At 41.1% G+C, this 288358-nt stretch overlaps 1 protein-coding gene across 1 annotated transcript; it reads left to right on the top strand.

The window, feature by feature from the left end:
- Positions 1 to 99999: 99999 nt before the first annotated feature.
- LOC144752086 (nicotinamide N-methyltransferase-like) lies at positions 100000 to 212618 on the top strand. The gene is made up of 3 exons (XM_078640036.1): positions 100000 to 100156; positions 113519 to 113726; positions 209150 to 212618. The coding sequence occupies exons 1-3, from the start codon at positions 100009 to 100011 to the stop codon at positions 209574 to 209576; spliced, it is 783 nt and encodes a 260-aa protein (XP_078496162.1). The 5' UTR covers positions 100000 to 100008; the 3' UTR covers positions 209577 to 212618.
- The last annotated feature ends 75740 nt before the right edge of the window (positions 212619 to 288358 follow it).

Here is a 288358-nt window from a genome sequence, read left to right as displayed (position 1 = left end):
TTCTGCAACCTTTAGCATGGGTGGAAGCAGTGAATGTATGGAGAGGGATAAGAATAGCAGATAGAAAACCATATGAAATGGTGTGGGAGATGCATAAAGTATTTCAGTAATGGTATCAATTGAGATGGAATATAAGCTAAAGAGGAGCATATTTACAAGACTTGTGTGCAAAGTTTCACATGGGTGCAAGCAGAAAATGCATACAGAATAATAAAATTGGCACCCAGACAAGAATATGAAATGCCGTGAGAGATGTTTAAAGGTTTCTATTAATGGCATATATTGAGATAAAATATACAAAAAAAGACAAGCATATTTACAAGCTGCGTGCGCAATCTTTGACATAGCTGTGTGTTTAAAAGGTAGACTTCTTTATAAATTGTTTTTTTGCTTGGATTCGATGCTGGTTCAGAAATTGTGTTATGGTTTCATTGGACTTGTGAATATGCTCCTTTTTTTTAAGCGCCTTCTGCAATCTTTAGTATGGGTGGAAGCAGTGAATGTATGGAGAGGGATAGGAATAGCAGATAGAAAACCAAATGAAATGGTGTGGGAGATGCATAAAGTATTTCAGTGATGGTATCAATTAAGATGGAATATAAGATAAAGAGGAGCATATTTACAAGACTTTTGCGCAAAGTTTCACATGGGTGCAAGCAGAAAATGCATGCAGAATAATAAAATTGGCACCCAGACAAGAATATGAATTGCCTTGAAAGATGTTTAAAGGTTTCTTTTAATGGCATAAATCGAGAAAGAATGTACAAAAAAAGACAAGCATATTAACAAGCTTCATGCGCAATCTTTGACATAGCTGTGTGTTTAAAAGGTGGACTTCTTTATAAATAGTTTTTTATGCTTGGATTCTATGCTGGTTTAGAAATTGTGTAATGGTTTCATTGGACTTGTGAATATGCTCTTTTTTTGAAGCGCCTTCTGCAACCTTTAGCATTGGTGTAAGCAGTGAATGTATGAAGAGGGATAGGAATAGCAGATAGAAAACCATATGAAATGGTGTGGGAGATACATAAAGTATTTCAGTAATGGTATCAATTGAGATGGAATATAAGATAAAGAGGAGCATATTTACAAGACTTTTGCGCAAAGTTTCACATGTTTGCAAGCAGAAAATGCATACAGAATAATAAAATTGGCACCCAGACAAGAATATGAAATGCTGTGAGAGATGTTTAAAGGTTTCTTTTAATGGCATAAATTGAGATAGAATATACAAAAAAAAGACAAGCATATTTACAAGCTGCGTGAGCAATCTTTGACATAGCTGTGTGTTTAAAAGGTAGACTTCTTTATGAATTGCTTTTTATGCTTGGATTCGATGCTGGTTTAGAAATTGTGTTATGGTTTCATTGGACTTGTGAATATGCTCTTTTTTGGAAGCGCCTTCTGTAACCTTTAGCATGGGTGGAAGCAGTGAATGTATGGAGAGGGATAGGAATAGCAGATAGAAAACCATATGAAATGGTGGGAGATGCATAAAGTATTTCAGTAATGGTATCAATTGCGATGGAATATAAGATAAAGAGGAGCATATTTACAAGACTTTTGCGCAAAGTTTCACATGGGTGCAAGCAGAAAATGCATGCAGAATAATAAAATTGGCACCCAGACAAGAATATGTAATGCCGTGAGAGATGTTTAAAGGTTTCTTTTAATGGCATAAATTGAGATAGAATATACAAAAAAAACAAGCATATTTACAAGCTGCGCGCGCAATCTTTGACATAGCTGTGTGTTTAAAAAGGTAGACTTCTTTATAAATTGTTTTATATGCTTGGATTCGATGCTGGTTTAGAAATTGTGTTATGGTTTCATTGGATTTGTGAATATGCTCTTTTTTTGAAGCGCCTTCTGCAACCTTTAGCATGGGTGGAAGCAGTGAATGTATGGAGAGGGATAGGAATAGCAGATAGAAAACCATATGAAATGGTGGGAGATGCATAAAGTATTTCAGTAATGGTATCAAAAGAGATGGAATATAAGATAAAGAGGAGCATATTTACAAGACTTTTGCGCAAAGTTTCACATGGGTGCAAGCAGAAAATGCATGCAGAATAATAAAATTGGCACCCAGACAAGAATATGTAATGCCATGAGAGATGTTTAAAGGTTTCTTTTAATGACATACATTGAGATAGAATATACAAAAAAGACAAGCATATTTACAAGCTGCACGCACAATCTTTGACATAGCTGTTTGTTTAAAAGGTAGACTTCTTTATAAATTGTTTTTATGCTTGGATTCGATGCTGGTTTAGAAATTGTGTTATGGTTTCATTGGACTTGTGAATATGCTCTTTTTTTGAAGCGCCTTCTGTAACCTTTAGCATGGGTGGAAGCAGTGAATGTATGGAGAGGGATAGGAATAGCAGATAGAAAACCATATGAAATGGTGTTGGAGATTCATAAAGTATTTCAGTAATGGTATCAATTGAGATGGAATATAAGATGAAGAGAAGCATATTTACAAAACTTTTGCGCAAAGTTTCACATGTTTTCAAGCAGAAAATGCATGCAGAATAATAAAATTGGCACCCAGACAAGAATATGAAATGCCAAGGAGAGATATTTAAAGGTTTCTTTTAATGGCATAAATCAAGATAGAATTTACAAAAAAAGACAAGCATATTTACAAGCTGCATGCGCAATCTTTGACATAGCTGTGTGTTTCAAAGGTAGACTTCTTTATGAATTTCTTTTTATGCTTGGATTCGATGCTGGTTTAGAAATTGTGTTATGGTTTCATTGGACTTGTGAATATGCTCTTTTTTTGAAGCGCCTTTGGCAACCTTTACCATGGGTGGAAGCAGTGAATGTAAGGAGAGGGATAGGAATAGTAGATAGAAAACCAAAAGAAAATGGTGTGGGAGATGCATAAAGTATTTCAGTAATGGTATCAATTGAGATGGAATATAAGATAAAGAGGAGCATATTTACAAGACTTTTGAGCAAAGTTTCACATGTTTGCAAGCAGAAAATGCATACAGAATAATACAATTGGCACCCAGACAAGAATATGAAATGCCGTGAGAGATGTTTAAAGGTTTCTTTTAATGGCATAAATCAAGATAGAATTTACAAAAAAAGACAAGCATATTTACAAGCTGCGCGCGCAATCTTTGACATAGCTGTGTGTTTAAAAAGGTAGACTTCTTTATAAATTGTTTTTATGCTTGGATTCGATGCTAGTTTAGAAATTGTGTTATGGTTTCATTGGACTTGTGAATATGCTCTTTTTTTGAAGCGCCTTCTGCAACCTTCATCATGGGTGGAAGCAGTGAATGTATGGAGAGGGATAGGAATAGCAGATAAAAAACCATATGAAATGGTGTGAGAGATGCATAAAGTATTTCAGTAATGGTATCAATTGAGATGGAATATAAGAAAAAGAGGAGCATATTTACAAGACTTTTGCGCAAAGTTTCACATGGGTGCAAGCAGAAAACGCATGCAGAATATTAAAATTGGCACCCAGACAAGAATATGTAATGCCGTGAGAGATGTTTAAAGGTTTCTTTTAATGGCATAAATTGAGATAGAATATACAAAAAAAGACAAGCATATTTACAAGATGCGCGTGCAATCTTTGACATAGCTGTGTGTTTAAAAAGGTAGACTTCTTTATAAAAATTTGTTATGCTTGGATTCGATGCTGGTTTAGAAATTGTGTTATGGTTTCATTGGACTTGTGAATATGCTCTTTTTTGGAAGCGCCTTCTGTAACCTTTAGCATGGGTGGAAGCAGTGAATGTATGGAGAGGGATAGGAATAGCAGATAGAAAACCATATGAAATGGTGTTGGAGATTCATAAAGTATTTCAGTAATGGTATCAATTGAGATGGATTATAAGATAAAGAGGAGCATATTTACAAGACTTTTGCGCAAAGTTTCACATGTTTGCAAGCAGAAAATGCATGCAGAATAATAAAATTGGCACCCAGACAAGAATATGAAATGCCATGAGAGATATTTAAAGGTTTCTTTTAATGGCATAAATCAAGATAGAATTTACAAAAAAAGACAAGCATATTTACAAGCTGCATGCGCAATCTTTGACATAGCTGTGTGTTTCAAAGGTAGACTTCTTTATAAATTGCTTTTTATGCTTGGATTCGATGCTGGTTTAGAAATTGTGTTATGGTTTCATTGGACTTGTGAATATGCTCTTTTTTTGAAGCGCCTTTGGCAACCTTTACCATGGGTGGAAGCAGTGAATGTAAGGAGAGGGATAGGAATAGTAGATAGAAAACCAAATGAAATGGTGTGGGAGATGCATAAAGTATTTCAGTAATGGTATCAATTGAGATGGAATATAAGATAAAGAGGAGCATATTTACAAGACTTTTGAGCAAAGTTTCACATGTTTGCAAGCAGAAAATGCATACAGAATAATACAATTGGCACCCAGACAAGAATATGAAATGCCGTGAGAGATGTTTAAAGGTTTCTTTTAATGGCATAAATCAAGATAGAATTTACAAAAAAAGACAAGCATATTTACAAGCTGCGTGCGCAATCTTTGACATAGCTGTGTGTTTAAAAGGTAGACTTCTTTTAAATAGTTTTTTATGCTTGGATTCGATGCTGGTTTAGAAATTGTGTAATGGTTTCATTGGACTTGTGAATATGCTCTTTTTTTGAAGCGCCTTCTGCAACCTTCAGCATGGGTGGAAGCAGTGAATGTATGGAGAGGGATAGGAATATTAGATAGAAAACCAAATGAAATGGTGTGGGAGATGCATAAAGTATTTCAGTAATGGTATCAATTGAGATGGAATATAAGATAAAGAGGAGCATATTTACAAGACTTTTGCGCAAAGTTTCACATGTTTGCAAGCAGAAAATGCATGCAGAATAATAAAATTGGCACCCAGACAAGAATATGAAATTCCGTGAGAGATGTTTAAAGGTTTCTTTTAATGGCATAAATTGAGATAGAATATACAAAAAAAAGACAAGCATATTTACAAGCTGCCTGCACAATCTTTGACATAGCTGTGTGATTAAAAGGTAGACTTCTTTATGAATTGCTTTTTATGCTTGGATTCGATGCTGGTTTAGAAATTGTGTTATGGTTTCATTGGACTTGTGAATATGCTCTTTTTTGAAGCGCCTTCCGCAACCTTTAGCATGGGTGGAAGCAGTGAATGTATGGAGAGGGATAGGAATAGCAGATAGAAAACCATATGAAATGGTGGGAGATGCATAAAGTATTTCAGTAATGAAATCTAATGAAATGGAATATAAGATAAAGAGGAGCATATTTACAAGACTTTTGCGCAAAGTTTCACATGGGTGCAAGCAGAAAATTCATGCAGAATAATAAAATTGGCACCCAGACAAGAATATGTAATGCCGTGAGAGATGTTTAAAGGTTTCTTTTAATGGCATAAATTGAGATAGAATATACAAAAAAAACAAGCATATTTACAAGCTGCGCGCGCAATCTTTGACATAGCTGTGTGTTTAAAAAGGTAGACTTCTTTATATATTGTTTTATATGCTTGGATTCGATGCTGGTTTAGAAATTGTGTTATGGTTTCATTGGATTTGTGAATATGCTCTTTTTTTGAAGCGCCTTCTGCAACCTTTAGCATGGGTGGAAGCAGTGAATGTATGGAGAGGGATAGGAATAGCAGATAGAAAACCATATGAAATGGTGGGAGATGCATAAAGTATTTCAGTAATGGTATCAAAAGAGATGGAATATAAGATAAAGAGGAGCATATTTACAAGACTTTTGCGCAAAGTTATACATGGGTGCAAGCAGAAAATGCATGCAGAATAATAAAATTGGCACCCAGACAAGAATATGTAATGCCATGAGAGATGTTTAAAGGTTTCTTTTAATGACATAAATTGAGATAGAATATACAAAAAAGACAAGCATATTTACAAGCTGCACGCACAATCTTTGACATAGCTGTGTGTTTAAAAGGTAGACTTCTTTATAAATTGTTTTTATGCTTGGATTCGATGCTGGTTTAGAAATTGTGTTATGGTTTCATTGGACTTGTGAATATGCTCTTTTTTTGAAGCGCCTTCTGTAACCTTTAGCATGGGTGGAAGCAGTGAATGTATGGAGAGGGATAGGAATAGCAGATAGAAAACCATATGAAATGGTGTTGGAGATTCATAAAGTATTTCAGTAATGGTATCAATTGAGATGGAATATAAGATGAAGAGAAGCATATTTACAAAACTTTTGCGCAAAGTTTCACATGTTTTCAAGCAGAAAATGCATGCAGAATAATAAAATTGGCACCCAGACAAGAATATGAAATGCCAAGGAGAGATATTTAAAGGTTTCTTTTAATGGCATAAATCAAGATAGAATTTACGAAAAAGACAAGCATACTTACAAGCTGCATGCACAATCTTTGACATAGCTGTGTGTTTCAAAGGTAGACTTCTTTATAAATTGCTTTTTATGCTTGGATTCGATGCTGGTTTAGAAATTGTGTTATGGTTTCATTGGACTTGTGAATATGCTCTTTTTTTGAAGCGCCTTTGGCAACCTTTACCATGGGTGGAAGCAGTGAATGTAAGGAGAGGGATAGGAATAGTAGATAGAAAACCAAAAGGAAATGGTGTGGGAGATGCATAAAGTATTTCAGTAATGGTATCAATTGAGATGGAATATAAGATAAAGAGGAGCATATTTACAAGACTTTTGAGCAAAGTTTCACATGTTTGCAAGCAGAAAATGCATACAGAATAATACAATTGGCACCCAGACAAGAATATGAAATGCCGTGAGAGATGTTTAAAGGTTTCTTTTAATGGCATAAATCAAGATAGAATTTACAAAAAAAGACAAGCATATTTAGAAGCTGCGTGCGCAATCTTTGACATGGCTGTGTGTTTAAAAGGTAGACTTCTTTTAAATTGCTTTTAATGCTTGGATTCGATGTTGGTTTAGAAACGGTGTTATGTTTCATTGGACTTGTGAATATGCTCTATTTTTGAAGCGCCTTCTGCAACCTTTAGCATCGGTGGAAGCAGTGAATGTATGGAGAGGGATAGAAATAGCAGATAGAAAACCATATGAAATGGTGTGGGAGATGCATAAAGTATTTCAGTAATGGTATTAATTGAGATGGAATATAAGCTAAAGAGGAGCATATTTACAAAACTTTTGTGCAAAGTTTCACATGGGTGCAAGCAGAAAATGCATACAGAATAATAAAATTGGCACCCAGACAAGAATATGAAATGCCGTGAGAGATGTTTAAAGGTTTCTTTTAATGGCATATATTGAGATAAAATATACAAAAAAAGACAAGCATATTTACAAGCTGTGTGCGCAATCTTTGACATAGCTGTGTGTTTAAAAGTTTGACTTCTTTATAAATAGTTTTTTTGCTTGGATTCGATGCTGGTTCAGAAATTGTGTTATGGTTTCATTGGACTTGTGAATATGCTCCTTTTTTTGAAGCGCCTTCTGCAATCTTTAGTATGGGTGGAAGCAGTGAATGTATGGAGAGGGATAGGAATAGCAGATAGAAAACCAAATGAAATGGTGTGGGAGATGCATAAAGTATTTCAGTGATGGTATCAATTAAGATGGAATATAAGGTAAAGAGGAGCATATTTACAAGACTTTTGCGCAAAGTTTCACATGGGTGCAAGCAGAAAATGCATGCAGAATAATAAAATTGGCACCCAGACAAGAATATGAATTGCCGTGAGAGATGTTTAAAGGTTTCCTTTAATGGCATAAATCGAGAAAGAATTTACAAAAAAAGACAAGCATATTTACAAGCTTCATGCGCAGTCTTTGTCATAGCTGTGTGTTTAAAAGGTAGACTTCTTTATAAATTGTTTTTTATGCTTGGATTCGATGCTGGTTTAGAAATTGTGTAATGGTTTCATTGGACTTGTGAATATGCTCTTTTTTTGAAGCGCCTTCTGCAACATTCAGCATGGGTGGAAGCAGTGAATGTATGGAGAGGGATAGGAATAGCAGATAGAAAACCATATGAAATGGTGTGGGAGATGCATAAAGTATTTCAGTAATGGTATCATTTGAGATGGAATATAAGCTAAAGAGGAGCATATTTACAAGACTTTTGCGCAAAGTTTCACATGGGTGCAAGCAGAAAATGCATACAGAATAATAAAATTGGCACCCAGACAAGAATATGAAATGCCGTGAGAGATGTTTAAAGGTTTCTTTTAATGGCATATATTGAGATAAAATATACAAAAAAAGACAAGCATATTTACAAGCTGCGTGCGCAATCTTTGACATAGCTGTGTGTTTAAAAGGTAGACTTCTTTATAAATTGTTTTTTTGCTTGGATTCGATGCTGGTTCAGAAATTGTGTTATGGTTTCATTGTACTTGTGAATATGCTCCTTTTTTTAAGCGCCTTCTGCAACCTTTAGTATGGGTGGAAGCAGTGAATGTATGGAGAGGGATAGGAATAGCAGTGTTATCCTCCAAGTCCTCGGGATCAGCCGGATGATGAAAATAAGGCCACCTCCTGATCTATCCGAACCCAGAAAGCTATTATAGCCAGGGCCCAAGAAGGATCAGGTGAGGGCAGAAAAAATAATAAACAGGAAGGAAAGGATGGCGACAGCAGGGAGGGAGAACTGTAATGACAAAAGAAAATAATGATCGTCTCAATTCTTAGAGTACACAACTCAACAATGCTATATGACCAATGCAACCAGTACCTGTAAATAAACTAAGAATAGACCTTGGAGATAATTCTCTTCCCCTCTATATGATCCGACAAGCAGGTTTGTAACATAGGACACACCATCTGTAATACACAATCATATAGGGGTGTTTGTGAATGCGAACAACACGGTCCTGACTATATCAAAGGAACATCTGCTCAGTACATACCATACGACTCTGATGGCGTCACTACTCAGTTTCACCTTTGCATGGACCACAACAAATGTATCAGGTAAGAAATCATAAAGATGAAATAAACAGGTTACGTCACCCAACAGTAATAAAGTCTACAGTACCTGATAAGAAGTCTCAGGTCAGATGCAAGTAACTCGGTGCACCCTGCATGAGCCGATGAAAAAAGGCTCTGCCAACAGGGGCACCGTAGGAAAGGAAACGGAGTGCACCCTGCACGAGCCGGTGAAAAAAGGCTCAGCCAACAGGGAAGCACTACACGAAAGAGAAGTAACTAGGTGTTCCCCGCATGAGCCGGTGCAAGAAGGCTCTGCCAACGGGGGACACCACCAGGCAACAACACGGACTGTAGGAAAGGTACACAGGCGTTCCCCGCATGAGCCGGTGCAAGAAGGCTCTGCCAACGGGGGACGCCGGGAAGTAAACACACAGGCTACAAACGCTTAGCGCACCCTGCACGAGCCGAAGAAAAAAGGCTCAGCCAACAGGGGCGCTACGAAATGAAACACGGACAGACAGCGTCTTACCGCTTACTGAACTCCGAAGCCGCTTCCGCCTTCACTCCTCATTAGACAGTGACTCCTCGGAAACAAGAACCACACGCAGTCCACAGGAACTCTAAACAAGTAAACGCCAAACTCCCGGTCCGGAACCAAAATATCCGACGCCCCCACGTTGTCGACTTCCTCCCTTTATACTCCGCCCACAACTCCGGGGATTCTGGGATATGTAGTCTAGTGGACTGAATGGTATTTTCCGGCGCTCTTCAAGGCGTAATCCGCACATGACAAGCAGATAGAAAACCAAATGAAATGGTGTGGGAGAAGCATAAAGTATTTCAGTGATGGTATCAATTGAGATGGAATATAAGATAAAGAGGAGCATATTTACAAGACTTTTGCGCAAAGTTTCACATGGGTGCAAGCAGAAAATGCATGCAGAATAATAAAATTGGCACCCAGACAAGAATATGAAATGCCGTGAGAGATGTTTAAAGGTTTCTTTTAATGGCATAAATCAAGATAGAATTTACAAAAAAAGACAAGCATATTTACAAGCTTCATGCGCAATCTTTGACATAGCTGTGTGTTTAAAAGGTAGACTTCTTTATAAATTGTTTTTTATGCTTGGATTCGATGCTGGTTTAGAAATTGTGTAATGGTTTCATTGGACTTGTGAATATGCTCTTTTTTTGAAGCGCCTTCTGCAACCTTCAGCATGGGTGGAAGCAGTGAATGTATGGAGAGGGATAGGAATAGTAGATAGAAAACCAAATGAAATGGTGTGGGAGATGCATAAAGTATTTCAGTAATGGTATCAATTGAGATGGAATATATGATAAAGAGGAGCATATTTACAAGACTTTTGCGCAAAGTTTAACATTTTTGCAAGCAGAAAATGCATGCAGAATAATAAAATTGGCACCCAGACAAGAATATGAAATGCCAAGGAGAGATATTTAAAGGTTTCTTTTAATGGCATAAATCAAGATAGAATTTACAAAAAAAGACAAGCATATTTACAAGCTGCATGCGCAATCTTTGACATAGCTGTGTGTTTCAAAGGTAGACTTCTTTATAAATTGCTTTTTATGCTTGGATTCGATGCTGGTTTAGAAATTGTGTTATGGTTTCATTGGACTTGTGAATATGCTCTTTTTTTGAAGCGCCTTTGGCAACCTTTACCATGGGTGGAAGCAGTGAATGTAAGGAGAGGGATAGGAATAGTAGATAGAAAACCAAATGAAATGGTGTGGGAGATGCATAAAGTATTTCAGTAATGGTATCAATTGAGATGGAATATAAGATAAAGAGGAGCATATTTACAAGACTTTTGAGCAAAGTTTCACATGTTTGCAAGCAGAAAATGCATACAGAATAATACAATTGGCACCCAGACAGGAATATGAAATGCAGTGAGAGATGTTTAAAGGTTTCTTTTAATGGCATAAATCAAGATAGAATTTACAAAAAAAGACAAGCATATTTACAAGCTGCGTGCGCAATCTTTGACATAGCTGTGTGTTTAAAAGGTAGACTTCTTTTAAATTGTTTTTTATGCTTGGATTCGATGTTGGTTTAGAAATGGTGTTATGTTTCATTGGACTTGTGAATATGCTCTTTTTTTGAAGCGCCTTCTGCAACCTTTAGCATGGGTGGAAGCAGTGAATGTATGGAGAGGGATAAGAATAGCAGATAGAAAACCATATGAAATGGTGTGGGAGATGCATAAAGTATTTCAGTAATGGTATCAATTGAGATGGAATATAAGCTAAAGAGGAGCATATTTACAAGACTTGTGTGCAAAGTTTCACATGGGTGCAAGCAGAAAATGCATACAGAATAATAAAATTGGCACCCAGACAAGAATATGAAATGCCGTGAGAGATGTTTAAAGGTTTCTATTAATGGCATATATTGAGATAAAATATACAAAAAAAGACAAGCATATTTACAAGCTGCGTGCGCAATCTTTGACATAGCTGTGTGTTTAAAAGGTAGACTTCTTTATAAATTGTTTTTTTGCTTGGATTCGATGCTGGTTCAGAAATTGTGTTATGGTTTCATTGGACTTGTGAATATGCTCCTTTTTTTTAAGCGCCTTCTGCAATCTTTAGTATGGGTGGAAGCAGTGAATGTATGGAGAGGGATAGGAATAGCAGATAGAAAACCAAATGAAATGGTGTGGGAGATGCATAAAGTATTTCAGTGATGGTATCAATTAAGATGGAATATAAGATAAAGAGGAGCATATTTACAAGACTTTTGCGCAAAGTTTCACATGGGTGCAAGCAGAAAATGCATGCAGAATAATAAAATTGGCACCCAGACAAGAATATGAATTGCCTTGAAAGATGTTTAAAGGTTTCTTTTAATGGCATAAATCGAGAAAGAATGTACAAAAAAAGACAAGCATATTAACAAGCTTCATGCGCAATCTTTGACATAGCTGTGTGTTTAAAAGGTGGACTTCTTTATAAATTGTTTTTTATGCTTGGATTCTATGCTGGTTTAGAAATTGTGTAATGGTTTCATTGGACTTGTGAATATGCTCTTTTTTTGAAGCGCCTTCTGCAACCTTTAGCATTGGTGTAAGCAGTGAATGTATGAAGAGGGATAGGAATAGCAGATAGAAAACCATATGAAATGGTGTGGGAGATACATAAAGTATTTCAGTAATGGTATCAATTGAGATGGAATATAAGATAAAGAGGAGCATATTTACAAGACTTTTGCGCAAAGTTTCACATGTTTGCAAGCAGAAAATGCATACAGAATAATAAAATTGGCACCCAGACAAGAATATGAAATGCTGTGAGAGATGTTTAAAGGTTTCTTTTAATGGCATAAATTGAGATAGAATATACAAAAAAAAGACAAGCATATTTACAAGCTGCGTGAGCAATCTTTGACATAGCTGTGTGTTTAAAAGGTAGACTTCTTTATGAATTGCTTTTTATGCTTGGATTCGATGCTGGATTAGAAATTGTGTTATGGTTTCATTGGACTTGTGAATATGCTCTTTTTTGAAGCGCTTTCCGCAACCTTTAGCATGGGTGGAAGCAGTGAATGTATGTAGAGGGATAGGAATAGCAGATAGAAAACCATATGAAATGGTGGGAGATGCATAAAGTATTTCAGTAATGGTATCAAAAGAGATGGAATATAAGATAAAGAGGAGCATATTTACAAGACTTTTGCGCAAAGTTTCACATGGGTGCAAGCAGAAAATGCATGCAGAATAATAAAATTGGCACCCATACATGAATATGTAATGCCGTGAGAGATGTTTAAAGGTTTCTTTTAATGACATAAATTGAGATAGAATACACAAAAAAAGACAAGCATATTTACAAGCTGCGCGCGCAATCTTTGACATAGCTGTGTGTTTAAAAAGGTAGACTTCTTTATAAATTGTTTTTATGCTTGGATTCAATGCTAGTTTAGAAATTGTGTTATGGTTTCATTGGACTTGTGAATATGCTCTTTTTTTGAAGCGCCTTCTGCAACCTTCATCATGGGTGGAAGCAGTGAATGTATGGAGAGGGATAGGAATAGCAGATAAAAAACCATATGAAATGGTGTGAGAGATGCATAAAGTATTTCAGTAATGGTATCAATTGAGATGGAATATAAGAAAAAGAGGAGCATATTTACAAGACTTTTGCGCAAAGTTTCACATGGGTGCAAGCAGAAAACGCATGCAGAATATTAAAATTGGCACCCAGACAAGAATATGTAATGCCGTGAGAGATGTTTAAAGGTTTCTTTTAATGGCATAAATTGAGATAGAATATACAAAAAAAGACAAGCATATTTACAAGATGCGCGCGCAATCTTTGACATAGCTGTGTGTTTAAAAAGGTAGACTTCTTTATAAATTGTTTTTTATGCTTGGATTCGATGCTGGTTTAGAAATTGTGTTATGGTTTCATTGGACTTGTGAATGTGCTCTTTTTTGGAAGCGCCTTCTGTAACCTTTAGCATGGGTGGAAGCAGTGAATGTATGGAGAGGGATAGGAATAGCAGATAGAAAACCATATGAAATGGTGTTGGAGATTCATAAAGTATTTCAGTAATGGTATCAATTGAGATGGATTATAAGATAAAGAGGAGCATATTTACAAGACTTTTGCGCAAAGTTTCACATGTTTGCAAGCAGAAAATGCATGCAGAATAATAAAATTGGCACCCAGACAAGAATATGAAATGCCGTGAGAGATATTTAAAGGTTTCTTTTAATGGCATAAATCAAGATAGAATTTACAAAAAAAGACAAGCATATTTACAAGCTGCATGCGCAATCTTTGACATAGCTGTGTGTTTCAAAGGTAGACTTCTTTATAAATTGCTTTTTATGCTTGGATTCGATGCTGGTTTAGAAATTGTGTTATGGTTTCATTGGACTTGTGAATATGCTCTTTTTTTGAAGCGCCTTTGGCAACCTTTACCATGGGTGGAAGCAGTGAATGTAAGGAGAGGGATAGGAATAGTAGATAGAAAACCAAATGAAATGGTGTGGGAGATGCATAAAGTATTTCAGTAATGGTATCAATTGAGATGGAATATAAGATAAAGAGGAGCATATTTACAAGACTTTTGAGCAAAGTTTGACATGTTTGCAAGCAGAAAATGCATACAGAATAATACAATTGGCACCCAGACAAGAATATGAAATGCCGTGAGAGATGTTTAAAGGTTTCTTTTAATGGCATAAATCAAGATAGAATTTACAAAAAAAGACAAGCATATTTACAAGCTGCGTGCGCAATCTTTGACATAGCTGTGTGTTTAAAAGGTAGACTTCTTTTAAATAGTTTTTTATGCTTGGATTCGATGCTGGTTTAGAAATTGTGTAATGGTTTCATTGGACTTGTGAATATGCTCTTTTTTTGAAGCGCCTTCTGCAACCTTCAGCATGGGTGGAAGCAGTGAATGTATGGAGAGGGATAGGAATAGCAGATAGAAAACCAAATGAAATGGTGTGGGACATGCATAAAGTATTTCAGTAATGGTATCAATTGAGATGGAATATAAGATAAAGAGGAGCATATTTACAAGACTTTTGCGCAAAGTTTCACATGTTTGCAAGCAGAAAATGCATGCAGAATAATAAAATTGGCACCCAGACAAGAATATGAAATTCCGTGAGAGATGTTTAAAGGTTTCTTTTAATGGCATAAATTGAGATAGAATATACAAAAAAAAGACAAGCATATTTACAAGCTGCCTGCACAATCTTTGACATAGCTGTGTGATTAAAAGGTAGACTTCTTTATGAATTGCTTTTTATGCTAAGATTCGATGCTGGTTTAGAAATTGTGTTATGGTTTCATTGGACTTGTGAATATGCTCTTTTTTGAAGCGCCTTCCGCAACCTTTAGCATGGGTGGAAGCAGTGAATGTATGGAGAGGGATAGGAATAGCAGATAGAAAACCATATGAAATGGTGGGACATGCATAAAGTATTTCAGTAATGAAATCTAATGAAATGGAATATAAGATAAAGAGGAGCATATTTACAAGACTTTTGCGCAAAGTTTCACATGGGTGCAAGCAGAAAATGCATGCAGAATAATAAAATTGGCACCCAGACAAGAATATGTAATGCCGTGAGAGATGTTTAAAGGTTTCTTTTAATGGCATAAATTGAGATAGAATATACAAAAAAAACAAGCATATTTACAAGCTGCGCGCGCAATCTTTGACATAGCTGTGTGTTTAAAAAGGTAGACTTCTTTATAAATTGTTTTATATGCTTGGATTCGATGCTGGTTTAGAAATTGTGTTATGGTTTCATTGGATTTGTGAATATGCTCTTTTTTTGAAGCGCCTTCTGCAACGTTTAGCATGGGTGGAAGCAGTGAATGTATGGAGAGGGATAGGAATAGCAGATAGAAAACCATATGAAATGGTGGGAGATGCATAAAGTATTTCAGTAATGGTATCAAAAGAGATGGAATATAAGATAAAGAGGAGCATATTTACAAGACTTTTGCGCAAAGTTTCACATGGGTGCAAGCAGAAAATGCATGCAGAATAATAAAATTGGCACCCAGACAAGAATATGTAATGCCATGAGAGATGTTTAAAGGTTTCTTTTAATGACATAAATTGAGATAGAATATACAAAAAAGACAAGCATATTTACAAGCTGCACGCACAATCTTTGACATAGCTGTGTGTTTAAAAGGTAGACTTCTTTATAAATTGTTTTTATGCTTGGATTCGATTCTGTTTTAGAAATTGTGTTATGGTTTCATTGGACTTGTGAATATGCTCTTTTTTTGAAGCGCCTTCTGTAACCTTTAGCATGGGTGGAAGCAGTGAATGTATGGAGAGGGATAGGAATAGCAGATAGAAAACCATATGAAATGGTGTTGGAGATTCATAAAGTATTTCAGTAATGGTATCAATTGAGATGGAATATAAGATGAAGAGAAGCATATTTACAAAACTTTTGCGCAAAGTTTCACATGTTTTCAAGCAGAAAATGCATGCAGAATAATAAAATTGGCACCCAGACAAGAATATGAAATGCCAAGGAGAGATATTTAAAGGTTTCTTTTAATGGCATAAATCAAGATAGAATTTACAAAAAAAGACAAGCATATTTACAAGCTGCATGCGCAATCTTTGACATAGCTGTGTGTTTCAAAGGTAGACTTCTTTATAAATTGCTTTTTATGCTTGGATTCGATGCTGGTTTAGAAATTGTGTTATGGTTTCATTGGACTTGTGAATATGCTCTTTTTTTGAAGCGCCTTTGGCAACCTTTACCATGGGTGGAAGCAGTGAATGTAAGGAGAGGGATAGGAATAGTAGATAGAAAACCAAAAGGAAATGGTGTGGGAGATGCATAAAGTATTTCAGTAATGGTATCAATTGAGATGGAATATAAGATGAAGAGAAGCATATTTACAAGACTTTTGAGCAAAGTTTCACATGTTTGCAAGCAGAAAATGCATACAGAATAATACAATTGGCACCCAGACAAGAATATGAAATGCCGTGAGAGATGTTTAAAGGTTTCTTTTAATGGCATAAATCAAGATAGAATTTACAAAAAAAGACAAGCATATTTACAAGCTGCGTGCGCAATCTTTGACATGGCTGTGTGTTTAAAAGGTAGACTTCTTTTAAATTGCTTTTTATGCTTGGATTCGATGTTGGTTTAGAAATGGTGTTATGTTTCATTGGACTTGTGAATATGCTCTATTTTTGAAGCGCCTTCTGCAACCTTTAGCATCGGTGGAAGCAGTGAATGTATGGAGAGGGATAGAAATAGCAGATAGAAAACCATATGAAATGGTGTGGGAGATGCATAAAGTATTTCAGTAATGGTATTAATTGAGATGGAATATAAGCTAAAGAGGAGCATATTTACAAGACTTTTGTGCAAAGTTTCACATGGGTGCAAGCAGAAAATGCATACAGAATAATAAAATTGGCACCCAGACAAGAATATGAAATGCCGTGAGAGATGTTTAAAGGTTTCTTTTAATGGCATATATTGAGATAAAATATACAAAAAAAGACAAGCATATTTACAAGCTGTGTGCGCAATCTTTGACATAGCTGTGTGTTTAAAAGGTAGACTTCTTTATAAATAGTTTTTTTGCTTGGATTCGATGCTGGTTCAGAAATTGTGTTATGGTTTCATTGGACTTGTGAATATGCTCCTTTTTTTGAAGCGCCTTCTGCAATCTTTAGTATGGGTGGAAGCAGTGAATGTATGGAGAGGGATAGGAATAGCAGATAGAAAACCAAATGAAATGGTGTGGGAGATGCATAAAGTATTTCAGTGATGGTATCAATTAAGATGGAATATAAGGTAAAGAGGAGCATATTTACAAGACTTTTGCGCAAAGTTTCACATGGGTGCAAGCAGAAAATGCATGCAGAATAATAAAATTGGCACCCAGACAAGAATATGAATTGCCGTGAGAGATGTTTAAAGGTTTCTTTTAATGGCATAAATCGAGAAAGAATTTACAAAAAAAGACAAGCATATTTACAAGCTTCATGCGCAGTCTTTGACATAGCTGTGTGTTTAAAAGGTAGACTTCTTTATAAATTGTTTTTTATGCTTGGATTCGATGCTGGTTTAGAAATTGTGTAATGGTTTCATTGGACTTGTGAATATGCTCTTTTTTTGAAGCGCCTTCTGCAACATTCAGCATGGGTGGAAGCAGTGAATGTATGGAGAGGGATAGGAATAGTAGATAGAAAACCAAATGAAATGGTGTGGGAGATGCATAAAGTATTTCAGTAATGGTATCAATTGAGATGGAATATATGATAAAGAGGAGCATATTTACAAGACTTTTGCGCAAAGTTTAACATTTTTGCAAGCAGAAAATGCATGCAGAATAATAAAATTGGCACCCAGACAAGAATATGAAATGCCAAGGAGAGATATTTAAAGGTTTCTTTTAATGGCATAAATCAAGATAGAATTTACAAAAAAAGACAAGCATATTTACAAGCTGCATGCGCAATCTTTGACATAGCTGTGTGTTTCAAAGGTAGACTTCTTTATAAATTGCTTTTTATGCTTGGATTCGATGCTGGTTTAGAAATTGTGTTATGGTTTCATTGGACTTGTGAATATGCTCTTTTTTTGAAGCGCCTTTGGCAACCTTTACCATGGGTGGAAGCAGTGAATGTAAGGAGAGGGATAGGAATAGTAGATAGAAAACCAAATGAAATGGTGTGGGAGATGCATAAAGTATTTCAGTAATGGTATCAATTGAGATGGAATATAAGATAAAGAGGAGCATATTTACAAGACTTTTGAGCAAAGTTTCACATGTTTGCAAGCAGAAAATGCATACAGAATAATACAATTGGCACCCAGACAGGAATATGAAATGCAGTGAGAGATGTTTAAAGGTTTCTTTTAATGGCATAAATCAAGATAGAATTTACAAAAAAAGACAAGCATATTTACAAGCTGCGTGCGCAATCTTTGACATAGCTGTGTGTTTAAAAGGTAGACTTCTTTTAAATTGTTTTTTATGCTTGGATTCGATGTTGGTTTAGAAATGGTGTTATGTTTCATTGGACTTGTGAATATGCTCTTTTTTTGAAGCGCCTTCTGCAACCTTTAGCATGGGTGGAAGCAGTGAATGTATGGAGAGGGATAGGAATAGCAGATAGAAAACCATATGAAATGGTGTGGGAGATGCATAAAGTATTTCAGTAATGGTATCAATTGAGATGGAATATAAGCTAAAGAGGAGCATATTTACAAGACTTTTGCGCAAAGTTTCACATGGGTGCAAGCAGAAAATGCATGCAGAATAATAAAATTGGCACCCAGACAAGAATATGAATTGCCTTGAAAGATGTTTAAAGGTTTCTTTTATTGGCATAAATCGAGAAAGAATTTACAAAAAAAGACAAGCATATTAACAAGCTTCATGCGCAATCTTTGACATAGCTGTGTGTTTAAAAGGTAGACTTCTTTATAAATTGTTTTTTATGCTTGGATTCGATGCTGGTTTAGAAATTGTTTAATGGTTTCATTGGACTTGTGAATATGCTCTTTTTTTGAAGCGCCTTCTGCACGCTTCAGCATGGGTGGAAGCAGTGAATGTATGGAGAGGGATAGGAATAGGAGATAGAAAACCATATGAAATGGTGTGGGAGATGCATAAAGTATTTCAGTAATGGTATCAATTGAGATGGAATATAAGCTAAAGAGGAGCATATTTACAAGACTTTTGCGCAAAGTTTCACATGGGTGCAAGCAGAAAATGCATACAGAATAATAAAATTGGCACCCAGACAAGAATATGAAATGCCGTGAGAGATGTTTAAAGGTTTCTTTTAATGGCATATATTGAGATAAAATATACAAAAAAGACAAGCATATTTACAAGCTGCGTGCGCAATCTTTGACATAGCTGTGTGTTTAAAAGGTAGACTTCTTTATAAATAGTTTTTTATGCTTGGATTCGATGCTGGTTTAGAAATTGTGTAATGGTTTCATTGGACTTGTGAATATGCTCTTTTTTTGAAGCGCCTTCTGCAACCTTCAGCATGGGTGGAAGCAGTGAATGTATGGAGAGGGATAGGAATAGGAGATAGAAAACCATATGAAATGGTGTGGGAGATGCATAAAGTATTTCAGTAATGGTATCAATTGAGATGGAATATAAGCTAAAGAGGAGCATATTTACAAGACTTTTGCGCAAAGTTTCACATGGGTGCAAGCAGAAAATGCATACAGAATAATAAAATTGGCACCCAGACAAGAATATGAAATGCCGTGAGAGATGTTTAAAGGTTTCTTTTAATGGCATATATTGAGATAAAATATACAAAAAAAGACAAGCATATTTACAAGCTGCGTGTGCAATCTTTGACATAGCTGTGTGTTTAAAAGGTAGACTTCTTTATAAATTGTTTTTTTGCTTGGATTCGATGCTGGTTCAGAAATTGTGTTATGGTTTCATTGGACTTGTGAATATGCTCCTTTTTTTAAGCGCCTTTTGCAACCTTTAGTATGGGTGGAAGCAGTGAATGTATGGAGAGGGATAGGAATAGCAGATAGAAAACCAAATGAAATGGTGTGGGAGATACATAAAGTATTTCAGTGATGGTATCAATTGAGATGGAATATAAGATAAAGAGGAGCATATTTACAAGACTTTTGCGCAAAGTTTCACATGGTTGCAAGCAGAAAATGCATGCAGAATAATAAAATTGGCACCCAGACAAGAATATGAAATGCCGTGAGAGATGTTTAAAGGTTTCTTTCAATGGCATAAATCGAGATAGAATTTCCAAAAAAAGACAAGCATATTTACAAGCTTGAATCGCAATCTTTGACATAGGTGTGTGTTTAAAAGGTAGACTTCTTTATAAATAGTTTTTTATGCTTGGATTCGATGCTGGTTTAGAAATTGTGTAATGGTTTCATTGGACTTGTGAATATGCTCTTTTTTTGAAGCGCCTTCTGCAACCTTCAGCATGGGTGGAAGCAGTGAATGTATGGAGAGGGATAGGAATAGTAGATAGAAAACCAAATGAAATGGTGTGGGAGATGCATAAAGTATTTCAGTAATGGTATCAATTGAGATGGAATATAAGATAAAGAGGAGCATATTTACAAGACTTTTGCGCAAAGTTTCACATGTTTGCAAGCAGAAAGTGCATGCAGAATAATAAAATTGGCACCCAGACAAGAATATGAAATGCCGTGAGAAATATTTAAAGGTTTCTTTTAATGGCATAAATTGAGATAGAATATACAAAAAAAGACAAGCATATGTACAAGCTGCGTGCGCAATCTTTGACATAGCTGTGTGTTTAAAAGGTAGACTTCTTTATGAATTGTTTTTTATGCTTGGATACGACGCTGGTTTAGAAATTGTGTAATGGTTTCATTGGACTTGTGAATATGCTCTTTTTTGAAGCGCCTTCTGCAACCTTTAGCATTTGTGGAAGCAGTGAATGTATGGAGAGGGATAGGAATTGCAGATAGAAAACCATATGAAATGGTGGGAGATGCATAAAGTATTTCAGTAATGGTATCAAATGAGATGGAATATAAGATAAAAAGGAGCATATTTACAAGACTTTTGCGCAAAGTTTCACATGGGTGCAAGCAGAAAATGCATGCAGAATAATAAAATTGGCACCCAGACAAGAATATGTAGTGCCGTGAGAGATGTTTAAAGGTTTCTTTTAATGTTATAAATTGAGATAGAATATACAAAAAAAGACAAGCATATTTACAAGCTGCGCGCGCAATCTTTGACATAGCTGGTTTAGAAATTGTGTTATGGTTTCATTGGACTTGTGAATATGCTCTTTTTTTGAAGCGCCTTCTGCAACCTTTAGCATGGGTGGAAGCAGTGAATGTATGGAGAGGTATAGGAATAGCAGATAGAAAACCAAATGATATGGTGTGAGAGATGCATAAAGTATTTCAGTAATGGTATCAATTGAGATGGAATATAAGATAAAGAGGAGCATATTTACAAGACTTTTGCGCAAAGTCTCACATGGGTGCAAGCAGAAAACGCATGCAGAATAATAAAATTGGCACCCAGACAAGAATCTGTAATGCCGAGAGAGATGTTTAAAGGTTTCTTTTAATGGCATGAATTGAGATACAATATACAAAAAAAGACAAGAATATTTACAAGCTGCGCACGCAATCTTTGACATAGCTGTGTGTTTAAAAAGGTAGACTTCTTTATAAATTGTTTTTTATGCTTGGATTCGATGCTGGTTTAGAAATTGTGTTACGGTTTCATTGGACTCGTGAATATGCTCTTTTTTTGAAGCGCCTTCTGAAACCTTTAGCATGGGTCGAAGCAGTGAATGTATGGAGAGGGATAGGAATAGCAGATAGAAAACCATATGAAATGGTGTTGGAGATGCATAAAGTATTTCAGTAATGGTATCAATTGAGATGGAATATAAGATAAAGAGGAGCATATTTACAAGACTCTTGCGCAATTTATAAAGAAATCTTGCTTATAAACACACAGCTATGTCAAAGATTGCGCACGCAGCTTGTAATGCTGGTCCAGATATATGTTTAAAGGTTTCTTTTAATGGCAAATTTATAAATTAAAAAATTAAAAAAGATAAAAAATGCAATAGATCTCGCCCTCAGTGTCACACATACTGTTGGCAGAGACAGACATGGTGCATTATATCTAAAATCCTATTAATACGCCTAAGATTACACTGTAAGTGAAGCTAGATTTCTTTATAAATTGCGCAAGAGTCTTGTAAATATGCTCCTCTTTTCTCATATTCCATCTCAATTGATACCATTCAAAATGTAAGTGGAGGAGAGTAATTAATCGAACTAATTTCTGTGATGTTTTTTCTGGAGAATGGAGGCATAGTTCAAGTTCTGAGCCATTTTTTAATGAAGAAAGTTACTTTCAAGATAATGATTTGGTGCATGCAGTTGACACCAGTGGTCGAGCATATGAGGTGAAGGACGGTTGTTTGGTTGAAAAAGAAGAGATTGTGCCTAGAAATACAGAAGAGGTGTTAGCTGGTGAAGTTTAAGGCTCCAGTATATACATGGAATTGTAGTAGTCAAGTCAAATGTATGTTTATTATGACCGTAGTCTTTAAACAAAGCAGTGAGCATAACGCAATAAGGGTGTCTACAATAAATATTTTGGTTATTTTTAAAAATGTTATTCTTTAAAAAGCAATTCTACATTTCATTTTCAAAAATACAAAGTCCAACTATAAAATACTAACAACCAGTAAAAAATTACAAATACCTTAAAACTTTGTTTATAAAAGTTAAAACCTATTCACTTTCTTACCACCATAACAATTTCAATCAGTTAAAATTCATACAGTACTACATGTTTCCTTGGTTCTCAGTGCACTCAGGGCCACCTTTAAAAATTTCCCAAGTGCGATTACAATATCAATAAAGGGTACTTCTGTTAGAAGGATGGCTGCCTGCAACCTTGTTTTTATTCCATATTTTAGGAAAACCGGGCGCAGCCATAGTTTTCTCTGCTCAAGGAGTAACAGGCAGTCCAACAGAATATGCGGCCAGTCTCCCTTGGTTCCCTGCTTACACCTGCAACGGCCTTCTTGGTCCAACAATTTTTGTTTGTTTATTATCTACGGGTTAATCCCAATTCGACACCTCATGATCTCTTGCCTGAATCCGCGGTTAGGTAATCTATCAAGGTAGGGGAACCAATTTTCGTTGGACCAAGCATTTATCATATGCGCCACTGATTTTTTCTTTGTTAGATAGCCTATATCAATCGATTTAGAAACTTCCTTCCCCCTTTGCTTCAGCTCCCCTTTGGTATTAAGGACCTGGAGCGTTTCCTGGACCCAATCTATCTCTAATGAGTTACAGATTCCTTTCAGTTTGTCCCTACAGACCTTTGCTCATTTTAGCTCGCTTCTCAGTATTTCATTGCGACACCAATGTGCTACTTTTTGGCTTTCGGGGTCTTCCAATCTCTTCCAGAATCTAATCACAGCCATCTGGGATTGAATTTTCCATGATTTTGTGCCTATTTCTATCCTGATGGCTTGTATCATCGAGGATTGAGGAAGGGATAAGAGCCTTTTTAAGCAATTCCCCTCTATCACGTCCCAGGATCCCTTACCGCTCAAATAAAGGATGGAATTGTAGTAGTATTTGTAGTGTCCGACAGGAATCAATTGATTTGTTTTGCAGTTTCTTACGGAAATATACTAAGAAAAGTGTAAAACTAAAAATGAAAATTTTACAAGAGTTAGATCCTTATAGAGTGAGAGATAAAACAGGTTTGCAAGGGCATTCACCGGCTTGTCTTTCAGGAAACGTATGTCAGAGTGTTTTTCACCATTTTAGGATGTTAGCAGTGCATCATAATAAAGTGAGGAAATTAGTGAGAAGGTTGTACTATGCAAAAAGTCCAGCACTTAAACTAAAACAATTAAACAGTCCTCTTTTGCATGGAACTGAATTAGATGTAAAAAACATTTGTGATGAAATTGAGTTTTGTTACTTTGGTGAAAAAGAGGTTAGTGCAGGAATTGATACAGTAATAGAAGGTAATGTAGAAGAGAATGTAGACATTTTAAGTACAGAAAAATTTGAAAATGAAATTATAAAGTTTAAAGTGAATTCAAGTGAAAGGCCTAATTGTTCTTGTGTTTGTTGTCGACGGACTCATTATAAGCATCAGACAAGATTAGTTGATTTATATGTAAAAAGCGAAAAGATAAATAATAATGAGTGGAAGGATTTTGCTACTTATTTGTTGGTTGAAAATTGTTTTGATCTGGGCTCTGATCAACATATTTGTACATATTGCTATATTAAATTGAATGAAAACAGAATGCCTGCTAGAGCTGTTCATAATAATATGGAGTTGGTAGACATTCCTTCTGAATTGATGGATTTAAATACCTATGAGTCTATTCTGATTCAATGTGTGCATCCTTTTCAGGCTATTGCTCGCATGGAGCCTAAGACAGGGAAATTTCCTCCTTCAGATTTACAGAGAGGATTAAAAGGAAGAGTTTTGTATTTGCCTCTAGATTTTAAGAAAAATATTGATACAATTGGTGTCGAAAAAGTAGAAGAGGAACCTCTGGTTATTCTAGTTAATGGTGTTCCGACAAAAAGTAAGAAAATCTGGCAAGAATTAGTGGATGTTAGGAAAGTCAAGAAGGCAATGTTGTATTTGGTAAAAAATAATCAGTACTATAGAAATGTGTATGTCGGAGATGAGGAAACAACTGCACAAGACGACACTGATGCCTCTGCTGGACAAATAGAAAAAGTTGATGCCTCTAGAAGTGAAGAAATTTATGAACCTTATAGTGTTCATCCATTGCATTCCAAAGAAGTAATGGCGAATGCTATTGACTTGTTTCAGATGAGAAAAGCCTAGGGAAATCCCATTAGTGTATGGGAAGAAAGTTTGGAAGCTCGTTGTTTTCCACAGTTATTCACAACAGGTAAAGGTGGACGATATGACAACCGACCTGTTCAAATTCCTGCATCTGAATACCAGACATCAAGATTATATGCAGAAGATCCAAGGTTTCGTCAATGCATTCCATATTTGTTCCATCTACTGTTTGAGAGTGACTTGTCTGGACTTTCCTATGCAGTAAACCATATACTGAAAAGTGGAGCATATCTACGAAATGTTTCGGCAAGGGATTTTATGGATAAAGTCAAACTGCAAAACAGTGTTTTGGAATGTCAGCTAATTATTCTCATGGCATGTCATCGTGGTACTAACGAGTATTGGTACCATCATCATGGGGAATTGAAATGTATGCTAAGAAACCTAGGAGCTCCTACATGGTTCCTCACTCTTAGCTGTGCTGAGTATGCTTGGGATGACTTACTTGAATTTCTACGAGAGGCAAATAAAAACATTAAAAATATTGAATACAAGACACCTGGAGAACTGTGCTCTTTGGATCCAGTTAATATATTCAGGTATTTCAATCATAGGTTTGAAGCTATGATGTCTTTTATTACAAACAAACAAAAAATCCTCCGCTTAGAGAGGTGTTGGATTTCTTTTGGAGAAAGGAGTATCAAGCAAAAGGTGCTCCTCATATACATATGCTGCTATGGATTAAACATGGACCTACATTTGGAACAGATTCAGATGAGAAAGTGATGAGTTTCATTGACCAGTATTCTACATGTACTGTTCCGAAAAATACAGAAGAAACCAATTTAAGACAGCAAGTTGTACGCTTTAAAAGTCATCGTTGTGGGAAATACTGTCGTCAAAAATACAAATCCAAGGACAAGTTCTACACAAAATGTCGTTTTGCATTTCCACGTCCAGTAACATCGAAAGGAAGAGTCAACAATTTTATGTCTTCTCTGCGACATACTGTGACAAGAAAATCACCCAAAAATACATACAACCTAAGAAGAAATGAGGAATCCAAATTCATAAATGACTACAACCCAGTCATTTTATCCATGTGGAATGCTAACATGGATATTCAATATGTGGCTGACAACTCTATTGCTGTGGCTCGATATGTGACATCTTATATCACAAAATCAGAAAAGACAGAACTAAAAGAAATGTGGGAGGAAATTGCACATGAAAAGAGTCTAAGCAAGAAATTATACAGTTACAGTCTGAAGATGTTGTCGTATCGAGAAATTGGAGCGTATGAATGTTCTGATCGGTTGTCATCAGCAAGTCTATATGCCAAGTCTAGAACCATCATTTGGGTGTGTCTAGGTCTTGCTGCAACACGAAACCGAGTTTTGAAATCTGTACAAGAAATAGAGTATTTGGGGGAGAAAGAATCAGACAGTACAGATGTTCTGAAGACAAACATGTTGGATACATACTATCCAAATAGAAGTACTGATCTTGACAATGTTTGTTTCTATGAAGTACTGCAAAGCTAAACTTTTAAGAGGAATATTACAGAAGATATAAATAAAGCAGTATATGCTGTAATTGGATGTGAAGGATGTCTGGTGAAACAAAGAAAAGTACATTTGATTAATCATCGAAAATTGAGTTGCGAATCTCCTGACAAAAGGGAATTTTACTATTTAGCTCTTTTGCAACTCTTTAAGCCTTGGCGTAGAGAAGAGGAACTACTTGGAGATTTTCTTACTTATGAAGACTCGTTCAATGCAACCAAGGATACAATAGAATGTCCTATTTTTTCAAATTATCTGCAAATGTTGAACGAGGAAATACAGCAAGAAGCTACAATTGCAGCAGAGATTGCTAGAGACAGTTCTCAAGAGAGTCAGAGTTCTGCTTCATTGAGTCAGGATCCACTAGGAGGACCAATTATACAAAATGAAGCTGCCACTGCCATGGAGGAAGTTGAAAGAGCCATGGAACAAGCTCAGGAGGATGGAGTTGACTTAGAAGATTTGGAAAAAGAACTAAACGTTGAGCAGAGACAAATATATGACCAAGTCACACCACAAATTGAGCATGGTTTATCTCATGAGAAGAAAGAGTGCTCATGTACATCATTTGTACCTATTCGACTGTATGTGAGTGGAGAAGCAGGAACTGGGAAAAGTTTCCTGATTAAAGCGATTGCAACATATTTGCAGAAAACAACGAAGTCATCGCTCTCTTGTGTTGTTACTGCTCCAACTGGGTTGGCAGCACACAACATTAAAGGGATTACTTTACACCGCTTATTGATGCTGCCAGTGGAGCATGATAACAAATTACAATACCACAAGCTATCAAGAGTACTAAAGAAAATGAAACTTCTTATCATTGATGAAGTAAGCATGGTTTCAAATGGAATGCTTGCTTTTGTGCATTTAAGAACGCAAGAAACTCTTAAAACAGACTATGATGTGTTATTTGGAGGCAAACACATCATTGTTTTTGGAGATTTACTGCAACTAACTCCAGTGAAAGGACAGCCAGTGTTTAAAATGCTTACGCATGAAGATACCAGGAAGTGCTTAGGAAGCATTGGAAATGTTAACATAAGCTACATTTCAAATATGCAGAACTACTTCAAAATATGCGACAGGCAAAGGATGAAGATTATAAAAATATTCTACAAGATGTAAGAATTGGAAAACTAACTGAGCATGTTAAAGAAGCTTTACATGGACGATTAATTTCCGATTTGTTTCCAAAGGAAAATATTGTCCCAGAGAATATTTTTAAGAACGTTTCTGAAAACAAATCTGTCATATGCTTGATGCCAACTCTGCAAGAATGTTCAATCTTCAACACCAAAATGTTAAAGTTGGAAAATCACGAGATTGTGAAACTGGGAGATATTGATAAAATAGAACATGAAGGAGCCACTATTATTTTGTCAGAAAAGTTGAAAACAAAATTGGATTCTTTAGAGAAGACAATATCTAAAACTGCTGGTATGGAAAAGACTCTGTATGCATCTTTAAATTGTCGTATAATTTTACGACGTAATTTACATGTGGAAAGAGGTTTAGTAAATGGAGCAATGGGTCATGTTGTGGATTTTGTGAATTACCGAAATAGAGATGGAATTCAAATTATAAAACTTAAATTTGATGGTATTGAAGAAGTACAACAAATCACTCGTTGTTCTGCCCGCTTTTTGCTAGTGAAAGATTTATATGTCCGCAGAAAACAGTTTCCTGTTTCTTTGGCATATGCAGTAACTATTCATAAATCTCAAGGTTTAAGTGTTGATAGTGCTTTGGTGAATATTGGAAATTCTGTGTTCAAGGAGGGCATGGCATATGTTGCTTTATCTCGAGTCAGAACTTTATCTGGATTGTACTTGATTGATTTTGATGAGACAAAGATTAATGTAGATCTAAATTGTGTAAAAGAATATAATAGGTTAAGAAGAGAGTATGCTCCAAATTTACCTCAATATCCTCTTTTTGAAAAGCGTGTGGTAGGCCGAAAAAGAAGAAATGAGAAAAATTGTAGTGAAGTTGTAGCAAAAAGAAAAAAGTAGATGAAACAGTAATTGTAAGCAGAAAGGAAATGGATTCAGTTAAAGATGTTGTTGGATTTCAGTTTGAAAATAGTTCTGGTGTCAACTGCTATGCTAATGTAGTGGTTAATGTTGTTTTTTTCTCCAAACTGTAAAAGAACACATTGCTGAAAATCGTGATCAAACACTTTGTTGTTTATTAAATTCTGTATTAGAGAAATGTAGCAGTGATAGAACAAAAATACAAAGTGTTTCTGAAATTCGAAACGTTTTAGACATATTGTAACAAATAATGTTCTTGAATCCAGTATGTAAATTAGGTATGATTTATTGTAGATTAATTCAAGTTAAATGATCAATAGATATACTGATAAAAACCCCACCAGGAGCAGTTCTTCTCTCGCTCAGCCTGTCTGCCATCAACTGCCTCTACTCAGAGCAGTCAGGTACCAAACATTCTAAGGTGTCATCAAACATTCTATTAGATGCAGTGGCTAAGCAATGGGGAAATCTAAGTAAGGGAAATGCAAAGCATGAGCAAGATGTAACACATCCCCTTTCCTTATAAAACAACAAATAAAGATAATAGAATTAAATTGCATTGTATTCATAAAATATAACAATTGAAATATAAGATGGATTGCATTTTCATTTTAAATTATAATGACCAAAGGAACAAATTACATTGCATTCTTAATTAACAGTTGAAATACAAGAAGGATTTCATGTTCATATTTAATGACCTTTCAAATATAAAGGCCCCATCCCCTTCCCTAATAAAAATTATCCACTAGAATGGAAAATATGGATTATATGCACAACTTAATAAAATCCACTAGAATGGAAAATATGGATTAAAAACACAATAACATCCATAAGAATGAAATTGGATGGGTCAAATAAATAAATAAATATAAGCCAGATAGAGTAACTTGCGGCTCTTCACAACAAAATAAATATAATATGAACACCTCTTAACATTAGAGCCCTTGCGTGGTTCATATCAGCCAATAGAGTAACTTGCGGCTTTTATCAACATTGAACAATGGAACTCCTCAGAGTCCATAACAAGAAAATTGAGCAACTACTGCTCTTCTAAACATCAACAATTGAACCCCTCAGAGTCCATACAAGAAAATTGAGCAACTTATTGCTCTCCATAACAATAGAACAATTGAACTCCTCAGAGTTCATATCAAACAAATGGAGCACCTCAAAATGAGCACTGATGTGGCTCTTCAACTACACATCTAATAAATCCCAACTCCTCAGAGTTCATAAAAGAAAATGGAGCGCCTCAAAATGAGCACAGATGTGGCTCCGCAAATTACATATTTAATAAATCCAACACTAGGACAACTAATCCTCTGAAAAGAAAACCTCAAAAAATTTGAGCACACAGTGGTACACAACAATAAAAGAAAATGTAAGACTCTACTCAATAACACATGTGAACTCCTCTAATATTTTAGAGCACTAATTAACCTGGTACATCAAAAACAAGAGAGAATAATATTGAACACCTCAATGGAAATTGAGCACCTAAATGGTGGTTCAAAACAGTATATCGATATCAAACATATCTGCAAATAATTACGAAAAATAAGCGAATTGAGTACCCCAACAACAGTTGAGCACAGGCGTGGCTCAATCCAATAAAAAAAAAACAACACAACACCATTCATAAATAAGAAATAGAGAAATGTAAAAGTAACATAAACATCACCAACACTGTGAATTATGTTATCAACAATAGAATAAATAAGATGGTAAATATGAATAGTACATTCCGAAGTGTGAGCAGCAGTCTTACTTAAATAGTTGTAAATAGCTGTAAATAATTACCAAACATCTTTCTTAAATAGCGAGGCCTCCGTTATAGAAATACCTAGCTTAACATGTTTCCAGTGTCAGCCACCAAGCGAATGATTTTCCGACAGAGGATAACCCCAGCACTAAATGTTAGGGCGCTCAAGTCCGTCTGCACACTGCCCTCTAGTGTTTTGAACGTGCTATTGCACAAGCTACAGCTGAGTGTAGAAAGCTAACAGGAATGAAAACTCTTTTGCCTATACGGAACACATTAATATACTTGAAGTAAAAAACAAACACAATGACAAATTTTCTTATCTTCAAGTTCATCTTCTTTTCTATGTGGTGCTGGCACGAAGAAACTCCTCCGTTGAATTTCCTCACAGCCTTTAAATACTTCAGTCTCTAAAATAGCGAAGCAAGAAGGAAGTGACACAAACGTGACCCTGACGTGATAACGCTGACACGCACACCCCTCTCTCCTTCAGTTGGAACGTAAATGACGTGAAGCAGACTTCTTGAAGAATGTTTGTGACGAGTTGCAGTGCTTCACCAGAACCAAGCACACATTCTAATACGTCACCATTTGCAACTTGATGCCCTCATCCTCCTAGACCTCTCCGCGGCATTCGACACTGTCTGCCACCGCACCCTAGTACAGCGCCTCAGCAACGTCGGAATCCAGGACAAGGCGCTGGAATGGATCATCTCCTTCCTCGACGGAAGAACACAGAGAGTCCGCCTACCACCGTACAAGTCAGAGGCCTCCGAAGTCATCTGCGGCGTCCCTCAAGGGTCATCTCTAAGCCCCACCCTCTTCAACGTCTACATGAGCCCCCTCGCAGCCATCGTACGCAAACACAACCTCAGCATAATCTCCTACGCCGACGACACCCAGCTGATCCTCTCCCTGACCAACGACCCCGCCTCCGCCAGAGCCAACCTGCACGAAGGGATGAGAGATGTAGCCGAGTGGATGACGACCAGCCGCCTGAAACTGAACTCTGACAAGACGGAGGTCCTCATCCTGGGCTCTTCACCCTCCGCCTGGGACGACTCCTGGTGGCCTCCCGCCCTGGGCACCGCACCCAAACCGACAGACCATGCACGCAACCTGGGCTTCATCCTGGACTCCTCCCTCTCCATGACCAGGCAAGTCAACAACGTCTCCTCGGCGTGCTTCAACATCCTACGCATGCTACGGAAGATCTTCTGGTGGATCCCCACCGAGACCAGGAAGACCGTCACCCAGGCCCTCGTCACCAGCCGACTGGACTACGGCAACGCCCTCTACGCCGGTACCACCGCCAAGCTCCAGAAGAGACTCCAGCGGATCCAGAACGCCTCAGCCAGACTCATCCTCGACATCCCACGAACCAGCCACATCACCGGACATCTGAGAGACCTCCACTGGCTCCCCGTCAACAAAAGAATCACCTACTGCCTCCTCACCCACGCACACAAAGCCCTACACGACCAGGGTCCGAGCTACCTCAACAGCCGAATCAACTTCTACGCGCCCAATCGCCACCTCCGATCAGCCAACCACGCCCTCGCCGCCGTCCCCCGCATCCGAAGAGCGACTACGGGAGGAAGGTCCTTCTCCTACCTGGCCGCCAAGACCTGGAACTCCCTCCCGACCGACCTGCGCCTGACCCAAGACCACCTCGCCTTCAGGAAGAAGCTGAAGACCTGGCTGTTCGAGCAGTAGCGGCACCCCCCCCCCCCAGCGCCTTGAGACCCTACGGGTAGGTAGCGCGCTATATAAGTGTCACTGATTGATTGATTGATTCCAGCTCGAACACAGCTCCCAGAACAACGTTTTTCTAACAGACTAAAGCTGATTCAAACAGTGACACGATGATTCAGCATCTTTTATCTTTCGTCAACTTCCTTTCTTTGAAAACCACTTGACTTCCTTGACCTTCTCAAGAAAAACTTCTTCCGCCGCTGGGGAAAATAAACATTTCTTTTCCCATCAAGCTCACAGCCGCTGGAGAAGGTAGATTTTCTTTCATTTATTTACCATCCATGTACCATGCTGACATTTCATAAGATGTTTTGCTATTTTAAATCTTATATTTTCAGTCACAGTATCATTATTTTTTTTTTTATTTACTTTTATCCGCTTGATGTATGCTCAGTTCCATTCACAAAATAGTCAGATGGAGAGTAGTCAGCTTCACAGTATTTAAAGAAAGGCAGGCACATATAACTTCAGTGCAACAGCTTATAGTTGTACCATTTGAACAATGTCTCTCTTCTTAAGTTTGTTGAACAGTTTGTCTTCGCGCTGCCTTTCACATTGAAAAAAAAACCGCTGTTTAAACGAAATTACCTTGCAGCTGTTCAGAGATTCTTTAGAAAATAATACTTTGACAATTGTGGAGACAGGTCCTTGAATAAGTCAAATAATCCGGGATTTAAGTCTTTTACTTGACTTTTACTTAACACGCGATACTTTAAGAGTATAACCACAAAGTTCAGCTGAATATTTTCTAATATTGCTTGCACAGCTTTTTTTTTTTTTTTAAATTACGATTAGTATGACAGTTGGGTTGTCAACAATTCACGCAGTCAGAACTTAAACACCCTGGGATGGGAGGCTGTCCAGATGACTGGGGACACTGGTGGGGTTAACCAGGGCGTTTCTGTAAATTTACCTTTTCTTTTCCGGTTTAAGTAGTTCCTTGGTTGTAGTAGTGCTTCATTAAAAGAGTCCTCTTTCCACGCATAAGTTCTGTTCTGTATCTCGTCGCCAATTGTAACAAATAATGTTCTTGAATCCAGTATGTAAATTAGGTATGATTTATTGTAGATTAATTCAAGTTAAATGATCAATAGATATAATGATAAAAACCCCACCAGGAGCAGTTCTTATCTCGCTCAGCCTGTCTGCCATCAACTGCTTTTACTCAGAGCAGTCAGGTACCAAACATTCTAAGGTGTCATCAAACATTCTATTAGATGCAGTGGCTAAGCAATGGGGAAATCTAAGTAAGGGAAATGCAAAGCATGAGCAAGATGTAACACATATGTTCTGGTCTAAATCAATTTTCACAGAATATTCAGCAATATTATCAGGAATTTCTAATGTATATGCTTGTTGTTTTTCAAGGTGAAGGAGTGGATGTAGAAAATCTTTTTGGCCTTTCTTATAAATGGCAACATGACTGTGACAATTGCTCCTTTTCAAGTAGTACTACAGTTGACACTAAAAGATTTTTATATTTGACTTTACCAGACAGCAAATCAGTGTCTTTTAATAATCTAGTTAGAGCAGCAAATCAGAACATGGTCTGTAGTCAATGTAAATCTGAAATGCTATCAACTTTATTTTTAATAAGATATGGACAGTATGTTATTTTAATGTTCTAACGATGTAGACCTAATGGAACTAAATTGACAACATTAATTAAAAATGTTGTGGCTTCTCAATTATCAATTTCAGGAAGAACCTTTACAACTGCAGCAATTATTTACCATGATGGTTCTTCAACAACATCAGGACATTACACATGTTAGTTAAAATGTGAAAAAGATTGGAAGGTCTGTAATGATACTCAATTGTCTTTCAAACAACGTTTGTCTTTGACTTACTAAATTCTTACCTAGTGTTCTTACAATCGAAATTTTAGGGAAGGTAATTGGCCTATGAAGATTGCAGCAGTTAATATAACTTAGTTTGCTCTTCAAAATTACTTTCTGAATGAGAGTGATGAAGGTAATAAAAAACATGTAGTTCTCATAGGGATAGTATATTGCTGCCATCAAAGCCAGTATTCCACAAACCTTGAGTCCCACCCTTTCTGTTCTAAGCCCCAATACCACCGACTCACTTAGCAGCTTCACTCCTATCACCTTAGATCAATTTCAGGAATTACTGGTGAAAGTAAAATCAGGTGCCCCATCTGACAGATGTCCCCCTTACATCCTGAAAGACTGCTTATCAGTAATCCCGGCTCCCGCTTGCACCCTCCTAAATAATCCATTAGCCACTGGACAAGTCCCCCTTGCATTCAAAGAAGCAACAGTAATACCACTCTTAAAGAAACCGGGCGCAGACCCCACCTGCAAGGCAAACTATCGCCCAATCTCCCTCCTCCCCTTCTTAGCAAAGGTGTTGGAGGCTCATGTTGCTAATTGCCTGTCCAACTTTATAGAGACATCAAACTGCCTCGAACCACATCAGGCGGGCTTTCGCCCAGCCCATTCAACGGAGGCAGTGGTAGTGGCAGTAATGGACACCCTCAGGGACTGTGCCGACTACCGCATTCAGCAGGCTTTAGTGCTCCTGGACTTATCAGCCGCGTTCGACACTGTTGATCACACCATCTTGATCGACCGTGTCTCCCAGGCTGGCATCCGGGGCATGGCAGCCAGCAGGCTGAAGTCCTTCTTAGAAGATCACTCTCAGGCAGTTCGCCTGGGCAACTTAGCTGGTACCAAGCAAGCCATCACTTGTGGTGTTCCTCGGGGTTCGTCCCTGTCACCCCACCTGTTCAACCTCTATATTTCCCCTTTAATCCAGGCTCTCAGAGACAACCAGGTAACGGTGCTCAATTATGCGGACGACTTACAGCTCTTATTCACAATCGACAACTCGGATACGTCCATCTCCTTCTTTCAGTCAAGAATGAGGTTCATCCAAGCTTTTTTGAACCAAAATCATTTGAAACTGAACCCAGGAAAAACCGAGCTGGTTTTGACCGGGGACAGCGTCAAACACTGGGGCCCACACTACTGGCCAACAGACATGGGTCAAGCTCCGATCCCCTCATCTTCGGCAAAAACGCTGGGCATCACCTTAAATAGCAACCTCTCACTCAAAACGCAAGTAGGTCAGGTGGTCTCGAAGTGTCTCTTCCAATTGAGAATAATCTGGAAGGTCCGTCGCCTCCTGACCCGGGAAGCCCTGACACAGGTGGTGATCGCTACTGTGATCTCTCACGTATATTATGCAAACTTGATATATTTGGAGCCTCCCCCAGTTCCTTCTGAAACAACTTCAGATGGTGCAAAATCAGGCAGCCAGACTGATTTTGAGCCAGCCCAGATGGCAATCAGCCACCCCCCTTTTGAAAACACTCCATTGGCTCCCGGTGGCCCAGCGCTGCACCTTTAAAGTCAGTTGCATGATCTTTAAAGCGCTCTACTGCAAAAGTCCTAAATTCATCACAAAACTTATCACGAAGTATGCCCCGTCCCGAAGCCTACGCTCGTCTCATCAATGTCTCTTACAGACACCATCTTTTAAACGCAAATGCTCGGGCGGTTGCAGATTTGGCACTGAGGCTCCTCGTCTGTGGAATGCCCTTCCCCTTGAGATCCGGCTATGCCCTGATCTCATGTCATTTAGGAAATCCTTAAAGACCTGGCTTTACCAACAAGCATACCACTAACTCCGCAGGCTTCAAACTCTGACTGCCCTCTGACTTCTACAGCGCCAGGAAACCAATCGGTGTCAGTACGCTTTACAAACTATTGTTAACATAACATAACATATGTTTATCATATAGTGTGTGCTCTGAGTATTATAGACATTTTTTATAAAAAGTAAACTAGAGGTGGAAGTAAAAATATTGTTTCATAATTCAAAAGATGTTGGAGCTTTTCTTTCAGAAAGTCGGGTAAATGAGACATTAGGAATACTCTGGACTAATTTCCATCGAAAAGGACTTTCCATATACTATTTGGCCTCGTGGAAAAGTGGATGGATCAAAAGTGAGTTTAGATATGGTTTTTAAAATTTTACATTATTTAAGAAATTATTCAATGGGTTTTTTAAACACAATCATTTTGATTGTGTTTTTTTTGCACGCTGTTATATGATGAGTACTGTTGAAGTCACTGTTTTAAGTGAAATTCAATATATTCTGAGAACAGCAAAAATAAACCATTTAACATGTTGTTGAAATTATTTTGTATGTTGTATTATTAAATAAATATTATTATCCCATTCTCTTATGCTCACTTATTCCATTTTCCTCACTTATTCTCATTAACCACTCCTTCACGGCCCTTTACTTCTCTCCCATCCACCATTTTCCAGCTGTCAGTCACTCTACTTCACTCCCCTTCCCCTTGTTTCTTTTCTTTGTTCCCTCAATAATTCCCCTTCTCTCACTCATCTTATTACACTTCACTCACTCCTTTTCTCACTTCCTCTGTCCTCTCACATCCTCACTTCCTTTCCCTCACTGCCATTCTCTTAGCTTCAGTCTCTGGATCCTCTCACTGTCTCACTCCTCTTCCGTTATGCTTACTCCCTAAAACTGACCCACACTCCCTTCCTTACCTTTCTTTGTTCTCTTACTCAGTTCTTTTCTGTCACTCTTTCCTTCACTACCTCTATATTCTCACTCCTTCACTTCCTTTGTCTCAAGCTCACTTGCTTTTATCCTCTCTTTATTTTCCTTTTTTCATCAACCTCCCTGCCCTTTACTCACCCTCCTTTACTCTTGTTAATCTCCTACTTTGTCTCTTGTATTGTAAAATATATATTATAAATATTGTAACTTATTTTTCTTTGTCTTTCACAGACATACATTTAAATGAAAATATAAAACTAAGTTGACATTACTTATAATCTAATTTAATGTACAATATTTATTTTTTCTATACTGTTTTACATAACCTCACTACTCTTCTTTGATATTCTCACACCTCTGTTCTCTTATTGCGCTTGCTTCACTTAATCTGAATCCCCACATTTACTCTCTTTTTTCACACTCTTCTCTTACTCTCACCTTCTTTCCGGCCTTCTCTTTTACTTTCTTTCCTCTCTCTTCTCTTACTACTTTGTTTTATTTTTTCCCTTCCTTTACTCTCTTTACTGCACTTCACTTACTCCTTCTCTTTCTTCCTCTGTCCTCTTACATCTACACTCCCCTTCTCTCAATCTCTTTCTGTTAGCCTAATTCTCTCCATCCCCTTAGTCTCTCACTCCTCTGCTGTCACACTCCCTATATCTCAGCCATACTCACACACTCACCTTCTTTAAAACCTTCTCCTTTACTTTCCTTCCTTTCTATTCCCTTCTTTTGCTCCTTCACTCTTTTCTCTTCCCCTACTCTCCTTAATCCACTTCACTAACTCCTCTTACTTCTCTATCCTGTTAGTTCTACACTTTCCTTCCCTCATTCTCTCTCTGTTAGCCTCATTCTCTCCATCCCTTTAGTCTCTCACTCCTCTTCTATCACGCTCACTCCCTATAACTCAACCATACTCCTATACTCACCTTCTTTCAAAGCTTCTCCTTTACTTTCCTTCCGGTCTCTTCCTTTCTTTCGCTCCTTCACCCTTTTCCCTTTCCTTACTACTTACTTACTTACTCCTTCCTTCCCTCTCTCTTCCCATCCTTTGCACTTTCATTCTTTTGCTTTCTCTTACTCTTCTTACTCCACTTCAATAACTCCTTCTCTCAAACCCTCTGTCTTCTAATTTATTCACTCCACTTTTCTCACTCTTTCTCTATTACCCACAAATAATTTCCAGCGATGAATCCTTTCACATGGGGCAAATCCCATGTGAAAGTGCCTGCGTCAGTCTTACGCCTGCTGTGAGGCAGACGCAAGATTTAGACGCAACGATGTCCTAAATGTGACGCAGTGAAATCTCATAGATTTCACTGCGTCACTTCTACGACTTTTCCTTTCGTCAATACGCCCCCTTTGCATACATTATACATGGCGCAGATATAATGTGGTGCAGGTGTTTACAAAGTGATGCATCTACCTAGATGTGTCACTTTGTAAATATGACTCAACAAGGTGCAATTTTTACACCACTGGTGCGTCACAAAAAGTGACGCAACGGCGGCGTAAAAGTGACACATGGCCTCATAAATGAGGCCCTGAAGCGCTCCACAGGGAAAAACAGTGTAAAAAATTATAGTAAAAATAATAATTTCCAGCAATGCATCCTTTCACATGGGGTAAGCCCCATGTGAAAGGGTCTGCATCAGTCTTAGGCCTGCTGTGAGGCAGGCGCAAGATTTTGACACACCGGCCTCCTGATTTGAGATGTCATCAGTGATGTCATCAGTGATGTCACTGACCATGTTATGAATGATGTAATATGTGACATCATCAGCAGTGGATTGCGGGCGCGCGAGTTATAGTGAGTCAAACTAACTATAATGTGGGAATTTCAATGGTTTTGTATGAGTAAAAGGTTCAGCTAACTATAACTGGTGTGAAACCTATGGTTTTTTCAGTGAATTTCAAAGGTTTTTTAAATGCTAATTCCTAACTATAACGAGTGTCAAACCTATGGTTTTTTCAGTGAATTTCAAAGGTTTTTTAAATGCTAATTCCTAACTATAACGTTTGTGAAACCTATGTTTTTTTAGTGAATTTCAAAGGTTTTTTAAAACATAATTCCTAACTATAATGTTTGTTAAACCTATGGTTTTTTGAGTGAATTTTATAGTTTTTTTTTAAATAATTCATTTGTATATTGACTTTGTAACCTACTATTATTTTGATATTAGCTTTTTTTTATAACTATTAATTATATTTTTTTGAAAAAAAAAACTATTTGTTCAATGTATATATATTTTTTTTAACATTTTTCCTGATGCGCTCAGGGTGCACGCACCGGTAAGCTCTCCCGAGTGCGCACCAAGAGCGCTATTTCAGCGTTCGTAAAAAAAATATGCATGAAAACAAAATAATAATGGAAGACATTTAGTATCATACTTATAAAAGCAGTATTTTTGATTTACGAAATGAAAATGATTTTGCATTTCCGTAAAGCTATCAAAACGTCACTCAGGCGCGCCGCGTAAGCACCCCCGGAAGCGTCTACGTCCGTGCCGCGTCAGCGCCCCCGGAAGTGCCTACGTTTGTGCCGCGTGACCGTCCCCGGAAGCGCTCCGGTGCGCGCAGCGTAAGCGCGTCAAGTCATGTGACCTTAAAATAACTCTTTTGATTGGTTCCTAACAGTTTTTTTTACAAAGAACGAAATCCCCACCTATTTCCTTCACTTCTTCTTTCACTTTTGTGACTGCAAGACCTGCCTTTTTGCTGTTGGATCTTTGTGGGAATAAAATCTTGGATTATCATGGCTGCCAGACCATCCAGCAGTGAAGATGACTCCAATGAATTTCTTGATGAAGAGGCTCCTCAGCCGAAAATAAAAGAACACTTTATTTGGAAGTTTTTTTCTATTCCTGATGACCAGAAGAAAGTAAATGCTCCAAAAGTGGAGAGCAGGATTTGTCCCACTGTCCTGTCACGGGGTGACCCCACTAAGAAATATTCTTTTGGTAACTCCACAATGATTCGCCATGTGGAGAGGAGGCACCCCCGGAATTTTGCCCGGGAAAGTGTCAGGGCTCTGGCACGGGAGGCTCCCAGTGATGGGGCCTCTACTTCAACCGGAGTACAAACTGCATCAGGCTGGGAGCAATCACAAGAGCAGATTCCCAACATCCATCCTGCTTTTAATAAAGGCGTTATTAAATGCAGATATTGCGATAAGTTACTTTGCTATAGGGAACAAAGTGTTCTGCTCATGGTTCGAGCATTGGAGAACCATCGCTGCCGTTCCCAGCCCTTATTTTGTTTTTGTTTTTTGCTCCTGTTGAGCAGTTTCCCATTCCCTGTTTTTGTTTTTGTTCTAAAAAAAGAAAAAAAGAAGAAAAAAAAGTTATTTTCAGAACTACCTCCAATTCTCATCAAAGAGCTGTGTTCTTAAAAAAATGAAAAAGAGTTAGTGAAGTGGAGTGCATTGATAAACGAGAAGAAAATGAGTGAGAAAGCACAGAAAGGGACGAGAGGAGAAGGGAAGTGAAGTAGGGGGACTGAAAGAAGGTGAGTGTGGGGAAGGAGAGTGAGGAGAAGGAGAGTGAACATGGGGAATGTGGATATGCGAAGAAAATATAGTAAAGGAACGGGGGTGTGGAAGGGTAAGAAAAGAGCAGTGATGTTTTGGAAAGACTAGAGATACAGACTGGATAAAGACAAGTAAGTGTGAGACCAGGTAATTAAGGCGGTGAAGAAACAGAGAAAGTGAAATAAAAAATAAGAGTAGAAGACTGAAGGCCTCATTTTTGCACCTGCCTCACAGCAGGTGTAAGACTGACGCAGGTCCTTTAACATGGGCCTGGCCCCATGTGAAAGGATGCATTGCTGGAGTTGCGTCACTTTTGCACTTACAGATACGTCAGAAATACTGACGTAGCTGTAACTTCTTTCGACATAATGTGTCATACATTAAATATGACGCATGAGTAGAAGAGTGTAGGTCTCATTTATGAGGCCATGCGTCACTATTACGCCACCGGTGCGTCACTTTTTGTGACGCAGCAGTGCTGTAAAAAATGCACCTTGTTGAGTCATATTTACAAAGTGACGCATCTAGGTAGATGTGTCACTTTGTAAACCCCTGCGCCACATTATACCTACATCAGCTGTAATGTATGCAAAAGGGGCGTATTGACGCAAGAAAGAGTCGTAGAGGTGACGCAGTGAAATCTATGACATTTCACTGCCTCACTTTTAGGACGCCAATGTGTCAAAATCTTGCGCCTGCCTCACAGCAGATGTAAGACTGATGCAAGCCCTTCCACATGGGGCTGGCCCCATGTGAAAGGATGCATTGCTGGAGTTGTGTTACTTTTGTGATCCACTCCAGCAATGCATCACTTTTGCGTTTACAGATATGTCAGAAATACTGACATATTTGTAACTACTTGCGACATAACACGTTATAAATTAAATATCACGTATGAGTAGAAGACAGAAGGCCTCATTTATGAGGCTATGCGTCACTTTTACGCCACCGATGTGTCAGTTTTTGTGGTACACCAGTACTGTAAAAAATACACCTTGTTGAGTCATATTTACAAAGTGACGCATCTAGGTAGATGCGTCACTTTGTAAACCCCTGCGCCACATTATACCTGCGCCAGCTGTAATGTATGCATAGGGTGTGTATTGACATAAGGAAGGGTCGTAGAAGTGACACAGTGACATCTAAGAGATATCACTGCGTCACTTTTATGACACTCTTACGTCCAAATCTTGCGCTTGCTTAACAGCAGCCGTAAGACTGATGCAGGCCCTTTCACATAAGACTGGCCCTATGTGAAAGAATGCATTGCTGGAGTTGCATCATTTTTGTGACACATTCCAGCAATGCATCACTTTCCTCTAAACACTCTACATTCTTTTTTTTACTCTATTTTTTTACACTGTTTTTCCCTGTGGTGCGCTCAGGGTGCGCGTAGCGGAGAGCGCACCTGGGAGCGCACACAGCGCTTACCCCGTGAAAATAAAAAAATAAAAAAACGTTTTTTTGCCCTTCAGGGTCCTTCTAGGCCCCCCTCAGAAAACCTAGGGGTCAGATGGTGTCTATTCTGCCCCTTTGCAGACCATTTAGAATGTTTACAGACACCCAAGAGCCAATTAACTTTTGAAATTTACAACCAATTAAAATGTTTCTTTGGTTTTGAATTTGTGTGTTTCATTGGTTTTCTACTATTGAAATGGTTCTCTAATGAGAGGTAAACACAGCCATTTTGTGAATGTACTCTTTGAGGTACATTTGTGAGGAATATTTGGTGTTCTATTTCTGGTGTGAAATTTACACACTATTATCTCTTCTACTCCTTTCTAATAGGTGAGTTATTAATTTGTAAGGGGAATTTAATACTTGATAAAGCTAGTTAAATATTATCTATTACTAAAAACGATAAATTAAAGTGATTTTTTTTCTGCTATTTACAGCAAGAAATTTGAAAACAATATGAATATCAATGAGGACACCGTTAATATTAATTCTGAAATTTCTGCAACCTTTGTTGAGGAGAATTTGATTGAGGTCTCAAATGATCCTATTCATAACACTATCCATGAAGAAGACCTTCTTTTCAGAGAAGATGGTATGGAGGATTTTAATGATAAAACATTGGATGCTGAATTAATGGAATGTTTGGACGATGTTGAGTTCCAGGAGTCATTTATGAAGAGTTGTGATGAGGAGATTCCTGATCAAATAATGCTAGGAGTACTTCTAAATTATGACAATTCTGAAGAATAAATTTATATTTATAAATTGTTTGAGACATTTTTCTGTTATTGTACTTGAAATTTATGAGATAGTAGTGAAAAAATTGTGGTATAAAGTGAGACTTATAGTATAGAGTGCAACATTGCTGTATTACATAGTAAGTTTACACACAGTTACTTACCTTCTCCCAATATATTTTCTCCAATGTGCATTTCACATCTCTTTTTCATCTCATGCCTTCTTTCTCTCACTATTTCTCTCTAATGTACACTATCGCCGCCATTTTTTGTATTTTAAGAATACAGTGAATTGTAATACTCCAAACGTGGAATTCAATATGTGCCATACTATATCTTGCAAAAAAGACCCCAGAATGAAGTACAATTTTGGTAATCAAACTATGATTCGGCACGTGCAGAGGAGGCACGCCCAGAACTATGCCCGAAAGCGTGTCAGGGCTCTGGCACGAGAGGCTCCAAGAAATAGCGCCTCTACTTCAACTAGAGGAATAACTGCATTGTCAGGGGGCGACCAGAGCAGCTGATCCCAAATAATCAACCAGTTTTTAATGAGGCTTCCATCAAATGCAAAAATTGTGATGCTGTACTTTGTTACGGGGAACAAAGTATTATGATCATTGTTTGAGCATTAGGGAACCACCGCTGCCATCCCCAGTCCTAATTTTAGTGAGAGAGGAAAAGAAAATGAGTGAGGGAGGAAAAAAGGGACGAGAGGGGAAGGGAAATGAAGTAGGGGGATTGAAAGAAGGTGAGTGTGTAAGTATAACTAAGTTATAGGGAGTGAGCTTGACAGGAGAGGAGCGAGAGACTAAAGAGACGGACAGAATGAGACTAACAGAGAGAGAATGAGGTAACGGGAAGTGTAGAGAGAGTGAGGACAGTAAAAGAGAAGGTCTGAAAGAAGATGAGTGTGAGAGTATGGCTCACTAATAGGGAATGAGCATGATAGAAGAGGAGTGAGAGACTAAGAGGACGGAGAGAATGGGGGTAACACAGAGAGAGTGAGAAAAGGGGAGTGAGTAAGTTAGAGGACAGAGGGATTGACAGAAGCAGTTACTGAACTGCAGAAAGAGGAGTAAGGAAAGTGAAAAGAGTGAAGGAGTGAAGGATGGGAAAAGAGAGGTAAGAAAGTAAAGTATAAGGTCTGAAAGAATGTGAGTGTATGAGTATGGACGAGTTATAGGCAGTGAGCGTGACAGAAGAAAAGTGAGAGACTAAAGGGATGGAGAGAATTAGGCTAACAGAAAGACATTAAAGGAAGGGAAGCGTAAAACTAAGAAGACAGACGAAGAAAAAGAAGTAGTAATTGAGGTGGAGTCAGGAGAATAAAATAAGGGAAATATATGAAACAATGAAAGAGAAAGGAAATAAAATAAAAGAGAAGACCTGTTTTTCCCTATGGTGCGCTTCAGTACCTCATTTATGAGGACATGTGTCACTTTTATGGCACCAGTGCGTCACTTTTTGTGATGCACCAGTGGTGAAAAATTTGCACCTTGTTGAGTCATATTTACAAAGTAATGCATTTAGGTAGATGTGTCACTTTGTAAACCCCTGCGCCACATTATACCTGCACCAGGTATAATATATGCAAAGGGGGTGTATTGACACAAAGATGGGTCGTACAAGTGACGCAGTAACATCTAAGAGATTTCACTGCGTCACTTTCAGGATGCTGTTGTGTTAAAATCGGGCACCTGCCTCACAGCAGGCCTAAGACTGACGCAAGCCCTTTCACATCGGGCTGGCCCCATGTGAAAAGATGCATTTCTTCAAATTATTTTTTTCTACAATTTTTTACACTGTTTTTCCCTGTGGTGCGCTTGAGGGCCTCATTTATGAGGCCATATGTCACTTTTACACCGCCGGTGCGTCACTTTTTGTGACGCACCAGTGGTGTAAAAATTGCACCTTGTTGAGTTATATTTACAAAGTGACGCATCTAGGTAGATACGTCACTTTGTAATACCCTGCGCCACATTATACCTGCGTCAGATGTAATGTATGCAAAGGGGGCGTATTGACACAAGTAAAATTCATAGAAGTAACACAGTGAAATCTATAAGACTTCACTGCGTCACTTTTAAGAGGCTGTTGTCTCAAAATCTTGCATCTGCCTCACAGCAGGCGTAAGACTGATGCAGTTACTTTCACATGAGACTTACCCCAATGTGAAAGGATGCATTGCTGGAAATTATTTGAGGGTAATGGAAAAAGACTGAGAAAAGTGGAGTGAATAAATTAGAAGACAGAGGATTTGAGAAAAGGAGTTATTGAAGTGGAGTAAGAAGAGTGAGAGAAAGGAAAATAATGAAAAAGCAAAGGATGGGAAGAGAGAGGAAGGTAAGTAAAAGAAAAGGTATCAAAAAAGGAGAGTGTGTGACTATAACTAAGTTATAGGGAGTGATCTCGACAGAAGACGAGGGAGAGACTAAAGAGACGGCGGAGAGAATGAGGTAAGGGGAGTGTAGAAGTAAGAGGACAGAGGGAGTAAGAGAAGGAGTTAGTGAAGTGGAGTAAGGAGAGTAAGGGAAGGGAAAAGAGTAAAGGAATGAAGGAAAGGAAGAGAGAGGAAGGAAAGTAAAGGAAAAGGTGTTAAAGAAGGTGAGTGTGAGAGAGGAGTGAGAAAAGGGGAGTAAATGTGGAGATTCAGAATAAGTGAGGCAAGCTCAATAAGGGAACAAAGGTGTAGGAGCATCGGAGAAGAGTAGTGAGGTTAAGGAAAATAGTATAGAGAAAATAAATATTCTACATCAAACTTACCTTATAAGTAAAATCTATTTAGTTTGATATTTTCATTTAAATTTATATCTGTGAAAGACAAAACAAAATAAGTTACAATATTTATAATATATATTTTACAATACAAGAGACAAAGTAGGAGATTAACAAGGGTAAGGGAGGGTGAGTGAAATGCAGGAAGGTTGATGAAAAAGGAAAAATAAAGAGAGAATAAAAGCAAGTGAGCTTGGGACAAACGAAGTAAAGGAGTGAGAATATACAGCTAGTAAAGGAAAGAGTGACACAAAGGAACTGAGTAAGAGAGTAAAGCTAGATAAGGAAAGGAGTGTGGGTCATTTTTAGGGAGTAAGCATGACGGAAGAGGAGTGATAGATTGAGAGGATCCAAAGACTGAAGCTAAGAGACAGGCTGTGATGGAAAGGGAGTGAGGATGTGAGAGGATATAGGAAGTGAGAAAAGAAGTGAGTGAAGTGTAATAAGGTGAATGAGAGAAGGAGCATTATTGAGGGAATAAAGAAAAGAATCAAAGGGAAGGGGAGTGAAGTTGAGTAACTGACAGCTAGAAATTGGTGGATGGGAGAGAGGTAATGAGCCGTGAAGGAGTGGTTAATGAGAATAAGTGTGGAAAATGGAATAAAGGAAGGGAGGTGAGGGAGAGTCAAAAAAGGCAAGTGAGAGTAAGTTAAGAGAAGTGATAGAGGGTGGAAATAGGTAAGCGAGTATAAGAGAACGGGATAATATTATATATTTAATAATACAAAATACAAAATAATTTCAACAACATGTTAAATGGTTTATTTTTGCTGTTCTCAGAATATATTGAATTTCACTTAAAACAGTGACTTCAAAAGTACTCATCATATAACAGCGGGCACAAAAAACACAATCAAAATGATTGTGTTTAAAAAACCCATTAAATAATTACTTAAATAATGTAATTTTTTAAAAACCATCTCTAAACTCACTTTTGATCCATCCACTTTTCCACGAGGCCAAATAGTATATGGAAAGTCCTTTTTTATGGAAATTAGTCCACTGTTTTCGTAATGTCTTATTTACCCGATTTTCTGAAAGAAAAAATCCAACATCTTTCAAGTTATTAAACAAGAGTTTTACTTCCATCTCTAGTTTGCATTTAATAAATAATTCCTATAATACTCACATCACACTTTATATAATAAACATATACTATCTCTATGAGAACTACATGTTTTTATTACCTTCATCACTCTCATTCACAAAGTAAACTAAGGTATAATAACTGCTGCAATCTTCATAGGTCAATTACTTTCCCTAAAATTTTGGTTGTAAGAACACCAGGTAAGAATTTAGTAAGTCAGAAGTCAATTGAGTATCATTACAGAGCTGCCAACCTTTTTGACATTTTAAATAAGCTGTGTAATGTCCTGATGTTGTTGAAGTACCATCATGGTAAATAATTGCTGCAGTTGTAAAGGTTCTTCCTGAAATTGATAATTGAGAAGCCACAACATTTTTTATTAATGTAGTCAATTTAGTCCCATCAGGTCTACATTGTTGGAACATTAAAATAACATACTGTCCATATCTTAATAAAAATAAAGTTGATATCATTTCAGATTTACATTGACTACACACCATGTTTTGAGTTGCTGCTCTAACTAGATTATTAAAAGACACTGATTTGCAGTCTGGTAAAGTCAAATATATAAATCTTTCAGTGTCTACTGTAGTACTACTTGAAAAGGAGCAATTGTCACAATCATGTTGCCATCTATAAGAAAGGCCAAAAAGATTTTCTACATCTACTCCTTCATTTTGTAAAACAACAAGCATATACATTAGAAATTCCTGACAATCTTGCTGAATATTCTGTGAAAATTGATTTAGACCAGAATATATGTCTAAAACCTTTCGAATTTCAGAAACACTTTGTATTTTTGTTCTATCACTGCTACATTTCCCAAACACAGAATTTAATAAACAACAAAGTGTTTGATCACGATTTTCAGCAATCTGTTCTTTTACAGTTTGGAGAAAGAAAACAACATTAACCACTACATTAGCATAGCAGTTGACACCAGAACTATTTTCAAACTGAAATCCAACAACATCTTTAACTGAATCCATTTCCTTTCTGCTTACAATTACTGGTCCATCTACTTTTTTTCTTTTTGCTACAACTTCACTACAATTTTTCTCATTTCTTCTTTTTCCGCCTACCACACGCTTTTCAAACAGAGGATATTGAGGTAAATTTGGAGCATACTCTCTTCTTAACCTATTATATTCTTTTACACAATTTAGATCTGCATTAATCTTTGTCTCATCAAAATCAATCAAGTACAATCCAGATAAAGTTCTCACTCGAGATAAAGCAACACATGCCATGCCCTCCTTGTACACAGAATTTCCATATATTCACCAAAGCAGTATCAACACTTAAACCTTAAGATTCATGAATAGTTACTGCATATGCTAAAGAAGCAGGAAACTGTTTTCTGCGGACAAATAAATCTTTCACTAGCAAAAAGCGAGCAGAACAACGAGTCAATACCATCAAATTTAATTTTTATAATTTCAATTCCATCTCTATTTCGATAATTCACAAAATCTACAACATGACCCATTGCTCCATTTACTAAACCTCTTTCCACATGTAAATTACGTCGTAAAATTATACGACAATTTAAAGATGCATACAGAGTCTTTTCCATACCAGCAGTTTTGAATATAGTCTTCTCTAAAGAGTCCAATTTTGTTTTCAATTTTTCTGACAAAATAATAGTGGCTCCTTCATGTTCTATTTTATCAATAGCTTCCAGTTTCACAATCTCTTGATTTTCCAACTTTAACATTTTGGTGTTGAAGATTGAATATTCTTTCAGAGTTGGCATCAAGTATATGACAGACTTGTTTTCAGGAATTTTCTTAAAAATATTCTCTGGAAGAATATTTTCCTTTGGAAACAAATATGAAATTAATTGTGCATGTAACACTTCTTTGCCATGCTCAGTTAGTTTTCCAATTCTTACATCTTGTAGAATATTTTAATAATCTTCATCCTTTGCCTGTCGCATATTTTGAAGCAGTTCTGCATATTTGAAATTTAGCCATATGTTAACATTTCCAATGCTTCCTAAACACTTCCTGGTATCTTCATGCGTAAGCATTTTAAACACTGGCTGTCCTTTCACTGGAGTTAGTTGCAGTAAATCTCCAAAAACAATGATATGTTTTCCTCCAAATAACACATCATAGTGTGTTTTAACAGTTTCTTGCATTCTTAAATGCACAAAAGCAAGCATTACATTTGATACCATGCTTATTTCATCAATGATAAGAAGTTTCATTTTCTTTAGTACTCTTGAAACTTCACAACAAGCTTCTCCAGATAGCTTGTGGTATTGTAATTTGTTATCATGCTCCACTGGCAGCATCAATAAGCGGTGTAAAGTAATTCCTTTAATGTTGTCTGCTGTCAACCCAGTTGGAGCAGTAACAACACAAGAGAGCGATGATTCCGTTGTTTTCTGCAAATATGTTGCAATCACTTTAATCGGGAAACATTTCCCAGTTCCTGCTTCTCCACTGACATATAGTTGGATAGGCACAAATGATGTACATGAGCACTCTTTTTTCTCATGTGATAAACCATGCTCAATTTGCTGTGTGAATTCGTCATATATTTGTCTCTGCTCAACAATTAGTTCTCTTTCCAAATCTTCTAAATCAAGTACATCCTCCTGAGCTTGTTCCATGGCTCTTTCAACTTCATCCATGGCAGTGGCAGCTTCATTTTGTATAATTGGTACTCCTAGTGGATCCTGACTCAATGAAGCAGAACTCTGACTGTCTTGAGAACTGTCTCTAGCAATCTCAGCTGCAAATGTAGCTTCTTGCTGTATTTCCTCATTCAACATTTGCAGATAACTTGAAAAAACAGGACATTGTATGGTATCTTTGGTTGCATTGAACGAATCTTCATAAGTAAGAAAATCTCCAAGTAGTTCCTCTTCTCTACGCCAAGGTTTAAAGAGTTGTAAAAGTGCTAAGTAATAAAATTCTCTTTTGTCCGGAGAATCACAACTCAATTTTCGATGATTAATCAAATGGCCTTTTCTTTGTTTTACTAAACAGCCTTCACATCCAATTACAGCATATACACCTTTATTGATGTCTTCTGTGACGTTCCTTTTAAAAGTGGAGGTTTGCAGAACTTCATAGAGACAAGCGTTCTCAAAGGTGAGCACTTCTATTTGGATAGTATGTATCCAACATGTTTGTCTTCAAAATATCTGTACTGTCTTGTTCTTTCTCCGCCAAATACTCAATTTCTTGTACAGATTTTAAAACTCGGTTTCGTGTTGCAGCAAGACCTAGACTCACCCAAATGACGGTTCTAGATTTGGCATATAGACTTGCTGATGACAACCGATCAGAACATTCATACGTTCCAATTTCTCGATGCGACAACATCTTTAGACTGTAACTGTATAATTTCTTCCTTAGACTCTTTTCATGTGAAATTTCTTCCCACATTTCCTTCAGTTCCATCTTTTCTGATTTTGTGATGTAAGACGTCACATATCGAGCCACAGCAATAGAGTTGTCAGCCACATATTGAATATCCATGTTAGCATTCCACATGGATAAAATGACTGGGTTGTAGTCATTTATGAATTTGGATTCCTCATTTCTTCTTAGGTTGTATGTATTTTTGGGTGATTTTCTTGTCACAGTATGTCGCAGAGAAGACATCAAATTGTTGACTCTTCCTTTCGATGTTACTGGATGTGGAAATGCAAAACGTGTGTATAACTTGTCCTTGGATTTGTATTTTTGATGACAGTATTTCCCACAACAATGGTTTTGAAAATGTAAAACTTGATGTCTTAAATTGTTTTCTTCTGTACTTTTCGGAACAGCACATGTAGAATACTGCACAATGAAACTCATCACTTTCTCATCTGAATCTGTTCCAAATTTTGGTGCATCTTTAATCCATAGCAGCATATGTATATGAGGAGCACCTCGTGCTTGATACTCCTTTCTCCAAAAGAAATCCAACACCTCTCCAAGCAGAAGATTTTTTTTGTTTGTAATAAAAGACATCTTAGCTTCAAACCTTTGATTGAAATACCTGCATACATTAACTGGATCCAAAGAGCACAGTTCTCCATGTGTCTTGTATTCAATATTTTCAATGTTTTTATTTGTCTCTCGTAGAAATTCACGTAAGTTCTCCCAAGCATACTCAGCACAGCTAAGAGTGAGGAACCATTTAGGAGTTCCTAAGTTTCTTAGCATACATTTCAATTCCCCATGACGACGGTACCTATACTCGTTAGTACCACGCTGACATGCCATGAGATTAATTAGCTGAGATTCCAAAACACTGTCTTGCAGTTTCACTTTATCCATAAAATCCCTTGCCGAAACATTTTGTAGATGTGCTCCACTTTTCAATATATGGTTTACTGCATAGGAAAGTCCAGACAAGTCACTCTCAAACAGTAGATGGAACAAATATGGAATGGATTGACGAAACCTTGGATCTTCTGCATATAATCTTGAAGTCCGGTATTCAGATGCAGGAATTTGAACAGGTTGGTCGTCATATCGTCCACCTTCACCTGTTGGAAATAACTGAGGAAAACAACGAGCTTCTAAACTTTCTTCCCATACACTAATGGGACTTCCTTCGGCTTTTTTCATCTGAAACAAGTCAATAGCATTCCCCATTACTTCTTTGGAATTCAATGGATGACCACTATAATGTTCGTAAATTTCTTCACTTCTAGAGACATCAACTTTTTCTATTTGACCAGCAGAGACATCAGTGTCGTCTTGCACAGTTGTTTCCTCATCTCCCACATACACATTTTTATAGTACTGATCATTTTTTACCAGATACAATGTTGCCTTCTTGACTTTCCTAACATCCACTAATTCTTGCCAGATTTTCTTACTTTGTGTCGGAACACCATTAACTAGAATAACCAGAGGTTCCTCTTCTACTTTTTCAACACCAATGGTATCAATATTTTTCTTAAAATCTAGAGGCAAATAAACAACTCTTCCCTTTAATCCTCTCTGTAAATCTGAAGGAGGCAATTTCCCTGTCATAGGCTCCATGCGAACAATAGCCTGAAAAGGATGCACACATTGAATCAGAAAAGACTCATAGGTATTTAAATCCATCAATTCAGAAGGAATGTCTACCAACTCCAGGTTATTATGAACAGCTCTAGCAGGCATTCTGTTTTCATTTAATTTATTATAGCAATATGTACAAATACGTTGATCAGAGCCCAAATCAAAACAATTTTCAACCAACAAATAAGTTGCAAAATCCTTCCACTCATTATTATTTATCTTTTTGCTTTTTACATATAAATCAGCTAAACTAGTCTGATGCTTATAATGAGTTTGTCGACAACACACACAAGTAAAATTAGGCCTTTCACTTGAATTGACCTTAAACTTTATAATTTCATTTTCAAAATGTTCTGTACTTAAAATCTCTACATTCTCTTCTACATTACCTTCCATTACTTTATCAACTTCTGCACTAACCTCTTTTTTACCAAAGTAACAAAACTCAATTTCATCACAAATGTTTTTGACATCTAATTCAGTTCCAATCAAAAGAGCACTAATTTCCTCACTTTATTATGATGCACTGCTAACATCCTAAAATGGTGAAAAGCGCTCTGACATACTTTTCTTGAAAGACAAGCCAGTGAATGCCCTTGCAAACCTGTTTTTTCTCTCACTCTACAAGGATCTAACTCTTGTAAAATGTTCATTTTTTGTTTCACAGTTTTCTTAGTATATGTCCGTAAGAAAGTGCGAAAAAATCAATTGATTCCTGTCGGACACTACAAACACTACAACACTACAACAATGCCATGTATACACTGGAGCCTTAGGACATCTCCCTAAAACTTCATCATCTAACACTTCTTCTGTATTTCTAGGCACAATCTCTTCTTTTTCAACCGGACAACCGTCCTTCACCTCATATGCTCGAACACTGGTGTCAACTGCATGCACCAAATCATTATCCTGAAAGTAACTTTCTTCATTAAAAAATGGCTCAGAACTTGAACTATGCTTCCATTCTCCAGAAAAAACATCACAAAAATGAGTTCGATTAATTACTCTCCTCCACTTACATTTTGATTTAAACACAATATCGTATCAAGTGTACGAATTCTATTCATTACTAAACAAAACAATTTATTTTTCACTTTAAATGCTTCATCCACAATCTTAACTATGTTTTTTTTTCTTGTAAAAAGCTGTCTTTTGTTTATAACTTTTTATATTTTTTAATACATTCGATATAATCCTGTTGTAAAACATTCGTCTACGAATGTCAGAAAATTGTTTGCTTCTTCTATTGCTTTTTAAAATATTGTCTCCTTGTACACGTCTAAAAATTGTAGAAGGACATCCTGTCTTTTTCGAAATTAAACGTGTTTCAGTCTTTTTATTTAAAAAACTTTTTTTTGCTTCAAATTTCAATAATTTCCTAGGAAAATTTGTACTTTTCTTACCAGGAGTATTTTTCTTTTTCTCTGAAGATTTTATTTTGGTTGGTCCTTGATTTTCTTTTTCCTTAGACCTTAATTTTCTCTTATAATTTTTGGCCCTCCTTGTTTTAGAAGGCATCTTTCTCTTTGTTTGTATAGATGATTGTAATCTGTGGAAAACAAAAAATAACATATTATAGACCACTACAAACATATTACATAACAATTACAATAAGTAAACATTATAAACACTAGTATACAACAAAAGGCTCATTTACATTACATGTGCTTTGCTTTATGTCAAAAACGATTAACTAATTACATTTTTATGTCTTGCTTATATATAGGTGGTCTGTTTTTGGCCTGTAGATACAGAGAAATAATTTGTGCAGAGACACACATACTGATTCCACAGACAGAGATGGTACATTACATGTAATATCATGGACATGTGCCTAAAATCACACCAAATCTATTGCATTTTCAATGCTTGTTTACTTAGGTTCCATCAACAAGACACTCAGATGTGTCACACATTTGCCATAAATGTTCAATGTTTGATATTAATGCTGGTCCAGAAATAGTGTAAAGGTTTCATTGGCATACTTACAAACCGCTTCTACAATGTTAAATATTATTTATTATTTAATGTTATGTCTTGTTTATAGATAGGTTGTCTGTTTTTCGCCTGAAAATAATTTGAAATAATATCAGCAGAAACATATATACTGCTTGCAGACAAAGAGATGGTAGATTACAAGTAATATGGTGCACATGTGCCTAATATCACACCAAATCTATTGTATTTTCAATGCTTGTTTACTTTAGTTCCATCAAGAAGGCATTCATATGTGTCACACATTTGCCATATATTCTAAATGTTAGCACTCTAGTTGTTCATTATAGCACGTTTCACTCACAGTGTGATTTTAGACAGATTAATAACATTTTAGTTATAATGTACCATGTCTATCCCTGCCGACAGTATATGTGACTCTGCCTAACATCACAATAATAGGTGAATCAAGCTTCAGTCACAGAGTGATCTTAGGCACATAATCAGAATAATAGATATAATGTACCATGTCTGTCTCTGCCAACAGTATGTGTGACTCTGCCTAAGATCACAGTGATGGGTGAATCAAGCTTCAGCCACAGTGTGATCTTAGGCACATGATCAGAATGTTAGATATAATGTACCATGTCTGTCTCTGCAAGCAGTGTGTGTGTGTCTCTGCTCATAATATTTCACTTTCTCTACAGACGAAAAACAGGCCACCTATATATAAGCAACACATAACATTAATTTCTCATTACATGTAACATCCTGCTAATCTGCCTAAGATCACACTGTGAGTGAAGCTTAATTCACCCATCAGTGTGATCTTAGGCACATGTCCACAATATTAATATATATAAGGTAGACTCTCACAATGTTAACATCTCTCACAGCATTGGTGGGAAAATGCATAAACACACAACTATGTCAAAGATTGCGCATGCATATTGTAAATATATTTCTCTTCTTTTGTATATTCTATCTCAATTTATGCCATTTAAAAAAATAATTTCCAGCAATGCATCCTTTCACATAGGGCAAGCTCTATGTGAAAGGGCCTGCGTCAGTCTTACACCTGCTGTGAGGCAGGTGCAAAATTTTGACACAACAGCGTCCTAAAAGTGATGCAGTGAAATCTCATAGATTTCACAGCGTCATTTGTACAACCCTCCTTTGCGTCATTACGGCCCCTTTGCATACATTACACCTGACACACATATAATATGGCACAGGGCTTTACAAAGTGACGCATCTACATAGATGTGTCACTTTGTAAATATAACTCAACAAGGTGCAATTTTTACACAAACTGCTGTGTCACAAAAAGTGATGCAGCGGCGGCATAAAAGTGATGCATGGCCTCATGAATGAGGTCCTCAAGCGCACCACAGGGAAAAACAGTGTAAAAAATTGTAGAAAAAAAATAATTTCCAGAAATGCATCCTTTCACATGGGGCAATCCCATGACCTTACCTTATGTAATGTGAGAGATGTCAACATTGTAAGAGTCTACCTTATAAACACACAGCTATGTCAAAGATTGCTTTTTCTGCCTGCATATTTACAAGCTGCGTTCACAATCTTTGACAAAGCTGTGTGTTTATACATCTCCCCACCATTTCATATGGTTTTCTATCTGCCATTCCTATCCCTCTCCAGACATTCACTCCTTCCACCCATGCTACAGGTTGCACAATGTGCTTACAAAAATGACCATATTTACAACTCCAATGAAACCATTACACAATTTATAAACCAGCATTGAATCCAAGCAAAAAAAACAATTTATAAAGAAGTCTACCTTATAAATACACAGCTATGTCAAAGATTGCGCACGCAGCTTGTAAATATGTCTCTCTTTTTTTGTATATTCTATCTCAATTTATGCCATTTAAAAAAATTATTTCCAGCAATGCATCCTTTAACATGGGGCAAGCTCTATGTGAAAGAGCCTGCGTCAGTCTTACACCTGCTGTGAGGCAGGTGCAAAATTTTGACACAAAAGCGTCCTAAAAGTGACGCAGTGAAATCTTATAGATTTCACAGCGTCATTTGTACAACCCTTTTTTGCGTCAATACGACCCCTTTGCATACATTACACCTGACACACATATAATATGGCACAGGGCTTTACAAAGTGACGCATCTACCTAGATGCGTCACTTTGTAAATATAACTCAACAAGGTGCAATTTTTACACCACTGCTGTGTCACAAAAAGTGACGCACCGGCGGCATAAAATTGATGCATTGCGTCATAAATGAGGCCCTCAAGCGCACCACAGGGAAAAACAGTGTAAAAAATTGTAGAAAAAACAATAATTTCCAGCATTACATCCTTTCACATGGGGCAATCCCATGACATTACCTTATGTAATGTGAGAGATGTTAACATTATGAGAGTCTACCTTATAAACACACAGCTATGTCAAAGATTATGTACACAGCTTGTAAATATACACCCAGACAAGAATATGAAATGCCGTGATAGATCTTATAACTGTGAGAGTCTACCTTATAAACACACCGCTATGTCAAAGATTGCTTTGTCTGCCTGCACATTTACAAGCTGCATGCACAATCTTTGACATAGCTGTGTGTTTATGCATCTCCCCACCATTTCATATGGTTTTCTATCTCCTATTCCTCTCCAGACATTCACTCCTTCCACCCATGCTACAGGTTGCACAATGTGCTTCAAAAAAAATGACCATATTTACAACTCCAATGAAACCCTCACACAATTTCTAAACCAGCATTGAATCCAAGCATAAAAAACTATTTATAAAAAAGACTACCTTATAAACACACATCTTACATTATAGAAAAAGGTAAAAATATAATTCCTTAAATCACAGACACACACACTATGATACTTGTAAAAAATCTTTAAACTCTCTATCTTTTTTAAAAGATTCATTACTCACCTTTAAAAATGGTTTGGAAGATGTCAAACAGTGTCAGTCACAGTCAACAGATATTCTTAAGCAGAATCTCTGAATAATACTTCCTTCACTGAGAGCCTTTCAATAATGGCACATATTCTTTCTGATTTCAGACCCATATTCTTGCACATAGCCAATTAAAATTATTCCCCCCCAAATTCAAAACCAAACTACACATTTTAATTGGTTGAAGATTTCAAGACTTTAAAACTCACATAACATTCACCCATCCCCCCAGTGCTCATTCAACAAGTAACCATGGTAACTCCCTCTAAAACCAACACAGAGTTCACAAGTTCATTTTACTATGTTGCAAAAAAATCCATCAAGCCTGCTTGACCTCTCAATCTACTTGCTAATAAAATGCAATGTTTCTTTAAATGGCTTTTTCTCAACCGTTGAAATGACTTCTTACAAAACAAAACATGCAGCCTAATTTTCAGTGGAGATTTTTAAGAAAGCTCCAATCATTTCTACGTATTCATCTGCACTGATTCTCAAACACTTTTTTTTCATAATCAAACTGCCATTTCATTTCCACAACTCATCTGACTAGAAGCACACCTACCTTCACACGCCTATCTTCAAAATGACAAAAGTCTGGTTTGTGGGGCATAGCTATGTCCACTGGGCTCAAAATATGCAACTAACAGAGGTATTTACAACCTTGATTTACCAAATGTAGACATTGTATGGGTTGGACAAAGAGGATTGAGAAGTCACCAATTGATACCATTGGTAAAATCCTTCATGCATTTACCACACCCATACCTTATAATTATGCACTGTGGTGGAAATGACTTAGGCACTTTGACTGGGGTAGGTCTGGAAATGCTTTTAAAGGACATCTTTGGGCAATTGATGTCACTTTTTCCAAAAACTGCCTTGGTATTTTCTAATATATGCCAAAGGCAAAAATGGAACTGGTCCAACCAATTTTGTCCACAGATTGAGAAAGCAAGGAAACATGTAAATAAATCTGTTTCTGCTTACATGAGAGACTATGGTATGGGTTCCATTTACCACAACAACTTGCGTTACAACATGCAAGACATCTATAGGAGAGATGGTGTTCATTTTACAGATGAGGGGAATAGAGTTTTCCTCTTGAATATAAGACTCCGCATTGGTACCTACGTGTTTGTACAAAAAACACCCACTTAACACAACAGCTCTTTTCAGAGCTAACTTACAACTAAACACTCTACATTATTTTTTTACTCTATTTTTTTACACTGTTTTTCCCTGTGGTGCGCTCAGGGTGCGCGTACCGGAGAGCGCACCTGTGAGCGCAGCCAAATTAAAAAAAAAAAAAGTTTTTTTGCCCTTCAGGGTCCTTCTAGACCCGCCTCAGAAAAACTAGGGAGTCAGGGGGTGTCTACTCGGCCCCCTTTTAATAATATCCACCTTTCTTTTTTCACCTCTTGTGTCTCGATTTTACCGAGACACAAGATGGCGGACTCTCCGGACTGTTTAGAATGTTGACAGACACCCGACAGCCAATCAGCTTTCTGCTCGCGCACTCCCGTAGCGCGCTGGGTGCGCTCCCCGGTACGCGCACCCGTGAGCGCTTTTAGATATATATGTGTTTTTTAAGTTAATTTTCAAAAAAAACACTGGAGCAATTTTCAGCAAACATGGCAAAGGCACATCTGCGTACCAGTCCCTACAATGTTGCCAAGTTTGGCGGAATTCCGTTCAGCGGTTCGGGCTGTAGACTTGTCAGACCGTCCTATAGAAATTAACATGGGAAAAACACGTTTGGGACCCCCCTTTTTTCTCAGCCCCCACTTCACGAGTCCACCCGAAACTTTTAGGGAAGGAGCACAGCGGAGCTGGCCAAAAGTTTGGAAAATTTCACACAAATTCCTCAACCGGCGCCAGAGTTATTCCCAATAGAATGTTGCGGATTTCCTATGGAAAACAATCCTAACTATAACTACCTACTGGTGACCGCCAGTAGGTAATATACACATACATATATATAAATGCATATATTTGCATATATATCCAAATAGCTGCTCAGAAAGACCGCTACCCACGCATGCGGGCAAAGCGCAAGCAGACTCGAACCCAGAATTCGTACAAAATAGTAGTGCGTTTATTTGTTGGCCATAACGCGTTTCACCACCGGAGTGGCTTGATCACATGACAACGCTAGAAGATGGGCGGACCGTTGAAAAAGGATTACACCTCAAGCACGTGACAATGTGGTGAGTCATAGACATGGAAGAAAAGTTACATCGGCACCAAATTGTAAATGCGTAAATAGGTTACAAATGTATAAATACATGGATGTAAGGTGTTCTTAAATGATAATTAGAATACCTGTAATCGATCATGCTTGTTCAATTGGTAATACAAATAATTAGTTACTGCTTTCAATAATAACCATATAATGATATGCAGGGCATGTATTGTGATTAACGAAAGTTGAGCAAAATCATGTTTGTTCAATAGTACGTCTCATGCTTATTCAGTTAATAATGCGAATTCTAGCATTCAGTGGTAAACACATAAATGTACAAGCATCATAAATAATAATGAAAACAGTTGTGCAGAATCATGCTTGTTCAATGTCACGAATAAATTCATTTAGTGAGAACAAACACCTGATTACCAAGAGAAATGCATGAAGTTAGGTTACAATATCATGAATGACATATATGCCAAAGATAGCTGTATGAATACATTGTGGTCCATGTCTGGGGGCAGCAAAGGATGGTGTGCTGGGGTGAAAATGAAGTGTACAAAACGTTAATAATGTGAATAAATCGGGGAAGAAAGAAAGAAAGAAGGCGACTGCAGGGATAAGAATAAGTATCAGGTAAGATAGAAGAATAGCTAGTATGCTAGGATTGCATCAATTGCAAGATGCATAAGAGTGTGTCTGGGACCAAAAATTGTGTGTCCAGATGGAAGTGACTCATAATAAGGTGGACACAGTTAGCAAAAGGCAGAACCCTGGAAGGAGGGGAATGCGTGGTTGGGCCCCTGTGGGGGAGGGCAATTGATCAAAGGCAAGTATGTAGGTCCTCGATATTATTGAGGCCCCCAGGGTGTGTGCTGTTGAGGTTTAGGATGTACCTGGTTTCTAATTTGCGCATTTTGTGTTCTCTGTCACCACCTTGTTTTGTTTTGGGGATGGTGTCAATGACATAATAGCGGAGGTCCTGTAAATTGTTGTTATGGACTTCACGGAAGTGTCTAGCCACAGGGTAGGTGGGATCCTGATTAGTGATGGCCCTCATATGTTGGAGGACCCTCATGTTGGCTGGCAGCTTAGTGCTGCCTACGTATCTCAGGGGACACGTGCATACGAGAACGTAAATGGCAAATTCGGTTTTGCAAAGGAGGTTTTTGGTGATTTTAATCTCCCTATTGCTGAAAGCAGTGCGGTAGCTGGTGGTGTTTATGCTATATTTGCACGCTTTGCATGAGAGACATTTGGTGAAACCATTAGGTGCTCTGAACCATTCAGGTGAGGGTTTAGATTCAGGACAATTGGTCACAAGGCTGTTGTGTAGTGAAATAGCTCTCTTGTATGTGATGCTAGGTTTGGCCGGCATGTGTGAGCCTATGATGGGATCACTGCGTTTAATGGGCCAGTTCGTTTTAATGATCTTGGTTATGGCATTCTTTTGGGCACTGTAGGGTATGATTAGTCTGATTTCATTAATGCTGTCAGATCGGACATCCGTTTTTGTTTTGTAAGGTTGGATTTGTTTGGGGGTGAGGAGGGTGTCTCTATTCAAATCCCTTGTCTTTAAAATGGCAGTACCTATGATTTTAGTCGGGTAACCCCTGGCGAGGAATCTTTTTTGCATTCTTGTTGGGCATTATCCAAGTCCAGCGGGTTGCTGCAAATCCTTTTAATCCTCAACATTTCCCCGTAGGGAATGCTGTGGATCAAGTGCTTGGGATGGAAACTAGAATAGTGTAGGACAGCATTTCCTGCGGTTTCCTTCCTATACAGTCTAGATTTCAAGATGTTATTGGCAATGTATAGTTCGGTGTCTAAAAAGCATATGTGCGTTTTGTTGATACTGCTAGTGAAAGTAAGATTTATGGTATTGTTGTTGAGGGTGTTTACCCATTCTTGTGCTTCAATTACAGTTCCATCCTAGATCAAAAACAGGTTGTCTAAATAACGATAATATAGTTTAACATGTTTGGTGTATTCTTCAATGTGTGTGCCCTTTAGGATCAGCTTCTCCCACTAGCCCATGAAGATGCAAGCATAGCTGGGGGAGAAACTGGCCCCCATTGCTACGCCCCTGGTCTGTTGGTAAAAGACCTGGTTAAAAGTAAACATGTTATGATTCAAACAAAATTTGACCATGTCCATCAACATGCGATTATGGTCGCCTGAAGAGGCTCTGTTTAGATTAAGGAAGAATTCCAGAGCTCTCATGTCGTCCTGGTGGTTAATACAAGTATATAGGGACGAAACATCCATGGTCATTAGGTGGTAGTTAGGATCCCATACAAAGTCTTTGATTTTACCTAGAAAGTCATTTGTGTCCCTTATGTAGGATTCCAATCCGGTAACACAGTCCTGCAAAAAAATCTATGTAGTTGGAGGTATGCTCAAGTAGGCTATTTCTGGTGGAGATAATGGGCCTACCCGGTGGATTCTTAGCGTCTTTGTGTATTTTGGGCACAAAGTAGATGTTGGGTATGGTAGGATGGTCGTTTCTCATGTATAGGTGTTCTTCTTTGGTGATTAAGCCAGCACTTTTCCAAGCTATCAACTTCATATAGTAGGAGTTGGCTGTGTCTCTGATTGCTGCAGCACTACTGATGTGATAGCAAGTGCGGTTGTTTAATTGGGACATGGCTTCGGCCATATATTGGTCTTTTCCCCATAGAACGACATTTCCTCCTTTGTCAGAGTTCCTAATGATGACTTAGTTGTTGTTTTTCAATTTGGATACTAGTGTATGGTACTGTCTGTTGGATTTGGACATTTTTGTTTTGGAGGCGCATGTTTTGTAATTAAGTTTTGTACGTTTTTTAATTTCCTCGATGACATGTTCGTTGTAAATGTCTATCCCATCCCGAAGCATGATCGGGTTGAATGTGGATTTTCTTTTGAAAGGTGTCTTGGCTGCTCCAGTAGTGGACTGGTTGGGAGCAGAGTTGTCAAGGTAGGTAGATGGTGCTTGGGAATTGTTAATGCAGCCTTCTGTGTGTAGGTCCCTGAGTACTGTTAGAAGAGGCAATTGAGACCCTGAGGGTGAAAGCGTGGGTTCTTCATTCATATGGGAACTGTTGACATTGGTATTGTTCCCTGGTTTTTTCGTTTTGTTTAGTTCATGATATTTTATTAGTTTTAGTTTTCGAATGAATTGGTAAATATCCATGCGTGTTGTTGCGTAGTCAAAATTAGATTTGTTGCAGAAAGATAAACCTAGAGATAAAATTTGGATCTCTGCTTCCTTTAGGACCGTTTCTGTTAGGTTAATTACCGTTCTTTCTTTTTTTCTCTTTTTTGCTTGATGTTGCATATATATATGTGTATATGTGTGCGTGTAGATAGACCGAGGCACAAGAAAGCAGAAAAACAAATGTGAAGAACACAAAATGGGGGCAGGGTAGATACACCCTGACCCCCTAGGCCTGCCCAGGTGGTCCCACAAGGACAAAAAAGGCCCACATTTTTTTTTTTAAAACCTGGTCTGTTTTTTTTAAAATTACCCCCTGGGAGACCAAATCGCAGCGGCATAGTGATAAAGAAGTGTGGGGGGTCCACAATCCCCCCCACACTGCCCTGGGGACTGACGACCCCGGGGCAAAGCAACGCAGCCCCTTGGCGCATACTGGAGGCTCCTGGTGGGCTACTTGGCCCCCAGGGACACCCAGTATGCAAGGGGAATTAGTTCCTATTCTGCAAACACGGCAGGAGTTGCGCTGCAGAGAGGTGTAAAAAAGGGTGTGGCCTCATTACACCTCTCTGCAATGCAGCCCTCTGGTGCATACTGCAGGTTCCAGGTGGGCTAGTTGGCCCCCAGGGACCCGCAGTATGCAAAGGGAATTAGTTCCCCCTCTGCAAACACGCCCGGGACTGTGTTGCAGAGAGGTGTAAAAAAGGGTGTGGCCTCATTACACCTCTCTGTAATGCAGCTCCCTGGCTTATACTGGAGGCTCCTGGTGGGCTAGTTGCCCCCCAGGGACCCCTAGTATGCAATGGGGATTAGTTCCTCCTCTGCAAACGCGCCAGGGGTTGCGCTGCAGAACGTTGTAAAAAGGGGTCGTGCCCTCTGAACACCTGCCTGCAAAAATGTAGTAAATCAGTATAAAAAATAACAATTATTACATTTAAAAATTGTCATTTAAAAAACCTTCGAAATTCAATGAAAAAACCACAGGTTTCAGGCCTTATATAGTTAGGAATTAGCATTTAAAAAACCTTGCAAATTCACTTAAAAAACCATAGGTTTTAGGCCTTATTTTGGGGCTGATTAGGATGGCGGTTAATCCGCATCCCCAGGGCCAGCGGAAGCCACCGCCGACCTGGAGGATGCGGATTAACCGCCGCGGCCACAGACAACATCCACCGCCAGATTAGGATGGCGGTGGGATTATGGTGGGACCAGCGGCAGACGGCTGGTCCGTCCGTCGCTGATCCGCGGGGTGTGTAGGGCTATTTGGTGACGGTCTCTGCAAGACACCGTCAGCCAAATTAGGATGTGCACGGACACATGCTTTTCCGCGGCTGCTTTTCCGCCGTGGAAAAGCATGAGGACATTGGTGTTTGGGGGCCCGTTGTGGGCCACCAGGGTGTCAGGGGGTGGGGGGTGCACATGGGGGTACCCGCCGCAATCCTAATTTGCACGGAGGGACCGCCGCTGCCCCTGCGGACGGTCCCTCCACCTCTGGGGTGGCGGACGGACGCAGATGACGTCCGCCATCCTAATTGGCCCCATGAATTAGCATTTAAAAAACCTTGCAAATTCACAGAAAAAAACATACGTTTCAGGCCTTATATACTTAGGAATTAGCATTTAAAAAACCTTGCAAATTCACTGAAAAAACCATAGGTTTCAGGCCGTATATATTTAGGAATTAGCAAGTGAAAAACCTTGCAAATTCACTGAAAAACCCATAGGTTTCAAGCCTTATATAGTTAGGAATTAGCATTTAAAAAACCTTTGAAAATCACTGAAAAAAACATAGGTTTCAGGCCTTATATAGTTAGGAATTAGCTTTTAAAAAACCTTTGAAATTCACTCAAAAAACTATAAGTTTTAGGGGTGTTATAGTTAGCTGGACATTTCACGCATACAAAACCATTGAAATTGCTCCTATATAGTTAGTTGTACTAACTATATTTCGCGCGCCCGCAATCCACTGCTGATGATGTCACATATTAGATCATTCATGACATGGTCAGTGACATCACTGATGACATCTCAAATGACATCACTGATATATATATATATATATATATTACCTACTGGCGGTCGCCAGTAGGTATATATAGTTAGGATTTTTTCTCTATGGGATTTTTGAAAATTCTATGTCTAATAACTTTGGCATTCGTGGACGGAATTGGCTGAAATTTTCAGGAAAATGGAACATTTTGTTTCTGAGCAGCCCCTGAAAATTTGGGGGGGTTTATCAAGGGGGGGCCGAGAAAAAAGGGGGGTCCCAAAACGTGTTTTTAACATTGAGTTTTCCATAGGGCGGTTGGCCTCACTTTTAGCCCGAACGGCTGAATGGATTTCCACAAAACTTGGCAAAATTGTAGGGACTGGTAGCCCGATGTGCCTTTGCTAGGTCTCAATATATGTGCTTCAGTGGATTTTGAGAAATTAACGTTCAAAAAAAGATATATATCTGTAACAGCGGACCGGGCAGAGCTCCGGTTCGCGGACTTTTCGCGCTACGGAGCTTTGTGAAGCGAAGCTGATTGGTTCTCCGGCGTCTGTGAACATTCCAAACAGTCCGTAGCGGCCGCCATCTTGTCTCTCGGTAGGATCGAGAGACAAGAGGAGGCCAAAGCAAAGGGGCAAATGACCATAAGGGGGCATAGTAGATCCTCGCTGACCCCCTAGGTTTGATGTGGAGGTTTTAAAAGGGCCCCGCGGGGCAAAAAATAATAATAATAATAATAATCGAACGGCTGAATGGATTTGCACGAAACTTGGCAAAATATTAGGGACTGGTAGCCCGATGTGCCTTTGCTAGGTCTCAATATATGTGCTTCAGTGGATTTTGAGAAATTAACGTTCAAAAAAAGATATATATCTGTAACAGCGCTCCGCTTCGCGTACTTTTCGCGTTACGGAGCTTTGCGAAGCTGATTGGTTCTCCGGCGTCTGTAAACATTCCAAACAGTCCATAGCGGCCACCATCTTGTCTCTCGGTAGGATCGAGAGACAAGAGGAGGCCAAAGCAAAGGGGCAAATGACCATAAGGGGGCATAGTAGATCCTCCCTGACCCCCTAGGTTTGATGTGGAGGTTTTAAAAGGGCCCCGCGGGGCAAAAAAAAATATAATAATAATAATCGAACTGCTGAATGGATTTGCACGAAACTTGGCAAAATTGTAGGGACTGTTAGCTCGATGTGCCTTTGCTAGGTCTCAATATATGTGCTTCAGTGGATTTTGAGAAATTAACGTTCAAAAAAAGATATATATCTGTAACAGCGCTCCGCTTCGCGGAGATAAAATTATCTCTGTATTACCTAGCTGTTGCTAACACCAGTTAGCGACCGCTAGTAGGAGATAGCGACCATCTTGGGCCCCACTTTGCATGTCAGTGATATTTATCACTAATGACATGCAAAGTGGGCATGCCAAGATGTTAGCGACTTGAAACAGTCGCTAACATCGCTATCTCCTATTACCAACTTTTGGAGATATTCGTGCTAAGCGCGAATATCTCCAAAAGCTACCACCTGCCCTGAGCAGTTCTTAGCCATGTTATCCAATGGGAGGTGGATAACATGGCTAAGAGCATTAGCTCGGTAATGCATGAATATCGCTGAGTTTTCAGTGATATTAATGCATTGCGGTCGTTTTTTATGGCATTTGCGATAAACCTTGATAATAGCAAGGTTTATCTGCGATAATTTCTGACGATGCTTAGCGGTAAAAAAATTGTTGCTAAGCATCGTTAGGGATAAATATCGCTTAACTTTGGTAATATGCCCCAACGTCTGTTAACGTTTGATTCGAAGGAAATCAGGAAGTGTTGAAAAACATTGTCTGCGCCATCTTGCCTTTTTTCAAATGCCACACTTTTGTCGTGCACGGCAGCCGATGTGCGAATGGGGCCAAAGGCAGCGCAACAATATTTTCTGACTAGAAGACACCACAAGGCGCTGAGATGCCAAGATCCGGATGGCACCGAGGTGATGTCTAGCAAGTTGCTGTACTGGTGTGGCCATCCTACAATGCTGAAACTCGGCATGGGGCGCCCCGTTGGCCTGTGAGATGGCGGCAGTAGCGGACCGATGTGCGAATGGGGCCAAAGGCAGCGCAACAATATTTTCTGAATAGAAGACACCACAAGGCGCTGAGATGCCAAGATCCGGATGGCACCGAGGTGGTGTCTAGTAAGGTGCACTGGTGTGGCCATCCTACAATGCTGAAAGTCGGCGTGGGGCGCCCCGTTGGCCTGTGAGATGGCGGCAGTAGCGGACCGATGTGCGAATGGGGCCAAAGGCAGCGCAACAATATTTTTGGAATAGAAGACACCAGAAGGCGCTGAGATTCGGTTAGCACCGAGGTGGTGTCTAGCAAGCTATGCAGCTGAGTTGCGTGTGCACTTGCGGCGAATAGGTCGAAGGCAGCACAACAATGTTTTCGGAATAGAAGACACCACAAGGCGCTGAGATTCGGTTACCACCGAGGTGGTGTCTAGCAAGTTGCTGCACTGGTGTGGCCATCCTACAATACTGCTCCAAATAACGGCGTGGGGTGCCCGAAGGGGGGGGGGGAGGCGGCGTGAACGGGCCTTCCTAGGTGGAGGCTCGTCTGCTGTAGTGGGGCGCCCCTTTACCGTTTCAGTTGCCATTCAGCTGAGTTTTGGCCGCTCTTGATGCTACAGCGACAGGCGGCTGCAACAGGACTCTCAAAATGGCGGCCTGTTCTTTGGATTTGGGCCTGGTCCACTAAAATGGCCCTGGGACACCTTAGAACTCGGACGCTCGATTTTTTTTCCTTTCCTCTACATGCAAAAAAAGGTAAATGCCCGGTACGTTATACGCTTCATCTGCCACGATGTACTCTCCAGAGGAACCGAAAAAAAATATAGTTATGGTAACTATACCATACATCGTGGCACCAATTAATTATAGTGCTGCATAAAAGAGAGATTTGGAGGAGAACCCCCGACCTGCCAGTACATTCATCAAAGAAGTGGCACTGACAGCATCAGAGGCAAGGGAAACGGTCCAAATATTTAGAAGAACTTTGCAAAGATTAAAATGACATGTTTAGATTGTGGCAAATTAATTTCATGTGGACAGATGAGTGTTACTCTATAAATACAGCATATGAACATCATCATAGTCGATGGTTGGTAGAGACATTTTGACTATATCCTGGACCTGCCCGTCCTCGCCCAAAATGGCGCCGGAATAAATGGGACTCGTAACTCCTTGTTGTGTACTGGTTGCAGAACCTTGAAATCACGAGATACGTATGCAATTTTAAAGCACATGGCGGGCGGGGACGAGTATTGATTGAGTATTTCGACATCCCTATTGATATTAAGTTCTGATGTGTTATTGATTACTGTACTATTGAAAGTTCGAATTAACGTCAAGCATGGTACTTGCCCGCAAATGTATATCTAGATAATTTTATTGTAACTGGCCCTGTCGTATTTTAATTATAAAATGTACGTCCACCGATTCCGCAACTGTTAGACACCTTAGTTCTTGCAACCTAATGGCCCGCCCGTTACGTTCCTCTACAGTGTAAATGTCTACTCATCATATACGATTACAGTTTGCTCCGTGGCCGGCCCACGTGGTTATAGGCTCGTATTTGTATAATGAAATTTTCACAATAAAGGTTTTTAAAAGAAAACATGGTAGTAGTATATACATTGGTAAAGTTTTTAATAATAGTCACTGTTTTAGAATCATTAAAAGGCAAGTGAAATAAAGCAGACCAATCACATGAAGGGTAAAAGGTATAATACGCAGGAACGCAGTAAAGATAAATTGTCAAGGGCTGTTGTGTTTTCTACTCCTGCAACATAAAGTGATCGATAAGAATCTCATATTCAGGCGTTTCGGCGACTAAGACAGCAGGTCGACCCTCTTTTGCTCAACGGCTCCGTCATGGGACGAAGAAACGCCCTTTTTCTCGAAAAAAGAATATATTTTACTTGCAGGACAGTTGTAAATTTTCCGGGAAAGTACATTAGCCTGGAACATTATAACATATATTTAAGAAAAAATAATGTTCGGAAGTAATAAAAAGCGTAATTTTTAGGTCATATGACCAAGCCTTTCATCATTAGAATAAGAAAAGTAAAATGAACCAATGAAAAGTTTTATTAACAAGTCACATGACCTGTTATGCTTACGTTACGCGCTGCGCGTCGCGCCCCGGATGACTTCCGGATGCGCTAACGCGGCGCGTCATATGACGCATTACGCGACAACGCAGGTCCAGAATATAGTCAAAATGTCTCCACCAACCAGCGGTCGGAACACAACCCCTTTCAGCAGGCTAAATAGTTCTGTTAAATGACAACAGAAGGGACAGGCAACAAGAACCATCAGTCAAAGAGGGGAGGGCTAGTTCTTCTCTACCGGGTTACATTGGGGCGCTACCGGAACTGATCGAATTGGTAGTCTACAGTGTTTCTGGATGTTTCAGACTGAAGCTGGCGTTAGCATGAGAGCACCACCATTTCGTAGCTCCGTCGTGGCCATTCCGTGAGCAATCATGGCAGCCGCTCTTTATCGTTATTTTGGGCGGGGTGGGTGGCGGAGCCGAGCTGTATTGCAGCCATCATGGTGTGGAGTTCAGTTCATCTCATTAGTTTCGTATTTGTCATATGGGGTTGTTGTTAATGTTTCTATTTTAGTGAGGTCAAAAAGAGATCCCATTAGTGGCCTACTGATTTTGTTCGATTCCTTTTGTTTTTTTACACGATTTTTCGTTATCTGCAAAGACTAAAAAGATTATTGCGACTCTGTGTTTGTTTGTAAATAGAGAATGAACCAAAGAGAACCAATTCTAAAACAGTAAATGCTTGGATAACAATCAATCAAATGGAGAGAGAAGCAGGCACGACGTATTACAACGGGGGCAAAGGCCTGCGTTAACTACCTTTCACTATCTGCAAAGAGAGAGTACTCCTAATAGAAATGAGGGGGGGGGGCAGCATTCAAAGCAGATCAGTGTGCATAAACACGAAAATGTTTTTACTTACCACGTACTTGACATTCGACAGCTTATGATATTTGCTACTAAAAAACCATTATAATTCACTGAAAAAACCATAGGTTATAGACCATATATTGTTAGGAATTAGCATTTACAAAACCTTGAAAATTCACTGAAAAAACCATAGGTTATAGACCATATATAGTTAGGAATTAGCATTTACAAAACCTTGAAAATTCACTGAAAAAACCATAGGTTATAGACCATATATCGTTAGGAATTAGCATTTAAAAAACCTTATTTTACCCACACAAAACCATTGAAATTCCATATATAGTTAGTTGCACTAACTATATATCGCGCACCCGCAATCCACTGCTGATGATGTCACATATTACATCATTCATGACATGGTCAGTGACATCACTGATGACATCACTGATGACATCTCAAATGACATCACTGATGACATCACTGATGACATCTCATTTGACATCAATGACCACATCACTGATGATATCATTCATGTGACAATACAATGCATCTCCTCACATTTTATTATAACCTCTGTTTCACCCAGTGTTAAATACAGTGTATAATTTTTGAAACCATTGACACACCAATACTAGTTACTACATACGCACTCACTGATTCCTACGTCTACACATACCTTCACTCATTCACCCATACAATCATTCATACATACAATCACTCATCTTTACAACACTATCATATGCACTCATACACCTATACAGACACTCACAGTCTGCCACTCATCCATGGAGTTACTCACTCACCTAGTCAGTCATGTAAAGAATCAATGACACTTCCATTTTCTTGTCTATACAGTTAAACATAGAGCACCTTACATTTTCAAACATATACTAACACATACTTACCTTCTTATACAATCATTGATACAAGTACACATTGATCTGCACAGAGTCACACACCTCCCAGCCAGCCACACACACACTCAGTCTCCCATACAAATACTTGGGCAATCAATCAATAACCTATATAGTTACTCATACAGCTACTGATCAACACATGCAGCAGTTTACAGAACAACAGACATAATGATGCACAAATTAAGACAGTTTAGTCACTAACCCATGCACTCAGTGAGACACATTTAATCACTCACTCATACAGTTAGTCATGCACCTACTAAATCCTTCGTCCAGACACTTATACATCCATTCATTCTTCAATATGTAAGACATATTTAAACTTTACAGAAACAAAAAATCACTGGATGTTGTTATTGGTCATGTCGTCAGTGATGACATTTGAGATGTCATCAGTGATGTCATCAGTGATGTCACTGACCATGTCATGAATGATGTAATATGTGACATCATCAGCAGTGGATTGCTGATGCGCGATATATAGTTAGTGCAACTAACTATATATGGAATTTCAATGGTTTTGCGTGGGTAAAATAAGGTTTTTTAAATGCTAATTCCTAACGATATATGGTCTATAACCTATGGTTTTTTCAGTGAATTTTCAAGGTTTTGTAAATGCTAATTCCTAACTATATATGGTCTATAACCTATGGTTTTTTCAGTGAATATATATATATATATATATATATTACCTACTGGCGGTCACCAGTAGGTATATATAGTTAGGATTTTTTCTCTATGGGATTTTTGAAAATTCTATGTCTCATAACTTTGGCGTTTGTGGACGGAATTGGCTGAAATTTTCAGGAAAATGGAACATTTTGTTTCTGAGCAGCCCCTGAAAATTTGGGGGGGTTTGTTAAGGGGGGGCCGAGAAAAAAGGGGGGTCCCAAAACGCGTTTTTCCCATGTTCATTTCCATAGGGCGGTTGGCCTCACTTTTAGCCCGAACGGCTGAATGGATTTGAACGAAACTTGGTAAAATTGTAGGGACTGGTAGCCCGATGTGCCTTTGCTAGGTCTCAATATATGTGCTCCAGTGGATTTTGAAAAATTAACGTTTTAAAAAATATATATATCTGTAACAGCGCTCCGGGTAGCGCTCCGGTTCGCGTACTTGACGCGTAACGGAACTTTCTCGAAGCGAAGCTGATTGGCTCTCCGGTGTCTGTCAACATTCTAAACAGTCGGGAGCGGCCGCCATCTTGTCTCTCGGTAGGATCGAGAGACAAGAGGAGGCCAAAACAAAGGGGGAAATGACCATAAGGGAGAATAGTAGATCCTCCCTGACCCCCTAGGTTTGATGTGGAGGCTTTAAAAGGGCCCCACGGGGCAAAAAAAAAAATTCATTTTTTTGCGTGGGGTGTGCCCGGTACGCGCACCCGAAATCGGTCCGGGGAGCGTACTATGAGGAAAAAAGAATGATAGACTTTTCAAATAGTGTATGTTTATTGATTGTTCGTTTTGTTGTTTTTTTTTGTTTTTTTTTATTTATTTATTTATTTTGGTTGTACTTCATGAATTAGATATAAAAATGAATAATGTCTCAAACAATTTTTAATTATTAAATAAAAATTTATTGGTCAGAATTTTCATAGTTCAATAAAACTTGCAGCATTACATCATCTGGAATCTCCTCAAACATGCATGTTTCTATGTCTTGTAAGCATTCAATAAATTGTTCATCCAAAGACTGATCCATAAAATCTTCATCTAAAAATTCTTCATTTAAAATCTCCTCAGATGTAATGTCGAAGGAAACATTGATATTTTCGTGCTCCCCTTCCATTTTTTTGCTGTAAATTGCATAAAAAAATAATTATATCAGAAGAGTTAGGGCACTGTTGGGTTTAAGTTCAGACAGGTAGTTCAGTTTTTTTAACAGTGAAGTTAACTTTGGGTAGTGTATGGTAACAGGCAGCAAGTAGAAATATAAAAAAGTGCCTGTGAAGAAGTGTGAGTAAATTCATAATTATAGCAGAGAAGCCGAAGTCAATCAATAAATATAACAGAGGAGCCTATCTGTATCTATAACTATAGCAGGGGGACAGTAAATAATTATCAAAAAACGTTTTTACAAATTAATTTAAAGTGCCCCTTACAAATTATCAATTTACTTTACAGAGGGTGAAAATGCTCTTGAAATGTACTTCAGGAAGTAGTAGTGAAAATGGCTGTGTTTCCCTCTCTTTCTTTATATATATTCAGGTACATAACCAATCAAATGTCAGGTAAAAAAAAAAGAAAGTGAAAGTAACATTTTAATTGGTTGCCAATTCCAACACTTCAGATGTCTTTTGTGAAGTAATTTACCTCAGGGTATTTAGAGAGGTCTACAGGCTAAATGGCTAAATGGAATTCCAACCAAATTTGTGAAAATGGTAGGGATTGGTATGTAGTATGAGCTAATCTATATGTGGTGAAAGTGTCTCCAGTCGTTTTTCTGTAAATTACTTTCCCACCTTTTTTGAGCGGGCGCTTCCCAGTGCGCGCCCCGGTACACGAACCGGCAGCGTTACGGGAGTCCTACATTTTGTGTTTCGGTAGAATTGAGATACAAGATGGAGGGCAAATAATGTTCAGAATGTGTAGAAGGGGGCACGGTAGACGTATCCTGACCCCCTAGGTTTTCTGAGGGTGGCTGAGGAGGCCCATATGTGCGAAAAAAAACCACATTGTTTTTCAAATTTTCGCGCGGTTTGCTTCCGGTGCGCTTACCGGGTAGCGCTCCGGAAAGCGTAAATTGTGAAAATTAGTTAAAAAAAGTAACATTTAAAATTTGTTTATAGCGATAATAGTTAGGGTAGCTCTGAGAAGAGCTTTTGGGTCTGTGGTACATTTAGGTACTTATAAGTAGGTACCAGTACATAGTCTTAAATTCAGGATGAAAACTCTGTTCCCCTCATCTGAGAAGTGAACTCCATCTCCTCTGTAGATATCTTGCATGTAGTAACGCAAGTTATTGTTGTAGATGCAGCCCATTCCATGGTCTCTCATGTAAGCTGAAACAGACTTATTTACATGCTTCCTCGATTTCTCAATTTGTGGACAAAAATCGTTGGACCACTTCCATTTCTGTCTTTGGCATATATTGGAATATACAAAGGCAGTTTGAGGAAAAAGTGCCATCAATTGCTCAAAGGTGTCCTTTAAAAGCATTTCCAGACCTACCCCAGTCAAAGTGCCCAAGTCATTTCCTCCACAGTGCACAATTAACAGGTTAGGTTTTGGCAAATGCAAAAAGGTTTTCACCAATGGTATCAATTGGTGACATCTTAATCCTCTGTGGCCAATCCACTTGATTTCCACGTTTTGTAAATTGAGGTTAGGTACATTTCTGTTATCAGCATACCTTTGAGCCCAGTGAATGTAACTATGTCCAACAATCCAGACAGAAAACATGGTGAGAGGAGGTTCTGCTGCAGTCAGATGAAGTGTGGTAATGAAATGGCAGTTGAAAAAATAAGAGTTTAAAATGAACAAAACTGTGGAGTTTCTGTGCTAATGATTCAGTAGCAGTGATTGGTGGATTTTGATTGCTGAAAACAGAGAGTTAGGGTGCATGGATGAGTTCTTTGAAAGATGTAATTTGAATGGTGAAGAAAAAATCATTTTATGGAAGATTGCATTGGATACGCAGGTGTACTGAGAGTTCAGAGTTCAATTGAAACATTGTTGTGTGAACTTGCAAACATCAGAGGTCTTTCAGGAGGTGGTTGCTATGGAAAAAGGCAGAAAGGGCAGAAGGGGGAAGGGTGTTGATTTGAAAAAAGTGAGGGAAGAGTTTTGATTGGGTGACATTAGAGATATGTGTGATGAATTACAGCATTTCTGTGCCATTGTTGGTTGCAGCCTCTGGAGTGCATACCCTTTGTTCTGCTGAAGACAAATCGGTGTGTGTCTGAGACTGTTTTCAAACTCAAAAAGTATTTGCTAAGGTGAGAAAAGATTCATTTAATTTAAATAGAGAATAGTATGCTTTAGGGAGAAAATTAATAAGAAAGTTGTGTATTTAAAATGTTGCTTTGTGTCAAGTGTTTTACAAATAGATTTGGTTTCTTTGAGTTACATAGCCATGTTAAAAGTGACGCAAAAGTGGTGGAAGGGCCTTAAAAATACGCTTTCATGTGTGTTAGGGCATTTTAAGTCACTTCCCCATGAATGTGGGTAAATAAGTGATTTACTTGATGTGTTTAAAAACGTTTTTTGAAATCAATTAGGTTTCTTGATATGTACTGCTAGAGTTTGATAGGTTGCTTGGGGCATATTTACAAGGTCTTTGAATCCCTTTGATGTTATTTTTCCCATTTTAATTTTAGACATTTCCCCGTGGTGCAAGGTCCTTGTAAATACGCCCCCATGTGTGATTGGCAAATTTAGATTTTGATTGTTTGAGTTACATAGCCATGTTAAAAGTGATGGAAAAAAGGTGCAAGGGCCTTAAAAAAACGCTTTCTTGTGTGTTAGGGCATTTTAAGTCACGTCCCCATGAATGTAGGTATATAATTGTTTTACATGATAGGTTTAAAAGCGTTTTTTGAAATCAATTAGGTTTCTTGATATGTACTGCTAGAGTTTGATAGGTTGCTTGGGGCATATTTACAAGGCCTTTAAGTCCCTTTGATGTTATTTTTCCCATTTTAATTTTAGACATTTCCCCGTGGTGCAAGGTCCTTGTAAATACGCCCCCATGTGTGCTTGGCTAATTTAGATTTTGATTCTTTGAGTTGCATAGCCATGTTAAAAGTGATGGAAAAAAAAGTGCAAGGGCCTTAAAAAAAAGCTTTCATGTGTGTTAGGGCATTTTAAGTCACTTCCCCATGAATGTAGGTATATAATTGTTTTTCAATTATATCACCTGTGTTTCCTAACATTACGAATCACATTGTGCAGATGAGGTTTAGGCGTGTTCAGGGAGATAGAGGAGGTCTGGCCTTTGTTCAAGAGTGCAGTGGACATGATTCACTTCATTGGTAGGCCTGCACATGTATTATCTCCTCTGTACTCTTCAACAAGCCTAAATTTCATCTGCAACCCTGAGTAGGCCTCACCTCAAACAAACCTCTAGATAGTCCACACCTTATCGTCATCCTGAATCAATCATTTAAAGTGTTAGGGGCAGATTTATGATGGCCGTGCGCCTCTTTTGTGCTGCTGTTCCGTCACTTTTATAATGCAGCAGTGATTTACAAGATGTACTGTGTTGCAAGATAGGCCTCACTTCATTGGTAGGCCTGCACATGTATTATATCCTCTATATTCTTCAACAAGCCTAAATTTCATCAGCAACCCTGAGTAGACCTCACCTCAAACTTTTGTGACGCAGCGGCGGAGCAAAAGATGCGCTATGTTGTGACATATTTACAACTTGAGCATCAAGGAAGATGTGTCATGCTGTTAAGTCCTGCCCCACATGAACCGTGCGTCAGGTTTCATGTGGGCGTTTTGTTGCAGGGTGGGCAGTCATTTGCATGAAAGCCCTGTAAAACTAACACAATGAAATTTAGAAGATTTCACTGAGTCACCTTTATGGCATTGCTGAATCAAATCCTTACGCCTGTTTGAAAGAGGCATAAGGAGAGATGCACCGTGCAATGTGTGGCTTGCCCCTGTGCATTGCAGTAGATATGTCGCGTTTATGACGTGATTCCTGCAATGCGCCGTTTTTGTGGAACAGATGCGTGATGCATCTGTGCTGTTTTTGCTCAATGGTGCTCTGCATTGTAAATGCGGCACATCATGGGTGGCAGAGCAGCAGCGCACGTTAACTGGTGCATCCCTGGGGATGCGCCAGTTAACATAAATCTGCTCCTTTAAATTTAAGTATTAGCAGGGGACACAGTGTTGGTGAGGTTATCCAAGGTTAAGAAGAGATGAGTCCTGTTCACTGAAAAGTTGGATATAGGCCTCACCTCCTCAGCATCGCTAGTCATGGTTAAATAATATCTGCAAAATGTTACTCTTGTTAAACAATTTTACTATTATAGTCTCTGAGATTTGTCTCTTACTCTGCAACATCTCATTGTTGTTCTCTTTCTTTAAAGATAACAAGAACATCAACCATGAGTGATAATGAGCAATCTGTTGATCTCGATCTTATCATTGAACTTGTCATTGAAACGTCAGTGGAAGTAGTTCCCTTGGATGATTTATATCCTGTGGATGATGAAGTAGTTGATGAGGATGCTGATTTGTCAGAATTGTATGACATAGGGTGGGCATCTGACCTGCTCGAGCCTATTAACCTATAAAGACTTTTAAAAATAAATGTAAGTTACTCGAAATGAAAAGTAACCATGTAAACCATTTTATTTAAAATTAAATACAACTTCAAAAACAAATTGTGTGAAGTGTCTTTAATCAAATAGTAAAATATACTAATAAAATGTGTTCAGATTCACATATAAAAGAGCACAGGTGAAATGTAGAAGCATTCTATTTCTTTGCAACTATTTGTGTGTTTTAAATTTCATAATGCAGTAAAAATTATTGTATGTATATTGACAACTAGTATGTTTATTTTTTGACGACTGTTATTGATTTACTGTTTGGTAATAGTGGTTAATAACATTTTTTATTATATTTTACCACAGATTCAACTGCAGATCATTTCGAAATTAGAGAATGCCGTCTAAGGATAGAATCCGAAAGGCTACAAAACGTCAAAGACAGCAAATTAATAAATGCTTGCAGCAGTCCTCTACAATAAAATCTCGTCAAGTCACCTAGAAAGCTCCGGGTAAGAGAACGAAATCATTCCTTAGAAACATTTGTAGAAACAAAACTATAACTACAGAACAAGTTTTAGTCCAGAAAAAGAGAGCCAATTTAAACGGAAAGGAAAGGCCAATCAAAAATGTTACTGGTAGAGCAGGAGATAACTCTGTGCATGGTAGTAGAAGGAAAAGTCAGTTTAGGGACATTCGTAGACAAATGTTCCGCAACAGGATAATTGGTGATTTGTTAAAAAATATTAAGAAAGGTCAACAGAAAGTGTTTTTTTATAAGAGAAAAAAAAAGTTGAGAAAATTATTGATCAGGCATTGGAAATTAAGCGAAAGTTATTTATTTTGATAATCAATAGAATTAGGAAACTAAACAAGTTAATTTATGATTTCAAAACAAATAGTAGATGGAAGAGAACAGTTAATCGTAGTAATTTTTGTGAAGTTTTTTCAGGAGAATGGATGCATAGTTCAAGTTCTGAGGCATTTTTTAATGAGGAGAGTTACTTTCAGGATAATGATTTGGTGCATGCAGTTGACACCAGTGGTCGAGCATATGAGGTGAAAGGTGGATGTGTGGTTGAAAAAGAAAAACTTGTGACAACAGAGGCAGAAGAGGTGTTAGGTAATGAGGTTTTAGGAAGACGTCCTAAGGGACCTGTGTACACCTGGAAGTGTAGTAGTATTTGCAGTGTGCGACAAGGATTCCATCAATTTGCTTTGTGATTTTGTACGGACATTTAATAAGAAAAGTTTGAAGCAGAAAATGATGTTGTTGCAAGAATTAGATCCTTGCAGAGTGAGAGAAGTGACAGGTTTGCATGGTCATTCACTGGCTTGTCTTTCCAGGAGAGTATGCCAGAGTGTTTTTCATCATTTCAGGATGCTAGCAGTGCATCATAATAAAGTGAGGAAATTAGTTAGAATGTTGTATTATGCTAAGAGTCCAGCAATTATGCTTAAACAATTATGCACTGCTCTTTTGCATGGTTCTGAAGTAGATGTGAAGAATATTTGTGAAGAAATTGAGTTTTGTTACTTTGCAAGTAAAGAGGAGAATGTTGAAATTGACCCAGAAGAAGAGGGTAATGTGGAAGATAGTGTACAGGTTTCCAGTACAGTTAATTTTCAGAAGGAAATTGCCACGTTTCAGGTGAAATCAAGTGAGAGGCCTAATTTCACTTGTGTGTGTTGTCGACGCACTTATTATAAGAATCAGACTAAGTTAGTGGATTTATATGCGAAAAGTGAAAGGGAAAATAATAGTGAATGGAAGGATTTTGCAACATACTTGATGGTAGAAAATTGTTTTGATTTGGGATTGGATCAACCTGTGTGTACTTATTGTTGTAACAAATTAAATCAAAACCGGATGCCTGCTAGAGCGGTTCATAATAATCTGGAATTGGTTGAGATTCCTTCTGAATTGAAGGATTTAAATACTTATGAATCTTTTTTGATTCAAAGTATTCATCCCTTTCAGGCTATTGTAAGAATGGAGCCAAAGACAGGGATATTGCCTCCATCAGATTTACAGAGAGGATTACAGGGAAGAGTTGTTTATTTGCCTCTAGATTTGAAGAAAAACATTAATACAATTGGAGTAGAGAAAGTGGAAGAGGAACCTCTGGTTATCTTAGTTAATGGGGTTCCGACAAAGAGTAAGAAAATATGGCAAGATTTAGTGGATGTTAGGAAAGTCAAAAAGGCAACATTGTATTTGAAGAACAACAATAAGTACTACAAGAATGTATATGTTGCAGAAGAGGTAGTAAGTGAAGAAGAGGATAGCGATTTGTGTGCTGGACAAATTGAGAAAGTAGAAGCCTCTAAAAATGAAGAAATATATGAACATTATAGTGTTCATCCTTTGCATTCCAAGGAAGTCATGGGGAATGCTATTGAGTTGTTTCAAATGAAACAAGCCAAAGGGAGTCCCATTAGTGTTTGGGAGGAAAGTTTGGAAGCTCGGTGTTTCCCACAACTATTTCCAACAGGTCAAGGAGGAAGATATGATGAGCGACCTGATCAAATTTCTGCTTCTGAATACCGGACTTTACGGTTGTATGCAGAAGATCCTAGGTTTCGTCAATGCATTCCCTATTTGTTTCATCTACTGTTTGAAAGCGATCTGTCTGGACTGTCATATGCAGTGAATCACATCTTGAAAAGTGGTATACAGATGCAAAATATCTCAGCAAGGGACTTTATGGATAAAGTCGATGTGCAAGACAGTATTTTGGATTCTCACCTGATTAATCTCATGGCATGTCAGCGTGGTACTAATGAGTACTGGTACCATCGACATGGAGATTTAAAATGTATGCTGAGGAACTTAGGAACTCCCACATGGTTCCTCACTCTCAGCTGTGCCGAGTATGGCTGGGAAGACTTACTTGAATTTCTACGAGAGGCAAATGGAAACATTGAAAATATCGAATTCAAGACACCCGGAGAACTGTGCTCTTTGGATACAGTGAATGTATGCAGGTACTTCAATCATAGATTTGAAGCTATGATGTCTTTCATCATGAACAAGAAAAATCCACCTCTTGGAGAGGTGTTGGATTTCTTCTGGAGAAAGGAGTACCAAGCAAGAGGTGCTCCTCATATACATATGCTGCTATGGATCAAAGATGCACCCAAATTTGGAACAGATCCGGATGACTTAGTGATGAGTTTCATAGAACAGTATTCTACATGTGCTGTTCCAAACACAAAGGAAGACAAAAGCCTAAGAGAACAAGTTTTACGCTTCCAAAGCCATCGTTGTGGAAAGTACTGTCGTCGTAAATTCAGAAACAAGGACAAGTTCTACACAAAATGTCGTTTCGCCTTTCCACGACCGGTGATTTCTAAAGGAAGAGTGAACAGTTTGATGTCTTCGCTGCGACATAATGTGACGAGGAAATCACCCAAAAATACATACAATTTGAAAAGGAACGAAGAGTCCAAGTACATCAACGACTACAACCCAGTGATTTTGTCCATGTGGAATGCTAACATGGATATACAGTTTGTGGCTGATAACTGTATGGCTGTGGCTCGGTATGTGACATCTTACATCACCAAAAAAGAAAAGACAGAATTGAAGGATATGTGGGAGGACATTTCCCATGAAAAAAGCCTCAGTAACAAGTTGTACAGTTTCAGTCTGAAGATGTTGTCGCATCGAGAAATCGGAGCTTATGAATGTTCTGACCGGTTGTCTTCAGCAAGTCTCTATGCCAAATCTAGGAGTATCATTTGGGTGGGTCTTGGTCTTGCTGCAACGCGTAATCGAGTTCTGAAACCTGTGCGGGAAATTGAGTATTTGGCGGAAAAGGAGCCAAACAGTACCGATATTTTGAAGACCAACATGTTGGATACATATTATCCAAATAGAAGCAGTCACCTCGAGAATGTTTGTCTGTATGAGGTTCTACAAAATTACATATTCAAGAGGAACATCAAAGAAGATATTGATAAAGGAGTGTATGCTGTAATTGGAAGTGAAAGATGTCTGGTCAAGCAAAGAAAATGCCAATTGGTAAACCACCGAAAATTGAGTGGCGAATCTCCTGAAAGAAAAGGGTTTTTCTATTTAGCTCTTTTGCAACTTTTCAAGCCTTGGCGTGCAGAAGAGGAACTGCTTGGAGATTTCCTCTGTTACGAAGACTCTTTCAATGCCGCGAAGGAGACTATAGAATGTCCTGTTTTTCCCAAATATCTGGAAATGTTGAATGCGGAAATCGAGCAGGAAGCAACGATTGCAGCCGAGATTGCTAGAGACAGTTCTCAGGACAGTCAGAGTTCTGTTTCATTAAGTCAGGATCCACTAGGAGGACCAGTTATCAAAAATGAAGCTGCCACTGCCATGATTGAAGTGGAAAGAGCCATGGCACTTGCTCAGGAAGATGCGGTTAATTTAGAAGACTTGGAAAGACAACTCAACGTTGAGCAGAGGAAAATATATGAAGAAGTTACCAACCAAATTGATCATGGATTAAGTCATGAGAAGAAAGAGTGCTCATGTACGTCGTTGAAGCCTGTCCGACTGTACGTGAGTGGAGAAGCGGGAACTGGAAAAAGTTTCCTCATTAAAGCAATTTCATGTTATTTGCAGAAAAGGACTGAGTTATCGCTGTCTTGTGTTGTCACCGCTCCAACTGGACGGGCAGTACATAACGTTAAAGGTATTACTTTGCATCGTCTACTGATGCTGCCAGTGGAGCATGATAACAAATTACAATACCACAAGTTATCTGGAGATGCTTGTTGTGAAGTTTCAAGAGTCTTGAGGAAAATGAAACTTCTTAACATTGACGAAGTAAGCATGGTTTCCAATGTTATGCTTGCCTTTGTGCATTTGAGAATGCAAGAAGTTCTCAAAACAGAGTATGATGTGTTATTTGGTGGCAAACACATCATTGTTTTCGGTGATCTTCTGCAGCTGACACCAGTGAAAGGACAACCTGTGTTCAAAATGCTCACGCATGAAGATACCAGGAAGTGCCTAGGGAGCATTGGCAACGTCAATATATGGTTAAACTTCAATTATGCTGAACTACGTGAAAATATGCGTCAGGCGAAGGATGAAGATTACAAGAATATTCTACAAGATGTTAGAATCGGAAAAGTGACCGAGCATGGGAAAGAAGCTTTACATGCAAGATTACTGTCAAATTTGTATCCAGAACAAGACGTTGTGCCTGAGAATATTTTTCAGAAAATTACTGAGAAGAAATCTGGAATATGTTTGATGCCAACTCTTGCAGAATGTGCCATCTTCAACAACAAAATGTTGCATTTAGAAAACCAAGAGATTGTGAAACTGGAAGCTATTGACAGAGTAGAGCATATGGGATAAACAATTATTTTGTCTGAGAATTTGAAATCAAAATTGGATTCATTAGAGAAGACTATATCTAAAACTGCAGGTTTTGAAAAGACTCTGAATGTGTGCTTAAATTGCCGTATAATTTTAAGAAGGAATTTACATGTTGAAAGAGGTCTGGTAAATGGATCAATGGGTAATGTTGCTGATTTTGTGAAATACAGAAATAGAGATGGAATTGAATTTTTAAAAATTAAATTTGATGGCATTGAGGAAGTACAGCTAATTGGTCGTTGCTCTGCTAGGTTTTTGCTTGTAAAAGACTTATATGTTCGCCGTAAGCAGTTTCCTGTTTGCTTGGCATATGCGGTGACAATCCATAAATCGCAAGGTTTAAGTGTAGACAGTGCATTGGTGAATATTGGCAGTTCTGTGTTCAAGGAGGGTATGGCATATGTGGCATTGTCACGAGTCAGAACTTTATCGGGATTGTACTTGATTGAGTGTGATGTCACAAACATTTGTGCGGATCTAGATTGTGTTAAGGAATACAATAGGTTAAGAAGAGAGTATGCGCCACATTTGCCTCAATATCCTTTGTTTGAGAAACGTGTGGTAGGCCGGAAACGAAGAAATGTGACCAATAGTAGGGAGGTTGTAGCAAAAAGACGAAAAGTCGCTGAACCTGAAATTATAAGCAGAAAGAAAATGGATTCTGTTGAAGATGTTGTTGGTTTTCAATTTGAAAATAGTTCTGGTGTCAACTGCTATGCTAATGTAGTGGTTAATGTTGTCTTTTCTCTAGAAACTTTAAAACAACAGATTGTGATATATTCGGATCAAAGTTTTTGCTGCTTGCTGAATTCTGTGTTAGAGAAATGTAGCACTGATAGAACAAAAATAGAAAGTGTGTCTGAAATTCGAAATCTGTTAGACAAGTGTTCAGGTCAAACGCAATTCTCTCAAAATATTCAGCAAGATTGTCAGGAGTTTTTAATGTATATGTTTGATGTATTGCAAGATGAAGGTGTAGATGTAGATTACCTGTTTGGCCTTTCTTATCAATGGCAGCATGACTGCGAGAATTGTAGGGTATCAAGTACTACTAGTGTAGACTCAGAAAGATTTATATATTTAACTTTGCCAGACAGTAAATCAGTGTCCTTTAATAAGCTAGTAAAATCAGCCGATCACAACATAGAGTGTAGCCAATGTAAGTCAGCAATGCTGTCCACATTATTTATACGAACATATGGCCAGTATGTCATTTTAATGTTCCAACGATGTAGGCCTGATGGAACAAAATTGACAACTTTAATTAAAAATGTTGTGGCTTTGCAGTTGTCAATATCAGGAAGGACGTTTTTAACTGCAGCAATTATATATCATGACGGTCCTTCAACAACATCAGGACATTACAGAGCTTATTTAAAGTCTAGAAACGGCTGGTCATTCTGCAATGATTCTGTTTTAACTTTAAAAAATAAATTGCCTTTTGACCTTAAAAATTCTTACCTGGTGTTTTTAAAACCAAAACTTTAGGGAAAGAATCTCGGGATCTGCTCTGAGGAATTTCAAGAGGTTCTAATGGCTCCTACACTATTTGGCCTTGAGGATAAGTGTAGTACAGAGTCAAAAGTTACATGTGGAAATGTGGAACATGAGTGAGCAAGAAGGGTGAGATATTACTAGTACAGGATTGTGCAAGTGATCTTGAACGTTTTCTTTCTGAAAGTTGCGGAAAAAGAAAATGACGGGATTTGCATAGAAGAATTTGAAGAGTTATAAATGGCTCTTACACGATTTGGCCTTGAGGAAATGTGCGGTAGAGAGTGAGAAGTCATTTATTGTATGTAACATATTTGTCAAAACGATGGAGCTTTTCTTTCAGAAAGTGGCGGGCTGAAAATAATAGCAGCACAACAGAGTATAAGCTGTTCATAGGACATCCTTTGACGTCATGGAAAGTAAGTTACTTTTAAGGAGTTCTGATTTCTGATTGGTTATGTTATATGGGTTTTTTAAACACAATCATTTTGATTGTGTTTTTTTTCCCCGCTGTTATATGATGAATACCTTCAACTCACTGTTTTTAGTGAAATTTGATACATTCTGAGAACAGCAAAAATAAACCATTTAACATGTTTAATTAATTCTGTACTTTTTGTATTTATGATATACATTGAGAACTGTGCAGGAGGCATGGAGAAACTGAGGCTTCTGTAAGTGTCAAGGTAGGTGAGTAATGTACATTGCTCTGTTGCATACAGTCCTCACCTTCTCCGTACTCTTGGATATGCTAGACTACATCTGCACAATGAAATACCTAAGCTGAGGGAATACAGGTGATGTGATTGTGGAATGAGCAAAAAAAATTGCACGTTTTTCAATTACACTACCTGTGTTTCCTAACATTACGAATCACATTGTGCAGATGAGGTTTAGGCTTGTCCAGGGACACAGAAGAGGTCTGGCCTTTGTTCAAGAGTGCAGTGGACATGACTCACTTCATTGGTAGGTCTGCACATGTATTATCTCCTCTGTACTCTTCAACAAGCCTAAATTTCATCTGCAACCCTGAGTAGGCCTCACTTCAAACAAACCTCTGGATACGCCACACCTTATCGTCATCCTGAATCAATCATTTAAAATGTTAGGAGCAGATTTATGATGGCCGTGCGTCTCTTTTGCGCCACCGTTGCGTCACTTTTGTGACGTTGCAGCAGTGCAAAAGATGCAACAAGATACCGTCAGTTTAAAATGTATATATTTAGGACTGTGTAGGGGGCATGGAGAAGCTGAGGCTTCTGTAGGTGTCAAATTTGTTGCATATAGTGCTCACCTTTTGCGTAGACTACATCTGTACAATGACATACCTAAGCAAAGGAAACACAAGTGATGTGATTGCGGAATGAGCAAAAAAAAGTTGCACGTTTTTCAATTACGTTACCTGTGTTTCATAACATTACGAATCACATTGTGTAGATGAGGTTTAGGCCTGTTCAAGGAGATAGAGGAGGTCTGACGTTTGTCCAAGAGTGCAGTGGACATGACTCACTTCGTTGGTAGGCCTGCTCATGTATTATCTCCTCTGTACTCTTCAATAACTTACATTTCATCTGTAACTCTGAGTAGGACTCACCTGAAACAAATCTGTGGATAGGCCACACCTTATCAGCATCTAGAAACAATCATTTAAAATGTTAGGATTAGATTTATGATGGCCGTGCGCCTCTTTTGCGTCGCTGTTCTATCACTTTTGTGACGCAGCAGCAGTGCAAAAGATGCATCATGTTGCAAGATAGGCCTCACTTCATCTTCAACAAGATACCGTCAGTTTAAAATGTATATATTTAGGACTGTGTAGAGGGCATGGAGAAGCAGAGGCCTCTAACTTTATTTCTTTGTAAAATTGGATGATTGTCAATCTTTTCCTTTGTCTTTTCTAATTTTTAAATACATGTTTTAATATTTTTCAAATTTTTGTTCTTTCTTTCACAGATTGAAAGTATAAAAATAACAAGTGACTAAGTTAACGACAATTATAAGGTAAATGTTTTGTACTCTTTTCGTTACGTTTCTATCACATTTAACTTCTATTAGTTCCACTGCTTCATTTCTTTAACCCTCAGTTTCCTGCCTTTGCTACTTCTCTCATTCCTTTTTCTATTACTTACTTACTCTACTCCTTCCACTCCTTTTCTCAGTCCCTCTGTTCTCATAGTTCCTCACTCCTGTTCACTCACTCCGTCTCTATTACTCTCACTGTCTCTGACTCATCACTCTTTCACTACTTGTTCATTATGCTTTCTCCCTGTAGTTCAAACACACTAAGGGGCATATTATCAACACAGGTGATAAAATTATCGCTGCTTTTATCGGCAGAATACTGCCACAAAAGCGGCTTTAGCGGCAGTTTTCTGCCACAAAAGCGGTTTTAGCGGCAGATTTCTGCCGATAAAAGCAGCGATAATTTTATCGCCTGTGTTGATAATATGCCCCTATGTTATTTACATTTCTGTGCTGTTTCAATCATTCCTTTTCTGTTACTTCTGCTTTCTGTTTTTTCTCTATGTTATTCCACATGTTTTAATCTTATTTTGAACATTCACTCACATTCTCTAAGAAACTCTTGTTTATTATTGTTCTACTCTCCTTTTTTTCTTTCACTTCCTTATCTATTTTGTTTTTCACAATTATACCCTCTTCCATCTTTTCTTTGGTAAATAGATCTATTAACCAGTATCTCTGTGTTACTCCCTATAGCTGTCTTTCTTTTAACATTACTCTCTGTTTCCTTCCCTTATACTTACTCTTCTTTTAAAAAAAAAAAATGTTTTAGTTCGCTTCCGGTTCGCGTACCGGCGAGCGAACCGGGAAGCGAACCAAAAGAAATAGAGGTTGCCAGAGTGCTTAACATTCTAGCAATTTTTTATAAATGGGAGGTAGTTCTGAAAAGAACTTTTTTTTTTATTGTGTTTGTTGTTTTATATTTTTTTTTATTTTTCTGAACATTTATTTACTTTTTTTGTATTTTTTGAACAGTTTTATATTTTTTTTGTTTTTTTGGGGGGGAGAAACGAAAATGATTCATTGTAAAGGGCTCAACAGGAGCAACAAAAAAAAAAGATATTTTATTTTCTGGGGTGATTTGGACAATCATGATTATCAATTGCTAAGTTGATTAAATTGATGCTACTTTCTCTGTAGCAAATCAACTGACCGCAACGCACGCACACTTGTTTGATTGTCCCGAACCTCATCTGTATATTTGGGACCGTCTCCTTTGCCTCTGGTCCCGTCACTTCCTGTACATTTGACCTTCTGGCCACAGGAGGAGGGTTATCGTGTAGGTCACATACTTGCGCAGCACTGTAGTTGATAGGGTGCCACCTGTCCATATGGCGATGCATCGTATAATTTCCATAACTATACTTTTTATCTGTCCCTCTGGACAGATCATTTTTACATATCAGGCAAGTTACGTACCGGGCATTCACTTTTTTTTGGCCCCGGGGATATTTAAAAAATTGCCAAATAAAATTCTCTTTCACTCGGGACCTTCTAGGCTCTTCTGGCAAAAAGTGCCTCTCTTCTTCCTCTTCCTCTTGTTCCTCTTCTTCCACCTCTTGCTCAACCACCACCTGAGGAGGTGGTCCTCTCTTCCTAGGAGGTGGTGGTGGTGGTGGGGATGCACCAGCTGAAGCTACAACACTTGCCATTGCTAAGTGATGAAAAAAGGTCTTCCTCTCACAAAGATGAAAGTCAGAGTGAGGAAACAAGGAGGGGTTTTCATCATTTGGGAAAAAAAATAGTTCTAAACCAATGAAAAGTGTTATTTTTAGGTCACATGACCTAGCCTTACATCGTTAGGAACCGAAAAGTGAAATGAACCAATGAAAAGTCACATGACCTGTTATGCTTACGTTCCGCGCCGCGCCCTGGATCGCTTCCGGGAAGCTGCGCTTCGCGCCTCGCTTCGCGCACCGGAGCACTTCCGGGTGCGCTAACGCGGCGCGTCATATGACGCATTACGCGACAACGCGACAACGCGATACGTTGCGGTTACGCAACGCGTCACGATGTTGTTTTCTAACACGGCAGTTGCGCAAACAGAACGTTTATCGGTTCGCGGAACGAGTCGCGGCACCAAATTGAGCTAACGAGAAGCTACCCGATTCGCGGATCGGGAGCGAAACAAAAAAAAAAAATAAAAAAAATACATTAAAAAATTGTATTAAAACATATAAAATATATTTTTCGATTAAAAGAAGAATACATTTTAAAGCTTTTGATATTTGCTAATAAAAAACCATTGAAATTCACTGAAAAAACCATAGGTTATAGACCATATATAGTTAGGAATTAGCATTTACAAAACCTTGAAAATTCACTGAAAAAACCATAGGTTATAGACCATATATAGTTAGGTATTAGCATTTACAAAACCTTATTTTACTCACACAAAACCATTGAAATTCCATATATAGTTAGTTGCACTAACTATATATCGCGCACCCGCAATCCACTGCTGATGATGTCACATATTACATCATTCATGACATGGTCAGTGACATCACTGATGACATCACTGATGACATCTCAAATGACATCACTGATGACATCACTGATGACAACATCCAGTGACTGTATGTTTCTGTAAAGTTAAAATATGTCTTACATATTGAAGAATGAGTGGATGTATAAGTGTCTGGATGAAGGATTTAGTACATGCGTGACTGACTGCATGAGTGAGTGATTAAATGTGTCTCACTGAGTGCATGGGTTAGTGACTAAACTGTCTTAATTTGTGCATCATTATGTCTGTTGTTCTGTAAACTGCTGCATGACATTTACCCATAAACATGTTTTTTGTGATTTTGTGTGGATCTTTAGAAATGAAGGTTCCATATATATGTATATTTAAGGCTGTGGAGTTTCCGTACACTAGAAGGATCAAAAGATTAGATCCGATGGGAGTGTCATCAACAAAGATGTTCCACACGCTATTTTCATATTTGGTTACTCAGGCCCCTGTCCTGAAATAAAAAATGTAAGGAACATATAGAAGTGACGGGGTGTGATACCATGACTCTCATGGCTTTAAGGGACACTCTCAGGGGTAAAAAACATATATTTTTTACATTTTATAATGGATCCACTGAGAATCCATTGATCTCTGTTGACATTTCTAAAAAAGTAGTGGGTAGGCTTTTGCTCTTTTTAAATGAAAACCACTCAGGTGGGCTAGAGCCCAGGGTATTCATTGCATTAATTATTTGGGGTGGGGATGTGAAGGTTCTCTCCCTAGCCAGTCCCTGGTTATCCTTTCCCCAGGGGCCAACGTCAAATTTTTTGGTCACGGAGTGGGGCTCACCTCCCAAAGCAATATAGCCGCACTGGTGATCCCAGCCGCAAGGGCTGATATTATTTTATTTGGTGGGAGTTTGCAGCCTCACTCCCCCAGCCATTCGTAGGTCCTAGGGATGCCATCACTGGGAAAAGTTACTTTTTGGGGTGGGGTTTCCCCCTTCTCTTAGGCTTTCAATGGCTTTGGGGATTCCTTTTTCTGGGGTCTAATGAGGAACAGTGTCTGAAGGACCTCATCCCACAGGATATTGTAGAATACACCTGCACAGCCAGAGCAGAAAGAAAAGATGCTCCCAGCCGGGGGGGGGTGTAAAACACTAGGGACCATATGTATGGCCCAGTCATGAAGTGCAGCAAAGCAAAGCATCTAGCTGTGCTGCACTGCATGACAGGGAAAGTGAAGGAATGTGCCATATTGAAGTCAGTATGGTGCATTCCTGATTTTCTCACTGTGCTGGTACCCTGGTGCATGGGTGCCTGCTTTGTAAGGAGGATTATTTTTGTGCTGAAAGGGACATATTTCTGCACAAAAATAATCCTCTTAGTCTTTTTCCTCTTTTATGTGTTCTGCATCATGCATTACACATAGAAAGCAGAAAAACATATTTCTCCTCATTATGCCTCACCTGGTAAGGCATAGATTTTAGGTGCATTAAAAGGTCCACCACTTCTGGTAAATCTGAGAATTCATTAAAATTCATGAATGTTGCCTGGGAACACGAGTGCAGTTCCCATAGAAATGCCTCCCTGGTACAGAGTAATAAAATATAGCCATTAAACTAACACCTAATCTCCGTAAGGAGCCTAATTTACTGCCATTCCGCCGAATGCTAAAAACCATACTCTTCCGTGAAGCATGGGGAGTGTTGTAAGTTAGCTACCTGTTTCTGTAGAGTTGGCTTTTCGTGTACAAGCGCTTAGAGACCCTGGGGTGATAATGCGCTATATAAATTGAAATAAATAAATAAATACATTTTCACTTGAATAATTTATAATAGCCGCTAAGTCAGACCAGTATATACTTACCTGCACATCCCGGAGGCAAGTGAACCGAACCTGCTTGATGACGTACTGCAGAAGAAATCTACAAGTTTTCCGGGTGTGAGGTCAGAGCTTTTATATCTCAGAGGATGTGGGTGTGGCCTAGAGGGAAGAGATAGGAGCTGTATGTGTTTTTAGAAATTTGTTTGATTACGGCTGAGGGGACGAGGTGAGGCTCATAGATGTAAAGATTGTGACAGGGAGATCGGGTGAGGAGGTAATGTAGTGCTCTACCTATGGTGGCTGCAACAAGATTTCACCGACACCCCATTAGCATAGTAGTTTAGCCTGATTTTAATGCGATTTCAGTCTTTGTGGTGCTCTAAAATGGTGCATAATGAAGATCGTTGCCACTATAAAGCCTGTAGCCATGATACCTCTCAAATGGGTCATCAGGGACAGGAAGTCAGTCATGCCATGGAGGTGGACTAGTGGCCCTGCTGGAGTGATAGGGGGCTGTGAAGCCTCACTTAGTGATGGCCGTACTGAAGCCCCAAATGTGGAGAACATTAGGTATTGATAGAGAATGCAGGACACTGGATACCACAAACCATGCTCATTTCATTTCAAGGGGGAACAATACTAATCCTGAAGAGGTGAACCTTCCCCATAATGTCCCTACACCTCTGTCCAGGTTTTAATCTATCTCAGATCACTTAGCCTTGGAACAGTTGGTATTAAGTAGTAACTGCCGCTGTAGGGGCAGGGAGTGAAGATGAGACATTAAAAGATTATGGAATCCTGAGACTGCCCCCTTAAACTATCCCCACAAGCTTAGATATTACAGAACTGGGGATTCTGCAATCACATATTGGTGCAAACCAAGCCCACCAGGTTTCCAGAGAGTCCACATGATGGGTCATTTGTCTGCACAGATGCTGGCATTATGCCATAAAGGGGCCCAATTTTGTAACTGCATATTGCTGTTGAAAAAGGTTTGTGCCTGATTCCACGTCTTAAATGTGGCTGTTATAATGTGGTTAGTGGTGCAGAGGGATTAGGTGCCAGGGTTAAGTCGTATGTGGAGACTTATGACTTGCTGCTCTATTTGAACCCAAAGAGGGACTTCTGTCACAGTTTAATAATGATCCATGCTCGGTAGACTCGATCTAACATACTTATGGGTAATTAGTTTTGAGTCTAGGCCTCAAGATTTCTTAAGTGAAGGATTTAATATCCTTGTCAATATCTTGCAGTATAGACGTCTGAACAACCAAGGGGAAAATACCCAGGGCATATGCAAAGCATGACACTGTGACCATTTTACCTGCCTGCACGATCTCATGGAGATAGGCCAACGTGTTTTCATTTTGCATAATTCAATTTAGTTTTAGCAATAAGCAGAAAAAGGTTGTCTTCTACAATCCTCTCTAGGCCTTGGTTAACTTAGACCTCCTAGTATTTCATCCTTCCATTGGAACTTGTATCCTGCTATGGCCGCCTCTGTGTTAATCTGGCAGACCCTCGCTCTTGCTCTAATTGATCCAATAGACTGCAATCTCTGTAGAGATAGGGCCAATCAATTAGGTTGAATGCCTTCTCTGCATCAACAAAAAGGGCAAGTCCTTTCTCTACTGAATCCAAGGATACTCATAATATGGGGGATAGTGTACGGAAATGGTTGCAGGGCATCCTGCCAGGCACAAACCCCCCACCTGGGAATTAGTATTAAGGTGGATATCAAATATATAAGGTGAGCAGCTAAGTTTGCAGCCAGCAGTTTTACTTTGGTATTTAGAAGGGAAATAGGGCAATAATTAATTAATAATTAACTGCCACATTGCTGTGGGTCTTTCCCAGGTTTGCAGGAGACCATGATAAGTGCTCTGTTTCAGATATCTGCTAGACCTCCTCAACCAATGAGCATACCACATCCGGCTGGACCCATCTAAAGAATACACCTTACTATATGGGAGGTTGACAGTGTCCTTTGTTATTTTCTCTTTTGTTATTTTGCTCAATAAATGGGATCCACCCTGGTCGTGGAGGGATTTTCCAGACATCATGCCCAGGCTCAGATCCTACAGGTCAGTGTAGCAGGCAGCAAAGGTAGTCGGTATCTCCTGCAGGTCTGTGAAGAACATATCTTCATTCCCGCAAATGGCAGAGAAGGTTGTTATGGCTTCTTACTGTCACAAGTGGCCAAGCAGTCCAGGAAATTGCTCAAGTCATCTTGTTCAGTATAGTATTTAGATTTGCAATCTACCTGTATACACATATTGGCCGGTTCCAGGAGTCTGTATTTGATGTTCCATTTATGAAGTTGAGGCCTAAGTCATTAGAAGGCTTTCCTTTTGCCCTGGGTTCTGGGGAGTAGTTACCAGCTGTTTACTCTTTGTGACCATCTAAGTCATAGGGTACATGGGATCTGGCTGATGATCTCAAAATCTGCTTGTGGCGAAGTAGACAAGCGAAAACTGGTAGGGCCAGATCAGGTTGTCCGTATGCATTGCTTGTGAATAGATTCTGTGGGGCATCTGTATCTCCAGATGATATGCGAAAGCCAAACTAAGAAGACGTGTTAACATACCCACCCAAAAAACAATATCATTGTCCATCTGCAGGTTTTAAGGGATGCCATATCATCAAACAACATTCCATTGTACCCTCTGCTCCAGATCAATCACCTTCTATTTAAGGTGCTAGATGTCCAGGCCACAGGAGTCCAGTTGCTCCTAGAAAAGGAATGTCCTATTTTCCCAGTCATCCATTTTTGAGCCCATATCCACCTGTAGGGTCTTCATTCCTGCGATAATATATGAGATGTTTGCATCTATGGACCCCAATTATGCTCCGAATGCCTGTTAGACCTGACAACCTTAGGGTGGTCTACCCCCAACTTTTTGTCTGCCTCCCTACATTATTCTTATCTCTTTTAGGACTGTCTGCACTTTAACACTGCTAACCAGTGCTAACATGTGTATGCTCACTCCCCTAAATATGGTAATATTGGTTCATCTCTTATTTACTCATAATTCCTTATTAAAGTACACTATTTGGATCAGATATCATTATCATCTGCCTTGTAGTATTCAGGGTGAAAGTGAAATTGATCAGTTGCCTTTGATGTAACAGAGTATGGCAACCCATAATATAAAAATAAAAAAATGATGTAGTTGTGGCCTACAGCTTCCCCACCTGCAGAGTTGTAGCAAATAAAAATAATGTGAGTCTGCGACATGAGTATGTTTGTCTAGGGCGCAAGCTAACTGAGCAGACATGTCTACAACAAGGTTAATTTAGCTAGACAAGAGAGAGAAGAAGACCTGTTTATTCCATAGTGCCTAGTACTAGTATGCCTGATACTCACAACAAATGTTAGAGACCGCGGAAGTGGGAGGATACCACAAATGTTATGTACTGTGTAGAATTCATTTTGTGTTACAGTTTTACTAAGAGTATTGGTTACATTGGTATTTTTTCTTTCTTGATATAGCTACCCCTTTCCAATCATATGGACCACCAGCAGGAAGGAGTTGGCAGCCATTGTCCAGTGCCGGAAGCTGGAAGCCGTCTCCAAAGAATTTAGGCGGCTGGTGGTTCTGGCGGAGGAGGAAGAGACGGCCTCCTCCTATGCCCCGAGCCCCAGCCAGGCCCCCCCAGTGGTAGAGCACCACAATCTGGCAGCCGCCCAATGTGCTACATTCAACAATGCTGCCCCCCTGTGGACTTAATTGTAAAGCATTCAAGCGCCGCATTCTTCTCCTGGTGGCACGCCTACATGGGCAGATAAAGGTCCTGGAGGTAAACAAGTGAGTCCGCCGCTAAAACTCTGTCGCATTGCCCCCTTTTTATCTATTTTTTCGGTGTGTGGAAATTGGGCACTGTGGAAAAGTTGGGGTTTATATTTATTATTTATTATGGACAATGGGCTCCAGCTGAGCGGACATTGCTTGGACTCTTTCTTTATCTTTGGACATTGGTTGGGGTTAGGGAGAGGGGTGGGTCAGGTGTTGTAGGGTTTTACATTAGTTTATTTTGTTAGGGGAATACATTATTAATACTTACAGTTTACATACAATGTAAATGTTTTGTGGGGGGTTACTCTTTTACCGTACACAGTTTCTTTTGCTGCTGCAGAGCCCCAGCCAGTTTTTGACTTAAATAATCTGCTGATAGTGGAACACATGAACAGATAGATGCAATACCCTCACCTGTGAGTGACTTGTCCTACTAGTACTGTCAGTCTCTCCTCATAGTCTATACAGTCTGCAACTGGACTCAGAACGGTAGGGTGTGGGGGTGTAAATTAATGAATTAATTTCCATGTGATTAAATATGCCTTCCTGAAACTTCTTCTCTTACCTTTGATTGATGTTTATTTAAACTTAGGCAAAGCGATGGCTGCATGGTGATGATGGTTAGGTGTACCAAGATTTCATGGTGGTGGTGGTAGTAGTAGACACTGGAAGTACCATTTGCAAAAAAAGAAAATGAGACAGTCAGTCACCTGAGGGCGACTCGGTAAGGAGTAGTAGAAAGATGTACAGTACACAAGAAGACTGCCAAACAAGAAACCATGATGTTAAGCAATGCTAAAGTAAAATAAAACATATTGGTGGTGGGGAGAGCCTAGTTCAAGAGACAAACTGAAGTTGACTCAACCTATGTAGTGGACAAGTGTAACCTTTAGTGCTGTAAGGATGATGAATCAATGCCAGCAATTAATTATGATGGATTATGTGGGCAAGCCGAAGAAGATCCTCGTCCTGCCTTAAGTTACTGCTTTCACCACCTCCCCCACAGCAAGTATGTGATCAATTATTGTTGTAAACTAATTTAAGTCAATCACACAGCTCGGGGGAAGAGGGATAGAGTTTGATGAATGGTTGGGAAGGGGTATTTGCGGGAATGGTTTGACAAAGACAAACACTTCACATGGACAACACACAATCTTGGCAGATGACCCTCGTAAATCTATTACGGAGAAAAAGAAAATGCATGCATGATGATGACTTGATGGTTAATGATGAACTTTACTAGACTAGTAGTACAGGCCAGGGCAGCAGTATATTATTAATTGTTATTATTATTATGAAATTGCCCTGCCTGCCTGCCCCCCAAAAGACCCAATTTACATACATTTTATGTTCTGTTGTACCAGGCTTCCTTTTAACCCCTTCGATGCTCATGACGGAACGGTTCCGTCATGAGCTACGGTTGAGCTGTGCTCATGACGGAACCGTTCCGTCATGACCACGCCCGTTTTTATTAGGGCCCAGCACCGGAGGGGGAATCGCGGTCGCGCTGAAGAGGTTAAAGCTGGCAAAGAAAATTGTAAAATAGTTGTAGGGGTCAAATATAAACATAATAAACAACAACACACACAGTCGTAAAATGATTGAAGAGAAAAATAGAATCAAATGAAATAAAAGAAGACACTACTATAAGTTACTATGTTATGGTCAAGCTGGTAGTTGCATCTCGGCATTCCTCTTGGTTCTTCCTTCCATGGATGGGCCGTCCATCAATCTTGGGTGGATACAGATTGGTAAGGTAAGTTGAGTTGTTTTTCCCAGTATAGCACACGATAAAGGCCGGCCTGTAAGTGTATATGGAAAAAAAAAGGATATTGAAAAATCAAAGAGAAAAGTAAAGTTAAAATGCATAAATTACGGAGGAGTGCAACAAGATCAATTTCAGACGCGGCATGGCCAAATAATGTCTCCTCTGTCTCCAGCATTAATCTTAACAACAGAAGGACAGAGCCCACCCAATCCCCACTTAGCTTAGATTTTGAGCCAGACAGAGCACACATATATTGCAACATAGCATTTTCCAAATTAGGTAAATAAAAACATGCACCGCTGTCAGTCATACCTCTACACTCACCTCCACTACTACACAGACATGTAAGTATGCCTGCTGTCGTTGTTGTTGACTTGTTAAACTTTTGCTCCACTTCATGAGACGCCTGTGTTATTCCATCAATCATCTGCGATCCTACTGACTGACTGACTGCGACAAGTATAGAATGTTCATCATGGTGTCCAACTCTGGAGTTTACCGAGTGAGTCCAGATTCCATATTAATAAAGCAATGGATTGGACTCCAGTAGAAGTACAATTTTGTTATTAAACAACAAGAAGGGAAACATTTACTTGAGTCATGTTTTTGTATGTAGAATAGAGTAAATACTAGTACACTTCATGCAAAACAACAACAAAAACACAAATCAATCAGAGTCCGCGTCTATTGCATGCCATCATCATTACCTTTTCTTAAGGGGCAGTCCCTCTCGGCTCATGAAGGAGAATAGCTATAGTAAATTAGTCATGTTCTTTGGAGGGACTTGACAAGGCAGGCACACATTTCTTGTACTATTCTCCATTCAATGTCTGGCTTGAGGGAAATTGATTTAGTGCGAGTCTGGAGGAGTGGACTAGAGCAGGACTTGGAGGAGTGGACTTACTTATTTAATGACTGCACACAGTTGCAACTCCAATCCGGCAATAAAAGAGTACGACGGTAGTGATAGATTTGTTGTGATTCAAACAAGAAAGAGTCACACACAAATAGTAAAAGTAAATAAGGATGAAAGAAAAAGAAACACGTTGAAAGCCTAGTTGTGTGGGAAGTAGAGCTCATCCTCAAACTCTGGTGGTTCACCCAGAAGTAGGTCATCTAACACACTACTTCCATGAACTAAGTCGTAGTCATCATCTTCCTGATGTGCTACTTCAGGTATGGAGTAATCCGGTGGTATAAAGTGCTGATTCATTTTGATCATGGTTAACCTCTGCATGTTTTGGGGTGAGAGACTAATCCTTTTCACTGTTAAAACAGCACCAGCAGCACTGAAAACATGTTCAGAAGAGACACTTTTGACAGGGCGAGACAGATAGTTTATCGCCAGCCTGCTGAGCACTGGCCATTGGCCCCTTTTCCGATACCAATACAGCAATGGGTTTTGATCAATGTATATCTATGTTAGGTCATCCAGATAGGCCTGGACCATCAACTAAATGCTCAGGAGTGCTCCGACTTTGCTCTGCCTCTTTTGTATGTGCCTCAGCACTGGACCTAACAAGCCCTTGTCATACATACCAGTCCTGTGCCGATTGTACTGGGGCTGATGATCCTGTTCTTGCTATTGTGGTTCTTGGTGTTGTTGGTGGTTTGGACTGTTATGAGCAAAATGCACTGCCCTCAGGCTCTGAAGTTGAATTTGACGCCGGCTGCCCTGCAGTACTTGTGTTAGGTCGGAGTAGCAGGCTCTCCAAAATCCCAGCCCTCCTTTTTCTAAGCCACTAGCTTCTGTAGATATCCAGGTTTTCTATTTGGCAACAACCACTTCTGAAAAGGGAATCAATGTGTTAGTGTTCAGTACAGCTTTGTACCGTGAATCCAGAATTGTGGCAGAAATGTAATGGTTGGATGACACAATGTCTCTTTGCACCCATGTATTTTCAGATAAGTGAGGGGTTAAGCTCTCCACTAACTCATATGCTTCTTTTTTTCCTCCACACCTGGGACATTGTAGACACCCTATTCAGCTGTTCCTGTAGCATGTGCAACACTGGGATAGCTTGGCCCATAGTACAGTCCTCCTTCCTGACTTTACATGTGGATAGCTCAAAAGGAAGTAGCATCTCTGTCAAGCATTTAACTAGGCCCCATTGGTCCATATCAATGGTTATGCCTTTGACAGTAGCATCCCCTCTTTGCATGTCATATTCAATGACTGGTCGGTACTGCTCAAACAGACCTTCAAGCCTGTAATATATGTTGAATTCCAACGTGTTGGCACCTCCTGGATGAGTGCTGTTACTGGCATTCTATGCTCACGTCGAATGCTCCTTAGCTGCTTCCAAGCTTTAAAAGAATGGCTGAAATGTGTGCAGATTCTTCTGCAGGTGGCCAGTAAGTTGCTGACCCGGTCTCCTTTTTTTAGAAAGCCCCTGAAATAGCCACCATCATACATGGCCCTAACTATATTACTGCCATTGTCTGTTACCACAAAAACTAACGTTAAGTGTTCTTGAGTGCAATCATTCAAATACTTTGCTGCAAACATGAGACCTCCCCAGTAGGCGATAGCAGGAGGACCATTGTTCTTCAGTGAGGGGAGATCCCAATTCACCTTCCCATTTACTCTTAGCTGAGGGTCGTCTTCGGGACCACGGGGGTGCTCAAGTATGCTGAGCATGTTGTGGGTGTCAGGTATCTGTCCTCTATCGCCAGGTGGGACATATTAGGGGGATTTATCCAGTAGGCTGCAAAGTAAGCCTGGGTGTAGGTGAAATATAGTTACAGATCTGGTATTTCAAATCCTCCAGCAGCAAAGTGTTGTGTGAGGATGTCCCAGCTCAGCCTAGCTTGTTTCGCACCTCAAACAAGGTGAATCAGTTGGGTTTTGATCTCTGTAAAAAAATTACAGCTAGGAGCTTAGGGGATGTTCGTAAAAAGGTAAAGCAATTTATGTAGTACTACCATTTTTATCAGAGAGGCTCTGCCAGCCATGGAGAGGGGCAGCACAATCAACCTGTTAATTTTTTCGGTTAGGAGATCAAGCGTGCATCTGTAATTAGCCAGCATCAATTTGTGCCGGTTTCGAGAAATAACTATTCCGAGATAGTTAAGCGTACCCCAACACCATGTGAGTGGAAAGTTAGGCTCGAATCGCGTGGTGGTGACCTTGAGGGGGTATATCTTAGATTTCCCCCAGTAAATATTGACCCCGGAGAGGTGACCAAATCAGATGAGTAGCCAGAGGATGGGATTGAGGCTTTCGTCTGGATTGCGCGGGTACAGCGTAACATCATCAGCGTGTAGGGGAATTAGCATTTGCCTCTCTGGATACATAAGATCATGATCACGGAAATGCTATCGGACTTTGGCTGCATGGGGTTCAATTGCTATTGCAAAAAGAAGGAGCGAAAGGAGACATCCCTTATGGGGCAAGAACACAGGTAAAATTCCTAACACAACACATAAAGCCTTGCTCTTCAACAGACCAAAGTACCTAGCCGACAAACTGGAATTGTCTAGCAGTGGCCGATCCTTAACCAAAAAAAGTCAAACTGTTTTTAACCATGAATCCAACAATTCATTTATCTGGGTATGGATCTGACACAGTTCACCCACCAGGGTCTGCCCTCGCTGCTGCTTTATGATGTTTAACTCGGTTGTATGTCAGCACAACACGGGCTATTACCATGCGTGCCATTACAACGCTGTGTTTACAATGCAAGCCGTTACAATGACTTGTGCTGTAAGCGCTGGATAGTGGAATAGTTTAATTTTCTATTCCAACTCCAGCCACGTTACAGTGGGGAAGGTGTTGGAATAGAAAATTAAACTATTCCTTGTCCAACAATGCCCTCCAGCGCAAGTCGTTGAAACGACTTGCGTTGTAAAAGCAGCGTACTAATGGCAGCGCGTGGTAATGCCCGCGTTGTGAAGGCTGTTCCCCGTTTAACTCACTCCTTCTCCTGATTTATAATGAGTACTGATAGCCTTTATTTTTCTAGGTTATCCTGCTTTCAACTTGCTGTCACATTTTTTAAGCGCTCTGATACCCTTCTAGGCTCTACATTTTACTGTATAACACTTTATAAATAAATAAAAAAATACATTCTGCGCTGTTGCATTGCTCAGAGAAATAATGATAGAAAGCTGAGCATTCATAATACAAGCTCATTTTATACTAAACAATGAGCGCAAGGTGCATGTTTTTTCCAACTGATCTCAACAAAATACCCAACCACTACAGTGACAGACCAGTAACATAGTAGCCTTCATAAAGTTTTGATTTTTCAGTTTGCATGACCCAGCCTGTGTGACTTTGTTCTCTCTTCGTTCACCCCGCACTGTATGATTAACATAAATATGGAACAGTTTAGAATCTTCAATCACCATCCTACTGTGTGTCAAGTAGGCTCCATACATACAATACCGTCAACGCCCTTAAAATCAACCAGGAAAAGACCAAGGTACTGATATTTGGCGGATGCAAGAATAAGAAAAATCCAAGGTGGAACATTGGGCCTGCCAGGATTAATACAACTCCAAAATATAATTACCTGGGAGTCTGGTTCAATGAGACGTCTAGACCAGCAGCTCACCTAGCCGCCCTGAAAAAGAGAGCAGGAGCAATCACATACTCCCTGACCCGACTGAACCTGTCCCTGAGTAGCCCCTCCGCAGAATCCATTCTGAAGGTGACCAAAGCTACTTTATCTCCTGCCTTAACCTACGGGGATCAGGCCTTCCACGGCGCATGCTCTGTTAGTCTCGACCTCGCTCAAATTTCTACTTTAAAAAAAATCTTCCATCTCCAAATTTTCATCCAGCGGGCAAGACTATGTTTGGAGCTGGGCCTACAAAGACAATCAATCTATTGTGAGGCAGACACCCTGAAGTATTTTATAAGGACATTAAAAGCTGGAGACAATACCTTAAAATCCCAGCTAAAAGAAACTCTTTCTAGTCCTGGTAACCCTTGGAACACTCAGATTGTAAATGCCATAACAGTGCTAGAGATTGACAACGTATCTCTTCTTTCAGACACCATTCCGTACTCAGTCTGGAAAAAACTTATCAATAAGCAGGTCAAACTAATCTCCATTCGTATGGACCTTCAGGCTGTAAAAACATCTACCATTTTGCTCCCCTTGAACTCCTCGTATCTTCCCGGGAAACCGCAATCTTATCTCCAGGAAAATTTAAATGCAGCGGCATGGAAGAACATAATGTTTATGCGACTTCCAGGCCTGCGTTCGACGGCCTTTAACAGATGGGCCCCAACAAGTGAGGGGGGCCTGCAGATTGTGTAACTATCACTCCGAATCATGGCTGCATCTCCTGTGCTGCTGCCCCGCCTTGGCAGCCCCTAGAAGGTCTCTCTTAAAACCTTTGTATATAAAATGGGGCATTAGGACATGCTAGGAGGCCTCGGCTTTGTGTTTCACGTCCACAGACACTCAAGTACTTGTAAGGTCTGGAAAATTTGTGAGACTTTTGGACAATCTTTTTTTACCTTCCTTGGCTCCTGTGTTCCCACCCCCTCCCTCAAAAACTCATTACAGACTTTTTTTGTCCTCTGTCTTGATCTATCTTTTATTTTGGGCTTGGTACATTAATATGTTTATCTTGGCAACTAAAATACTGTTTTGTTTATAAGTGTAATGGTTATTAAGCCTGGAGAGTTGTTTTTAGCTCTGTCTTTTTAATACGATAAATGTGATAATGTTGATGTTGAGTTTTATAGCAATGGTTAACTGCGCTAAAGTAATAAAAAACTTGAAACTACTGTGTGTTCATAATTTACAATTTAGATTTTTTTTGCTACAAAAACACATGTGCATGAATTGAGGAAGCAGAGGTTCTCAGTACTTTTCTCAGAAATGGAATCTGTTTACAAGCTGAAGGAGCGCCATGACCAGCTCTTGGAGCCAAAGATGCTGATGGACATGTACACTGGAAAGGATGCCCCCTTTCTTACAGACACAGTGATGAGGGTCATTCCACTTTTAAACAAAGCCTTTGCTTCAGGTATTTGATATTTCTTTCCATTTGACTACTTTATGTGTTCTATTTTCTCTAAAGCTTGCAAGCAGTGGCTATTGAGTCATGATTAATGCATTCACCCAATTTGAAGGATTTGAGAGAAATGCTAGGTAAGTATGACGTAAAGGATCACAAACGATTCTGACACATGGTGAAAGTATAATTCTAACTTATCAATCTGCGATAATTTATATGATGGAAAAGTTGGCAAACCTAGTTAGATATCAACTACTTAGGAATTTTCTTTGAAACAGATACAGGATGTTGGGCATATTTGGTCTGGCCCCAACACTTATTGCCACAAAAGAGTTCAAGTTCAAGTTCAAAAGACCTTTATTCGAATTTCATAAAATTCATAAAAGTACCACAATAAAAACACAAAATTCATGAATTGTTAAAATCGAATACATTTCTCATAAGACTATTTTCAGGGGTTTTCCATCGTTTTACGTACACGTATTATAAGTCTCAAAAAAGTGCTAGTGCGGTAAATTAATTCAACTGTGTCCAGGGAAAGTAACATTGAGTAGGACTCCCCTAACAAAAGGGGTCTATGTTTCCTAAAATACGGAGTTAAAAGCCAGTTAATATATTTTAAATAAAATTTACAGAAAAATAGAAAGTGCAAATCATTCTGTTTACTAATACCATCACACGGGCATGGGTTATAATCTGTTGTGTGCTGAGATCCCAGGGGAAAGCCCAACAACATTTGTATTGAGCCCTCCCTTAACCGAAACAACAATGATCTCTCCCAGTTGGTCATGGGCAGGGTGAGGTATTGGGCGAGATTTCTCCTACTTAAATCATTTCTCTGGTAAGTCACAACAGTTGATTTGAAAGTTTCCCTTTCCATTCGTTCTGAGCTATAAAGTGCATACAGTGCTTGTTTGACCTCAGTTTTATCTTTAAATGCAATCTTACTGGGATCGGAGAAAAGGTCTTCCCTGTTCACGTTGCTCAGTGTTTTAAAAACTCACGCGAGCCAGGGGATTGACATGCCGTGATCACATTTAAGACACATGGTGGAAGTATAATTCTACCTTATCAATCTGCGATCATATATATGATGGAAAAGTTGGCAAACCTAGTTAGATATCAACTACTTAGGAATTTTCTTTGAAACAGATACAGGATGTTGGGCATATTTGGTCTGGCCCCAACACTTATTGCCACAAAAGAGATCCTGCTTTGACCCCTGGCATTTCCTGTTGTCCCCAACCCAAAATTTTTTAATTTTTTTTATATATTCACGTGAACCGCTATGTGGATCAAGTTCAAGTTCAAGTTCAAAAGACCTTTATTCAAATTTCATAAAATTCATAAAAGTACCACAATAAAAACATACATTTACACAACAAGAATCAAATTTACAAAATTCATGAATTGTTAAAATCGAATACATTTCTCATTAGACTATTTTCAGGGGTTTTCCATCGTTTTACGTACACGTATTATAAGTCTCAAGAAAGTGCTAGTGCGGTAAATTAATTCAACTGTGTCCAGGGAAAGTAACATTGAGTAGGACTCCCCTAACAAAAGGGGTCTATGTTTCGTAAAATACGGAGTTAAAAGCCAGTTAATATATTTTAAATAAAATTTACATAAAAATTGAAAGTGCAAATCATTCTGTTTACTAATACCATCACACGGGCATGGGTTATAATCTGTTGTGTTCTGATAGCCCAGGGGAAAGCCCAACAAAAATTTTATTGAGTCCGCCCTTAACCGAAACAACAATGATCTCTCCCAGTTGGTCATGGGTAGGGTGAGGTATTGTGCGAGATTTCTCATACTTAAATCATTTCTCTGGTAAGTCACAACAGTTAATTTGAGAGTTTCCCTTTCCATTCGTTCTGAGCTATAAAGTGCATACAGTGCTTGTTTGACCTCAGTTTTATCTTTAAATTCAATCTTACTGGGATCGGAGAAAAGGTCTTCCCTGTTCACGTTGCTCAGTGTTTTAAAAACTCCCGCGAGCCAGGGGATCGACATGCCGTGATCACATTTAAGACAGTCTTTTATGATGTTTTGCGTTAAACTGGCTGAATTATTCCTCCAGATCCTAATCCAGAAGAGAGCTGGTCTAGATCTAATAAAATTACATACGTAGGGGAGGTTAAGTTCCTCATGGCAAATCAATTCGGAGGATGAAATTGGGGCACCCAGTATTCTCCTACAGAATCGACCGTCTTCTAGCTGAATACTGGGGCTTTTCCTCAAACCCCAAACCTCGGCCCCGTATGTGGCTACTGGTAGGCACTGTAGGTTAAAACATTTTAAAATAGCTCTGGTGGCACCTATTTTCTTTGGTCGGGGCAAGCTCAAAATAGAATTGTTGGCTTTCGAGAACTTGCACATGGCGTGGTTGTATGCCCACTCCCTGAGCCATTCGCAGCGAAAACCAAACCAAGATACGGGAATGTGGATACAGATTCTAATTTATCTGTCCCTATGTGTATAGTATTGAGCTTGCGTTTCCCAGGCCCACACGGCATAATAAAAGATTTTTTGAAATTGACCCGCAGGTCTAAGCCCTCCATGTGTTGGACAAAACCTTTAACAAGTAGGCGAAGGGCATTTGGTGTTCGTCCCATCAAGACCGCATCGTCAGCGTATAATAAAACTGGCAATGGTTGCCCCTGGATGGTTGGTACATCACTAGTCACTTGTTTTAGAGCTTTGACCAGACCAATAATGTAGATAATAAACAGCAGGGGTGCTAAAACGCACCCCTGTCTTGCCGATGTTAATGGGTCCAGATACTTCTCCACCGGCCCCAATCCTAACTTGTGCTTTGAGGTCGGTGTGGAGGTATGCCAGGAAGTTAACAAGGGCCTCATCCAGTCTGTAATTCAAAAGAATTGCCCACAGTTTGGATCTGTTCACTAGATCGAAAGCGGATGAGAGACCCATGAACGCAAGGTAGATAGGGGACGATCGGGCGATGCTATACTTGTCAATGATCAATTTCAGATTCAAGCATTGCTCGACCGTCCCCACCCTGCTTCTGAATCCCATCTGGCACGGGTCCAGTAGACCCGTATCTTCAGTCCACTCTACCACCCTATTATAGATTATTCGCCCCAAGATTTTTAAGGTATTATCCAAAAGAGAAATCGGACGATAGTTCACTGGGTCCGATCTCTCACCCTTTTTAAAAATTGGGACTATGGTGCTGGTAGTCCAAGAAGTGGGCATGGGAACTGTGGGGAGTCTATTAAAAACATTGAGGAGGATTGGTGCCCATAGGTCCGGGCTGTGCTTAATTATATCTATAGGTAGGCCGTCAGGGCCTGGAGCCTTGTTTCCAAGGCTCTCTTTGATGGCTATCTCCACCTCATTGAGGTCTATTTCTAAGCCTTGAAGCTGACCGCAGGGAAAGGTAGATGATCCTGCAGGTGGCGCAGCGTATATTTTGGAGAAATGGGCCTCCCAAGAGTTGCTGGTTATATTGCAACTGATTGGGGTTAGTTGTTTGCCCATTTCACGCGCTTTTCTGACAGCTGACCAAAAAGGGCCGCTATTTTTCAGTTTAGCGCTCCCGACCAATGACTCCCAATGTTCTGTTAGTAAAGCAGCCTTCCTTTCGGCTATCTTAAATTTATAGAATTTCCTGGCTGCCTGAACCTCTACTAAGCACCTTGGTTTAGTGGTTAATGCCCTGCGCAGTTCCCTATTTGCTAGTGAACAGGCAGAGTCAAACCACCTGGGTTCTTTCCGCTCTTTCGGTAATGGGACTGACAGAGAGGTTTTTATTGCTGAGCACAGTTTACCGAAATCATCGATTATCCTGTGACAGTTCCCATCCGTAGTTAGGCAAGAAATAAATAGCTTAGGATGTTCCCTATTTACGCTTTCTAGTATAGCCCCGCTGTCGACTCCCCTCCATTTCAGGCGCAAGCCGTCACCCGTGGGTATAATATCTCTTGCCCCGTTTAAGTTGGCATATACCTGATTAGGACCTAGTTTTAAGGTCAAAGTGAGGGGAATATGATCACCAAACGAGGTTTCTACCACTGTAGATTTTATCACACAGTCTGATAAATGGGGAGACATAAAAATAAAATCAATTGTGGAGGAACAGTCCCACCCTCTGAACGTAGGAGCATGAGGTTCACTGGGTATATGGCTTGTGTCCATAGCATTACTGAGAGTATGCTCAGTTAGTATATTAGCAAGTTCAATACCCCTTCGTTCAGCTTGATCTGGGTGGTTTCTATCCTCCGTTCTGCGATTCTTAGAATTCTTTGCATTAAAATCCCCCCAATAAGAATCCCCGTTTCCTCCCCAGTTTCAGAACTGGTTTCCAGGTTTCTTAAAGTCTTAGAGAGTGCTTCAAAGTTTTTGTTAGGTACAGAACAAAAGTCATTATTGTAAAAATTGATTAAATAAATCCGTGTCTTTCGCTTGAACTCTAAAATCTGTATGTTCGGGTTTCCTCTTGAAAGGTCTGTGATTGTGCCGCCGGACAGTGTCTTAATGCCAATAAATAAACCTCCCACTGCACGTCCTGAGTCAGGCTTGGGTGCTGTCACGCTGAAGCAATGGTAGCCCTCAATATATAGATTCTCCACAGCCCATGTCTCCTGGAACATGATACTGTCTTTACCATCCAGTAACTGAGTCCATTCTGGGTTTGACAGTCTTGACTCCAGCCCTGCCACATTCCAGCTAAGAATGGATAGGTCACAGTGGTTACTATGTCTTATTGGTATACTTCTAACATTCTTAACTGTGCTCTGCGTGAGGTTAATTGGTGTGGAAAATATAGCCTCATGTGTAGTTGCAGGTGTGGTAATATGGCATTGTGCTGATGTCTCCTGAGATGAAATAATTGATACCGAGGGTGAGTTTTCCTCATTATCAATGCTTTCATCTTGGCATGCACCACTACTTCCCTTAATCCCCAGTCAGTCCTGATCTTCTAAATTTGAGAAGGCGTATTTGAACCGATTATAGGTTGGGATGTTATATATAGGCCTCAACTCATTATGACCAAAATTTAAGTTTGAATTGGGATTATGCAAAGGCAAAGTGGGGAAATATGGGTATGGCGTAGGGTGTCCCATGAATTTAGCCTGATAGCGCTGGGCTGGGCCGTTCGTGAGGTGAACATCTTGGTTCAGTTGGTGAGATGGGTATAAATCCCTGATTCCAAGATTTTTCTCCTGATGTCGCGCGGCCGGGTTGGACATGGAATTAGGGGTTGGGGCTAGGTGTCTATAAAAATAACCCAGGGGAAGCAGAGTCGTGTTAAATTCCCATGGTGAGGGTAATGGCGCGTTAGCAAGGGTTTTTTGAGCCCATTGAGGGGACCTGAAGTTTATAACTACACAGTCTCCCTCAAACTTTTTTCTCAGTGGGCCCACCCACCCGACTCTTTGTGTTTGGATGATCTCCCTTGCTCCTTCCATTGGGAAATTACAATTTGAGGATAACCAGTGGAGAATCCTATTTTAAGAGTTATGTGATTTTCCTCTTGGTCATTCTTTAGTTTAGGCGCATTGACAAAAAATCAACACATATGGCCCGTATTCAGGCGGCAGGTTGATGCGGGTGGGAATCTTCCTCGTATTGGTTGCCATGTTAAGTTCAGATTGAACTGTAGGGCGATTTTGGGAATCATTTTTAGGTTGATTAATTAGGGCCCTTTTGCTTTTATCAGCGTTAGGATCCGTCCTTACCACACTGGCTGCCTTAGTCGTATTTAAACTCGGAGCGTGTTTGGCTAAGTGTTGGGTTTTACTTGTGCTGGGTGCGGGCGTGGTTGAAGTTGGTTTATTGTGACGAGTTGTTTTTGGAATAGTATTGGCACTGCTATTATTAGCCTTAGTGCCACCTAATACCCCAACTTTAGGTTTGCTTATTAGGGTCTGCCCTATGCCCAATTTTGATATGTAATCATCCATCACTCTCAACCTCTTGTCCAGATTTAGAAATTGTTGGTTAATTGGTCCTAAAAGGGTGGACAATAGTGTCTCCATTCTCCCCCAGAATACTTCATTTCCCGATGCTGCACTAACTTCTACGAGAGGAGTTTTAGTTGCCATAACTTCGTCTTCTCCTTATCCCTATTCCGCTCAACGGGGGCGGGAGCGCTTCGATTTCGCTTGCGCCCTCCCTTAGATCTACGTGTTTTAGATGGTGACTCAGTGTCTAGGTGCTTCAATTTTTTTTTACCTTTTTGGCCCCGGGTTCGCACAGGGATGCTATTGCTTTTATCTCCCTCATTGTTTTATATATCAGGATCCACATAAGAATCGTTACCATCTAAGTGTAGGTGATCATTTATCAATGGTACGCAGGAATCTTGACTGATATTCATGTCATGCCTGAGCAAGGTGGGTGTAGATGATAACCTACTACCTGGGGTAATTTGTGCCAATGGGGCCATGTCCACAATTATACAGTTCTCATTGGGGTCTATGCCTGGAAGTCCAGCGAAGGAAGCAACAAGTGAGGAGTCCAATGAGTTGTCATGATTCAAAAGAAGAGGGGGCAGGCTTGATGGGAGTGAAAAACGCCTTTCAGTATTCTGAATGGCAGTAGCAACGACATCAATTGTCTTCTGGGGCATTTTGTCAATGGCGGTCAATGTTGGCCGCGGGGTGGTGGCAGTTGATGGCTGGGCCGGTTTGTGCACGTCTTTTGGCCTGGGTGCTGCTGGTGTCCTTTTCCCCATGATTCTAAACAATTTTTTAATCGGTAAAGTGATAGAATATACTTTATCACTGATCTGATGTGGGTCCCAGGAGGAAGGGACTGCCAAGGGTGATGGCCCAGCCCAGCCTCCTCTGGCCTCTGAGGGCCACAGAGGGCCCGCCCTTTGCCCGGGCTTCTCCCGGGATGCACCCGCGCGCTCCCGCGACGCGGAGGAAGAAGGTGTTTTTAAAGCGCCTCCTGGCGCATTTCTGGCGTTGGCAGCTTCCGGCCCACACAGCGGGCGCAGAGCGAGATGAAAGTCAGCTGTGGCAGCGGGAGGAGAGCAGGGAGATACGGGCCAGGTCAAGCAGGTCAAGCAGCCCAGAGCAGGAAAAGCACGAGCTCCGAGAAAGGAAGCCCCCCGCAAGGCAGGTGAATAACAGCAAGGCAGCCGGCGTTGCCAACAGGGTGCCCCGCTCCACCGAGAAAGAGGGTGTTTTTAAAGCACCTCCTGGCACGTTTCTGGCGTTGGCGGCTTCCGGCCGCGTTGAAGGCTGGAGCCTGTAGTCCCTGGTGACAGCGCTCTCCCCCACACAGCGGCCGCAGAGCGAGATGAAAGTCAGCTGCGGCAGCGGGAGGAGAGCAGGGAGATACGGGCCAGGTCAAGCAGGTCAAGCATCCCAGAGCAGGAAAAGCACGAGCTCCGAGAAAGGAAGCCCCCCGCAAGGCAGGTGAATAACAGCAAGGCAACCGGCGTTGCCAAAAGGACTATGTGGATCAGTTATCTTTGCACTCCAAGCCCCCTGTACCAAGCATGCTTCTAGCTGTAAGTCCAAGGGACGATGGTCACTCTCTATCCTGTCCTTCACCTCTAAGTCGATCATATGCTGCCAGATAGTCAAGGAAACGATTACAAAATCTAAATTGCTTTTGCAATTGTTCCTAAAAAATTTTGGCTTTTTGGACGTATCCGATGGGAGACGACCATTGCAAGCCCTAAAACCATGTTCCGCGGACAACTTCACTAGTTGAACTGCCAGAACTGAACAATGTACAGGATCGTTATTGTCCAACAAGGGAATGTTGTTTGCCTGATCTTCTTCATAAAAAACATCGCTCAGCCCTAGGATTGGTTCATAGTTGCAATTTAGGTCACCAGCTATAATAACAGCTTCTTTGTCAACTATTGTACTTAAAAAGGAGTCCAGCTTTACCAAAATTAATGATTCCTTGGATACTGGAGCGGGTCTATTATAGACATTAATTAAATAGAGTGTTTTCCCTTCGCTAGTTGTAATTTTTAATGCCAGTATGTCCAGCGAGCTTGTGTATATGACTTCTACCTTAATCCTCAAAGTTACTTTGACCCAGGTGATTAAACTGCCTGATGGCCTTCCCCTTACAGAGGGGATGGCGCCAATTCCAAAGGACTTATAGCCTACCCTATGAGGCGTGTCGAGTGCCCATGATTCTTGAAGAAGGCAAAAATCACCAGAATCAATATACTTTGTCCAATCTGGATCCCTCAGGTTCTTTGTAATGCCAGCTATATTCTGTGATATTAATTTCAGGATCTTATCATTACTGCTACTCGTGGGTAGTAGCTCCAAGTTAGGGGACCTGATATTTAAAGCGATAGCTCCCATAGATAACTCTCCCATGGAGTTCTGTCCTTCCAGGAGTTCAGTTCTCTCTGCTTGTATGATGACACTATTTATATGCCCTGGTTTATGTATAGATGGGTCCTGTGGTCCGTCCCCCTGGGCACAAGCTACCACAACTACTCCGTTGCTGCTAGTAGTACTAGGGACTTCTGTATGTCCTTTCCCATGGTCATGATTGAGCATAGGACTCAGCAAACATGGTCTGCCTTTGGTGCTGGGTGCACAACCCGCAATTGACTTCAGTCAATCTACTGCTTCTAAGCAGCTAAATCTATTGAAAGTTGGTGCCCCTACCCATTGGTTTGGATTGCCCATGCCCCTATCGCGGATCCCGCTCCGAGCATGATAATTGGCCCTAGTCCAACTTCCGCCACCTTCAGGACACGTCCTGGGTGGATAAAAAAACGAAAGAGGTCTGGTTTCGATTGCGGAGTTCCCTCCTTGAAAGTTCCACGAACATATATGGTACACGGTTCATGGGTCTTCATAGTCGACTACCACACAATCACCAGTGGTAGATTTTCTTGAGGGGCCAATCAAAGGGACCCTTCGAACCATTAAGATTTTACTCCTTATGTGAGTGGGTAGGGGCCTATTTTCATTTAGCCAATAAGATACTTTATTTTTGAGTGTCCAGAAGGATTCTTCTTGTTGGTTGCCTAGCTCAGGGACCCCTGTAAGGACAATTACATAGGGGCTTACATCTGGCGGTAAATTGATGTAACCTCCCCTCGGTTTTCTCTCTGTTTGATACCCTTTCTGATCCTGCTGGTTGGACTTAATAACATTAGTGCCCTGTACTGGGGTTTCTTTAACTGTTGCAACAGAACTTACTGAGTTCGCCATAGTTGCATTTTTATTGTTCTCACTCGTTTCCTGTGTCAAAGGCTGGGGTAAGTTTGTGTCTAGTGCTGGTGCCATTAATGCAGCACCCCCGGTTGGTTTAGAAGGTAATCCAACTATACTGAGGCTTGCCAGTGTTATTATACTTTTTTCAACCTCTAGTAACTGATTTTCTATGAGTGTCAGTCTGGTTTCCAGTGGGGTTAGAAGTTTTTTTTTAAATTTCCCCCATATTCTTTAGCAGGATTGCAGTCCCCTCATCAGCCATCCCTGCTCTACTGTCTCCCACCTCGTCTCTGACTAAAGAATCCTGTGATTCCTCTGGTATATCTAGATTAACAACGATTTGAGCATCAACCTCATCCCGCCCATTCTGTACTGCATGTGGAGCAAACCCTATTTCCTCCCCCTCTTTGTTCGCTGTCTCCCTATTCCCTTGTGCTTTTGTAACTTTTACTTTTTTCCTAGCGTGAGCAGGAGCGGTCGGGCGTTTCCGTTTCGATATAGCTCCCTCCCGTCTCCCACGTAGTTGTCTTGTATGAGCCTCGTCATCCTGAACCTCTAGCTCTACGGATTCATTTATAATATCGTCCACTGCAACTGGCCCTGTATATGAGCTAGGAGTGTGGTGCACGTCTGCTTGTGACACAATGAGAGTAGGACAGTCAATGTGTTCTGGGGTTCTGGCAGATGCTATGTGACCCAAGGACGATCTTTTGGCCATTACAGGGTCCTGTGACATTCTTCTGGCCACTGCTATATCCAGTGACACTCTTTGCTCCATTAAACTTATGCCCTGATCTATTTCCGAGTTAGCTCTGGTGATAAATTGTCAAGGATACCTGTTAGCTTTCCCTCCCCCTTTGCTGCCTTGCTCCTACTTTCACGAGTGTCAATCCTGAATAACGCTTGATCTATAGTAGTACACAGGCACTCGTAGTCAATAGTTTAATATAGAGTACATACAGTTTTTGGTCCCACAAGAGTTTACATACAAGAGGGGTGGCCCGGTCCGGTCTTGATCGGTCTGGAACGGGCTAAAACGGTCCCGCCGTTGGCCCGCGCTTCACCCACGCCCGTCCCGCGGTGCGCGGATGTGGGTGGAGCTGAGTAGAAGGAGGCGGGGCGGGAAGAGGCTCCAGCTGCGGCGAGTGTCAAGCCGCTGAGGGTGCTTGATGTCGCAGTCCTGCGCCCGTCCTGATTCACCAAAACTGCCTGCCAAATTCTCCAAAGGCGTCCCGAGGCTGAGGGAGTCAGAAGGTGGGTTTCTCCTTGTCACGTTGCGGCTAGTAATTTGTTAAATGTCTGACTTCAAACTATCCCAACATCACAGAGGAAGTGTTGATACAGCAAAACACTTCTAAAAGTGGAAAATCCTTCCAAATAGAAACATCTTACCACAGATACAGATATCCCTCAATCAGCCACACAGAAGTGAAGTACAGCCTTTCAAAAGGAACTCAGCAGCCCTCAGGTTGTTTCTTCAAGACTAAACAGGGCTCACCAGAGGTCCACTGACATCTTAAGCTAGTGGTTGTTACAAAAAGACAGCACAAATTGAACTCAGTTGACTGCAAACTAAAAGGATCATAGAATTGCTGACATATCCAAAATGATAGATTTCTTGTGAAATACCCACATTTATTAAATGTGGTAAATATGGTCATTTTGAAATCTTGTTCCAGGGTTTTCAAGATGAGGTCTTTACATGCTGATGTGGAAAAAAAGGTATCTGAGAGCAAATATCAAAAACATTTTTGGACATTAACATAGCTTTGCAACTGAAAATGCCATCATTAATGTCTGCAAAGTATTTATTTGAGGAGTTCCAGCATGCGTAAAAGGACTGAGGGTGTATTTCTGTAGAAGTTGTGTCATCCTTGTTGGTTTATCAAGCCGTGCAAAGCCACGTAACCCTGGGAATGCATCACAATGCTGCACCTCCCCAGGTGAGGCCTAACAAGGGTTTTTTTTATTTTTCCTCATTACTTCTGCTTCTGCAGCACAAATCAAATGAGGAACATGCCTCAGGGCACCTTCCTGCTTAAACACAATTCTGCTTACAATGCAGGCAAGGGATCTTGTGTTTGCGCTAGGCAGCGTAGAGTGTGCAAGCGCAAGGAAAGGACAGGAAAGCTTTTCCTATCCCTGAGTTCAGCAAGGTGGCTTGTTGCACTGCATAATCATTTGATCAATAGTTCCCATATTATGGGGCACTGCACGTGTATACAGAGAAATATTCATAAGTAAATCGCCGGTAAGGAGTGGTGAGGGAGCGGAACAAGACATGGTTAGCCAAACGCGTATGTTTATGGGCACAAATCAAACATTTTACTGCCCTGAAAAACCATACTATAAAAAAGGGCTGAAGTACCTCTGCTTCCTGGATCAGGAAGCAAAGGGATCCCTCCTGTATATGGAGGAGATGTAGGGGAGGGGACAAAAAGAATACAATGTACATTTGAAGTTTTTACCTATTGGGAAACATTTCCAGGCAAGCCTGGCCATAGATTTCAAACAAGGGCCATGTAAAGCAGAGGTGAGGCTGGACCTTTTTAAATATTGTGCTATGCAAGCGCCTCCTTAACAGCAAACAGGTTGATTCATGTTGTAGCATGTAAAATAACTACTCAGTTTTTTAAATTCTTTATGTTCATCTTGCAAATGCAAATGGAATCACAAATAATATTTGCTAAACAGTTGCATGTTCTTAGATCAGTCTGATATTTAGTAGCTTTTCAACAAACAGTCAATGTCAGGACCCTTCATCAGTGGTAAAGGTGTGCTCAAATCAATATAGAATTCTTAGAAATGTCTCACCTTAGATAATGAGGTATGTGCTAAAAGATATGTGTCACACGATTAATCCAGAATTTGTGGATCAAGTGGAGTAGCAGTAAAAAATGGAATTCAATTATAATTAAGTGTTCTATCCTGTAAAGGTAGCATACATTTGTATGTCATCCTTGGGAAATGCAATGAGTGGTGTGGAACAATAAAAAAAACTCAGAGTGATGTAGTACCCTTTCTACTGTACGGAAGGTCTGCCCACCTCAATTATAATCAGGTGTCTCCGCCTCCACTGCTGACATCCACCTCTGACAGAGTATGTGCCATCTAAGGTTTTTAATTTGTCACCCAGGGTTTGTTATTTATCTTGCTTACCGCTATCACACAAAATACCAATAAGTGGAAGTAAATATTTGAATGTCCTCCATGCTATGTAAAAAAGTCCCATGGCAAGGGGGGGCATATTTTAATTTTCAATAAGACACTCCAACTGTGATGGAGGTCCCTGCCAATGTAAGAGTTGTCTGCTGGTGCAGCACATATCTCCAAATTAGGGGTGCAATTACTCCATCAGGGCGGTAGAGAAGAATTGAACACTCCATTGCCCTGACAGAGATGCAACACTCTAAACAGTTCCTTAGTTGGTAATTTCCATTCTTTGTTTTAGGAGCTAGAGGATAGCAATGCTTTTTTCTGCAGTCAGAGTTATCTAGCATTTTGAATATCTTCATTTTGGAAAGCAGAGATTGCATGTGCAGATTAACTTATAGTACCAGAGGCAGAGAGGGTTCCTTAAGACTCTATTTTCCTTGAAATCTTAGCTCTGCGGTAACGGTCCGTAGGGGCATCCCAGGGAGAGCAACTGGTATCTGTTGGGACCCTAAATGATGTTCATGCCTATAAAATTACATATATATATTACAACTACTGAGATGTTTGAATTTTAAATGAACGCAGACAATGCTTTGCATGTACCTCCTGTAGTTACCATACTTGCAAGACCATGTGGGAAAAATGCGTAATGCAATGTGCTTCCAACTCTACTGCCCAGAAGCCCTCTGTCTGAGCTTTCTTTGGGTACAGTGCTCCTGACTGTGGGGTATTGGAGATGAACAGGTTTAGCAGGATTTAAATATTGATCATAGAAGGATCTTAGGCATACTTTGTTTACAACTCCATATTGCTTTTCAACTCACAGTCTAGATCATTCTGTAAGATTTTCACAGTCCAGCTTCAATTCCTTTTTTCATTCCTTTCATCTAATTGTATTGATTTGTTTCTGAAAAGTGTGCAGAAATTGTTTGAAGTGGGGCCGGTGCATCCTTTAACAGCAAATTTAATGGTGAATCTATTAATTGATCATATGCTCTGCCATAACTCTTGCTATGAATGTCTTTCTGACCAGGTGGTGTGAAGGGAGATAGGCTGATTGCCCTCTGCTTTGGTCCGTTCTTCAATTGGGCCTTTCCAGCCTGCGAGAATTTGAAGGATATCATTATTTGCTGCCCGAATGATAAATGCATCAATGAGCTAGAAAAATGGAGGACGAATGCACCTGGGGCCATTGATTGGAGTCATGCAGTCAAGGCACATTGTGAAGTTCAGGGCAAAGGGTATGTATTTTGCAGTAGTCAGAGTGTTCTAAATGCATCCTTTGTTTTTCTTTCAGTGATGCTAGGCCAGAATGCAGTGGAGTTTAGACAAAATATTGGGAGAAAAAAGATATGTCATCAAAATATTCTGTTACAAATATCAAAAAAAAAGTTTTGTGAAGGGACATTCCTATAGTTAAGAAAAGGTTTACTATATGTAACTCCACATATATGTGCCTTTATGTACATAGATTGCACTTACCTTCTCAATACATTTAACATAATATTCTTTCCACAAAATATTTTTGCTAATAATATCACAAGCTGCAGCCACACTTGTGAAGGCATTTCACATCGACCTAAAGCACCATGGCAAAGGATAGCCCTGTACAAAGGCTTTGTATGCTCTCCCCATGGGGATGGGTGCAATCACAGGATCTGCAGGTCCCACCATATCCCTGCTAATGAGCATAGTGGGGTTAGTGGTAAATGCTCATTTCAGTGCGAGTCCAGGGCGTGTCCTGTGCATTTCATCCAGTCGAAAGAGCAGGAAAAACTAGCATGTGACCTATTTGTGATTGCTGCATTCTATCTATAGTGGAGAAGTGTGGCTCAATGTTTAGAGTGGCAGACCCTAATGCAGAGGTCCGGCCTAGGACCAGGGTTCAATTCCTGCCTCGGCGGGTCTTTGGCTCAATTTCCTCGGACCTGATAATTCTCGCCTCGGTGCCTATTCTAATCATGGCTCCCACTCTGCAACTCTGGGCAATAGCTTGCTTAATCTCCACAACGGCCCCAACAGCGCTGGATGCCTGGCTTCACCTTGGGGGTGCCCAGGAGTCGACATTTCACAGGGAAAAGCCAGGAAGGGTTCCACAGCGGTATGCGTACAGCGCCAGGACACCCCAGTTGGGGTATACGTGCGCTTTACAAGTGCAAATTAATTTCATTTCATCGCCACGCAAAGTACTTAACAGACACATTTGCGTGTAAGCCATTCATTTTATTTCTCAACAAAGCTCATTACACATTAGCTGTCTCTCCATTTCTAAATCATGCCAATGTAAAACTCAATTGTTCTAAATGTGTCCTTAGGATAAAACATATGCTTGATGTAAAAGGCTACTTTATTCAGCTTTTTTCTGCACAATCTAAATTGGAGTAAACAATGAACTAATGATTAACAAATAACCCACCCTGCCTCCCTGCACAGCTCCTGCCCCCTTTGCATTCCCCTCTTCCACCTACTCTGCACCATTTGATTACTTACGGCTCAATGAGACCACTCTAGTGTTTTTTCTATTGCTCTCTGCTTTCATAAAATATATATTTTAAATATATAAATATATTATAAATACACATATATATATATATATATATATTCACTGAAAAAACCATAGGTTATAGACCATATATAGTTAGGAATTAGCATTTAAAAAACCTTTTTTTACTCACACAAAACCATTGAAATTCCATATATAGTTAGTTGTACTAACTATATATCGCGCACCCGCAATCCACTGCTGATCATGTCACATATTACATCATTCATGACATGGTCAGTGACATCACTGATGACATCACTGATGACATCTCAAATGACATCACTGATGACATCACTGATGACATCTCAAATGACATCACTGATGACATCACTGATGACATCTCAAATGACATCACTGATGACATCACTGATGACATCTCAAATGACATCACTGATAACATCTCAAATGACATCACTGATGACATCACTGATGACATCTCATTTGACATTACTGATCACATCACTGATGACATCTCATTTGACATTACTGATCACATCACTGATGACATCATTCATGTGATAATACGATGAACCTCTTCAGACTCTAATATAACCTTAGATACACTCAGTGTAAACAGACCCTCACAGACTGTCACTCATCCATGGAGTTACTCACACACCTAGTCAGTCATGCAAAGAATCAATCACACCTCCATTTCCTCAACTATACAGTTATACACACCTTACTTATTCAAACATATACTAACACATATTTACTCTCTTTTACAATGCCTTATACAAGTTCACAATGACAATACAGCCACTCACACATTCACTGGCTCTTATGCACAGTTATTCATATATGTCAACTGTCACATGTACTGTGTTTTACATATGTACTTACTTTGACATGTAGCACTGAGATATCCATTCACTCACCAATGCACTCAGTCAACCGCCCATACAGGTGTTTCTACATGCACTTTTGAACCCATACATCTAGTGAATCAACTGCTCACACATCTATGCACAGAGTCATACACCTCCCAGCCACCCACACACACACACTCAATCTCCCATACAAATACTTGGGCAACCAATCAATAACCCATATACTTACTCATATAGCTACTGATCAACACATGCAGCAGTTTACAGAACAACAGACATAATGATGCACAAATTAAGACAGTTTAGTCACTAACCCATGCACTCAGTGACACACATTTATTCACTCACTCATACAGTCAGTCATGCACCTACTAAATCCTTCATTCAGACACTTATACATCCACTCATTCTTCAATATGTAAGACATATTTTAACTTTACAGAAACATACAGTCACTGGATGTTGTCATCAGTGATGTCATCAGTGATGTCATTTGAGATGTCATCAGTGATGTCATCAGTGATGTCATTTGAGATGTCATCAGTGATGTCATCAGTGATGTCACTGACCATGTCATGAATGATGTAATATGTGACATGATCAGCAGTGGATTGCGGGTGCGCGATATATAGTTAGTACAACTAACTATATATGGAATTTCAATGGTTTTGTGTGAGTAAAACAAGGTTTTTTAAATGCTAATTCCTAACTATATATGGTCTATAACCTATGGTTTTTTCAGTGATTTTCATTGGTTTTTTAATAGCTAATATCTATAGCTGTAAAATGTATTCTTCTTTAAATCAAAAAATATATTTTATATGTTTATTAATATTTTTTTTTATTATTATTTTTTTTTGTTCGCTCCCGGTTCGCGAACCGGGAAGCTTCCCGTTAGCTCAATTTGGTGCCGCGACCCGGTCCGCGAACCGGTAAACGTTCCGTTTGCGCAACTGCCGCGTTAGAAATCAACATCGTGACGCGTCGCGAAAGCGCGACGTATCATGTTGTCGCGTAATGCGTCTTATGACGCGCCGCGTTAGTGCACCCGGAAGAGCTCCGGTACGCGAACTGAGACGCGAAGCGCAGCTCCCCGGAAGCGATCCGGGGCGCGTCGCGAAAGCGCGACGTATCGCGTTGCCGCGTAATGCGTCTTATGACGCGCCGCGTTAGCGCACCCGGAAGTGCTCCGGAGCGCGAACCGAGGCGCGAAGCGCAGCTCCCCGGAAGCGATCCGGGGCGCGTTCCACAGCGTGTAACATAAGCGTAACAGGTCATGTGACTTGTTAATACAACTTTTCATTGGTTCATTTCACTTTTGGTTTCCTAATGATGTAAGGCTAGGTCAGGTGACCTAAAAATAACACGTTTCATTGGTTTAGAACTATTTTTTTCCCAAATGATGAAAGCCCCCACCTTTTTTCTCACTCTGACTTTCAACTTTGTGAAAGGAAGACCTATTTTGCTCAGTGGAAAATGGCTTCACTAGTAGCTGCAGCTGGTGCACCCCCACCACCACCACCACCTCCTCATAGGAAGAGAGGACCACCTCCACAGTTCCTTCCCAACACAGAGGAGGAAGAGGATCAAGAAGAGGAAGAGGAAATACAGGGAACACAGTTTTTACAAGAGGAGCCCCGGGTATCATATCATAAAAATAGTTTCATTTGGCAGTTTTTTTCTTTTCCTGAAGGACAGAAAAAAGTTAATGCTCGGTATGTGACGTGCCTCATATGCAAAGAGGACTTATCTAGAGGCACAGACAAGAAGTATAGTTACGGCAACTATACTATGCACCGTCACATGCTGAGGTGGCATCCACTAAATTACAGCCGGGCACAGATGCGTGACCTCCAGGACAACCCACCAACTACTGTGGCCAGGACATCGGCACAGGTATCTCTGTCGGGGCCAGAGGCACGGGAAACAGTGCCAAACATTCAGGATAACGTTATCCACATGAAGATTGTCTGTTTATATTGCGGTACCTTACTCTCATGTGCCAATATGAGCATTAACTTAATAAACAGAGCATTTGAAAACCACAAGTGCTCTAAACGCCCCCCAAAAATTTTTTTTTTTTTGCTCCTGTTGAGCCCTTTCCAATGCCTGTTTTTTGTTGTTTCCCCCCCAAAAAAAACAGAAAAAACATAAAATTGTTCAAAAAATACAAAAAAACCAAAAAATGTTCAGAAAAATAAAAAAAAATATAAAACAACAAAAACATTAAAAAAAAAGTTCTTTTCAGAACTACCTCCCCTTTATAAAAAAATTGCTAGAATGTTTAGCACTCTGGCAAGCTCTATTTCTTTTGGTTCGCTTCCCGGTTCGCTCGCCGGTACGCGAACCGGGAGCGAACCAAAAAAATTTAAAAAAGAAGAGTAAGTATAACGGAAGTAAACAGAGAGTAATGTTAAAAGAAAGACAGCTATAGGGACTAAACCAGAGATACTGTTTAATAGATTTATTTACCGAAGAAAAGATGGAAGAGGATATAATTGTGAAAAACAAAATAGATAAGGAAATGAAAGAAAAAAAGGTGAGTAGAAGAATAACACAGAAGAATTTCTTAGAGAATGTGAGTGAATGTTCAAAATAAGATTAAAACATGTGGAATAACAGAGAGAAAAAACAGAAAGCAGAAAAGAAGAAGTAACAGAAAAAGAATAATTGAAACAGCAAAGAAATGTAAATAACATAGGCCCATATTATCAACATAGGCAATAAAAGTTTTGCAGCTTTTATCGGCAGAAATGTGTCGCTAAAGCCGCTTTTGCGGCAGAAAACTGCCGCTAAAACTGCTTTTGCAGCAGTTTTCTGCCGATAAAAACAGCAATAATTTTATTGGCTCTGTTCATAATATGCCCCTTAGTGTGCTTCAACTACACAGAGAAAGCATAATGAACAAGTACTGAAAGAGTGATCAGTCAAAGACACTAAGAGTAATAGAGACGGAGTGAGTGAACAAGAGTGAGGAACTATGAGAAGAGAGGGACTGAGAAAAGGAGTGGAAGGAGTAGAGTAAGTAAGTAATAGAGAAAGGAATGAGGGAAGTAGCAAAGGCAGGAAAGTGAGGGTTAAAGAAATGAAGCAGTGGAACTAATAGTAGTTAAATGTGATAGAAATGTAATGAAAAGAGTACAAAACATTTACCTTATAATTGTCGTTAACTTAGTCACTTCTTATTTTTATACTTTCAATCTGTGAAAGAGAGAACAAACATTTGAAAAATATTAAAACATGTATTTAAAAATTAGAAAAGACAAGGGAAAAGTTTGAAGGACAAACAGTTTTTCAACAACTTTGACACTTACAGAAGCTTCTGCTTCTCCAGGCCCCCTACACAGTCCTAAAGATATACATTTTAAACTAACAGTATCTTGATGCAGATGAAGTGAGGCCTATCTTGGAACATGGTGCATCTTTTGCACTGCTGTTGTCTCACAAAAGTGACGCAATGGCAGCGCAAAAGAGGTGCACAATCATCATAAAACTGTTCCTAACATTTTAAATGATTGTTTCAAGATGGCAATAAGGTGTGTCCTATCCAGACGTTTGTTTCAGGTGAGGCCTACTCAGGGTTGCAGATGAAATTTACGCTTGTTGAAGAGTACAGAGGAGATAATACATGTGCAGGCCTACCAATAAAGTTCAGACCTCCTCTGTTTCCCTGGACAAGCCTAAACTTCATCTGCACAATGTGATTCGTAATGTTAGGAAACACAGGTAATGTATTTGAAAAACGTGCAATTTCTTTTGCTCATTTCACAATCACATCACTTGTGTTTCCTTTGGTTAGGTATCTCATTGTGCAGATGTAGTCCAGCATATGAAAGAGTACGCACTGCATGCAACAACTTTGACACTTACTGAAGCCTCAGCTTCTGCATGTCCCCTACACAGTTTTAAATGTATATCATAAATACAAAAAGTACAGAATTAATTATACATGTTAAATGGTTTATTTTTGCTGTTCTCAGAATTTATCAAATTTCACTAAAAACAGTGACTTGAAGGTATTCATCATATAACAGCGGGGAAAAAAAAACACAATCAAAATGATTGTGTTTAAAAAACCCATATAACATAACCAATCAGAAATCAGAACTCCTCAAAAGTAACTTACTTTCCATGACGTCGAAGGATGTCCTATGAACAGCTTACACTCGGTTGTGCTGTTTTTATTTTCAGCCCGCCACTTTCTGAAAGAAAACCTCCATCGTTTTGAAAAATATGTTACATACAATAAATGACTTCTCGCTCTCTACCACATGTTTCCACAAGGCCAAATCAATTTATAACTCTTGGAATTCTTGTAAGCAAATCCCGTCATTTTGTATTTCCGCAACTTTCAGAAAGAAAACGTTCAAGATCACTTTCACAATCCTGGACTAGTAATATCTTACCCTTCTTGCTCACTCATGTTCTACATTTCCTATGACACTGATACTGCTTACTATGAAGCAGACTTACACTACCTCTATGACTACTACAATTATTTAATTGTCTACATCACTTTTAATCACAAAGCAATATAAAACAGTAGATAAAATTATATCAACCCCTAGAATCATTATTCGCCAGTTACCTACCCTAAATTCTCTTTTCTGAAAACAGAAAGTAAGAATATTTTTAAATAAAAAGGCAACATTGTATCGTAGTCAAATGGGAATAATTTCCGAAACAGCAAATTTTTTTACATTTTAAGCTGTGTAATAAGCGGATCTGTCAAATGACCATCATGCCATATAATAGCTGCAGTTACAAATGTTCTTCCTAAAATCAACGACTGTGTAGCCACAACATTTGTAATTAAAGTTGAAGACTTACTTTCATCAGGTTTATATAGTTGGATTTTTAAAATGACATTATAATCAAAAGTTTGGACCAATAATCTAGACAGCATTGCAGACTTACATTCCCTCTACTCCATGTTTTGATTGGCTGCTTGAATTAGCTTATAAAAAGAAACAGTTTTTCTGAACTCATTCAAAGTGCAGTTATTTTTCCATGACGTCAAGTGTTATGGTAAGAAGACCGTTTGCTTTGGGAAACACTCTGTTGTCCTTCAACTAATCTGTGCCCACCACTTTCTGTAAGAAAATCTTTTTTTTTTCCAGGAACTATTTAATACTCAAAAATACCTTATGTCTCTGTACTACACTTATACTCAAGGCCAAATCGTGTAGGAGCCATTAGAACCTCTTGAAATTCCTCAGAGCACATCCTGAGATTCTTTCCCTAAAATTTTGGTTTTAAAAACACCAGGTAAGAATTTTTAAGGTCATACGGCAATTTTTTTTTTAAAGTTAAAACAGAATCGTTGCAGAATGACCAGCCGTTTCTAGACTTTAAATAAGCTGTGTAATGTCCTGATGTTATTGAAGGACCGTCATGATATATAATTGCTGCAGTTACAAAAGTCCTTCCTGATATTGACAATTTTAATTAAAGTTGTCAATTTTGTTCCATCAGGCCTACATCGTTGGAACATTAAAATGACATACTGGCCATATGTTCATATAAATAATGTTGACATCATTTCAGATTTACATTGGCTACACTCCATGTTGTGATCAGCTGCTTTTACTAGCTTATTAAAGGACACTGATTTACTGTCTGGCAAAGTTAAATATATAAATCTTTCTGAGTCTACACTAGTAGTACTTGATACCCTACAGTTCTCGCAGTCATGCTGCCATTGATAAGAAAGCCCAAACAGGTGATCTACATCTACACCTTCAGCATGCAATACATCAAGCATATACATTAAAAACTCCTGACAATCTTGCTGAATATTTTGAGAGAATTGTGTTTGACCTGAACATCTGTCTAACAGATTTCGAATTTCAAACACACTTTCTTTTTTTGTTCTATCAGTGCTACATTTCTCTAACACAGAATTTAACAAACTGCAAAATCTGTGATCCGAATTGACCACAATCTCTTCTTTTACTTTTTCTAGAGAAAACAAAACATTAACCACTACATTAGCATAGCAGTTGACACCAGAACTGTTTTCAAATTGAAAACCAACAACATCTTCAACAGAATCCTTTTTCTTTCTGCTTATAATTTCAGGTTCATCGACTTTTCGTCTTTTTGCTACAACCTCCCTAGTATTGGTCACATTTCTTCGTTTCCGGCCTACCACACGTTTCTCAAACAAAGGATATTGAGGCAAATGTGGCGCATACTCTCTTCTTAACCTATTGTATTCCTTAACACAATCTAGATCCGCACAAATGTTTGTGACATCACACTCAATCAAGTACAATCCCGATAAAGTTCTAACTCGTGACAATGCCACATATGCCATACCCTCCTTGAACACAGAACTGCCAATATTCACCAATGCACTGTCTACACTTAAACCTTGTGATTTATGGATTGTCACCGCATATGCCAAGCAAACAGGAAACTGCTTATGGCGAACATATAAGTCTTTTACAAGCAAAAATCTAGCAGAACAACGACCAATTAGCTGTACTTCCTCAATGCCATCAAATTTAATTTTTAAAAATGCAATTCCATCTCTATTTCTGTATTTCACAAAATCAACAACATTACCCATTGATCCATTTACCAGACCTCTTTCAACATGTAAATTCCTTCTTAAAATTATACGGCAATTTAAGCACACATTCAGAGTCTTTTCAAAACCTGCAGTTTTAGATATAGTCTTCTCTAAGGAATCCAATTTTGTTTTTAAATTCTCAGACAAAATAATTGTTGATCCCATATGCTCTACTCTGTCAATAGCTTCCAGTTTCACAATCTCTTGGTTTTCTAAATGCAACATTTTGTTGTTGAAGATGGCACATTCTGAAAGAGTTGGCATCAAACATATTCCAGATTACTTCTCAGTAATTTTCTGAAAAATATTCTCAGGCACAACGTCTTGTTCTTGATATAAATTTGACAGTAATCGTGCATGTAAACCTTGTTTCCCATGCTCGGTCACTTTTCCAATTCTAACATCTTGTAGAATATTCTTGTAAACTTCATCCTTCGCCTGACGCATATTTTCATGCAGTTCAGCATAATTGAAGTTTAACCATATATTGACGTTGCCAATGCTCCCTAGGCACTTCCTGATATCTTCATGCGTGAGCATTTTGAACACAGGTTGTCCTTTCACTGGTGTCAGCTGCAGAAGATCTCCGAAAACAATGATGTGTTTGCCACCAAATAACACATCATACTCTGTTTTAAGAACTTCTTGCATTCTCAAATGCACAAAGGCAAGCATGACATTGGAAACCATGCTTACTTCGTCAATGATAAGAAGTTTCATTTTCCTCAAGACTCTTGAAACTTCACAACAAGCATCTCCAGATAACTTGTGGTATTGTAATTTGTTATCATGCTCCACTGGCAGCATCAGTAGACGATGCAAAGTAATATCTTTAATGTTATGTGCTGCCAGTCCAGTTGGAGCGGTGACAACACAAGACAGCGATGACTCAGTCCTTTCCTTCAAATAACATGAAATTGCTTTAATGAGGAAACTCTTTCCAGTTCCCGCTTCTCCACTCACGTACAGTCGGACAGGCTTCAACGACGTACATGAGCACTCTTTCTTCTCATGACTTAATCCATGATCAATTTGCTTGGTAACTTCGTCATATATTTTCCTCTGCTCAACGTTGAGTTGTCTTTCCAAGTCTTCTAAGTTAACCGCATCCTCCTGAGCATGTGCCATGGCTCTTTCCACTTCATTCATGGCAGTGTCAGCTTCATTTTCGATAACAGGTCCTCCTAGTGGATCCTGACTCAATGAAACAGAACTCTGACTGTCCTGAGAACTGTCTCTGGCAATCTCGGCTGCAATCGTTGCTTCCTGCTCGATTTCCGCATTCAACATTTCTACATATTTGGGAAAAGCAGGACATTCTATGGTCTCCTTGGCGGCAGTGAAAGAGATTCATAACAGAGGAAATCTCCAAGCAGTTCCTCTTCTGCACGCCAAGGCTTGAAAAGTTGCATAAGTGCTAAATAGAAAAACTCCTTTTTTTCAGGAGATTCGCCACTTAATTTTCGATGGTTTACCAAGTGGCATTTTCTTTGCTTGACCAGACATCCCTCACTTCCAATTACAGCATACACTCCTTTATCAATATCTTCTTTGATGTTCCTCTTGAATATGTAATTTTGTAGAACCTCATACAGACAAACATTCTCGAGGTGACTGCTTCGATTTGGATAATATGTATCCAACATGTTGGTCTTCAAAATGTCGGTACTGTTTGGCTCCTTTTCCGCCAAATACTCAATTTCCCGCACAAGTTTCAGAACTCGATTACACGTTGCAGCAAGACCAAGACTCGCCCAAACGATACTCCTAGATTTGGCATAGAGACTTGCTGAAGACAACCGGTCAGAACATTCGTAAGCTCCGATTTCTCGATGCGACAACATCTTCAGACTGAAACTGTACAACTTCTTACTGAGGCTCTTTTCATGGGAAATGTCCTCCCACATATCCTTCAATTCTGTCTTTTCTTTTTTGGTGATGTAAGATGTCATATACCGAGCCACAGACATACAGTTATCAGCCACAAACTGTATATCCATGTTAGCATTCCACATGGACAAAATCACTGGGTTGTAGTCGTTGATGTACTTGGACTCTTCGTTCCTCTTCAAATTGTATGTGTTTTTAGGTGATTTCTTCATCACATTATGTCGCAGCGAAGACATCAAACTGTTCACTCTTCCTTTAGAAATCACCGGTCGTGGACAGGCGAAACGACATTTGGTGTAGAACTTGTCCTTGTTTCTGAATTTACGACGACAGTACTTTCCGCAACGATGGCTTTGGAAGCGTAGATCTTGTTCTCTTAGGCTTTTGTCCTCCTTTGCGTTTGGAACAGCACATGTAGAATACTGTTCTATGAAACTCATCACTAAGTCTTCTGGATCTGTTCCAAATTTAGGTGCATCCTTGAACCACAGCAGCATATGTATATGAGGAGCACCTCTTGCTTGGTACTCCTTTCTCCAGAAGAAATCCAACACCTCTCCAAGAGGTGGATTCTTCTTATTCATGATGAAAGACATCATAGCTTCAAATCTATGATTGAAGTATCTGCATACATTCACTGGATCCAAAGATCACAGTTCTCCGGGTGTCTTGAATTCGATGTTTTCGATGTTTCCATTTGCCTCTTGTAGAAATTCAAGTAAGTCTTCCCAGCCATATTTGGCACAGCTCAGAGTGAGGAACCATGTGGGAGTTCCTAAGTTCCTCAGCATACATTTTAAATCACCATGACGACGGTACCAGTACTCATTAGTACCACGCTGACACGCCATGAGATTAATCAGATGACAATCCAAAATACTGTCTTGGACATTGACTTTATCCATAAAGTCACTTGCCGAGATGTTTTGCATCTGTATACCACTTTTCAAGATGTGGTTCACTGCATATGACAGTCCAGACAGATCGCTTTCAAACAGGAGATGAAACAAATAGGGAATGCATTGTCGAAACCTAGCATCTTCTGCATACAATCGTAAAGTCCGGTATTCAGAAGCAGGAATTTGATGAGGTCGCTCATCATATCTTCCTCCTTGACCTGTTGGAAATAGCTGTGGGAAACACCGAGCTTCAAAACTGTCCTCCCAGACACTAATGGGACTCCCTTTGGCTTGTTTCATTTGAAACAACTCAATAGCATTCCCCATGACTTCCTTGGAATGCAAAGGATGAACACTATAATGTTCATATATTTCTTCACTTTTAGAGGGTTCTACTTTCTCAATTTGACCAGCACACAAATTGCTATCCTGTTCCTCACTTACTTCCTCTTCTGCAACATATACATTCTTATAGTACTTATTATTTTTTTTCAAATACAATGTTGCCTTTTTGACTTTCCTAACATCCACTAAATCTTGCCATATTTTTTTATTCTTTGTCGGAACCCCATTAACTAAGATAACCAGAGGTTCCTCTTCCACTTTTTCTACTCCAATTGTGTTAATGTTTTTCTTCAAATCTAGAGGCAAATCAACAACTCTTCCCTTTAATCCTCTCTGTAAGTCTGATGGAGGCAATTTCCCTGTCTTTGGCTCCATTCTTACAATAGCCTGAAAGGGATGGATACTTTGAATCAAAATAGATTCATAAGTATTTAAATCCTTCAATTCAGAAGGAATCTCAACCAATTCCAGATTATTATGAACCGCTCTAGCAGGCATCTGGTTTTGATTTAATTTATTACAACAATAAGTACACACACGTTGATCCGATCCCAAATCAAAACAATTTTCTACCATCAAGTATGTAGCGAAATCCTTCCATTCACTATTATTTTCCCTTTCACTTTTTGCATATAAATCCACTAACTTAGTCTGATTCTTATAATAAGTGCGTCGACAACACACACAAGTGAAATTAGGCCTCTCACTTGATTTCACCTGAAACGTGGCAATTTCCTTCTGAAAATTATCTGTACTGGAAACCTGTACACTATCTTCCACATTACCCTCTTCTTCTGGGTCAATTTCAACATTCTCCTCTTTACTTCCAAAGTAACAAAACTCAATTTCTTCACACATATTCTTCACATCTATTTCAGAACCATGCAAAAGAGCAGCGCATAATTGTTTAAGCATAACTGCTGGACTCTTAGCATAATACAACATTCTAACTAATTTCCTCACTTTATTATGATGCACTGCTAGCATCCTGAAATGATGAAAAACACTCTGGCATACTCTCCTGGAAAGACAAGCCAGTGAATGACCATGCAAACCTGTCACTTCTCTCACTCTGCAAGGATCTAATTCTTGCAACAACTTCATTTTCTGCTTCAAACTTTTCTTATTAAATGTCCGTACAAAATCACAAAGCAAATTGATGGAATCCTGTCGCACACTGCAAATACTACTACACTTCCAGGTGTACACAGGTCCTTTAGGACGTCTTCCTAAAACCTCATTACCTAACATCTCTTCTGCCTCTGTTGTCACAAGTTTTTCTTTTTCAACTGGACAACCATCTTTCACCTCATAAGCTCGACCGCTGGTGTCAACTGCATGCACCAAATCATTATCCTGGAAATAACTCTCCTCATTGAAAAATGCCTCACAACTTGAACTATGCATCCATTCTCCGGAAAAAACTTCACAAAAATTACTACGATTAACTATTCTCTTCCATCTACTATTTCTTTTGAAATCATAAATTGCCTTGTTTAGCTTCCTAATTCTATTGATTATCAAAATAAATAACTTTCGTTTAATTTCAAATGCCTGATCAATAAAATAAAGAGTACAGAGGAGATAATACATGTGAAGGCCTACCAATGAAGTAAGTCATATCCACTTCACTCTTGAACAAAGGCCAGACCTTTTCTGTGTCCGTGGACAGACCTAAACTTCATCTGCACAATGTCATTCGTAAACTTAGGAAACACAGGTGATGTAATTGAAAAATGTGGAGTTTCTTTTCCTCATTTCACAATCACATCACCTGTGTTTCCTTTGCTTAGGTATCTCATAGTGCAGATGGAGTCTAGCATATCAAAGAGTACACAGAATTTCAGTAGTGTGTACAACAATTTTGACATTTACAGAAGATTCAGCTTCTTATCTTGTTGGAGATGAAGTGAGACCTGTCTTGCAACATGGTGCATCTTTTGCATCACTGCTGCATCGGTTTCATGTGGCACGGGACTTTACAGCATGACACATCTGCCTAGATGCATCAAGTTGTAAATATGTCGCCACATAGCAAATCTTTTGCACCGCCGCTGCGTCACAAAAGTGACGCACAGTGACGCAAAAGAGGCATACACCTATCATAAATCTGTCCCTAACATTTTAAATGATTGATTCAGGATGACGATAAGGTGTGGCCTATCCAGAGGTTTGTTTGAGGTGAGGCCTACTCAGGGTTGCAGATGAAATTTACGCTTGTTGAAGAGTACAGAGGAGATAATACATGTGAAGGCCTACCAATGAAGTAAGTCATGTCCACTTCACTCTTGAACAAAGGCCAGACCTTTTCTGTGTCCGTGGACAGACCTAAACTTCATCTGCACAATGTCATTCGTAAACTTAGGAAACACAGGTGATGTAATTGAAAAATGTGGAGTTTCTTTTCCTCATTTCACAATCACATCACCTGTGTTTCCTTTGCTTAGGTATCTCATAGTGCAGATGGAGTCTAGCATATCAAAGAGTACACATAAGTTGAGCAGTGAATACAACAATTTTGACATTTACAGAAGATTCAGCTTCTTATCTTGTTGGAGATGAAATGAGGCCTGTCTTGCAACATGGTGCATCTTTTGCATCACTGCTGCATCGGTTTCATGTGGCACGGGACTTTACAGCATGACACATCTGCCTAGATGCATCAAGTTGTAAATATGTCACCACATAGCAAATCTTTTGCACCGCCGCTGCGTCACAAAAGTGACGCACAGTGACGCAAAAGAGGCATACACCTATCATAAATCTGTCCCTAACATTTTAAATGATTGATTCAGGATGACGATAAGGTGTGGCCTATCCAGAGGTTTGTTTAAGGTGAGGCCTACTCAGGGTTGCAGATGAAATTTACGCTTGTTGAAGAGTACAGAGGAGATAATACATGTGAAAGCCTACCAATGAAGTAAGTCATGTCCACTTCACTCTTGAACAAAGGCCAGACCTCTTCTGTGTCCGTGGACAGGCCTAAACCTCATCTGCACAATGTCATTCGTAAACTCAGGAAACACAGGTGATGTAATTGAAAAATGTGGAGTTTCTTTTCCTCATTTCACAATCACATCACCTGTGTTTCCTTTGCTTAGGTATCTCATAGTGCAGATGGAGTCTAGCATATCAAAGACTACGCAGAAGGTTAGAACTGTATGGAACATGGCTATGTAAGTCAAATAATCAAAATCTAAATTTGACAAGCACACATGGGGGCGTATTTACAAGGACCTTGCACCACAGGGAAAGGTCTTAAATTAAAATGGGAAAAAAAAAATCAGAGAGACTCAAAGGCCTTATAAATATGCCCCAAGCAACCTATGTATCAAGAAACCTAATTGATTTCAAAAATCGTTTTTAAACACATCATCTAAATAAATGATATACCTACATTCATCGGGAAGTGACTAAGACACATGAAAGTGTTTTTTTTTAAGCCCTTGCTCCATTTTTAGATCACTTTTAACATGGCTATGTAAGTCAAATAATCAAGATCTAAATTTGCCAAGCACAGATGGGGGCGTATTTACAAGGACCTTGCACCACGGGGAAAGGTCTTAAATTAAAATGGGAAAACTAACATCAGAGAGACACAAAGGCCTTATAAATATGCCCCAAGCAACCTATGAAGCTCTAGCAGTACATATCAAGAAACCTAATTGATTTCAAAAAACGTTTTTAAACACAACTTGTAAAGCAATTATATTCATACATTCATGGGGAAGTGAGTTAAAATACCCTAAGACACATGAAAGCATTTTTGTAAGACCCTTGCACTATTTTAGCGTCACTTTTAACATGGCTATGTAACACAAAGAAACAAAATCTATTTGTAAAACACTTGACACAAAGCAACATTTTAAATACACAACTTTCTTCATAATTTTCTCCCTAAACCATACTATTCTCTATCTAAATTAAATGAATCTTTTCTCACCTTAGCAAATACTTTATGAGTTTCAAAACAGTCTCAGAAACACACCAAATTGTCTTTAGCAGAGCAAACGGTATGCACTCCAGAGTCTGCAGTCATAAAAAGCACAGAAAACCTGTAATTCATCACACATATCTCTCATGTCACCCAATCAAAACTCTTCCCTCACTTTTTTCAAATCAACACCCTTCCCCCCTCTGCCCTTTCTGCCTTTTTTGCATAGCAACCACCTCCTGAAAGACCTCTGATGTTTGCAAGTTCACACAACAATGTTTCAATTGAACTCTGAACTCTCAGTGCACCTGCGTATCCAGTGCAATCTTTCATTAAATTATTTTTTCTTGACCATTCAAATTACATCTTTCAAAGAACTCATCCATGCACCCTAACTTTCTGTTTTCAGCAATCAAAATCCACCAATCACTGCTACTGCTTCATTAACACAGAAACTCCACAGTTTTTTCATTGCCACACTTCATCTGACTGCAGCAGAACCTTCTCTCACCATGTTTTCTGTCTGGATTGTTGGACATAGTTACATCTACTGGGCTCAAAGGTATGCTGAGAACAGAAATTTACCTAACCTCAATTTACAAGATGTGGAAATTAAGTGGTTTGGCCACAGAGGATTAAAATGTCACCAATTGATACCATTGGTGAAAACCTTTATGCATTTGCCTAAACCTGACCTGTTAATTGTGCACTGTGGAGGAAATGACTTGGGCACTTTGACTGGTGTAGGTCTGGAAATGCTTTTAAAGGACACCTTTGAGCAATTGATGGCACTTTTTCCTCAAACTGCCTTGGTATATTCAAATATATGCCAAAGACAGAAATGGAGGTGGTCGAACCAATTTTGTCCACAAATTGAGAAGTCGAGGAAGCATGTAAACAAATCTAGTTCGCTTACATGAGAGACCATGGAATGGGCTCCATGTACAACAATAACGTGCGTTACTACATGCAAGATATCTACAGAGGAGATGGAGTTCACTTCTCAGATGAGGGCAACAGAGTTTTCATTTTGAATTTAAGACTGTGCATTGGTACCTACTTATAAGTACCTAAATGTACCATAAACCCAAAAGCTCTTCTCAGAGCTACCCTACATCTGATCACTCACAATTATTATTTTACTCTAACTTTTTTCACAAATTTTCAACAAAGTACGCTCCCCGGAGCGCTACCCGGTACGCGAACCAGAAGCTAACCGCGCGAAATGTTTTAAAAAAATGTTTTTTTTTCGGCACATATGGGCCTCCTCAGCCACCCTCAGGAAACCTAGGGGGTCAAGATACGTCTACCGTGCCCCCTTCTACCTATTCTGAACATTATTTGCCCTCCATCTTGTATTTTAATTCGACCGAAACACAAAATGGTGGACTCCCGTAACGCTTCAGGTTCGCGTACCGGGGCGCTCACCGGGAAGCGCTCCTTTAATAATGGTGGGAAAGTAATTTACAGAAGAAACCCTGGAGACACTTTCACCAAATATAGATTTGCTCATACTACATACCAATCCCTACCATTTTCACAAATTTGGTTGGAATTCCATTTAGCCATTTAGCCTGTAGACCTCTCTAAATACCCTGAGGTAAATTACTTCACAAAACACATCTGAAGTGTTGGAATTGACAACCAATTAAAATGTTACTTTCATTTTCTATTTTTTTTTACCTGACATTTGATTGGTTATGTACCTGAATATATATAAAGGAAGAGAAGGAAACATAGCCATTTTGACTACTACTTCCTGGTGTACATTTCAATAGGATTTTCACTAATAACTTCAACTTCTTTTTAAAGGTAAGTTGTTATTTTAAAAAACTGAAGTATATTGTGCACTTTAAGTTAATATGGTAAACTTTTTCTGATAGTTATATACTATCCCTCTGTAGTAGTTATAGATTTAGATAGACTTCTCTGTTATAGTTATGAATGGAGTTAGGCTTCTCTTGTATAATTATGAATTTACTTACGTTAAATCACATACACTTTTTTATATTCCTACTTCCACTCTGATACTATACACTGCCCAAAGATAAATTCACTGTTAAAAACGGCCTATCTAAAAAAATCCCAACAGTGCCCTATCTCTACTAATATATATTTTTTTTATGCAAATTTCAGGCAAAATGGAAGGCGAACAGAAAGTTTCATTTGAAATTGTCCTTGCAGAGACCAACCAAGAAATCATTGATCCAAATGACATTGAATTTATGGATGAAACTTGGGACCAAGAACTACTGCAATGTGTGCAATCAGTAGATGTCCTCCTTGAAAATGAGGACATTTTACACACTCAAACATTACAAGCTATGTTCAATGAAAATAACGACATTTCAGACAGTGAAATGTTAGACATTTTATTAAATTTTGAAACACAATCACAATAATAAATAATTGCTTAAAAAATAAAGAAATAAAAAAAATCAACAAAACAAACAATCAATTAACATACAATATTTGAAAAGTCTATCATTCTTTTTTCCTTATAGTACGCTCCCCGGACCGACATTTCAGACAGTGAAATGTTAGACATTTTATTAAATTTTAAAACACAATCACAATAATAAATAATTGCTTAAAAAATAAAGAAATAAAAAAAATCAACAAAACAAACAATCAATTAACATACAATATTTGAAAAGTCTATCATTCTTTTTTCCTTATAGTACGCTCCCCGGACCGCTTCCCGGTTCGCGAACCGGGCGCTCCCCACGCAAAAAAAACAAAAACATTTTTTATTTTTTTTGCCCCACGGGGCCCTTTTAAAGTCTCCACATCAAACCTAGGGGGTCAGGGAGGATCTACTATGCCCCCTTATGGTCATTTCCCCCTTTGTTTTGGCCTCCTCTTGTCTCTCGATCCTACCGAGAGACAAGATGGCGGCCGCTCCCGACTGTTTAGAATGTTGACAGACACCGGAGAGCCAATCAGCTTCGCTACGCGAAGTTCCGTTACGCGTCAAGTACGCGAACCGCAGCGCTACCCGGAACGCGCTTACAGATATATATATTTTTTTGAACGTTAATTTCTCAAAATCCACTGGAGCACATATCTTGAGACCTAGCAAAGGCACATCGGGCTAACAGTCCCTACAATTTTGCCAAGTTTCGTGCAAATCCATTCAGCCGTTCGGGCTTAAAGTGAGGCCAACCGCCCTATGGAAATTAACATGGGAAAAACACGTTTTGGGACCCCCTTTTTTCTCAGCCCCCCCTTGACAAACCCCCCCCCAAATTTTCAGTGGCTGCCTAGAAACAAAATGTTCCATTTTCCTGAAAATTTCAGCCAATTCCGTCCACAAACGCCAAAGTTATTAGACATAGAATTTTAAAAAATCCCATAGAGAAAAAATCCTAACTATATATACCTACTGGCGACCGCCAGTAGGTAATATAAATATATTATAAATATATATATATATATATATATATATTCACTGAAAAAACCATAGGTTATACACCATATATAGTTAGGAATTAGTATTTAAAAAACCTTATTTTACTCACACAAAACCAATGAAATTCCATATATAGTTAGTTGTACTAACTATATATCGCGCACCCGCAATCCACTGCTGATCATGTCACATATTACATCATTCATGACATGGTCAGTGACATCACTGATGACATCACTGATGACATCTCAAATGACATCACTGATGACATCACTGATGACATCTCAAATGACATCACTGATGACATCACTGATGACATCTCAAATGACATCACTGATGACATCACTGATGACATCTCATTTGACATTACTGATCACATCACTGATGACATCATTCATGTGATAATACGATGAACCTCTTCAGACTCTAATATAACCTTAGATACACTCAGTGTAAACAGACACTCACAGACTGTCACTCATCCATGGAGTTACTTACACACCTAGTCAGTCTTGCAAAGAATCAATCACACCTCCATTTCCTCAACTATACAGTTATACACACCTTACTTATTCAAACATATACTAACACATATTTACTCTCTTATACAATCCTGGATACAAGTTCACAATGATCCATACAGCCACTCACACATTCACTGGCTCTTATGCACAGTTATTTATATATGTCAACTCTCACATGTACTGTATTTTACATATGTACTTACTTTGACATGTAGCACTGAGATATCCATTCACTCACCAATACACTCATGCACACAGTCAACCACCCATACAGCTGTTTCCACATACACTTTTGAACCCATACATCTATGCACAGAGTCATACACCTCCCAGCCACCCACACACACACTCAGTGTCCCATAGAAATGCTTGGGCAACCAATCAATAACCCATATAGTTACTCATATAGCTACTGATCAACACATGCAGCAGTTTACAGAAGAACAGACATAATGATGCACAAATTAAGACAGTTTAGTCACTAACCCATGCACTCAGTGAGACACATTTAACCACTCACTCATACAGTCAGTCATGCACCTACTAAATCCTTCATCCAGACACTTATACATCCACTCATTCTTAAATATGTAAGACATATTTTAACTTTACAGAAAAATACAGTCACTGGATGTTGTCATCAGTGATGTCATCAGTGATGTCATTTGAGATGTCATCAGTGATGTCATCAGTGATGTCATTTGAGATGTCATCAGTGATGTCATCAGTGATGTCACTGACCATGTCATGAATGATGTAATATGTGACATGATCAGCAGTGGATTGCGGGTGCGCGATATATAGTTAGTACAACTAACTATATATGGAATTTCATTGGTTTTGTGTGAGTAAAATAAGGTTTTTTAAATGCTAATTCCTAACTATATATGGTGTACAACCTATGGTTTTTTCAGTGAATTTTCAAGGTTTTGTAAATGCTAATTCCTAACTATATATGGTCTATAACCTATGGTTTTTTCAATGAATTTCATTGTTTTTTTAAAAGCTAATATCTATAGCTGTAAAATGTATTCTTCTTTAAATCCAAAAATATATTTTATATGTTTATTAATATTTTTTTTTAAATATTTTTTTTGTTTCGCTCCCGGTCCGCGAACCGGGAAGCTTCCCGTTAGCTCAATTTGATTCCGCTATCCGGTCCGCGAACCGGTAAGAAATCAACATAGTGACGGTATCGCGTTGCCGCGTAATGCGTCTTATGACGTACTGCGTTAGCGCACCCGGAAGTGCCCCGGAGCGTGGACCGCGGCGCGAAGGGGAGCGACCCGGAAGCTAACCGGGGCGCGTTCCGCAGCGCGTAACATGAGCGTGAGAGGTCATGTGACTTGTTAATAAAACTTTTCATTGGTTCATTTCACTTTTAGTTTCATAATTATGGAAGGCTAGGTCAGGTGACCTAAAAATAACACTTTTCATTGGTTGAGAAGTATTGTTTTTTCCAAATGATGAAAACCACTCCTTCTTTCCTCACTCTGTCTTTCATTATTGTGAGAGGAAGACCTATTTTGCTTGTTGGAAGACCTATTTTGCTTGTGTGAAAATGGCTTCATTGATTGCTTCAGCTGGTGGACCCCCACCACCACCTCCACCTCCTCATGGGAAGAGAGGACCACCTCCCCAGGTGGTTACCAACACTGAGGAGGAAGATGAAGAAATGGATGAGGAGGGAGAACAACCACAATTCCTGGAAGAGTTGCCCCGGGTTTCAAGAAAGAAAGCCAGTTTCATCTGGCAGTTTTTTTTCCATCCCTCCTGGCCAAAAAAAGGTCAATGCCAGGTACGCAACATGACTCATATGCAAGGAACAATTGTCCAGAGGGACGGACAAAAAATACAGTTATGGTAATCACACCATGCATAGGCACATGACGAGGAAACATCCCCTAAATTACAGCCGGGCGGAATTAAGGGATATGATAGACAATCCTAGACCAACTCCTGTGGCGAGACCAACAACATCGGTTTCTTTAACACCAGAGGAGGCACGGGAAACTGTGCCAAATATCCAACAAAATTTTGGGCATATGATACATTTATGTATGCACTGTCGTGCATTATTAGCTTGTGGCAACATGAGCATCAATGCACTCAACCTTGCATATGAACACCATGATTGCCCTAACCGCCCCCAGTAATTTTTTTTTGCTCCTGTTGAGCCCTTTTCAACGCCTGTTTTTTGTTGTTTCCCCCCCCCCCCCCAAAAAACCAAAAAATATATAAAATCGTTCAAAAAATACAAAAAAAACAAAAAATAAAAAAGAAATAAAAAAAATATAAAACAACAAAAATATTTAAAAAAAAGTTCTTTTCAGAACTACCTTCCCTTTCAAAAAAAAATTGCTAGAATGTTTAGCACTCTGGCAAGCTCTATTTCTTTTGGTTCGCTCCCGGGTTAGCTTCCCGGTACGCGGACCGGGAGCTAACCCAAAAAATAAAAAAAAAAAATAAAAAGTGTAAGTATAAGGAAAGTAAACAGAGAGTGATGTTAAAAGAAAGACAGCTATAGGGAGTAAAGAAGAGATACTGTTTAATAGATCTATTTACCGAAGAAAAGACAGAAGAGGGTATAATTGTGAAAAACAAAATAGATAACGAAGTGAAAGAAAAACAAGCATTGGCATAGCCAATAGGTCTCGCCTTTGGGACCTTCTAAGTATTTAGTTATGCAGCATAATATCCTTGGTGCAGCAACATCAACTGTTGCATGGCTAAACACGTATAAGGTCCCAAAGGCGAGACCTATTGTCTATGCCAATGCTTGTTTCTTAAGTAGAATTGCAATACGTCTGACTCTTCCATGTGAAAAGATCTTATCTTGTGCTCTAAAGATTGCTAAAGTCTCGACAGAGAACAGGCTAGGCTGTAAGTAGGGTAAATTGCGCTTGGTGATCTGTTTGAGGGAGCGTCTGCTTTGCCTGGTGTCTTTGGAGAGCAATTTTGATTGTTATACTGGACAATGTTAGTTTTATTGGTCCAGTAGACAATTAAACTGCTGCATGACCACACTGTGTGATCCTGGGCACACTTTACAAATCCTACCTACCATCCAGCGGCTGAAGTGCAAATTGTAAAACCTGATAGCTGGGCACAATTACAGTGTCATTGCAGGCACACCCTGTGTGATCTTGGACATTTATCACATCTCAAAGTACTTTTAAATGCTTGAGCTTGGGATAAACCCTAGAAAAATACTCTCATGCATTTGACCTACCCAGGTGTTTGCTGCTACGTGCTTGATAAGAAATAATGCAACACACAATTGCAACTTCTATGCCCCTTCCAAATAAACACTAGAAATCAGAGTTGTAATTAGTCTCTAGAATGAGTAAGATGCCCTCCAGTCTCCACTTGAAAGCAGGGGTGTATAGTTTGAGGGGAGTGAGGGGGGGGGCGAGGGAGGCATGCAATACTTTAACGCAGGTAAAAGTGTCCAAAGTCACACCATCTGCCCACTAAAGAGCGGCTCGCAGTGGCCGGCTGGCCCGGCTGATTAGGGGAGCTGTTGGTGCCGAGCCTGGTGGGGCAGGTGCCAGCTGTGCTCTGCCGGGCTGCAGGCAGCTCAGTTATTAGGCAGCTGGTGGCGTGGGGACCACTGCTATTCCGTCTGTAATGTGCCCGAGCCTCCCGGCAGGCGGAGGGATCACAAGAGCGACCGCTCCCACCCTCAGAGGCTAATTAATTGGCAGAACAACAGCGCATTAAGGCGGATATAGGAGGGAGCCCTGTGCTGGCACCTTCTGAGTGTATGAGCTAAAGGCAGGTGGTTGAGTGTTTCAAATGCCTCTCAGACTACAAAACTCAGCGAATGCTATGTCCAAATCTGAAATTAGGAGTGCTCGTGTGCACGTGCCTAGGTATGTCTATCTAAGTGTGTGTGCTTCATAGTAATAGTCTATGTGTCACTGCATCTTAGACTGTGTGCCACTTTAAGCATGTAACAGTGTGAGGGTATGCATTACTGCGCTTGTGAGTCACGCTGTTTGCGAGTGGGTTTGTACCTGACAATTACTGACCTTGCAGTTGTGTGTGACTCACTCTGTGTTTGTGCCACTTTATGCGTGTGCATTTAACCTTGAGTGCCTGTGTATGTGGAGCGTGATGTACTGCGTGTGTGTGCGCGTATGTGTACAGCGAGTTACTGTATGTGGCCTACTGTGAGTGTGCGTGTGTGAGCCACTGTGTTTGTGTGCGTGTCCCACGCTGTGCTGTGTATCTATCTATGTTTGTTAGTGTGTGTGTGCTGCTGTGTAGGTACCACTGTATGTGTAAGCGGGTGCTGGAGTGTATAGACAAACACACGTGAATCCTCAGTTTGTATGCAATGTACGTCACACGTAATTTACGGTCCTGTTCCGCTTTATTTTATTTTGATTGCAGTATAAAAAATGCTTGTTTATATTAGACTGGGGAATACAAACAGGAATCTAGTCTTCAAAGGGAGAGCTGCATGCCAATGTAGAACAAGCACCGGCCAGCTTATAACCCTACTCTGCGATGCTCTTGACTCCCATGCCATTGTTCACCATTTGAATGAAGTCATGACCCCGCCTACCGAGCGGGGTAAGAAATGCTGTTCACAAGTGTGGTTGTAGCTCTCTGGGCACTTAAATATGTTGCAGCTGTCACGTTACTTAAAAACATTGTGAGAGCCTAAGTAAAACTAGAGTGAATTATCGCACGGCATTTTATGTACAGCCCTAATGTAAATAACATAGGGGCATATTATCAACATAGGCAATAAAAGTTTTGCAGCTTTTATCGGCACAAATGTGTCGCTAAAGCTGCTTTTGCGGCAGAAAACTGCCGCTAAAGCCGCTTTTGCACCAGTTTTCTGCCAATAAAAAGAGCAATAATTTTATTGGCTGTATTCATAATATGCCCCTTAGTGTGCTTCAACTACACAGAGAAAGCATTATGAACAAATAGTGATACAGTGATCAGTCAAAGACACTAAGAGTAATAGAGACGGAGTGAGTGAACAAGAGTGAGGAACTATGAGAAGAGAGGGACTGAGAAAAAGAGTGGAAGGAGTTGAGTAAGTAGGTAATAGAGAAAGGAATGAGGGAAGTAGCAAAGGCAGGAAACTGAGGATTAAAGAAATGAAGCAGTGGAACTAATAGTAGTTCAATGTGATAGACATGTAACGAAAAGAGTACAAAATATTTACCTTATAATTGTCGTTAAATTACTCACTTTTTTTTTTTATACTTTCAATCTGTGAAAGAGAGAACAAACATTTGAAAAATATAAAAACATGTATTAAAAAATTACAAAAGACAAGGGCAAAGATTGAAGGACAAACAGTTTTTCAACAACTTTGACACTTACAGAAGCTACACAGTCCTAAAGATATACATTTTAAACTAACAGTATCTTGATGCAGATGAAGTGAGGCCTATCTTAAAACATGGTGCATATTTTGCATTGCTGTTGTTTCAGAAAAGTGTTGCAAGACACTAAAATTTTAAATAATTGCTTCAGGATGCCAATAAGATGTCTACTATCCAGAGTTTTGTTTCAGGTGAGGCCTACTCAGGGTTGCAGATGAAATTTCGAGTTGTTGAAGAGAATAGAGGACATAATACATGTGAAGGTCTACCAATGAATTGAGTCATGTCCACTGCAATCTTCAACAAAGTCCAAACCTCCTATGTTTCCCTGGACAGACCTAAACTTGATCTGCACAATGTGATTCGTAATGATAGGAAACACAGGTGATGTAATTGAAATACATGCAATTTATTTTGCTCATTTCACAATCACATCACTTGTGTTTCCTTTGCTTAGGTATCTCATTGTGCAGATGTAGTCTAGCATATGAAAGAATACGCAGAAGTGCAGCACTGCATGCAACAACTTTGACACTTACAGAAGCCTCACCTTCTCCATGCCTCCTACACAGTTCTACATATACATCATAAATGCAAACAGTACAGAATTAATTATACATGTTAAATGGTTTATTTTTGCTGTTCTCAGAATGTATCAAAATTCACTTAAAACAGTGACTTGAAGGTATTCATCATGTAACAGCGGGGAAAAAAAAACACAATCAAAATGATTGTGTTTAAAAAACCCATACAACATCAGAAATCAAAATTCAGAACTCCTTAAAGTTAACTTACTTTCCATGACGTCCAAGGATGTCCTATGAACAGCTTACACTCTTTTGTGCTGTTATTACTTTCAGCCCGCCACTTTCTGAAAGAAAATCTCCATCGTTTTTAAAAACACGTTACATGCAATAAATGACTTCTTGCTCTCTACCACAATTTTCCACAAGGCCAAATCTAGTCAGAGCCATTTATAACTCTTGGATTTCTTGTAAGCCAATCCCGTCATTTGGCATTTCCGCAACTTTCAGAATTAAAATGTTGAAGATTATTTTCACAATCCTGGAATAGTAATATCTTCCCCTTCTTGCTCAGTCATGTTCTACTTTTCCTATGACACTGCTACAAGCAGACTTACACTACCTCTATGACTACTACAATTATTTAATTCTCTACATCACTTTTAATCACAAAGCAATGTAAAACAGTAGACAGCATTTCAGACTTACATTCCCTCTACTCCATGTTTTGATTGGCTGCTTCAATTAGTTTATAAAAAGAAACAGTTTTTCTGAACTCATTCAAAGTGCACGTATTTCTCAATAATGTCCAGTCCTATGGTTAGAAGTTATGTCTCTGAACTACACTTATCCTCAAGGCCAAATTGTGTAGGAGCCATTAGAACTTCTTGAAATTCCACAGAGCACATCCCGAGATTATTTCCCTAAAATTTTGGTTTTAAAAACACCAGGTAAGAGTTTTTAAGGTCATACGGCAATTTTTTTTTGAAAATTAAAACAGAATCATTGCAGAATGACCAGCCATTTCTAGACTTTAAATAAGCTGTGTAATGTCCTGATGTTATTGAAGGGCCGTCATGATATATAATTGCTGCAGTTACAAAAGTCCTTCCTGATATTGACAACTGCGAAGCTACAAATTTTTTAATTAAAGTTGTCAATTTTGTTCCATCAGGCCTACATCGTTGGAACATTAAAATGACATACTGGCCATATGTTCGTATAAATAATGTGGACATCATTTCAGATTTACATTGGCTACACTCCATGTTGTGATCAGCTGCTTTTACTAGCTTATTAAAGGAGACTGATTTACTGTCTGGCAAAGTTAAATATATAAATCTTTCTGAGTCTACACTAGTAGTACTTGATACCATACAGTTCTCGCAGTCATGCTGCCATTGATAAGAAAGCCCAAACAGCTGATCTACATCTACACCTTCAGCATGTAATACATCAAGCATATACATTAAAAACTCCTGACAATCTTGCTGAATATTTTGAGAGAATTGTGTTTGGCCTGAACATCTGTCTAACAGATTTCGAATTTCAGACACACTTTCTATGTCTCTTCTATCAGTGGTACATTTCTCTAACACAGAATTTAACAAACTGCAAAATCTTTGATCAGAATTGACCACAATCTCTTCTTTTACATTTTTTAGAGAAAACAAAACATTAATCACTACATTAGCATAGCAGTTGACACCAGAACTGTTTTCAAACTGAAAACCAACAACATCTTCAACAGAATCCTTTTTGTTTCTGCTTGTAATTTTAGGTTCATTGACTTTTTGTCTTTTTGCTACAACCTCCCCAGTATTGTTCTCATTTCTTCGTTTCCGGCCTACCACACGTTTCTCAAACAAAGGATACTGAGGCAAATGTGGCGCATACTCTCTTCTTAACCTATTGTATTCCTTAACACAATCTAGATCCGCACAAATGTTTGTGACATCACACTCAATCAAGTACAATCCCGATAAAGTTCTAACTCGTGACAATGCCACATATGCCATACCCTCCTTGAACACAGAACTGCCAATATTCACCAATGCACTGTCTACACTTAAACCTTGCGATTTATGGATTGTCACCGCATATGCCAAGCAAACAGGAAACTGCTTACGGCGAACATATAAGTCTTTTACAAGCAAAAATCTAGCAGAACAACGAGCAATTAGCTGTACTTCCTCAATGCCATCAAATTTAATTTTTAAAAATTCAATTCCATCTCTATTTCTGTATTTTACAAAATCAACAACATTACCCATTGATCCATTTACCAGACCTCTTTCAACATGTAAATTCCTTCTTAAAATTATACGGCAGTTCAAGCACACATTCAGAGTCTTTTCAAAACCTGCAGTTTTAGATATACTCTTCTCTAATGAATCCAATTTTGTTTTCAGATTCTCAGACAAAATAATTGTTGATCCCATATGCTCTACTCTATCAATAGCTTCCAGTTTCACAATCTCTTGCTTTTCTAAATGCAACATTTTCTTGTTAAATTTGGCACATTCTGCAAGAGTTGGCATCAAACATATTCCAGATTTCTTCTCAGTAATTTTCTGAAAAATATTCTCAGGCACAACATCTTGTTCTGGATATAAATTTGACAGTAATCGTGCATGTAAAGCTTCTTTCCCATGCTCGGTCACTTTTCCAATTCTAACATCTTGTAGAATAGTCTTGTAAACTTCATCCTTCGCCTGACGCATATTTTCATGCAGTTCAGCATAATTGAAGTTTAACCATATATTGACGTTGCCAATGCTGCCTAGGCACTTCCTGGTATCTTCATGCGTGAGCATTTTGAACACAGGTTGCCCTTTCACTGGTGTCAGCTGCAGAAGATCTCCGAAAACAATGATGTGTTTGCCACCAAATAACACATCATACTCTGTTTTGAGAACTTCTTGCATCCTCAAATGCACAAAGGCAAGCATGACATTGGAAACCATGCTTACTTCGTCAATGATAAGAAGTTTCATTTTCCTCAAGATTCTTGAAACTTCAAAACAAGCATCTCCAGATAGCTTGTGATATTGTAATTTGTTGTCATGCTCCACTGGCAGCATCAGTAAACGATGTAAAGTAATCCCTTTAATATTATGTGCTGCCAGTCCAGTTGGAGCAGTGACAACACAAGACAGCGATGACTCTGTCCTTTCCTGCAAATAGCATGAAATTGCTTTAATGAGGAAACTTTTTCCAGTTCCCGCTTCTCCACTCACGTACAGTCGGACAGGCTTCAACGACGTACATGAGCACTCTTTCTTATCATGACTTAATCCATGATCAATTTGCATGGTAACTTTGTCATATATTTTCCTCTGCTCAACGTTGAGTTGTCTTTCCAACTCTTCTAAGTTAACCGCATCCTCTTGAGCATGTGCCATGGCTCTTTCCACTTCATTCATAGCAGTGGCAGCTTCATTTTCGATAACAGGTCCTCCTAGTGGATCCTGACTCAATGAAGCAGAACTCTGACTGTCCTGAGAACTGTCTCTGGCAATCTCGGCTGCAATCGTTGCTTCCTGCTCAATTTCCGCATTCAACATTTCTACATATTTGGGAAAAGCAGGACATTCTATGGTCTCCTTGGCGGCATTGAAAGAGTCTTCGTAACAGAGGAAATCTCCAAGCAGTTCCTCTTCTGCACGCCAAGGCTTGAAAAGTTGCAAAAGTGCTAAATAGAAAAACTCCTTTTTTTCAGGAGATTCGCGACTCAATTTTCGATGGTTTACCAAGTGGCATTTTCTTTGCTTGACCAGACATCCCTCACTTCCTATTACAGCATACACTCCTTTCTCAGTATCTTCTTTGATGTTCCTCTTGAATATGTAATTTTGCAGAACCTCATACAGACAAACATTCTCGAGGTGACTGCTTCGATTTGGATAATATGTATCCAACATGTTTGTCTTCAAAATGTCGGTACTGTTTGGCTCCTTTTCCGCCAAATACTCAATTTCCCGCACAGGTTTGAGAACTCGATTACGCGTTGCAGCAAGACCAAGACTCACCCAAACGATACTCCTGGACTTGGCATAGAGACTTGCTGAAGACAACCGGTCAGAACATTCGTACGCTCCGATTTCTCGATGCGACAACATCTTCAGACTGAAACTGTACAACTTCTTGCTGAGGCTCTTTTCATGGGAAATGTCCTCCCACATATCCTTCAATTCTGTCTTCTCTTTTTTGGTGATGTAAGACGTCACATACCGAGCCACAGCCATACAGTTATCAGCCACAAACTGTATATCCATGTTAGCATTCCACATGGACAAAATCACCGGGTTGTAGTCGTTGATGTACTTGGACTCTTCGTTCCTCTTCAAATTGTAAGTGTTTTTAGGTGATTTCTTCATGACATTGTGTCGCAGCGAAGACATCAAACTGTTTACTCTTCCTTTAGAAATCACCGGTCGTGGAAAGCCGAAACGACATTTAGTGTAGAACTTGTCTTTGTTTCGGAATTTACGACGGCAGTACTTTCCACATCGATGGCTTTGGAAACGCAGAACTTTTTCTCTTAGGCTTTTCTTCTCCTTTGCGTTTGGAACAGCACACGTAGAATACTGTTGGATGAAACTCATCACTGAGTCTTCTGGATCCGTTCCAAATTTAGGTGCATCCTTGATCCACAGCAACATATGTATATGAGGAGCACCTCTTGCTTGGTACTCCTTTCTCCAGAAGAAATCCAACACCTCTCCAAGAGGTGGATTCTTCTTATTCATGATGAAAGACATCATAGCTTCAAATCTATGATTGAAGTACCTACATACATTGACTGGATCCAAAGAGCACAGTTCTCCGGGTGTCTTGAATTCGATTTTATCTACGTTAGCATTTGCCTCTCGTAGAAATTCAAGTAAGTCTTCCCAGCCATACTCGGCACAGCTCAGAGTGAGGAACCATGTGGGAGTACCTAAGTTCCTCAGCATACATTTTAAATCACCATGACGACGGTACCAGTACTCATTAGTACCACGCTGACACGCCATGAGATTTATCAGGTGAGAATCCAAAATACTATCTTGGACATTGACTTTATCCATAAAGTCACTTGCCGAGATGTTTTGCATGTGTATACCACTTTTCAAGATGTGGTTCACTGCATATGACAGTCCAGACAGATCGCTTTCAAACAGGAGATGAAACAAATAAGGAATGCATTGTCGAAACCTAGCATCTCCTGCATACAATCGCAAAGTCCGGTATTCAGAAGCAGGAATTTGATGAGGTCGCTCATCATATCTTCCTCCCTGACCTGTTGGAAAAAGCTGTGGGAAACACCGAGCTTCCAAACTTTCCTCCCAAACACTAATGGGACTCCCTTTGGCTTGTTTCATTTGAAACAACTCAATAGCATTCCCCATGACTTCCTTGGAATGCAAAGGATGAACACTATAATGTTCATATATTTCTTCACTAGTAGAGGGTTCTACTTTCTCAATTTGACCAGCACACAAATCGCTATCCTCTTCCTCACTTACTTCCTCTTCTGCAACATATACATTCTTATAGTATTTATTATTTTTTTTCAAATACAATGTTGCCTTTTTGACTTTCCTAACATCTACTAAATCTTGCCATATTTTCTTATTCTTTGTCGGAACCCCATTAACTAAGATAACCAGAGGTTCCTCTTCCACTTTTTCTACTCCAATTGTGTTAATGTTTTTCTTCAAATCTAGAGGCAAATAAACAACTCTTCCCTTTAATCCTCTCTGTAAATCTGATGGAGGCAATTTCCCTGTCTTTGGCTCCATTCTTACAATAGCCTGAAAGGGATGGATACTTTGAATCAAAATAGATTCATAAGTATTTAAATCCTTCAATTCAGAAGGAATCTCAACCAATTCCAGATTATTATGAACTGCTCTAGCAGGCATCTGGTTTTGATTTAATTTGCAACAACAATAAGTACACACACGTTGATCCAATCCCAAATCAAAACAATTTTCTACCATCAAGTATGTTGCAAAATCCTTCCATTCACTATTATTTTCCCTTTCACTTTTTGCATATAAATCCACTAACTTAGTCTGATTCTTATAATAAGTGTGTCGACAACACACACAAGTGAAATTAGGCCTCTCACTTGATTTCACCTCAAACGTCGCAATTTCCCTCTGGAAATTATCTGTACTGGAAACCTGTACACTATCTTCCACATGACCGTCTTCTTCTTGCTCAATTTCAACATTCTCCTCTTTACTTCCAAAGTAACAAAACTCAATTTCTTCACATTTATTCTTCACATCTATTTCAGAACCATGCAAAAGAGCAGCGCATAATTGTTTCAGCATAATTGCTGGACTCTTAGCATAATACAACATTCTAACTAATTTCCTCACTTTGTTATGATGCACTGCTAGCATCCTGAAATGATGAAAAACACTCTGGCATACTCTCCTGGAAAGACAAGCCAGTGAATGACCATGCAATCCTGTCACTTCTCTTACTCTGCAAGGATCTAATTCTTGCAACAACATCATTTTCTGCTTCAAACTTTTTTTATTAAATGACCGTACAAAATCACAAAGCAAATTGATGGAATCCTGTCGCACACTGCAAATACTACTACACTTCCAGGTGTACACAGGACCCTTAGCACGTCTTCCTAAAACCTCATTACCTAACACCTCTTCTGCCTCTGTTGTCACAAGTTTTTCTTTTTCAACTGGACAACCATCTTTCACTTCATAAGCACGACCACTGGTGTCAACTGCATGCACCAAATCATTATCCTGGAAATAACTCTCCTCATTAAAAAATGCCTCACAGCTTGAACTATGCATCCATTCTCCAGAAAAAACTTCACAAAAATTACTACGATTAACTATTCTCTTCCATCTACTATTTCTTTTGAAATCAAAAATTGCCTTGTTTAGCTTCCTAATTCTATTGATTATCAAAATAAATAACTTACGTTTAATTTCAAATGCCTGATCAATAACTTTCTCAACTTTTTTTTTCTCTTATAAAAAACTAGTTTCTGTTGACCTTTCTTAATATTTTTTAACAAATTGCCAATTATCCTGTTCCGGAACATTCGTTTACGAATCTCCCTAAACTGTTGTTTCCTTCTACTATCATGCACAGATTTATCTCTTGCTCTAGCAGTAACATTTTCATTGTCCTTTCCTTTCCATTTGATTTCCTTCTCGTTTTATGGACTGAAACATTTTCTGTAGTAATATTTTTTTTACTACAAATATTTCTTATGAAATATTTAGAGCTCTTATCCGGTGCTTTCTTCGTGGCTTGAGAAATCTTTTCACCTGCTGTCTTTGACGTTTTGCAGCCTTTATCTGTCTTTCTATTGTAGGCATGGTGAAATCTTGAAATGATCTGCAGTTCAATCTGTGGAAAAATATAATAAAAAATGTTATTAACCATTATTACCAAACAGTAAATCAGTAACAGTGATCAAAAACTTAACACACTACTTGACATTTTAATTAGAAGATTTTTTAGTCGTTGGCAAATTTACAATACAGAAATACCAGAAAAGAAATGACATTTATATTTATGTTACCTATGCTATTTTATATGTGAATCTGATCTAATTTTATGAGCATATTTTAATATTTTATTGAAGACACTACACATAACCTGTTTTTGAAGGTGTCTTTATTTTTAAATTAAACGGTTTACCTTTTTACTTTTTATTAATTATAAATTTTAAAAATAAATGTTTATATTTCCAAAGGCTCAAGCAGGTCAGCTTCCCATCCTATATCATATAATTCGGACAAATCTGCATCCTCATCACGTTCTTCTTCATCCTCAGGATTTAAATCATCCAAGGGATCAACATCCACTGATGTTTCAATTACAAGTTCAATGATGAGGTCAAAATCAACTGATTGCAGATTGTCGCTCATGTTGAGGTTGTCTTTATCTTTAAAGAAAGATAACAACAATGAGATGTTGCAGATTAAGAGACAAATCTCAGAGATTATAATAGTAAAATTGTTTAACAAGATTAACATTTTGCAGCTATTATTTAGCCATGTCCAGCGATGCTGAGCAGGTGAAGCCTATGTCTAATTTTTTACTGAACAGGACTCATCTCTTCTTAACCTTGGATAAGCCTCACCGACTCTGTGTCCCCTGCACATACTTAAATGTAAAGGGGCAGAGTTATGTTAAATGGCACATCCCCAGGCATGCACCAGTTAACGTGCACCACTGCTCTGCCACCCATGGTGTGCCGCATTTACAATCAGATAGGAGAAAGCTGCGTCAAAACCCTGCGCCTGCTTGAAGCTGGCATAGGTCTTGACGCAGCATTGTGGAGATGGGGCACCCCTGAGCCTTGCTGGAGCTGCATCGCACTTGCGATACAACTCCAGCAATGCGCCACCTTTACGGCACAGATGCGTCACGCATCTGTGCCGTTTTTGCCCCATGCTGCGCCGCATTGTAAATGCAGCACACCATGGGTGGCGGAACAGCGGCGCAGGATGACTGTCACATCCCTGGTGATGCGCCAGTCATCATAAATCTATCCCTAAGCTTCTTATCTTGTTAGAGATGAACTGCCATATGTATCATCAAAATATTTTACATTTTCTAAATAGCAAATTTTAAGGAATAAATAGTGATTCTTTACCATTCCTAATTTGCGATGAGCAAATTGCTAATTGCAAGTTACCCATTCATTTCCATGGGCTAGGAGGCTCATAGGAATGAAGGTTTAATTTGCGATTAGCAATTTGCTCATCACAAATTAGGAATTTTTCCAAGGGTGCAGGGGTGTCTCAAGAACACCCTGCTGCACCCCTGAAAAAGAAATTTGGGGGCATATGGCACACATACATGCCCTAAGGTCATGTGTTGGCGTCATATGGCACCTTTTGTTTTTTTGAAAAAAAGCTTTTTGAAAAGAATTCACAAATTACCACCAATTTACCACAATAGTTTCCAAATCCTTAATGTCATTTTTTACATATTTTTTGTTTGATACATTGCATTTAAGTAGTCACAAAATTTGCAAATCCTTCAGTGCAATTGCAAAAATAAGGAATAGCAAATTTTGCTACTCCTTATTTTGCATCAAACTTGTTTGATACATACCATTTGTCTAATTAACATTCGCAAAGGCCGAAATTCGTAGAATTTTGATCTTTGCGAATGCTAATTAGCTTGATACATATGGCCCCAAGTGAGGCCTGTCTTGCGACATGGTGCATCTTTTGCATCACTGCTGCATCGGTTTCATGTGGTACGTTTTTTTTACACCATGACATATCTGCCTAAATGCATCAATTTGTAATGTTGTCGCCTCATAGCAAATCTTTTGCACCACCGCTGCATCATAAAAGTGACGCACAGTGGCACAAAAGAGGCATACACCTATCATAAATCTGTCCCTAGCATTTTAAATGATTAATCCAGGATGATGATAAAGTGTGTCCTATCCAGAGGTTTGTTTAAGGTGAGGCCTACTCAGGATTGCAGATTAAAGTTACGCTTGATGAAGAATACAGAGGAGATAATACATGTAAAGGCCTACCAATGAAGTAAGTAATGTGCACTTTATTGCGCCAGTCATCATAAATGTATCCCTAAGCTTCTTATCTTGTTACAGATGAACCACCATATGTACCATCAAACTATTTTGCATTTCCTAAATAGCAAATTTTAAGGAATAAATAGCAATTCTTTACTATTCCTAATTTGCAATGAGCAAATTGCTAATTGCAAATTACCCATTCATTTCCATGGGCTAGGAGGCTCATAGGAATGAAGGTTGCAATTTGTGATTAGCAATTAGCTCATCACAAAATAGGATTTTTTTCAAGCGTGCAGGGGTATCTCAAGAACACCCTGCTGCACCCCTGAAAAAGAAATTTGGGGGCATAGGGCACACCTACATGCCCTAAGGGCATGTATGGGCGTCATATGGCACCTTTTGTTTTTTAGAAAAAAATGCTTTTTGAAAAGAATTCGCAAATTACCACAAACTAGAAGTTGGTGGTAGTTTCCAAATCCTTAATATCATTTTTTACATATTTTTTGTTTGATACATTGCATTTAAGGAATCGCAAATTTTGAATTAATGACATTTTAAGTCATTTCCACATGTGCAGTGTTTTCAAATTATGATTTGAAAATCGTTTTTGGGGAAAAGTAATGGTTTGCAAATTTATGACAAGGACATAATGGTGTATGCTTCTCTATAAGGCATTTCAGTGTCTCTGATGTCATTTTTCCCATATTACATTATAAGACCTTTCCCCATGGAGCACATTCCTTGTAAATATGCTCCCACCTGTGCATTGCGAATTTAGATTTTGACTGTTTGAGTCACATAGCCATGTTAAAATTGATCCTAAAAAATTGCAAACGTTTTAAAAAAACACATTCATGTGTCTTAAGGACATTTTAAGTCATTTCCCCATGGACAATGTTTTCTAAGTGGCGCAAAAGAGGCATACACCTATCATAAATCTGTCCCTATCATTTTAAATGATTAATTCAGGATAACAATAAGATGTAGCCTATCCAGAGGTTTGTTTAAAGTGAGGCCTACTCAGGATTGCAGATTAAAGTTACGCTTGATGAAGAATACAGAGGAGATAATACATGTAAAGCTCTACCAATGAAGTAAGTGATGTCCACTTCATTGCGCCAGTCAGCATAAATGAATCCATAAGCTTCTTATCTTGTTAGACATCAACCGCCATATGTATCATATAACTATTTTGCATTTCCAAAAAAGCGAATTTTAAGGAATAAATAGCGATTCTTTACCATTCCAAATTTGCGATGAGAAAATTGCTAATTGCAAATTACCCATTCATTTCCATGGGCTAGGAGGCTCATATAAATGAAGGTGCAATTTGCGATTAGGAATTTTTTCCAAAGGTGCAGGGGTGTCTCAAGAACACCCTGCTGCACCCCTAAAAAAGAAATTTGGGGGCATATGGCGCACATAAATTTTAACAACATTCCTTTACCTCAAAAACGATTTTCAAATCATAATTTCAAAACACTGCACATGGGAAAATTACTTAAAATGTCCTTAAGACACATAAAAGTGTTTTTTGATTGGCTTTCCTGCATGGTAGGGTCACTTTTAACATGGCTATGTAACACAAACATTCAAAATCTAAATTTTCCATGCACATGTGGGAGCATATTTACAAGCAATTTGCGCCACAGAGAAAGGTCTTACACTAAAATGAGAAAAATAACATCAGGGACAGTCAATTGCCTTATAAAGAAGCATACACCATTATGTCCTTGTCATGAATTGAAAAACAATTCCTTTTCCCCAAAAACGATTTTCAAATCATAATTTCAAAACACTGCACATGGGAAAATGACTTAAAATGTCATTAAAACACATGAAAGCATTTTTTGATTGCCTTTCCAGCATGGTTGGGTCACTTTTAACATGGCTATGTAACACAAACATTCAAAATCAAAATTTTCCATGCACATGTGGTAGCATATTTACAAGCAATTTGCGCCACATAATTCATAATTTTCTCCTTAAAGCACACTATTCTCTATCTAAATTAAAGAAATATTTTCTCACCTTAGCAAATACTTTGAGTTTGAAAACAGTCTCAGAAACACGCCACTTTGTCTTCAGCAGAGCAAAAGGTATGCACTCCAGAGTCTGCAGCTATCAAAAGCACAGAAATGCTGTAATTCTTCACACATATTTCTCATGTCACCCAATCAAAACTCTTCCCTCACTTTTTTTCAAATGAAAACCCTTCCCCCCTCTGCCCTTTCTGCCTATTTTCCATAGCAACCACCTCTTGGAAGACTTCTGGTGTTTGCAAGTTCACACAACAATGTTGCAATTGAACTCTGAACTCTCAGTGCACCTGCATATCCAGTGCATTCTTTCATTTAATGATTTTTTATTGACCACTCAAAATACATCTTTCAAAGAACACATCTGTGCACCCTAACTTTCTGTTTTCATCAATCAAAATCCACCAATCACTGTTACTGCTTCATGAACACAGAAACTCCACAGTTTTTTTTCATTTTACACTCTCATTTTTTCAACTGCCATTTCATTGCCACACTTCATCTGACTGCAGCAGAACCTTCTCTCACCATGTTTTCTGTCTGGATTGTTGGACATAGTTATATTCACTGGGCTCAAAGGTACGTTGAAAACAGGAATTTACCTAACCTCAATTTACAAGATGTGGAAATTAAGTGGTTTGGCCACAGAGGATTAAAATGTCACCAATTGATACCATTGGTGAAAACCTTTATGCATTTGCCCAAACCTGACCTGTTAATTGTGCACTGTGGAGGTAATGATTTGGGCACTTTGACTGGGGTAGGTCTGGAAATGCTTTTAAAGGACACCTTTGAGCAATTAATGGCACTTTTTCCTCAGACTGCCTTGGTATATTCAAATATATGCCAAAGACAGAAATGGAGGTGGTCAGACCAATTTTGTCCACAAATTGAGAAGTCGAGGAAGCATGTAAACAAATCTGTTTCAGCTTACATGAGAGACCATGGAATGGGCTCCCTGTACAACAATAACTTGCGTTACTACATGCAAGATATCTACAGAGGAGATGGAGTTCACTTCTCAGATGAGGGCAACAGAATTTTCACTCTGAATTTAAGAATGTGCATTGGTACCTACTTATAAGTACCTAAATGTACCATAAACCCAAAAGCTCTTCTCAGAGCTACCCTACATCTGATCACTCACAATTATTATTTAACTCTAACATTTTTCACTAATTTTCAACAAAGTACGCTACCGGGGCCGCTACCCGGTACGCGAACCGGGAGCTAACCTCGCGAAATTTTTTTTAAAAATGTTTTTTTTTCGCACATATAAGCCTCCTCAGCCACCCTCAGAAAACCTAGGGGGTCAAGATAAGTCTACCGTGCCCCCTTCTACCCATTCTGAACATTATTTGCCCTCCATCTTGTATCTTAATTCGACCGAAACACAAAATGGTGGACTCCCGTTACGCTTAAGGTTCGCGTACCGGGTCGCTCCCTGGGAAGCGCACCATCAAAAAAGGTGGGAAAGTAGTTCACAGAAAAGCCACTGGAGACAATTTCACCAAATATAGACTAGCTCATACTACATACCAATCCCTACCATTTTCACAAATTTGATTGGAATTCCATTTAGCCATTTAGCCTGTAGACCTCTCTAAATACCCTGAGGTAAATTACTTCACAAAACACATCTGAAGTGTTGGAATTGACAACCAATGAAAATGTTACTTTCATTTTCTACTTTTTTTACCTGACATTTGATTGGTTATGTACCTGAATATATATAAAGGAAGAGAGAGAAACACAGCCATTTTGACTACTACTTCCTGAACTACATTGCAAGATCATTTTCACTCACAACTTAAACTTGTTTTTAGAAGGTGAGATATTATTTTATAAATTTGAAAACATTTTCAGATAGTTATATACTATCCCTCTGTAAGAGTTAGACATCGAGAAAGGCTTCTTTATTATAATTATGGATTGATTTAGGTTTCTGTGGTATAATTATGAATTTACTTAGGCTTCTTCACAGGCACTTTTTAATAGTACTACTTCACGCCTGAAACCATACAGTGCCCATAGATTACTTCTCTGTTATAAACTCACAAGTACCTGTCTGAACTTAAACCCAACAGTGCCCTATCTCTACTGATATATTTATTTTTTATGCAAATTACAGCAAGAAAATGGAAGGTGAGCAGAATGTTTCCTTTGAAATTGTTCTGGGGAACAACACAGAAAAAGATATTGAGGACAATGATGACTCAGATTTCATGGATGAATCACGGGACCATGAATTAGTTCAATGTGTAGAATCTGTGGATCATTTACTTCATTATGATGACGGTCAAATGTGGGAACTTATGTTCACTCAACAAGAGGACATATCGGACAGTCAAATGCTAGACGTTCTATTAAATTTTGAAAAACAATCCGAAAAATAAAATTGTATGTAATATTAAAAAATTGTTTGAGTCTTTAATCATTTTTATATGTAATTAATAAACTAGTTAAATGTTAGAAATGTTATTAAATTTTCAACCACAATCACAATAATAAATAATTGCTTAAAAAAATAAAAAAAATAAAAAATAATCAACAAAACCAACAATCAATTAACATACTGCATTTGAAAAGTCTCTCATTCATTTTTCATTGCAGTACGCTGCCCAGAACGCTTCCCGGTTCGCGGACCGGGCGCTACCCACGAAAAAAAACAAAAAAAATTGTATTTATTTTTTGCCCCGCGGGGCCCTTTTAAAGCCTCCACATTAAACCTAGGGGGTCAGGGAGGATCTACTATGCCCCCTTATGGTTATTTCCCCCTTTGTTTTGGCCTCCTCTTGTCTCTCAATCCTACCGAGAGACAAGATGGCGGCCGCTCCGGACTGTTTAGAATGTTGACAGACACCGGAGAACCAATCAGCTTCGCTACGCGAAGTTCCGATACGCGTAAGGTCCGCGAACCGGGGCGCTGCCTGGTCCGCGCTTACAGATATATATCTTTTTTTAAACGTTAATTTCTCAAAATCCACTGGAGCACATATATTGAGACCTACAAAAGGCACATCGGGCTACCAGTCCCTACAATTTTGCCAAGTTTCGTGCAAATCCATTCAGCCGTTCGGGCTAAAAGTGAGGCCAACCGCCCTATGGAAAACTCAATGTTAAAAACACGTTTTGGGACCCCCCTTTTTTCTCGGCCCCCCCTGGACGAACCCCCCCCAAATTTTCAGAGGCTGCTCAGAAACAAAATGTTCCATTTTCCAGAAAATTTCAGCCAATTCCGTCCACAAACGCCAAAGTTATTAGACATAGAATTTTCAAAAATCCCATAGGGAAAAAATCCTAACTATATATACCTACTGGCGACCGCCAGTAGGTAATATATATATATATATATATTCACTGAAAAAACCATAGGTTATAGACCATATATAGTTAGGAATTAGCATTTAAAAAACCTTATTTTACTCACACAAAACCATTGAAATTCCATATATAGTTAGTTGCACTAACTATATATCGCGCACCTGCAATCCACTGCTGATCATGTCACATATTACATCATTCATGACATGGTCAGTGACATCACTGATGACATCACTGATGACATCTCAAATGACATCACTGATGACATCACTGATGACAACATCCAGTGACTGTATGTTTCTGTAAAGTTAAAATATGTCTTACATATTGAAGAATGAGTGGATGTATAAGTGTCTGGATGAAGGATTTAGTAGGTGCGTGACTGACTGTATGAGTGAGTGATTAAATGTGTCTCACTGAATGCATGGGTTAGTGACTAAACTGTCTTAATTTGTGCATCATTATGTCTGTTGTTCTGTAAACTGCTGCATGTGTTGATCATTAGCTATACGAGAGGCTATATGTGTTATTAATTGGTTGCCCAAGTATTTCTATGGGAGATTGAGTTTGTGTGGGGGTGGCTGGAAGGTGTGTGACTCTATGCATAGATGTGTGAACAGTTTATTCACTAGGTGTATGAGTTCAAGAGTGCATGTGGAAACAGCTACATGGGCAGTTGACTGTGTGCATGAGTGTATTGATGAGTGAATGGATATCTCAATGCTACATGTCATAGTAAGTACATATGTAAAACACAGTACATGTGAGAGTTGGCATATATAAATAACTGTGCATGAGAGCCACTGAATGAGTGAGTGGTTGTATCGATCATTGTGAACTTGTATCAGGGATTGTATAAGAGAGTAAATATGTGTTAGTATATGTTTCAATAAGTAAGGTGTGTTTAACTGTATAGTTGAAGAAATGGAGATGAGATTGTTTCTTTGCATGACTGACTGGGTGTGTGAGTAACTCCATGGATGAGTGGCAGTGTGTGAGTGTCTGTATACACTGAGTGTATCTAAGGTTATATTAGAGTCTGAAGAGGTTTATCGTATTAGCACAAGAATGATGTCAAATGAGATGTCATCAGTGATGTCATCAGTGATGTCATTTGAGATGTCATCAGTGATGTCATCAGTGATGTCACTGACCATGTCATGAATGATGTAATATGTGACATGATCAGCAGTGGATTGCAGGTGCGCGATATATAGTTAGTGCAACTAACTATATATGGAATTTCAATGGTTTTGTGTGAGTAAAATAAGGTTTTTTAAATGCTAATTCCTAACTATATATGGTCTATAACCTATGGTTTTTTCAGTGAATTTTCAAGGTTTTGTAAATGCTAATTCCTAACTATATATGGTCTATAACCTATGGTTTTTTCAGTGAATTTCAATGGTTTTTTAATAGCAAATATCATAAGCTGTCGAATGTCAAGTACGTGGTAAGTGAAAACATTTTCGTGTTTATGCACACTGATCTGCTTTGAATGGTGCCCCCCCCTCATTTCTATTAGGAGTACTCTCTCTTTGCAGATAGTGAAAGGTAGTTAACGCAGGTCTTTGCCCCCATTGTAATCCGTCGTGCCTGCTTCTCTCTCCATTTGATTGATTGTTATCCAAGTATTTACTGTTTTAGAATTAGTTCTCTTTGGTTCATTCTCTATTTACAAACAAACACAGAGTCGCAATACTCTGTTTAGTCTTTGCAGATAACGAAAAATCGTGTAAAAAAAAAGAAAAGGAATCGAGCAAAATCAGTAGGCCACTAATGGGATCTCTTTTTGACCTCGCTAAAATAGAAACATTAGGAACAACCCCTCATGACAAATACAAAACTAGTGAGATGAACTGAACTCCACACAATGATGGCTGCAAAACAGCTCGCTCCGCCACCCACCCCGCCCAAAATAACGATAAAGAACGGCTGCCATGATTGGTTGCGGAATGACCACGACGGAGCTACGAAATGGTGCTGCTCTCATGCTAACCCCAGCTTCAGTCTGAAACATCCAGAAACACTGTAGACTACCAATTCGATCAGTTCCGGTAGCGCCCCAATGTAACCCGGTAGAGAAGAACTAGCTCTCCCCTCTTTGACTGATGGTTCTTGTTGCCTGTCCCTTCTGTTGTCATTTAACAGAACTATTTAGCTTGCTGAAAGGGGTTGTGTTCCGACCGCTGGTTGGTGGAGACATTTTGACTATATTCTGTACCTGCGTTGTCGCGTAATGCGTCATATGACGCGCCGCGTTAGCGCATCCGGAAGTCATCCGGGGCGCGCAGCGCGTAACGTAAGCATAACAAGTCATGTGACTTGTTAATAAAACTTTTCATTGGTTCATTTTACTTTTCTTATTGTAATGATGAAAGGCTTGGTCATATGACCTAAAAATTACGCTTTTCATTACTTCCGAACATTATTTTTTCTTAAATATATGTTATAATGTTCCAGGCTAATGTACTTTCCCGGAAATTTTACAACTGTCCTGCAAGTAAAATATATTCTTTTTTCGAGAAAAAGAGCGTTTCTTCGTCCCATGACGGAGCCGTTGAGCAAAAGAGGGTCGACCTGCTGTCTTAGTCGCCGATACGCCTGAATATGAGATTCTTATCGATCACTTTATGTTGCAGGAATAGAAAACACAACAGCCCTTGACCATTTATCTTTACTGCGTTCCTTCGTATTATACCTTTTACCCTTCATGTAATTGGTCTGCTTTATTTCACTTGCCTTTTAATGATTCTAAAACAGTCACTATTATTAAAAACTTTACCAATGTATATACTACTACCATGTTTTCTTTTAAAAACCTTTATTGTGAAAATGTCATTATACAAATACGAGCCTATAACCACGTGGGCCTGCCACAGAGCAAACTGTAATCGTATATGATGAATAGACATTTACACTGTAGAGGAACGTAACGGGCGGGCCATTAGGTTGCAAGAACTAAGGTGTCTAACAGTTACGGAATCGGTGGACGTACATTTTATAATTAAAATACGACAGGGCCAGTTACAATAAAATTATCTAGATATACATTTGCGGGCAAGTACCATGGGTGACGTTAATTCGAACTTTCAACAGTACAGTAATCAATAACACATCAGAACTTAATATCAATAGGGATGTCGAAATATTCAATCAATTCTCGTCCCCGCCCGCCATGTGCTTCAAAACTGCATACGTATCTCGTGATTTCAAGGTTCTGCAACCAGTACACAACAAGGAGTTACGAGTCCCATTTATTCCGGCGCCATTTTGGGCGAGGACGGGCAGGTCCAGGATATAGTCAAAATGTCTCTACCAACCATCGACTATGATGATGTTCATATGCTGTATTTATTAGAGTAACACTCATCTGTCCACATGAAATTAATTTGCCACAATCTAAACATGTCATTTTAATCTTTCCAAAGTTCTTCTAAATATTTGGGACCGTTTCCCTTGCCTCTGAAGCTCTCAGTGCCACTTCTTTGATGAATGTACTAGCAGGTCAGGGGTTCTCCTCCAAATCTCTCTTTTATGCAGCACTATAATTAATTGGTGCCACCTCTCCATATGACGATGCATGGTATAGTTACCACAACTATATTTTTTTTCGGTTCCTCTGGAGAGTTCATCGTGGCAGATGAAGCGTGTAACGTACCGGGCATTTACCTTTTTTTGCATGTACAGGAAAGGAAAAAAAAATCGAGCGTCCGAGTTCTAAGGTGTCCCAGGGCCATTTTAGTGGACCAGGCCCAAATCCAAAGAACAGGCCGCCATTTTGAGAGTCCTCTTGCAGCCGCCTGTCGCTGTAGCATCAAGAGCAGCCGAAACTCAGCTGAATGGCAACTGAAACGGTAAAGGGGCGCCCCACTACAGCAGACGAGCCTCCACCTAGGAAGGCCCATTCACGCCGGCTCCCCCCCCCTTCGGGCACCCCACGCCGTTATTCGGAGCAGTATTGTAGGATGGCCACACCAGTGCGGCAACTTGCTAGACATCACCTCGGTGGTAACCGAATCTCAACGCCTTGTGGTGTCTCCTATTCAGAAAACATTGTTATGCTGCCTTCGACCTATTCGCCGCAAGTGCGCACACAACTCAACTGCATAGCTTGCTAGACACCACCTCGGTGCCATCCGGATCTTGGAATGTCAGCACCTTTTGGTGTCTTCTCTTCAGAAAATATTGTTGCGCTGCCTTTGGCCCCATTCGCACATCGGTCCGCTACTGACGCCATCTCACAGGCTAATGGGGCGCCCCACGCCGAGTTTCAGCATTGTAGAATAACCACACCAGTACAGCAACTTGCTAGACATCACCTCGGTGCCATCCGGATCTCGGCGCCCCACTGCAGATGAAGTGCCTCTCAACTATGAAACCACCACGGTGACATCCGGATCTTGGCGCGTTGTGCTGCCTTCGGCCTATTCGCACATCGGTCCGCTACTGACGCCATCTCACAGGCTAATGGGGCGACCCACGCCGAGTTTCAGCATTGTAGGATGACCACACCAGTACAGCAACTTGCTAGACATCACCTCGGTGCCATCCGGATCTCGGCGCCCCACTGCAGATGAAGTGCCTCTCAACTATGAAACCACCACGGTGACATCCGGATCTTGGCGCGTTGTGCTGCCTTCGGCCTATTCGCACATCGGTCCGCTACTGACGCCATCTCACAGGCTAATGGGGCGACCCACGCCGAGTTTCAGCATTGTAGGATGACCACACCAACTTGCTAGACATCACCTCAGTGCCATCCGAATCTTGGCATCTCAACGCCTAGTGGTATCTTCCATACAAAAAATATTGTTACGCTGCCTTTGGCCCCATTCGCACATCAGTCCGCAACTTAGACATCACCTCGGTGCCATCCGGATCTTGGCATCTCAGCGCCTTGTGGTGTCAGTCAGAAAATATTGTTGCGCTGCCTTTGGCCCCATTCGCACATCGGTCCGCTACTGACGCCATCTCACAGGCCAACGGGGCGCCCCACGCCGACTTTCAACATTGTAGGATGGCCACAGAAGTGCGACAACTTACTAGACACCACCTCGGTGCCATCCGGATCTTGGCGCGTTGTGCTGCCTTCGGCCTATTCGCACATCGGTCCGCTACTGACGCAAACTCACAGGCCAACGGGGCGCCCCACGCCGACTTTCAGCATTGTAGGATGGCCACACCAGTGCTGCAACTTGCTGGACACCACCTCGGTGCCATCCGGATCTTGGCGCGTTGTATTGCCTTCGGCCTATTCGCACATCGGTCCGCTACTGACGCCGCCTCACGTGCCAACGTATTTTCTCCGCATTTTATACCCTATGCCGCATAACAGGTCATGTGACTTGTTTATAAAACTTTTCATTGGTTCATTTTACTTTTGGTTTCCGAATGATGGAAGGCTTGATCATATGACCTAAAAACAACACTTTTCATTGGATGAAAACTTTTTTTTTCCCCCAAACGATGAAAGCCCCACCTTGTTTCTGGATGTTTCAGACTAAACTGGCGTCAGCATGAGAGCACCACCATCTCGTAGCTCCGTCGTGGTCATTCCGCGAGCAATCATGGCAGCCGCTCCCCACCAGAAGCCTGCAGGAGTCGGGGCCCCCAAAACTTTTGATGAATTCTCAAGGCGGAGGGGACGCTTTCGAGAATGGGGTCCAAGACCTAGCAGACAAGCGTCCGATTTCCAAGGTGTCCCAGGGCCATTTCAGTGGACCACGCCCAAAAAGGAAAGAGCCTGCCGCCATTTTGAGAGTCCTGTGGCAGCCGCCTATCGCTGCACCGCAAGAGTGGGCGCAACTCAGCTGAATGGCGGATTTTGACACAGTGGACCAAAAGCGGACGGAATGGCAACTGAAACGGTAAAGGGGCGCCCCACTAAAACAGATGAGACTCCACCTGGAGAGGCCCGTTCACGCCGCCTCCCCCGGGGCGCCCCACGCCGTTATTCGGAGCAGCATTGTAGGATACCAAAACCAGTGCGGCAACTTACTGGACATCACCTTGGTGCCATCGTTCTGCTGCCTTGGAACTATTCGCACAACAGTTTGCTACTGATGACCCACCCCCCGCGACGCCCCACGCCGTTATTTGCTGGGTGGCAACTTACTAGACATCACTTTCGTGTCATCTAGATTTCGGCGCGTTCTGCTGCCTTGGAACTATTCGCACAACAGTTTGCTACTGATGACCCACCCCCCGCGACGCCCCACGCCGGAAATCTGGACGTTGTGCTGCGTTGGGACTATTCGCACAGCCGACCGCTACTTCGTTGTTTTTCCCTAAAAATGTTTATATGTTATTACTATTTTTGTTTTCTTGTATATATTTATAAATTATTAAAGTTTTATAATCTTACTACTTTGTCGGAGTGCTATATATTTTTAATGTGACACATAATTGTAAAAACTTTGATGTACAAAGAGTCATCCCTGGAATCTTCCGCTTCACGCTCGGTCCCCTCCCCAATCACAATACAGGATGGTTTTCAGATAATAGCAACGCTTCTGCTGTGACGGATCTCATCGAGTGTGGGCCTTGATCTACTATAACTCCTTTGAAGAGGGGTGATTCTTTACAGCTGTGGCCATAAACTACATCTGCAGGGCTAGCTGATAGCCTAGGACCGGCCTGGACAATCGGACACAGAGGAAAAGGAGTGTCAGTGGGTGCGGTAGTGAATAGGGCGAAAGGGAGGTGTCGGGCGGGCACAGGGTGTGATTCTCAGGGAAGAGCAGCGCAGATGGGGGGAGGTTTATTACCCATGCATAAGACAGAGAGCAGGGGTGACCACTGCCTGGGTGAGATGCTTGCGAGGGTGGGGAGCCATGCTAAGGATCGACAGCGTGCACAGAGTGGGTCTGGTCAAGGCATCTAAAATGGCTGCCGTGCACGACAAAAGTGTGGCATTTGAAAAAAGACAAGATGGCGCACACAATGTTTTTCAACAATTCCTGATTTCCTTCGAATCGAACGTTAACAGACGTTGGGGCATATTACCAAAGTTAAGCGATATTTATCCCTAACGATGCATTGCAAAGATTTTTTTACCGTCAGAAATTATCGCAGATAAACCTTGCTGTTATCAAGGTTTATCGCAAATACGATAAAAAACGAGCGCAATGCATTAATATCGCTGAAAACTCCGCGATATTCATGCATTACCGAGCGAATGCTCTTAGCCATGTTATCCACCTCCCATTGGATAACATGGCTAAGAACTGCTCAGGGCAGCTGTTACTTTTTGGAGATATTCGCGCTTATCTCGAATATTTCCAAAAGTTGATAATAGGAGATAGCGATGTTAGCGACTGTTTCCAGTCGCTAACATCTTGGCATGCCCACTTTGCATGTCATTAGTGATAAATATCACTCACATGCAAAGTGGGACCCAAGATGGTCGCTATCTCCTACTAGCCGTCGCTAACTGGTGTTAGCAACAGCTAGGTAATACAGATATAATTTTATCTCCGCAAAGCGGAGCGCTGTTACAGATATATATCTTGTTTTTGAACGTTAATTTCTCAAAATGCACTGAAGCACATATATTGAGACATAGCAAAGGCACATCGGGCTACCAGTCCCTAGGAGATAGCGATGTTAGCGACTGTTTCCAGTCGCTAACATCTTGGCATGCCCACTTTGCATGTCATTAGTGATAAATATCACTCACATGCAAAGTGGGACCCAAGATGGTCGCTATCTCCTACTAGCCGTCGCTAACTGGTGTTAGCAACAGCTAGGTAATACAGATATAATTTTATCTCCGCGAAGCGGAGCGCTGTTACAGATATATATCTTGTTTTTGAACGTTAATTTCTCAAAATGCACTGAAGCACATATATTGAGACATAGCAAAGGCACATCGGGCTACCAGTCCCTAATATTTTACCAAGTTTCGTGCAAATCCATTCAGCCGTTCGATTATTATTATTATTTTTTTTTTTTGCCCCGCGGGGCCCTTTTAAAACCTCCACATCAAACCTAGGGGGTCAGCGAGGATCTACTATGCCCCCTTATGGTCATTTGCCCCTTCGCTTTGGCCTCCTCTTGTCTCTCGATCCTACCGAGAGACAAGATGGCGGCCGCTACGTACTGTTTGGAATGTTTACAGACACCGGAGAGCCAATCAGCTTCGCTTCGCAAAGCTCCGTAACGCGAAAAGTACGCGAAGCGGTGCGCTGTTACAGATATATATCTTTTTTTGAACGTTAATTTCTCAAAATCCACTGAAGCACATATATTGAGACCTAGCAAAGGCACATCGGGCTACCAGTCCCTACAATTTTGCCAAGTTTCGTGCAAATCCATTCAGCCGTTCGATTATTATTATTATTTTTTTTTTTTTGCCCCGCGGGGCCCTTTTAAAACCTCCACATCAAACCTAGGGGGTCAGCGAGGATCTACTATTCTCCCTTATGGTCATTTGCCCCTTCGCTTTGGCCTCCTCTTGTCTCTCGATCCTACCGAGAGACAAGATGGCGGCCGCTACGGACTGTTTGGAATGTTGACAGACGCCAGAGAACCAATCAGCTTCGCTTCACAAAGCTCCGTTGCGCGAAAAGTACGCGTCCTGGGCCGCTGCCCGGTCCGCTGTTACAGATATATATCTTTTTTTAAACGTTAATTTCTCAAAATCCACTGGAGCACATATATTGAGACCTACAAAAGGCACATCGGGCTACCAGTCCCTACAATTTTGCCAAGTTTCGTGCAAATCCATTCAGCCGTTCGGGCTAAAAGTGAGGCCAACCGCCCTATGGAAAACTCAATGTTAAAAAAACATTTTGGGACCCCCCTTTTTTCTCGGCCCCCACTGGACGAACCCCCCCCAAATTTTCAAGGGCTGCTCAGAAACAAAAGGTGCCATTTTCCTGAAAATTTCAGCCAATTCCGTCCACAAACGCCAAAGTTATTAGACATAGAATTTTCAAAAAACCCATAGAGAAAAAATCCTAACTATATATACCTACTGGCGACCGCCAGTAGGTAATTACCTACTGGCGATAGCCAGTAGGTATATATAGTTAGGATTTTTTTCCTATGGGATTTTTGAAAATTCTATGTCGAATAACTTTGGCGTTCGAGGACAGAATTGGCTGAAATTTTCAGGAAAATGGAACATTATGGTCCTGAGCAGCCCCTGAAAATTTGGGGGGGTTTCCTCAAGGGGGGGCTGAGAAAAAAGGGGGGTCCCAAAACGTGTTTTTCCCATGCAATTTTCCATAGGGCGGTTGGCCTCACTTTTAGCCTGAACGGCTGAATGGATTTACACCAAACTTGGCAAAATTGTAGGGACTGGTAGCCCGATGTGCCTTTGCTATGTGTCAAGATATAGGCTCCAGTGGTTTTTACGAAAATTAACTTTGAAAAATATATATTGGGCTACATTGGGTTATATATATGTTGGAGCCCAAATGTAGCCCAATGTAGCCCAATGTAGCCCAATGTAGCCCAAAGATGGCCACCAGAGACAAAAAAAAACAAATGTAGCCCAAATATCAGCCAGATGTAGCCCAACTATAGCCCAATGACAGAATGTCTCAGAGTGTTCTAAAGAACAACTAGAGTGCTAACATTCCTACTTATTACAAAGGTATGGCACACCTGAAGCCATCTTGCTTGGAATAAAGTGGTAACTCTTAAAACATTTAATTTAAAAAGGAACAAAATGAGGGGGTTCATTTTGCCATAGAAAGTATGATTAGCGAATATATGACGAAATCCCGCATACCATCAGTCCGCAAAAAAAATCCTGCATGTACTATTAGGCCGCAAATTAAAATAACGAAAACTTTTAGAACGAATATGCCTTTAGCATACACTAAACAACTAAACTACCCTAAACCCTAAAACACTACCCCCAGCATGACCCTACACTACACAAACAGTACAACACTACCCTAAACCCTAAAACACTACCCCCAGCATGACCCTACACTACGCAAACACTACAACACTACCCTAAACCCTAAAACACTACCCCCAGCATGACCCTACACTACACAAACACTACAACACAACCCTAAACCCTAAAACACTACCCCCAGCATGACCCTACACTACGTAAACACTACAACACAACCCTAAACCCTAAAACACTACCCCCAGCATGACCCTACACTACGCAAACACTACAACACTACCCTAAACCCTAAAACACTACCCCCAGCATGACCCTACACTACGCAAACACTACAACACTACCCAAAACCCTAAAACACTACACCCCAGCATGACCCTACACTACGCAAACACTACAACACTACCCTAAACCCTAAAACACTACCCCCAGCATGACCCTACACTACGCAAACACTACAACACTACCCAAAACCCTAAAACACTACACCCCAGCATGACCCTACACTACGCAAACACTACAACACTACCCTAAACCCTAAAACACTACCCCCAGCATGACCCTACACTACGCAAACACTACAACACTACCCTAAACCCTAAAACACTACCCCCAGCATGACCCTACACTACGCAAACACTACAACACTACCCTAAACCCTAAAACACTACCCCCAGCATGACCCTACACTACGCAAACACTACAACACTACCCTAAACCCTAAAACACTACCCCCAGCATGACCCTACACTACGCAAACACTACAACACTACCCTAAACCCTAAAACACTACCCCCAGCATGACCCTACACTACGCAAACACTACAACACTACCCTAAACCCTAAAACACTACCCCCAGCATGACCCTACACTACGCAAACACTACAACACTACCCAAAACCCTAAAACACTACACCCCAGCATGACCCTACACTACGCAAACACTACAACACTACCCTAAACCCTAAAACACTACCCCCAGCATGACCCTACACTACGCAAACACTACAACACTACCCAAAACCCTAAAACACTACACCCCAGCATGACCCTACACTACGCAAACACTACAACACTACCCTAAACCCTAAAACACTACCCCCAGCATGACCCTACACTACGCAAACACTACAACACTACCCTAAACCCTAAAACACTACCCCCAGCATGACCCTACACTACGCAAACACTACAACACTACCCTAAACCCTAAAACACTACCCCCAGCATGACCCTACACTACACAAACACTACAACACAACCCTAAACCCTAAAACACTACCCCCAGCATGACCCTACACTACGCAAACACTACAACACAACCCTAAACCCTAAAACACTACCCCCAGCATGACCCTACACTACGCAAACACTACAACACTACCCTAAACCCTAAAACACTACCCCCAGCATGACCCTACACTACGCAAACACTACAACACTACCCAAAACCCTAAAACACTACACCCCAGCATGACCCTACACTACGCAAACACTACAACACTACCCTAAACCCTAAAACACTACCCCCAGCATGACCCTACACTACGCAAACACTACAACACTACCCAAAACCCTAAAACACTACACCCCAGCATGACCCTACACTACGCAAACACTACAACACTACCCTAAACCCTAAAACACTACCCCCAGCATGACCCTACACTACGCAAACACTACAACACTACCCTAAACCCTAAAACACTACCCCCAGCATGACCCTACACTACGCAAACACTACAACACTACCCTAAACCCTAAAACACTACCCCCAGCATGACCCTACACTACACAAACACTACAACACAACCCTAAACCCTAAAACACTACCCCCAGCATGACCCTACACTACGCAAACACTACAACACAACCCTAAACCCTAAAACACTACCCCCAGCATGACCCTACACTACGCAAACACTACAACACTACCCTAAACCCTAAAACACTACCCCCAGCATGACCCTACACTACGCAAACACTACAACACTACCCAAAACCCTAAAACACTACACCCCAGCATGACCCTACACTACGCAAACACTACAACACTACCCTAAACCCTAAAACACTACCCCCAGCATGACCCTACACTACGCAAACACTACAACACTACCCAAAACCCTAAAACACTACACCCCAGCATGACCCTACACTACGCAAACACTACAACACTACCCTAAACCCTAAAACACTACCCCCAGCATGACCCTACACTACGCAAACACTACAACACTACCCTAAACCCTAAAACACTACCCCCAGCATGACCCTACACTACGCAAACACTACAACACTACCCTAAACCCTAAAACACTACCCCCAGCATGACCCTACACTACGCAAACACTACAACACTACCCTAAACCCTAAAACACTACCCCCAGCATGACCCTACACTACGCAAACACTACAACACTACCCTAAACCCTAAAACACTACCCCCAGCATGACCCTACACTACGCAAACACTACAACACTACCCTAAACCCTAAAACACTACCCCCAGCATGACCCTACACTACGCAAACACTACAACACTACCCAAAACCCTAAAACACTACACCCCAGCATGACCCTACACTACGCAAACACTACAACACTACCCTAAACCCTAAAACACTACCCCCAGCATGACCCTACACTACGCAAACACTACAACACTACCCAAAACCCTAAAACACTACACCCCAGCATGACCCTACACTACGCAAACACTACAACACTACCCTAAACCCTAAAACACTACCCCCAGCATGACCCTACACTACGCAAACACTACAACACTACCCTAAACCCTAAAACACTACCCCCAGCATGACCCTACACTACGCAAACACTACAACACTACCCTAAACCCTAAAACACTACCCCCAGCATGACCCTACACTACACAAACACTACAACACAACCCTAAACCCTAAAACACTACCCCCAGCATGACCCTACACTACGCAAACACTACAACACAACCCTAAACCCTAAAACACTACCCCCAGCATGACCCTACACTACGCAAACACTACAACACTACCCTAAACCCTAAAACACTACCCCCAGCATGACCCTACACTACGCAAACACTACAACACTACCCAAAACCCTAAAACACTACACCCCAGCATGACCCTACACTACGCAAACACTACAACACTACCCTAAACCCTAAAACACTACCCCCAGCATGACCCTACACTACGCAAACACTACAACACTACCCAAAACCCTAAAACACTACACCCCAGCATGACCCTACACTACGCAAACACTACAACACTACCCTAAACCCTAAAACACTACCCCCAGCATGACCCTACACTACGCAAACACTACAACACTACCCTAAACCCTAAAACACTACCCCCAGCATGACCCTACACTACGCAAACACTACAACACTACCCTAAACCCTAAAACACTACCCCCAGCATGACCCTACACTACGCAAACACTACAACACTACCCTAAACCCTAAAACACTACCCCCAGCATGACCCTACACTACGCAAACACTACAACACTACCCTAAACCCTAAAACACTACCCCCAGCATGACCCTACACTACGCAAACACTACAACACTACCCAAAACCCTAAAACACTACACCCCAGCATGACCCTACACTACGCAAACACTACAACACTACCCTAAACCCTAAAACACTACCCCCAGCATGACCCTACACTACGCAAACACTACAACACTACCCAAAACCCTAAAACACTACACCCCAGCATGACCCTACACTACGCAAACACTACAACACTACCCTAAACCCTAAAACACTACCCCCAGCATGACCCTACACTACGCAAACACTACAACACTACCCAAAACCCTAAAACACTACCCCAGCATGACCCTACACTACGCAAACACTACAACACTACCCTAAACCCTAAAACACTACACCCCAGCATGACCCTACACTACGCAAACACTACACTATCCTAAACCCTAAAACACTACGCCCAGCATGACCCTACACTACGCAAACACTACAACACTACCCTAAACCCTAAAGCACTAGCCCCAGCATGACCCTACACTACGCAAACACTACAACACAACCCTAAACCCTAAAACACTAGCCCCAGCATGACCCTACACTACACACACACTACAACACTACCCTAAACCCTAAAACACTACCCCCAGCATGACCCTACACTACGCAAACACTACAACACAACCCTAAACCCTAAAACACTACCCCCAGCATGACCCTACACTAAACAACCACCACAACTCTACACTACACTAACACAACACTACACTACACAACACTACACTACACTACACAATCACTAACCCATGAAAAAATTAACACAAACCCACTTACCTCTCTCGTCATCGTGGTTTTCACAACGCAAATGCATTTACCATACATGCCTTTAAAACGTAATTCTTTGTAAAGGCATGCGCGATAAATGCACATGCGTTTTGAAAAAATGCGGGATAATGGTATGCGAGGTCAATGACCTTGCGGGTTAATGGTATGCGGACTGAAAGTCTGCGGGATAAAAAATGCGGGAAAATGGCTGCAAACCATGATTAGCAGCAGACTTCCCTGGTGAGCACTAGCTTTACTACAGTGATCTAATGAGCAACTAGAGTGCTAACATTTAGAATTTATGGCAAATGTGTGACACATCTGAATGCCTTCTTGATAGAACCAAAGTAAACAAGCATTGAAAATGCAATAGATCTCGCCCTCGTTTAAGTTAAAGCCATTCTGTTTGTAATGAGGTGGCTTTTTAGCTTTGCTTTTATTAGTGTTTTTAAAACTTTCATGTAAATAACATGCATATGTAGGCATATATGTATATGTATGCATGCATTTATATTTATATAGATATGCAGATTATATATGTTTATATATGTATATTACCTACTGGCGATAGCCAGTGGGTATATATAGTTAGGATTTTTTCTATATGGGATTTCTGAAAATTCTATGTCTAATAACTTTGGCGTTTGTGGACGGAAATGGCTGCAATTTTCAGGAAAATGGCACAGTTTGTTTCTGAGCAGCCCCTGAAAATTTGGGGGGGTTTCGCCAAGGGGGGGGCGAGAAAAAAGGGGGGTCCCAAAACGCGTTTTTCCCATTCATTTTTCCATAGGGCGGTTGGACTCACTTTTAGCTTGAACGGCTGAATAGATTTACATGAAACTTGGCAAAATTGTAGATATGGTTTGCCCGACGTGCCTTTGCTATGTCTCAATATATGTGCTCCAGTGGATTTTGAGAAATTAACGTTTAAAAAAATATATATATCTGTGACAGCGCTCCGGTTAGCGCCCCGGTTCGCGTACCTGACGCATAACGGAACTTCGCGAAGCGAAGCTGATTGGCTCTCCGGTGTCTGACAACATTCTAAACAGTCCGGAGCGGCCGCCATCTTGTCTCTCGGTACGATCGAGAGACAAGATGTGGTGAAAAACGAAGGGGGAAATGTAGGAAAGGGGGCAAGGTAGACCACTCCTGACCCCCTAGGATTGATGAGGGGGATATTAAAGTGCCCCGCGGGGCAAAATATAAAAAAAACATTTTTTTTGCGATTTTACGTTGTAGAGGCGCGTCCCGGTACGCGAACCGGGCAGCTCACCGGGCAGCTCACCGGGCAGCTAACCGGGCAGCTAACCGGCAGCGTAGCTGTCAACATTGTAAACAGTCCGGCGCGGCCGCCATCTTGTCTCTCGGTAGGTTCGAGAGACAAGATGTGGTGAAAAAAGAAGGGGGAAATGAAGGAAAGGGGGCAAGGTAAACCCCTCCTGACCCCCTAGGATTGATGAGGGGGATATTAAAGTCCTCCGCGATTTTTCGCGGTAGAGGCGCTTCCCGGTACGCGAACCGGGCAGCTAACCGGCAGCGTAACGGGAGTCCGCCATCTTGTGTTTTTGGAGCGTCCGGTTCGCGTACCGGGTAGCGTCCCGGTAAGCGTAACAAGGGGAAAACCAAGAGAAACAGTAAAAAAAAAATGAAGGGAATAGATTTCCAGCAAACTTGGCAAAATTGTAGGGACTGTTTGTTTGATGTGCCTTTGACATAGATTGCTAAAACCCACTTGGGTTTTATAACCTGTTTTATAATTCTTTTAGCAATCGTATTTTGGTCCATGTGTTGTCATTAATACGCTAATATGACACTCAATATTGACAGACTTATGATTTTTGCCATAAATTGGGAAGAATATGCTATGTGTTGCAAAAGTAAGCACTGTGTATCTGATATGGTTTATTGTTTAAAGAATGGCTCTGTAAAGTATTGAAAAACACAAAAAAAAACGTAATGTTGATGTTTACCGTGTTTATAACCAATTATTATTGGCCCTGGGGTCCCCATTCCCCAGGGCCTGCCCCCTATTTTTTTTGTTTTTGGAAAAAATTTGGAAGGGGGCCGTGTGGCCCTCCTCCCAAGACCATAATCGGCCCTGGGGACCTCATCCCCTGGGGCATGGCCATTTTCTTCTTTTTTAATTGAATTGGAGGGGGCCGGCCTTTCCTATTTTTTTTTATTTTTTTAAATGGTGGAGGTGGGCCTCGTGGCAACTTATGGCCCCGGTGTGACAACATCACCGGAGTCGTCCCTCTCCGTTGGGGAACGTGGGGGGTCCCCAATCCCCCCACAGTCCCGCCGGCTCCCCGCCGGCATTGCTGTTCCACATGGGGAGCTGCTAAGATGAAGCTCCCCGTGTGGAAAAGCAATCTGCTTTTTCCCTACTCTCTCTTCCAAATACCAAAGCAGAGTTTGCTACGGCAGGGTGGGAGCTGCGAGGCTCCCACCCTGTCATAGCAAACTACAGTGTCCCTGGGGTGGGCACCCCGGGACACTGCAGGAGCAGGCCCTGGGGAGTGGTGGTCCCCAGGGCCATCACAGGCTCCAGGAGGGGCAGCGGGGGGCTCGCATACATTTTTTATTTAAAGCCCCGGGGTGTCGGTCCCCGGGGCTGGGGGTACTGGGAACCCCCTGCACATAATGTTGAAAAGCCCAGGGGGTGGTGGTCCCCACGGCTGGGGGGCCCCTTTTGGCCCCTTTCACAAATCAAACATTGCCCCCAGAACTTGGCCCACCCAGGGGCTAATTATTAATGAAGCGCAGGAGCTCCCGATTAGTTTTTTTAATCTCGGCTGGATCCGCGCACCCTGCGTGGATTTTGCCGATTTAAAAAAAAAAAAAAATGTGAATTGATCCTTGGGTTCCTTGTGTGACCCACTAAGCAGGCCTAGGGGGTCAGGGGGTCTCTACCCTGCCCCCTTTTTGTGTTTTGCACCTTATTTTGACTGATTTCTTGTGCATCGGTTCTACCAAGGCACATGATGGCTGCCAACACTTCCTGGTTTGAAGTGTTGACAGCCAATTAGCATAAAGCTCGTGATCGGGAGGGTGCAAGGATCCTGTGCGTCCATAGATATAAAAACTTTTTCAATTTAGATTTTCTCAGCAACCACTGAACAAATTTACACCATTTAACAAAAAGGGTTCTTTCTGAACCAAGAGCTAACTTTTTGCCTAATTTGGTGTAATTCCGTTCAACAGTTCGGGCTGTAGCCGTGTCTAAAGTTTTCTATGGGAAATTGCATGGGGAAAACACGTTTTGGAACCCCCTTTTTTCTCAGCCCTCACTTGAAGAATCACCCCGAAACTTTCAGGATAGGAGCGGACCGGAGCGGCCATAAGTTGTGAAAATTTCACGAAGATTCGGCAATCGCCGCCAAAGTTATTGTGAATTGAATGTTGCAAATTTCCTATGGAAAATAGGTCCTAACTATAACTACCTACTGGCAATCGCCAGTAGGATATATATATATATATTCACTGAAAAAACCATAGGTTATAGACCATATATAGTTAGGAATTTGCATTTACAAAACCTTGAAAATTCAATGAAAAAACCATAGGTTATAGACCATATATAGTTAGGAATTAGCATTTAAAAAACCTTATTTTACTCACACAAAACCATTGAAATTCCATATATAGTTAGTTGTACTAACTATATATCGCGCACCCGCAATCCACTGCTGATCATGTCACATATTACATCATTCATGACATGGTCAGTGACATCACTGATGACATCACTGATGACATCTCAAATGACATCACTGATGACATCACTGATGACATCTCAAATGACATCACTGATGACATCACTGATGACAACATCCAGTGACTGTATTTTTCTGTAAAGTTAAAATATGTCTTGAGTGGATGTATAAGTGTCTGGATGAAGGATTTAGTAGGTGCATGACTGACTGTATGAGTGAGTGATTAAATGTGTCTCACTGAGTGCATGGGTTAGTGACTAAACTGTCTTAATTTGTGCATCATTATGTCTGTTGTTCTGTAAACTGCTGCATGTGTTGATCAGTAGCTATATGAGTAACTATATGGGTTATTGATTGGTTGCCCAAGTATTTGTATGGGCGACTGAGTGTGTGTGTGGGTGGCTGGGAGGTGTATGACTCTGTGCATAGATGTGTGAGCAGTTGATTCACTAGATGTATGGGTTCAAAAGTGCATGTGGAAACAGCTGTATGGGCGGTTGACTGTGTGCATGAGTGTATTGGTGAGTGAATGGATATCTCAGTGCTACATGTCAAAGTAAGTACATATGTAAAACACAGTACATGTGAGAGTTGACATATATAAATAACTGTGCATAAGAGCCAGTGAATGTGTGAGTGGCTGTATGGATCATTGTGAACTTGTATCAGGGATTGTATAAGAGAGTAAATATATTTTAGTATATGTTTGAATAAGTAAGGTGTGTATAACTGTATAGTTGAGAAAATGGAGGTATGATTGATTTTTGCATGACTGACTAGGTGTGTGTGTAACTCCATGGATGAGTGACAGTCTGTGAGTGTCTGTTTACACTGAGTGTATCTAAGGTTATATTAGAGTCTGAAGAGGTTAATTGTATTATCACATGAATGATGTCATCAGTGATGTGATCAGTAATGTCAAATGAGATGTCATCAGTGATGTCATTTGAGATGTTATCAGTGATGTCATTTGAGATGTCATCAGTGATGTCATCAGTGATGTCATTTGAGATGTCATCAGTGATGTCATCAGTGATGTCATTTGAGATGTCATCAGTGATGTCATCAGTGATGTCACTGACCATGTCATGAATGATGTAATATGTGACATGATCAGCAGTGGATTGCGGGTGTGCGATATATAGTTAGTACAACTAACTATATATGGAATTTCAATGGTTTTGTGTGAGTAAAATAAGGTTTTTTAAATGCTAATTCCTAACTATATATGGTCTATAACCTATGGTTTTTTCATTGAATATATATATATATATTACCTACTGGCGGTCGCCAGTAGGTATATATAGTTAAGATTTTTTCTCTATGGGATTTTTGAAAATTCTATGTCTAATAACTTTGGCGTTTGTGGACGGAATTGGCTGAAATTTTCAGGAAAATGGAACATTTTGTTTCTAAGCAGCAACTAAAAATTTGGGGGGGGTTTGTCAAGGGGGGCTGAGAAAAAAGGGGGGTCCCAAAACGTGTTTTTCCCATATTAATTTTTATAGGGCGGTTGGCCTCACTTTTAGCCCGAACGGCTGAATGGATTTCCACGAAACTTGGCAAAATTGTAGATATTGTTTGCCCGAGGTGCCTTTGCTAGGTCTCAAGATATATGCTCCTGTGAATTTTGAGTAAATTAGGTTTAAAAAAAGATATATATCTAGAGCCGCGCCCCGGTGCGGTTACCGGGGAGCGCTCCGGGCGCGCCACGCGACTTGCGCACGGCAAGCTGATTGGTTCTCGGGTGTCTGTAAACATTCGAAACAGTCCGCAGCGGCCGCCATCTTGTGTCTCGGTAGGATTGAGACACAAGAGGTGGCAAAAATCAAAGGGGGAAATGAGCAAAAGGGGGCAGGGTACACCCCCCTGACCCCCTAGTTTTGATGTGAGGGCCATAAAAGGGTCCCGCGGGTAAAAAAAAAAATTTAAAAAAATTTCGATTTTCGCAGGGGGAGCGCCAGGTACGCGCACCGGGGAGCGTACGGGGGAGCGTACTTTTTTATAAATTGGAGGTAGTTCTGAAAATAACTTTTTTTTTGTTTTTGTTGTTTTATATTTTTTTAGACTTTTTAAAACGATTTTATATTTTTTTGGGATTTTTGTCAGGGGAAAAACAAAAACAGGGATTCCAAAACTGCTCAACAGGAGCAAAAAAAATTGAAAATTTAGGGACTGGCAGGGCAGCGGTGTTGCTGTTTCTTTATGGCAATGAGTTCAACACTCTGCTCCCCATAGCAGAGCAGTTCATCACACTCCGTGCACAGAAATTTGATGCCTGCAAACACCGGCTGAATGTTAGGGACCATTCTTCCACGGGGTTGTCCCGAAGGTGTTGCTCCACCAGTGGAGGTGCTGCCGCCATCTGTGGGTAAATTCCGTGCCAGCTCTCTGACACTCTCCCTGGCAAAGTTGTTAGGGTGTCTTCTTTTCACATGCCTGATTAAATTAGCATTTCCAAAACTATATTTTTTCAGAGGATTGCCTCTGGATAAACTACTACCACATATTTTGCAGGTTACTTTTGGAGCGTTTACTTTTTTTTGTCCTTCAGGGATGTCATAAAATTTCCAGATTAAATGTTTTTTTTTTTTCTGCTGAGGAGGGTCCTCATCTAAAAATCCGTCTGAATCACTGCTGGATGACTCTCTTGCAGCCATTGCTGTAGATCAGAAAAGTAGGAGATGAACAAAGTACACAGAACAGCTCTTGCTCTCTCCAAGTACAAAGCAATAGTGAGAGAAATGGGTGGGTTTCACACAATTTGGAAAAAAAAAGTTCTGAACCAATGAAAAGTGTTATTTTAAAGTCACATGGTTTGACGCGCTTACGCTACGCGCCCCGGGGCGCGTCCCGGGGCATGTTTCGTAAGTGCATCAGGGCGTTTACGTTGCGCGATCGTATGCGCTTCCGGGTGCGCTTACGCTGTGCGTCGTAAGATGCATCTCGCGGCTACGCGATACGTGTCTTATGACGCAAGGCATGGCGGCTACGCAATACGTCACGATGTTGTTTTCGTTCGCGGCAATAGCGCTATCGGGACGCTCATCAGTACGCGCCCCGGGGCGCGCCGCAAGATTGCGCTTACCCGTGCGTTCACCGGTCCGCGCCCCGGGAGCGCACCAAAAAGAATTAAAAAAAAAAAATGACATAATTATACAATATAAAATTCGATTTAAAATTTATTATTTTTTAAAACTATAAAGATTTTCTATTAAAAAACCTATGAAATTCACTGAAAAAAACATAGGTTATAGACCATATATAGTAAGGAATTAGCATTTACAAAACCTTGAAAATTCACTGAAAAAACCATAGGTTATAGACCATATATAGTTAGGAATTAGCATTTACAAAACCTTATTTTACTCACACAAAACCATTGAAATTCCATATATAGTTAGTTGCACTAACTATATATCGCGCACCCGCAATCCACTGCTGATGATGTCACATATTACATCATTCATGACATGGTCAGTGACATCACTGATGACATCACTGATGACATCTCAAATGACATCACTGATGACATCACTGATGACAACATCCAGTGACTGTATGTTTCTGTAAAGTTAAAATATGTCTTACATATTGAAGAATGAGTGGATGTATAAGTGTCTGGATGAAGGATTTAGTAGGTGCATGACTGACTGTATAAGTGACTGATTAAATGTGTCTCACTGAGTGCATGGGTTAGTGACTAAACTGTTTTAAATTGTGCATCATTGTGTCTGTTGTTTTGTAATCTGATGCATGTGTTGATCATTAGCTATATGACTAACTATATGGGTTATTGATTAGTTGCCCAAGTATTTGCATGGGAGACTGAGTGTGTGTGTGGGTGTCTGGGAGGTGTATGACTCTGTGCATAGATGTGTGAGCAGTTGATTCACTAGATGTATGGGTTCAAAAGTGCATGTGGAAACAGCTGTATGGGCGGTTGACTGTGTGCATGAGTGTATTGGTGAGTGAATGGATATCTCAGTGCTACATGTCAAAGTAAGTACATATGTAAAACACAGTACATGTGATAGTTGACATATATAAATAACTGTGCATAAGAGCCAGTGAATGTGTGAGTGGCTGTATGGATTATTGTGAACTTGTATCAGGGATTGTATAACAGAGTAAATATGTGTTATTATATGTTGCAATAAGTAAGGTGTGTATAACTATATAGTTGAGGAAATGGAGGTGTGATTGATTCTTTGCAAGACTGACTAGGTGTGTGAGTAACTCCATGGATGAGTGACAGTCTGTGAGTGTCTGTTTACACTGAGTGTATCTAAGGTTATATTAGAGTCTGAAGAGGTTCATCGTATCATCACATGAATGATGTCATCAGTGATGTGATCAGTAATGTCAAATGAGATGTCATCAGTGATGTCATCAGTGATGTCATTTGAGATGTCATCAGTGATGTCATCTGACCATGTCATGAATGATGTAATATGTGACATCATCAGCAGTGGATTGCGGGTGCGCGATATATAGTTAGTGCAACTAACTATATATGGAATTTCAATGGTTTTGTGTGAGTAAAATAAGGTTTTGTAAATGCTAATTCCTAACTATATATGGTCTCTAACCTATGTTTTTTTCAGTGAATATATATATACATATTCACTGAAAAAACCATAGGTTAGAGACCATATATAGTTAGGAATTAGCATTTACAAAACCTTGAAAATTCACTGAAAAAACCATAGGTTATAGACCATATATAGTTAGGGATTAGCATTTACAAAACCTTATTTTACTCGCACAAAACCATTGAAATTCGCATATATAGTTAGTTGCGCTAACTATATATCGCGCACCCGCAATCCACTGCTGATGATGTCACATATTACATCATTCATGACATGGTCAGTGACATCACTGATGACATCACTGATGACATCTCAGATGACATCACTGATGACATCACTGATGACATCACTGATGACATCACTGATGACATCATCCAGTGACTGTGTGTTTCTGTAAAGTTTAAATATGTTTGATATATTGAAGAATGAGTGGATGTATAAGTGTCTGGATGAAGGATTTAGTAGGTGCGTGACTGACTGTATGAGTGAGTGAATAAATGTGTCGTACTAAATACATGGGTTAGTGACTAAACTGTCTGAATGTGTGCATCAGTATGTCTGTTGTGATGTAAACTGCTGCATGTGTTGATCATTAGCTATACGAGAGGCTATATGTGTTATTGATTGGTTGCCCAAGCATTTGTATGGGAGATTGAGTTTGTGTGGGGGTGGCTGGTAGGTGTGTGACTCTGTGCATAGATGTGTGAGCAGTTGATTCACTAGGTGTATGAGTTCAAGAGTGCATGTGGAAACAGCTACATGGGCGGTTGACTGTTTGCATGAGTGTATTGCTGAGTGAATGGATATCTCAATGCTACATGTCATAGTAAGTACATATGTAAAACACAGTACATGTAAGAGTTGGCATATATAAATAACTGTGCATGAGAGCCACTGAATGTGTGAGTGGCTGTATGGATCATTGTGAACTTGTATCAGGGATTGTATAAGAGAGTAAATATGTGTTAGTATATGTTTGAATAAGTAAGGTGTGTATAACTGTATAGTTGAGGAAATGGAGGTGAGATTGTTTCTTTGCATGACTGACTAGGTGTGTGAGTAACTCCATGGATGAGTGACAGTGTGTGAGTGTCTGTATACACTGAGTGTATCTAAGGTTATATTAGAGTCTGAAGAGGTTCATCGTATTAGCACAAGAATGATGTCAAATGAGATGTCATCAGTGATGTCATTTGAGATATCATCAGTGATGTCATCAGTGATGTCACTGACCATGTCATGAATGATGTAATATGTGACATCATCAGCAGTGGATTGCGGGTGCGCGATATATAGTTAGTGCAACTAACTATATATGCGAATTTCAATGGTTTTGTGCGAGTAAAATAAGGTTTTGTAAATGCTAATCCCTAACTATATATGGTCTATAACCTATGGTTTTTTCAGTGAATTTTCAAGGTTTTGTAAATGCTAATTCCTAACTATATATGGTCTCTAACCTATGGTTTTTTCAGTGAATTTCAATGGTTTTTTAATAGCAAATATCAAAAGCTGTCGAATGTCAAGTACGTGGTAAGTACAAATATTTTCGTGTTTATGCACACTGATCTGCTTTGAATGCTGCCCCCCCCTCATTTCTATTAGGAGTACTCTCTCTTTGCAGATAGTGAAGGGTAGTTAACGCAGGCCTTTGCCCCCGTTGTAATCCGTCGTGCCTGCTTCTCTCTCCATTTGATTGATTGTTATCCAAGCATTTACTGTTTTAGAATTGGTTCTCTTTGGTTCATTCTCTATTTACAAACAAGCACAGAGTCGCAATACTCTGTTTAGTCTTTGCAGATAGTGAAAAATCGTATAAAAAAACAAAAGGAATCAAGCAAAATCAGTAGGCCACTAATGGGATCTCTTTTTGACCTCGCTAAAATAGAAACATTAGGAACAACCCCTCATGAGAAATACGAAACTAGTGAGATGAACTGAGCTCCACACCATGATGGCTGCAAGACAGCTCGGCTCCGCCACCCACCCCGCCCAAAATAACGATAAACTCTATGCAAATATTACAAATATATACAACACACCAGCAAAGTAACAGGGTAAAACATTTTATTAAATAACTATTTACATAACTATTTTATACTTTTTGTTGCCCGATCCGGCTAGCTCAATCGATCGAGCATGAAACTCATGCACTCTGATAGTTCAAAGTTTTGAGGAGTGCTTGTTAGACTGTCTGAAGCTTATTTGCACCTGCTACAGCTTCACTATTCTCAATGTAAGTGGGGGCTGTTTGAGTACGTGACTGCATTTGAAAACAATGTGATGTGGTGCCTCCCTGAACCGCTTGACGGAGGCCCCCGAGGGACGGTGTGATGGCGCGGACTCGGAAGGGGCGCTTGGCTCCGGCCCCCTCCCCAAGTCGTGTTGCCCTGGTGTGGCCTGAGATCGCCCCCGACATTGTTGGCCGGCTCCCGGGGTCAAGCGGAACTTTTTGCCTTTTGGTGACTCTTCCATTCTTGACCTTGTCCCACAATCCGTTTGACCTAAAGACACGCTGTATTGGGGCGCCCCTTTACCGTTTCACTTGCCATTCCGCCCGCTTTTGCTACACTGTGCCTCTTCCGCTATTCAGCTGTTTACCGCCCGCTCTTGCGACTACAGCGTCTCGCTCACCATGTAGTTGAGTTGCTCCCGCTCTTGCGGTGCAGCGATAGGCGGCTGCCACAGGACTCTCAAAATGGCGGACGGCTCTTCAGATTTGGGCGTGGTCCACTAAAATGGCCCTGCGACACCTTGGAACTCGGACGCTTGTCTGCTAGGGCTTGGGCTCCATTCTCGAAAGCGTCCCCTCAGCCTTGAAGATTGTACAAAAGTCTTGGGGGCCCCCGACTCCCGCAGGCTTCTGGTGGGGAGCGGCTGCCATGATTGCTCGTGGAATGGCCACGACGGAGCTACGAGATGGTGGTGCTCTCATGCTGACGCCAGCTTCAGTCTGAAACATCCAGAAACACTGTAGACTACCAATTCGATCAGTTCCGGTACCGCCCCAACGTGACCCGGTAGAGAAGAACTTGCCCTCCCCTCTTTGACTGATGGTTCTTGTTGCCTGTCCCTTCTGTTGTCATTTAACAGTACTATTTAGCCTGCTGAAAGGGGTTGTGTTCCGACCGCTGGTTGGTGGAGACATTTTGACTATATTCTGGACCTGCGTTGTCGCGTAATGCGTCATATGACGCGCCGCATTAGCGCATCCGGAAGTGCTCCGGTGCGCGAAGCGCAGCTTCCCGGAAGCGATCTGGGGCGCGGCGCGCAGCGCGTAACGTAAGCATAACAGGTCATGTGACTTGTTAATAAAACTTTTCATTGGTTCATTTTACTTTTCTTATTCTAATGAAGAAAGGCTTGGTCATATGACCTAAAAATTACACTTTTTATTACTTTCGAACATTATTTTTTCTTAAACATATATGTTATAATGTTCCAAGCTAATGTACTTTCCCGGAAAATTTACAACTGTCCTGCAAGTAAAATATATTCCTTTTTCGAGAAAAAGGGCGTTTCTTCGTCCCATGACGGAGCCGTTGAGCAAAAGAGGCTCGGCCTGCTGTCTTAGTCGCCGATACGCCTGAATATCAGATTCTTATCGATCACTTTATGTTGCAGGAGTAGAAAACACAACAGCCCTTGACCATTTATCTTTACTGCGTTCCTGCGTATTATACCTTTTACCCTTCATGTAATTGGACTGCTTTATTTCACTTTCCTTTTACTGATTCGAAAACAGTGACTATTATTAAAAACTTTACCAATGTAAATACTACTACCATGTTTTCTTTTAAAAACCTTTATTGTGAAAATGTCAGTATACAAATACGGGCCTATAACCACGTGGGCCGGCCACGGAGCAAACTGTAATCGTATATGATGAGGGGACATTTACACTGTAGAGGAACGTAACGGGCGGGCCATTAGGTTGCAAGAACTAAGGTGTCTAAACAGTTGCGGAATCGGTGGACGTACATTTTATAATTAAAATACGACAGGGCCAGTTACAATAAAATTATCTAGATATACATTTGCGGGCAAGTACCATGGGTGACGTTAATTCGAACTTTCAATAGTACAGTAATCAATAACACATCAGAACTTAATATCAATAGGGATGTCGAAATATTCAATCAATTCTCCTCCCCGCCCGCCATGTGCTTCAAAACTGCATACGTATCTCGTGATATCAAGGTTGTGCAACCAGTACACAACAAGGAGTTACGAGTCCCATTTATTCCGGCGCCATTTTGGGCGAGGACGGGCAGGTCCAGGATATAGTCAAAATGTCTCCACCAACCATCGACTATGATGATGTTCATATGCTGTATTTATTAGAGTAACACTCATCTGTCCACATGAAATTAATTTGCCACAATCTAAACATGTCATTTTAATCTTTCCAAAGTTCTTCTGAATATTTGGGACCGTTTCCCTTGCCTCTCATGCTGTCATTGCCACTTCTTTGGTGAATGTACTGGCAGGTCGGGGGTTGTCCTCTAAATCTCTCTTTTGTGCAGCACTATAATTAATCGGTGCCACCTCTCCATATGACGATGCATGGTATAATTACCATAACTATATTTTTTTCCGGTTCTTCTGGAGAGTACATCGTGGCAGATGAGGCAGGTAACGTACCGGGCATTTACCTTTTTTGCAGCATGTAGAGGAAAGGAAAAAAAATTCGAGCGTCCGAGTTCTAAGGTGTCCCAGGGCCATTTTAGTGGACCAGGCCCAAATCCAAAGAACAGGCCGCCATTTTGAGAGTCCTGTTGCAGCCGCCTGTCGCTGTAGCAGCAAGAGCGGGTGAAACTCAGCTAGACGGCGCTCTACTGCAGATGAAGTGCCTCAACCTGGAGAGGCGGGAGAGGCTTGTTTGCGCCGCCTCCCCCCCCCCCCCTTCGGGCACCCCACGCCGTCTTTCGGCGCAGCATTGTAGGATGGCCACACCAGTGCGGCAACTTGCTAGACACCACCCCGGTGCCATCCGGATCTCGGCGCCCCACTGCAGATGAAGTGCCTCCACATGGAGAAGCGGGAGAGGCTCGTTTGCGCCGCCTCCCCCCCCTTCGGGCACCCCACGCCGACTTTCGGCGCAGCATTGTAGGATGGCCACACCAGTGCGGCAACTTGCTGGACACCACCTCGGTGCCAACCGAATCTCAGCGCCTTGTGGTGTCTTCCATTCCGAAAATATTGTTGGCAGCATTTTGAAAGGAAAGATAAACAGCCGTTTGTGGCCCTCACTACACCGTTCTCCTAGTGACTCTCACATTGTTACATTTAGGAAGAATGTTGAAGAGTAGTATGTTGAAAATCTGAAGCCATTGTTCTACAAACTCTCAACCAACCTTGGATGGAAAAATCCTGAAGAATGTACAAACTGAAAACCAGTTTTTGTCTGTATAGCATCAGCAGCAACGCTTGAGTCAGCTTTGTGTGAAGCCGCCATTTTGATTCAATCAATAGCGTCCCCCTGCACACATTCAGGGACCTGGTCGTGTCTTCAGGTCAAACGGATTGTGGGACAAGATGCACAAAGGAAAAGGAAAAAAGTTCCGCGGGACCCCGGGAGGCGGCCGCCTATGTCATGGGCGATCTTAGGCCACACCAGGGCAATAGTGAAGCTGCAGCAGGTGCAAATAAGCTTCAGACAGTGTTACAAGCGCTGCTCAGAACTCTCAACTATGACACCACCTCGGTGCCATCCGGATCTTGGCGCCTTGTGCTGGTTCCGGCCTATTCACACATCGGTCCGCTACTGACGCCACCACACAGGCCAACGGGGCACCCCACGCCGACTTTCGGCGCAGCATTGTAGGATGGCCACACCAGTGCGGCAACTTGCTGGACACCACCTCGGTGCCATCCAGATCTCGGCGCGTTGTGCTGCCTTCGGCCTATTCGCCGCAAGTGCGCACGCAACTCAGCTGCATAGCGAGTGAAACACCAAGGGGCGCCCCACTGCAGCCGAGGAACCTCCATCTTGGGGGCGACGCACAGCATCACATTGCTTTCCAATGCAGTCAGATCCTCAAACAGCCCCACTGACTGACGCGAACTCACAGGCCAACGGGGCGCCCCACGCTGACTTTCGGCGCAGCATTGTAGGATGGCCACACCAGTGCAGCAACTTGCTGGACACCACCTCGGTGCCATCCGGATCTTGGCGCGTTGTGCTGCCTTCGGCCTATTCGCACATCGGTCCGCTACTGACGCCGCCTCACGTGCCAACGGATTCGGGGCACCCCATGCCGACTTTCGGCGCAGCATTGTAGGATGGCCACACCAGTGCGGCAACTTGCTGGACACCACCTCGGTGCCATCCAGATCTCGGCGCGTTGTGCTGCCTTCGGCCTATTCGCCGCAAGTGCGCATGCAACTCAGCTGCATAGCGAGTGAAACACCAAGGGGCGCCCCACTGCAGCAGAGGAACCTCCATCTTGGGGGCGACGCACAGCATCACATTGCTTTCCAATGCAGTCAGATCCTCAAACAGCCCCCACTGACTGACGCAAACTCACAGGCCAACGGGGCGCCCCACGCCGACTTTCGGCGCAGCATTGTAGGATGGCCACACCAGTGCAGCAACTTGCTGGACACCACCTCGGTGCCATCCGGATCTTGGCGCGTTGTGCTGCCTTCGGCCTATTCGCACATCGGTCCGCTACTGACGCCGCCTCACGTGCCAACGGATTTTCTACGCTTTTTATAGCCCTATGCCGCATAACAGGTCATGTGACTTGTTTATAAAACTTTTCATTGGATCATTTTACTTTTGGTTTCCTAATGATGGAAGGCTTGATCATATGACCTAAAAATAACACTTTTCATTGGATTAAAACATTTTTTTTTCCCAAACGATGAAAGCCCCACCTTGTTTCTGGATGTTTCAGACTGAAGCTGGCGTCAGCATGAAAGCACCACCATCTCGTGGCTCCGTCGTGGTCATGCCGCGAGCAATCATGGCAGCCGCTCCCCACCGGAAGCCTGCACGAGTCGGGGGCCCCCAAGACTTTTGTAGAATCTTCAAGGCTGAGGGGACGCTTTTGAGAATGGGGTCCAAGACCTAGCAGACAAGCGTCCGAGTTCCAAGGTGTCCCAGGGCCATTTCAGTGGACCACGCCCAAAAATGAAAGAGCCTGCCGCCATTTTGAGAGTCCTGTGGCAGCCGCCTATCGCTGGACCGCAAGAGTGGGCGCAACTCAGCTGAATGGCGGATTTTGGCACAGTGTACCAAAAGCGGGCGGAATGGCAACTGAAACGGTAAAGGGGCGCCCCACTACAGCAGACGAGCCTCCACCTGGGGAGGCCCGTTCACGCCGCCTCACCCCCCCCCCCCGGGGCGCCCCACGCCGTTATTCGGAGCAGCATTGTAGGATACCAAAACCAGTGCGGCAACTTACTGGACATCACCTGGGTGCCATCCACATCTCAGCGCGTTCTGCTGCCTTGGGACTATTCGCACAACAGACCGCTACTGACGAGGCCTCCCCCCGCACCCCCCGGGACGCCCCACGCCGTTTTTCGGAGCTGCATTGTAGGATACCAAAAACCAGTGCGGCACCCAGGTAACATCACCTGGGTGCCGTCCAGAACTCAGCACGTTGTGCTGCCTTGGGACTATTCGCACAAAACACAGCTACTGACCATTGTTGCTTCTTTTTTCAAAAATTTTTTAAAATGTATTTACTGTTTTTGTTGCGTTGTATATATTTATAAGTTATTAAAGTTTTATAATCCTACTACTTTGTTGGAGTGCTATATATTTTTAATGTGACACATAATTGTAAAAACTTTGATGTACAAAGAGGCATCCCTGGAATCTTCCGCTTCAGGCTCGGTCCCCTCCCCAATCACAATACAGGATGGTTTTCACATAGTAGGAACGCGTGTGGTGTGACGGATCTCATCGGGTGGGGGCCTTGATCTACTGTAACTCCTTTGAAGAGGGGTGATTCTTTACAGCTGGGGCCATAAAATACATCTGCAAGGCTAGGTGATAGCCTGGGACCTGCCTGGACAATCGGACATAGAGGAAGAGGAGTGTCAGAGGGTGCGGTAGTGAATAGGGCGAAAGGGAGGTGTCGGGCGGGCACAGGGTGTGATTCTCAAGGAAGAGCAGCGCAGATGGGGGGAGGTTTATTGCCCATGCATAAGACAGAGAGCGGGGGTGACCAGTGCCTGGGGGAGATGCTTGCGAGGGTGGGGAGCCATGCTAAGGATCGACAGCGTGCAGAGAGTGGGTCTGGTCAAGGCATCTAAAATGGCTGCCGTGCACGACAAAAGTGTGGCATTTGAAAAAAGGCAAGATGGTGCAGACAATGTTTTTCAACACTTCCTGATTTCCTTCGAATCGAACGTTAACAGACGTTATCTCTCCCACACTACCGGTCCCCCTGGGCTTAAACGCCGAGATGGTAGGGACTGCATCCCGTGGAGATAGGCCGAGACGTCACTCATCAGAAAAAAAGAAAAAAAAAAAAAGTCTATTAACATACAATAAGTTAAAAGTCAATCATTCTTGTTTCCTTGTAGTACGCTCCCCAGTCCGCTTTCCGTTACGCGTACCGGGCGCACCCCACGAAAAAAAACAATTTTTTTTTTTTTTGCCCCGCGGGGCCCTTTTAAAGCCTCCACATCAAACCTAGGGGGTCAGGGAGGATCTACTATGCCCCCTTATGGTCATTTCCCCCTTTGTTTTGGCCTCCTCTTGTCTCTCGATCCTACTGAGAGACAAGATGGCGGCCGCTCCGGACTGTTTAGAATGTTGACAGACACCGGAGAGCCAATCAGCTTCGCTTCTCGAAGTTCCGTTACGCGTCAAGTACTCGAACCGGAGCGCTACCCGGGACGCTGTCACAGATATATATCTTTTTTTGAACGTTAATTTCTCAAAATCCACTGGAGCACATATATTGAGACCTAGCAAAGGCACATCGGGCTAACAGTCCCTACAATTTTGCCAAGTTTCGTGCAAATCCATTCAGCCGTTCGGGCTAAAAGTGAGGCCAACCGCCCTATGGAAATTAACATGGGAAAAACGCGTTTTGGGACCCCCCTTTTTTCTCGGCCCCCCCTTGACGACCCCCCCCCAAATTTTCAGGGGCTGCTCAGAAACAAATTGTTCCATTTTTCTGAAAATTTCAGCCAATTCCGTCCACAAACGCCAAAGTTATTAGACATAGAATTTTCAAAAATCCCATAGAGAAAAAATCCTAACTATATATACCTACTGGCGACCGCCAGTAGGTAATATATATATATATATATATATATATATATATATATATATATATATATATATATATATATATATCTAGATTATAATATAATATAATATAATATAATATAACAAAATATAATATAATATAATATAATATAATATAATATAATATAATATAATATAATATAATATAATATATACAATATATATTATAATAGTATATAGATATATATATATATTCACTGAAAAAACCATAGGTTTCACACACGTTATAGTTAGGAATTAGCATTTAAAAAACCTTGCAAATTCACTGAAAAAACCATAGGTTTCACACATGTTATAGTTAGCTGGACATTTCTCTCATACAAAACCATTGAAATTCCCCGGTTATAGTTAGTTCAGCTAACAATAACTCCCGCCCCGGCAATGCACTGCTGATGACATCACATATTACATCACTCATGACATGGTCAGTGACATCACTGATGACATCTCAAATGACATCACTGATGACATCACTGATGACATCATCTTTGTGAAAGAGTGGCAGACCTCTTCTCACCCTAATATAACCTTTGATAAACACATTGAAAATAGAAACTATAACTTTTTTTAAACTGAAGATACCAATACCAGTTACAACAACCTATTAGGTAATTCCGACATCTACATACACATCCACTCATTCACCAACAGTTCTATATAGTCACTCATTCATGTACTCACTCATCATATCTACTCATACACCGATACATCCTGTTACACACCGATACTCATCCATAAAGTTACTCACACACATACTTACACATGCAAATAAACTATCAAACATCCATTTATTTGCATATACAGGTATACACACACCACTACTCTTACTTTTACGAAAACGTACACATACTTTCTCTCTTAAACAATCAGTTATAGAAATACATACTTATTTATACAGGAACTTTTCTAATCTGTCACTGTCATATATCCTTACTTATATACATCAATACTCACATATATTAGTTTAAAACATATGGGTGCGGTTCCCAGGGCCAGTGGCCACCATGATTCGTCCCAGGCAGAGGGGGATGATCCTAAGATGAGGACTTCCGTTTTGTCCGAGTTCAGTTTTAGATGGCTGTTCTTCATCCCTTCGAGTAGGTTGGTTTTGGCGGTGTTTGGGTCTTTGGTGAGGGAGAGGATCAGCTGGGTGTCGTCTGCGTAGGAGATAATGTTGAGGTTGTGTTGGCGCGCAATGGATGCGAGGGGACTCATGTATACGTTGAAGAGGGTGGGACTGAGTGAAGATCCTTGGGGTACGCCGCAGATGACTTCTGTGGCCTTTGATCTGAAGGGGGGAGGCGGACTCTCTGGGTTTTTCCGGAGAGGAACGAGATTATCCAGTCCAATGCTTTTCCTTGTATACCGACGTTGCTGAGGTGTTGTATGAGGGTGTTATGACAGACTGTGTCGAAGGCTGCGGAGAGGTCAAGTAGGATGAGGGCAGCTGTTTCTCCGTTGTCCAGTAGGGTTCAAATGTCGTCTGTTGCTGCGATGAGGGCGGTCTCGGTGCTGTGTTTGGCTCGGAATCTGGACTGTGAAGGGTCGAGGGATTTCTTGGATTCGAGGAAGGCGGCGAGTTGACTGTTGACGGCTTTCTCAATGACTTTGGCAGGGAATGGGAGGAGCGAAATGCGGCGGTAGTTCTTAAGTTCAGTGGGGTCTGCTGTAAGTTTCTTCAGGATGGCGCTGAGTTCGGCATGTTTCCAGCTTTCCGGGAAGGTAGCGGAGTTGAAGGAGCAGTTGAAGACGTCTCGGAGATGGGGTGTGATAATGGAGTCTGCTTTGTTGAATATGTGGTGGGGACATGGGTCGGTTGGTGATCCTGAGTGAATGGTGTTCATCAGGCGGATGGTGTCTTCGGTGGTGATTGGGTTCCAGGCGCAAAGGTTGTTGGGGGGTGTTCAAGTTCGGAGGTGGGTGGGGTGGACTGGTCTCCGAAGCTGTTATGTATGTCAGCGATTTTGTTGTGGAAAAACGAGGCTAGAGAGTCGCAGAGGTCTTGGGAGGGAGTGATGTCATTGGTGCCGGCGGTGGGGTTGGTAAACTCTTTGACGATGTTGAATAGTTCTTTGCTGTTGTGGGCGTTGTAGTCGAGTCGATCCTTGAATGATGATTTCTTGGTGGACCGGATCAGTTGGTGGTGTTTGCGGGTGGTGTTCTTAAAGGTGGCCAGGTTGTCAGAGGTTGGGTTTTTTCGCCATGCTTTCTCGAGGGTGCGGCAGATCTTCTTGGATTTCTTAAGGTCTTCATTAAACCAGGGGGCTTTTTTGCTGCCTTGTTTGATTTGATGGTTTTTCAAGGGAGCTAATTCGTCAGCGCTGTGGGTGATCCATTGTGTGAAGTTGGTGGCTGCTTGGTTTGGGTCCGATGATTTTGCAGGGGGGTTTTGTTGAAGCAATGTGTAGAGTTGGTCGGAGGTAATTTTGTTCCAGTTTCTCCGTGGAATTTGTTGTGGGTGGTTGTGGGTCGTAGTCTTTTTAAAGTTGAAGTGTACGTGGCTGTGGTCCGTCCAATGGAGAGCTGTGGTGTGATTAAAGGAGATGTGCTTGCTGGAGGTGAAGATTGGGTCGGCGTGTGTCCGGCAAAGTGGGTGGGGGTGTCAACAAGTTGTTTGAGTCCGAGATTGGCGAGGTTGTCCAAGAGGGTGGTGGTGTTGCTGTTGTTGTTCTTTTCCAGGTGGAAGTTGAGGTCTCCCAGTAGAATGTAGTGCTCTGAGGGGAGGGTGTGAGGGCTGATGAAATCAGTGATGTCTTCGCTGAATTGTGTGCGGGGTCCGGGTGGTCTGTAGATGAGCGTGCCTCTGTGTGTGGTCTTAGGGTCGGTGTGGATTTGGAAGTGAAGGTGTTCAGCGGTTGTGAGGTTGTCATCGGAGCTGGTTGTAATGTGGATGGTGTTCTTGTGGACAATGGCAATTCCTCCTCCTGTTCGCTTGGTGCGGTCCTTTCGGATGATTTTGTAGTCGTCCGGGATGGCTATGGCGATGTCGGGCGTGATGAGGTGTTCATCCAGGTTTCTGTAAAGAAGGCGACGTCCGGTGAAGTGGTGTAGAGAAGGTTCCAAAGTTCAATGGCGTGTCTGTGGACCGAGCGGGTGTTGAGCAGGATACACTTCAGGTGGTTAGTGTTGGAGCTCTGTTTTGGGTATGTGGATTTGCTGTGGCTCTTAGTGCAGTCGAACTTGCAGGAGTGGCAGGTGAAGGGTCCATGGATGTGTCCTGGTGCGGTGTGGTAGCAGGTTGGGAGTCGGCCGGGGTTAAGTGCAGAGAGGGTAGCGGCGTTGTACGTTATGCGGGCGGAGTGGATTTTGCGGGGGCCAGGGGGTCTGGCGCTGGGGGTGGTCCAGGCGCGGACGGGCGTAGACGGGCTTACCTTTGGCGCACCTTCGGCTCGCATGGGGCGCGACCGCTGCGCGTCAACGCAGCGCGCAAAAGCATCTGTCATAAGTGGATAGTGGAGGGGGAGGGGCGAGGGAGGAGCAGCTGGGAGGCGGGAGCGGGGTGGAGAGGCTGGCTACGAGGCACAACAACAAATATGGCAGCGTAAGCAAAACCGAAACAGGACAAGATTGGGGGCACAAAGTTGGATGTCGCAGTGGCACCGGCAAAATCAGGCAATAAATAGTTATTTTAAAATCAGGCAATGCGAGCGCGCCAATCATAAAGAAATTGCACAGATTAAAATGTGAGCAGCAGCAGTGGGCAATAGCAGGCAGCAATTCTCCACAAGTAAAGCGAACCAAGAGCTACGATACCCAGGCACCAATTCTTAGCAGGCAGTGAGAGCAAAGCGATATCGATATCCAGGCAGGGAGCATGGGGAGCGACCCCTTCTCAGAGAGACAGGACGGTCACAGCGCTACTGCCACCGGGACGAGCCTTATCAGTCAGTGGGGGCGAGGAGCAGCTGGGAGGCGGGAGCGGGGTGGAGAGGCTGGCTACGAGGCACTACAACAAATATGGCGGCGTAAGCAAAACCGAAACAGGACAAGATTGGGAGAGGGAGAGAGTAAAAAAGAGAAACAGAGTAAGAGTGACGGACTGTGAAGTAGTAAGTCAGTTATACTAACTGACACAGAGGAACAGACTTAGACACAAATGGAGAAAAGGGCAGTGAGCGAAAGGGAGAGACGAAGTGAAAGAAGTGGAGTGAGTGAAGGTCACTCAGTGATCATATGAATGAAAGACAGTAAGGGGGCAGTGACAAGAGACTGATCGATACAGCAAGACAAGGGTACTGATAGAGAAAAATAGGAAAGAGAAGTGAGGAACAAAAAGAGGAAAGAGAGAGATGGACAAAATTATTGAGGGTGAAGGAAGAGTACTGATGGTGAGACAAGCACAGTAAACGTGAATGAAGAGGAGTAAGTAGAATGAGGGAACAGAAGTAACATGAGGAAAGGTAAAGAAGTAAGAGAGGCAGTAAAGAAAGGATAGAGAGAAATAGAAGTAAGAAAGTAATGAAAAAGTATTTTGTTTGTTGTACTTACCTAAATCTAATATCTGTGGAAGAGAAGAAACAATTAAATTATAATATATTTTTCACAATACAAAATACAAAATAATTTGTACAATATGTTAGATGTTTTATTTTGCTGTTCTCAGAATATATTGAATTTCACTAAAACAGTGAGTTCAATACAACTCATCATATGACAGCGGGCAAAAAAAACACAATCAAAAAGATTGTATTTAAAAAACCCATTCAACATTTTCATTCACAATATAACAATTAGAAAAAAACATATCTTAAATGTCTTCTTCAAACCGCAATTTCAAATAATCTTAACAACAATCACAAAGTAACAAAATATTACTACTTTTTTCTGATACACTCTAAATAAACTAATATCCAAACATATGCTAACAAAATTTACCCGAAATACTCATTTGTTTGTGATACTATTCCTTACGGCCAAATAGTATCTGCGAAATCCTTAGTTTGGTACTTACTTAATAGTACTCTTAAGCATGTATCTCCCGACTTTCTGAAACAAAAGCACCCACATCTTTTTGTCCATCTAACAATGGTTATACCTCCACCCGATAGTATTTATCATAAACATAGAACCTTAAACAAATAGCATGCTATCAAAACCTCAACATCATCTGGTATGCTGATCACACTCTGCTCATCCTTTATTTCACCAAGGAGCTGTATACCTTTAAAAGATATCACCCTGACTTACAAAGTAATTCTCAGCAGTAGATTAACCATTTTTTACAGCACTAATCTTCCTAGGCCAATTGTTGTCCCTAAAATGTGGGTTCCAAAAAAACTAGGCAAGAATTTGGTAAGTCAAAAGGCAAACGTTGTTTAAAAGTCAATTGAGTGTCATTACAATGAGTCCAGCCTTTTGCACATTTTAAGTAAGCTGTATAATGTCCAGATGTTGTAGAAGAACCATCAGGGAAAATAATAACTACAGTAACAAAAGTTGTTCCTGAAATTGATAATTGAGAAGCCACAACATTTTTAATTAAAGTTGTCAATTTTGTTCCATCAGGTCTACATTGTTGGAGCATTAAAATTACATACTGTCCATATCTTTGCATGAATAATGTTGATAACATTTCTGAGTTGCATTGGGTTCAGACCATGTTTTGATTTGCTTCTGTAACCAGATAACTAAAAGTCACTGATTTGCAGTCCGGTAATGTCAAATATATAAATCTTTCTGTGTCTAGTTGAGTACTACTTGAAAATGAACAATTATCACAATCATGTTGCCATTTAAAAGATACACCAACAATATTTTCAATATCTAAACCTTCATCTTGCAATAAAACAAGCATATACATAAGAAATTCCTGACAATCTTGCTGAATATTCTGCAAAAATTGATTTACTCCAGAACATATGTCTAAAACATTTCGAATATCAGAAACATTTTCTATGTTTGTTTTATCACTCCTACATTTTTCAAAGACAGAATTCAACAAACAAGAAAATCTTTGATCCCGATTATCAACAATCTGTTGCAGTAAAGTTTGAAGAAAAAAAACAACATTAACCACTACATTAGCATAGCAGTTGACACCAGAACTGTTTTCAAACTGAAAACCAACAACCTCTTCAATACTATCCTTTCTCTTTTTCTTTGCAATTACTGGTTCATCTACTTTTTTTTTCTTTTCTCTACAACCTCACAACAATTTGTCTCCAATCTTCTTTTTCGACCTACCACAACCTTTTCAAATAAAGGATATTGAGGTAAATTTTGAGCATATTCTCTTCTTAACCTATTATACTCTTTGACACAATTTAGATCTGCACTAATCTTTGTATCATCAAAATCAATCAAATATAATCCAGATAAAGTTCTAACTCGAGATAAAACAACATATGCCATACCTTCCTTGAACACAGTACTTCCAATATTCACCAAAGCACTATCTACACTTAAACCTTGAGAACTGTGAATAGTCACTGCATATGCCAAACAAACAGGAAACTGTTTTCGGCGCACATATAAATCTTTTACAAGCAAAAATCGAGTAGAACAATGACACAATTGTTGAACTTCTTCAATTTCATCAAATTTGATTTTCATAATTTCAATCTGATCTCTATTTGGGTAATTCACAAAATCAACAACATGACCCATTGCTCCATTTACTAAACCTCTTTCCACATCTAAATTACGTCGTAAAATTATCCGACAATTTAAACATACATATAGACTCTTTTCTAAACCAGCTGTTTTAGATATTGACTTGTCTAAAGAATCTAATTTTGACTTTAACTTTTCTGACAAAATAATAGTAGATCATTCATGCTCTATTTTATCAATAGCTTCCAATTGTATGATTTCTTGATGTTCTAACTTCAACATTTTTTCTTTAATTTTTTTTTATTTAGGTGTTCACAGCAAAATTGCAATTCAAGATTGACAAATTCAGATATAAATAAAAATAAATTACAATACATTGTAACATTGTCACATACCAAGAGAAAAGAAAAACATAAACAGGCCAGTTTCTAATATTACAGCAAGATTCCCTCAAAATTCATAAACATCTCATCTTGTCTTACATTCTTAATTCTCATAATAGTCTCAAAAAGCTCCCCATATTTTTATACCCAGTCTTTTAAAAAAATAATTATTATAAGATTCCACATTCTTGCAGAGTTGGCATCAAGCATATTACTGATTGTTTTTCTGCAATTTTTCTATATATATTCTCTGCTCTAACATTTTCCTTTGGAAACACATGAGAAAGTAATCGTGCCTGTAGAGCTTCTATGCCATGTTGACTTACATTTCAAATCCTTATATCTTCAAGAATACTTTTATAATCAGCATCTTTTGCCTGTCGCATATTTTGAGTCAGTTCTGTGTATTTGAAATATAACCATATATTAACATTTCCAATGCTTCCCAGGCACTTTCTGGTATCTTCTTGTGTAACAGTTTTAAACACTGGTTGTCCTTTCACAGGTGTTAGCTGTAGTAGATCTCCAAAAATGTGTTTGCCTCCAAATAACACATCATACTCTGTTTTAAGAATTTGTTGCATTCCTAAATGCACAAAGGCAAGCATTACATTTGATACCATGCTTACCTAATCAATATTAAGAAGTTTCATTTTTTTTAGAACTCTGGAAACTTCACAACAAGCTTCCCCAGATAGCTTGTGGTAATCTAATTTATGTGCATGCTCTACTGGCAGCATCAGCAAACGATGTAAAGTAATCCCTTTAATGTTATGCGCTGCCAACCCAGTTGGAGCGGTAACAACACAAGAGAGTGATGACTCTGTTCTTTTTTTAAGATAAGATGCAATTCCTTTACTTAGAAAACTGTTTCCAGTTCCTGCTTGTCCTCTCAAATACAGTCGGACAGGTTGAAATGACGTACATGAGCACTCTTTTTTCTCATGAAGTAAACCATGCTCAGTCTGCTCAGTCACTTCATCATATATTTTTTTCTGTTGAACATTCAGTTGTTTTTCCAATTCTTCTAAGCTTATTACATCCTCCTGAGCTTGTTGCATTGCTCGTTCTACCTCATCCATGGCAGTGGCTGCTTCATTTTGGATAATTGGTCCTCCTTGTGGATCGTGACTCAACGAAGCAGAACTTTGACTGTCTTGAGAACTGTCTCTACCAATCTCTGCTGCAATTATAGCTTCTTGCTGTATTTCCTCATTTAACATTTCTAGATAATTAGTGAAAACAGGACATTCTATAGTATTTTTGGTTGCGTTTAATGAATCTTCATAACTGAGAAAATCTCCAAGTAGTTACTCTTCTGTACGCCATGGTTTAAAGAGTTGCAAAAGAGCTAAATAGTAAAATTCCCTTTTGTCAGGAGTTTCGCAACTCAGTTTTTGATGATTAATGTCCTTTTCTTTGTTTCACCAGACATCCTTCAGATCCAATTACAGCATATACTCCTGTATTAATATCTTCTGAAATATTCCTCTTTAATATATAGATTTGCAGTACTTCATAGAGACAAACGTTCTCAAGATGATTACTTCTATATGGATAGTATGTATCCAACATATTTGATTTCAAAATATCTGTACGGTTTGGTTCTTTCTCTGCTAAATACTCAATTTCTTGTACAGATTTCAAAACTCGGTTTCGTGTTCTTGCAAGTCCTAAACTCACCCAAATAATTGTTCTAGATTTGGCATATAGACTTGGAGATGATAAGCGATCTGAACATTCATATGCTCCAATTTCTAGATGAGACAACATCTTCAAACTGTAGCTGTACAATTTCTTACTTAGGCTCTTTTCATGAGAAATTTCCTCCCACATTTCCTTTAGTTCTGTCTTCTCATATTTTGTAATGTAAGATGTAACATATCGAGCCACAGCAATAGAGTTGTCTGCAACATACTGAATATCCATGTTAGCATTCCACATTGCCAATATGACTGGGTTATAGTAATTTATGTATTTTGACTCTTCATTTCTCTTAAAATTGTAGGTATTTTTCGGTGATTTTCTTGTCACTGTATGTCGTAAAGATGACATAAAATTGTTCACTCTTCCTTTCGATGTTACTGGACGTGGAAATGCAAAACGACATTTTGTGTAGAACTTATCCTTAGACTTGTATTTTTGACGACAGTATTTTCCACAACGATGGGTTTGAAATCGTAACACTTGTTTTCTTAAATTCTTTTCTTCTGTACCTTTTGGTACAGCACATGTAGCATTTTGTTCAATAAAACTCATCACTGTCTCATCTGAATCTGTTCCTAAGTTGGGGGCATCTTTGATCCATAGCAGCATATGTATATGAGGAGCACCTCTTGCTTGATACTCCTTTCACCAAAAGAAATCCAGAACCTCTCCCAACGGAGGACTTTTTTTTTGTTATAAAATACATCATAGCTTCAAATCTATGATTGAAATACCTGCATACATTAACTGGATCCAAAGAGCACAATTCTCCAGGTGTCTTGAATTTTATATTTTCTATGTTTGCATTTGCCTCTTGAAGAAATTTAAGTAAATCTTCCCAAGCATACTCAGCACAGCTTAAAGTAAGGAATCATGTAGGAGTTCCTAAGTTTCTTAACATACATTTCAATTCCCCATGACGACGGTACCAATACTCGTTAGTACCACGCTGACATGCCATCAGATTAATTAGCTGAGATTCCAAAACAGTGTCATTCTGTTGGACTTTATTCATAAAGTCCCTTGCCGAAACATTCTGCAGATGTACTCCACTTTTTAGTATGTGGTTCACTGCATAAGAAAGTCCAGACAAGTCACTCTCAAACAGAAGGTGAAACAAATATGGAATGCATTGACAAAACCTTGTATCTTCTGCATATAATCATGATGTCCAGTATTCAGATGCTGGTATCTGCACAGGTCGGTCATCATATCGTCCACCTTGTCCTGTTGGAAATAATTGAGGAAAACAACGAGCTTCCAAGCTTTCTTCCCATACACTAATGGGACTTCCTTTTGCTTCTTTCATTTGGAATAACTCAATAGCATTCCCCATTACTTCTTTGGAATGCAGTGGATGAACATTCCAGTTCGTAGACTTCTTCACTTCTGGACACATCCACTTTTTAAATTTGTCCAGCTGACAAATCACTCTCCTCCTCTACAGTTTTTTCCTCTTCTTCTACATATACATTTTTGTAGTATTGATTGTTTTTTACCCAATACAACGTTGCCTTTTTGACTTTCCTAACATCCACTAATTCTTGCCAGATTTTTTTACTCTTTGTAGCAACGCCATTAACTAGAATAACTAGAGGTTCCTCTTCCACTTTTTCCCTTTAATCCTCTTTGTAAATCTGAAGGAGGCAATTTCCCTGTCTTAGGCTCCATACGAACAATAGCCTGAAATGGATGCACACATTGAATCAGAATAGACTCATAAGTATTTAAATCTATCAGTTCACTATGGATATTTACTAACTCAAGGTTATTATGTACAGCTCTAGCTGGCATTTTATTTTCATTACATTTTTTGTAACAATATTTACAAATACGTTGATCAGAACCCAAATCAAAACAATTCTCTACTAACAAGTAAGTTGCAAATTCCTTCCACTCATTATTATTCTCCTTTTCACTTTTTAAATATAGATCAACTGTCTGATTTTGATAATGAATTCTTCTACAACAAATACAAGAAAAATTGGGCCTTTCTCCTGAAGTAACCTTAAACCTGTTAATTTCTTGGTCAAAATTCTCTGTACCAAAATTTTGAACATTTTCATCCACATTTCCTTCTATTACTGTATCAGTTTCTGCACTGCCCTCTTTTTCAGAATAATAACTAACCTCAATTTCTTCACAAATGTTCTTGACATCTAATACAGATCCATGCAAAACAGCACTGTTTAACTGTTTCAGCTTAAGTGCTGGACTTTTTGCATAATACAACCTTTTCACTAATTTCCTCACTTCAGTATGATGCACTGCTAACATCCTAAAATGGTTAAAAACACTCTGACATACTTTCTTAGAAAGACAAGCCAGTGAATGACCTTGCAAACCGGTTTTTTCTCTCACTAGGCAGGAGTCTAATTTTGCAACATCTTAAACTTCTTTTTAATACTTTTCTTACTATACTTACGTAAGAAATTGCGGAAAAAATCAATTGAATCCTGCCGTACACTACAAATACTACTACAATGCACTGGAGCCTTAACACGTCTCCCTAAAACGTCATCAGTTAACACCTCTTCCGCATTTCTTGGTACAATTTTCTCTTTTTCAATCGGACAACCGTCCTTCACCTCATATGCTCGACCACTGGTGTCAACTGCATGCAACAAATCATTAATCTGAAAGTAACTCTCTTCGTTAAAAAAATGGCTCAGAACTTGAACTATGCTTCCATTCTCCAGAAAAAACATTTCAAAAATTAGTTCTATTAATTATTCTTTTCCACTTACTTCTCCCTTTTAAAACATTAATTGCCTTGTCTAGTGTACGAAGTCTATTGATTACTAAAATGTATCATTTCTTTTTTAATTCTAACGCTTCATCCACAATACCGTTGATTATTTTTTTTTGCTTATAAAAAGCAGTTTTCTTTTTTATAAATCGTTCCACTTTTCAATAAATTTAAGATAATTCTGTTATAAATCATTTTCTTTCTTATTTCAACAATTGACTCCTTCGTCTATTACTAAAGATGTTCTCATTGTCACGCACTTTTCCACCTTCTTTTCTCTCTACTACTTTTCTTTTTGTTGTTTTTGAAGAATTATTCATCTTCGCAACATTATTTGCATTTTTGGTCCCTACAGTTAATTTCCTAAGAAAATCCTTGGTTGTCTTACCAGGAGAATTCGTCTTTTTCTCTGTACAATGTTGTCTGGATGCATCTTGTAATTGTGTGGTCTTCTAAAAGTAAGCCTTTTTATACTTTCTTCTCTTCACCTCTTTACTAGGCATCTTGATTTTCTTTAGTCTTTTGTTTAAATCTATTGTGAAGTAAAAAAAAAAACTTGTTATAGACCACTACTAACATACTACATAGCAATTACAACATCTACATGATTTAAACAATGATTCTCTTCATAATAAAATTGAAGGTACAGCAACAGTGTCTGACCAAAGTAGCAAATCATACAGTCTCTTCCTGCAGCCCTGCACCATCTATCCTGTGAGTGTTCCATGTCTAAGTGTGCTTGCACTATCTGTGTCTCTGCATGAACTATCTCACCCTCTCTCTGCAACATCTTTTCTGTGATTACAACATCTGTTCCTCTACCTGCAGTCCTGTACTATCTATCCACGATCTGTGTCTCTGCCTGTACCATCTATCCTCTGTGTGTACCATCTCTGTGTCTGCTTCCACTATCTGTGTCTCTGCCTGCACAATCTCTCTTCCATGTGTACCATCTCTGTGTCTGCTCCTACTATCTGTATATCTGCCTGAAACCCTATACCATCTATTCTCTGTGTCTACCATGTCTGTGTCTGCTTCCACTATCTCTCCCTCTGCCTGTAGCCCTGTATTGTCTATTCTCTGTGTGTACCATCTCTGTGTCTGCTTCCACTGTCTGTCCCTCTGCCTGCAGCCCTATACCATCTATTCTCTGTGTGTACCATCCCAAGACCATTCTCAGAGGCACCCTCATCTACAGACCTCCGGGACGACGTACACAATTCTGCGAAGACATCGCCGACTTCGTCAGCCCGAACGCCCTCCCCTCCGCTGACTACATCCTCCTCGGGGACCTCAACTTCCACCTGGAGAACAACAACGACCGCAACACCACCACCCTGCTGGACAACCTCGCCAACCTCGGTCTCAAGCAGCTGGTGACCACCCCCACCCACTACGCCGGACCCACACTCGACCCCGTGTTCTCATCCAGCAAGGACATCTCCTTCAGCCACGCCACCGGACTCCACTGGACGGACCACAGCTGCGTCCACTTCAGCTTTAAAAGGACCACGATCCACCACCACCAGCAACAGCTCGCACGCAGAAGTTGGAACAAGATCACAGCCGACCAGCTCGTGGCCTCCCTGAACCTGAACCCCCCCACCAGCACATTGAACCCTAGCCAGGCGGCCACCAACCTCGCAAAGTGGATCAACAACTGCGCAGACGACCTCGCCCCCTGAGGACCCCGCCCAGCAGACCCGGCAGCAAGAAAGCCCCATGGTTCACCGACGAACTCAAGATCTCCAAGAAGAGCTGCCGAGTCCTCGAGAAAGCCTGGCCCAGAGACCCTACACCAAACAACATGACTGCCCTCAAGCCCGCCACCCGAAAACACATCTGCAACTCCCTCGCCTCCTATTTCCACAACAAGATCGCGAACATACACAATCAGCACCGATGACACCATCCGCACGATGAACTCCATCCACTCCGGATCTCCGACCGACCCATGCCCTCACCACGTCTTCAACAAAGCCGAAGCAGTCATCGCACCCCACCTGCGAGACATCATCAACACCTCCTTCGACACCGCTACCTTCCCGGAGAGCTGGAAGCACGCCGAACTCTGCGCTCTACTCAAGAAACCGTCAGCCGACCCCACCGACCTCAAGAACTACCGCCCCATCTCGCTGCTCCTGTTCCCTGCAAAAGTCATCGAGAAGACCATCAACAAGCAGCTGGCCGCCTTCCTCGAGACGAACGGATCCCTAGACCCCTCGCAGTCTGGCTTCCGTGCCAACCACAGCACCGAGACCGCCCTGATCGCAGCTACCGATGACATCCGAGCCCTGCTCGACAACGGAGAGACAGCGGCCCTCATCCTCCTAGATCTCTCCGCAGCCTTCGATACTGTCTGCCACCGCACCCTAGTGCTGATTCAGAAAAGGGCAGCGCCTCAGCAACGTCGGAATCCAGGAGAAGGCACTAGAATGGATCACCTCATTCCTCGCCGGAAGGACACAGAGAGTCCGCCTCCCCCCGTTCAAATCAGAAGCCACCGAAGTCATCTGCGGCGTCCCTCAAGGCTCCTCGCTCAGCCCAACCCTTTTCAACACCTACATGAGCCCCCTCGCGGCCATCGCACGCCATCACAAACTCAACATCATCTCCTACGCCGACGACACCCAGCTGATCCTCTCCCTCACCAACGACCCCGCCACCGCCAGAGCCAACCTACACGAAGGGATGACAGACGTAGCCAAGTGGATGATGAACAGCCGCCTGAAACTGAACTCGGACAAGACGGAAGTCCTCATCCTGGGATCTTCACCCTCCGCCTGGGACGACTCCTGGTGGCCCCCCGCCCTGGGCAGCGCACCCAAACCGACAGACCACGCACGCAACCTGGGCTTCATCCTGGACTCCTCCCTCTCCATGACCAGACAAGTCAACGCCGTTTCCTCATCATGCTTCAACATCCTGCGCATGCTACGTAAGATCTTCCGGTGGATCCCCTCCTACGATCTCTATCTCTGTCTGAATCATCTATCCTCTGTGTATACCATCTCTGTGTGTGCTTCCACTATCTGTATCTCTACCTGCACCATCTATCCTCTCTGTGTACTATCTCTGTGACTGCTTTCACTATCTGTATCTCTGCCTCCACCATCTATCCTCTGTGTGTAACATCTCTGTGTCTGCTTTCACTATCTATGTCTCTGCCTGCACCATCTATCCTCTGTGTGTACCATCTCTGTGTCTGCTCCCACTATCTGTGTCTCTGCCTGCACCATCTATCCTCTGCGTGTACCATCTCTGTTTCTGGTTCCAGTATCTGTGTCTCTCTTGTACCATCTATCCTCTGTGTGTACCATCTCCGTGTCTGCTTCCACTATCTGTGTCTCTGCCTGCACCATTTATTCTCTGTGTATACCATCTCTATGTCTGCTTCCACTATCTGTGTCTCTGCATGCACCATCTATCCTCTCTGTGTACCATCTCTGTGTCTGCTTCCACTATCTGTGTCTGTGCTTGCACCATCTATTCTCTGTATATACCATCTCTGTGTCTGCTTCCACTATCTGTGTCTCTGCCTGCACCATCTATTCTCTGTGTGTACCATCTGAATGTCTGCTTCCAATATCTCTCCCTCTGCCTGCACCATATATCCTCTGTGTGTACCATCTCAGTGTCTGCTTCCACAATCTATGTCTCTGCCTGCACCATCTATCCTCTGTGTGTACCATCTCTGTGTCTGGTTCCACTATCTGTGTCTGTGCTTGCACCATCTATTCTCTGTATATACCATCTACGTGTCTGCTTCCACTATCTGTGTCTCTGCATGCACCATCTATCATCTGTGTGTACCATCTCAGTGTCTGCTCCCACTATCTGTGTCTCTGCCTGCACCATCTATCCTCTGTGTGTACCATCTCTGTTTCTGGTTCCAGTATCTGTGTCTCTGCCTGCACCATCTATCCTCTGTGTGTACCATCTCCATGTCTGCTTCCACTATCTGTCCCTCTGCCTGAAACCCTATACCATCCATTCTCTCTGTGTACCATGTCTGTGTCTGCTTCCACTATCACTCCCTCTGCCTGCAGCCCTATACCATCTATTCTATGTTGGTACCATCTCTGTGTCTGCTTCCAATATATGTCCCTCTGCCTATAGTCCTATACCATCTATTCTCTGTGTGTACCATCTCTGTGTCTGCTTCCACTATCTGTGTCTCTGCCTGCACCAATGATTACTACAATCAAATCAATTTTGCTAGGCATATTCTTTTTTTTGCACCATCTGTGCATCTGCCTGCAGCCCTACAACACCTCTCCACTGTGTATACCATGTCTGTGTCTGCTTGCACTATCTGTCCCTCTGCCTACATCCCTCCATCTTCTATCCTCAGTGTGTACCATGTCTGTGTCTGCTTGCACTATCTGACTCTCTGCTTGAACCATCTCACCCTCTCACTGCACCATCTTTTCTGTGACTGCACCATCTGTCCCTCTGCCTGCAGCCCTGCACCATCTATTCTCTGTTTGTACCATGTCTGTATCTGCTTGCACTATCTGTCCCTATGCCTACAGACCTCCATCTTCTATCCTCAGTGTGTACCATGTCTGTGTCTGCTTGCACTATCTGACTCTCTGCTTAAACCATCTCACCCTCTCACTGCACCATCTTTTCTGTGACTGCACCATCCGTCCCTCTGCCTGCAGCCCAGCACCATCTATCCTCTGTTTGTACCATGTCTGAATCTGCTTGCACTATCTGTCCCTATGCCTACATCCCTCCATTTTCTATCCTCAGTGTGTACCATGTCTGTGTCTGCTTGCACTATCTGACTCTCTGCTTGAACCATCTCACCATCTCTCTGCACCATCTTTTCAGTGACTGCACCATCTGTCCCTCTGCCTGCAGCCCTGCACCATCTATCCTCTGTGCGTACCATGTCTGTCTCTGCTTGCACTTTCTGTCCCTATGCCTACAGCCCTCCATCTTCTATCCTCAGTGTGTACCATGTCTATGTGTGCGTGCACTATCTGAATCTCTGCCTTCACCATCTATCCTATGTGTGTACCATCTCTGTGTCTACTTCCACTATCTGTGCCTCTGCCTGCACCATCTCTCATCTGTGTGTACCATCACTGTGTCTACTTTACACAGACACTCAGGAGTCCATTAGGATGACGGGTGGACTTTGCCCGCCCGTCATCCTATCGTAAATCGGGACCGCCCGCCATAAGGGTGGGGGTCCCAGGGGTGCCATTAGGATGTGCCCGCCACAGTGGCATGCTCATCCTGTATTTTCAGCATTGTGGTGGGCGGTGCTCTCTGCACCGCCCGCCAGAATGCTGAAAATGCAATTTCACATTGTCATTTGCAAAGCGGCAGGCACGGCGCGGTGCCTGCCGCTTTGCAAATGACAAGTACCCCCCATGTGCACCCCCCACCTGTACTTCACTCTAGGGGCCCGCAGGGGGCCCCCAAAGTGAAGACCGCATGCCTTTCTGTGGCGGCAGCGCCACCGCGGAAAGGCATCTAACACTGCCCATTGTAATATGGCTGGCGGTGTCTAATAGACACCGCCACCATATTAAACATTTTCCGCCCCGGCCGCAAGGCGACCGGGGCGGAAAAGTGGCGGGCCGTGTTTTGGTCTGCTGCGGTCCCCCCGGCATTGTAATATGGCGGGGGAGAATTCAGGGAAGGATGTCGGGCGGATTGCCCCCGCCAGGCTGGCGGTAGCCACCGCCAGCCTGGCGGAGCAATCCGCCCGACATCCTAATGGACCCCTCACTGTGATCCAGGACAAAAAGTTTAATACCAAACTATTTTCCAAAACACATTTACCACAAGAAAAAGTTTAAGACACAGAACACAACCTAACTATTTCAGCAGTACAAAACAGTGCAGAAACCTGAGTCATTTTAAAAATACATTTCCAATTTACAGCATTACTTTTTGCCACCATTACATCCAAACATAAGACACAATATTTTTATGAAAGAAAACAGTATAACCAGAGAGAGGTAGACTATGAGAAGAGACAGGGCAGATTATAGTAAAAGATGCAAATATTATTCTATAATTTACGCAGGCACTTTGTGTGATCCTGGACAAAAAGTGTAAAACCAAACTTTTTACCAAAACACATTTACCACACAAACAAGTTTAGGAGACAGAACACATCCTATCTATTTCAGCACTACAATACAGTGCAGAAACCTGAGTCATTTTAAAAATACATTTCCAATTTACAGCATTACTTTTTGCCACCATTACATCCAAACATAAGACACAATATTTTTATGAAAGAAAATAGTATAACCAGAGAGAGGTAGACTGTGAGAAGAGACAGGGGAGATTATAGTAAAATGTACAAATATAATTATTTAATTTACACAGACACTCAATGTGATCCTGGACAAAAAGTTTAAAACCAAACTTTTTACCAAAACACATTTACCACACTGAAATGATTGAGACACAGAACACATGCTATCTATTTCAGCCCTACAATACAGTGCAGAAACCTGAGTCATTTTCAAAATACAATTCCAATTTGCAGCATTACTTTTTGCCAGCATTACATCCAAACATTAGACTCACACTGTGACCTTAAACAAATAAAAGAAATCCTTGCAATTCAGTCAAATAATTACTACAGTGAAAGGGGGGGGAGAGGATATTCCTAATAGTGTTCTATAAAAGAGAGCAAAGGTGAGGAAGACAAAAAGAGAGAGACAATGAGAGTGAAAAAATAAACAAAACAAATTAAATCAGATGGTCAGAGAGAATTACAAAAATAAGAGTGAAGGAAAGGGATAATGACAGTGAAGAAAAAAAGGGTAAGCAAAGGAGAGTGAGAGAAAATAAAACATATTAAGAAAAAGGCAAAAGGTGTAAGTAACACAGAAGGATTTATAGAGAAACAGGAGAAATAAAAAGAACACTGTTGGACAGAAAGGAAGACAGTGAGAGACAGTGAAAGAGCGGGAGACTGAGTAACTTCCACATTGCAACTCATTTTTATTATTAACTTAAAATGCACAACACATATTCCCTCACAAGTTAATAACTCACCTTTAAAAATGCTTTTGAAGATTGAGAACAGTGCCAAAAACACACCAGATTTTCTACAGCAGAATCTCTGAAATGTACCTCGGACACTGCAACCACAAATGGCCCTGATTCCCTCTCATTAAACACACATATCTCTGTACATACCCAATCAAATTTCTTCCCACACAAATTTAAAAGCAAACTAACATTTTAATTGGTTGTACATTTCAACACTTTCAAACTTAAATAATGTTCAACCTTACCCCACTGCTCTCTCTGCCTGTTACCATGGCAACTCTCCATAAAACCCCTATCTGAACTCAACAGGTTAAAAGTTCATCTCTCAATGTTGCAAACCAAAGCAACAGGTGTGTTTGACCTCTCAATATTCCAGCTTATCCTGTGCAATGTTCCTTTCAATGACTTTTTCTAAACCAATAGTATTATTACTTTAAAAAAACAGTAGGATGCACCCTAGTTTTCAATCTTAAATTATCAGAAACCACCAATCATTTCTTCTTTTTCAAGTGCACTGAATCTCAACCACTTTTTTTTCTAAACTCCTACTTTCAAACTGCCATTTCATTTCCACAACCCATCTGAGTACAACCACATCTGCCTTCAAGATGCTGAAAGTCTGGATAGTAGGACATAGTTATATTTTCTGGAGTGAAAGGTATGTAGCAAATAGATGCTTTCACAACCTTGATTCATCAAATGTGGATATTATGTGGATTGGACTGAGAGGATTGAGATGTCACCAATTGATGCCATTGGTAAAATTCTTTATGCATCTACCACACCCTGACCTCATAATTGTGCACTGTGGTGGAAATGAACTGGGCACTTTGTCTGGGGTAGGTCTGGAAATGCTTATAAAGGACACCTTTGGGCAATTGATGTCACTTTTTCCCAAAACTTGCCTTGGTATATTCGAATATATGCCAAAGGCAAACATGGAACTGGTCCAACCATTTTTGTCCACAGATTGACAAAGCAAGGAAACATGTGAATAAATCTGTTTCTGCTTTCCTCAGAGACTATGGTATGGGTTCTATATATCTCAACAACTTGTGTTACAACATGCAAGGCATCTATAGGAGAGATGGTGTACATTTTACAGATGAGGAGAATAGAGTCTTCCTTTTAAACTTTAGACTCCGCATCGGTACTTACCTGTAGGTACAAAAAACACCCAATGAACACAACGGCTCTTTTTAGTGCCAACCAAACATCTAAACACTCTAACTTGTTATTTAACTGTATTTTTTTTAGTTTTCTTTCTAACGTGCGCACACCATGCGCGCACCTCGCGATTTTTTTCAAAAATGAAAATTGTTTTTTTTACCCTTCGGGGTCCTTCAGGGACCCCCCCGACAAGGCCTAGGGGGTCAGGAAGTCTCTTCACTGCCTCCTTCGCCACGTTCTCAGCTTTCATTTTTCACTCTCTTCTGAAACTACACAAAATGGCGCACACCTCACGACTTTAAAAAAAGTTCAGGACCCCCTCAGAAGGCCTGGGGGTCTCCTTCTCATGTTTCCCACTTCTTTTGAGGGGTCCCTTCTGCCTCGAACACAAGATGGCGCTCAACACTTCCTGATTTTGACCGATTCGAATGTTGACAGACATCCAACAGCAAATCAAAATTCTGCTTGCGCACGGGAAGGTGCGCGCACCGGTGCGCACACGTGCGCGCACGGTGCGCGCTTATAGATATATACATTTTTTCAAATACAATTTTCCCATAAACTACTCGAAGAATTTACACCATTTAAACAAAAGACCGTACTGCGTTCCAGTCCCTACCATTTTGCCAAGTTTGGTGTAATTCTGTTCAGCCCGTTCGGGCTGTAGCCGTGTCTAATCGTCCTATGGAAAATAACTTGGGGAAAACACATTTTGGGACCCCCCTTTTTTCTCAGCCCCCACTTGACAAATCGCCCCAAAACTTTCAAGGAAGGAGCGGAGCAGAGCGGGCCATCTTACTTGAGAAATTCGCGAAGATTCATCAACCGGCGCCAAAGTTAGAATGTTGCGGATTTCCTATGGAAACTAGGTCCTAACTATAACTACTTACTGGTGACCACCAGTAGGTATTATATATATACAATATATATACACATACATACATATTATACATACATTATATATTATATATTATACATATATAAATATAGTGCCAGCCCATGGACTAAACTTGCATCCTTTTGTTCCCTCATTTTCTCTTTGCCTTCTATTGGCCTTCTTCTGTGATTCTCAAAATCATGTCCTGAGCAACTATCTGACCAGGTCCAGAAGGACACCACTGCACCACTTCGCCCAATTAACCAGAGTTTTGTAGTTTTCTTTTCCATAAAGCCTTCTTAATACCTGTAGGTATATTACATTGCCCAAAGGTGATAAGTGCACTCCATCCTTTCTGAATAACGTCAGTCTCTCATACATTTTTTCTGGGTGTCCTAACACCAAAGCCTTTTGCCAATCCTAAACCTGTAGACATCCTGTTCACTTCTTTTCTTGCTATGTTGATGGCTGCTGGATTTGTTGTTCTCGCCAAACCCTTCTCATCAACATCTGGCTCTGCCATGCCTAAGCCTCTAGCCACTACTCCCTTAACCTATTTGAATCTTTATGTATCATTGTTGACACCTCCAAACCCATAATCTGGACTAGATAATTGTCACCTGCATGTATCAGGCTGGCTTCATATCCCTTTTAAGTCCAGCAATGCAAACCTGCTCCATTCCCATCCCATTTCGGCAGATTATTTTACCACAGCTTTATCCCTGTCCACACATAGTTGTTTGCCTTCCCAGGGATGTTCTCCCTGCACTACAGATCATGTTTTCATTAAGTGTTGTGGTATGCAAATGTCATCCTTGTGATCTCCTTCATTTTGCCCACCTTCTGGGCAAGAAAATTACAACTTTTTAATGTTCCTGCTGCTGGTCTCATGTGTATAAAAAAAACAACATGACGGTACCCATACACCAAGTTGAGATCTGGGTACATAATATATATAGCAAGCAACAATGTCTCTACAGGTATTAGTAGAAGACAGTTTTACTTTCAGAAAAGCATGCAAATAAAAGTTGGAAAAGGAAGGAAACAGGGAGACAATTGTAATTATAGCAGTTAAATTCAAGGACCAATCTGTATTTATGCAGGAATAGAAAAAATAGAAACGGACAATTTTGGGGCACTCAGTTACTATAAATGTACATGTAACCAATACAGACTTGTGCACAATAGTGCTCATGAAAGTTAAAGTGAACGCCGCAGGTGACAATTGAAAATACAATATACTGCGATAAAATGGCGCATGAAAATGAAAAAACGAATGTCAATGTACACAGAGAACTTTAAGTGATTCTCTTATATTAAACAATAGTTAGGGATACTTTTATTTTTCATAAAACCACAAAAGTAGCACCAAATGCTGGAGTGTCAACAGTGTGTTGACCAGTGTAGAGTTCAGGTCTTCTTCAGGACATGGTACTGATTTTGTGGTAGTGCTGCATAGGATGAAAGGAATCAGAACGGAAGGGTGTGAGAAACTGGAACCAAGGAGGTAGGGTAAAAGAGAAATTAAGGTAATTAATGGTTTTTAGACCTGGGAAATAAATCCAACTGGGTCAAAGCATGAGGTCACAAAGTGTGGGGCGGTAGCACGATACCTGAGGAGGTAAGAAGAGGGGTAAAACAGAGCATGTGCATTAAGTTTGATGGAAGCACACAACACATTGGACTATATTGTCCTGGTGTATTGGGACCCCTTGATAAGGCACATTGCTCATTGTTGAGAATAAAGGAGCTAATGGTGAGAAATGTTGCAGGCAGGGGCAATTTGGAGTAGTTGTACGTCCGGTCAATGAATTGCAAAAATATGACCGCAGGTTGGTCAGGTTAAAAGCAATGTTTCTGTGTGATGATCCCAAATAAATAAATAAATAAATAAACAGGATGAAAAGGACCAAACACAAACAAAAAGGGATTAGAAAGGTTAAAGGAAGAGCAAAAATAAGGCAACAAAGCACAAAACAGAGTAAATCAGGTTAGGATAAAGCAAACTAAAATAGTTGAAATCAGATAGGAGAACAAAGAACAAGAGGCACATAATGAGAGAGAGAGGGAGTCTTCAGGTGAGGACGTTGTGGGCGCCTCAAGCCCCTGGAGTAGGGACACAGGTGAGCCCTAGGCTAGGAACCAAACCTGCCTAATCTTGGGTGGCTTGGTGGTCTAAAACATCCCCTTAAGAGACCTGTGTTTGGGACTATGGTTATAGGTTTGAGTACTAGCTGGTCCACTCAGCTTCTCATTCTTCGGAGGCACTCCTTAAACACACCTCTTTGATCTATAGGTTATGGGTTACTTAGTAGCATTAAACTTCACTGCATTGATCAAATGCATTTTTGTGTCACACATATTGAAGAGATATTCTTTCTGTAATATTGTGTTTCTCAGATGTAATGTGTTGTGCACCTGTAGACAACTCTATGACATATTCTCCTGCAATCATGATGTTTGGCATGAACCGTGTTTTCTTTTTTATCAATGCTCTTCATAAACCAATGAAAATGCCTTATATACATATACATAACCATGCATTTTTGTTCATGTGCCCATTTGTTAAATCAAACCAGATTTGTGAAATGCTGAAAGAAAGCAAAGAATGCATTTTAATTACTAAGCCACATATTATTCTTTTTTCTTTATTTTTTAGGGAATCATGGATTGAGAAGCAAAGCATGTGGCAAAAGAAAATCAAACAACCTGTTAAATATGACGTCAGCAAAAGCAACCCGTTGTCTCCCACCTTACTCCCCCAGGCTGATTGTCTACTCTTGTCACACTGTTTGGAAGCCCACGTTACAGACAAGGAAACGTTCATTACTGCCATGAAAAATGTCACAACCCTGTTAAAACCAGGAGGGAATTTAGTAATAATAGCATGCCTTGAAGAATCATATTACATGGTTGGGAACTACAAGTTTCCCCATTTATGCATTGATGAAGATTTTGTCAGAAAAGCGCTTTGTGACACTGGTTATGACATTGTAGAGCTGCATGTGTCCTCTAGGACAGTTAATCAATTGTATGATGTAGCAGATTATACTGCTTTCATAATTGTTAATGCCAGAAAGAGATAATTGTTCCATCTTCCATGCATGTCAATCATATAGAAGAGATAAGTTATTCGCTTCTGGTCTGAACCACATATATTCTTCTTCTGCTATTGTTAACTCCATTTTGCTTTAAACCAATAGTACTCTGCTCTCAGCCTCTCAGCTGAATTTTATCAATGGAACATGCTATTTATCTTGCATCACCTTGACTGCTCTTCAACAGGTACTAGTTTACTTATTGTCACCCTCATATAGACTCTGGGACATATTAATCATAGGTTAGTGTTACTTTTGCACCATGCAATGGGGTGCAAACCTTAGGTGTGATTTATCAAGCTACGCAAGGCCCCCTGGCATGGCCAAGTGGCTCAGTCAGTCTGGCACGTTCCCAGATTTCCCATTAGAGGTAGATCTGGGAATGTTCTGAATGCTTTGCATTTCCTGGGGAGGTGTGACGAGGGGAACTATCTATTTTTCTTGTTTTGTTCTATTCCTATATATCATATAATCAGTAGAGAAGGATCACTTGTCCTGCATAACTAGGGTATGCAGGGTTCGTTCTTACTAGTCCCAGTAAAAAAACATCATGCACGTGTTTAGATGGCAACTCAAGCGGTATATCTTGGTTCTCCACTTTCCCTCACACATGTCTGCATAATCATAGGGTTTAGTTGTTATCCACCCTCCACCAGGAGGTTGTACCCTTAGTTAAGAGCAGTAGTGATCAGTGATGTGACAGTGATATGGTGAAGTGCATAGATTTAAAAATGTCTTCTTTCCAGATCTGTATGTTTATTCGTTCTGTCTACAAACTGATTCAGATGGACTCAATGACAATATCCCGTGGGGAAATATATATAAATGACTAACTTTCAGGAGTTCCAGTGATCCTTCTCTATTGATTAGATGATCTATAAACTAAAGGAAAATGAATGGATCACGTATTCCTTCTCCCCCCACTTTGATTTTCACTATTCCTAGATATGCCATATTCTACAGAGGATATAAAAAGAGGAAAATGCCTCAGGGGATTGTTTTGCGGAGGAAGGTTACCCTTTCCACATAAAACAAACCTTCCAACAACATAGGCAGCCTTGCACTGTAGTGCAAGAGTTCCTGCTTTGGCACCAGGCAGCTGGGAGAAAAGCGGAATGCACTGTATGATTTTAAATATGGTGCATTTCTGCCATTTCCTTGTCATGCAGAACACCGCAGCTAGGTGGATCAATGAGTTGTGTGATTCAATGATAAATATGCCCCTCTGAATCTAATCAAAACATTTGTCTGCCACATCATTTCCTATACATCCGCAAATGTACTTTTTTGTCATCAGACCTTTGCCTATTGAATGTTGCCAATACATTTCAGAGTTGTACATTCAGGGTCATATTTATCACAGGGTTGCATCACTTTTGTACCATGTAACAGGGTGCAAATGTGAAGCAACCATAAAGATGCGATTTATCAAGTTTGAGAAGGCGACCTTACCTGGTCCTGATAAATTCAGAGTCACGCACAGCAGCAGAGATCGCTGCATTCGTTTGCTCTTCTCCTGGAGGCATTTGTGTGTGATGTATGGATATTCCCATCCAAATCACATGCATTTTGATCCAGTCCCAGATTTACCATAAGTGGTAGAGCAGGGAATGAGCCAAACCTGCTACGCCTCCCGAGGCGAAGCATAACAAGGAAACATATGTCCATGTTGCCTTGTATGTTCCTCTTTCTATGAGTCCTGCATTCTGCAGCACATATAAGATGATGAAATGCCTCAGGGGACTGTTTTTGTGTAAAAAGATGCCCCTTCCTGAACAAACACAATCCAGATAAAAACGCAGGTTGTAAGAGTGCCTACATTGGCACTAGGCAGCACATTGGGTGCCATCTCTGGAAAACGGCAATGCATTCCTGCCCTTTCCCTATCATGCAGTGCACCTCTGCAAGGTGACTTGCTCTGCTGCACCTTTAGGTAAGATAGACACCACTGGATCTTTGCACCAGCGTGTTCTGTCACCTCACCGTTTTTATTAAGGTAATGTACCACACCAATAAAGATTGTCATGGATTCACCAACCTTTTTTAAACTCTTCACTACTTCACGTCTACACTTCTCCTAAAGCCCTCATACCCACATACACCAACTGGCAGGAACAAAAGATCTCTGATAAAGAGCCCCTTTACGGGTGCCCGTCAGACACCGCAGAGCCAGTCTGACGAGGAGCAGAACCCAGATGATGAAGCATGACACCTAGCTCGCTAGGTGTGTGAGGGTTTTAGTTTCAAAAGGGGGATTTCCCTAAAACCCCCCCTACCCTTTCATTTCCGCTTGGTTACGCCGGTTTCTTGTCCTTTCTGGGGAACAGTGTATCTTTTTTTGTTTGTAGCTGTGGTCCATGGGCTTATACACTGGACCCCGTAAAATATTGCCCTTTTAACTCCCTCCTGTTGTTGACACTTGCTCCGCTGCATGACATAGCAATACATATGCCCCTTGATTTAAAGATGTAGATGCTGCATGCATGTTAAACACCTGTACAAATGCCTGTACATTCTTTACTCATGTATGTTTTTGCAGAATTGCGGTGCACACCACCAGTCATAATTTTGCATGTGCTTACTTACAGATAAAATGTTCACCCTGGAACAAATGTAATAGCATGCACATATGTACTCACATAACCCTACCATGTAACAAGCTTCCTGGACACCTGCTGCATTCAAAAGAATCTCACTCTTTGGTAGACCCTATTCTTAGGTCCCATTCATGAGTAAACACTGTTTTTACAGTCAGCCTTGAAAGAGCTGGTGTCAGCCTGCAGATGCTCAATCTTCAGCCTCTTCAGGGGCAGTACCATGGAAGAGGGAGTAACCATGAAGGAGCAACCAGACCTGCTGAAGAGCAGACACCACAAAAGCCTCAAGAGCTGGGATCCTCAGCCCCTGCATCCATGCTTCTGAAGGGCCATCTTCACATCTGGAGCCGACCAGGGCACCCACAAAAATATGACATGTTTGCTGTCTATATTTTAAATAAAAGATAAAAGGAGTAAAACATGTTCTGTGGATTTATTTCAAAAAGTGTCAGAATGAAGGGTGGGGGTTGCTCCTAGTCTATAATAGGGGAAACCCATGAAAACGTTAGAAGAAGCATTTATGTCATCATGTAAGAGCCCCCCCAAACAGTATACATTTCTGGTCTGGTCAAGATGGCCGAGGGATGATGTGATGGAACAGAAGTAACCCCAAGATCTCCGCTTCCCTAAGTCTGTGAGATTGTGGCTTTTTTATTGTTCTCCCAAGATTTACGATCTAGCTATATTGGGGTCAGGGAAACCACATTATGACACAACATAACGGCAGACACGCACAAATGAGGCGTAAAACAAAAACTAAATGTGAAAGTGAATAAAAGAGGAAAAAGCATTTCCCTATTAATTGCAAACATAAAGAACTGTTTCCAATGCTGAGGGGAGGATTTGGTTCTTAAATGTATTCCACAGGCTGAGTTGAATCTAAGGTGATCTTTTGGGCTGGACATTGAAAGAAAAGGGCTTAACGCTGTTAAATAAGTAGCAAAGAGTTAAAATAGGCAAGCAAACCAATCGATCCCAATACACATACTGCTATTTAAAGATAAAAAGGCCAAACTACAGCTGGTGAATCCACAAAGCACCTCTAGATTGGACAAACAAAATGATAGGGAGGAGAGAGACCAAATTAAGGATGTGAAATGAGAAGCAAGTCATCTTTATCTTTATTCAAAGCAATAGTTTTGCCTAGCGACAGCTACATTTGTCTGTGACCAAGACCTAACAATGTTTTGATTTGCCAGAATGAGATCCTGTCTATGGGCCACATGATATCTGTTTTAATTCTCACACTTTTGCAACTAGTAAAGAATACAGGCAACAGGTTCTGTGAGTGAGTAATTATTAAAAAACAGTGGCTGTTTTACACAAGTGCTCCCACTTTTGTGGCCTTTGTCTACTATGTTATTACAGAAATGGCCCCTTTTGTAATAAGGACTGTACTGACACATTCACAAGGGGCTGGGTCTTGTGCATGCAACTCAAAACACCACATGGACCCACACCCAGCATTCCCGCAAGTCTACTGACAAAAACGGTGCCACACTTGTATGGGTGAGCTAAATCCCCATGATCGGAAAGGGTGCGAAAAACAACATAGACATCACATTTCCCACGAAAAACCTATACACCTCTCACCATTATTTTCCTTCCCAGAATTCCATGGTTGCTCAAACCTTGCCTAAAAACACATGTTCCTTTCATCTCTGTGGAGAAAACTCCTGAAATTTGCATGGACAAATAAATGTTCTACCACCCAGCACACAGATGTCTACTCACACCCATTCCATGCATACACAGAACCAGGTTAGGAGAATGAGCTCCTCAAACATCACTTCAAAAGCTTTTCAATTATCCAACATGTCAAAATGGCCTTTTTTGCATGGTTATCCCCACACATTTTGCTTCTTCCTCCTATTTGTTCCTGACCTGTCTTTGTCGGTTTTAGGACTCTAGGCACTTTAACACTGGTGATCAGTTCGAATGTGCATATGCTCTCTGGGTAATTTGTGTTATGGATTTGTGCTTCCCTGATTGGCATATTTGATTTACCAGTAAAGTGCACTAAGTGTGTCAGGGCATTTAAATCAAATGCTACTAGTGGGCCTGCAGCACTGATTGTGCCACCCAAAGAAGTAGCACTGTAAGGGTAACTCAGACCTGCCATTGCAGAGTCTATGCTCAGTTCGTAACTGCCATGTTGACTTGGCAAGTGTACCCACTTGCCAGGCCCTAACTTTCCCTTTTCGTACATGTGAGTAAGGTAGGCAGGCCACGGTATCCCTGGGGGCAGAGTGCAGTGTATGTGAAACGTAGGATATGCACTAATATATTTGGCATGTCCTGATACTGAATTACTGTAGTTTTTCACTATTGGAAGGCTGCCTGTTCCCATAGAACAGAATGGGGAGTTTGTTTATAACATCTTATAAACATAACTGGCCCTGGGAACAAGGTAGAGAAATACAGTTTAATATGCCTGAACTCAGAATCTAAAGATGCACATTTTAGTGTTTAAAAATACCACTTTTAGAAAGTAGGTATTTGTCTGCTCACCGATGTAGTGTGCCTCCACTGGGTTTGTGGATTGACTGTCTAGCTTTGGGAGAAAAAGGGCTGGGGACGAGCAATGCCTCCTGATAGTCTGGGTGGGTCAGGGAGGGGCTGACTAGAGCTGGACTGCATTTAGAGTAGGGAAGGAGATTTCCTTGCATCCTGCTTTGCCTCTAACAATGTTGCCTCCACCTCCTGCCAGGAAGCTGCACCAGAGAGGACAGAAATTGTTCTGGCTGGGCACAGTCACTCTCTGCTGCCTGAGATGAATAATTATTTTGGGCTATAAAAAGTGGGGCCCTATCCCCTGAACTTTAGAACTCTTTTGGACCAAGATGACTGCCATCTCACCGATGCAGCTGGATGACTGTCACCGAGCTGCTGCCTGCACCGCGACTTGAGAGCACAGCACGCCGCACCACTGCATTTTGCACTGCAGCAACTGATGCATGCTGAAGTCTGGGGAAATATGGGAACTTTTTTAAAACCAGTGATGAGTCTCGCTGCAGTATTTATTGAGGCAATTAGGGGTGCTGTTGTAGTTTTTGGAAGTCCACACAGAGAGGCACTCCACACGAGGGATATCTAAAGCTTGTACTGCCAGCTTGAAGTCATTGACTGGTAGGAAGGGTTTCAGCTTCCCCAGTGTGTTTATCTGGAAGTTTGCTCCCTTTGTTGCATTGCTAAAGTGTTTCTGCATGTTGAGGTTGCTGTCAAGAGTTATTCACAAGGATTTCACTGAGTCCACAATGTTTGGTTTAACGTTGAGTGCAGTAAGATGTTTAATCAAGTCTTGCATAATGGGGACTATGGCGGGTGGAGCTATACGGAGGAATTTAGTTTTTAGAGCATTCAATTTGAGATGGTTTTCTGCCAGCCAAGTCTGGGAGTTCCTGAGTGTTGAGATAAGCAATTTAATGTCTTCTAGGGTGTGAATCTTAAGATAAAGTTGTGTGTCGTTGGCGTACATTTGATATGATATTGCACGTTAGACACATGTTGCATTTCGGTGAGAGATTCCAGGAGCAGGTTAAACAATGTCAGAGATAGTGAGAACCCTTGCGGGAACCCCAACATAACTGGTACGGGTTTGGAAAGAGTGTTGTTGACCTTGAATGTCTGTGTTTGGTTATGGAGAAAAGAGGTAAACCAGCTTAGCACTGATTCAGGTAGACCCATTCTATGTTTCAGAAGATCTATCAGATTCTCGTGTTTGACCATATAAAAGGCTGAGGATAGGTCTAGCAGGATGAGAAGGCATGATCCGTTCTGATCAAGGATTTATAGTGCATCGTCAATAATGTGTTTCATGGGTGATTCAGTGCTGTGACCTGCTCTGAAGCCTGATTGGTGTTTGTTAAGAAGGTCAAAGTGATCAATATGTTTAGTCAATTGGTGGTGTACACATTTTTCCAGTAATTTGGCCAAGGTAGGAATATTGAAGATAGGACGATAGTTGTTTACGTCCGTAGGGTCAGCCTGTTCCACTTTGAGGGAGTCTGGGATGCAGCCTTGTTGGAGTGAACTGTAAATGATTTTGGTCCAGAGAGGCAGTAGCCAAGGGGTTAAGTCTTTAACAGTGTTTGCCGGGAGAGGATCGGTGAGGTGATTGGCAGGCTTCAGGGTATTAAGAATCTTGCCTAAAGCTTCTTCAGTGTAAGTAGCAAAGGATGACCAGGCTGCGTCATTTTTTAAGTCAAACTTTGAGGGGATTTGGTGTGGCACGGTTGGAATGGAGGGGAGGTGTCCGTAAGAGGACCAGAAAGTAGTAATAGGTCATTTAGGAGATTCTTCTTGATGTTGTCAGTCTTCCAATTAAAGAAGACAGATCATTCTTTACAGTTGTGTGGCGGGCGGGCTATGTTTTGTAGCCATTGAGGAGCATCCATTTATTGGGTTTTGTTTAGCTCAAGAAGTTTTTGGTGACGATTTCCTGCTTGGTCTACTTGGTGGCCGAAAAAGTCAGCGTTAGTGCGCTTGATCTTTCTATAATAAGCATTTCTCTTTTTCCTTAGTAACTTGAGGTGATTAGAAGATGGGACTGATCTCCAGATGCGTTCATGAATTCTGATGGGGTCCCTGGGGCCCAAATCAGCACAGGGAATGGGGTTGCTTGCTACTCTTCACCAGAAAATGTTGTGGGCATCGATCAGAAGGACTTGGGCCCCCTGAGTGACGCTGAGGTAGTCGGTCTTCTGTTCTCCACATTTCCTGCGCCCGCTGCCGGGCAGGGATTCGACCCTGGACTCTTTCCTCTTCACTCGCTGTTACTGGGGGAATCCTGGTTAGTTTATTTTCCTCCGCTTAGTAATATGCTTAAATTCAGAGGGTCGCCAGATCTGATCTGAGGTGGGAGTTGGAAGAATAATGCCGGAGCATTAAGTGAAATATCATAACTAATAGTGGAGCTATATGGGGAGATTACAAAACTGTGACCAAATGGTTTCTGAAGATGTTCCATGCATGCAAGAGATAATGAAAAAAAATAAACCAAAGTTTGAAAACCTTTAATCATGTAAATCTGATAATTATAAACATCTTTTGAGAAGAAAATAACGTAACACTGTGTTCTATTATCACAGATCCAATAAAGTTATTTTAATTTCATGTCACCTTTATTCTGCTGCGAACAACCATAAAATCAAACAAAACATTTTTAGGGAGGAAGCCAACAGTTTCAACTTATTTGAACCTGAATTTTGAAGCTCAGTTCTTGACTAGGCATTCAGACAGCTGCATGAGTAACAAGCCCAATACACATCCTCTAGTTGTTTTAGATAGTTACTACTACAATGTCTATAACGTCTTGCTTTCAGAAAGTCTACTGAAAATGTTTGGGTAAAAAGTTTATAAAATCCAAAAACAATTAAAAATTCATCATTGATCGTTGCATCATTGATTGAGTCCAGAATCGATTACATGGACATGTTCTTAATGCAAAATTGTGTTTGAATGCTGCTGGAAAGCATAACAAATTGTAATGTGCCAGCCATAAAACTAAAAAGTAAAGAACACTGCCAATTACTTTTTGACTCCCATATATAGCTAGTTGAGATACAAATAAGTTGCAACTGTCGGCTTCAGCGATTCTACCTTAATCCTTGATATCTCTAATTTGGCAATCATCATTGCATCCCTTTTTAATCCAGAGTGGAGCATAGAATGAGGTCAAAAAGGGCCTAGCCAATCACACATCCCTCCATTGTTTTTTTGATGTAGGACAACCGATGTATTGATAGTGCCTTATCGCAAGCCAGAGAATCAGCTAGTATATATGTTGTAAATTATCATTTCTCTGACCGCTGAATAGATAAACACAACATGACAGGTCTCCTGCAGATAAGATTTCTCTGATATGGCAGTCCCAGCTCTTAATGACAGATGTAGTGGAGGTTGATATAGGGGCTGTCAGTATTTTCCTACAACATCTATTTTTATCTCTTTGCAATACAGAGTATCTGAGCTACCACACATTCCTGTCCCAAATTCATCCCACAGGCCTAGGGAGGTTCAGCAGTGAGTCCATCACTAGTGTTAGCTTTAACCTATTTTTGGAAATATGGGGAGCCTAAGTTCCAGTAGCACTGATAATGATACCCAAATATGGTAAGTTATCCATATTTTGCAGACTATTGGAGCCAACAATAAGGCTAGTAAAATGTTAGCACTGTGAACCACAGGTCATAATAGACAATTTTACAAAGTTGGTCATCAAATCAAGGCCAGAAATAAAGGCCACAATAGAGTGGACAAATTAGCGTGAGGCCTTTGGGGTGCAGGCCATTAAAATGGCATCCCCTGCCTAAAGAAATGCGTGGAGGAGGGTGCCCTTGAATTTAGGAACAACCTGCATACGTTTAATCAGATGAGAATTGAGAATATTCGTGTTCTAGAGAAAGAGCAGTGGGATGAGCATGCAACCTTGCCTTACACCTCCCTCAAAGTTGAATTAGCTGACCAAACCTTACCCTTGCGTTGGTGCTAGTATGCAGTACTACTGGCATGTTGACCATATCGCTATCTAAGCTCAGCTCATTTTTAATAACTTAGATCTATTAAAACAACCAAATGCCATGGTCAGGTCCATAAAAGCTACATAAAGAGGTACCCGCCTTACCGTATAAACTTTCACGCTCTTTCCGTGCCAATTCTAACATTTTTTGAAAACTAGTACTGTTCCAAGAGCTAGTAACATTAGACTCCATAAGGTTATTACATTGGCTAATAGAGATTAATGTTGTTTTTAATTAAATCAATTGGTACCCATCGGGTTCTAAGGCTTTACCCCCCGTTGTCATGCCCTGTATAGAAAATTGAACCAACTCAGAAGGAACCTCTTGACTCTGCATTTCCAATAATGTTTTCCTCAGGAGCAGAATACATTTGTGGGAGATGTGTTATTTAGGCCTCCATGTTCATATAACAATTAATATGGGCAATCTCTGGTCTATCAAGCCCATATTTATTACTGATCCGCAGGAAATGTTGCTATTTCTAGCGCAGGCTGCTTGCCTCAGTGTTTCCAATTGCTGCTTTAAAATGTCATTATGTATATTTTTCATTACCAGTTTAAATCATTTCCCTGAAGTAATAAACTCTAATATCTAGGTTATGTTACTAAGGCTCTGCGCAGCTTGCAATGTGTCCTGGAACATTCGCTATTGAAACATCAAGGGGTCTGGGACAGCGGACAAATTGTCTTAGATAGAAAAGTTCTTATGATGTATTTAGGGCCTTAAACGAATTAACCACCTGCCCATTATTGGCCTCCTCAGACAGGCATTTAAATAATAAATCTGTCTCCTCCTTGATTATTTTTTTCAAAATGATGGTGATGTCTGCCATAGATAAATCTTTGACCAAAGCTCAAGTTTACTGAATTGTTATCCCCAAAATCGGTGTCTATAATTTTACTTTAGAATGGAAACCATGTAAGATTACTGGAAATTAATATACAATCAATTCCTGCCACAGAAATTCGGCTTGGCTAAATTGTTGCCCCTTTCTAATCCATTGTGTTTAACATATCATCTGTAGCTAAAAAAATCTTCTAATTCTCTGCCTCTTGTATTCCCATCTCCTGCCCCCACCACTGCTGATGTATATCTGTGCAATCCTTGGTAATGTAGCATTAACAACTCATCCCATGCATAAATAAGTGTGGTGCCCCTTATCTGAAGTATGTTCCCCAAGGGAAGCAATGTATTCAAAGAGTCTCCCCTGCTCATTTAAAGGACTCTCCATTACCTTCAAGTAATACATTATATAGTTACGCCTCCCAATGCTCTACCTACTGGGAGTTAAAGCAGAGAAAACCCCCAAAATCTAGGGAGTCCACAGCATTAACAGGATGTCACAAGAGCTAATGAACTGTTGCCACTCTGGTAGGACCAGTTTTTTCCGGAGCCCCGCAATATTCCATTTTATAATCCTTAAGGGTCACTGGTCGATTGACATAGCACTTTTTAGAGCTGGCATAAGAATAATCTAGGGGAAACTTAACTGGGGATTCTGTCCATGTCTACTGGTGAGGCTTTGTCAACAGAAGTAAAAACTAGTTGCTCATTGGCTGCTACAGGTAGTGAATGGCAGGTAATTAACGGTCCAAGAGTGTTTAATCCATCCATACCAATGAGAATAGGAAATTCCCTCTGTCAATAATCACGTCAATACAATCCTACAGGTGAGAATATCTATTAGAGCACAACAACTCCGGGCACGGCTGATTATGAGAGATCGGTGAGACAAATGTTTCCTCAAATTAGCAGGCTTCAAAAAATAGCCCAAGGTAACATAACTATACTGGTTCAAGAAACGGCATATCCTGATTAAGCATTTAACAAATGCCGTACAAGACTGAGGCTCCAAAAGCTTGCAACCATACAATCACCTGGAATGTTCTTAGAGTCGTGTGTCAGCCAACCAACCGATATAATATACTTTCCCTCTGTATCAGTAAGGTGGTTCTTTGCTCTTAACCACTGGGCAGCCTTATTCTGGGCCAGGATTCAGTTTGAGGCAATTTCAGAGGAGGTAGTCCTGCTAGTATTAAGAGATATGGGCAGCATCCCAGCTGTACATTTTATATTGTTGTGTTGGGATTAGGACCTTCAGGTCCAGCCATCTCTTGGAAAGTGGCCAAATTACCCTGGGGAATAGGCTCTACTGATGAAGGATGATGGGATAAACATGGGTAAATTTGCTCTTACCACTCAGCTTTGCAAGGGTAGCCCTTTCCATGCTTACCATTTCAGATCATGAGACAAGGAAGCTAGAGGGGCTAATGGAATATCCATGTCTTGTTGTCCTAGATATCCTACCAAAGGCAAAAGCACTGTTATTTGTATTTCCTTGTGCCAGGCATCTATGGTTGGCAATGGTATGCAGGTAGTTGATTTGGCCTTAACATATCCCTCAATTAATGTAAGGTGCTTTAATAAGTGTGCTGGGCTCTTCTCCAGTGGCTACAACAATATGTCTTGTATGTTATCAACATTAAAGGGACCTACAGGAACTATGTCCCAAGAATTACCAAATGATCGCCTTATTGGATGTGGAGGGTAAGGCATACGCTAGCTCACTCCTCACGGAACTTGCAGACTGGTTCACTAAGGAGAACTTGCTTCCCTTCTCCAAACTGGGTTCCGCCAGGGAGGCTCAACTATAGACAACATCATGGCCCTGTCATATATAAAAACAACAATCAATTCCGCACCAGGTCCGCAGTCAAACATCACCTGGAATTGTTTGTCTTTTTAGACACATATAAAACGGATCTTCTGTTTCTTACAGAAACCTGGTTTTGTTCTGACTCTTTGCCCAACATACTAGCGGCGCTCCCCTCCTCCTACTATGCCTTACGTGCCGATCAGCCTGCGGGGAAGGTAGGAGGGGGGGTTGCCCTGATCATCCGCTCTGGGCTCCACTTCCAATTATTATCATCTCCATCCATCGCGGCGGTCGACTGTCTGGTGGTGCGATCTGCTTCCTTTCAAGTCCCTATTACTTGTGTGTTAATTTATCGTCCCCCTCAGCAAATGCCACACTTTCTCCCTGCTATCCAGGAGCTGCTAGCCACTCTAGCAGTAAACAACTCATCCGTCCTGGTGCTCGGGGATTTTAATTTTTGGCCTTCTGACCCTGCGGAAGGTGCCATGTCGAAAGAATTTACCAAACTACTCATTAGTTTAAATTTTCTGTCACATGTCCATACTCCCACCCACACCCAAGGTCATATATTGGACCAAATTTGGTCACTTAATATCCCTTTTCCCGCCCCCATTGTTACGCCCTGCCTCTGGTCTGATCATCATTTGATTTGGTTCTTTCTCGATTTAAGCCTGGTAAAAAGACTTTCCTTTCCTAGGAACACCTGGGCACGTAACTGGAACAAAGTAGATGTGCCCTTCCTCTGCTCTTCCCTTTTAGCCTCCTGTCCTGTCCTCGAGGAACTCACTTTGCCATCTCAAGCCAACACCATCAACAAATGGTTGTCTAGTGCCTGCGACCAAGTTGCCCATCTTAGGCGCGTCAGAATCAGACGCGCCCACAACGCCAATAGTTGGTTTAGTACTGACCTCAAAGAGAAAAAACTTGATGTGCGCCGTGCAGAGCGCGCCTGGAGACGCACTTACTGTCCAACGCTAAAATCTCAATACACCTTCATCCTTAATGAATATAAAAAAGCCATCCTTAATGCCAAGACTAGCTACTTCTCTGGCAAAATTCTCTCAGCCGAAAACCAACCCAGGGAAATCTTTGCCACAGTCCAAGAGCTGGCCTCCTCAGATAGAGTTACCCTCAAACCCACCCCCTCCCAATCCCTCTGTGATTCTCTCAATGACTTTTTTATTGAGAAAATTGCGGTTATTAAGGCTAACATATCCCCGCCCTCCTTTGCTTTTGCTGACCCCCATCCACCGGGCAACGTCTCTCAATTAGACCAGATAGTCCCCTTGACGAGGGAAACTTTCCTCTCTCTGCTCTCTCGAGTGAAGTCAGGATCCCCCTCTGACATCTGTCCGGCTCAGATTTTGAGAGAGATTTTCTCGGCGTGCCCCTTACCTCCCCTCATCTTCCTTAATGACTCCCTCAAGCAGGGTGTTGTCCCTGCTCCTCATAAACCGGCCATTATCATCCCCATCCTTAAGAAGCCCGGCACCGACCCATCCTCCCTTACCAACTACCGCCCCATCTCCCTCCTCCCTTTTCTGGGCAAAGTCCTAGAGCGCCATGTCACCAAAGTCCTCAGCTCTTTTATTGAGGACAGTGGCTGCCTAGCACAGTGCCAGGCGGGCTTCCGCCCGCGACACTCTACTGAAAAAGTTATCATCTCGGTTATGGACAAGCTCAAGCCCAGGCCCTCGTCCTCCTTGACTTGTCCGCCGCCTTCGACACGGTGGACTATACCATTCTTCTCACCCGTGTCGAGGCGGCGGGCATCAGGGGGCCCACTTTGGCCTGGATCACCTCCTTCCTTAGGGATCGCACACAGGCCGTCCATCTGGCTGATTTCTCTGCTAGCTCATAGCAAGGTGCAGTATGGCGTTCCCCAGGGCTCCTCCCTCTCCCCTCTCCTGTTCAATTTATATATTTTTCCCCTTATTTTTGCTTTACAGAAGATGGAGGTCACGGTATTCAACTATGCCGATGACCTGCAGCTCATTTTCAATCTTTCTGACTCCTAATACTCCATTCACAACTTCCAATCCGTCATGGTCTTTATCAGGGATTGGATGAACTGTAACCACCTCAAACTCAACCCTGATAAAACCGAGCTGGTTCTCACTGGTGGCAGCTCCAACCCCTGGGCTTCCTTCTTTTGGCCCCCCTTCCTAGGCCCTCCACCAGCACGATTGTTTCTTCCTGTTTCTTCACCCTACGCACTATTCGAAAGATTTCACAATGTTTTTCCTTTGCAGCTCTGAAACTTATTCTTATGGCCATGGTCCTTTCACGCCTGGACTATGGCAATATTCTGTACAATGGTGTTCCTGCCTACGCCCTTCGGCGTCTCCAATTAGTCCAGAATCAAGCCGCCCGCCTTATTTATGGTCTTCCCAAGTCACATCATGTCACCCCACTGCTTAGAGCGCTTCATTGGCTTCCTACCAGAGAACACGCCCTTTTTAAGATGGGATGCATGACCTTCCAGGCCCTTGCTGGGACGGCTCCAGCTTTTATCAACTCTAAAATCATAGCTTACACCCCCAGTAGAAAACTGCGCTCCTCCTCTCAATCTCTCCTTTTAGTACCCCGGTTTAGGAAGATCAAATCGGGGGGCACGAAGTTCTCCGTCCTCGCTCCGACCTTCTGGAACTCCCTTCCTCTTACCATCAGGTCAACAGTGACATACCCTGAGTTCCGAAGGTTGCTTAAAACTCTTCTTTTTTCACAGGCCTTTTCGCCCTAGCACCTACTTCTCAGCTCCCCTGGGTTGCATCCCCTAGTGTCAAGAAACAGCCTGGTAATAGTGCGCTCAATTAATACTTTTAAATTCAAATTCAAATCAATGGTTCAGGGCGACCAGCCTCTTTTTGCCTGTTTCATTGATTATACAGCAGCTTTCGATGGCGTAGACCGTAACATCATATGGAGTAAACTGGCTGGCTGGAACATTTGCCTGAAACTTCTACAAGCCATCAGATCACTGTACACTCAAACGTGGGTAAGAGTCAAGATTTCGTGTGAATCGGCCACGGAAAAAATCAGTACAGATCACGGGTTAAAGCAGGGCTGTGTCCTTGCCCCGCTTCTTTTCAACGTATACACAGCTGATCTGGGCAAGGCACTGCAGGGAGCAAACCCGGCGACTCCAACGATTGGGGGAACCAGACTCCAACTGATTCAGTACGCAGATGATCTGGTCCTTTTGGACCACACCAAAATTGGCCTTCAAAAAGGTTTAACAGCATTAGCAGATTACAAAACCAAAAACAAACTCGATGCAAATCCAACAAAATCAAAAATACTGATCTTTGGCCGCTATTCAAAAAATAAGTTAACAAAATGGAGACGGGGACCTCTCATGCTATCCAGCACTCAATCATATAACTATATCGGAGTTTGGTTCAGTGAAACTGGTCGGCCACAGGTTCTTCAACTCAAGCTCCTGCAGAAAGCCAAAATGGTCACTTATGCCATTTGCAAACTCTATGCCACCTTGGAAAGCCCAACCACAACGGCATCCAACAAGTTCTGAGAGCAAAATGATTACCCTCCCTCAATTACGTTATACAGGCGTTCCCTTGAAAATTGGGACAAGATGTTGAAAAAATAAACTGTGCAGCCTATAAAAAGCTATTCTGTCTTCCATCGTGTACAAGGAACACTTTAATTCTCTTGGAATTCAATCTCACCCGGCAATCTTTGGAAGAACTATCAAGCCTGGCAAAGTATTATTATTTAGCCACCACAGCACCCGAGAACTCCATGAAGTGTGTTATAAACAAAATATTCAGGAAGCCAGATAACCCATGGTCATCCGGGCTAACAGCAGCCTAAGAGCTTTTGAATCTAGCAACTGAGAACTGGGACCCCAATACAATAAAATATACAACTATCAAAACAGTATTGAAAAAGCAAGTTAGATCTTGCTCACGAAAACTGGACATAGAAGTGTTGACGGCCAGAAGATTCCATGAGTCCCAAAGCTCTCCTCCCATTTTAAACTGCCACAAACCACATCTTGTACAGTCGTTGGGCAGGCAAGCCCTACAAAGGATTTTGGCGGCAAGACTGCATGTGCTCCCCCTAAAACATTTGTATCCCTCTTTTAAAGTAAGACCAGCGATCCCGGAGTGCCGCCTCTGTCACTACAAGTGTGAAACACTGTCTCATATTTTACTATGCTGCCCTGCCCTGCTGTCAGTCCGTAGAATTCATCTAAGGCCCATTCTTCTCTATCTGGGTACACGGACAGTAAAAGAGGCAGTTCTTCAACTATATTTGCTGGATACGATGAAGCACATGGCCAACTTCGCGAAATTCATCTACCATGCCCGACTAGATCTAACGGCTAGGCCACCCATGGCACAACTTGACTTTTAACTGGTGGAAGGTCCTATGTAGCACATGTTTCCTACACACCCTGATTTTTTAATTTAACATTTTAAAATCTTTTTATACTGACAGTTTTTTTATATTGATTACCCTTTTTGTATTGATTTGTATTAATCACACAAATAAAGTATTACCTTACCTTACAGGAACTATGTCTTTTTCACCCCCTGTCGTCCTCTTGCCCGATAGAGATTTCCCATGTGGTGCATGAGGGTCCATCTTTTTGCATTTTGCCACTGGTACTGCCCCTGGTTCTGTACCAATAGGAATGATCTGGTTTCATTACAAGAAAAGTGCATGGTTCATTGAAGATACACAGTTTTCAAGCACCCCTTGGTATTCCAATTGTGAGAGAATCACTCACTCTTGGCTTACAGCTTCATGTTTTATTGAGTGTTGTGATTGCACCTTTGGGCTGGAGTATATAGGCAAATCTGAAACAACCTCCCTCTTCAGCCCAGAAGCATAGAAACTGAATCTGTCTTCTGGAAATCCCTATTTGTTCAGCCAATGATAACCTTGCTTCTGTTTTTCCTCTATTCCCTATTACGTCTTGTGGGAGCTCAGGGCACTCGATTATGAAACGCTCTTAGCTCTATACAATACCATAATTAGTTATTTCATTCAGAATCTTTATCCCAGCCTATATGATTGCAATGAAATGTAGGGGCTTGGCAAGGAGCCATTTCTGTGGCAGTCGCTTCTTTAACAACTTCAGTAACAAGAACAGAGAACGCATGTATGATTACAACCTCCCCATGTGGGACTTTTCTAACAAAATCATGCAGCCAATCTCCTTCAGCCAAAATTTTGTGGGTGTTGGTTAGATTTTCCCTGAATATTAGTAAGTGGAATGTCACCCTCAATTTGGATGCCAAATCCCGTTGATCAGGTGCTTCATGTTGAATAAATTAATTTGTTAATCTTGAAAGCATAATCTCGTGAAGATTCCAGCACCCTATTGTGACCTCTGTTGAGCTGTCTAGCTCTGTCAATGGCCATGTTATGTTCTAAAGGAGCATTCTTGATATTTGTGGCATATTTAGTGGAAATACCTGCCACCTTCTTCTCTTCAAACTAGGGGTTTTGTTTTGTAGGTTTATTTTTAGTTTTTATGATTATGTCAGGTCTACGTTATGAATCCATTTTCATGTTTACATGCTCTTCATGTCTGCGTTTTCTTCTTTCCCCTCTGTCTGAATCTTTATAGAGTGAGCTCTGGAAGGAATGAGAAGGGCTTGTATCAGTGTACTGTTACCAATCAGGTATCATGATTGAGAAAATTATAATGTTTTTCAGAGCACGGAAGTTGCTCAGCTCCACCCTGTGTTTTTGTTTTGTCATTTTTATTTGTTTTGCCCCTGCATTTTTAGAAGACTCTGATACCTGTTATTTATTAACTGTATCAGATCTGCCTTTAAGCTGTGGCTTATTATCCCAAACTATCCTGACCTATAGATGTATAGATTTCAGAAACCATTATTGGTAATTCAAAGTATTAGTCCACATCAAGAATTTGTGTGAGGCATTGGCAAACTGCCAGTTCTGCTTCCTCACCCTTTGGTAATACTCAAATATTTGAAGAACATGTGGCTTAATTAGCATTTAATTTCATCACCAAATCTAGGGCAGGGACAGCCCCCTGTTCATTTTTTACTCTGTTTCTGCACCGCATGCAAGGCAACCGTGGATGTCTCCCTTTCATCCATTGGGCACAAAGGGTCTCATACACATGTTGCCCATCTTCATCTTCAAACAATCCATCATAAGACTTATTTAGAAGACTGACTGGCCTCTGCTCTTTCTTCTACTTCTTTCCAAGAGAATTTCAGTTTCTTTGCCATCACTCCATTCAAGCAATAGAAGTCTAATGCAAGACACTTCAGTTTATAGGGGCAAAATTCCTGTACGGGTCTTGGCTTTCCATTTCTGAAGAGAATAATTGAATCAAAGAGTAGAATATTGTTTTAAGTAGTTTTTGTGTTTTTTGAAGCTATTGGATATAATGTTTCCTTTATACAAATGATCATGGAGTAGTTTATGATGTAGTCTTTTCAGCATCGTTGTGCCACCAATCAGATTCAGTTTCCTAATTTAAAATCCCAAAAGATGCAATTTTCCATCAAAGGCCTTCATTGTGAGCGTCTTGATTAAGTGTGATATTTACAACACTTGATGAAAAAATACTTTGTTGATGACGTTTTTGAGTGCAATATGTAGCACCCAGTATGAAGTTTGCCCCTAAAATGAGAAATCATATTAAAATTGTGATGCTTACTGCATGTTATAGTAAGTAAGTAAGTAATTGTTTATTTGTACATGATTAATTAAAATCTTTACAAAATTAAAAAACATTAGTAAAAAATTATCTAGAAAAATTCATTTATACTCAGTCTTATCTGATTAAAAGTTTTGTGAAGATCAGTTCATGGTTATACTTAAAATCTTCAATGATCATCACACGCTTTTAAGTCTTTTTCCTGTTAAGTCGAAGAACTTTACGACCTGGCAGTTTAATTTGGTGTTGTTGGGGTTGAAACACAGTTTGACAGCCTGCCTGCAAGTTCGAACGCCTTGTAGTTTGAAGGAGGGTCGTAATAAGTTATACCTCAAGTCCTTTAGTTTGGGGCAAATGCAAATCGCATGTCCTCCTTACCGGTTTTGCACAGGCGACACTGCTGTGAGAATTTTTTTCTCTCCCAGGGTGGTAAATGTGGGAGTACAGGGGGAACACCGAGGCGGAGTTTTAGAAACTTTTCTTTGGTTTTTATTTTCATACCAATATTGAGGTATGCTTGTGGTTGTGTTCTTCCGTAATCACCGAGCGTGATCCAGCTGTGCGCTCTGTTTGCTAGTGCCTTCTTGTCCTCGATTGCTGAGATGATGCCTGCTGATTTTTTTGCGACTTTTTTGAAGGACAAGAGGTTTATCGGGGTATCCCAGACGTCGGTCAGACCTAGGACTTGAAGTGATTCAAGTAGATAGTCTCTGGCTGAAGATTTATGATGCCGAAGCAGCTCTTCCCATACATTGGAACTTAACTCTTATAGTATGTTCTAAGCCCTTTTATTCCATTTAAATGCCATCAACTTTGATTTGAACACATTTAGTAGGGGATGAATGTTTTACTTGTGGCCAACATGCACCATAAGCTACACAGCACTAAACTTATGATTATTATGTTTTAATTACAGGTGTTACCGCTAATGCTAAAAATTACTTACAATTGGTAATGAGACTTAAGTGTTAGAGTACTTCTATATGTATACTTGATGGTTAACTATTTTTAAAGGGATTCTTTCCCATTTTGTGAATCTTTTCTGTACTATGAACAATGTCTGCACACGTACAGATGTGGATTTGACTGCATCGTCCATTGGACTCATAGCCTTTGGACATCATTGGATCCTTAGTCTATGATGACCATCAGATTCCTGACCTCTTAGACATTCAGCTCCACTGGCCTCTTGATACCAGTGCAAGGCCTCTGGAGGCCACCGGGCCCACAGCCTGTAGACTCTCAAGAAGGCATTCAAAACATCAACCTCATAGGCATAAGCCATATTTCTTGACCTCAAATCTTTTCTTCTGGTTCTCCTGGTCTAAAATGAATGAAGCATTTTTAAACTTAAAAGATACAAACTCTCTCATGTGCAAAACTGCTGCATTGTTTTATTCAAACATTAAGCAATTGACTCTTTTTACAGCAAAGCAGGTAAGACATTTGAAATAATGGCTATCCCCCTAAAAAGAATCAATTCTAAAGGAAAGTCAACCCTGAACTAAAATCTTTTTTTCAATACCTTGGAACACCTGTTTGCACATTCAGATTTTGTTTTGAATGCTCTGCACTGAGTGTCATGAGATGGGCTTTCGTCTAGAAAACATCATATGACAGAAAATGTATTCAAAATACATTCTGTAGCACAGTGCCAAGCAGGAAGTTGTATCCAGCCCCCATGAGCTCACCAAGTTAATCTGAAGACTTCACGAAAAAAAGATAAACTGTTGATATTTAGGGCCTGAGTCTCTACACCCATGAACTGAAGAAAAGGAAAATAGGAGAGGAGTTGGGCTAACAGCTAGGGCGGTCAACCTGGAATCTGGGGAACTGGATTCAAATCTCGGCAACAACGCAGGACATCTTGTGATTCTGGCCAAATCACTTAATCTCCCCGTGCCATAACATTTTTTTTTATTGTGTCCTCATGTAACACAACTGGTGCTATGTAGAGCGCACTGATACCCGATTTGGGTCAAGTTTGAGGTATATAAAACTCTATTTAACATTCCTTACAATAGCAAAGATGTCATTTGACATGTCACCAGTGATGTAATATATGAAGTCACAGAACATGGCATGAGAAATGTAACATGTGAGGTCATAAGCAGTGTGTGGTTGAGGCACAAGTTATAGTTAGCTGTGCTAAATATAACTGTTAATTTTTCTGTATTTATATGTATGTGTGTGTGTATATACATAAATTAAACCTTTTAAATGTCTATTCAAAAATAATATTTATTTTTCTATCTGTGCCTATATATTATTCATTTGTGTAACATACATAGCAATAGCATTCACAAACACAATAACTTAACACACATTTAATTTGCTGCTGGATGTGGGAGACTATGTTTTGACAGCACATGAAGAGCACGACCCTCCCCAACTACAGCTAATCATATGCTGGGCCATAGGCCTGGTAGAACTTGGCCCCTGCTGCCAGGATGAAGAAGGAATGGCTCGAGGGGGGCATGGTTAGCCGGCCAAGATGTCAGGAGTGATCTAACGAGGCTCATGAATACTCTCCATGGACCTTGCCACTCCAAAGCCCATGGACCTTGCCACTCCAGAGCCCATGGACCTTGCCACTCCAAAATCGATTTGAGTTACTAGGGTTGATGGAAGATTTAGACTGACCGAAAGCACAGTACAGGAGGGTGGGTGGTGTAAGGAGGGGGACCAGGTTCATGAAAGAGGCAAACATTTTGGGAGTACAGGGATACGATCAAAATCATAGTATTCAGGTGGATGAGAGACAAGCTATACTGAATACTGAAGATAGCCGGCTGAGGGGGACATATTGGAGGATGTAACTGTAAGGCTATACACCACAGATTACAGACTGAATATAGAAGAAGAAATACTGAGATAGACAGGGCGATTGATAGGAGAGAGTACAATAGGAGTAAATTTGGGGTCAGGGGGCGAGATGCCAGAAATAAGTAAAATGTATAAAATAGTATCATGGAATATTGCAGGGCTCGCGTCGAAGGTGAGAGACCCCATTTGGTTAATGTTTATAAGATTAGTCCATAGTTTGTTTACAAGAAACATGGGTAATTGAAGAAATAGAATTAAGTGGCTTAGCTAATTTTAATACCCCTGCCAGCTCTAGTAGCATGGGGCGTAACAAAGGGATTTAGGTAGTTATGTGTCAAAAACAGCGGGGGAACTGATTGTAAAGTTTGAGAATGGGTCCGAGTTTTATCAGATATTGTCATTAGGTATTGGGGGAAAGAAGGGCACAGTTTTAATACATTTCTATAATAACATCCCGAAAACCCAAATTACTAAGGTCCTAGGCGATTTATGTCTAACATTAAGACACCTAGAAGAACACCTGCAGGGGGATATGTGTATCATTTGGGTTGCCAATTTTAATTGGTCTCTAAGTCCATATAGCAAACAGGGAATTTGTGGTATGGGCAAAGATAAGGACGACACACAAACCCATTTCTCCCATACAACTATGGGGGACTTGTTGAACTAAATAACTTTCCAATTTGACTTGGGCTATGCTAACAAACAATGTACACCCCCTGTACCCTTTGAGCCCACTTTTATTGGAAGAGGGTGTCAATCAGTAATTGGTTTTGCCCTTCAGTCAAATAGATACTCCTGCAAAGTTATCACTTGTAAAACATGTGAAATAGAGATGAGTGACCATCATCCTATTAGCTTAGACCTCTACTTATAAGGAGACACAAAATCTTCCGAAGTGGAAGAAACAATTTTTAATTGTAAAATAAATCTTGCTAGAATAAATGGTTATACTTTAAGCTGGGTAAAAGTGGACCCTGCAGTATTCCTTGAAACTCTAGTAAAAAAGATGAACGGAGATTTTGAAATCTGTCTCTCGCAGTCATGTGATGACGAACACATCTTTGCAGCCTTCCTTAGGATAACAAAGGAAACACGTAAACTACTTACAAGGGAGCAGAAACAGAGGACGAATAAGGCACAGGGCTGGTTTAATGGGGAATGTAGCAAAGTCCATTCCCATTTAATGAAAGTCTTAAAAAATGAAACTAGACGTAAAGAAGAGGTGAGATGGCCAGATTAGATTATCGATTAGCTATTAAAAAGCGAAAGAGTGAATTGAAAACAGAAGCCTGGCAGGCTTTACACCGGGCACGTATGACCAAGGATAATACCGGTTTTTATAAGGTTGTCAATGCTCCCTTTTTTCTAAATAGGAAAACTGACATTATCGATGTGGTAATCACCAAAGACAAATGGGTCAATTTCTTTAAGGTCCTTTATGAGGACGAAGCTTCAAATGAGAGTAAGGGATTTACTGCTACAATAGAGGGAGATATTAATATACACCATACATCCTTTCCTCTGGATATTGTAATTTCTTATGAAGGAGTCCTAACTGCTATTAAGGGAGTGCAGCGGGGAAAGCCCCAGGACCCGACGGTTTATCCCTACTTGATGAGATGCTTTCGTGATCCCGATTTTCAAAAAGGGTGATAGAAATGAACCCAGTTGGTACCACCCAATCTCATTACTGGATGCATTTATGAAAGTCGCTGGGAGGGTGATTTTGAAGAAATTACAATTGTAGGTAGAAGAGAAAGGCTTTCTATCCAAATTTCAATATGGGTTTCGGGCAGGGTTGGGAACGACGGAACAGGGATTAGTATGTAGTTACTAAAGCTGTATCAAGAGTTAAGAAAGTGAAAAGAGAGACTACATTGATCAGAGGAAATAAAGCAGGCAGAACAGTGGATCAGAAGGTTAGACTAATAACCAACTATGGGATGGACAGCTCGAAGTTATTTACTATTTTGAACAAACATTGGCACCTACTTTGTATAGATGATGATTTAAAACCGTGTATTTATGGAAGACCTAGTGTGACATTTAGAAGAGGAACAACTTTGAAGAACATGTTGAGTCCTAGCTACCCGATTAAACAAAATAAAACAGATTGGTTGAACAGCTTCAAAGGTTTTTACAAATGTGGAAGATGTATATCATGTAGATGGGCGATGAAGAAGGTGCTGTGTTTTGAATACAATAACTCTGGCAAATATACTATTGGCATGTTTATAAATTGCGACACAGCCTATGTGGTATATGTGATTTCATGCAAGTGTGGCAAAATCTATGTAGGGAGTACCAAGAGGAGGCTCAAAGATAGAATTGCTGAACACTTTAGGGCCTTAAAGAATGGAGATACAAGATACCCAATTGCGTCACACTTGGTTCAGAACTTTGAGAACAAGGACCAACATGTCTTTTGTTATCATGGGATTGACCACATTAAACCAGACCCACGAGGGGGCAATAGATTGTTAGCTTTGAGGAAGCGTGAGGTACTCTGGTTGATTAGACTCAAAGCGGTTGAGTGTGGCCTCAATGTTGACCATGAGTATGAGTTCTATTTGGGAAACTGAGAATGTAGGGATAACAGTAGAATAATATAAGTTATATGTTTGGTGCCAGTTGCTCTTTATTCTGTGTATATTAATGTCTCCCAACACTGAAAACTCTATATGATGAGAAAGTATAATGACTTGTATAGTTGGTACATACTGATGTATTGACCTACGGAGGTCAAGAACTGAATTGATTATGATTTTTAAACCTACTACCTCTCGAAATTGTTTTTTGCTATGAACACCTAAATTTGATGGACGCTAATTTAAGATGATCACGGGGAAAGGTGGTGGTATACCTGAGGACCCCTGTTGCTTGCAGGTTCAAGACATTACTTGCAACTAGCCCAATATTTTGGATATTGTTAATAATAATGACGAATAACTACAATACGACCTAATAATTATGGTCCTCAATTGTAGCGAGATAACTTAAACGGGATACTGACTTTGTTGTGAATCCGTTGGGTTCACGTAAATTCAAACCCATTATAAGATGGCGCCCGCATGCACTAGTATAAACTATCACTCTAAGATGGCACCCGCGCTAAACACTATGGTTGGATACTACAAGATGGCGCCTGCTCTATTTACTATAAATTGCCACTCCAAGATGGCACCCGTGCTGAACGCCAAAGTCGGAACACTTCGGACTTACTTTTGGTGAGCACGCGACTTGAACATTACTTTGTAGTAACTTACTATAGCGGTTCTGAAACCTACAAGTTTATCCTGTTATTTTATCTTATTAGATACGAACACGTGGGCAGATTGCCTAAGAATATAAGAAAGACTAGAAGACTTATTAATAAGGGGACACGCTGATATAGAAGTGAAAGGTGAGAAATATGGAATAGACATATGTAGTTTGTTGATACTCTGTTAAAGTCGTTATATGTTGAACTAAGAGTACTGATAGCGCTGTTACTTTACTTTAGGGAGTGACTTGGTCAATCCGCAGATTTTTTTGGATTACAATCTACTTGGATATTGGAGTATAGAATATAATATAACAAATTCATTACAACCTGGTGAGTGCTACTATCGGTCTACTTATAATTATACTGCCCACATTAGACCTGGACTGGCTATTACTTGATCAGTCTGATATTGTGTATTTAGTACTTGACAGCAGTATTTGTCAATTTTATTTATAGATGTGGAGATATTCTTTACGATTAGAACAATACTTGACAACTATCGAGTTTACTACATATGGACTATTAAAGGGTGGATACCTATTTGGAAATAGGTGAGTTTTAGACAAGTGACTTGTTATGATAAAGTAGAGAACCTGTAAGCTAAGGGTGTTATCAGGGACCATAACCTATACCCTATATAATTTTTCCTCATATGACTCATATGGAATTATAGCTTGTGATGCTTTGTAATGCAAATGATTTACATTTGAACAATGTGGCTAACACGTTTTTGGTATATTTGACTCTTCTTTATGCAACCAGTGTGTTAATATTTGTAAATACGTATTGGACCTAAGTTAAGGTCGAAGGAATTATTTAGAATGATTAATAGTTACTTCATGTTGGAAAATGTATATATTATTCAGTTTTGTTACTTCTAATTAGTGTAAACCAAGACTGATTGTGTGTATTTGGGTTGCAGCCCTGAGGAAGTCACTAGTCCTAAACGGACTTGACGAAACGTGCGTTGGCTGCGAATAATCATTTGATGAAAATTGGATTGAATTGGAAGGAAGATTGGACATTAAAAGATATAGTGAAAACTATATAAAGACTCTTTGATATGTGATTGAGTGCTCGGAAGATCACAGTATATTTTTTTGGACCATTGGTTTGTCTTGGAGACTGTGGTAACCAGTCCCCCACCTCTTCCTGAGCACCTACTTGACTTATTGCTTTATTACCTATACCTGGACTCTGTGCTGTGCGCTCTTTTAAGCCGTTACCATCATTTTCTGGAACAGGGATTAAACCTAGCTTTAATTATCGGCAAATATTTATCAGCCAAAAGGGAAAAGCTCTTTTTAACGTTAGTTGACTTAAGCTCAGCTTTCAACTGCGTAAATCATGAGAAATTATGGAGTACCTTAAATAAGATGGAGGTTGATCCCATTTTGTTACTATTCATCAAGGAACTGTACAGGGGAGAGGTGTTGAGGGTTAGGTACGGTAAGCACGGGGAATTTTCTACTAAGTTCAGCATAAAAAAGGGGGTACGACAAGGATGTATATTTGCCCCGTTCTTATTTTCCCTATGCATACAAAGTGTAGGATTTTATTTGACAGAAGATAGGCATGATTACCCAATCATTAAGAACACTCCTGTTCCTATTCTATTGTATGCGGTCGACGCAGTGATTATGGCACAGATGCAGATATTTATTTATTTATTTATTTTTAAAGTTTTATGAAGCGCGCACCAGTCCCTTGCGGGTGTCAGAGCGCTTTACAGGGTAGGTGACATTGTTACCCATAGGGTTCAATGCTGGTCCTTAATGTTAGAACCTAGTTACTAAATGTACTACTTATATGAATGGGAGTGGTCTAAAAATAAATATCAGTAAGATCTATACTATGAGCTCTGGGGTTAAGAAAATTAAACCATGTAAAATTTTAATTGAAAGGAAAACAATAGACAACATAGACAGATTCTCTTACCTGGAAATCACTTTTGATAAGTCTGGCTCATGGATAGCGGCCGTGAATGTGAGAAAATTGTCTTACTCCGGAGCAATAGCTGCAGTGCTTAATTTTTCCCAAAATTGGGTGGTAGACCAGTCCCGGAGCTATTGGACATTTACAAAGCTAAATGTATATCTACTGCGATCTTTTAGCTGTGCCTGGTTCTACTGCTACGTACGTATGTCATAGGGAACTTGGTTTGGCTTACATATCTGATATATTCAAACTAAATCCCCTTTTACTGTGGCACAAGGTGTGGACTTCTGTTGGAACTCGTTTTAATGGAGATGTAATTGAGGATTGCCTCAAACTCGACTGGGTTGCCAGTATGTCATGGATTAATTATGAAAAAAACTATCTTATGATATTGGCCATACCGAGTATGTTGCTTCCCCAAATAGCCTGAAAAGGGTATCGAGAACAATTCTTAGAGCAAACTGTTTAAGCCATCTAGAGAATTAGCGCTGGCTCTGCAAAAAATGAAGAAATCAGTCATGGAGAACCACCTGATGTTGCAATGTCAGGGTCCTCAATTATATCTGGAACAGGTGCAGAGCTGCTTCTCCTGCATGCTATTAACACGATTTTTCTGTGGGTCCTTTTTCAGAATTGTGACCTTTCCAGAAGCTAATACTTGGTCTAGAAATCTGTCTCCATGCCCGTGTGATCAACCCTCCATCCAATCCACCCTACACTGCATGTTTTTCAGCAAATATTATGACTTACCAAGGAGTAGGCTTTTAATTCTTATTTTAAAGAAATGGGGACTTAGACAATATAGAATAGCATTACTGAGGCTGCAAACCCTAGAAAATGATCAAATAACAATGGTTTTGTCATCTTAATTAATAGCTATTATTAGACATAGGAACACTATTTATTAATTTGTATTAAATACTTTTTTATAAATATTATAAGATGTCTCCATACATTTTATGAAGTAGGGAATAATGTATTAATATGTGTTATAGAAGGGTGATTGTTTTTTCTGTACTGTGTTTTTATGGTTTTTATGATACAAAAATCGAATAAAGCAGAGTTTAATTTATTTTATTTACTCTCCATTATCTGCTGTTGATCCTGCACTGGGGGCTACATCAACTGAGCTAACCTGAAGTGCCCTGCTGCCAGCTCCTTCCATTGCCACCTTGTTGGCTCCCCTGCCATGGGGTTTAGAGGTGGAAACTTGGTAGGGCCTGACCCTCTGTTGAGTTGGGTGTCCTTCAATGACAGAGCAGATGGAGCTGTCTGCCTACAACTGATGGATGCACTGTCTGCCAGCATCAGTGAGCCAGGACTGGGCTCCCCTGGATAGACATTTGTTATGTCAGCCAGGACCTCCACAGGTTTCCCCGTTTTCTCCTCTTGAGCTGATATGTACCACTGCCTGAGCACCCCCTGCAGCAGTGGAGAGTACATTTACATCCTGCCTGCGGTGGCCTTCTGGCGAGGAAGAGGTCGTGTTTACTCCCTTATAAACACACAAGGGGGAGTAGTGTATATAGATCTAATGTTTAAAGGTGGCACATGCTCAGTGAAGATAAGAGGTGAAGGCAGAGCAATACCCTTGGAGTAAGTGTGACTACAGGGGGTGTCCTCCTCTAACTTACCAGTTTAAGCATGCCTTATTTGGAAACTCAATTTTCTAGAGTGATTTACTCATTGGGGCCCTCGAACTGTGAGAAATTGGTTTCGGAGACCCAATACTGGGTGTTCTGAGGGGATTAACATTTTTAATTTCTGGGATCTGAAAGGTCCTGATGAAGGCTGTGATTACCTGAAATTGCAGGCACTTACAAAGCAGTTGAAACATGTTGACAATCTGGCAGTAAGGAGGGGTGTAGGAACTCCTAATACTTTACTATCATCAACATCCTTTATATTACTATTTCTAGTCGGTGGATCTAGGAATACAATTATTTATAAAAGAAGCCACTGAGCTAGTTTTAATTCTCACTGCACTTTTTCTTTTAGTAATCCCAGGATTCATTACATATATTATTATTTATATGTGTTTGTATTGTCTTCCCTTCCCTTTTTCTCCAACCTAGGTGTTGGTCTGCGCAGGGGTGTATTGATGCAAGCCCGATGATGAAGCATGTCACAATGCTGTGAGTGAGGCCAGTATTCTTTCACTGAGCATGTGCCACCGCTAATCTAGAGATCCATACACACTACTGCCCCTGGTGTGTTTACAGTTGTTATTGGGGAGGCTGGAGTAGTGGTTGTGTTGTGCCTCTCCCCATTCTTGTGTCTGAGATGGTGTTTACCTCCCATCTGGTTGTATCTCGGCTCGGAGTCCAAGAGGAAATATTGGGCATGCTGTGAGGGGGCCCTCCCCTACTGGGGGCTGTCACTGATATTCTGCAGAACTATATCTGGCCTGGCTCTGAGTAGAATTCAGACCAGTGAGTACGCAGGGGCATGAGGGTGGTGTCAGGCCCAAGCCCCTCAGCTTGTGAGTACACTTGTTGGAGTTGAGGTAGCTGCATCCTGTGCTGCACTTATCTTCTCTTTCATCCCTCTGCTATCTGTTACCCTACCAATGTTGAAGGGCACCCTCATCCTTGACATTGCTTCAGACTCAGTGGTACCTGACAACTCTTATTGCAGACTCAACAACCAAGAGAACTATGAGGGTGGGATAGAGTCGCTTTTCTCTCTGCACAATACCCCTCCCCCCTATTGTGAGCCTCCCTGGGACTGACCCCTCTGATGCCCACTGGCCAGCAGCTAAGCACGGGTCATCCCTGCTCGGCTGGTACTCTTGCTCCTGCCCATACTGAGTTGTTTGTGGAATGGTCCACTGAAACTCACTCAGGGACTGAGTCACCCATACCTTAAGTGTCACAAGGAGCTGAACTAGACATAGTCTTGCAAGATGTGAAGACTATTGGTGCACATCGCTGGAAGGCAGGTTTGGAAACGCTACAACAGACATCAAAGCTTACTGATAAAGTGGGTGATGCTAAACTGTCTGAACTCTAATCCTTCACTTGGAGCATAAGGTGGAAGACGCCGAAGGCTACTCCACCAGGAACAGTATCTAGACCACTGAGCTGGTCAGTGTGACTACTCTTCCCCTGGGCAGCTCTACCACTAAGTGATGCCCTCTGAGCCCACTTAGCTCTCCATTTACTGGGTGTTCAAGGTCATCCTCTACCTGCAGGCTCATGCCTGTGCCTCGTTCCTGGTGGTCTGTGGAAGAGCACTCTGCTCTTCTGCCTGTTTTGGATTTCTGTGCCCTCTTTCCTCTTTTCCCTCTTCTCTCTCTCTGCTCTCTCTCTTTTCTATCTCCTTTTTCTGTTCTTTTCAGTCCATGCTGCTGCTGCCCCGGCGGCCCCTTCAGTTTGTCCTTCCCACTGCCCTCCCTGACCCATACCTAATTCTAGCCACCACCGCACACCCCACTTGTGCACTAAAGGCATGCCAAAGCCAAGCACGTTTGCTCATGTCCATGACCCAACTGTGAACAGCACCAGGCACCCTGGTTCTCTGACCGACCTCTGCTATGACTCCAGCACCTTCTACGCACTCAAGCCTGGACGCAGCATGAACTGCCAGATTTCAAAGCAAAGCAACACCCAAGGCGAGAACTCCTATTGACACTGCTGCTGCATCTTCTGCCACCTTTGGACCCCAGCAGCAGCCCCCAACCTACCGGACATCACCGCTCACAAACTACTCAACTGCATCCTCCTCAGTATGCCCTCCCTACAGAAGCAGACCATAGAAATCTGAGACTTCTCCAACACCCATGCACCCAATGTTGCCTAGACCAATGCCAACTCTATGCAGGACATCAACACCACCATTCCTGATGGATACACGATCCTGCCCTACCCTCTTAAGTGGAGCCATCGCCATCGTCCACAAAGACACTCTCTGCATGACAACCACCGGCCGGGACAACACTACAATCCTCATAGAACATCTCCACTTCCAGATCCAGACCAACCCAAACACGACACTCCAAGGAACCCTCATCTGCAGGCTGCTTAGCCCCATACTGATTTCACCGACACCATTGTGAATTTATCGCTCTCCAATAAGCATGGGCGTAAAATCCGCTCCGCTCGCGGATTTTTCGGATTTTCGGCACATTCGCAATCCGCGAACGCTCGTGAATTTGTCGAAAATCCGTGAATCCGCTCGCGGCGGATTTTTTGCTTGGTTGCGGCGCGCGGCGTGGTGCACGGCGTTCACTTTCCGTTATTTAGCGTTTGCCGAGTTGTTTTTCTTTGCGAGTGACGCGCCATTTTAGATCTTGCTGCGTGTTCCCGCGGGAGTTTGGCGCCCGCGAATACGTAATCGCGGCTTGCCACCTTGCACAGCACACCTCGCGAGAGTTCGCAATTGCGAACACGTAGTTGCGGCGGAAAGGAACAATCTCGCACTTGCGAAATAGAGATTTTGCAATTTCGCACAAGAAAATCACCAGCAAACAGGATAAACCTTCAGAAAATTATGATTTTTATCAGAATCACTCCTCAGGTTGACATTTGGATGGCCTTTTTTTTTGCAAGGAGTCCATTTTGGGGGGGGGGGAGGAAGGAAGTGCCCCACAGTCTCCAACTTCCTGTTCCTGTCCAGCAGGCTCCTCCCAGTGCTTTGTCCATCTCCTGGTCACTTTCATTTGGATCTGGAGCTGGAAGGATTACTTTTTGTGGGTGCTGCTTGATATTTGGATTTGAGGCCTTTTTGACTGTCTTTGGATCACTTTTGGATTAGAAATCAACTTTCACAAGTAAGTTTGTTTGGGGCATTACAGTTGCTGCAAGTAAAATTTTGGAACTTTTTCAGAACATTAAATAAATTATATTGTGGGTAGCCACAGTATCCAGTAGGACCAGGGTTGGTTAGGGGTGCATGATACAACTGTTTTGTTGAATTTAAACACCATTGAGGCCATGGATGGGCTGGGATTGTGCTGATTTTTGTCGTTTTTTTGGGCCTGCTGGTGGGGCCCTTTGCCCAGGGGTGGTGAGTGTTGCATGGGCCTAGTCTTTCTGTGGGGTGTCTTCTTGAATTTAAACATAATTGAGGCCATGGATGGGCTGGGATTGTGCTTATTTTATTGTTTTTTGTCGTTTTTGGGGGGCTGCTGGTGTGGCCTTTTGCCCAGGGGTGGTGGTGCATGGACTGAGTGTGCCTGTGGTGTGGTCTCACTCTCTTTAATGTAAACATCATGGATGGCATTGGATTGTGGTGATTTCTGGCTGTTTTTCTGTTTTTTGGGGGTGTACTGTTGATGTGGACTGGCCATGTGGGTGGTGGTGGTGGCCATCTTGAGTGCTGGCTGGTACAGGCAACATGTGCTTGGGGTGTAAGGGGCCATTTTGAGGAGAGGCAGTGTCTGAGGCCTGCACTTATTTTGGCTACTTTTCATCCATTATGCCCAGGGGTAGTGAGTGTTGCATGGGCCTAGTGTTTCTGAGGGGTGTCTTCTTGAATTTAAACACCATTGAGGCCATGGATGGGCTGGGATTGTGCTGATTTTATTGTTTTTGTCCTTTTTTTGGGCCTGCTGGTGGGGCCCTTTGCCCAGGGGTGGTGAGTGTTGCATGGGCCTAGTCTTTCTGTGGGGTGTCTTCTTGAATTTAAACATAATTGAGGCCATGGATGGGCTGGGATTGTGCTTATTTTATTGTTTTTTGTCGTTTTTGGGGGGCTGCTGGTGTGGCCTTTTGCCCAGGGGTGGTGGTGCATGGACTGAGTGTGCCTGTGGTGTGGTCTCACTCTCTTTAATGTAAACATCATGGATGGCATTGGATTGTGGTGATTTCTGGCTGTTTTTCTGTTTTTTGGGGGTGTACTGTTGATGTGGGCTGGCCATGTGAGTGGTGGTGGTGGCCATCTTGAGTGCTGGCTGGTACAGGCAACATGTGCTTGGGGTGTAAGGGGCCATTTTGAGGAGAGGCAGTGTCTGAGGCCTGCACTTATTTTGGCTACTTTTCATCCATTATGCCCAGGGGTAGTGAGTGTTGCATGGGCCTAGTGTTTCTGAGGGGTGTCTTCTTGAATTTAAACACCATTGAGGCCATGGATGGGCTGGGATTGTGCTGATTTTATTGTTTTTTGTCGTTTTTTTGGGCCTGCTGGTGGGGCCCTTTGCCCAGGGGTGGTGAGTGTTGCATGGGCCTAGTCTTTCTGTGGGGTGTCTTCTTGAATTTAAACATAATTGAGGCCATGGATGGGCTGGGATTGTGCTTATTTTATTGTTTTTTGTTGTTTTTGGGGGGCTGCTGGTGTGGCCTTTTGCCCAGGGGTGGTGGTGCATGGACTGAGTGTGCCTGTGGTGTGGTCTCACTCTCTTTAATGTAAACATCATGGATGGCATTGGATTGTGGTGATTTCTGGCTGTTTTTCTGTTTTTTGGGGGTGTACTGTTGATGTGGACTGGCCATGTGGGTGGTGGTGGTGGCCATCTTGAGTGCTGGCTGGTACAGGCAACATGTGCTTGGGGTGTAAGGGGCCATTTTGAGGAGAGGCAGTGTCTGAGGCCTGCACTTATTTTGCCTACTTTTCATCCATTATGCCCAGGGGTAGTGAGTGTTGCATACTTGCATGTCCCTAGTCTTTCTGTGGGGTGTCTTCAATGTAAACATCATGGATGGCATGGGATTGTGCTCATTTTTCTGTGTTTTGTCGATTTTTTAGGGTGTATAACTGAACTGATGTTCCTCTGTCTTCCATTGCTTTTAGGTGCACAAGAAGACTCAAGAGAACCACCAGTGCCAGGAAGAAGTCCTGCAGCGGTGTGTGTGTGCAGCATAACGTCACGCGACGTCAAGTCTGGACACAGAACCCTCTGCAACTCGTGCAACTGCTGCCGTGCTGACCTGCTCTGAAGAAGATGTCCCCAAAAAAAGTAACCCGTAGCTCCTCTAGCAAGAAAGGTGCCAGTAAGGAGCAGAAGAAGCAAGTTACCAAGGACACTGGTGTGCTGCCCGCCCCTTTTTTTGGGAGTAAAAAAAAAAGTATGCCTGCAGCAGCAGCAGCGGGATCTGCTGGGGACCAAGCTGGCAGCAGCACCCCCGCTCCATTGGGCTCAGTGCCACCACCACCACCACGCCAACTTAAGTCCAAGCCCTTGAGTGCTGCAGAGGCAGCCAGTATAGTTCTTCAATCACCATCGACCAGTGATGTTGGCTCATCGCAAGAAAGCAGCAGCAATGTCCCTCAATCAACACAGGTTGTTGTAGCTCATATGACGAGTGTTGAACAACCACAGCCGCAACAACAATCACATGTGCAAGTACAAGCCCAAGTACATGTGGAAGGAGAGGCAGCGCAAGGAGATGCGCAAGCAGAGGTGCATGGAGGGTCACAGGTGCCCACAATAGTTGTTCCTCCCGAAGTAGGGGCACATCAGGAAATCGACAATCAAGGCGAGGTATCATTTGAGGAAGCCACTCCTCCTGATGATCCTTCATTGTCTTCCACACCCCTAGCAAGGAAGAGATCAAGGGTGGTGTCTACATCTTCTTCAAGCACACCTCCTTCTGATGATACGGATCAAACTTGGGAACCAGCACCACAGCCGTCTGAGAGTGAGGCACACCATGATCCGACAAAGGTAGTTAAGCGTAAAAGGAAGCTCATCCAAAGTCTCAGAGTTATGGAGTGTGATGAGTCTCAACAAGAAGTGGCGGATACTGCTGCTGATGAAGACTCTGCCAACGACGACCCAGTCATCATAAAGGTCACTGCAGCCCCAGCGGGCATGCAGCAAACAGACATTTTGACCCTAGCCCGAAGAGCTGCTGAGCGTGATGATGATGATGATGATGTTGTCGTTGAGGAGGCAGTGGAAACACCACAATCATTGGAGTTAAGTAGTACACCAACTCGTCCCACTTCCATATTTCTTTCTGGCAAGAAGAGACCTCCGTCAACCTCGACCTTAATTAGTGGCGGTGAAAGTGCAAAACGTACAAAAGTTGGGCAATCCAGATCCTCCACTTCATCTGGCATTAGCTTCATGACCACCACCACCAGTATCACCGCCTCCTCCAGGTCCCACAGACACTTCAAGTCCCCAGTTTGGGACTTCTTTACTGTTTGTCCCAAAAGTCCAAAGTTTGCCATTTGTACCCTTTGTAAGCTTGCAGTTAGTCGTGGTAAGTCAGGTACCAACTATGGTACCGGCGGCCAGAGAGGTCATCTTGAGAGAAAGCACGCTGTCAAATGGTTTGCGCACCTAGATGCGATCAAGAAAGGCCAAATTCAAGGAAACGTTGATGTTTCATCTGATGATGACGAGCAGGAAGAAGACGTGTCAAACACTTCCCTTACACCCAGTACCCCTGTCAGCAGCACACCCAATGTGAGGCACACTAAGAGTGTTGGAGCGACTGAGACACCAACGCATAAAAGTTCACCAGCGAGCAAAATTGGGTCAACAAAGTCATTATCAGCCCGTAAATGCTTGGTCCAGGGCAACATTAGAACAATGCTTACTTCAGACGTGCCATATGAACGCAACCACCCACTGACGCGTCTGTATAACACTAAGCTGGCTAAAATGCTAGCTGTGGACCTTCTACCTTTTTCTTTTGTAGAAGCGGTAGGTTTTCTTGAATTAGTGGCAACGCTCTTCCCTAAATGGAAGGTTCCGAGCCGGTTCTATTTTGCCAGAGTTGCGGTTCCAGCACTACATGAAGATGTGCTGGAGGCGATTGGGGCAGCTTTGCAGAAGAGTGCTGTTCACACTATACATCTGACAACAGACATGTGGACCAGTGGCGCAGGCGCTGATTACATGTGCATCACTGCACACTGGGTCTCTTTTTCAGGTGTTAAAGCAAAGCTAAACGCAGGTGTTGACCCGGACAAAGTTTTCCAAGCTGCTCGGAAACATGCAACACTAGCCATGTTTGGCTTGGAGAAAAGTCACACAGCAGAAAACCTTTTGGAAGAGTTTAACAAAAAGGTCTTGAAAATGCTATCCCCCCTAAAACGCAAGATTGGTTATGTTTCCACGGATAATGGCGCCAATGTAGTTAAGGCCATGTTGAAGGGTGACCATGTTAGAGTGCCGTGTTTGGCGCACTGTATCAACCTGGTAGTTCAAAAATTCTTGATTGATAAACAGAGTCCAGCGTTCGAGGTAATGGCCACCTGCCGCAAAATGTGCAACCATTTCAGCCATTCTTTTAAGGCACGGAAGCATCTGCGGAGACTGCTACTTCAACGTGGAATGCCAGTGAAAGCACTCATCCAGGAGGTGGCAACACGTTGGAACTCAACCTTCTACATGCTTGAGCGTCTGTATGAGCAGTATACGGTACTCGATCACTATTTCTTCACAGAGGGTACATCTCAGAAGGAGGACCTGCGGATGAGTGTGGCGCAATGGGACATAGTTAAAAGCCTGACAGACATGCTTCGTCCTTTTGAGTTCTTCACGCGTGCAGTCAGCCAGGAGGACTGTAATTTGGGAAAAGCTATCCCATTGTTGTGCATGCTGGAGCACCAACTGATGGCGGTGTCTTCTGAGTTTGAAAAAGATGTACAAAAAAAAGACCATTTTATTTTGTCTGAGAAATTATTAGAGCGCCTACGTGGTGATGAACGTCTTCAAAAGATCAAGTCAGATCAGCATTACATTTGTGCTACTATTCTGGATCCACGCTACAAAAAGGCGCTGGCAGGAGAAGCATTCTTTCCTTTTGCTGATGCAGATGTTCAAAAGTACAAACATTGGTTAGCCTGGTCAGCCAAGAGGTTTGAAAAAGAACGGCAGGTTATTGAAGGAGAAGCCAGTACAGCAGCATCAGCATCAGCAGGCCATCCCCAGTCACAAGAATCCACTTCTGCACCTGTGGCTGGGGCACAAGTGACCTCTCAGCCGTTAAAGACACCGGCAACTGGATCATCTGCACCACACACAATGACAACACTAACAGTGGCTGCGGAGGAGGATTGGCTAAGTTTGATGGGGTATGGTTCTCGAAAAAATGTCACAGGCACAGCAAAAAGTAAGCAAAGTGGAGGAACAGTTGATGACCTTGAGTCGATGGTGCAGGACTATCTGAATGACTCAACAGAGGTCTTTCTTAATGATGAGCCGTTGCAGTATTGGCATGGCAAAAAACAATTGTGGCCACAGCTCTTCAACCTGGCTATAAACTATCTGTCTTGCCCACTCGCAAGTGTGTCTTCTGAACGTGTTTTCAGTGCTGCTGGTGGCATTGTAACTCCCAAACGGAGCCGCCTCTCGCCCAAAAATGTGGAGCGGCTGACAATGATCAAGATGAATCAGCACCTCATACCACCAGATTACAAAGTACGAGAAAGCACGCCGCATGAAGACGAGGAGGACGGCAACGTAGATGAGGGGATTTTTTCTCTGTTCGGTGGCACTGACCTCATCCAGCCTGAATTCGCAGAGTATGATGACGAAATCTTGTTCTTATTCCCTGACACCGATCCCTGAAAATGAGACAATCAATCAAGAACTTTCTTTTTCGTCCTTATTCACTTTTATTCCTGTGTGCTTTGTGTCTCTCTTTCTTTGTTTTGCACAGTTAATTTAATTCAAACTTTAATCACCTAATCCCAAAAACAAGACCATCATCAGAACTGTCTTCACTTGTTTGCTTATTGATTTGAAGGTGCCGCAGTCTACATTCCTCAGGTTCACAAGTTCTGAAGAACATGCTCCTCTATCCTCCTCCTCCAGACTGCGATTTCCCTCAAAGCAGAGTGCTGGATTACGCCCAATGAAGAAAGACTCAGCACTTGTGGGGGTGGTGTACTTCTTTGCAGGTGAGTTGACGGATTTGGGCCCATTGCTGTGAAGCTCTAATAATGGACAAAAGTGTTTTGGACCAAATATGAGGTGGAAATTTCTTGCCGTTTTTGCTGACTTGCTTGCCTTTGAGGTGCTCTTTGGTGGGGTTCCGGTGTTTGTGGGTAATTTTTGGTATCTGGGAGCACTGCTGCGACAGTCTAATCTTGATTGCATTTGCTTTTCAGGAAATCCGTGGTGGAAAACAGGAGTTATGATGATTGATGATGATGAGTGACCTAGCTGCACAGCGCCGCGTTTGGACCGAAGGACGAGAGATATTGTAAGTATGAGATTTAGCTTTTTCGCTGTTTGGGGGTGTTGTCGGGTGGTTTTTTCCGGGTGGGTTGGCGGGTCTTGCCTGGGGCATTCCTGGGAAGGTCTAATACCGGATAGAAGTGTTTTGGACAAAATCCTGAAGGAACAGCCTTTTTTTTGCTATTTCTTCTGTCATCTTGCTCAATGTAGCGTTTTGGGGGGCTTCCTGCTGTTCGTGGGTGGGTTGCGGCCGGGGTCTCTGTCGAAGCACTGCTGCGACAATCTAATCTTGATTGCATTTGCTTTTCAGGAAATCCGTGGTGGAAAACAGGAGTTATGATGATTGATGATGATGAGTGACCTAGCTGCACAGCGCCACGTTTGGACCGAAGGCCGAGAGATATTGTAAGTATGAGATTTAGCTTTTTCGCTGTTTGGGGGTGTTGTCGGGTGTTTTTTTCCGGGTGGGTTGGCGGGTCTTGCCTGGAGCATTCCTGGGAAGGTCTAATACCGGATAGAAGTGTTTTGGACAAAATCCTGAAGGAACAGCCTTTTTTTTGCTATTTCTTCTGTCATCTTGCTCAATGTAGCGTTTTGGGGGGCTTCCTGCTGTTCGTGGGTGGGTTGCGGCCGGGGTCTCTGTCGAAGCACTGCTGCGACAATCTAATCTTGATTGCATTTGCTTTTCAGGAAATCCGTGGTGGAAAACAGGAGTTATGATGATTGATGATGATGAGTGACCTAGCTGCACAGCGCCGCGTTTGGACCGAAGGCCGAGAGATATTGTAAGTATGAGATTTCGCTTTTTCGCTGTTTGGGGGTGTTGTCGGGTGTTTTTTTCCGGGTGGGTTGGCGGGTCTTGCCTGGGGCATTCCTGGGAAGGTCTAATACCGGATAGAAGTGTTTTGGACAAAATCCTGAAGGAACAGCCTTTTTTTTGCTATTTCTTCTGTCATCTTGCTCAATGTAGCGTTTTGGGGGGCTTCCTGCTGTTCGTGGGTGGGTTGCGGCCGGGGTCTCTGTCGAAGCACTGCTGCGACAATCTAATCTTGATTGCATTTGCTTTTCAGGAAATCCGTGGTGGAAAACAGGAGTTATGATGATTGATGATGATGAGTGACCTAGCTGCACAGCGCCGCGTTTGGACCGAAGGCCGAGAGATATTGTAAGTATGAGATTTAGCTTTTTCGCTGTTTGGGGGTGTTGTCGGGTGGTTTTTTCCGGGTGGGTTGGCGGGTCTTGCCTGGGGCATTCCTGGGAAGGTCTAATACCGGATAGAAGTGTTTTGGACAAAATCCTGAAGGAAACACCAGTTTTGGCACTTTTTGTAAGTTAGGGTTCGTTAGGGTTAGCCCTAGCAGCAGGATTGCATGTGTTTCGGGGGGTTCTATTGCAACGCAGTTCTGGTGTTGTAGAGCACTGTTGGAGCGATGCTGGCTATGGATACTTTTGCTTGCTTGCAAGTGGTTTGAATACAATCCACGGTCTGTATTTGGGCCTACTGTTACTTTCAAAGTACGTTTTGTAACCATTTTTCTGCTAGGCATCGTTTTTGGAGATCTGATTGGGGTTCTTCTACATTTTTGCGACTGGCTTTAGTAAGGGTCTTGGTGGGAGCATTGCTGGGAAGGTCAAATTTTGTTCTAAAACACAGTTTACAGTACACCTACCTTGAGGGGAAAGATCCGCTATAATATTTTGGCCATACTTATTTATCCTTAAAAAGGTGACTCAGACAGAGCACGCAATTTCAAAAATATTGTACTGTCTATTAGGGAAATCAAAGTGTCACATTTTGAACCGCACAGCGTACATACCTTTTATTTATTTATCAGTGGTATTGTAATAGCACTTCCTGTTTTCCGTTCAATAATTACAGGCCGGGTTTCAGTCAACATCCGCCAGGCAGGCAGTGGACAGGGTGTCTTCTGTCAGTGGTGGTCACCAACATTGATGGACGAAGCGTCAGCTGGAATGGAGGAGTGCCGCCAATAAGAGGAATTGTTTGCTGCATGCAACTTACTTACCAAATTCAAGGACAACTCCAACAACATACGCAATACAGATACAGTATCCATTGTTTTAATCTATGAGTGTGACTGCATGTGCTTAGCTTTACTTTGTAACCAAAGATTGTCTTTATCTTCAATTATTGTTTGTCCATGCTCTGCTTTTTTTTTCTCCTCTCAACAAAACCTACCCAAAAAGAAACCCCCATTCCCATCCATTTTACAAACCCTAACCCTCTTCCCCCGGGCTGTGTTGTTTTGCTTGATGTCTGACTAAAATGACATCAATAATTCCACACACTTGCTGGGGAGGATAAGGTCATAGCAACAGGCTGGTGAAGGAATACGAGGATATCTTCTAGACTTACTCAGCTTCAGTACTATATCTTCTAGTAGTAGTAGCCAATGTCAAATAAATTCAACGCAAGTACTAGTTATACTTGCAAGCAAATACTTTACTATTTGTTAGGCTACATTATGGCACTGTTCTGTCTGTCACCTGCTATATTCTCGATCGTACCGTAACCGTTGTAATGCTACAGTAAGGACAAACAAGGTTTCGTTTTCTTTTTTTCCATAGGCATGCAACTGCCACTGTGTCACACCACTAGTACCACCGCAATGAGGAAATGTCACCCGCCCAGGATTGACAACGTTAATCCCCATTTCACGTGGAGCCAGCCCTGGGCCTAGCCCTAATTTCTAACACAAATTACAGGTAAGATAAGCGTTTGGTGGGAGGTAGTATAATGGAGTATTATTTCGGAGTAGACAAGAGATTGACGGTTGTACTACTAAAGTCCTACGACTGTTCAGGAAAACAAAGTTACTGTTACACCCCCGCCCCCCACCCACCAGACTGAAAAGCAGTAAAAAACAGGTATGGTCAGATAAAGTTTAAAAATATATTTATGTAGCCCTAACAAAATAATCTCCCTCACCCACCCTAACCCCAACGATTGTCTTTGAAACGTCCCAAAACGATCCCAACTCCCAAATCCCACCCCCCAAAAGTCTATAAAAAAAGGGCAAGGGACACTCCACTACTGGAGGGTGCTGGTGCTGGTGCATTTTGCGGCATGGGCATCATACTCCTTGCGGAGGGTGGCAAGCTCGGAGCGGAGGCCCTTAACCAAGTTCTTATACTTCAGGACCTCCTGCTCCAGGTTGGACATTCGGACTCGTAGGCGGCGTTGGCGTTCCTTGCAGCTCCTGTGGGGGGCAGCTGGTATTTCTGTTGCTTGGCGGTGGCGGTTGTCTTTCTTAGCCCGACTCGGTCCCGCTGGCTTAGTCATGGAGGAGGATGCAGTGGTCACAGTCGAGGATGTTGTTGTTGCCCCGCTCGACTGCGTGTCCTCCTCCTCCTCCAGGGCCACCAGCCGCCGATATTCGGCGACAGTGGCCTCCAGCCTCCGTTGCAGGGCCATTCTAGCCTGCTCCCTCCGTGTTGTTGATTTAGAAGGAGCAACTATATGAAGAAAGAAAGACATAGTCTGTAACCAATGCTCCTTAGCATTAATAACACAAAGTGATTGAGCCGAAAGTTGGGTCACAGTACAAGTAGCAAATTGAAAGCACAGTACATAACTATTGAGGACAGTATCTATGTAACCTCCCACTTCTGCATCCTTGCTCTAACATTAGTGGTAGTTTAATGAACAAATTCTATGACCACTATGGACTTCCATTACAGTCGACTATGACAGTACACCAGTCTTATTCTTCTTCTTCTCTCTTGTTTAGGGAAATTGGTACGTTATCTTATGCAAGCCGGCAGAATGACATGGACAGCACAGTGAACTTGCACCCGAGAAAAAAAGTTGCACACCATGATGAGTGAGACAGACTTGCGTTACTGTACCGGTCCAGTACATGCAGGTGGTGAAGCTATTACTTTTCTATTACGGGTGGCACTGAGAATACTCTGTTACAAGGGCTACTGCTTAATTAATTTACCTTTCACCCTACAGTGCAAATGAGTACTAGAAAAGGAAAATGAAGAAGCTAACTAATTTGATTATCTATCACTTCACATGGGACGTATTTGATGACATATGGGATGACTTTAGGTGCTTTGCTTAATATTGAGTGAACAGTGATACACCCACACATGAATGACGTACTACAAGTAAACTAAAGTTATTAAGAGAGGTACGGAGTGTCCGCCGTAATAACCAGATATATGCTGTGATTGCAGACGCAATACAAAGTACTGCTACTATTCATGGTAGTATTGGACACATTTACAATTTCTTTTCCTTGCCTTCCCTGCACTGGAACGGACGTGCGGGTGCGGTGGTACATGCTCTTCAAGGTAACACTTACTTCATCTGGCGACCATCTACTCTCTCTAGATACACATGTGCTATCTAAGAGTCAGAGAATACCATGCTCCAGGCATCCATTCAGTCAAAGTATACGCACACATACAGTTTCTGTTTCACCCACCCAGGCTGCTGTCCTTCCACCCATCCTTGCTTCATCATTGACCCAGCCATGCACCATACCATATTCTTTCCTTCCCAGCCACCTCGGGGGCCAAGCAAACACATATCGTTCTTCTTTGCCAGCCATCATACAAGTTCGCGTCCCACTTACTTACACCCTTCTTTCGCTTTTCGTTCATCCCATCCATCACGTTCGTCTAAGAACTTATTGGGATTCTTCTCACCAAAAACTTCACAGCTAAGTCGAAGTACATTTCGAGGAGGCTACTACCTGGTTGATTTGTAATACACCCGTGCAGAAAGCACACTATGCAGTCTTCAATCTCAATAAGTAAGGAATATATAGCTTACCTGTTTCCGCCACCACCGTTTGAACCCCCACAGGACCGTCCGCCGGCTCTTGCACCGCCTCCTCCCCAGAGTCCGCCGAGTCCTCGCCCAACACAGCCACCTCCGCGCTGGCCCCGTCACCAGATGTTACACCTACAAAGTACATTTAAGAATGTTAGAATACACCACTCACTACTATATAATATTTGGTCTAGGAGAAATGTTAAAAAAACTGAATACAATGTAATAATTTGTGACTGTCTACTCCAAAGTAAAAATGTCCCATTTTCCAGGGAAGGCTGTTGTCTTGCTGCACTTTTATGCACAACTGATGAATGCTTGCTTTTGATTTTTAACACGCACCACTTTTTCTCCTAACAGACAGAAGCTTGACTCCTAAGAACACGACCAGGATCAAGTTCAAACTGGGTGAGAGCTCGGCTCGACCACAAGAAATGTGTCCAATTAATCGTCAGCACTAACCACTTTTCCGTTTTCAGTTAAATAGTTTTATGACAAAGTAGATTTTAATAAATGTGTTTACTTTTAATAAAGCTTTTAACTTAAATAGACTCTGTGGTTTTTGTTCCTCCAGACTAGAGTGGATGAGCTAAAGGTTTTTTAATTTTTGCAAGCATGAGTGCCTCTGACACTTCTTGACTGTGCTGTGACTCCGTACTCTCTTGTCCTGCGTACGATAATCTAGAGATCATTGGGGATCAATAATCGGTGACTTCGGGAGCTGAATGACTCTGCCACACTATCTAGTCAGTAAGGAGACAGTGCATAGAGCTATTGCTGAATAGAATGGGAGTCCAATGGAATTGCCAAATGTCCAATCTTAGTTAGCTACACAGACAGACTAATAAGAATAGTCTAGTAATACCACAGGGAGTCATATTTGAGGCAGGATAAGAATTTATATCCAGTCTACAAGAAGATCAAAGACGATTTAGAAAAAATCGAATGAGGAACGCTAGGAAAAAATAGGTACTCTTTATTAAAATGTAAACTTACTGGGGCCAGCAAAGGAGCCCTCGCCTGCCCGATCCTGGCCTGCATCCTCAGCACCCTCCTCCTGTGTCCTCTTGCCCTTGGGGGGAGCTGATGTACAACATGAAAGAAAGAAAAACCAGAAAACATGGATGAGATTTTTCAACCAAATCAAACATTTCAAAAGAACAATAACAAAATATTTTGGAGAAATAGCAAATAGATAGACAACTATTCCACGGGATCTATCTCATGTGGTATACTAGGTTATTCGTATTGCCTGATTTGCGGAACGTTGACTTAGAAAGTTCCTATGTAACTCAATAAACAGACTACTAAAGAGGTTTGCCTAGGCCTGGCACTGCAGGCAGCAGTCCGCAGCACGCGAAGTGACAGACAAAGTCCATCCTGCTTGCAGATCAGTGAATACTCAAACTATCAATCCACCCACCACCGCCACTATTTCTTCTTATAGCCATGTGTCTAAAGGAAGGACTGGACTTCAGTCTGTTGGGGCTGATTTAGAAGTCCCTTGCGGCTCATTTTCCTCCATTGTTGCGTGCCTTTTGTGACGCAGCGGCAGAACAAAAGACTCGCCATGGTGTTGGTGCGGCGTATATATTAAAAAAAACCACATATGGGCATATGGGCGATGCATCACGTTGTAAAGCCCTGCTCCATCAGGGGGCGTTCCGGCGCAAGGGAGGGCGTACCTGCGCAGGAACGAATCCTAAAAGTGGCTGAGGGAAATCTACAAGATGTCAATCAGTCACTTTTAGGACAATGATGCATGACTCAAACCCTGCGCGCTTGAAGCCGACGTACGGCTTGATGCAGCATTGGGGAGATAGGGTACCCCAGAGCATTGCTGGAGCTGCGCCATCGTTGGCACGCAACTCCAGCAATGCGCTGCCTTTACGGCACAGATGCGTAAGGCTTCTGTGACGTTTTGGGCCAATGGGTGGTGGTGGCATGGCACACAATTACTGCCGCATCCCTGCTACTTTGCAGGGATGCGCAGGTAATTGAAAATATGACCCTTAGTGTCTAGCATTACGCAGTTCTTATCTTTACACTACACTCATACATAATTTCTCAGGCCAATGACATGCTTCTGAACACAACATACAAAACAAAGAAGCATAGTAGCAAGCAAGGCTACTGAGAAGGAGAGCAGTGCACCTGAAATGCATAGAAGATTTTGAAATATAATTTACCTCAATGTAATCGGCAGCATTATTGCTCTTGGTAAAGAACAAAGATTTGCAAATAACAGAGCCGGATAAAACAGAGTAGTAAATGAATAGCTACTACTACTCACCAAGCCCGGGGACCTCTACGCCGAGCGCGTCCAGCAAGTCCCGCTCCCGGTCCATGACATCGGTCCAGCGGTGGGTGGCCTGGTTATATGTGCGCCGGACCCCAGAGATCTTATACATGGCCCGGCACACCTTCTCCCACCGCTTGCGGCGCTCCCGGATGCCATAGCCAGTCGCGATCTTGCCGCCTCCCAGGATCGTCTTGGGGAGGCGGCGCTGGACGTGGAAGATGAGTGCCGCCACTTCCTCCGCGCTGAAGATCTCCCGCGGGACCACTTGCTTCCCCCTCAAACGCCCGCACGGGAGCCGGGCACGGGGTGCGGGACCCTTCCCCTTCTCAGGGTGCTTCCCGGCTCCCTTTACCATGGTCTGGGCAGAAATACAGTTAAATGATAAACAAGAAATAGAATAGTGAAGAAGAAAAGAAAAGAGTTTAAAAAAGTAGTTTAAAAGTAACTAAAAGCAGCAGAAAACACAAAAATATAGAGCTAGAAAAATAGAGGGATAGATAATAAGTAAAATTAGATCAAATAAACTTCAAACAAGCAAAGGATGGCAGAGATTGAGAGAGGATAGATAAAGCATGCCCAGAACCATAGCAATGAATGAGAAACAAGATGGCCGCGCCCGTTCATGACCGCGTGGGTAAGTTCGCGCGAGATTTTCCTCGCGAGCACGCGCGAAATTGTACTAGCGAGCAGCACACTTTGCGAGATTACACATAGCGGCCGGAAACGGAATTATGTCACGCAAACAAGATGGCCGCGCCCGTGTACGACCGATAGGGTAACTTGGCAAACGTATAGCTAGAAGCGCCTCGCGAACACGCGCAAGATCACGCGAACATACACGTCGCAAAAAAAACTATTTTGTATTCGCACGTATTCGCGGCTTCCAAAATCGATCTCGCACGGATTCGCGCCCCAAAAAACGCGCGAAATTGCAGAAAAAACGATTTTAGCTAAACTGAAAGCAATGAGCAGGTGCAAAAGTTCAAACTTAACATTAGTAACATTCAAGGTAGTGCTTCCTGAGGGGCCCCTCCAGAGTTTGCAACTATTCTATGACCCTGCTATGACCCAAACAGCAGGCTCATAGAATAGCTACAAGTAGACCATAAAGGTCCTGTGAAAAAAAATTTCACTGCAACAAAAAGCAAATTACAGATAAGGAAGGAAGCAGGTGCCAGCCAGACTGGAACTTTCAAAATTACTGACACATTAATGACCCACAAATTAATTGATGGCAGTTGAAGAAGGGCAGGTGTGCTTGCTTTTTTCAACCACCATAATCTACAGTGATAAATAAACCTAATGGGTGGCAGTGAGGATGTACCAGAGGGTGGCATGGGTGTCCCAGAGGGTGGCAGTGGTGAAACAGAGGGTGCTGTGAACCTGTGATGATAAACCAGACGTAGAAACAACATAGTCGCGGCCGTTGCGAGCCGAAAAGTAAGTTCGCAATTGCGAACTTGTCCCAAAATCGGCGCAAACGCTCGCCAACACAAAAAATGGGAAAATCCGCAAATCCGCTAGAGTTCGCGTATCTTCGCGGATTGCGAATCCGTAAATCCGCAATTTCGCGTACGCGAGATCCGCTAGATCCGCCCATGCTTACTCTCCAAGCCCTTGCCTCCAACGACTACATCCTAGTCAGAGATCTAAACTTCTACCTGGACTCCACCATCCTCCTAGAGAACCTCTAAAGGACACATGTATGTCCCTTTACTACATTGCACAGTGGTATGTTCTTTATGTCTGAATTTTGAAGGAAAGGGGACCTAGTTGCTGCATGAGCCCTATTTCATTGTTTCCAAGACAGAGGTCTTTTCGGCCCTTTTTTATGTAACCATTTGTGTGTGATGTATGCTGCTTGCTGTTATACTATAACCTGTACATTAGAGATAGCCCCACACTGACTTGGGACATTGCCATGCCCCCTAGATTTCACCTATATACTCAGTAGTTATTACAATGTGTTCAGCAGTTTGGAAGGCTGCTCTTTGCAATACTGCTCTAATGATGTTTCATATGTCGAGAGCTCCTCCCTCCTCTATTGTTATTTTCCCAAGGTTCTGCACTGTTGCTCATACCCTTCCGGCTGTCTTACATGATTTTGCCCACTAGCCCATATGTCTGAGCAACACCCCTTCTTTCAGATGTGGAAGAGCCATATGTTTGTGCACCTATGACAGTATGACCCACACTAATATAGTCACTGGTATGTATGAGGTATGCAAGTGCCCTCACAATGTGATGCAGTCTATTTGTACCTTAAGGGCAGCTCCACCAACTTAGCATTGCTGCAGGACATCCACCTGACGGTTGCCAAGTCTGATCGCCTTTGTTGTCAATGGCTAGGTCAGGTCTTTGCCACAACATATTTTTCATACACAAGGGGTGTTGGTGTTGGTGAGATCAGGGAGTCCCTTCCTGGCAGGAAACAGTGACAACACAGAGGGTAGACATGTGTTTATACAGGGTCTCCTGAATGGTATCCAGGTTATTTTGAGTGCAATATACACCACTGACACAGATCAGGCTTCATTCCTACTCATTCTACCTGGCATATTAGCTCACTGGAGCAGAATTCCCTGGCGGCTTGTAGGTGGAGACTTTAACTCTGTCCTCAAGACTACCTTGGATCGGTCTTTCTCTCCACTGCAATGCACAGCATCTGTATCTAATTCCCATACACTGAGTGATTGGCCATGTAACTGGTCTCTTGTACACCTATGGCGCAGCCTCAACATGGCATTCAATGTTTATGCATTTTACTCTGCCCCACATAACTTGACGCCACATTGTATATCTGTTACAACAAAAAAGAACCTGGATTCCCACTTCTAAAATAAGAAGTCGGAATCCAGGTTCTTTTTTCTTGTAACTTGTACCTTAGGTCCTACCTGGTTCCTGTCATTGGGCCTAACCCCTGTATGCACCAACATTGTATATCTGTGGCACATACACTCAGATGCATTAGAAGACCCGCAGTTTCAGGAGTTCCTTGGTGCCATCAAGGCAGAATATTCTGTTCTTAATGCTGGCTAAGCTTCTGATAAGCTGATCAAATGGGATGCCTTTAAGATCACCATTAGGGGGCACAGCCTTAGGCATTGCATGTAACATTTGCAGGTAGCTAGATAACACTATTGCCTAAAATTAAACATAAGCTTATGCAACTTGAAACATGTTTGGTTATATGTTCACACTTTGCACGTCTCTTGGACAAATCCCTGGTGAGCATACCACGTTACTTAAGCGGCTACGCTGCCTCAATTACACTGCACATTCTGCACATATCTATACGACATCAGATTGTGTGGGTGGATATTGTAGTGGTTGGTACACACACCACATGAACTGTATGCTGAATTGACATGCCACTATTCTTTATGTCTTATTTCTTTATTATAGAGATCCACTGTTAGACCTAGCCCTGAACGCCTTGCAAAATCTTTCTCAGTTATAGGTCTGTCTGCTATACAATGTTCCCTCTAATTTATTTCCCTGTGTGCATCAGTGTAGGGTCTCTATGAGCGACATCCATGGTTATGTGCGTCAGGAACCAGACCGCGCTTGTGCGCGGCGCCAAATATCACTCCAAATTAGGCTTAAAAAAACTGAAAAAACAGTGCATTTCCACACATATAACACTACATTAAAGGGCTTAAGGCAGATTTACAATTTGGATACGCATGCCATGACATGAATTGGTTACACAGGCAAGTGCACTTTAGGTTTAGAAAAGCACAAGACTCAATGGGTAGTACCATCACAAAATCTTACTAACGATTCTTAACTGGAGCACTGTTCATTGGCTGGACAAATGTAGAGAGCCTATACAAGAATACATATACACAATACGTTACAAAATTACATAACATATTTACAATTTGATGTGTAAGCAACTGAGTAATGTCGGGCTATCTCATCAGAGATAGTTTGTGCAATGTGTGACATCCAGGCAAACATTGACTGTGAAGAGGGCCGTTCACACAAGTCTCATGTCACTAGATGGGTGACATGGTTGCTTCTCTCGTCAATCATTGCCATTTTTCCAGTGCTGATGAACTCTGTTGAGATCAACTTTCCCATTCGGGAGCAAGACCTTTGTCCTCATCAGCATATCCAAATGCTTCTGCTCCATTTCTTGATTTACTCTTGATAGTGTTCATGAGGCTGAATCCTCGTTTACAATCTGCCCTAGATGCTTGAAATGTTGCACAGACATCAACAAGCTGAGACATCACACTATACTGAGAATCATCGCGTACAGTGAAATTAACCATGTCTTGAAAGGTGGTAAATAACCCACCATTTACATGTTCAACCACCTCATATTTATATTCTCTGTATTGTTGAACAACATATATCAGTGTTTCACAATCAACCAGGACCAAGACATTTTTTAGTTTTCAATGAGTCGTTGTACATTCTCAGTCGCAAAATCAAAATGTGATTGTGTTGAAATTGCCTTTAATTCAAAACTTTCCCATTCTTTCAGTACATCTTCCTGGAACCTTTTTTGCATGTGCTGACAAATAAGGGAAAAAAAGACAAAATAGGCCCACCGTCAAACTCCTGCCTTTCCTTGTACAATACCAACATATATCTTACATTGCTGCTTCAAAAAACAGTGTCCCCTGAATTCTGTTCCTTAATTTGGCCAATAGTTACTCTTGCATACTGTGCAGCTTCAACAGTAGTCAAAGAACTTTTTTGGAATAGTTTGCACAAAGATTTAAATTCACCCAGAATGTCATTAAGTACTGCAAGGGAAAGATGTTAGTTTGAGTTTGATAGATTTTGTAACAATATTTAGGAACTGGGTCATTCTATTTAACTTTCTCATGCTCAAAGTAGTTAAGAACAGCTTCGTAATTCCGAATTAGTGCACCAACTGCAAAATGCCTCGAAAGCCCACAGACTTCATTCAATGGTAGTAAAAAGAACACTTCATATTCAGTGACGGGATACGATTTCATCCAGTTTGGACTTCCTTGCAGGAGATCTGGAGAACACAGTGCAGACCGTCCTCAATAGTTTCCCCATCTCTTTAATTATTGGAACCCTCTTCCAAATCTTGTCGTTGGACGACACAATGCTGCTCACAATGGATTGTTTGAGGTGAGGAGCAACACCATTATTCTTACTCAGCATCACGGACATACCAACGGATGTGAACATGACCATTTGTATAAGGTCCAGTTCATTGGCAGCATAGAATTCTTTCACAGCAGTAATGATAGCCTCAGAATTACAACTAATCAGCTTGAAGTACAGGATGAGCATTTTTGTAACAGAAATATCTGTGCTCCCATCAATTATCAAGGTGTGATACAAAACTTGCCGAAGTTCTGCCATAGCGTCACAGTGCATCACGCTATTGATGGCCTAAAGGATCTCAAAGGCATAGTTATTGCTCCTCCAGCTGTCTGGTATGTTCACATACCAAGCGAGGTAGCCATGGATGTCTTGGACCGACAACATTGACTGCCAGCAACACGTTGTTGATGAGAATCTTTATCTCCTCAGGCAGGGATCTTTGTCGTTCAACACTTTCACTCTGTTTGCTTTGACAGTGGCAGTTTCTGTCAGCATTGTCCACACTCCATAACCAAACCTGGCAGCAGTTGGGTATGTGGTTATACTACAATGTACAAGATGCACCAGTTTAGCTCGACCAACTGCTTATACTCATGTATGCCTGTTTGGATGTCGTGGTGTTGTTTGCAAAACCTGTAACAGTAGAAAACATGGGTAAGGTATGTCACACTACGATGTGCAGGATGCACCGGGTTAACTCTAGCAAACAATTACCTGTTGGTTCTGCATGTACTCACGTATGCCTGTTTAAATGTGTGTGGTGCTGCCTGCAAAACCTGCAACGGAAGAAAACATGGGTAAGGTGTGTTGTTATACTATAATGTACAAGATGCACCAGTTTAGCTCTACCAAACAATTCCCTTTTTGTTCTGCCTGTGCAATTGTATTTGTAGTATGGGTGCAGATTGTGAATATATTTACCCAACAACTCCCAATCCAACGAGGAATGTAAACAGAATTACCTTGTCTTTGTGGGTACACACGCATGACCATTCAAATACCATACAGACTGCAAACCTGCAAATGTAGACCAGTTTGTTAGCAAGCGTTCTAAGAGTTACAAACAATGAATAGAACATGCACGCTTAGTGGCTGAATTAAATAGCACACAGTGGTACCAGAAATCTTGGGATCTGCCTTATCCGCTTCACTTGGGCTGGCTGCATATAAGAGTCATGCAGCCCGAGCCGGCAGCATCATGTGACATTGGTGTCATGTGAATGTGTCCAATTGCCAACAGGAACTCACTACTTAGGCACAGCGACTATTATATTTATTTGCACACCAGTGCCGGCCCTCTAGCATGACTATTAGGAGAGCAGAGTACGTTGGCCGCTCAAGTCTGGTAATTAATGAGTTTTGACAAGTTAATTTACAATATTTTACTAGGGTTTCTGCTTGGAGAACAACATTAGTGATTGAGCTGGACTTTGACAGGCTAACACTTCTCTAAAAACAGCTGCAGATGAAATAAAAGCAAGCTTTGCAACAAAACTATGTTTGAATCTTTAACTCCAGCTAAAGAAAACATGCCTGTGGCAGTGCATTTAAAATACATTCATGTGCCTCTATTGAACATTGGTGACTAACCAAATTACATGTGTATTGACAAACTTTTCAGTGTTTTAAATTAATCCCTCATGAATTCCAAAGGAGGGGAGAGGGGTGTTGTGTCTTATATTTATGTTTTCGGGCACTGTCTTTGGAAGGGTGCCGTCTTTTCACGTAAAATACAGTTTTAAAGCACCTGCTGCTGTGTTCCTTGCCGCCAGCAATTTTCAGGGAACCATAAAAATGTCAAGGTAACTCTGGTTTATTTATGGGCCTGCTGCAGAGAGATCAGAGTTTCATCTAGTGAAAGTTGGAGGTTAAAATACCTGATGTAAAGCAGGTGAACCATGCAGATCACAAATTGCATGCATTGTAAATAGGTCAGTGCGTTACTGTTTTTGCTAGAGAGCCCCTTTTGATACTTGCAGTTAACAACTTTAAAATCCTAATATAGAACAGTGAGCTATTAACTATCTAAGACCTGCATACAAACTGTAAGGTATAGATTAGAACATTATGAATTTTCCCTCCAGCCTTTTTTTATCCTAATGTTGCAAAAAGGTTTCACTTGGGTTGAAATCAATTCTTATCAGTAAAGCCATGGTGTTACGTTTTAAATTCTCAGCGTGTGCTTCTCCAGACCAAGAACTTTTAAACTACACTGTCTACCAGTATGGACGACTTTTGCTTCCAATACATTCCTCTGTCTGATGTAACATTTTCTATACATTGATTTACACACTGTGATTCAGTGTCTCTGTGTAATTTGTATGCGATGTAAAGTGCTTAACACCTTACACTGGTATGAGTGGCACTAGTAAACAAAATAAATATGAATGAGAGAGGGGTTATGGACTTGAGGGGCACAGTTAAAAGTTGATAATGAGAGTATCCATGACTTAGGAGGTCATTGGGGCGCCGACAAACATTGTCACACCAGGCCCCACCAGCACTGAAGCCAGCCCTGTTTAATCGGCACTAATAATTACAGTGAAATTATGAAAACATCCCGCATTGCAATTTGGAACCTTTGCATCTGTATTGCTGCATTTCTTTCAACACCCATGACGCCTCTGGTGGCTTTAGCAGGGCTTTAAGTGGGCCGGGTCTCACTGGTGCTGAGCACTGGCAGTTTTTTAAAGGGGGCCTCTAAACGGGTCTCTATTGGGCTCTGTTGTGTGCCTTGGCACAGGCGGTTTGTTTTTTTCCAGATTGCAGAGACAGAATGCATGTCGATGTGCGCGTGCTCACACTGCTCACTTCTCACTCTTAGAGAAGTTAGGGCATGATGTCATGCCCGGCGAGCTTTGTATGGGAAGGGAAATCTTCTAAAGAAAGCCATTTTCTCTCTGGATTTACCTTCTCTTTTTGAAACTCTGGAGCAGCAACATTGCTGCGGTATCACCAGGGATTGAAGGAGAAGCTTTTTCAATATTACATTCAAGCCATAGTTGCTGCTCATTTATCTTATGCAATTAACAACCATTGACACAGCCAATAGTCCTGACCTGTAGGTATGATGTTACTTGTTGTATCATATATCTGCATGCAATGACAGAAACAGCAAAATACAAGTCGGGTGGTGGACTATGGTAAGGAAAGATTTTTAGCTCATGTGTCTTAAGCCACGCCCTTACTTACACTGGCCACGCCCCTTTACGAGACCCCCCGTTTTGTCATCCCACTTAAAGCCCTGGGTATGATGTTACTTGTTGTTTCATATTTCTGGATGCAATGATATAAAAGGGAAAATACAAGTCGGTGGCACACTATGCCTAGCACAGAAAAGTGTAAATCACCCCACAGCTGCGCTCTATTAGGAAGAGAAATTCAGCAAGTCTACAAACACGACATGTGCTTTACATGTAATGTTTGTAAAGTTGCTGCATTTTGTTTCTTAATAGAGCACAACTGCAGGGTGATTGTGGGCCTTTATTAAAGATTTTAGGTTAATCGCAGTGCCCGTCTGGAGCTGCAATTAAACTGAAAACTTTAACAAAGTCACACAATCACCCCATAGCTAAGCTCTGTTAAGAAAAGAAATTCAACAAGTCTACATAAACGGCATGAGCTTTACATGCTGTGTTTGTAGACTTGCTGTGCTTGCTTGCGCGGCTGTGGGCAGATTGTGTGCTTTTGTTTAAAGTATTCATGTTAATCGCAGCTTGTGACGGTGCTGCGATTAACATGAATACTTAAACAAAAGCACAAAGTGTGCATGGCAGACGGGCTCGACATGAAAAAGAAGAAAGCAACTGCCCAAGGCGTCCCTGCCGCAGGATGTGTTCTGTGGGTGTGTGCTCAAAAAAAAAGCACTGTGCGCTACAGGTAACAGAGGTGCATGCACACATACGTGCACCTTATTAGGAACAGTGCTGCTATCTCTCCCATCCAACAGGCGGAGGTGGAAGAACCCATTTTGCTTTCTGAGATTTATGAGGCCCTCAAGACCCTTGTGTTAGGCAAGACTACTGGAGTCCATGGCCTGCCCGCTGAATATTACATGGCATATGTCTTTGTACTGACTCCAGGCCTTCACGCTTTATACGCAGAGGCCCTAATGGCCTCCATCCTTCTGGCATTGTTAGAGGAGGCACTCTGTATTTCCCTATGAAGAAGAGAAATTCTACAAGTCTACAAACATGACATGTGCTTTCCGCTCCTACCATAGAAGTTTGTGTCGCACTTGAATCACATCTCCATAAGCACTGGTACTGCCCTGACTGAGTACCCGCAACAGCCTAACAGACATTTCATCCACTGAACTATCCATGTGGTGGGAAGCTGGCCTCCACTCACTAGGTGATGTCTACCGAGTTGGGTTCATGCTACTCTATGGCACATTGATGAAGGAGTATGGCCTGCACCTGAGCAGATTCAACTGCACACCAGTATACTCGCTGCTTTGCGGCACTGCTGGGAGACGTGTTGAGGGAGCATCATACCCACCTTACTGTTCAATACTTGCACATGATGGGAATGGGTAGACATCTTACAAAATGGTTTGCTGCTTCTCTGAATCAGCATGCTCTTCTCCCTGACACAACGCTGGTAAACAGATCTGGCCCGCACCTGTCCGGACAAACAGTAGGCTGCAAAATGTTAACGTTATTTAAGATTCCACAATATGCTTGTTTTTGCCTAATCCAGTATCACATAACACAAAGAGCATACCTTGCCCCAGAAAAGATTAACAGATATTTTCCTTGCACTGATGTGGCTTGCCCCATGCCACAATATAGGTACGGACCTGCTACACATGGTGCAGTCCTGCCCCCAGCCTGCATCATACTGACAGTCAGTTGCAGCCTCTCTGTTAACTTGTGATGAACACACCATGACAAACACCTGGGAGGAGAGCATATTGCATCTCTTTTCTAGGAGTAAATGTCCGAGGGTGACTTCACTCTTCCTGGACTTAGAGCTGCTTTTGGTTGAACGCCTGATCACAAGGAGGTGGAAATCTGACACCTCTCTAGCTTGGAGACATTCCCTTTTGATGAGGGAAAACACTCAAAGCATTACCCTAAATAAATAAGAGACCCTCTGTCTCTCAACAACCCGCATTGCAGCTCACTGGGATACAATACCGCATGACTTTTAGGAGGGGTCACTAGCGGGCAGCAAAGGGAGGCAGGGGGTGCATTGGGGAACCCCATCCCTCCAGTGACTTGTACTCAGTGGGTTGCATTTGGGATTGAGTGCAGACTCTGCACTTTTCATACAACTGATGTGGTTGGGGTGTCTATGGTGTACACTATCTAGTCAACTACAAAATGGGAAGGCTGATGATGTTGCAGTTGGGCTAAGTTTGCCCCATAATTTATGATTTGTCACACTCTTTTTGGCATTCTCACTGTTGCTTAAAACGTGTGTATTGTTAGGATCAAAAAGCTCTCCTACACATTGACTCTTGTAGTTCAGAAGGAAGTGGAATATTTTCTAACTCATTTTCTTAACATCAAGTCTGCTTATGCAATACTTATGTAGTGCACTAAGAACAAACTTTAACATGAGAGACGTAGAAAAGTTGTTTTGTTTTCATGGAGATCTTACTCCCTCAGGACACTTAAGCCCCCTTGGATAGTCAATCCCCTACCATTCACAGCCTTCGTCCAACACAAAACTATTTATGGAAAGCCCATATCCTTAAAATACTGAGCCTATTGAGGTGGTCAAGCCTCTACTACATACAGCCTCCATACTGAGCAGAAGTCCTCAGGGACAGCTCGCTCACTCCAAACATGCAAGCATTCTTAGTTAGTTAAACCTATAATACTCACAACAGCTGCCCGGTGTACAACTCCTTAAGTATAGCTCACTTCTTCCAAACACCCACGCCCTCTTAGGTGGTCAGGCCCCTTATACACAGGCTTTGCCCAGAGAGTACAGCTTCAGCATGGACATTCAAAAATGTAATAACTTTCTTAAGCTATATTAAGTTTAAAATTAAAGTATAGTACAGCAAATTCATTGCAAAATCGAAAGGAAAAATTGCCTTTATGCTTAAGTTAATTAATGAGCTTTTAGGTTATGTTAAAAAAAACTAGAAATCCACTGAAAAAGCGAAAGGTTAAAGTGACATTAAGTTTAGCTATAGTAATAAGATTTTATTTTACAGAAATTGACTGGAAAAAACATAGGAGAACGTTTTGTTATAGTGAAAGTATCAGCCATGATATGACTTTTAAACGAGAAAAATACACTATAAGTTATATTTCAGCGAGCTAACTATGACTAATGTGTGTAAGGCATTGCTTGCGACCTCACATATTACATCACTCATGAAATGATCAGTGACATCACTGAGGACATCACAGATGTCATCATTTATGACCTTACTTATGCCATCCTGCAATCTACTTTGGTTCAATTCACTCTATAACCCACTACAGCATTTCACACTTAAATATAAGTATGCAATGATACAGTACCATGAACCTAAACTTTTCTCCATATACAAAATAACTAGTATGGGCCCAAAGACAAGTGATATTAACTCTAATACCCGTTAAAAGGTGCACATTACACTACCAATAAGCAATTTAATTAAAACAAATCTTCAAAAAAGCAAGGTTAACAATGTGCCAGAATATTAGGAGATGCATAGGTTTGTTGTGTATTAAATCAGAGGATGTTCCCACTTTTGTTATGTCATGCGTGCTGTGATATCAGAGTTTATAATCGGTGCATGGAGAAGGCGTGAGTTACAGTAAGCTTGATCAACCATAAATGGTGAATTTCATTTTTTTGGGTATAAATAGTTTCACACTCACAGCCATCACCTCAGAGTGGAGAAGTTAACTGCAGATCATGAGGCATGGCTGCACCTCACAGCGTGTGTTATTGCAATGGACATCAGTGCTAACGGAAGAGGAGCCCCGAGGTTGGGAAGCAGCTGTTGCCTACTTTGGAGCTTGGTCAAGCTGCAGTAGACTGGGACAGTGAGTCAGAATCTCAGCAGCTTACCATCTAATTATGGATATCTGTGCTGTCAGTTCAGGAACCAGAGAAGGCAATGTGTGACTGTGTTGGTCAATTAACTTCATTCACCATGTCATGTTGGCAATATTCCTAGGGTGGATGAAGCAGCGACTTCCTCACTGTTACGAGGCCAGGAACAGGTGCATCAGGTTTGCTGTTTGTGATTGACCCAGTGATCCAGGGCCTCATTTCCTCAGAAGAGCCTATTATTGGTCAAGGGGCCATGATCCATACCTTCCACCATCACACAAGTAGGCAACATTGGATCCACTCTACAGAAACATTCACTTTGGTAATATGATAGCACCACAACTCTGACTCGGCTACATGATGTCCAGAGCATTAGACGTGAATACAGGCACCAAATCACCAATGAACTGTTGAGATGCTTTACATAAAAAATAAAATGGTAAAATCTCACAAGCAGTCATATGTTGCATGTGTACACAGAGTTCTCTCTGTTTGAAGATTATTTAAAAGTGAGATATCAGACTTTATAGCAGGCACCAAGTAACAAAGGCTAAAAGTGGCAGAAGGTGTTGATGTTGATGTTGGGGGTTTTTATATAGCGCGCTGTCGCTCCAAGGAGCATCCTGGCGCTGCGATTTCATTGCTGGTAAATTGACAAAGTTTAGCTGATTGTAGATGTTCTGTATACAAGGGGATCAGACAAGTGATTTGTAAACTGATTCGGCTAAGCCATAGATCCATGTTTTAAGAGATTTTTTGAAGGTCTGTTCTGATGTAATTGTGCGAAGATGGGCGGGCAGTTTGTTCCATGCTTTAGCTCCTAGAACTACCAAAGATTTTCCTCCCTTTGTGGCAAGTCTGAACTTGGGGACAGTCATCAGATTAGCAGTGGCTGACCTGAGTTCTCTTGTGGGATGATATCTGTGGAACTTGTTGAACAGATATTGTGGACCACGCTTGTGAAAAGCTCTAAAAGTGATCACAAGAATTTTGAACAATATACGCTTCTGAACATGTCCAAGGCGGCCGATGCTGATGATTTTCTGGGCCACCTTAGAACCAGCCGCCCACCGAATTCTGTACCATCTGTAATTTGTGCAGGGCAGATTTTGCCACCCCTGCATACAGACTGTTACAGTAATCTAATCTGGATGTAACTAATGCAATTGCTACTGTGCGGCGAGCTGATAGAGGCAGGAAATCAAAAAAAAATCGGAGGCCTTTTATAATATTAAAACAAAAGGCGGCCACTTCTCTAGATTGTTGTTTGAAAGAAAGCATCTCATCAAATTTTATTCCTAGATTTCGCGTTGCACTGATGGTGTTTGGTGGGGCTTCCGCATCAGATGGCCAGCAGGTATGTGGAGAGAAGAAGTTATTTTTCCCAAATGGTAAAATCTCTGTTTTAGCAGAGTTACATTTAAGATGGTTATCATGCATCCAGTTGAAAGTCGCGGTCAGACACTCTTTCAGAACCTGTTCTGCTTTATCTGTGTTGTCATCCAGAACCAGGACCAATTGAGTGTCGTCTGCGTACGCTATAGTACTGACATCATAGGAAGCAATACGGTTGATCAGGGGCGCCATATAGAGATTAAACAGAGTAGGGCTCAAACTTGAGCCCTGTGGCACCCATGAACCAATCTTCTTCGTTTCACCTGAGACTCCACCATGGACCTGAAGGAGCTCCATTAAAATTTTATACTGCAAAGGTGGTTAGGGAAACCTATTGTTCACTGGAATCCAGCTTTTTTGAGGATATTATTGCTGACATGTTTCTCATTTCATCAAAATCTTTTTTATTAATTCTGTTGACTGAAGATAAGCTCATGGTTTTGTAGCAGAAAATAGTTGTTAAAGTATCATAAGACTTAATACTGTGTACAAAAGCATTTGCTAATAAAGGGTACATTAGAAATATTAACGACTAATTATAATAGGAATATTTTTTTTAAACTACATTTTTTGGCAAAGAACTTGTGTTTCACCCACACAATGTAAATGTAAAGGTTCCCCCACTCATTGATTTATGCAAGGTCATGCACATATGGCAACCGAGGGGATCTTGGCCTGGCCACTCATGCAGATTTGTTTTTGATGCAATTCCTCTATGGGATTTTCTGTCCTGAGTTCCATTACCAACAATGTGAATGGACAGATAACATTGTTTTGCATAGCTGATGTAAAAAAATACAATATTAATACTAAGCATGATAGTAAAGTGCAAAAGACATCAAATAAATTCTGGAATGCTGCAGCCCTAAAATGCAAATTCAAAAATGCAATTTGGTAACAATTTGACTAACTGCATACATTTTTCATTTTTATTTTTCACAGTAATCACCACAAAATCATTCTTCTTTTGAGAAAGAAAACAGAATCAGCTTAATACCAGCACAGATTACCAATTGAGGATCGTCCTATTTCAAACATCTTCTCAGGCCCAGGCCAATGACAGGTGGCTTTAGAAGTTGCTGCCTCTGGGCAGATAATGTGGAACAGTAATTCATGTTTCTGACCACACGTTCAATATCACAACAGCTTGTCACTCTCCTTCCAGCATGTATGAAATTCCAGAAAGTGAAAGAAAGGGTATCTAAGGCAAGCACATTTCAGTTCTGGCTGAAAAGGAAATAAAGCACTAAATTAAGATTGGCAGATTTACTGAAAAACAAGCCCTAGATTATCCAGGTATCTAGACTGCTTCTCGTGGCATTGCTATTGTTCTTTTTTAAACCCTTTATTAACATTTTTAAGTTTTACAACTACTCAAGTTGGAATTGTACAATAGTGATGTGCATTTTTATAGAAATAAATGTCTATGCATAGAATTCTACTTTTATCAATAAATTGCAGTTTAAGGGTCTGATTATGATCTTGGCAGTCTTGGGACTGCCATTGCTTCAGAATTACTGTTGGGGGTCTGACCACCCTAGTACAATGCAGGAGGTTTCATAGATGAAAGACCACTGTGGTCCCACCTCTGCGAATAGGAATTCTCAACCACGGCAGCTGGATAGGCCAATGCCAATGTCGGATGGTGGACCCCCAATATTTCCACTGACCCAGTTACAATTTGTCTTTCCGACGGCATGACTGTGGCCATCAAACCACCCCATCTGAGATGGTGGAAAGGGAGGAATATAAGGCTGAAACCCACCTGTACTCAGCTTTACACGTCCTGTGCAGCCATGGAGCCAATTGTATAGATACTATCAATACTACTCTTGCTTGATGATGCCTAAAACTGACACTGTTGTGGACTCAAACGATGGTAAGCTATACTCTTACCTGTTTCCATAGGCTCCTCAGCAAATAGATGCCCACCATGGACCGGGCAAGGAGTCTGGGGTACCTGATCCAAACATGTTTTGTGGACCTATGTTTGGAATTATTCAGAATGTATAATCCAGTTAAATTTCAATTATGGCCAGGTCACTGACACTGCAGAGGCACACTCTAACAATATTGACATGTGTTCAGGTCTCATATTCAGGGATAGTGATGTGTACATTTAATCATGTCACACAACAGCACCTCAGTGTGAGAAGCATTCAAATGGCACAATGTAAGGTCTCTCTGCAGAATAGGTTGCCTCTATCAGGGGCCAATTACCCGTCCTATTACCTCCAGTAAGTCCCTCACAGCAGCATTGCTAAGTTCGAAGTGCGAGCAATGCCCCCTTTGCTCACCACTTTACAAACACGCTACCTGGTGCACTCTTAGATGGGGATTGAAGTCTGCTTCGCTGCTGCGGGTCCTTTAGGGTCCATCTAGCCTATCTAATACCTCCAGTAAGCACCAAACAGTGTGAATGCTGTACCTTCTAATGCAACGTTTCCCCTGGTTTTGCGCTCTGATACCTCTGGGTCTAGATAGTGCTATATAACCTTCGCAAATCAAATAATCTAAACTGTTTTTTCCTGAACGTTGAGACCTGAGCAACAAGGCTGATGACCGATGGAGCTGCTTGACAGCTAATGAGGAGATAGGCCCTGGTTTCCCCCTTGACCGTCACCTACCCAGTCGGACATTGGAAATTGTTCTTCCTCGTCTCCCCGCTATTACTCCTTCCCCCTCCCCTCCTTCGAATTACTGAAACATTGTCTATGTGTACTGTACTTTACTATGCTCTTTTAACTGATGTCTCCTGTAACGCAACGATTCTAAATGTAAAGCACTCTGATACCCTTTTGGGTCAAGTTTGCGCTATATAAAACTTTATAAATAAAATAAATAAATACATAAAAATAAAAAAAGATGGACAAAGGCTACGCCCCCTTTCTCCACCACTCTGCAATCATGCCCCCTGGCGCGTTCTAAGCTGGGGGATTAAGTCCCCTTTAATACTTATTGTTCCTGTGGGCTAACTAGCCCACCAGGTACCTCCAATAACCACCACACAGCTGCATTGCAGAGAGGTGGTCCAAGGCCATGCCCCTTTTTACACCTCTCTGCAACACAGCTCTGTGGCGCTTACCCGAGGTACCTGGTGGGCTTGTTAGACCCCAGGGACTCTCAGGAATCAAGGGAACTTAATCCCCCAACTTATAACACGCCAGAGGGCCCTTTTGCACAGTGGTGAAGAGAGGGAAAGGGCCCGATGTGACAAGTGTGCAAACGCTCCCTGTGGCATGTTTAACATTATGGGATTAAGTCCCCTTGAATCCTGAGGGTCCCTGGGGTTCAACTAGCCTACCTAGTGCCTCCAGTACGCACCACAGAGCTGCGTTGCAGAGAGGTGTAGAAAGGGGCATGGTATTTGACCACTTCTCTGGAACACAGCCCTGTGGTGCTTACTGGAGGTGCCTAGTGGGCTAGTCAGGCACCCCCAGGATTCAAGGGGAATGGGTGTATGAGTGTTTGAATAGATGATTTACTGGGTGTGTGACTGACTGTATAAGTGAGTTATTGAACATGTCTTAGTGAATGCTTGAGTGAATGACTAATCTGTATGAATGTCTGTATCAGTCTGTTAGTTTGTGTGTCAGTGGCTGCATGGGTTGGTGAGTAGCTACATGAATGTCTATATGGGTTAATGATTGGCTGTCTGAGTACCTGAGTACCTGTATGGGTGCCAGAGTGTCTGTGTGGGTGGGTGGGTGGGGTTGTGTGCGACTCCCTGCATGGATGTGAGAGTGGGTGATTCACTAGTTGTATGGATTCATAAGTGCGTGTGCCAGGGGCTATAAAGGTGAGTAACTGCGAGTATGGATCTGTTCATGAGTGAGTGGATGTCTCATTGGTATATGTGTGAGTAACTATATATGTAAAAGGCAGTATATGTAAGTGTTGGAGTATATAAGTAACTATATGTGAGAGTGAGGATTGTGAGAGTGACAGTATGGATGAGTGTGTGCTTGTGTCAGTAATTGTATAAGAGAGTACGTATGTTTTAGTATCTGTATGAATAAGTGAGGTGGTGGGTGCATAACTGTATAGTTGAGTAAATGGCATGTGATTGATTCTTTGTTGACTGACTAGGTGTGTATGTAACTCTATGGGTGAGTGGCAGTTCATGAGTATTTGTACGGGTATATGGTTACATACCTCAGTGGTTGTACAGATGGGTGACTGCTTGAATGAGATACGGTATGGGTTAGTGAGTGAAAGTGTGCATACCTATGAATCAGTGAGTAGGTATGTACTAACTTATATTGGTGTGTCTATGGTTTCGAGAATGGTAGTCTGTATTTTCATTGGGTGTATCAAAGGTTATTTTAGGGTTGGAAGCGGTGCATCAGATATTAAGGGGATGATGTTATCAGTGATGTCATTTGAGATGTCATCAGTCATGTCACTGAACATATCATGAGGGCTGTAATATGTGATATCATCAGTAGTGCATTGCCTATAACAGCTACATTTCTCGGGTTTTGTACAAGTGAAATGTCCAACTAACTATAACGTCCCTTAAGGCTGTATTTTTTCAGTGGATTTCTAAGGTTTTTCATAGTTCGCGATGTAGCTCTATTCATAGCTAGGCAAAGTGCAGTTCGCACTACGCGGACTACGCGTAGCACTACGCGAACTGCGTAGTACCCTGTTTGCACTGTGCAAGATGCCATTTTCAATGATTGCACAGTGCGGACAATCATCCAGCACTATGCAATCATTGAAAACGGCATCTTGCACAGTGCGAGCTGTAGTTTTCTGCCGCTCTAATAGATTTTTACTGGAGCGACAGCTTTCTCAACGCAGACTGGCAGTTTCTCATCGCGAGCAGTTGCAAGCATTCGCGACCACTAGCAATGAGAAACCAGACCTCCCCGCGTTAAGAATCTCGCCAGGAGGTTTATTTTCCACGCTCCCGATCGGCAACTCGATGTTGCTGATCGCGAACGAGGAAAAAGTCTCGCCAGGATGTCATTTTGCTTGCGGTCACCAACTTGATGTTGTGATGTATTTCCTATGGGAACTGTATCAATATTCCTGCTTCTGACCCTTGCCCGGTTAATAAATCAATAGTGGCCATACAACGGCAGAGAAACCCGCTTTCTGATTAGGTCATAGCGCATGCTACCACATTAAGCAAGCACTATTCCTCCAGCCCCCATAGAAAGCATACCGAGTTCTCAAAACAAATCAAACCTCCAGCAACCTGGGAAATCCCCCGCAGCTATTGTTTTGATTTAGCCAAGAACTCCAGTAAAGAATGTAAGAACGACCAGTTCTTATGACATCCTTATTGACGTATTCATGTCCATCCTTACGTCAATCTCGGCACCTTTCAGGTATAAATATTACCGACATTGCCCTAAGCAACACACGGTGGTGGTGACGAGATTGGAGCAGCGCGACTTGCCGAGGAGCCCAGCTGATAGAGAAAGCCCACGGACGCTGCCCCTCCCTTTTGACGCGCTGAGAGAGACGCTGCCTTTTCTCCTGCCGAGAAATCCAGCTCCGGCGTTTCCAGCCGCCCTCGCAGGCAGCTGGGATATCAAGTCCTGAGATTGAGATACCAGCCCTCCAGCCTTCTAAATCCCAGGTACTGAACTGAATAACCCCTTACAGAGAATTCTTGAGTCAGACCCTTGGCAAAGCAAACTTAACTTAAACTGCTACTTATCTACTCCCGCCCACGTATTAGGCTTAGGTCAGGTACACCGGGGTAGGCGTAGTTAGAAGCACCAGTTGAGTACGATTAGTCAATGTATATATGTATGTATCTATTTTATCCATTTTAAAGTATCATATGGCTAAGAAACCATATCAATGATTTTACAGTATTATTTTATAATTCTGCTTTTACTGTATGCACTGTACTTAACCTTAAGTATTGCAATAATAGCGATTCATTTCTCTTGTACGAGAAAAGAGACTGATCAATAAATAACACCTTTTTATTGAACACGCCCGTCTCTTCCTTTTCTCTACAATCTGGTGAAACTAAGAATGCACGTACTGACTGAGTAAAATAAGTTGTCTTTTGTTTTCACACGACTCTAGAGATATACTCTTGATTAGGGGAGAGCAAAGTTGTCATGTTCTATGGTTGTCAGAAACTAAATCCCTTCTTGTCTATCCAGGGAGGTTAAACTCATCCTTGCCTATTCGAGAAAGTTTCTAGTGAACTCTGAGCTAGCTGGCACACACATAAACTTTAAGTCTAATATCGTCAGTAGAAGACCTAGTTAACCACAGTCCTACATCTATACTATTGAAGATATTATTCCAATGCGCAGAGCCTATTGGGAAAATAGGAACTACACTACAACAACTGTTGGGGTAGGCGATAAATCTAACGTAAGACATTAGAGTAACTCAGTCGTGCTTTAAGCATGAGCGCAAAATCCGCTCCGATCGCGGATTTTGCGGATTTTCGGTAAATCCGCGATCCGCGAACTCTCGCGAATTTACCGAGAATCCGCAATCCGCGATCGGAGCGGATTTTGCGGTCAAAAGTTCAAGCCTAATGCATAATTTACGATGGCGCCGGCAAGCTGCCAGCGCCATCCTCAAATGGTTACTTAATTAGCTTTGACAGGAAGCTCTAACAGATAAGACAAAGCAGGGGCTCGAGCGCCTGCTTTATTTTATCAGTTGGAGCTTCCTGTTGAAGCTAATTAAGTAACTTTTGCAGGATGGCGCTGGCAGCTTGCCGGCGCCATCGTAAATTATTTACATGGTGTCTTCTGGCGTGATCGTTGGCGTTGGGAGGCTGGGCAGATGTGCCTTCTTCCCAAATATACCATCGAAAATCCGCTGTGATGCTGGCCAGAGCAAGGCATTTGCATCTTTGACTTTTACGAGCGCAATCCCCGTGCTGTTCCTGTGACCAGGGGCTGCTGTCTCTTAATCTGCTGCTCTGATCGGTCTCTGACCTTTTAGACACACAAGAGGCATGTGCGCTCGCATGGAAGCCCCGTCCGTTTGGCCCCGCCCACACACTCGAGGAAGCCCCGCCCCCAAATCCGCAGATCCGCTAAATCCGCGGATTTTGCGGATCCACGATCCGTGAATCCGCAAATTCGTGAATCGTGGATCCGCAAAATCCGCCCATGCTTATCGTGCTTTTTCACACAGACCCTTTTTTCCCATTATACTCCAAAGACGTCTGGAGTGGGTGAAAGGTTAAATCCGCCAAACTTAGTAGGAGGAGACGCCTATGTATGGTTCTTGGTTTATTCAACGTTGAAGGATACACTGTTCCAAAATATTGTGCATCTAATCTTTGTTTCCATAGAAACCTGATCTGCAAATAAACAAAATAACCTTCCTGTCAGTAAAATGTCAGACAGTGAAGTAGAAAGGGAGACAGCTAGAGTAGCAGCTCAACTCCTAGCAGATGACAATAGTCTCCTACAGCAAGACCCGGGGGCAATACTCATCCCGGTCAACATAAGGAAAACTATAACTTTAAAACTTATAGAAAATGGGCTGACACCGAGAGGTGGTACAGTAATATTCGTAATTGAGGCACACGAATATCGGCAGACAGAGGTATTCTATTCATGGATAAACTTTCCAGCAGCAAACGCTGTAACAAAGGACTTCCACTATTACAAAATAGAGGAACCTCCGAATGAGTATACTCCTTTCGAGGAGGTGGAAATACCACTCAAATACCAAGAGCACCTGCTCTTGTTTAATGGCACCCTAAAACATAATAATCACATCACCAGGCTCGGTCCACTAGGTAGACCAGGAGCAACGTGGCCGGTCCTAGCCAGATACACACCACACCCAGACATTGAAGAAATGCCTGCACCAGATCTTTTAGCACAACTAAAACAACTAATTAAAATACATAGACAATTAGTCCAATATGTAATGCGGACTTCAACAGTCCAACCAGCTATTAAAATTCCACAGCTGACCCCTCATCAGGGGAACACAAATAAAATTACATCACAGAACATACAGTCCTGTCTAGGTAAAGTACCCACAAAACGGGAACAAATTCCATTCTGGTTAGCACAAAAAATCACTCAAATAGAGGCGGTATTTCCGGATACCACCCCTGTTGAGAAACACAGGATTCTGACTATCTGTCTCCCAATGGGAATCGCACCACATGTGGAGGACTGTGACACTTGGGGTACAGTCTTTGCTTCCATTTACACAAAAACACATGGTGTTCCATCCATGTCAGTAATACCAGATGTGCTAAAACAAATTCAAGATGAATACGGTCCAGAACCGGCCCTTACTCTGGGTATGAAATTACTAAAAGACTTCAAACAGGTCTCGGCAATATTACTAGCCAATATAAAGGGAGAAGCAGCAAATGTGGCGATCCGCCAGACGTTGAAAGAGACAAATATAGCAGACCAACCATTTGAAATTGCCAGAATCATAAAAAAATCCTATGAAGAACTAGGAAGAGATAGTTTGGGTGGGAAACCAGTGAAACCCGAACTAATTGAAAATCCTGAAAATGTATTTATTAAAAATAATCTAAACACTCAAAAAAAGAGCTGGGATGGAAATAAACAATCCACTCCTAAAGAAAAAAGATTCCAAACCAGAGGAAGGTCTCCTCGGCGGAGAGAAAGATCTCCGGACCAAGGACGCAAGTCTCCCCAAAGGGAGCCCTCTGTGAAAAAATAGGGATAATATAAAAAAACCTGATAGATATCAAGATATTGATACACGTCCCTCTCAATCTTTTCAGACTTCCTCGCAGAAATCGGAAAGAAGAGGACGATCAGAACACAGGGAAGAGCACGTCAAGTCCAAAGACAAGGAACCTGCTCACCAAAATAAAAAGTTACAATTTCCAAAGAAGAAGGTAGCCAGTATCAGAGTAATCAAACATGCCGAGGATACTGAGGACACAGCTGAAAAACGGAGAGAGGGCTCAGACAATGCTAGACAGCGCAGCAGAAGTGAACATAGCTCGCAAGATCCTGATGAATAATCTGGAGACAGTGGACACGAATGAATACATTCAGGTGGAAACTGCAGATACCAGAGTTAGCAAACCTCATAAAATATATGAAATAACATTACGTATAGAGGGGGATAAGACTAGGAAAGTAAGGGGTCTATTTTGGGATAATCTCTCCAAGGGCTATGACATCCTTCTAGCTAAAAAAGACTGGCCACCAGAGTTTGTCAGGGAGTGCCCTCATGGCGAAGAAATAATTATGCCTGCCTTCTCAAATCATATTCCAATACATAAAAAATATACACTTGCAAGAAAGTGGGCAGTAGCCCAAGCTCCTGCATTATATAAAAACCATGTGGGATGGGATGAGGACTCTCCTCCTCACAAAATCCAGTTAAAATCACAACCTACTGCACAGAGGCAGTACCCAATTAAGCAAGAAGCTAAAAAACAGGTAAAAGAGATCCTAGATCAACTTGAATACCAGGGGGTGATTGAAACTTGCACCTCACAAATGAACAATCCTTTGTTTCCTGTCTCCAAACCAGATAATTCATATCGTCTTGTTTTGGACTACAGACACTTGAACTCATGTTGCAAAACTTTTGCAGTGCAAAACTCACACAGTGCAGCACTAATGAATAACATTGTGCGCAAAAAATACAAAACAACATTAGACATCTCTAATGGATTCTTTTGTCAAAATATAGCACCAGAAAGCAGATATTTGACCGCGTTTTCAATAAATGGCGCGCAAATAAATTTCTGTCGTTTACCACAGGGGTTCAAGAACAGCCCAGGATTATTCTCAGCAAGAGTAACAGAGCTACTACAAATATATGATGATGAGGCATTATCTTATGTCGATGACATCTATCTAACAGATGATGACTTGGATACTCACTTGAAAAGAGTGAACACCATAATACTTGGGTTCGCAGCAGAGGGTTACAAATTCAACTTTAAAAAGTCAAGAATTGCCCATCTAACTGTCCTGTTTTTAGGATATGAATTATCAAGTGAAGGCAAAAGCCTGGCTGACAATTTCCTAGAGAAATGTGCTGTAATCCAAGCACCTAGAACACTAAAAAACTTACAATCAATTCTAGGTTTCCTAAATTTCGGAAGAACTTACATTATAAATTATGCAGAGAGGGTCAAACCCCTCTATGATCTAATAAGACCAGATTTTAAAAGAATCAACTGGACTCAAAAACACACAGAAATGTTGAGATCTTTACAAACAGACATGTTAGTTAAAACAAAACTACAAACACGCGACAACACACGCAATCTTGTAATTCGAGTCATCCCAGGAAGATGCGGATTCACATATCTGACCTCTAATGAGGGAGAAAAGGTACCAATTGCATCCAAATCACACTTGTACACAGAAGCTGAAAAGAAGTTCAGCATTAAGGAAAACATTGTTCATGCGGTTCAAACAGCTGTAGCAAAAGAAAAATACCAAGCTGACGGTAGACGTATTACAGTCAGAACAGCAGAATCAGCTTTTGAGGCATTAACAACCCCATGTAATTTACCGACAACGGCATTGAATCCCGAATGGATACAATGGGTAAATTCTATTGCTACAGACAAAGTGAAATACTATTTTGATCCAGAAATGAAAAAATTAAAACATCTAGAATATGAGAGAAAATACCCTCTGCCAATCGATATTCTGCCCTTACGACAATACGCCTGTGTAATCTATACAGACGGACATGCTCAACCCTCAGTTTGGGGAGAGCAAGCATACAACGCCACATGCGAGATTGTAAAAGACGTGTGGCGCGGAGGTAAACTGAGACCTCTATTTACAAAAACACACTCAGTGGAAAATAATTCAGAACAACAAACTGTAATAATAGCGTTAAAAATGGCGCTAGATAATGCCGATCGCGAATTCCCGACACTTATAGTGTGCGATTCGTATTACTGCGTCAAATCATACAATAACGATTTACAGAAATGGATTCAAAACGGTTACAAAGATGACACGGGTGCCACAATAAAGCAGAAAGCGCTTTGGGAACAAGTAGTTCTTTTACAGAAAGAACTACCAAAAACTCACGTGATACACTCACTGAGTCATCAGCGTGATGGTGTTCACGTTGCAGGGAATTCATTGGCTGAGACAGCCACAGCGGCAGCAACTAAATCGGCTTCCGTAGCTACAAAAAAGCGTTCAGTAAAATACATTGACGGTGAAACAGTGCTGGCGGTAAAAACGTCATCAAAAGGCGACTGCTCAGCGCTACCGATCAACTATCCACTCAATTATACATACATAATCGATGCAAACTCCGTTCCTTTTGCTCGAATCCCTGGAGTGGGGGATAGAGTAATTCCAAACATGAACAGGAGAGGCTTGTTAATAGCAGACGCACATATGGGTGAGGGTCTTAGACACCTTAAGCTTAAAGATTCTCTGGAAGAATTACAATCAATATAATGGTGGCCAGGCATGAGTATGCATCATCACATTTTTGTAAAAAACTGCCCAGACTGCAACAGAGATCGCAGTGGCGACCAAGACGGTGTATTACCATGGCGTTTCGCTCCAGATTGGATCAACAATAAAAAATAAAACCCAGTATGAATAATGCGTCAAATTAACATGTAAAGGCTATTTTCACTTATAATGTAGACCCCAACTTTCGGCTGACGTCGGAACTGTTATAAAAGATTTGCGAGTCTATATTGGCATATACGCTAGAAGCATGCTACGTTCTGACCAATATCTTTCCTTTAGCTCTCCAGCTTGTGGGGGGGGGTGCCTGGCCAGAATGAGCATTGCATTGCGGGACTCTTCTCACTTCGTTCCTGAGGGAAACGGGATGGTGTAAAGAAAAAACCAAGGCATAAAGTAATCTATAACAGCAAAGGTATTAGGTTCGGGAGCTGGGTGGGTCAAACATTTAATAAGTGTCCAACGTAGTCTTAATAATCTGCCAAGAAATTCTCTGAGAGGTCTCAGTCCGTACGAACTATTGTTTGGGACTAGAATGTTAGTCCAGGACTTAGATAGTCAGACTTCAGTGGTTAAAGAAAAATGCTTTGATATCAAAGATCGCTTGGCTATTTTACAGGACTTAAATGAAACAAGAAAGGACCTGAGCAACATAAAGTTGAAACAACAGCCAACAACCACTGAAGAGAAACCACCTGTCCCAGCAAGGCCTGTCTGGATTCCAAAAATCGGGGATCTGGTCAGAGAGAAGATCGCTGTAAAGAAGGAATTTGGGCCTTCTTACAGAAAAGCAGTTCCTGTCTTGTCTGTCAACGGGACAAGATCAGTAGTACTACCGCCCCTTGCTGGTAAAAAGGAGAACCGAGTTGTATCCATCGACCTGGTTAAACCACAATCATGTGGCCGATAACAAGTAGTAGGCCAAGTGGACTCCCAAGAAGTAGCAGAACACCAAAGTTTGCTACATCCACAGAGGTTCAAACTGAAAGACTAATCACATTTGAAATATCTACAGTGAATCAACAAGGACTATGCAACAAAGCAATAGAACTTGAACCTCTTAAAACCCAAATCAAAACTTTTCATCAAGAAACACCAACCTACAATGAAGTAACAAATGACTATGCTGATGAAACAAAACAAATTCCAAAAGCAAAAAGTAATCCAGAAGCAATTAGAACAATTGGCAGAACGGCATCAGGCTACTTCATCAACTTCGATGATTTTTCTGAAGATCTGAGTGAACCAGAAGTACAGCCGACAACCAAAACTTTTAAAGACAAAGCAAAGGAACTTTTTCATCAACTCAAAGAAACCTATCTGATTTCTCCATGGATTGAAATTTGGGTGGCATTTGGTGCATTTATCCTCATACTTTGGCTCATCATGGTACTATGCTTGGGACATTTCATTGAGGGAAAATATGCTACAATGGACACAGCAAGCCAGAAAATCAACTTGGTCCTTAAACCACACACATCTTCACACGTCGAGAAAAGAGAACTTTCTTCAGTAAACTTCACAGCCAATCCTATACCCGGCGGGGTAGCATGGGACAAAACTGAATATGAAATATATGGCCCGGTTGAACTCCTGAAGTATCCACACCAATTCAAGATTTCATTGAGTGACTTTGTAAAACCCAGCACATTTGCTGATGATTGGGACTTTGAAAGTATTAATGATATGATGTCTGATCTTGTGATTATTTACAAGGTTCTTCTAATTACGATCAAATGTTTTGCTATAACCATTATGGTACCCATTATCTGCATAAATCTACCCAGCCTAGAAATGTTTTAAATTTTAACCAATGGGAACATTGTGCAACTCCACCAAAAAGCAGTTCAAAAACGTTTTATGATAAATATTCATACTTTTCAGGGTTTAACACAAGTAATGCAGAAACATTCTATTTCAAATTGTTAAATAAGACAGGAGTGAAAACCATGCTTACAAACACAAAATTAATATATTCAGACTCATTTTTTGAAAAAATGAATACATTTGGTTTTGATTTCTGGAACAATAACATTGAAACGAAAACGATCTGGAGCACAAAAGATTGGCAAGTACAGGGTATATAATCATTGTTTAGAGCCCGCATGATCCCAGAACAAATTATATTTTTGAATGACACAATTCAACAGACCACCTGTCTTGGTCTAGCCAAAATCAAAGACTTAAACAAACCGTCTATTCCAAAGCCAACAACGGACAGTAATAGCACTACGGATGTTGAGATAGACGTAAACCATATTTTAAACCAAAACAGAACACATCCTGATTGGAAACAATGGTTGATCTGGCCCACAGACACGAATAACTGTCAAGACAGATTCCTGAACAAAATACAGGGGTTCAAATTGACCAGGCCAGACCCTAGATACTCCCAAAGACAACATCCAGGGATTGTAACTACTTACAGTGTGGGAAAGCTCTGCCTTCAATGGTTACATACATCCACACTGGCAGAAATTAAGCAACACCTAACTTTACTTAAATAAGGTGCTGACTTGCGTGATTTCATTATGGGACCACACAAACAGCGTCAAAAACGTTTCATAGCGGCCTCTATATATGCAGCTTATAACGAAGCTTGGAAAGAAACTCAAATTGAGACAGCAGAAAAAATACGGGAAATTGACCGTATTAATTTGGAAAAATCACTTTCTGTTGTGGACAATGGGTTAATGACTCTGTCTTCCAGAATATATTCACTGGACAGTATTGTGTCTTCAGCAATCGATATAATAGAGCAAGACTTACTGATGTTACAACACGGTCAGTCTCAATTACGTTCTATTGTACAGCTTGGCTGGACGTTACAAAATCTGCGTTCAGGCTATGTGCCTTGGCGTTTAATCAACACAACGTCATTATTTAATATCTTTAACCTTACTGATAAACAAATCAGTTTGGCACAGAAGGGTGCTGACTATACAATTCTGAGCATTGAAAAACTTGAGAGATTACCATTGACAATGTCAGAACGACCTGTCATTAAATGGATAATACATGGGATGATAAATATTCCGATAACAACTTTCCAGTTTCAATACTGCCAAAAATATATACAGGCAGGCCAGTATGAAAGGTTGGGTAAAGGATACATTACGTCAACATGGAACTTGCCCTATACACACACATGTGTCAGTAATAAAGGACAGAGTGTATTTCTTAGTGGCAATAATTGTGCAAAATCACTAAGCGGTATACTTCTGTGTCAGGGTATAAATTTGCATGGGGCCGATGAAGGGACTTCAAATAACCTTTCATGTCACCAGCTAGGCGCACCTGCAACACAAATAGAACCATTCTTTATGAGACTCTCGAACGGGAGTTACATTCTAATTGTAGATCACAAGTGTTGTGGCTTAAAGCCCGGAAAACCTTATCTCGTAAGCGTGACTACCAGGGTCATGTGCTGTGAAAGAGTATTGTTCCCGAACGATACTCCAGACAGGGAGGCAAGGTTATGGCCCAGTTTTAATTTCTCTTCTATTCGAATTGATACTTTAAGCAGAATGAAGACTGTGCTCCTACAGACGCCGACCCAGTTGACGTCATCAAAAGAAACGTATGATCTCCAAGTTGCAAGGACAACAGCAGAGATTCATTCACTGTTATCAACAAATAGCCCCCAACACTTCGCAGAAATACTAAACGAAATCTTAAATATTTCTGATACAAATGGTATCGCAAGTGTATTTAAGACAGTTTTTTCGGGAGCTTTGACCCCATTCAAAGCCATCCTGGGTATTTTTCCTAACTTCGTCCATTCCATCTTTGGCGGACTTCCTCTCCTGTTGGGACTAGTAGCAGGCGTCCTATTTTTGCTACTTTTGCTTCGCTATGGCAAACCATGTCACAGACATGACTCCAGCAACAATGGAAGAAACGATCCTAGCTATCCGCTACCGGGACCGCATAACTAAAGTCCTTGGACTAGCACGGCTACGAGATTTAAATACGACTTTGTTTCTTTCATTCAGACCCTTGTGGCAGTCTTGTGTTATGCCTGTATTAAGATGCTTGCTATGCGGCGAGGAATGCGTGTTGGACACCTGTCTCACACTACAATCAGAAGTGCCATTGGATGCAGAGACTTTGTTGAGTCCAGTTAAGGCTCATGCATTGTGCTGTCCCCAGAGGCTACCAATCCTGATGACGGCATTCGTGGAGACTTCACCACTGCGATTGAAGGGTAGTGAAGTACAAGATGAAAGCAGCATCGATCAGGTACGACCATCTGTCAGCAATGCTGATTAAACCATCACTGAAAACAATCATGCTCTTGACTGCATGGTAGCATCATTTTCCAACCTAGTCGAACTATCACCAGAAGCTGTTGACTGTTTTTTCGAACATCTAAATGATATGATGTTTTCACCAGAACAGAAAGAATGACTTTGAGCAGGCACTTATCTTCTGCTTAAAGTAAACTATTCTTGGAGAACAGAAACTTCTATTTTAGGTACCTCTAGAAGACATTACCTCGACCTCTAGGTTATTTACACATACGATTGTATTTCTATGTGATGAAATGGTCTCGCACTTTTTCTTCTGTATTAAGAGCCATTTCATGTGTTATTTTCGCAAATCATTCGTGCTGATATAAAAAGTGCATCCTCTTTGAATGATTACACTGCTTGAATGCATACAGTAACTATATTCATATTTTCATGTGTTACGCTAAATCCAATTAATGTATTTTGGGGCGGTTTGTATACACATTCATTATTAGTTATGTTATGTTTACTATGCTTAGGTTAGTAAATATGGACATAAATTCCGTGGAGTGGGTGTGATGTATTTCCTATGGGAACTGTATCAATATTCCTGCTTCTGACCCTTGCCCGGTTAATAAATCAATAGTGGCCATACAACGGCACAGAAACCCGCTTTCTGATTAGGTCATAGCGCATGCTACCACATTAAGCAAGCACTATTCCTCCAGCCCCCATAGAAAGCATACCGAGTTCTCAAAACAAATCAAACCTCCAGCAACCTGGGAAATCCCCCGCAGCTATTGTTTTGATTTAGCCAAGAACTCCAGTAAAGAATGTAAGAACGACCAGTTCTTATGACATCCTTATTGACGTATTCATGTCCATCCTTACGTCAATCTCGGCACCTTTCAGGTATAAATATTACCGACATTGCCCTAAGCAACACACGGTGGTGGTGACGAGATTGGAGCAGCGCGACTTGCCGAGGAGCCCAGCTGATAGAGAAAGCCCACGGACGCTGCCCCTCCCTTTTGACGCGCTGAGAGAGACGCTGCCTTTTCTCCTGCCGAGAAATCCAGCTCCGGCGTTTCCAGCCGCCCTCGCAGGCAGCTGGGATATCAAGTCCTGAGATTGAGATACCAGCCCTCCAGCCTTCTAAATCCCAGGTACTGAACTGAATAACCCCTTACAGAGAATTCTTGAGTCAGACCCTTGGCAAAGCAAACTTAACTTAAACTGCTACTTATCTACTCCCGCCCACGTATTAGGCTTAGGTCAGGTACACCGGGGTAGACCTAGTTAGAAGCACCAGTTGAGTACGATTAGTCAGTGTATATATGTATGTATCTATTTTATCCATTTTAAAGTATCATATGGCTAAGAAACCATATCAATGCTTTTACAGTATTATTTTATAATTCTGCTTTTACTGTATGCACTGTACTTAACCTTAAGTATTGCAATAATAGCGATTCATTTCTCTTGTACGAGAAAAGAGACTGATCAATAAATAACACCTTTTTATTGAACACGCCCGTCTCTTCCTTTTCTCTACAATCTGGTGAAACTAAGAATGCACGTACTGACTGAGTAAAATAAGTTGTCTTTTGTTTTCACACGACTCTAGAGATATACTCTTGATTAGGGGAGAGCAAAGTTGTCATGTTCTATGGTTGTCAGAAACTAAATCCCTTCTTGTCTATCCAGGGAGGTTAAACTCCTCCTTGCCTATTCGAGAAAGTTTCTAGTGAACTCTGAGCTAGCTGGCACACACATAAACTTTAAGTCTAATATCGTCAGTAGAAGACCTAGTTAACCACAGTCCTACGTCTATACTATTGAAGATATTATTCCAATGCGCAGAGCCTATTGGGAAAATAGGAACTACACTACAATGTTGCGGTCCGCGAGCAAGCAAAAAATTACCGCACTACTATGCTATGCGTGTTTGCACTGTGCTACGGTTCGCGTAGTGCGAAGTTGAGCAAACTTCGCAAACTACGAGAGTGTAGCGTAGTGCTTCGCCCAGGCCTAATGCTAATTCCTAACTATAATGTCCCTGAAACCTCTGTTTTTCAGTGAATTTATAAGGTTTTGTAAAATACTAATTCCTAACTATAACGTCCCTGAAACCTCTGTTTTTCCAGTGAATTTCTAAGGCTTTTTAAATGCAAATGTTTCACTATGCCTACATAGGTAGGACATGTGCAGAAAGAGAAAGGAAGGTGTGAGAAGAAGCAAGAGAAGTGCAGAAAGAGGCAAGAGGGGTACAGAAAGTAGAAGAAAGGTGAGGAAAGAAGCAAGAGAAATACTGAAGGAGGCAACAGAAGTCCAGAAAGAGTAAGAAAGGTACATGAAGAAGCAAGAGAAGACCCGAAAAAAACAATGGAGGTGCAGAAAGAGGCCTACTTTCACTGTACCTTACCACAGATGCACACAAAGTAGCCTAATCACTAATCCTTCTCCCAATAGATCCTAAACCTCACTTTTCTCTTGAAGGTTCCCTGATTAGAATGTTAGGCATACCAAATATAAAACAGCAATCCCAACCATATCACTGTTGTAAGCCTGACCAATTTAGTGAAGGTATGCATGCGTGTCTCTGCTTTTACCTAGTGCCATGTTACATAAAAATGAATATACAAACACTTGAAAACCTGTGTGTCATACAGCATACTATGCAAATTTGTGTACAAAAAGGTGTATGTCTTTCTTTCTGCGCATAATAAAGAGCACAAGGTTATTCAATAGTATATTTGAGGGTCTCTATAACACCTATATACATAAGACATGTCTGCCTGTGCAACTGAATGAGAGAGCAGAACTGAGAACATGTTCCCACTTTTTAAGCTACCATCTTCAGATGCATAATACATTTGAGAATACATATCCCTTAGTCACTAGAGCATGCAGACCTTAAAACGTGTCAGTTTGCACTTCCCATCTGAGTACAGAAAGAGGTGAGAGAAGAACAGACTCTCCAAGCATCCACCCCAAGATTCCAGTACTAAAGTGCCTCCTTTATTTATGACCCAGATGTCCCCTTGTTTCTGTGGTTCATGTTTGCTGATGGACCACAATTGCACTTAAAAAGAAGGCTACAACAAGCCACCTCTGGCCATTAGATGCAAAAAGTTAGCCTAGACCTCATGAATCATGAAAACACATTTTAGGAGGGAAGAGACAGCCATAAATATTAATAAACAACACATTTCTACTACATATATTAAAAACATACTCATTATTCTTTGATCATATTTATATAGCAATATAAAGATATTCAATATATACAGATTGTGGGATACAACATTTCATGCTCTAGACTGGAACTCATTAGGTAACAGGTTTCAATTACTGATTTTTGAATTTCTTCTAAATCAAGAAAACACAAGGAGATGATGGACAAAGCGCTGAAACTTTTCATACACTCACCCCCAGTGACAGATCTGGGTATAATCCATAATCGTTCTTTAGCTCACTTCGTCACCCCAGTTCACACCCATCCGTATACAAATCAGTCTTGACAACCTTCTTCACACTATGCATCAGGTGACAAGTCTAAGAATAAATACACTCTGCGAATTAGCCAGAGGCAGAGAAAAACTTTCAGTCACCAGCAAACTAGCACTTGACACAAAGGAAATGTATACTTAATATTGTTTTCTTTGATCTAGGATTGACAAGAATTTAGATTTTAAATCAGAGTTTTTTTGCATGTAGTACATTCATAAACCATCTGCATATGTATGCATCACTGCCTTATGGGAAAACTGAAAGAGACACTTGATTTCAAAGGGTGAAGATTTTTCATACTGTAAGACCATTGATTTCTCCGGTATAAAAGTGAGGTCCTCTTGCTTTTGAATTCTAGCCCTGACAAAGTTGTGGGTTGAGATGTTCAATATAAAAAAAACACAAGTTGTCTAAGAAAATTAAAGATTCAATACTTTTCCAGCATGAAATTCACAAACTAAAGATTTATTGCAAAAATTGTGTATATAATTTACACAAGTGCTTGAGGCTGTGTAATTGTTTACTTAACCCTCAGGTTTAGTTGGGGATGTTGTGCCAGCATCTCTCCTTAGGTCACAGATAGGTTCACAATTAGCCCGGAGACAAACAAACAAACAGGGAAAACCCTAACTGATCCCACAAATAAGCAGTTACCCCACAGACAGGTCCAAGGAGATTGACCCCAATAAAACACATTTGGCAAAAAGGACGTGTTAACAAATTACCACATAGTCAGATGCCACATGTAATTAGGAACACTAAGCCAATCCGAACAGACATAGTTTACACACCACACACACTGATCACATGCTCCCCATGCCAGACATCTGAACTCGTACATACTGGCCCACACTAGCTCATCATCAGGTTAAAAACGAACTGTGTCTCCCTTATCAGGTGTTTGTTTTTATTGTTTATGGCTTGGCACAAATGTTCATGCTTTACAAGAATGTATAATCGCTGTATTGTCCCTCAAGAACTGTATATATTGCGTGCCAAAACCTCTATACATTGAAACTGTCTTCAAACACAACTCTGTTGATGCTTTCTTGGCTGCTTCATTTAAACCAGCTTGTTATTGCTTTGCCAAAAACCTTCAGTTTTTTTCATTTCTTCAAGGTAAATTCATATCTGAGCACCAATGTCGCACATCCTGCTGATGTATCCATGTCTACCTGCCATCCACCGTTATAGCTTTATAGCAGTACAGGTGTTCATTGTCACTTATTGAATCACTAAAGGAGGGACGCGTTTCGGTTTAAGCCTTCCTCGGCCATACATTTTACTGAAAATAACACGCTATTTTATTTTAATTTCACGCACGCGCATATACATTTAGTCATGAAGAAAGAAAGTGGTTTAAGGTATCATTTCCTTAAGCAGACAAAGAGCGCCATTTTAGAGTGGGTTTTTCATCAAATTCGACTCATCATCGATAATTACCAACATATT

Source organism: Lissotriton helveticus, chromosome 4_2 (genome assembly GCF_964261635.1).
Source record: "Lissotriton helveticus chromosome 4_2, aLisHel1.1, whole genome shotgun sequence".
Classification (NCBI taxonomy): Eukaryota; Metazoa; Chordata; class Amphibia; order Caudata; family Salamandridae; genus Lissotriton; species Lissotriton helveticus.
Note: the sequence above shows the minus strand (reverse complement) of the source record. Positions and strands in the feature narration are given on the sequence as shown.

Bases quoted from the DNA above. Each gene is read 5' to 3' on its own strand.
- LOC144752086 (XM_078640036.1), top strand. From the start codon at position 100,009: ATGGAATCTGTTTACAAGCTGAAGGAGCGCCATGACCAGCTCTTGGAG. The intron at 100,157-113,518 runs GTATTTGATATT...CTTTCTGACCAG, and splicing joins AAACAAAGCCTTTGCTTCAG to GTGGTGTGAAGGGAGATAGG. The intron at 113,727-209,149 runs GTATGTATTTTG...TTTATTTTTTAG, and splicing joins TGTGAAGTTCAGGGCAAAGG to GGAATCATGGATTGAGAAGC.